General features: G+C 49.2%; 3 protein-coding genes and 2 non-coding genes across 10 annotated transcripts; 4 read left to right on the top strand and 1 right to left on the bottom strand.

Moving 5' to 3' along the window:
• Nucleotides 1-2,156: 2,156 nt before the first annotated feature.
• LAMC3 (laminin subunit gamma 3) lies at nt 2,157-69,791 on the top strand. Its single transcript, XM_061433861.1, has 28 exons — nt 2,157-2,633; nt 19,198-19,502; nt 23,647-23,777; nt 27,692-27,858; nt 29,939-30,127; nt 30,208-30,325; nt 31,570-31,668; nt 34,728-34,864; nt 37,362-37,475; nt 38,719-38,908; nt 39,082-39,200; nt 41,638-41,856; nt 43,614-43,802; nt 47,340-47,585; nt 48,504-48,657; nt 49,317-49,459; nt 49,951-50,129; nt 51,417-51,558; nt 52,789-52,994; nt 53,370-53,446; nt 54,615-54,749; nt 56,263-56,410; nt 57,935-58,084; nt 60,560-60,662; nt 62,802-63,001; nt 64,267-64,413; nt 64,501-64,600; nt 68,214-69,791. The coding sequence occupies exons 1-28, from the start codon at nt 2,258-2,260 to the stop codon at nt 68,462-68,464; spliced, it is 4,734 nt and encodes a 1,577-aa protein (XP_061289845.1). The 5' UTR covers nt 2,157-2,257; the 3' UTR covers nt 68,465-69,791.
• Nucleotides 69,792-73,508: 3,717 nt separating this feature from the next.
• On the top strand, nt 73,509-98,276 carry AIF1L (allograft inflammatory factor 1 like). 4 transcript variants are annotated; one of them, XM_061433862.1, is made up of 6 exons: nt 73,509-73,694; nt 73,923-73,984; nt 87,512-87,578; nt 90,041-90,082; nt 91,916-92,078; nt 95,499-98,276. In XM_061433862.1, the coding sequence occupies exons 1-6, from the start codon at nt 73,664-73,666 to the stop codon at nt 95,584-95,586; spliced, it is 453 nt and encodes a 150-aa protein (XP_061289846.1). In that variant the 5' UTR covers nt 73,509-73,663; the 3' UTR covers nt 95,587-98,276. The 4 variants fall into 4 exon arrangements, with proteins under 4 accessions (XP_061289846.1, XP_061289848.1, XP_061289847.1 ...); XM_061433864.1 differs by lacking the exon at nt 73,923-73,984 and having other exon boundaries at nt 73,544-73,694; XM_061433863.1 differs by lacking the exons at nt 73,509-73,694; nt 73,923-73,984 and adding an exon at nt 78,390-78,533.
• A 1,376-nt stretch (nt 98,277-99,652) lies between these two features.
• On the top strand, nt 99,653-188,840 carry NUP214 (nucleoporin 214). 3 transcript variants are annotated; one of them, XM_061433859.1, is made up of 36 exons: nt 99,653-99,878; nt 102,231-102,426; nt 103,061-103,212; nt 104,567-104,765; nt 105,663-105,733; nt 106,257-106,320; nt 106,945-107,048; nt 108,686-108,792; nt 109,413-109,479; nt 111,690-111,816; nt 113,650-113,811; nt 117,447-117,906; nt 118,820-118,992; nt 121,601-121,695; nt 124,918-125,004; nt 125,211-125,360; nt 127,038-127,196; nt 128,719-128,822; nt 131,042-131,224; nt 132,457-132,542; nt 132,636-132,719; nt 134,482-134,742; nt 135,774-135,935; nt 138,061-138,160; nt 147,942-148,017; nt 149,474-149,552; nt 152,343-152,430; nt 154,586-154,647; nt 157,312-159,126; nt 160,887-160,957; nt 176,165-176,318; nt 180,622-180,774; nt 185,123-185,294; nt 187,064-187,203; nt 188,071-188,095; nt 188,583-188,840. In XM_061433859.1, exons 1-36 carry the CDS (start codon nt 99,678-99,680, stop codon nt 188,614-188,616), a joined length of 6,423 nt encoding a protein of 2,140 aa, XP_061289843.1. In that variant the 5' UTR covers nt 99,653-99,677; the 3' UTR covers nt 188,617-188,840. The 3 variants fall into 3 exon arrangements, with proteins under 3 accessions (XP_061289843.1, XP_061289844.1, XP_061289842.1); XM_061433860.1 differs by having other exon boundaries at nt 113,701-113,811; nt 176,162-176,318; XM_061433858.1 differs by having other exon boundaries at nt 99,654-99,878; nt 176,162-176,318.
• Nucleotides 161,648-161,720, bottom strand: TRNAG-UCC (transfer RNA glycine (anticodon UCC)). The gene has a single exon. It is a non-coding gene; the product is annotated as a tRNA-Gly (tRNA).
• LOC133257889 (small nucleolar RNA SNORA48) lies at nt 166,769-166,899 on the top strand. Its single transcript, XR_009739747.1, has one exon. It is a non-coding gene; the product is annotated as a small nucleolar RNA SNORA48 (small nucleolar RNA).
• Nucleotides 188,841-225,188: the final 36,348 nt, after the last annotated feature.

Here is a 225,188-nt window from a genome sequence, read left to right on the forward strand (position 1 = left end):
GCCTCTGCACCCTGCTCCAGTCTTAGCCCCCAGGACTAGCCCCCCACCCGGAGCTGCAAACACACATCAGGCTTCCCTAGCCATTCAGACCTCTGACCCTTTGCACACGCTGTGTCTGAGATGCCCTTTCCCCCGTTCATCCATTGCCATGTAGTTTGCTTATCACCTCTTCTTGGAAACACCCTCTAGGTCCAGGCAGAACCATCTACCCTGCCCTCCTTACATCCCAAATCCCCCATGCACAGCCTTCTCTTACATCCTATCACCCTCTTCCTGGACATCAGTGGCTATGCTGTCTACTTCTGCTTTATTGACTACACCAAAGCCTGTGACTGTGTGGATCACAGCAAACTGTGGAAAATTCTTCAAGAGATGGGAATACCAGACTACCTGGCCTGCCTCCTGAGAAATCTGTATGCAGGTCAAGAAGCAACAGTTAGAACTGGACATGGAATAACAGACTGGTTCCAAATCGGGAAAGGAGAACGTCAAGGCTGTATATTGTCATCCTGCTTATTTAACTTATATGCAGAGTACATCATGCAAAAATGCTGGGCTGGATGAAGGACAAGCTGGAATCAAGACTGCTGGGAGGAATATCAATAACCTCAGATATGCAGATGACACCATCCTTATGGCAGAAAGCGAAGAATTAAAAAGCCTCTTGATGAAAGCAAAAGAGGAGTGTGAAAAAGTTGGCTTAAAACTCAACATTCAGAAAACTAAGATCGTGGCATCCAGTCGAATCACTTCATGGCAAATAGATGGGGAAACAATGGAAGCAGTGACAGACTTTATTTTCTTGGGCTCCAAAACCACTGCAGATGGTGACTGCAGCCATGAAATTAAAAGACGCTTGCTCCTTGGAAGACAAGCTATGACCAACCTAGACAGCATATTCAAAAGCAGAGACATTACTTCGCCAATAAAGGTCCATCTAGTCAAGGCTATGGTTTTTCCAGTGGTCATGTATGGATGTGAGAGTTGGACTATAAAGAAAGCTGAGCACCGAAGAATTGATGCTTTTGAACTGTGATGTTGGAGAAGACTTGAGAGTCCCTTGGACTGCAAAGAGATCCAACCAGTCCATCCTAAAGGAAATCAGTCCTGAATATTCTTTGGAAGGACTGATGTTGAAGCTGAAACTCCAATACTTTGGCCACCTGACTCATTGGAAAAGACCCTGATGCTGGGAAAGATTGAAGGCGGGAGGAGAAGGGGACGATAGAAGATGAGATGGTTGGATGCCATCATCGACTCATCATGGACCTGAGTTTGAGTAAGCTCCAGGAGTTGGTGATGAACAGGGAGGCCTGGTGTGCTGCAGTCCATGGGGTCATAGAGTCAGACAAGACTAAGCAACTGAATTGAACTGAACTGAATGGATCCTCCTCCCACTTCTACCTTCCCAGTCTCAAGCAAGAACATCTGATAGTCCTGAGCATGTTTAGAAATTTATTCCTATTTTCTTTAGAGTTTTTCTGGGAAAGGCTACTAAGTTTTATCAAGTGTTTTCTCTAGCATGTATTTATATGAGCATATGGCTTTCTCTCTTGGTTTACTAATTTTAATGAATGGAGAATATAAGAGGACATCTCCTGGGGGTGGGGGAAGGGAAGGCTTCTCTCTCAAGTGATGTTTGCGGATGAGACACAAATCCTTGGTCACAAATATCAGGTTAGAACCTCTGCTTTAAGAGCAGAGAAAAGCCAGCAGCAAAAGCAATTTTTAGAGTTAATGGAACCGTGCAGACGTAAGGAACCATTGTAGGATCCTGCCTAGGGTGACTTCACTGCTGGGAGGAAACATGCAATGGGAAAGACCGGATTTTTAAAAACCCGCATGTCCCCTTTTATCTCAGGACTTGAAAGGCACTGGGGAGAGGTTTCCACGTCAGCAGCCACTGAAACCTCACAACCGCGGTAATGAGCCTGTATCACCACCCATCCCATTTTACAGATGAGGACACTGAGGCTCAGAGAGCCAAGGTTCCCCCAGCAGAGCCAGGGCAAGGCAGCCGCGGGGCTGAGTCCCCAGCCGGGCACTCCCGGGCACGTCCACCAGGTGGGAGTGAGCGCCCAGGGACGGAGCGGTCGGGAGGTGGGGTGCTGCCCGCCGTCCGTCCCTCCCTCCCGCAGTGGGGCCCGCCCGCCGAGGGGAGGCGCGGTTCGCGCCCACCGGAGGAGCCGGACCCGAGGCGGGCGCGCAGAGTCGGGCGCGCACGGCTGAGCGCAGGGTCGTCGGGGGTCCCCCGACCATGGGCACGGCGGCGGCGCTCCTGCTGAGCCTGGCGCTCCTGGCGCCGCGCGCGGCCGGAGCGGGCATGGGCGCGTGTTACGACGGCGCGGGGCGCCCGCAGCGCTGCCTGCCGGTGTTCGAGAACGCGGCGTTTGGCCGGCTCGCCGAGGCCTCGCACACGTGCGGCCGCCCGCCCGAGGACTTCTGCCCGCACGTGGGTGCCCAGGGCGCGGGGGCGCCGTGCCAGCGCTGCGATGCCGCCGACCCCGCACGCCATCACAACGCCTCCTACCTCACCGACTTCCACAGCCAGGACGACAGCACGTGGTGGCAGAGCCCGTCCATGGCCTTCGGAGTGCAGTACCCCACCTCGGTCAACATCACCCTCAACCTTGGTAAGCGCGCTCCGGAAGGGAAGCGGGGGCGGGGGGGAGGGGGCGGCACTACCGCCCCTTTGTCCCCTTTCCCACCATCGCGGGCTACAGGTCCCCTGGGTTAGCTATAGGATCCAGATGGGGGGCAGGGGGCGTTGCTCAGGAATGGGACAGCGAGTCCTGGCCTGCTGCAGTCCATGGGGTCTCGAAGAGTCCGCTGCTACTAGGCGACTGAACAACCACCACAGCAGGAATGGGACCTATGTCCGGAGCTATCTGAAAGGATAAACTGATGGGTGTCCCTTGGGTCTGGGAGGGGTGGGAAGCCTCCTGGGAGCCCTTTACAGAGCAGTGGATTTGGGTGCCAGAGCCGTGCCAAGATTGTCCATCCTAGACCCAGAGCTGTTCTGGGTGAGGAGCGGGGTGACCCATCCGGGGTCAGCTGGTCAGCTATCTGGGGCCTAGGCTCCTCGTCCTGGCTTAACGGGTGCCTTCCGGGGTTCAGTGAACCCCTAAGGTTGTGTGCCGTCCCTGGGGGTGTTCTCGGGGATGGAGCCAGCCTGTTCATCCCAGGGAGGGTTATCTTCAAGGCAGGAGCCAAGTTTCACCGGGCTGCCGGGTAACTGGACCGGATGGCCTGGCCCCTCTGCTGTGTCCAAGCCTCCCTCCACCCAACCCCAGGCCAGGGCGCAGGAGCCCTCGTGTGTGTGTTCACTAGTGGCCAACTCTGCGACCGCATGGACTGTAGCCCGCCTGGCTCCTCTGTTCGTGGGATTTTCCAGGCAAGAATACTGGAGTGGGGTTGCCATTTCCTACTCCAGGGCACCTTCCCGACCCAGGGATCGAACCCATGTCTCTTGGGTCTCTTGCATTAGCAGGCGGAGTCCTTACCACTGCAGTGTCTGGGAAGCCCCTTAGGTCCCTGGCAATCAGAATCCAGAGTCTGGACCCAGCCCTTCACTCCTGGCACTGCCCCCATTGCAGGGAATGGAAATAAAACATGCCCTCCTGGCCCCCCACCCCCTCCAGACCCCTCTCAGGGAGGGAGTGTTTCAAACCGTCCCTACTCCCTTATCTGTGGGTTCAAAATCTCCCAAAGCTTTGAGAACTCAGAGTATTTTTATACACTCATTTTGGCTGCTCAACCTGCCCTGAGGCTATTTATAGACCTTCTTGATCCTAGAGTGAATAGTCATACGTTTGGTTACTGAGATGTTATTTGAATATGGCTGTTGGCCCCAGACCCAGCTGGGGGTGTTAACACAGTCCATGGTAAAAGGACTGTATCATCTCTCCAAACTCTGGAAAGTTCTGAATTCTACACTACATCCAGAGCCTGGATAAAGAATTACAGGAATGTATCCCTATTTTTCAGATGAGAAAATTGAGGTTCAGAGAGGTTAAGTCTTTGGCCCAAAGACACAGAGCTGCTCAGTGTTACCGGCCTCTGTGTACATCCAAGAGCCGAGCATAAACTCCTTGACATGAGTTCCACCCACCTGTGGAGTCTGTTCTTCCCAGCTCTGGGTGACAGTGCCTTGGGGAGGGCTGGGAGATGGGACTGAAGTGGTGGGTGGGGGAACCCTGAGCCTTCTCAGAAGAGCAGGCTGGTGCTGACTGCCACCCCAAGAAGCTCAGTTGCTCTGGGGTCTTGACGGGCCTTGACACCTCCCATTGACCTGCCAGGCCTGCCAGGTGGGGCTTGTCGATGGAATGGGACAGCTGGGATGGGGCAGGGTCTCTATCCAGGAGGGCGACAGGAAGCCAGTGTGGGGAGAGAGGCTGGGGGAACTGGCTGGACTGGCCTGGCAGGACCCCAAGGCCACAGGAGAAGGAATCTGGGACTGGGTGGAGGCTGTGGGAGACACTGTGTTCCGTGACAGAGGGTGTGGGGTTGGCTGATGTGGGGCTTGTGTGGGTGGAGCCCAGGGCAGGCACAGATGAGGCGGCAGGGGCGGGGAGCATCGGTGAGTTTCATCTGGGGCACTTCCTGTTTATTCTCGCTGTGTGCCGGGCCCTGTGTGGGGCGCGCGCACACGCACACACACATAGACACACCATACACATGTGCACACATGGTCACACACGCTGCATGCACGCGCACACACACACCACACACACGCACACACACACATGCAATACACACCCCGCACATATGCACTTACCACACACACACACACACACATATATACCATACACCACACACACCACGTACCACACACACACACACACACATGCACACCATTGTTCTTCCCATTTATTCTCGGTGTGTGCCGGGCCCTGTGTGGGGCACACACACACAGACACACACACCTTGTTCTTCCCATTGTGTTGTGTTGTACAGCACCAGGCAGGCAGGAGGGGCTCTGGATGGGTCTGCACAGTGAATGAATGAGTGAGTGACAGCATCACCTCCTCCATCCTGTGCTCTGGGCCCAGCTCAGGGCTCTCTTTTGCTGCCTTGAGGACTCAGAGCAGGCTTTGCCCTCAGGCCCAGCACAGCCACTCGCTGCGCGACCACCACCCCCTCCCCGTGCCCTGTCAAATGGGGTGAGAGCCGCCCTCCTGGGGTGGTTGTCCCGGCCCCCCGGCTCAGGTCGGCCCAGTGCTTACAGGAGCTGGGGCCGTCCTTGTGTGTGACCAGGGGCCTCTGCTCAGAGCGGCTCAGGCTGCGGCTCCCCTTGAAGGCGGCCTCTTCTGAAGGGCTTGAGAAACATTCGCCCAGCAGGCTCCCAGAACACGTCCCGACCCTGGGTTCCGTCTATGCAGGAGGGGGGCTAGGAACCCACAGCAGCCCCGGACGTGCCCCGTCTTTGGTTCCATTCCACTTTGGTTCTCTCTACCCCGAGCCACGGATGGCACAGTAACGGGGAGAACAGGTCTGGGGTCTTCAGGAGCTCCCAGTGGGGGCCCGATCTCAGAGGAGGTGGTTGGGGGAGCCTCTCCCAGCCCTCGGGCTGCCTCTACCGACCTCACCCCCTCTCTCCTTGACCTCGTGGGTGGCAGCTTGGGAGTGGGGGCCCGGGTCTTCTGGAGGGAGAGGGGTGAGGGGCGGGGGAGGGACAGGCGGCCGTCAGCCCTGGAAGGAGGTCGCCGCTTTCCCAGCCCCCCGCAAGCTTGCAGACATCTGCTCCGAATCCCCGAGTCCAGTCGCCCAGCTGAGCCTTCCTGTCTGGGATGAAAGGCAGCGGTGGGGGCTGGCGGCTCCTCGGCCTCCACGGAGGCCCTGGGAAGTGGACAGGCTGGAGCCGGGGGTGGGGAGAAGTGTGAGGGGGGAGGTGGATGTTCATCGGGGGATCCTTCCCATGTGCTGGGAACCCCACCAAGCCTGCACCCCCATCCCAGCACCATCTGAACCCGTATAGACAGGGAAGCTGAGGCTCTGAGCGTGAAATCAGTGCCTAGGGTCCCACCGGGTACCTTGGGACCCTCCCCACCATGCTCTTGCCCTTCTGGAAGGTAAGCGTCCAGGTTAGGCCCGTCAGAGCCTCAGCCTTTGGCTAGGCTCCGGTCAGTGGGGTCTCCCTTCTGCTTGTCCATTTTCTTAAATTCCCGAGAACCTTCTGGAAGGACCCTTAAGTCCCTGAGCGGGTGAGCCCTGAGCCCCCGAGCTTGGGGAAGGCTGCAGGGGTGTGGGGAATGGGCTCCTTGCTGGGGGCTGCCCAGGGTGGACCAGTTCTCTGGCATCCAGCATCCGGTCAGCATCTGCCCTGGCATCATGGAGCAAGAAGATAAGCTAGGCCCCTGGAACCGTGTGGATGAAGATTTACGCTCTGGGGACATACCCAGAGTGGACCTCCTAGAGATCTGAAGGGTGGCGGGAGCTGAGAAGGGAGGACCTTCCAGGTCAAGGGAACTGCACAGGGGGACTAGGAGGCCGCTCTGTGTGTTCTTGGAACCGGCGGTCTGGCCGGCCAGAGTGGAGGGAAGGAGAAGACAGCCGGGCCTGGCCCGGTGGGAGCTGACGTCAGAAGGACCTGCCGGCCCCTGTGGAGCCCGACGCGGGCTGCGTCTTCTGAGCCTGGCTCCACTGCGTCTTCCTGTCGAGTGGGCGTCCGTGTTTGCATTGGACCAAGTCCTCCTTCCTTCTCCCTGGGGGCTCTGGCTGGAATGCTGGGGCCCCAGGCAGGTCAGGGGGTCAAGGCAGCAGCCACGACTAGCTTCCACCACAGAAGCGGCCCCCCACGGCCCTGGGCCCAGCTGGCCCTGGCCGCCTCGCCCGGCTCTGGGCTCAGGATGGACCCGGCCGTTGTAGGAGCGGGAAGTCCCCAAACCCAAGAGGATGCAGGCAGCCTCCGGATCGCCCCCTCTCCCCAACTCTGGCCGCGTCACCTCCACGTCAGCAGGGCCCACGATGGCCAGAGACTGCCTCTGTCCTCTCGGTCTTTGCCTTTGGTGTTGCACCGGCCGGGATGACTTCCTGTTCCCGCCTTCTCTCGGATCACCCGTATCATGCATAAAACAACCGAGTGCCTACCACGCGCCGGTCCCTGTACCAAGCCCTGGGGATGCAGCAGTGGACAAGCTGCTCTCTCCCCTGCTAGGCTTTGAGGTCACCTCCTCCAGGAAGCCTCCAGGTTCCGGCACTGGGCAGAGGGCCTGCCTCTGTGTTCTTGCAGCCCTAACCTTCCCTTGTCCCAGTTTAGATCATGAGCTGAGCTTTTGGTTCGTTCGTGTCCATCCCTGGCTCCAGGCTGCAGGGAAAATGCCCGTTTTCACAGCTGTCCCCCAGCACCCAGGGCAGGGCGCCCTGTGCCCTGGTGCTGTTGGTTGGGTAGGTGAATGGAAGAGCAGCGAGCGTTTAGTCACGTGTGTGCCAGGGACTCTTCTAAGTGCTTTGCGGTCATTTATTCAGGAATCCATCTTATTGTGATGCCCGTTTTGCAAATGGGGAAACTGAGTCACTCCGCTCCAAACACACACCCAGTTCACACGAGGGAGGTTAGGTATTTCACACAAGGCCACAGAGCCGGTAAGCAGGCAGCAGAGCTGGAATGTGAACCCCGTTCATGATGGCCGCATTGTGTTCCTCCCAGGAACAAGGAACCTGTGGATGAATGCGTGAATGAATGACCACCGACCCCCCCAGCCTTCCAGATAAATCCTGACTCCTGAGCTGTGGCCTCGCCCTTCCTCCTGGCCCTGCCTCTCCTGCCCAGCCCGGGGCTCCAGCCGCTTCACCCCCTCCCTTCCCCTGCTCTCTCTCGGCTCCCCACCAGCCCTGCCACCAGCTGTGCCCTCTCCCCGTCTCATGCCCCCCTGGCTTTGCCTAATGGGGTCATGGTCGACATTTGGGGCTCCGCCTGCACCTATAGCCCAGGCTCCCACCTGGACCTTGACTGGGTCATTCAAGCGTTCACCGGAAAGTCAGCCCTTGAACGTCACGCGGGGTCGAAAGATAAAGGCACCGTGTAAACCATGCCCGTAGCAGCATTACCCACAGTATCTGGAGCCTGCAAGTAGCCCGGCGTCCACCCACGAGTGAACAAGCGAGATGTGCCCGTAGTCACACAACGGGATGTTTTCAGCCTTAAAAAGGAAGGACACCCGGGTCTGACCCCTGCTGCTACGTGGATGAACCTCGAGGGCGTTATGCTCAGTGAAATAAGCCAGACACAGAAGGATAAACGCTCCACGATTCCACTCATAAGGGTCCCTAAAAGAGTCACGTTCATAGAGATAGGAAGGAAAATGGTGGCTGCCAGGGGCTGGGGGCGGAAAGAAGGAGTTAGCGTTCAATGGGTATGAGGTTTCGGGAGAAGGAAAAGTTCTGAAGATGGAGGGCGGAAATGGTTGCACAACAATGCAAATGTGCTTAATACCAGTCATTCATGTGCTTAACAATGATTAAGGTGATAAGTTGTATGTGTATTTAAAATTCAAAAGTAAAAGCATCCTTCTTTCCCCTGGTGTCTCACCTACCAAAGCAAGGAACTCAGGAATCAACTGCAGTTCTTCCCTCCTCATCCTCTGACTTCAGGGTTCACCAGATCACTAGACCACTCTCTGGAAGTTTCCTTGTCTTTTCCTCCCTCCCCATCATGCCCGCTCAACCCCTCACGTGTTTCCTGATTTATTGCAACAGCCTTCAATATCCTGCCACGTCTCTTTGCAAACATGTATTGGAAGAAAAACTATGACGAACCTAGACAGCATATTAAAAAGCAGAGACACCACTTTGCCAGCACAGGTCCATATAGTCAAAGCTCTGGTTTTTCCAGTTGTCATGTTCGGAAATGAGAGTAGGACCATAAAGAAGACTGAGTGCTGAAGAACTGATGCTTTGACATTGTCGTGTTGGAGAAGACTCTTGTGTGTCCCTTGGACTGCAAGGAGATCAAACCATCAACCCCAAAGGAAATCAACCCTGAATATTCATTGGAAGGACTGATGATGAAGCTCCAATACTTTGGCCACCTGATGCAAAGAGCCGACTCATTGGAAAAGACCCTGATGCTGGGAAAGATTGAAGGTGAAAGAAGAAGGGGGCGACATGATGGTGAGATGATTAAATAGCATCACCAACTCAATGGATATGAGTTTGAGCAAACTGGAGGACACAGAAGCCTGGCATATTGCAGTCCATGGGGTCACAAAGTGTTGGGACATGAATTAGCAACTGAACAGCAATAACAACAACATTTCAGTCACATCTCTGTTCAGACTAGACCTCAGAATCCTTCTTAACACAAAGCCATAGGAAATAATCAGACAAAACCTGTTCACTCTCTCCCCAGGTTAGACAATAAACTTGGCAATTTTGATCCATATTTGGGGTTTAGACTCTCGGCCCAAAGATGAGGGAACTGTCATGGGCCCAGCCCTGATCCAGCCAGGCTGTCATGGTGTCTGGTGCTGTGACAGACACCCAGCTTTTCACGGGGATTCTAGTTCTAGTTTAGTCGCTCAGTCGTGTCCTACTCCTTACCACTCCATGACTCCCAGCATGCCAGGCCTCCCTGTCCATCACCAACTCACGGAGTTTACTCAAATTCATGTCCATCGAGTTGGTGATGCCATCCAGCCATTTCATCCTCTGTCGTCCCCTTCTCCTCCTGCCCACAATCCCTCCCAGCATCAGGGGCTTTTCCAATCACTTCATGGGAAATAGATGGGGAAACAGTGGAAACAGTGTTAGACTTTATTTTTTTGGACTCCAAAATCACTGCAGATGGTGACTGCAGCCATGAAATTAAAAGACGCTTACTCCTTGGAAGGAAAGTTATGACCAACCTAGATAGCATATTAAAAAGCAAAGACATTACTTTGCCAACAAAGGTCCATCTAGTCAAAGCTATGGTTTTTCCAATGGTCATGTATGGATGTGAGAGTTGGACTGTGAAGAAAGCTGAGCGCCGAATAATTGGTGCTTTTGAACTGTGATGTTGGAGAAGACTCTCGGGAGTCCCTTGGACTGCAAGGAGATCCAACCAGTCCATCCTAAAGGAGATCAGTCCTGGGTGTTCATTGAAAGGACTGATGCTGAAGCTGAAACTCCAGTACTTTGGCCACCTCATGCGAAGAGTTGACTCATTGGAAAAGACATTGAGCTCCAAATTGCCAAGAGCTAGCCTGATTCATTAGAAAAGCCCCGATGCTGGGAAAGTCGAAGGCAGGAGGAGAAGAGGACAACAGAGGATGAGATGATTGGACAGCATCAGTAACTCAATGGACGTGAGTTTGAGCAAGCTCCGGGAGATGATGAAGGACAGGGAGGCCTGGCGTGCTGCAGTCCATGGGGTCACCAAGAGTGGGGCTAACACGGGGTGGGAGAGGCAGAGAACCGTGGACAGCCAGGCCCCAGGAGCCCTCTGTGGCGCCCCTGCAGGCCGGGAGTGGCTCTCCCCACCTGGTTCTCATGCCCTTGATGGGCAGGGCAGACACCCCCGCGTTTCCAGCTCAGCTCCCCACCCTACCCCCTCCAGCCCCATCCCCAGGCCACTGCGCCCCAGATGGCTCCAATTAAAGGGCTTTGTTTTGTTTCCATTTTCCCAAAATAAGCCTCTCCTTCGGAGCTCCCTGTGCTCGGTCAGCGCCGGATGTGGGCCGGCCTGCTTCTCTGACTGCCCTGGTGTCATTCCTGTCGGGCTTTATGGCCCAGCTGGCTGGAGAGGACAGGGCCGGGTGCCGCTGGTGCTGGCTTGGCTGACTTCAGCGGTTCTCAGGGGGCACCGGCACCCGCTTCCTAGGCAACCCCTTCTCTCTGAGCCCTGAAAGGAGGGGTGTCTGGTTCGGCGACTTTGGGGCCGACAAGCCTGCGGTCGAGTAGAGACTCAGCTGTTTTCCATGTGACCTTGGGCGAGTCCCTGTCTTCTGCCCAAGCCTCGGGTTCCTCGTTAGCGAGATGCACACAGCGATGGACACGTTCGGGGGTCTCTGAGATACAGTGTACGTAGAGCACTTAACAAGGTGCCTGGTGGGACTTCCCTGGTGGTCCAGTGGTTAAGACCCCAACCTTCCGATGCAGGGGGCACTTGTTCAATCCCTGGTTGGGGAACTAAGATCCCACATGGCTTGTGGCCAAAAATACATAAATGCAAATTAAAGAAGACTTAAAAAAATAATACAAGGTGCCTGGCACATAGTAGGTACTCAGTAAATGGCGGCTGCTGTTAAACAGACTTATTCAGAGGTCGTGAAGAACAGAAACTCTGTGACAGCCTCAACCATGTTGTCGGGCTTGCCTGTCTCCACTTGCTCGCTGGATTATACCCTCCTAGAAGGTGTTAATAAAAATCATGCTTCATCTGGCAAGCATTTATGGAGCACCTACTGTGTGCTGGGCTTCCTAGGTGGCGCCAGCGGTGAAGAATACTCCAGCCAGTGCAGAAGACCTAAGAGACCCAGGTTTGATCCCTGGAACGGGAAGATCCCCTGGAGGAAGAAATGCCAACTCACTCCAGTATTCTTGCCAAGAGAATCCCATAGACAGAGGATCCTGGCATGGGCTATAGTCCATGGGGTCACAAAGAGTCGGACATGACTGAGCATCTGAGCACATACTGTGTGCCGGGAAGATCCCCTGGAGGAGGAAATGGCAAGCCAACTCCAGTATTCTTGCCTGGAAAATTCCATGGACAGAAGAGCCTGGCAGACTGAAGTCCATGGGGTCGCAAAGAGTAGAATACAATTGAGTGACTGAGCACGCATGCACTGTGTGCCAGACACAATGCTCAGCACTGAGGATTCACTGCCCCTGTCCCCAGGGTCACGGTCTAGTGGGAGGGACGTGCAGGTCTTTACAGAACAGGGTGAAGAGACTCGGGGAAGCTGGGGAGCACCAGTGAGACACCCAAACCCACAGCCTGTGGATGAATAGCCATCAGGAAGGTTGGAAGAAGGTGGTTCCACCCAGGACTCAGGCTGAGGCATGTGATCAGTCTGCTAAGCCAGTGGGATGAGCAGGGATGCAAGGTAGCCAGCCAGGTGAGGAGCAGAGGGAACAGCATCCTAGGCAGAGGGAACAGCATGTTGGGTGGCTGGGAGGTGGGAGCCATGTGGTCCTGAGCAGTGTCGCGCCCCACCCCAGTTAACAGTTGGGGATGACACCAGTGTGTTCCCAGCTTTCTTGATGGGAGCACAACTGTCTCAATCACCTAAAGCCCTACCGGCCCCACAGCTTGCAAGGGTCTAGGTCAAAGCTGCAGTTTTCATTCTTGTTGCTGCTTAGAAGACCTCAGTTCCTTTCCCAGCCTTTGGGCTGCCTTTGGCAGGAACCTTTTCATCACAAAGCAGGGATTACCCTGCTTTCTTCGCCCTTCTAATTAATTCTTGTAACAGAAAGTCGCTGCCGTGCCTCTGTGATGTTCCTGTGTCTTCTCTCACCTCCTGGCTTGGCAAGGAAAGGGAAAAGCCGTGATGTTTCCTCGCGTGTTAAGTTCCTCGTTTACATGAAATCTCGGTGGCTGCCTTTTTCCGAACATGCTTCTCGCTGCCAGCTACCTTTTAAGTGGCTCCAAGCTCCCCTCCTGCGAGGTGTCTGGCTGGATGTTTACAGAGGAGCCTGGGTCGGTGGACCCAGGACAACCTCCACGAACATCCTTTCATGAACGCACGTCTGGGGCAGGTCCCCACCTGGTTCCAAGGCCTGACGCCTGCTCAGAACAGAAGCCGCCACCCCAGACACTGGCTCTGTGTGGGACACATGCTTTCTTTTAAGGGACTCGGAGTGGCAGTGCCAAGCTGTGCTGTAACTTTGAAAAACATCTTAAAACAGAACATGGCAAGGCGGTTGCTTTTTAAAATTTTTTTAAAAAATTTGTGTTTTCTCCAGTTTTTAAATTAGAACAAGCTTTGTGAGAAAAAAAAAAAAAACTGGGAAAATGCAGAACAATTGAAGAAGGAAGAAGAGTCCCCGAGTCCTCTGCCCTGAGGACAGTCATGCTTACGCGTTTGATGTCTTTCTTTTCTGCCTCTTCTTCGGGGATTTTTAAATATCATCTGATGATTCCGAATGTAGGATCGTTTGTCTCCTTTTTTCATTCAGCATTTTGACTTTCCCACGTAATATAAACTCATTGTCAACTGTTCCGGTGGATTCAACCAGCCTGTGAGTTTATGCTCTACAATTTATTGAACCCTGATGGTTCCAGTTTTTCCCCTGTTATAAAAGCAGTTCCTTGATGAACTAACTCCTCGATTTAGGTTCAGTGCCTTGTTTGACTTCCCAGAAGTGGGATTTTCTTTTCTTTTTTTTTTAACCAAAGACCGAGAACATTTTTATGGCTCTTCATCTGTGTCGCCACGCTGCATTCCCGAGGGACCAATACATATACTTTGGCCCCAATTTTTCTTTTATTGTGGTAAAATGCACATAACGTAAAATTTATTACCATAACCTTTTTTAAGTGCGGAGTTCACCGGTATTAAGTACTTTCACGTAGTTGTATAACCATCACCACCATCCACCCATCGAACTTTTTCATCTTCCTGAACTGAAACTTTGGGATTGGAATGAAAACTGACCTTTTCCAGTCCTGAGGCCACTGCTGAGTTTTCCAAATTTGCTGACGTACTCAGTGCAGCACTTTCACAACATCATCTTTTAGGATTTGAAATGGCTCAACTGGAATTCCATCACTTCCACTAGCTTTGTTCGTAGTGATGCTTCCTAAGGCTCACTTGACTTCACATTCCAGGATGTCTGGCTCTAGGTCAGGGATCACACCATTGTGATTATCTGGGTCGTGAAGATCTTTTTGTACAGTTCTTCTGTGTATTCTTGCCACCTCTTCTTAATATCTTCTGCTTCTGTTAGGTCCATACCATTTCTGTCCTTTATTGAGCCCATCTTTGCATGAAATATTCCCTTGGTATCTCTAATTTTCTTGAAGGATCTCTAGTCTTTCCCATTCTATTGTTTTCCTCTATTTCTTTGCACTGATGGCTGAGGAAGGCTTTCTTATTTCTCCTTGCTATTCTTTGGAACTCTGCATTCAAGTGGGTATATCTTTCCTTTTCTCCTTTGCTTTTTGCTTCTCTTCTTTTCACAGCTATTTGTAAGTCCTCCTCAGACAGCCATTTTGCTTTTTTGCATTTCTTTTTCTTGGGGATGGTCTTGATTCCTGTCTCCTGTACAATGTCACAAACCTCTGTTCATAGTTCATCAGGCACTCTGTCTATCAGATCTAGTCCCTTAAATCTATTTCTCACTTCCACTGTATAATCATAAGAGATTTGATTTAGGTCATATCTGAATGGTCTAGTGGTTTTCCCCACTTTCTTCAATTTAAGTCTGAATTTGGCAATAAGGAGTTCATGATCTGAGCCACAGTCAGCTCCTGGTCTTGTTTTTGCTGACTGTATAGAGCTTCTCCATCTTTGGCTGCAAAGAATATAATCAATTTGATTTCGGTGTTGACCATCTGGTGATGTCCATGTGTCAAAATTCTCCAAACTAGGCTTCAGCAATATCTGAACCGTGAACTTCGGGATGTTCAAGCTGGTTTTAGAAAAGGCAGAGGAACCAGAGATCAAATTGCCAACATCCACTGGATCATCGAAAAAGCAAGAGAGTTCCAGAAAAACATCTATTTCTGCTTTATTGACTATGCCAAAGCCTTTGACTGTGTGGATCACAATAAACTGTGGAAAATTCTGAAAGAGATGGGAATACCAGACCACCTGACCTGCCTCTTGAGAAACCTATATGCAGGTCAGGAAGCAACAGTTAGAACTGGACATGGAACAACAGACTGGTTCCAAATAGGAAAAGGAGTACGTCAAGGCTGTATATTGTCACCCTGCTTATTTAACGTATATGCAGAGTACATCATGAGAAACGCTGGGCTGGAGGAAGCACAAGCTGGAATCAAGATTGCTGGGATAAATATTAATAACCTCAGATATGCAGATGACACCACCCTTATGGCAGAAAGTGAAGAGGAACTAAAAAGCCTCTTGATGAAAGTGAAAGAGAAGAGTGAAAAAGTTGAGCTTAAAGCTCAACATTCAGAAAACGAAGATCATGGCATCTGGTCCCATCACTTCATGGGAAATAGATGTGGGAACAGTGGAAACAGTGGCTGACTTTATTTTTCTGGGCTCCAAAATCACTGCAGATGGTGACTACAGCCATGAAATTAAAAGATCCTTACCCCTTGGAAGGAAAGTTATGACCAATCTAGACAGCATATTAAAAAGCAGAGACATTACTTTGCCAACAAAGGTCCGTTTAGTCAGGCTATGGTTTTTCCAGTGGTCATGTATGGATGTGAGAGTTGGACTGTGAAGAAAGCTGAGCACCGAAGAATTGATGCTTTTGAACTGTGGTGTTGGAGAAGACTCTTGAGAGTCCCTTGGACTGCAAGGAGATCCAACCAGTCCATCCTAAAGATCAGTCCTGGGTGTTCATTAGAAGGACTGATGTTGAAGCTGAAACTCCAATACTTTGGCCACCTGATCCGAAAAGCTGACTCACTGGAAAAGGCCCCGATGCTGGGAGAGATTGAGGGCAGGAAGAGAAAGGGACGACAGAGGATGAGATGGTTGGATGACATCACCGACTCAATGAACATGGGTTTGGGTAGACTCTGCGAGTTAGTGATGGACAGGGAGGCCTGGCATGCTGTGGTCCATGGGGTCGCAAAGAGTTGGACACGACTGAGTGACTGAACTGAACTGAACTGAAACTGTCCCCATTAAACACTCTCGCCCCCTTCGCTCACCGTTCTACTTTCTGTCTCTATAAATTCAACTACTCTAGGGCTCCCTTCAGCAGTACATATACTGAATTCAGCTACTCTAGGGACCGCATATAAGTGGAATCACCCAGTATTTGTCCTTTGATGACTGGCTTAATTTGCTTCACATAATGTCCTTGGTGCTCATCCAGGCTGTAGCATGTGTTAGAATTTCCCTGCTTTTCAAGTCTGCATACTATTTCATTGTGGGATGAACTACATCTTGTTTCTTCATCATCTATCCATGCACACCTGTGTTGCTTCTACCTCTCGGCTGTCGTGAATAATGCTACTGTGAAGATGTGCGTCCAAATGTTTCCTCAAGACCCTACATGATTCTCTGGAGTATATCCTCAGTCGTGGAATTGCTGGATCATATGGTAATTTTATTTTTAATTTCTTGAGGAACCGCCAAGCTGTTTTTCATAGCAAGCACATCATTTTACACTCCTACTAACAGTGCACAAGGCTTCCAACTTTTCTACATCCTCGCCAACGCTTGGTATTGTTATCTGCTTTAAAAAAAAAAATAATAATAATAGCCATCCTAGGCCCTTCTCTGGTGGTCCACTGATTGGGACTCCATGCTCCCAATACGGGGGGCCAGGGTTCAATCCATGGTCAGGGAACTGTATCCTGCATGCTGCAACTGAAGATCTCACGTACTGCAACTAAGAGCTGGGGCAACCAAATAAATTTTAAAAATAGAATAAAATAATAGCCATCCTAATGGATGTGAGGACCAATTTTTAAAATATATAAGACAAATTTATGGAAACATAATTTACCATACAATGCACCCAATTCAAGCACACAATTCAGTGCTTTTTAATATTATTCATAGAGTTGTATACTCATCACCACACTCCATTTTTGAACATTGTCATCACCTCCAAAGAAACCCTATACCCATTAGCAATCATCTCCCCCCACGTATTCTCCCACCCTCGAAACCCTGAAAACAACTAATCTACTTTCCATTTTTCTGACCGTGCCAATTTGGGACATTTAATATAGGTGAAATCATACTGTATGTAGTCCGTGGGATTAACTTCTTTTTATTTTTGACTATGCTGGGTCTTTTTTGCTGCTTGGGCTTTTTCTCTTGTTGCAGAGAGGGGGCTGCTCGCTAGTTGCGGTGTTCGGGCTTTTCACTGCCATGGCTTCTGTTCTTATGGCGCACAGGCTGGAGCGGGCTTCTAGCTGTGTGTACGGGCTTAGTTGCATGTGGGATCTTCCTGGACCAGGGATGGAACCTGTGTCTTCTGCACCGGCAGGTGGATTCTTTACCACTGAGCCAACCAGGGAAGCCCAGCTTGCTTTATTTATCATATTGTTTTCAAGGCTCATCTCCACTGTAGCCTGTGTCGGCTCTTTACTCCTTTCTCTTGCCAAATAATATTCCTTTGTGTGACATACCACATTTTATTTTTTCATTTATCAGTCAACGAATGTCTGAGTTGTTTCCGGTGTTTGGATTTTATGAGTAATCCTGCTGTGAACATCCGTGTGGAGGTTTTTGTGGGGACGTATGTTTTCATTTTGCTTGGGCACACGCCTGGGAGTGAGATTGCGGAGCCACATGGTAACTTTATTTTAACCTTTTAAGAAACCCCCAGACTCTTTTCCAAAGCAGCTGCACCATTTTACACTTTTACCAGCTGTGTCCGAGGCTTCCAGTTTTTCCACATCCTTGCAAACACTCCTTTTTTTTATATCCATCTTAGGGGAGTGAAGTGGTATCTTGTTGTAGTTTTGGTCTGGGTAGTCATGTTGAACATCTTCTCCTGTGCACATTGGCCATTTAAATATCTTCTTTGGAGAAATGTCCATTTTTTCAGTTGGGCTGTCTGTCCTTTTTTTTTTCTTTTGGTGGAGCCGCATGGCTTGCAGGATCCTCGTTCCCTGACCAGGAATAGAACCTGTGCCCCCTGCAGTGAAAGCACCAAGTCCTAATCACTGGACCCCCAGGAAAGTCCCCAATTATCTTTTTATTTTTGAGCTGTAAGAATTCTTTATACATTCTAGACAAGTCCCTTAACAGATACATGCTTTGCAAATGTCTTCTCCTATCCGGTGGGTTGGCTTTCCCTTTTTTTCAGGTGTCTAGAAGCACAGGAGTTTTTGATGAAGTTCAGTTCGTCTGTTTTTCCTTTTGTCACGTGTGCCTTTGGTGTCCCATCTAAGAAGGCTTCACCTAACCCAGGTCACGAAGATTCACTCTTTTGTTTTCTTCTAAGAGTTTTATAGATTTAGCTCTCACCTTGGGCCAAGATGTTTTAAGCAGAAGACTGAAGTGACTTGTTCTCAGTGGGTGAGGAAGACTGTGGACAGTGACGGGGGGTAGCTGCAGCAGGGCAGGCCTCCTGGGGTGTCCGAGACTGGGCAGAAAGGCCAGGGGGAGGAGGTGGATGCAGGAAGGGGACCTTGACAAGTTCTATGCTGCTCAGTCGTGTCTGACTCTGTGCGACTCTATGGACGGCAGCCCACCAGGCTCCTCTGTCCAGGGGGACTCTCCAGGCAAGTATACTGGAGTGGGTTGCCATGCCCTCCTTCAGGAGATCTTCCCAACCCAGGGACTGAATCCATGTCTCTTAAGTCTCCTGCATTGGCAGAGTCTTTGCCACTAGTGCCGCCTGGGATGCAGGTTCAATCCCTGGGTCGGGAAGATCCCCTGGAGAAGGGAATGGCTACCCGCTCCAGTATTCTTGCCTGGAGAATCCCATGGACAGAGGAGTCTGGCAGGCTACCGTCCAGAGCATCGAAAAGAGTCAGGCACGACTGAAGCGACTTAGCACGCACGCACGACTGTTAAATTGGGAGATAAGGCCGTGGGTCCAAGACATGGAGACTTCTCTTGAGAAATTTGGATTGAAGAGAAGTTAGATGGAAGCAGAGGGAAGAGTGGAGTCCCGGAGGAATTGCATTAGGATTGAGGGGGCTTGAAACAGGCATGTGTCCAGACTCCAGGGGTCTGAAATCACTGGGAGGGAAGGAGGTAAAAAGGCACAGGGGGGACGTCTGGCTTTGTTGGGGTGTAGTAAAAGAAATAACTTTCTAATGGCAGAGCGGACTTCAGGATGTGGCACTATCCCATTGCTGGAGCGATCTGAAGCAGAAAGAGGTGGCTGAGTCAGGGGTGTTACACTGCAGATTGCTGTGCGGGGAGGCAATTGGCCTAATTAAGGGCTGGCAAATGCCTGGGAATCATGCCAGCATTGTCCTCTCCAGTGTCCCTGACAGGCATCACTGATGGATCATGGCGTGCCCCGCACAGTGCTCCAGACAGCCTCTAACGATCCATCCAAGATAGTTTCTGCAGCCCAGCCGTTCTGTTCTCCCCGGACCAGGATTCTGACTCTCCCTTCCCTTCTGTAAAATGGGCCCATGTCTCCCCACCGCAGGGAAAGCTTACGAGATCACCTACGTACGGCTGAAGTTCCACACGAGTCGACCCGAGAGCTTTGCCATTTACAAGCGCAGCCGGGCAGGGGGCCCCTGGGAGCCCTACCAGTACTACAGCGCCTCGTGCCACAAGACCTACGGCCGGCCCGAGGGCCTGTTCCTGCGGCCGGGCGAGGACGAGCGTGTGGCCTTCTGCACCTCCGAGTTCAGCGACATCTCCCCGCTGAGCGGGGGCAACGTGGCCTTCTCCACCCTGGAGGGCCGGCCCAGTGCCTACAACTTTGAAGAGAGCCCTGTGTTGCAGGTTAGAGGGGAGTGGGGTTGGGGGGTTGAGGGGAGGGGCTGGCCCGGACACTCAGGTCCAGGGGACCACAGGGAAGACTGAAAGGGCAGGAGGACACGGTGGGCGCTTCGACATCCCCTGGTTCTTAGATTCTGAACAACAGAAGCTTTTGTTGTGCCTAAATCTTTTGTGAATGGCTGCTAATGAAAGAGATGGAAGAGGGTGCCCTGTGACAGCCACCAACTCAGTTAACCCCTTTCCCCTGGGGAAACAGAGGCTCAGAGCAGGGAAAGGGACTTTCCAGGGGCGCCTGTGGGTGGGTGGAAGGGTCCTGAGGGTCCTGACTCCTAGCTGGAGCCCCTGCCAGAGCTCCCCACTCTGGGATGGATGGCCGTGCCTGCCGCGTGTGTCTCCAAGGGCTGTGACGAGGACGAAAGGAAAACGTGAAAAGCGCCTGAGTTTGGACTCATGGAGTCGTGGTTTCCATGCTGTCAGGCGGAGCTATCCGACAGGACTTCTCGAAGTGACAGAAGAGAATGATCCCAAGCTGCACGGTGCGCTGGGGGTTGCCACGAACCACGTGTGTCTGTAAGAACACGTGAAATGTGACTAGCCCGACTGAGGGACTGAATTTTCCACTTTATTTTAATGAATTTTAATTACTAGCCCCATGGGGCTGGCTGCTGCCACCTTGGACAGTCAACAAGAAGGTTGCCAGCAGAGTGAGTGGCCTTTAAGAGATGCTTATTCACCCTTTGAAGATGAGATCGTAGAAGCTCATTGATCTTATCTCCATGACTGTGGCAGTGGGTGTGCACCAGGTCCCCCGTCTCGCCCGTCTGAGTCCATTCAGGTTTCTGACCCCGCCGGTGTCGGCACCGCCTGGGACAGTGAATCCACCTGGATCTGTGCCATCTTGGCAGCGGGGGCCCCTGTCTTCTTGCCCCATATGTCCTGGATGTTATCCCTGATGGAGAAACAGCCTTTGCAGAAATGAGCCCGTTGCGGCCCCCCAGGCAGAAACCAAGGTCAGAGAAAGAAACCAAGGTCAGAGACAAAGAAAGGCAAGGCCACCCTCCCCTTCTGTCCCCTCTGGGTGCCTCCAGGGTGGTGCTTCCTCTAAGGACGGGGAGCATTTGGGGTGGGGGTACCCAAGGATGTAATCAGTTGTGGTGTTGGAAAAGATTCTTGAGAATCCCTTGGGCTGCAAGGAGATCCAACCAGTCCATCCTAAAGGAAATCAGTCCTGAATATTCATTGGAAGGACTGATGCTGAAGCTGAAGCGCCAATACTTTGGCCACCTGATGCGAAGAGCCAACTCATTGGGGAAGACCCTGATGCCGGGAAAGATTGAGGGCAAGAGAAGAAGAGGGTAATAGAGGAGGAGATGGTTCGATGGTATCACCAACTCAATGAACATGAGTTAGGGCAAATTCCTGGAGATAGTGAAGGACAGGAAACTCTGGTGTCCTGCAGTCCAGGGGCCACAAAGGGTCAGACACAACTGAGCGACAGAACAGCAACGAAGGGTGTGTTTGTGTGACTGCTGCGTCTTGGATCCCTCCGTCCCCCGGGGAGGGGGCCACAGGCCTGGGGTAGAAGACTGGCCCTCTGCAAGGTGCTGCCTGGGGCAGAACCACTGCTGCCTGGAGCCGAAGCCCCCGCCTCCTGCTACTTACTATTGCATTCTGGCCCCCGGCTCTGTCCAAAATCAACGCGAGAGCCCACTTGCGGTTTTAACTGGGCCATTGCAGAAGTTGCAGAAGCCCATTGCATGTGTACATGGGGTCCCCAGTTTGCCCAGAAGTGACCTTCAGGGAGTGACCCGTACAATTTGGGCTAAGGGAATAAATTCCCCTTCCCTCTCCCAGCTCCCTTCCTGGTGTCTCAGGGAGAGTCTGATGCTATTCCCATGGTCCTTGTCTTCACAGACTGATGAGCAGGTCATAGGCTTCAGAACAGATGCAGGAACCCAGAGGAGGGCCACTGCAGGCCAAGACCTTGGCGGGTCATTGCCCTCTGGATTCCACTGATATGATGAGGGCGTTGCCGTTACATGCAGGAAGGCAGGCTACCTAGTGGCTAAAGCTGGGACCCTGGGGGTCAAACACGAATCCCAGCTCCTCGCGCACCAGCCCTGCAACTTGGAAGCACAGTACTTACCTTCTCTGAGCCTCAGTCTTTCCAGTTATGTTGTTCAGTCGCTAAGTCGTGTCTGACTCTTTGCGACCCCATGGACTGCAGCACACCAGGCTTCCCTGTCCTTCACTATCTCACTCTCTCCCAGAGTTTGCTCAAACTCATGTCCATTGAGTTGGTGATGCCATCCAACCATCTAATCCTCTGCTGCTCACTTCTCCTCCTGCCGTCAATCTTTCCCAGCATCGGGGTCTTTTCCCATGAGTCAGTGTTTTGCATCAGGTGCTTCAGCCTACTCATCTGTGAAAAATGGCTCAGAATAAACCCTCCCCATGGGGTTATTGTGAGGACCTAAGGAGAAGGCGATGGCAACCCACTCCAGTACTCCTGCCTGGAAAATCCCATGGACGGAGGAGCCTGGTGGGCTACAGTCTGTGGGGTCGCTGAGAGTCAGACACGACTGAGCAACTTCACTTTCACTTTTCACTTTCATGCATTGGAGAAGGAAATGGCAACCCACTCTAGTGTTCTTGCTTGGAGAATCCCAGGGACGGGGGAGCCTGGTGGGCTGCCGTCTATGGGGTTGCACAGAGTCGGATACGACTAAAGCGACTTAGCAGCAGCAGCAGAAAGCCATAACCACACAGTAAGTGTCAGTTATTGCACCTTCCAGCTTAGACAGCAGTGATTTGAGTTCTCTACGGGCACTGTCTCCAGACAAAGAAAACTCTTAGAGCATCAGCTGTGCTCTGCTGTGTTCCCATCCAGGCCTTGTCCCTTGCTTCTCAGCTGCTTCAGGGACCGGCGAGCAGCATCAGCAACACCTGGGCACGTGTGGAAATATAGAGTCTCAGGCCCCACCTCTGATCAGAAGCTGCTTTTTAACCAGATCTCTGAATGCACACTGACATTTGGGAAGTGATTCAGAGAATGACACCCCCGGGGGAGCTGACAAACTCCTCCGAGCACTGAGGTCCCCTCTGAAGTTTTCTGGTGCCAGAACATCTCCTCTGCTGAAGCATCCTCAGGCAGAGGTCCTGGGCCCCAGGTCACGGGCTTGAGAGTTGCTGAGCCCGAGGGGGACCGGGGAGGCCTGCTGGCCTGAGTCATGCTGGGGTGAGAAGTCAAGACTCTGCCAGGAGTTCATTTCCTGTCCTGATGGGCCTGATTGCTAAACCAGGGGCTCCTGGGCTGAATTAAAAAGGTGATTAACATTCAGCTGGAGCCACCTCTGATTGTGACAGTGGGCCGATGAAAATGTCAGCCTTCACGTGGGCTCTCCCCCACCACGTCCCCGCCAGCTCTTCCAGGGGAAAGCCTCTCCTCCTGCCATCAGCAAGCATTTACCACGTTGTCTGCTCCGGGCCAGGCAGAGCCTGGGGCTGGGGATGCCGCGAGGACCCCGAGTCCCTGTTCTCGTGGGGCTGTGTTCTGGTGAGACACGTCACCTGGGGCAAGGACCTTGTCTGTGGGAGGCTGCTCCTTAGCCCATGAGAAGCCTGTAAGCTTCTGTAAACCCTGTAAACCCAGGGCCCTGGGATGCGCCCTCCCTTGGCTGACCTCTAGAGTGGCAGTGCAATTCTACTGGGAGGAGTCAGGGGATGCGCATGAAACGGTTTTAAAAGGGCTGCTCCAGCCCTTTGCCCAGCACCTCGATCGCGTGGTGGACTCCACGCCCCACCCTGACATTGGCTCTTCCTCCTCCATCACCCTCCTGGGACCGACATCATCCCTTGTCCCACTTCACAGATAGGGAGGACTTGGAGGTTCCGAGCTGCTTCCCCGAAGTTGCAGAGTCAGGACGGGGCTGGGCCCCCAGGTTGACATGACCCCAAAGCACAGGCTTCTTATTCCTGCAGTGCTCTCGGGGTTTGTCTGGGCTGGGCCTGTCCCTGCGTGTCAGGAGACCCCCCACCACCACCACCCCCGGGCCGCAGGCTGGACCTCCCCGCAGAGCAGGGTGGGAGCGCACCTTGGAAGCAAACGCTGCTGATGGCGCCCCTTCCCCCCTGTCCTGCCCCCCAGGAGTGGGTCACCAGCACGGAGCTCCTCGTCTCCCTGGACCGGCTCAACACGTTTGGGGATGACATCTTCAAGGACCCCAAGGTGCTACAGTCCTACTACTACGCCGTGTCGGACTTCTCGGTGGGCGGCAGGTAGGTGGGGGGCAGGGCGGCGGTGGGGACGAGGGTGGCTGCCGTGGAGGGTGAAACAAGTGAAAGGGGAAGTGTCAGTCGCTCGCTCACGTCCAGCTCTTTGTGACCCCATGGACTGTAGCCCACCAGGCCCCTCTGTCCATGGACTTCTGCAGGCAAGAATACTGGAGTGGGGAACCATTCCCTTCTCCAGGGGATCTTCCCCATCCAGGGATCCAACCCGGATCTCCTGCATTGGTAGGCGGGTTCTTTACCATCTGAGCCACTGTGGACGCTAAAGAAGCCGTTTCTGGTGCTCTGAGTGATGGGGGGTTTGGGGAGAAGCCAGAGCCTGGTCCCCTGGGTCCAGCATTCAAGACCTTCACGACCTGGCTGCATCCCGCCTCCCGCACCGCTCCCGCTGCTTTTCCCGCATGAGCCGTGTTTCTGCACCACCCGTGGGACACGCCAGCCCTTTGCACCTGCAGGTCCTTCTGCCTGGCGGCCCCTCCCCCTTCCTTTCCTTCCTTTTTTGGGCATCAGACAGGTGCACTCATTCGTTCATGCCACATTGCCGTGTGCAGCCGTGTTCCATGCTCCCGTCTAATTCACCCACCCACCGTTCCATGGGACACGTGCTCCAAGTAAGGCTGGTTTACAGTGGCCTTGAGCAGGCCCGGGACCCCAGACTTTCAGCTTCACTTCTTTAAGCAGCACTCACGAACTTATAACCAATGGAGCTGATCAACCCTGTTCTTCCTAAATCTTGTAAACTTGGGTACAGTAGGGTTTCCTGGGGACATGCGTATTGTTGAAAAAGGTTTTGAGGCATCTCTGCACAGGAGGAATGGTTCAGGCTGCTCCAAAGCCCCTCGGCCCATGACCTGGAAAGGTCGCTGTGGGAGGAGCCGCTGTACGTCTATGCTTCTCACGGGGGTCGTCAGGCCCTGCTGTCGGCACGCCTGGTCCTGGCTCACATACTCCTCGAGCTTCAGTCACTGTGTGTTGTCGTTTGTCTGCTTAAGCATCTCGTCTCTCCAAGAAGCAAGGGTCATCGACATCTCAGGCCTGCCTGACATGTAGGCGCCCGGTACTGGGCCCTCCAGGCACATGTGACATCTTTAATGTAAATGCTTATCAGGCTCCTTGGAATGGAGAAAAGAGAAAGATGTGTTCTGGCCCCAGGCAGACAGTCACCAGATTAGACCCCAGTAACCACAAACTGATTAGAACCCAGTAACCATGAACTGTGGTGTTGGAGAAGACTCTTGAGAGTCCCTTGGACTGCAAGGAGATCCAACCAGTCCATCCTAAAGGAGATCAGTCCTGAATATTCATTGGAAGGACTGATGCTGAAACTCCAATTCTTTGGCCACCTGATCTGAAGAGCTAACTCATTTGAAAAGACCATGATGCTGGGAAAGATTGAAGGCGGGAGGAGAAGGGGACGACAGAGGATGAGATGGTTGGATGGCATCACTGACTCAATGGACATGACTTTGAGTAAACTCCGGGAGTTGGTGATAGACAGGGAGGCCTGGCGTGCTGCAGTCCACAGGGTCGCAAAGAGTCAGACACGACTGAACTGTACTGAACCACGCCCCAGAGTAACAGGGACGGGAGACCAGGCCAAGGTGTGCCATTGGTCAGGGGGACCACCCTGCAGATGGGGACCCCGCAGGAGGTCAGGGAGCCCTGACGAGGCTGGAGGAGGTGAGGGGCAGGCATCCCAATGAAAGAACTAATGTGCGAGACCCAGGCTTGAGGAATGAGGTGACAACCCTGTGGCTGGAACGGGGACGCAGAGACGGCCAGAAGCGGTCAGTGGGAAGCTGCTGAAGGATTTGGCCAGGTAGCAAGAGGATCGGATTTCTAAAACACCCCAGTCTCTGACAGCATAAGCGAGGAGACGAGAGGAGAGAGAAGAAGTTGGTTGTGGAACTTCCCAGATGGTAAGACTCTGCACTCCCAATGCAGGGGGCTCAGGTTCGATCCCTGGTGGGGGAACTGGATCCCACATGCCTCAACTAAGAGTTCGTATGCCGCAGCAAAAATCCCACATGCTGCAACCAACACCAGGCGTAGCCAAATAAATAAATATAAATATTTTAAAGAAGCTGGTTGGGCATAGAGGATGGGAGAGGTGTGGGTCTGAAAGCTAGTTAGGATGGGAAGTCAGCTCGATATGGGAGTGGTGGCCCAGGGGGGTAGGGAGCAGGGGCTTCCAGAAATCAAGGGTGCTTGGAGGGGTGCAGAGAGATGGGGGTGTCTGCGAAGGGAGCACAGGTCCATTTCCCACACTCAGGGCATCTGCACCCCTCAGAGGCGGAGGCTTGGGAGTGAAGGGGAAATGCAAGAGTGTCTGTGAGGACCCCTCTGCCCCTTCTCCCCCGACCCCGACTCCCACACTTGACTCAAGTCAAACCACCCTGGGGCAGGGCCCCTCCGAGGACGGTGGATGGTGATGAGCCGCAGCGCCTGATGTTAGGGGGCTTCGGGACAGAGAACATCTGGGTCCCAGCTGCCAGAGCCAGACCACCCTCAGGCCAGCATCTGGCTAGGGACAGTGGCCCAGCAGCCTGTGTCCCTCAGTGGCCCACAGGAACTTCAGTCCTTCCCTTGAGATCGGAGGGCTTCATGGAGGAGGCAGTGTTTGCAGCATCCCATTGGGGCTGAGAGCAGTCCCTTGTCCTGAGATGGGTGACCACTGTCTCCCGAGGCTGCCTGGTGCCCGCCTCACCTGCCAGAAGTGCTGGGCATTACTTGCCTACCCTGAGCTCCCAGAGAGGAGCCAATGCCCCACTGGCAGTGGTCAGAGAGTCTTCAGCGCCCACTTAGGGTGGAGCATGAAACACACCTTATGGAGAGACAACAAGTGGCCACAGAGGAGTGTCCAGGAGCTCGGGGTCAGCGTGGAGTAGGAGAGAATTGGGTTCAGATTCTAGCTCTGCCACATAGCATCCGTCACGTCATGACCTGAGCCTCAGTTTCCTCTCCTGTGAAATGGGGATAGTTATAGTCCCTTCCACAGTGGTGGTGAGACTCCAGACAGACAACGTGAGCTGATTGCTCAATTAGGGGCTGAGACAGAGAAGTCTGGGAGCCGGGAGCCATGGCCATCGTCTGAGCGGCCCAGTCTGGCCACTGGGGTTGGGGTGACGGTCCCACAGGGTCAGGTTCAGCGGAGCAGGCTGTGTGATCCCCCGGGCACCTTTGTTCCTGCCTGATTCCACCTGTGTGACCCTGGGGGAGGGCGGGCGGGGCAGGCCCAGGACTGCCCTCACAGGCACAGCCTCACCGGAGCCTTGAGATGAGTTGGGGGCTGTCCTACATGGGGGGCAGTCTCCTTCTCGTCCCTTTAGAGGCAAAGGAGCGGGCATGGGGTGGCCTCCCTGGCTGCCCCCGCCTCCACCCACTGCCCTGAGAGCTGGCCCACCCCCTCTCTACCCAGGAGACCGAGATGACTTCTTCCCCTGGGTGTAGCACCCTGAGTGTGGGGTCCTAATGGGCTTGTGAAGACGTGGTGGGTTTATACGTGGGCGGAGCTCAGAACAGCCCCATGAGGTCGGCTCTGTTCCTGTTGCCCTGAGCCCAGAGTAGGTGTGGAAGAAAGGTCGAGTGGTAGAGAACCCACCTGCCAAGGAGACATAAGAGATGTGGATTCGATCCCTGGGTCGGGAAGATCCCCTGGAGAAGGGCGTGGCAACCCACTCCAGCATTCTTGCCTGGAGAATCCCATGGACAGAGGAGCCTGATTACGGCCCATCGGGTCACAAAGAGTCGGACACGACTGAAGCGACTTGGCATGCAAAGCTCCGAGGCTGAGCGGTAGAGTCGGGGCTCCCCTGAAGGCCGGGGCTACCTGCTGATTAACCCTTCCTCCGCTGGCGCCTCTCCCAGTTTGCAGACACCCTGCCCCCATGTTCTGTTCCCAGGTGCAAGTGCAATGGGCACGCCAGCGAGTGTGGCCCAGACGAGGAGGGCCGGCTGGCCTGTCGATGCCAGCACAACACCACGGGCACGGACTGCGAGCGCTGCCTCCCCTTCTTCCAGGACCGCCCGTGGGCCCGGGGCACGGCCGAGGCCGCCAACGAGTGTCTACGTGAGTGTCCCGGAACTTTGGGGGCCAGAGGCAGGGGCGTTGCAGGCTTGGGAAACCAAGCCCCCAGCCCTGCTTCTGGGTGGGCTGGCAGCAGCTTGGGGCTGTCACCCCCACATAGGGACCAGGACGAGCTGAGGGAGAGCTGGACGGGGCGTTTGATCCTCAGCCCTCGCCCCCACACACAGAGCCCCAGACCCAGTCTTCCAGTTGAGGCGTGCGTGGCGGGAGGGCTGAAAAGGACCCCCAACTTGTTCCTTTGTTTTCACCGCTCCAACCGCAGCTGCTAATCAAAGCCAGGCCACCCCGGGCCCTGGGAGGGTGCCGACCTGCCCACCCAGCCTCTCCTGCAGGCCCCCAGGCAGCCCTGGGATGCCCGACCCGTGTGATGTGGCCGGGGCTGCCTAACCTCAGGGACGCACGCTGCAGAGGCTGGTGGCGCTTTACCTTCCCCGCTGGCGGCTCTTCCCCGCCTGGCGTGCCCCCTCTAGCCTCACTGTGTCCCCAAGCCCTGCCTGCCTCCCCCTCCCCTGACAGTCATCTGACTTGCTCGGGGCTCCCAAGTGCAGCTGGCTGTCGCTGGGCACCAGACCCCGCCTGGTTCCACGCTGGTGGGAGGCACATCTTCCCACGCATGTGCTCCTGATGGCTCGGCCTCTGGACCCACTGTCCTCTTGGGCCTAGGCTGCTGACACAGAGACCCAGAGGGGAGGGAGGGGACGGTCTGTTCCATGGAACCGGATGCTGTCTGCAGGAGCTTCCCAGGGCCACCGTGGCCCTAATGAGTTCCTTCTGCCCTCGCTGGCCTGCCTCCACCAGGAAGTCCTCCTGGAGCCAAGGAAGCTGGCTGGCTCACCATTCCCAGTCTGGGGCTGACTCCATGGTGGGGACACCAAAGGCTGTGTCCTCACCCCTGAGGTCACATCTCTGTCCTCCCAGCCTGGAAGCTGGGCTGTATGCCTGACCCCTCTCACCCACCAAGTCCAGGCAACCCTGAGCCCCGATTTTGATCACATTCACGCCCCTCCAACCCAGCTAACTGTGTCCTTCTGCACAGCCAATACATGGTCCAGCCAGTCACCCCTCCTCTGAGTGGCTAAGACCCCACCTCCCCACTCTCAACCCCCTCACCCCTATCCCCTGCTTGCACCACTTTCAAATGCAAATGCAATTGCAGTCGTCCACTCCAAGGTGAAGTCCTTGCTCCAAGGTGAAGTCCACTGACCCTGACTGCCCAGCCTCCTGGATCAAGCCCTGGCTGACCTCTTGACCTCATAGCTGCCCCTGCACCCCTCTCCCTCCCATCACACTGCACAATGATGCGCCGCCTCCCACCCCCACTCTGGGCGAAGCCTGCTCCTCTGGCTGTGTCACAAAGGGCCTCTCCTTCCCCTCCTCCTCCTTTGCCCTCCCACTTCCCTCCTGCTCTTCCTCCAGGAAGGCTGGAGCCTCCCTGCTTCTCCCGTCACAGCCCCGCCCCTGCAGGATGTTCACCTGCTTGCTGCATCTGTCCTCCGTCAAGCAGTGCGACCGTGTGCAGGAACTGGGCTCCTACCGTTCACGGGTCCGCCCCACGCTGGGCTCACCATGGGAGCCAAGATGGAGCTGATCCATGATACATACTGTTTTTTGAAAACATGTATTAATGAGTGAATGAAAGGTGACTTGTATTTTTCATGCCTCTGAGTGTCCTCATGGTCACTGGGGATCAGATTCACACACCATTACGGCTTGGGGGGTCCACAGGGGGAGCCAGGCTGCTACTTTAGAAGGTAACCTGTCTGTGATCCATGATCAGGTGACTGTATGTCCTGGCTTGGCTGGGAGGGTCCTGTGTTGGGTGTATTTTATTAACAGTGCCTCTCTTCTTCTTCTTGAGAGTGTCCTATTTTGGAAGATCAACCACCTGGTCTCCAGATCCTTGATCAAGCCGGGCCTGAACTCCATCCTTGACCTTCCTCCTTCATCCTTGACCTTCCTCCAGCTGCCTGCTCACTCACCAAGGAGGCTGATCGGCACCTGCTCCCCTCCTACCACGTGCCACAGCCTTACACTCACACCCTCCCCCGCCTCCTGCCCACAGCTTGCAACTGCAGCGGCCACTCTGAGGAGTGCACCTTTGACCGGGAGCTCTTCCGCAGCTCAGGCCACGGTGGCCGCTGCCTGCACTGCCGTGCCCACACAGCTGGGCCGCACTGCGAGCGCTGCCAGGAGAACTTCTATCGCTGGAGCCCGCAGACGCCCTGCCAGCCCTGCGACTGCCACCCAGCAGGTGAGTGAGCCGCACTGCCCCGCCCCCCCAACCTCACCCACCACCACGGGCCCCTGCTGCCCTGTGCCCTTCCTCCCCAGGCTCCCTGCGCCTCCAGTGCGATGACTTGGGCACCTGCGTCTGCAAGCCCACGGTGATGGGCTGGAAGTGTGACCGCTGCCTGTCTGGGTTCCACTCGCTCAGCGAGGGCGGCTGCAGGTGAGAGTGGCGGGGGCGGTAGGTGGAAATGGTCCAGCAAGGGCACATGGCAGTGAACTTGGGCTGCATGACGGGAAGCAAGTGGGGGTTCCTGAGCCCCTCAGAAGGCAGAGTTGATGGGCATTTGGATAGATGGATAGAAGGTGGCACCAGGGAGCAGAAGAGGAAGCAGAGATGAAGGCTGACCCCCGAGGTTCTGCTTTGGGCATCTTGGCAAAGGGAAGCCATTCATAGCAAGGGGGACACAACTCAGGAAGACGCTGAGTCTGCAGTGCTCGCGGTGGGGAGGGGCACTGATGGGGACAGAGACAGGCAGGGGCTGCTGGGGTCTGGACCTCAGAAGAGGGATCTAACACATCTGCTATCACTTGATTGAGAAAATACACAGTGACCAAGAAAATGAAGCCGTTATAAATTCAAAAGCACTTTTAAATGAATTTGGCTTTGGTTAATTTCAGCAGTCTTCTTGTATATTTGAAAGGCAGTGGAAATGGCATTGGGAAGGTAGGGGAGGCTCAGATCTCTCATAGAATACCCAGTGGTTCCAGCATAACACTTGTCATTGGGTGGGGACCGGGATGCTTCTGCAGGGTCTCTCTGGCCTCTGGACCTTTGCATATGCCACTTCTATGACCCCAGAGCATTCTCCCCTCACTCAACACCCACTGCCACCTCTCCCTGGCCTGTGTCTGAACAAAGTCCTACTCATTCTTTAGTTGTCAACCAAGGTACAATCACCCAACTTCATCCCCACTCCAGGCATCTCACTGGTGCGGCCATGGACTCGTGTATGTTCTCTCTCCGTAGCTTGTATCAAAATCCAGCATCTACCTGTTTGCTGTCCATCCTCACTGGACTCTAGGCTCTGTGAGGACATCCATCTTGTCAGATGGATGGGTAGACGGATGGGTGGATGAGAGAACAGGTGCGTGGGTGGGTGATGGATAGAAGGATGGATATGTGGATCAGTGGATGGAAGGATGCACAGATGGGGGAGTGAGTGGATGAATGAACACACGGATGGATAGGTGGGTGGGAGGGGGCAGATGGTTAGCTATTCAGGTGAGTGAATAGGTCACTTCCTTTGCTCAGAGGAAGCCAGGGGGCAGGCTCTTGGGTCAGCCTGCCTCCTGTTCCTCTTGTGCGTCAGGAAGGATAGAGAGATTCCTTCCAATGAGGATGGGCTATTCCCACTCTGGAGCTCTCTCGTTGGACACCCTCCTCTTGTCCTGTCTCTTTGGCAGACCCTGTACCTGCAATCCTGCGGGCAGCCTGGGCATCTGTGATCCCCGCAGTGGGCGCTGCCACTGCAAAGAGAACGTGGAAGGCAGCCTGTGTGACAGGTGGGTGAACTGATCCAATAATAAGCCTGCTGGCAGTGACCTCGGTGGTGGTGGGAGGAGCACAGGGCATGGTCCTCCCAGACTTGGGCAACCTCACCACCTGGCTCTCTGCTTAGAGCACAGCGAATCTGACACCCAGGAAATCATCTAAAGACTTTATGACACTGCTTATCCTGTGACACACCACCACTGATAGTTCATAAGCTGTGAAAATACATCTTCTTGAAAAGAAAGAGCTAGAAATGATAGGAGAGATCATCTAATCCAGGGATAGCAACCACATCTTACTGGTACCACAATCCTCCCATCTCTGGCCCAGGGCAGACATCACTAATGGAGCACTACCACAACCCTCCCATCTCCCATCCAGGATAGACATCATTAATGGAGCACTACTATAACCCTCCCATATCCCACCCAGCACAGACATCACTAATGGAGGGCCATTACAACCCTCCCATCCCACACCCAGGGCAGACATTACTAATGGAGCACCACCACAACCCTCCCATCCTACACCCAGGGCAGACATCACTAATGCAGCGCCACTACAACCCTCCCATCTCCCACCCAGCACAGACATCATTAATGGAGCACTACTATAACCCTCGCATCTCACACCCAGGGCAGACATCACTAATGGAAGGCCATCACAACCCTCCGATCCCACACCCAGGGCAGATATCACTAATGGACCACAGCAATCTTTACCACAAGCTCTACTGTAACCTTAGAATCCTTCTCTATGCCCTGCTCCAAGAAGCTCCAACCAATTGAGCTGAGACTCAAGCTTGTTTGCCATCTTTGCCATCCTGTCGTGGTACAAATGGAGCCTCTAAAGCTCAGTGAGGCAGAAGGGCTTTTCCCTAAACTTCCTGCTTCAGGTGTTCCTGGGCCTCCTAGCCCCAGCAGTGGGCTGGGGGACAAATGTTGGTTTATATTCTTGGGCATACTTGTCTCCTCTTCCTGGCTTCGTCTCTGACCTCTGAAACCTTTGCAGTCAGCATGGGGCGTGCCAGGGCCTCTTTGATCCTCTGGCCACAGACTATGTGGGAGAACCTGGCCCAGCAGTACACTGTGGACTCCACTATTGCCAGATCATGTTGGGCCTCTCCTGGGTCAGGAAGATGCCCAGCCTTGACTCTCACTTTGGCCAGCCCCAGGCCTCTTCCTCACCTTGTCTGCGTGTGGCTTGTGGGTCCTGGAGGGGGAGGTGGACACCCTTCTGGGTCTTCCTCCCGTAAGACCTCTCAAGCTAAGGAGACAGAGTGGAGTTGGAGGGCTAGATCCCACTAACTCTATTCCACTGCCTCTACCTTGAGGAGGTTCGCCTCTCAGCCTCACTTTACCCATCTGTGAAATGGGAGGACTGGGTGACAGGTTTGTTGGAGCAGCCCAGCATTGAGGTAACTGGCAGATTCTCATGAATCAGATTCCTCCACCTGGGTTGGTCTGAATGGGGTTTCTGGGCAACCCCCCCAACATCGTGCAAACCAGGAATCTGCATTTGTATAAGGCATCTGCAGGGCTCATTGGGAAAATGGCTGATTCTGAGGCTGGGGTTGAGAAAATACAAGATGAGCCTGAAGCATTTTGTAGAAAGCAGAGAAGTGCTTAAAAACAAAACCAGACAAAAACAAACCCCCAAAAGCCCCAAACCAGGACGGGGGCCTGTGTCAAAAGGACATAAGCGCCAACCTGGAAGAGTTCCCAAAGCTGAAACAAAATAAATAATAACAATATTGGATTATAACCCAAGAATAAAATAAATATCCATGAGTCCACACTGACATAAATAGATGCCTGAATAAATAAATACACGGGGACAAATCCTCCTTGCAGCAGAATTCCACAGAAGAATTAGAAGTGGAGAAGGAATGAGGGGAATACAGAATCACAGTTAGAATATCAGAGTAACAGTCACTGTAGGCCGGAGCCCCTAATAAATGCTGAAATTCGTGGGCAGAATTGAAGGAGAAACAAGATATTTGCATAGCCCTCAAACATCTCCCTCAAAAAATTTACCAATGACTGGGACTTCCCTGAAGATCCAGTGGTTAAGACTTGGAGTTTCCACAGTACGGGGCGTGGGTTGGACCCCTGGTTGGGGAACTAAGATTCCTCATACCCTGTGCCCCGCCCAGAAATTTCCTACCCACTCTAGTGGTTTCACCATAGGCCCACAATTCTTTGATTATTTCCCCCTCCCAGAGGTGGAGCTTAACTCCCTTCCTCTTGAGTCTGGGATGGATTTAGTGGCTTGCTTTTGACAACTAAAATATGGCAGTTTTACAGTGGAGGAACCTGGTGGCCAGCGCCTTAACCAAGCGGTGAAGGTTAACATCCCCAGTAATATCATACATGACCGGTGACATCATACATGATCAGGACATCACACGGGTAGCAGTTACCCCATTAAGATGTGACAAGAAGGGCACTTTCTCCCCCCAAACCCTTGGCCCCAGTCAGATTATGAAAAACCTCAAATAAACCCAAATGGAGGCATGCTGCAAAGTATTTAACCAGTACTGTCAAAAGTGTCAAAGAAAGACCTACAAGCTATTACAGATGAGAGAGTAAAGATTCAGTGAAATACACCACCATGCCCTGGATCAGATCCTGAAGCAGAAAACAGGCATTTGTGGGAAACGGGGAGAAATCCTAATAATGTGTGCTGCTGCTGCTGCTAAGTCGCTTCAGTCGTGTCCGACTCTGTGCGACCCCATAGACAGCAGCCCACCAGGCTCCCCGTCCCTGGGATTCTCCAGGCAAGAACACTGGAGTGGGTTGCCATTTCCTTCTCCAATGTTCAGTAAATAACATTAATCAGTGTTAAATTCTTGGTTTTGATAAGCGCACCCTGGTAAGGTCAGACGTTACAATTAGGAAAAGCTGGGTAAAGATGCCATGGGAATTGTGTCTGTCATGTTTGCAACCCTTCTCTAAATTTGAAATTAAAGAAAATTCCCCAGTGACTCCAGGCTGCAGTTGGTCTAGCTGGGCTCCCTGAACGTAGCCAGTTCACAGGCCCCCGGGGGCGTGTCCTGCCTCCCTTGCAGATGTCGTCCGGGTGCGTTTAACCTGCAGCCCCACAACCCCTCCGGCTGCAGCAGCTGCTTCTGCTACGGCCACTCCAAGGTGTGTGTGGCCGCTGCCCAGTTCCGGGAGCACCACATCCTCTCCGACTTCCGCCAGGGTAAGAAGTGGTCCCCGCAGCCGCCTCCGAGGGCTCTGCTGCCAGCCCAGGTGGGATGGGCAGGCCTGCTTTGGGGACATCCAGTGATGAGGGGGGTGGAAAGGAGGGGCAGCCTCAGGCCCCAGCCCCGGCGCCTCCCACAGGCCCACACAGTGGCCATGCCCCTCTGTGCCCTTCTGCACCCCCAGCACCTTCCTGCACCCCGGCTCCCTTCCAGTCCTTGCCTACTCCCTCAGTCTCTAGTAGGAGCAGGGGAGGGGATGGGTATATGGCAGCCTCTGGAGTCTGAGGGGGATTTTCATTTCCTCCTCGGACCCCTTGGTATATCCTAGCGCTGGGGATCCAGGCTTGGTCCCCTGGCCTCCATATATTGAGCACTTGCTGTATGCTTGACACCCTGCTGAGCTTGTTACGTGCATAGAACCTGAGGGATTCCCTGGCGGGTAGATACTCTCATTCCCATTTTACAGATGGGGCAACCAAGACCCAGAAAAGAGAGGTGACATAGCTTAGCTGTTGGCACCCCAGGTTCATCAGCTCCTGAGTTTTGCTCTTCATGGCCGTGCACGGCCTTCTTTCTGAGTCCAGGGTCCAGGGTCCCCAATTCCAGGTGGCTCTTTACAGCAGGAAAGCAGTGGCGCTCTGAACTCTGCCAAACATCATAGCCTGAGTGGGTCCCAGCCATGCCCCACTGAACCTCCCCCCCAACCCCACCTCCAGCATCTCCAGGGAGATAGAGCCTCAGGGCCAGTTCTGGGACGCCCCAGATGCAGGGGGCAGTGCGCCCTCTGCTGGACTGAGAGGGGCTTGGAATGGGGACAGCCCTGTGGTCACCTGGCCCAGAGTCAAGGATGTCAGCATCAGATGGGACTTGTTTTAAAAATCTTAGGAGAGCATCGTGATCTGTTCTCACTTGGCCCTGGCTTTGGCGATTCAGCCTCAGCATCCCATGTGATCTCACAAACACCCTCAGCCAGCAGTTCTCAAACTTCTGGATCTCTGGATCCCTTTATGCTCTTGAAAATCAGAGAAAATCTCAAAGTCCTTTTGTTTATGTGGGTTGTGTTTTCTGTATTAAACGTTAGAACAGTAATTTTAAAGTATCTGTGCATCAATTCATTTACAAATGACCATAGAACACTTATAACAAAAAAAATAACTTCCGCCTGTGAAAAATAACTTTTTAAAAGACAAAAAACTTGGGGACATCCCTGGTGGTCCAGCAGGTAGAACTCTGCACTTCCACTGCAGAGGCTGAAGGTGCGATCCGCGGTTGGGAAACAGATTCCATATGTATGCCATCGTGGTGTGGCCAAAAAGTTAAAAAAAAGACAAAAACCTTTGAGAAGAGTGGTGCTACTCATGTTACCTTTGTGCACACCTCTTTAAGCTCTGGCTTAATAGAAGTTAGCTGATTCTTACCACGGCTTCTGCCGTTTAGTCTGTTGTGATATCACACATCTTGTAGCTCCTGGAAAGTTCTCAGCGTGAGAAAGAGAATGAAAAATGCAAATGACATTTTAATGTTACTAAAAAGATCGTTTGACCTCATGGACGCCCCTGAAAGAGTCTTAGGGATCTCCCAGGGTGTTCAGACAAACTTTGAGAACTGCTACTGGGGCCATAAGTACTTCATTGCCCCCCTTTTGCATATGAGAACCTGGCCTCAGAGAGGTTAAGTAACTTGCCCAGGGTCACACAGCCAGCAAGGGGGCAGAACCTAGCCTAGCACCGAGCCTAGCACCAAGGAGCTCCGGACTTCCCCTTTCTGACCTCTCCCTTTCTTCTTCCCTCCCTCCTCACCCCTTGGGAGCCCCAGGTCTCCACCCTATTCTCTAGCTGTCTTCTGGAGAGTCTCCCCTGGAGGCCACTTGCTGTGTGCCTGACTGCTTGGTGAACTGCTGGGGTCGGGGGAGGGAAGTGGACCGCACTGGGACTGGGTTCCCACCCCCGCCTGGCCACTTCCTAACCAGGGAGCCTCCTTGGGTGCAGTGAGGTTCGTGGCACACACACTTGGAAGGACAGGGGCGGTGAGGTCACAGGCGAGGGAGTTCTCTGAAGACCAGAAAACCAGATCAAGCCCGGTCTCATTAGCGACGGCCCACCGTGGGGTTCTGGGGCCATGTCCTCTTATGTGCTCAAAGTCCGTTGATGGGGCAGGGTGGGCTCAGAGGTCAGCCATGACCTTGCCCCAACAGAGGCGACTCCCTGAAGCTTCTAGCTTCTCTCAGGGCCCCGTCCCATCCCACGATCCCGCCCTGATCTGGGCTGGGGCTCCAAGCTGCCTAGGTCTGGGCACAGAGTGAGGTCCCGGCCGGCTCCCACCCCCACCTGGCCTGTCTCTAGAGCAGTCTCTCCCTCTCTGGGTCCTGTTGTTTCAGGCGGCACTCATGCCTCTGGGGGTCATCCTTGGGACCCAGGGAAGGGTGTGAAGTGGGAGGGAGCAGAAGTCACCCTCCAGGGCCTCATGGGGGGCGTGTGTGTGTTTGCTGTCCAGGAGCCGAGGGCTGGCGGGCCGGAAGCGTGGGGGACCCAGGACATCCTGCACGATGGAGCCCGGGGGGGCTCCTCCTGGACCCAGAGGACGAGGAGGCGGAGCTCACAGCACCAGGTACCCGGCACAGGCAGGGGCGGGGCTGCCCATGTACTTGCCCTGTGACCGCTGTCACAAAGTGCCACCAACCCAGTGGCTACAAATGTGTTCCCTTAGTGTTCTGGAGGTCAGAAGTGTGAAACGAACTTGCTGGGCTGAAATCAAAGTGTGTTCTAGCTGTGTTCCTCCCAGAGCTTCTGGGAGAGAGTCCCTTCCCTGGCCTTTTCCAGCTTCTCAAGGTGGCCCGCACCCCTCTGCTCATGGCCCCTTCCACTCTGAGGGCAGAGGCCTGAAGGAAGGAATGATGGGGTGTCCACTGGTCCCCTTTCCTTCTGAGTCGTGATTTTCCGCTTAAGTGAAAGTGAAAGTCGCTCTGTCGTGTCCGACTCTGTGATCCTATATTTAAGCGCTTGACTAATACAGAGAAACAACAGAGTCAGAAGGCTAGGTGAGGGCCCCTGGTCCTTGGTGTATGTGCCTTTTTTCGGCTAGAAGCAAGTTCTGATTCCCGTGGAAAATGTGGCCCGTAGGGCCATCAGCCCCCCAGCTTAGTCACACATGTAGCTCTCTTACCTGGGACTTGCTGGAGCCTCACTGAACTCCCACATACGCGGGTCCCTGAGGACTCTGAGCTCATGGGGCGTCTGGCATTGTGAGTGCTACATGAACGGGCAGACAGGTACCACCAGAAATACGGTGTCTCCACCACCAGGCATACTGAATCTCCCCGCTCCCACACAGACTCTGTTGTCCCCTGGCACGTCACTTCCAAAAGCCAAGTTTCAAGACAAAAGTCTTAAGAATGTCAAGATAGGATAACCAACAAGGACCTACTGTATAGCACACGGCGCTCTGCTCAGTGTTATGTGGCAGCCTGGATGGGAGGGGAGTTTGGGGGAGAATGGATACATGTATATGTATGGTTGAGTCCCTTTGCTGTCCCCGCTGAAACTATCACAACATTGTTAACGGCTATACTCCAATATAAAATAAGTTTAACAAAAAAAATGAGTGTCAAGATAGCGGCAGCAGAGCATTAAACTGGGTGTGGGGCCCCCGGTGATTGGCAGGGTCACATGCCCCTGAAGCCAGCTCTGGCTGTGGAGATGTGGGCAGGCTACCCTCAGGATCTTCTGTGCAGGGTCCCTTTGAGTTTGTAGTTTTATCTTTTGAGAGTTTAATTGCCAATAAAATCAATATAGACATTAAAAATCCAGCTAATTAAGTGAAGACTATCAAAGCCTTCGTCTCTTGTCTTCAGAGAAGTTTCTGGGAGATCAGCGATTCAGCTACGGGCAGCCCCTCACATTGACTTTCCGGGTCCCCCGCGGCTCCTCACTCTCCACGCAGCTGAGGCTGGAAGGGGCGGGCCTGGCCCTGACTCTGCGGCATTCCGGCTCACCCCGCACCCCGGTCTCCGGGCAGGCGGGGGAGGTACGGCTGAAGTTCCTGTAAGTGTCCTGCTGTGTTCTGAGTGATGGGATCGGGTGGTCAGGGTGGGCCCTGAGATCCAGGCACACCCATTCCCCTGTGGTCTGGGGCCTCCTGCCAGGGGTTCTTGGCACCACCGGCCCCTCTCACGACCCCTGGCCTCAGGATCTGCTTTGACCCCTCCCCGGGCCAGGCTGCAGGAGACCTCCGAGGACGTGGACCCTCCACTGTCCGCCTTCCACTTCCAGCGGGTGCTCGCCAACCTGACTGCTCTGCGCATCTGGACCAGCGGCCACAGCACCAGCTCTTCAGGTCAGTAATGACCAGGACACTGCCCAACCTCCAAACCAGCGAGGGCCCCGGGGGCTCTTTCATCATAGCTTTATGGAGTCTTCACAGCCAGAGGTTATCGTCCCCACTTTAGCACAAAGGGGTCTGAGGCTCAGAGAGGTCGAGACACTTGCCCAAGATCGTATAACCAGTAAGGGCAGCAGGAGTGGATGCTGAGGACAGAGGCAGGGGCTGGACAGGTGAGGAGGCTGAGGATGGACAGCTCTAAGGGACACAGAGAAACCAAGAACCTGACGTGGCCACACCAGGGTGGAATCCACCACTGCCAGGAGGCTGGACCCTGCAGGGCTCTTTGATAATGATGACCACAGGGGCCAGGCCAGGATTCCCCAAGGGGTCGGCTCCCCCTGCTGGTCATTAGAGGTGTTGCACCTAGAAAAAGCCTGGTTTCCAAAACCTTTTGGAGAAGGCAATGGCACCCCACTCCAGTACTCTTGCCTGAAAAATCCGATGGATGGAGAAGCCTGGTGGGCTGCAGTCCATGGGGTCTCGAAGAGTCGGACATGACTGAGCGACTTCACTTTCACTTTTCACTTTGACGCACTGGAGAAGGAAATGGCAACCCACTCCAGTGTTCTTGCCTGGAGAATCCCAGGGACGGGGGAGCCTGGTGGGCTGCCGTTTATGGGGTCGCACAGAGTCGGACACGACTGAAGTGACTTAGCAGCAGCAGCAGCCAAAACCTCTCAACCAGCCTGCTGAGTCATCACAGCTTCAAGCCTACCTTCTCACCACCTCTCATCCTGGTCACTGGGTGATCACCTTGGTGGCCCTCTCCCTGTCCCTGGTTCCTCTCTCTTTCCTAATGTACTTTCTCTCCTCCTCCCCCGACCCCGTGCCTGTATGTGCCTAGACCAGGCATCCTCTGTATCCATTTTTAGAACAGATCTGTGGCTCAGTGATAAAGGATCCACCTGCCAATGCAGGAGATGCAGGTTCAATCCCTGGGCCAGGAAGATCCCCTGGTGGAAGAAATGACAGCCCACTCCAGTATTCTTGCCTGGAGAATCCCATGGACAGAGGAGCCTGGAGGGCTACAGTCCATGGGGTCACAAAGAGTCGGACATGACTGAGTAGCTGAGCACACAAACATGCACCCCTTTACTATCTGGAAATTCCCAGATATAACCTACCTAGACACAATTTTTAAAAACCAATATAATATGTTAACTGTAATACACAATAAATAAAAAAGTGAATGTTATTTAAAAATAACCATATGGGGACTTCCCAGGTGGTCCAGTGGCTAAGACTTCATGTTCCCAATGCAGGGGACCTGGGTTCAATCCCTGGAAAGAGAACTAGATCCCACATCATGCTGCAAATAAGAGTTCACGTGCCACAACTAAAAAGCCCACATACTGCAATAAAGAGCTGTGTGTGTGTGTGTGTGTGTGTGTGTGAGTCGCTCAGTCGTGCCCAACTCTGCAACCCTGTGGACTGTAGCCCACCAGGCTCCTCTGTCCATAGGATCTCCCAGGCAAGAGTACTGGAGTGGGTTGTCTTTCTCCTCCAAGGGATCTTCCTGACCCGGGGATTGAACCCGGATCTGCTGCATTGCAGGTGGATTCTTTACCATCTGAGCCACCAGGGAAGCTTCATATAAAGGTCTTTTATCCTCATGCAAGCATGTCTTCAGGTCAGATTCCTCAAAATGGAAATGTGAGGCCAAAGAGTGTTTGTTTTCTGTTTTAACGCATGCTGCCAGATTTTGCTTCAGCAAGGCTGTACCTATCTATATTTTGATGCCAACTGTCTACTCTCCTTGTCTATTTGCCTGCTCTAGTTTTTCTCTAGTGTTAACAGATAGTTTTTCTATTTTGCCCCAAGTTTCTAGTAGTTTTCTGTGGGAAAGTTGGTCTGATGGTAGCTACTCCTGTTACTAGAGGCTCCCAATTCATCTTCATACATCCCCATGTGTGAGTTCCCCAAGCCACCATCCTCCACTGTCACTGGAAAATGCTCACCAAGCTGAAGGTTGTGAACAATATCAGTGTTTACATGTACATATTTATTTATTTGACTGTTTATTTATTTATCTGGGTCATAATTGCAGCATGTGGGATCTAGTTCCCTGACTAGGGATCGAACCTGGGGGCCCCTGTATTAGGAGCACAGAGTCTTAGCCACTGAACCACCAGGGAAGTCCCGTAAATGTATGTATCTTTAATAACCAATGAGAGTAAGCATCTTCTTGTAAAATTCCCAGCCATACATATTTCTCCTTCTGAAAGTTACCAATTTTTCCTGTGCCCTTTGTCCTTTTTTTTTAAAATTGCAATTGACCCATGGACTGCCTTTGTGTGCGTGGGCCAGTGCCCTGTTACACAGGTGAGTAGGAAGGTTTGGTGGAGAAACACGTGCATGGAGCTGTCTCCTTCTCTCTCTCTCTCTGCAGGTCCCGCGCTTCTAACTGAGGTCCGGCTCACATCCGCCCGGCGGGGGCTGTCCCCACCAGCCTCCTGGGTGGAGACTTGTTCGTGTCCCCAGGGATACACCGGCCAGTTCTGTGAGTCCTGCGCTCCAGGATACAAGAGGAACACGCCCCTGGGGGGTCCCTATGCCAGCTGTGTTCCCTGCACCTGTAACCAGCATGGTACCTGTGACCCCAACACAGGCAAGTCTCCCTGCACTTCCGCCACCCCCAGGCCACCTGGGCTACTCCCAGAGCAGCGAGAAGAGCACTGACCTGAATGCGGCCAGCTGCGTGTGTGTGAGTGATCACTGATACTGATAAGACGGTGTCCTCAAGTTCCTCCATGTGCTAGTCACCTTTTTATAAGCTGTATCGTTGGATCCTGCAAAAAGCCCTGGAGGTGCCAGGACCCTTCCGGTCCCATGTCACAGGTGTGGGACCTAAAGTGCAGGGAGGCGGCTTGGCCAGTAGGTGGCAGAGCTGCTCCTCTCTCAGGTCACTGCCAGTGACGGTCACCCCAACTTGCAGCAGAGGAAACCCCAGCGGGGAGACCAGTGGCCCTGGGCCGGAGCTGCCAGACTGGGCCTGGACACTGGCCTCTCACATGGGAGGTGGGAGGGCTGGCGCCTTGCTGCTCTTCTGCAGCTTCTAGGGTCTCTGCAAAGGGAAATGCCTTTTCCCCGCTGTCAAAGGACAGTAGCCTGGGAATCAGCAGGCTGGCCGGGGTGGGGGAGCACCCACAGCATGAAGGGCTCCTTCCTCCTGGTGCCCAGGCAGGCATCACTAATTGAACCAAATGGAGCCTCGTGATCCTTCCATGCGGGGCTCTGGGAGGGTCATCTCATGAGATGGGACTGGTTTGTTGTCCCTCAGAGCCCCTTGCCTTGGCACAACTTCCAGCTCCTTTTGGGCAGGTCTTCATCTGTAAAGGGTGGGGGCACAGTGGTCACTGCTGCCCTTCCTGGGCAGATGGAGGAGTAGTGAGTATGCGGGTGCTGGGCAGAGACAGAGGCCATGGAAAGCACCCCTGGGTGCCCCCCGTGCTCTGCTTGTCCACCCCGGATCCTCTCTCTTTCCTCTATTCACCCCAGTCCTTGATGAGTGCTGCTGGGGGGGCGCCTCTGGGAAGGGGTGGTCTTGCTTAACCCCTTCTGAGCCAGGCTCCTCCCTTAGTCCCTGGCAGTGGCTCTGAGCAGACTCTAGACGCCATGGGGCTAGAGAAGGGGGGTTGCAGTGTCCCCTTCATTAGAAACCAGTGGGCAGGAATTCCCTGGTGGTCCGGTGGTTAAGACTCCACGCCTCCACTGCAGGGAGCCCAGGTTTCATCCCTAGTCGGGGAACTGAAGATCCGTTGTACATAAATAAATAGAAACCAGTGGGCAGGGAGGGGAGTTCCATTCTGTGAGGCCAAGAAAGCCTCTAGAAACCCACAGACCCCCTAAATGGGTTTCCTCACATTAAGGCCGGAATCCTGGGTCCATGTCACTGTCCCTGAGCTTAAGAGGGCTTGGAGGCTTCAATTTACAGAAGGAAACAAAGAAGCCACTGAAGAGGGGGAAAAAGAATACTAGAAGCAAACACTGGCGGTATCATCAGCTGGTTCATTTATGGGTTTCGGGTTATCAAATAATAATGATGACAGTAATAATTGTGTGTCAGAGGCTGTGTATGGCTGCACTGAATTGTGATGAAAACCTGTTGAGATCAGAGTCATGTGTGCCCATTTTGCAGGTGAGGAGGTTGAGGCCCACGGGTGCCCAGCTTCACATGGTCAGTAAGTGGTGGACGTGAATGCAGGTGGATGCTTCATCCCTGGGCCGTGCTGCCTGCACCATGGAAGAGGCCGCACCCCAGTTCCCACCCCAGGACGTGCTCGGTGGCCCCCGCGCAGGAGCCCGCCCGTCTTGTGCGGGGTCTGGGTTCAGGCGTGGTGACCAGGTGCTTGTCTCGCCCCTCAGGGGTCTGCCTGTGTGGCCACCACACCGAGGGCCCGTCCTGTGAGCGCTGCTTGCCAGGTTTCTACGGCAACCCCTTCACAGGCCAGGCCGACGACTGCCAGCCCTGCCCGTGCCCTGGACAATCGGCCTGCACAACCATCCCAGAGAGCGGAGAAGTGGTGTGTACCCACTGCCCGCCGAGCCAGAGAGGTGAGTGCCCGGGGACCCTGTCTCTGCCAAAGCTCCAGGAGTGAGTCCTGGGTCCACAGATGAGGGAGGCCTCACTTAGGGGTGTCAGGCCTGACCTTTGGGAATCCTGAGTCTCATAGTCTGATAGCCAGGGCCGTGGGCTGCTGTGGGTTCCTGGCAGAACTTGGACCACTGAGCATATCCAGGTGGGAGTTTGGAAATCGTCGTGTCCAGCCCTTCCCCAACCCACAGAGCCTGGATTAGTAGCTTAAGACGGAGCTCTGGAATCTGTATTCCTGTCATGTTCCTGGGAACATGGGAATTCCCAGGCAGTCCAGTGGTTAGGACTCAGAGCTTTCAGTGCTGTGGGCCTGGGATCGATCCCTGATCGGGGAACTAAGATCCCACAAGCCGTGTGGTGTGGCCAAAAAACCAAATGTAGAAACAAATAAATAAATAATTTTAAAATGTCTCCAGGTCATGTGTGATGCAAAACTCCCCATCCCCAGTCCTCTCCCTGTTCCCCATTCCTGCTCCAGGAAGCAGAGTCATCCTAGACATCTGATCGTTTAAAAAAAAAAAAAAGTACACAAGAGCTTTATTGAGATATTATTACTATACCCCCTGACTCACCCATTTAAAGTGTGCAATTCAATGTTTTTTTTTTATATTTGCCGTTACTGATTTTTCAAATTTTAGCAAAATACGCATAACTTGCCGTTTTGACCATTGTTAAGTGTACAGTTCAGGGCCTTAAGTACACTCACAGTGCTGTGTAACCATCACCGCTACCCACCCCCAGAGTTTTTTATCATCCTAAATAGAAATTGCAAGCCCATTAAATGATTATCTCGTAGTCCCCCCCGCCCCCTCCTCTGGCACCCACCGTTCCAGTTTCCATCTCTCTGAATGTGAATATCCCAGGCACCTCAGGTAGGTGGACTCAGACGATATTTGCCCTCTGTGTCCGGTTTGTTTCACTTGGCGTAATGTTCCCATGATCTCAGATACCTGGTTCTACATTTGGGACCACTCTGAAAGCAGCTCCCTTGGGACTGCCCTGGCGGTCTGGTGGTTAATACTGCATGCTTCCAATGCAGGGGTTGCAGGTTTGATCCCCGGTCAAGGAGGTTCTGCATGCCATGTAGTGTGGCCAAAAAACCCCTGAAAGCAGCTTCCTGACAGCTAGCAGGTTGGGGAGGTGCTCTAGAGCAGGGATCCCCAGGAACTGCAGGAGTGAGGTCCCACCTCAGGACCCTGCCCCTCACCATCATGCTGCCCCTGTGTTTCCATAACCTTCCCCACATTCCCTGGCTCCCCACCTGTGGCTTCCCCCAGTCTAAAACTCAAGGGGACTCCACTCAGTGAGAGAGGGCAGACAGAGAAGTTACCCAAGGGAGGACTTCCAAGGAGGAGGACACTGCTGTGCGCAGGAGGAGCCCTGGGAAGAATGCGAGGGTGGACATTAGGGCTTTGTGCCAGCTCACGTCTTTATCACGCCAGCATCCTTCAGGTCCTGCCAGAGCTCAGCACACAGGGGACTCACCCACACAGTCTGGTCCGGGACTGACCGTGGTCAAGTCCTGATCCTTGCCTGCCTCGCTTGCCTACCACCCTGACCCCTCACAGCTGCCTCCTGCCCGGGGAACTGTCCTCAGCCGGTCCCAGGTGGACGGCAAGTTAACTGCAGGGACCACATTCTTCATCACTGGCTTCAATCTGCCCCTTGGCCATCTCACTCCATCTCTGTTTCAGAGTCTCAAAGCCAGTCTACCCTCTACCTTCTGAACTCCATTCAGATTTTTCTTTTCCTTCCTTTTCTCTCTTTTGTCTTCTCCTCCTTAGTCATCCCCTTCTCCATGTTCAAGGTTGCCTGCCTTTCATCTCATTAACTTGATTTCCACCTTAGTGACAAACTTTGAGGATGTCGGGAGCCCACAGCTGTTTTTCACAATGACTGTAGCTACTTTTTAGATTATAATTTAAGTAATACTCATTGTAACCAATGAGTAAATTGTTCGGAAAAGTGTAAAGGAACGTGAGTGCCTGCAGGCATGAAGATAATTTAAGATGCCCATCATCCTACCATCCACAGGTCCCCCAACGTCTGTTTCATGCAGATATGCACAGAGAGGTAGGCATGTTTACTAAGAACAGGCTGACACTGCATGAAGCCCGTGGAACAAGAATGGCCCTTGATGCCTCATCTGTGTTCAGGGTGGACTTCCCAGGTCATGACCCTCCAGAAACCTCCTCACACACTGTCTTTTCTGAGACTCACAGTAACCCTAGGGCTGGAAGATGAAGCCACAGCACCAGATCAAACCCAGGAAGCAGGGCAGAAGTAGGAAATAGACAGTCCAGAGGGAGTTCAGAAGCCATGAGAAGCAGAACAGGCAAAGGGGCCGGAAACCACAAGGAAAAAGCAACCCCGGCTGAGGGAGAGAGATGGGGGAGGGGACGGTGACAAGGAGGGTGGCAGTGATGTTGAAGATGGAGGCAAGGAAGATGACAAAGAGAGGGATGAGCAAGATAAGGGTGACGATGATGAAGACCATCAATTGATGCTAATGATGAAGGTGGAGATGGTGGTAAAGGTGATGATAACGAAGATGCTGAGTGAGGATGGAGAGTGATGCCCAAGGCCATGACGAAGATAAGGGTCAAGATGATGACCGTAGCGATGAGAATGATGGGTGAAAATGATGACGTGAGGTGACGTCCACAGAGCTTCCTTGGCGGCTCAGTGGTAAAGAATTCATCTGCCAACACAGGAGACGCGAGTTCAAGAAGATCCCACATGGTGTGCAGCAGCTAAGCCCGGGTGCCCCGACTATTGAGCCTGTACTCTAGAGCCCATGGGCCACAACTACTGAAGCCCACGCACCTTAGAGCCCTGCTCTGCAGCCAGAGAAGCCACAGCCACGAGAAGCCCTCGCTCTGCGATAAGAGAGTAGGTCCCACTCTCCGCAACTAGAGAGAGCCCGCGGGCAGCCGTGAGGACCCGGCGCTACCGGAAACGAATAATGCTAAATCAGCCATGGGCGAGAAATCGACCAGACCCCGCATCATCCGGCTGCCGCTCACCTCTGCAGACGAAGGTCGTGATGACGATAATGATTATGTGAGGAAGAGGATGGTCAAGGCGCTGATGAAGAGAATGGTGAATGAGGACCAGATGGCTAGGAGGGTGATGATGGTGAATGGGTAATACCAGCCACTGCTGCTGATCATGAACCATGTGCCAGTATCTGGGCTTAGTGCTTTGCTCGCCAAACCTTCTCAAGGGTCCTTTGAGGTCGCTGCCTTTATTGTCCCTGCTCTGCAGACTCGGAGTCCAAGTTCAGCAAGGCCCAGCGGCTCGCTTAAGACCACAGGGCCAGCTGGTGGCCCGGCTGGGCCCTGGCCCCAGGTCAGCCTGACCCCAGAGCCCGTGCTCCCCTCCACCAGGAGCCTTGCAGGAGCTCTCTTGGGTTCCCACCCACCCTCACCCCTCATGGACCCAGCAGGCCAGGCCCCTCGTTTCTGCTCCTCCACACAAGCCTTCTTCTTTCCCAGGGCGGCGCTGTGAGATCTGTGATGATGGCTTTTTCGGGGACCCACTGGGGCTCTCTGGGCGCCCCCAGCCCTGCCAGCCATGTCAGTGCAGTGGAAACGTGGACCCCAATGCTGTGGGCAACTGTGACCCCCTGTCTGGTCGCTGCCTGCGATGCCTGCACAACACGACAGGTGCCCACTGCGGGCACTGTCGGGAGGGCTTCTACGGGAGCGCCCTGGCCCCTCGGCCCGCAGACAAATGCGCACGTGAGTACCAGCCTCCCAGGCCCGCGGGGCAGGGCGGGGCGGGCTCCTTCTCCACCGGGTCCAGCCGGCTGTTCTGCAAGGCTCCTGTGCAGCCTTAGGCAGGTTACTCACCTTCTCTGTTGCCTTGCCAAGAAAGTATAAGGGTTTGTTTTCTTCTCCAAGGTTCTTTCAGCTTCGGGATCTGATCAACTCTGACCCTGTGACTTTTTTGTTTTTTTTTTTCCTGCCCGGATGGTTTAGCACTGATCTCATGCTCTGATGTTGGCACCTGAGACTGTCCCAGATGGCCTGTGGCCCTCATCATTTTGTCCCGCCCCTGGGCTTCCAAGATGCTCAGCCCTCTGGGCCTTCGAGGCGTGCACCAGCTTGTGGGAGGCTTCCAGGAGTGGCCCAGGGAGAAGCTCAGCATTTGCGCCCCTGCTCCATGCAGCCCCTGTCGGCCTCTTGTTTTAGGGGGGCCCAGGAGAGCAGACTCAAGTGACTCAAAACAGTGGGAGCCGGGTCGGCCCCTGACCCCCACAACCGAGTTTCTGGCCTTCTCTGCAGCCTTGTAGGGGGCTCAGAAGGGCCACCCGCCACCATGGCCATCTGACCTGTCTCTCCAAGGACATAGAAAATGGGCTGAGACTAGCACCGAGCCCTGGAGCCTTTTTTCAGAAATGGCAACCCACTCCATCGTTCTTGCCTGGAGAATCCCAGGGACGGGGGAGCCTGGTGGGCTGCCGTCTATGGGGTCGCACAGAGTCGGGCACGACTGAAGCGACTTAGCAGCAGCAGCAGCAGCAGGAGTCTGAGCTGAATGGGAGTCATCTCCCTGGGCTCCCCACCTTCTCTGCCTCTCTGGAACCCCCTCGAGGTGGAACAGATGATCTGCAGGGTGCCCTGACACCCTTTCCTTCCCCTACTCCCATCCCCCAGCCTGCAGCTGCAACCCGGAGGGCTCAGTCAGTGAGCAGAGACCCTGCGACCCAGTGACCGGCCAGTGTTCCTGCCTGCCCCACGTGACCGGACGGGACTGCGGCCACTGCAGCCCAGGCTTCTATGACCTCCAGCCCGGGAGGGGCTGCCGGCGGTGAGTGGGGTGCAGCTGGGGTGCCCTTCCCCTGGGGGTCCCCCCAGGATGGAAGAATCCACCAGGGAGCCTCCAGGCCCACTGCCAGGTGCCGTGAACTGATGGGGGACAAGGGGACGATCCCTTGGGGGTCAGATTCACCGCCCTGCCAACCCAGGACTCAGGCCAAGAGCAGCCCTGAGGGACGTCCAGGCGGGCGGGAGCTGGTTCGGGCTCTGCTTCCTTGCTCAGTAACTCGGTCACTCTGTGACCTTTGTGGCCACAGCAGCAGCTTAGATAGCGTATTTAGAGAGCAGCGGAGGGCTCCAGGGACATGCCCCGTGAAACAAATCGGTTTCTTTCTGACCAGACTGTCTGTCTCATGCTTTCAATATGCTAATTGCCTTGTGATTTTCCAACTGAAAGGTATAGTCCAAGATGTATATATGAATATGTCCCCATACCCTTTTCGGGAGGTGGAGGGGGAGAATTTTGTGAGACTGTGCTTCCTGGGCTACAGCTTGGAGGAGGCTGTTGGACACGTTCCTGCACAGAGATGGGACCTCGTCCACAGAGGGCATGGTCCCGAGGCCCCATGCCAGCCTAAGATGACAGAGGCGGGGCTGGGAACGGCCTAGAGCTTGTCCCAGACCAGGGTTCCTTCCCTTCCCTTATTGTAGCTGCAAGTGCCACCCGTGGGGCTCCCGGGAGGACCAGTGCCACCCCAAGACCGGGCAATGCCCCTGCCGTCCAGGCGTCGAGGGCCAGACCTGTGACCGATGCCAGCTGGGTTTCTTCGGCTTTTCTGTCAAGGGCTGCCGTGGTAAGGAAGCCGGGTCCTTCCTGGGCTGCCCAGAGACGGAGGCTTCTAGGAAAGAGGATCAGTGGGGGGATGGCTGAGCAGCAGGAAGGAGACAGATCGGATAAGGGGCAGGTCTTCTTGGAGTAGACGTGGGAACGTGGAGTGAATGAACAGAGCAGAGGAGGGGCGCAGAATCTAATCCTAGATGCTACTACTGACCTCCTGAGTGCCTGGGGCCATCAGATCACCTCTCTGCGTCTCACTTATACGTGGACTGCATGGCTGTCCTAAACCTGCCTGGTCCTCAGATCCCGGGGACACTGAAATAACTCAGGTTCTTGATCATCGTCTCCAACCTTCTGAATCAGTCTCCTGGGAAGGACCCAGGAAGGTACTTGAGCTGCCCACGGGGATCGGGAGCATCTGGGTGGCCAGAGTTGCAGGGCACCTGGGGGTTCTGGTGTGGGGTGGCCATCAGGGCTCCCAGTGCCATCTGCACACCCCTCCCCCAGACTGCAGGTGCTCCCCACTGGGTGCCACCTCGCCCCAGTGCCACGAGAACAGCACGTGTGTGTGCAGGCCTGGCTTCGTGGGCTACAAGTGTGACCGTTGCCAGGACAACTTCTTCCTCACGGCCAGCGGCAGGCAGTGCCAGGAGTGCCCATCCTGCTACGCCCTGGTGAAGGAGGAGGTGAGCCCTCCCCATCTAGGCCCTGCACAGGCCGGCTGTACCTTCTGTTCATTTCATGCCCCCAGCGAACGCCTGCTCTGTGCTGGGCGCCAGGAAGTGCCCACTTATCCTGAGCCCTTGGTCTTTCTGGGACTACCGGCCACCTCCTTCTTGTGCCCACCCAGCCATCTGGCTCAGCTCTCCCCTCTGCCCTTTCCCGGTTCCTGAGTGGACAAGAGAAAAATGGGCCTGGCCTTATGTCCTTCCCCACTACCAGGCTGAGGTCTCACACTTACTCACATTTGGTGGGATGAGGACACAGGTGGCCCTTCGTGGGGAGGGTCAGAGGGAGGGCGATGCTCATGCTGGGAACACAAGTAGAACCTCAAGCAGGGAGGTGACGTGGAGCAGGGGTCAGGAGCATGACCTCTGGTCCCCAGGAGCATGACCCCCAGCCCTGTTAGTTGTCACGTGCCCAGGCAGGTGACAGCCTTGGTAAGCTTCAGTGGGTCTCTCCTACTCCAAAATGGAGATGCTTCAGACCTGCGACCCCTTTCCTGAAATCAGTGAGGCCAGCTTTTGGAATGATGGTGCTGTAGAAAGATAGGATGGTGTGTGATGGATATTGGGTACCACTCCCAGCAGTGCCTGGGCCAGCTGCCCTAATCAAGCCCGTTGATACATCTGCAGGAACACAGGTGAATGTTCACACCAAGAGGGTAGATAAAGATCACAGGTAGCCTTGTTCAGAACATTTACACCATGAAGGGAAATAAAGATCATAGGTAGCCTTGTTCTAAGTGAATTCAGGGATTTTTTTTTAAACCTGATTTTGCCATCCTATGCAGAATGGAAATCTTTGAGGATTTTCAGAGCATTTTGGACTTCAGAATCAAGGAGAGAGCTTGGGACCTGTATCCCCCACCCCTTAGGGTGGTTGCAAGGTGAACGTGAGCTGGCGCGTGGCTGGTGGTCACTCACACCTGGCTCCTAGCAAGTGCTCCTTAAATGCATTTATTGTTCATATGATTGAAAGAACGGGGCTAGGAGATGGAGCAGAGTGCTGTCATTCCGTCTGCAAGGATCGCGTGTCTGCTCCATGCCAAGTCCTGGGGACATGGCAGGACAGACAGAAATCCTCCTGAGGCTTCCCTTCCCACCCCCCATCAGCAGGGCAGAGGTGTGATTGGCTGAATGCCAGAAGGCAACACTTGTGGGGATGGCAGGCCAGGAAGAAACCAACAGAGCTGTCCAAGCAGGACTTCAGGCCACCAGCCTCACACACCCTTCCCTCCCTGACCCCTCCAGGCTGCCAAGCTGAAGGCCAGGCTGACCCTGATGGAAGGATGGCTGCAAGGGTCTGACTGCGGCAGGCCCTGGGGACCACTGGAGATTCTACAGGGAGAGGCTCCACGGGGGGATGTCTACCAGGGCCCCCACCTGCTGCAAGGTACAGCGGGAGAGCAGAGTGGGAGACTGGGAGGCCAGGGGAGGGGGCTGACCGGTCAGATGCCCACCGTGGAGCCCCTCAGTGTGGCCTCAGGATGCTTCAAGGGCTCTGGGCTCACCCCTAGAACTCGCTTGCTGGTAGAGCATGTCTGACCTCCCCAGCTGGGTGAGCCCCTCCTGCCGTGCAGTCCTGTCACCCCACGGACCTCTCTTTCAGTATCCCTTGCCCTGTTGTACTTTTTAGCTTTGTTAAGTTCAGCCTCTGACTACAGCCTCAGTCCCCATGTCCCCTGCACCACCTAGCCTATACCCGTAAGCTCAGTGAGGGCAGGGGTTGGGTTCATTCACTGAATCAGTCACTCAACGAATGAACATCGAGGAGCTGTCCCAGGTGCTGAACAGGTAAAGTTCCTGCTGCTTAACTGTTGGCCACTTTGCTCACTGCTGTATCCCCAGCAGAGAAAAGTGAAAGTCGCTTAGTCATGTCCGACTCTTTGTGACCCCATGGACTGCAGCCTACCAGGCTCCTCGGTCCATGGGATTTTCCAGGCAAGAGTACTGGAGTGGGTTGCTATTTCCTTCTCCAGGGGATCTTCCCGACCCAGGGATTGAATCCAGGTCTCCCGCATTGTAGGCAAACACTTTACCATCTGAGGCACCAGCACAGAAAGTGAATGGCAAATAAGAAACAAGACTGTCATTAAGTCGAGGTGAAATTTGGCCCTGGGACACTGATGGGGGCATCAAAAGCCAGTTGGTTATTTTGTCAAGTTTTATGTTCAAAAGCACCTGTACTCCTGCACCAGCCATGGGTGAGCTGAGCACTGGTTTGCAAGACTCACAAAATAGGGAGCTATCAGATGCTGTGCATTCAATGTCCGCTCTGAGCCATGCTGTGGATTACAGAGCTGACTTGGTGGGGAGGGTTTACTGCTCTCTCAGGTTCAGGAAGTACTCGCAGTGGCTCTAGAAGGCTTGGCTTCCTTCTAGTCCTTTGTCTGTGGCTGACTTCCTGCGTGGGGGACCTTGGGTCATGATCTGCCATCTCTGGGCCTCAGCTTTTGCAGCTGTAAAGTGGGGGAGGCTCTTCCTTTAGAGCCAATGCTCAGGCCTGGTGGGGGAGTCAAGCTGTGCCCAGGAGTAGAGGCCACAGTTGGGGCACCTTGAGGCTGTGGGCTTTACTGTGAAATCTAGACTGCTCTGTGACCCCTGGGCTGGGGGCTTTCTGCAGGGGCCCAGGAAGCCTTCTTGGAGCAGGTGACAGGACTTGAGGGTGCTGTGAAGGCTGCCCGGGAGCAGCTGCAGGCGCTGGGCAGGAGTGCCCGCTGTGCCCAGGCTGGAGTGGAGAAGACCTGCATCCAGCTGGCGGACCTAGCGGCAGCACTGGAGTCCTCGGAAGAGGAGATTCTGCATGCGGCCACCATCCTCGCATCTCTGGTACCCTAGGGGACTCCCTCCCCGATCCCTCCCCTTGACTGAGCCTGGGGCATGTCCCCGCTTTGGGAGGCTCAGTTTTCTCATCCGCAGGATAGCGGGTCACACAGTGGCTCCTCTGCCCATTCAGTGAGATGATGTTTGCAAAGCACAAGGCATATTCCAAGTAGACAGTGAATGCCCAGCCAGTGGCAGGCGTCGTTACTGTTGTTTCCAAGCTCTAGGGCTCCGCCCCCTGGATGCTGACTTTGCAGCTGGCTCTGAGCATTTATACATTAAGTGGCATGGCCCAGTTCTCCCAGTAACTGAGCCAGATACAGCCCTGAACCTTCAGGGATGGGCCATCAGCTCCCTCTGACTTCCTTCTTTTCTCTAAAGGTGATTCCTCAGGAAGGGCTCGGCCAACCCACCAACTGGAGCCAGCTGGCCACAGAGGCACATGCCCTTGCCAGGAGGTGAGCCCCAGGCCCCCGGGAGCTTGGTGAGGTCCTGTTCACAGAACCATGAAGGGAGACCAGCCCTTCTCCTGAGGGCTTCCAGGGTTGGGGCCAGCCCAGTTGAGGTGTCCCCACCCTGAGAAGTTGGAACCATTGAGTACAGGGCTGTATGGTTGGGGAGAGCTGTGCAAGATGCTCACAGCATCTCTGAGCCCAGAGACGTGGGGGTGGGATGCGGGTGGAGCTGCTGTATTGAGATGTAAGCCATGCAAGTCACCTGTTTAAACTGAACAGTTCAATGGTGCTCAGTATATTCACAGAATCATGTTATTATACCATCTCCACAGTCAGTTTTAGAACACTTTCGTCACCACCCCCCCAGAAACATCACTCTCCATTCCTCCTCACCCTCCCCAGCCCTTAGTAACCACTCATCTGCTTTCTGTCTCTAGATTTGCTAACCTGGACATTTCATACACATGGAATCATACACGTGGTCTTTTGTATCTGGCTTCTTTCACTTAGTGTAAATTTTCAAGGTTCATCGGTACTGTACCTTGTGTCAGTACTTCATTCTTTTTTTTTTTTTTCCACAACCAAATAGTATTATTCCGTGGTTTGAATGTGTCACATTTTGTTTATCCAGTCATCTATTGATGGATATTTGGATTGTTTCATCCTCTGCCTTTAAGGAGCAGCTTAAGATCCTAAAGACACAAGGTCTGAAACAATGTGTCCCTTTGGTTGTACTTTATGGACGGTAGGTCCATTTTATGGATGAGCAAAGAGACTCAGAGAGGTAAAGTGACTTGCCTAAGAACAAATGGTTAGCAGTGGTAGAGCCGGATTCAAACCCAGGCTGTCTTGACCACTCTTTTCTGCGCTGTCTATATTAGGGTGACCGTATAATCTGTTGTCCAAGCTGAGATTTTACGTGTGATGAAAGGCCCCATTATACATTTTGCCAGGACAGCAGGCATAAGCCCAGTATAACAGGAAGAAGGGGCGTGGGTCCTCTTCCCATCAAGTCTTCGCTGCCTGCCAGGCACAAAGGGTAAAGGAGCCTGGCCCCCGTGGCTGCACTCTGCGTGGGATGGCGAGAGGCCCACACAGGGGGTGTGGCTTTGCACCTAAGCCCCGCTCCCTGTGAGCTCCTGGTAATGGTCAGGCGGGTATTTTCACACAGCCACAGGGACACCGCTGCCAAGATTGAGGCCACGGCTCGGAGGGCCCTGCTCGCCTCCAACACCAGCTATGCACTTCTCTGGAGCCTGGTGGAGGGCCGAGTGGCCCTGGAGGCCCAGCAGGAGCTGGAGGACAGGTGAGACCTCCCACGTGTGGAGCGGAGCCTGGGTTGGCTTCCTAGAGCCCACAGGGCCTGACCAGAGGCCAGTGGTTCCAGAAACGCCTGCCTTCCCTTGAGTCTTGATGTTCCCTGGGGTGGGGTGGGATGCCTGGGGTCTTGGGTCTGCTTGGTCGTGAGTTATAGGAACCCACTCATGCCTGGAGGAGGAAATGGCAACCCCCTCCAGTATTCTTGCCCGGGGAATCCCATGGACAAAAGCCTGGAGGGCTATAGTCCCTGGGGGTGGCAAAGAGTCGGACATGACTGAGCACACACACTCACGCCTGGGGGTGCAGCTCAGCCTCTGGAGAGAAGGGACGAGAAACGTGAAGGAGGAGGGTCCAGGTCAGCGCCTCCTCCCCCACCCCACCCCCACAACTTCCCCACCCCCACCCCAGGCACCTGGGGAGTGCCTCTCAAGCACTAGCTTTCTTTTTGGCCCCTGATTCTCTGCTGAGGAGGGAGTGGCCCGCTCCTATCACCCTCATTCAGAGGGTCAGCGAAGACCCACCAACGTCTCACTGAGCCCAAGTGGACTTCCTAGATGAAAGACTCTGATTGGCCCAGCTTGAGTCAGGTGGCCCGTCCTGAACCAATCAGTATGGCTGGGCAAATCACATGACTCACTCCCAGAGGCAGGGGCGCTGGTTCTCTAAAAAGGGATGAGGGATGGGAGTGACCTCAGGGCGTGGCTTACCTCATAGCTCAGTCAGTAAAGAATCTGGCTGCAGTGCAGGAGACCCAGGTTCAATCCCTGGGTCAGGAAGATCCCCTGGGGAAGGAAATGGCAACCCATTCCAGTATCCTTGCTTGGAAAAAAATCTCATGTACAGAGGAGCCTGGTGGGTTGCAGTCCATGGGGTTGCAAAGAGTTGGGCACGACTGAGTGACTAACACTTTCTTTCTCAGGGGTGGACCACTCCAGCAGTACCCTTGGTTGGGGGAACTGGCGGGGGGCAAGGTGTGGACAGCTGGACCGGAAAGCTATCTTAGTTGACTGATTATAGCACTTTGGGGAAATAGGCCCCCAGAGCGATCATGTGACTCAGGGATCTCTCTTTACCTGGAGACCAGCATGCCCAAGGTCACCCAAGGGCGTCAGGGCCTGGGCTGCTATCCCTCTGCCAGTGCCAGGCCTTTTCCTCTTGGAGATTCATCTAGAGGAGCCAGACATTCACATAATGTGTGACTCTCAAGTGGAAACCAAGCGGGAGCCCCTTCAGAAAAGCGTGATTGAATTAAGTGAATGAAGGAACAAGAATGCAGTGACTCTGTGGCCTTTTCATTCATTAGAAAGCTGCCAAGTGGCAGCCAGCTTCTGAGGCCAGCTGCTGGGTACCCACTCCACAGATGGTGGCTCTGCCCGGGAGGTCGCCAGAGCCCTCTTCCATTGGGGATTCCAGTGGGGGCAGGGGGTGCAGCCGGGACAGTGATCGGGAGGCACAGCCTGCACCTGCTCACAAGCCACCCTGCCTCTGTCTCCCCCCAGGTACCAGGAGGTACAAGCGGCCCAGAAGGCGCTGGGCACGGCCGTGGCAGAGGCGCTGCCCGAAGCTGAGAGGGTGCTGGCCGCCGTGCAGCAAGCCGGCGTGGCCGCGGCCCTGCACCTGGCCTCACCTTCTGCCCCAGCATCACCGGTCAGCTCGGCTGTCCTTGGAGCTCCGCATTGGGTGGGAATAGGGGAGAATGTGGCGGCTGGGAAACCAGTGTGGCCCTGGCCGAGGCAGATGACGTAGCTTATTTTTAGCTCAATAGTGGTTGATTAAAAGATAGGGCACCTCCATGGCCTGGCAGAGTGCCTGACTGGCACAGAGCTCAGCCAATCTTAATTATTGAAAATAATATTAAGGCCGAGGTCCCTTCTCCATCACCGTGGCATTGGCAATGACACCAGACAGACATGGAGTTAAATCCCAGCCCCACCACTCAAGGTCTGTGACCTTGGCCAAGGCCCTTCCCCCTCTGTGCCTCGGTTACTGTGTCGGATGGAGCTCACCCTTTAGGTTATTTCTGGGCTGTATCCATCATGGGAGGGGAGGGCATTCATGCCTCACCTCTGGATAAATCAGTTCATCATGACTTCTCAGTAATCCTGAAATCCCAAAACTGGGGAGCTGAACTTAAAAAAAAAAAAAAAGACTAAACATATAGAAATGTATCTGGGACCCAGCTGGTTGGGACTGATGGGCCCCAGGCTAAATGCTCAGGGTCCTTGGTTCTCCCGCTGTGTATAAAAAAGGAAAACATGGGTAGTGATATGTCTGGCTCTGAGAGCTGTCCCAGATACTACTGAAGGTGTTAGGTAAGAAGCAGTCCCCACAGAACAGTCTGAGTTCAGAAGTACAGGTTATTGATCCTCTCCATTAACACCTTTCCCCTCCCCAGAGTAAAGCTAGACAAAGGGCCAGTTGGATTGGACTAGATACTGGTTTTCAGGCCCCTTATCCTTAAAAGGAGCCCTACCTCAGATACTCAAACATTACTAGGAATCACTCTGCTTGCCTCAAACAAACAAAACCAGGAAGTCACTGCTCAGCTAGGATTCATTTCTGCCATAGAAAAAGAAAACGATCTATTGAGGGTGTTTCTCTGACTGGCTGTTTCCAGGTATAAGATTATGAGGAATCCTAATCTACCTACAGTTGGTGGCTTCCCCTGTAGCTCAGTTGGTAAAGAATCTGTCTCCAGTGCAGGAGATCCAGGCTCGATTCCTGGATTGGAAAGATCCCCTGGAGAAGGAAATGGCAACCCACTCCAGTATTCTTGCCTGGAGAATCCCATGGACAGAGGAGCCTGGAGGGGTATAGCCCATGCTGTCGCAAAAGTCGGACACGACTTGGCGACTAAACCACCACCACCACCTACAATGGACCAGTCCATGTATTTAATTCAGGCTGAAATTTAGAATCAAGTAGGGAGTCTGAGGGAGGAAACACAGGTCAGGAAGGTCAGCTGAGTTGCCTGAGGCCACGCTTCTAGAAATTGCTGGGGCTGGAATCAGGCCTCAAGTGACAGGTTCCCCAGCCTGGCTTCTCTCGCCCTGGCTCCTCTGCGTCTTGGGGGTCCACATGCAGCCTGACCCCCACCTTCTCTGCCCCTGGGCTTCTCCCATCCTTCTGCCCCTTGAACCTTTCTTGCCTGAGCCCTCCATCTCCCGGCAGCCTCAGAAGTCCCAGGCCGAGGCCATGAGCCTGAAGGTGCAGACGCTGGAGAAGACAGTCACATCGAGAGAGCACATGGTGACCGAGGCTGCCGGGTCCCTGCAGGCCACCGCCCAGGCCGTGCTGCAGGAGATGGAGCCCCTCACGCAGGTGGGCTCTCATGCTTTGAGGCAGCACCTGGAGGAGGTTGGGGCTGCCCCAGGCGTGATCTGGGGTCAGGGATAGCAGGGGAGTGGGGGGCAAAGACCAGAGCAGTTCTTTCTGCCCCTCCAGCGCCTCCCCGCCAAACTCCAGACAACCTCAGTTAGCATGTGCCAAGGCAGGAGGTCCTGACTGCCTGAGAAGGAGTGAAGGTATGAGAGGAGGCAGGATGGTTAGACAGACAGAGCACCAGCAGCATCCAGGGCCGTGCCTACCAGCCTACGCAGTGTTAATTACGTCTGGGAGGAGTCTCCTTCATTCAATCTTGAATTCGTTAGTTTACTTGCCAGATATTTTAGCGAACACCTACATCACTCCAGCGTTCAACCCCACAGTTGACAGCCCCGAAGCGGAGGGGGTGCTAAGTAATCAGGGAACTCAAGAATTATGGGGTGAATTTAGCCCAACCCAGTGGTTTCCAGACTATTAAGGTATAAGCACCCCTTCAAGTGTGTTTTTTTTTAACTTTTCATCTGAAAATCATTTTAGACTTAGAAAAAAGTTGTGAAGAAAGTCCAAAGAATTCCCCTATACCCTTCACACAGATTCCCCTTCTGTTAGCATTTTACCTAACCACCTTATAAAGATCAGAGTAAGGAAATCAACATGATATTTACACAATGAGCCTGATGTACAGACTTTATTCAAATCCATCATCCACTTATCCCAGCAGTGGCTTATCCCACAGACATCTATATTGTCCTTTTAAAAACAAGGCTAGGGGGGAAGCTTGCTGCCAGCATCCAAAGAGCTGGGCCTTGTGCCTGTCACACGCTGGGTGAGCTGTGCTGTGTTAGGGTCTCGTGGGGTGGTACTCGTTGATCTAGTCCATCCCCCTGGTCCGGGGAGCAGATGAGGCCGCAGTAGGGTCAGGACCAGACCCCAGTGTGCAGTGACTAGCCCGAGCACAGTGCCTCCCACCTTCCTCTCCCAGGAACGCCTCTGCCAGGCGTTTGGAGTAAGACTTAAGACATGAGGGCTCTTGGGCAGCATCTGGTACCTCTTCAAACCCACATGATTGATTGATTGATTGACCAAAATTCATGTGACATAAAATTACCCCACTCTTTTTTTTTTTTTTGGCCAGGCTATGCAGCATGCAGGATCTTAGTTCCCTGACCAGGGATTGAACCCATGCCCCCTGCGATGGCAAGGTGGAGTCCTAACAACTGAAACACCAGGGAATTCCCTAAAATTACCCATTTTAAAGTGTACAACACAGTGGCATTTAGCACACTCACCAAGTTGTGCAACCATCACCTCTCAGTTCAGAAACACTCATCACCCCAGAAGGAAACCCTGGAAGAGAAAACTTATACCCGTCAAGCAGTCACTCCTCAGCCCTCCCTCCCCCAGCCCCCGGCAACCACCAGTCTGCTTTCTGTCTCTGTAGATTTACCTCCTCTGCACGTTTCATACAAATGGAGTCATGTGATACGGGCCCCTTTGTGTCTGGCTGCTTTTGCTTACCGTAATATTGTCCAGGTTCATCTACATTATGGTACATATCAGCACTTCATTCTTTTACATGTGATGATGTGTGAAAGTCACTCAGTCGTGTCTGACTGTTTGCAACCCCATGGACTATACAGTCCATGGACTTCTCTAGGCCAGAATACTGGAGTGAACAGCCTTTCCCTTCTCCAGGGGATCTTCCCAACCCAGGGATTGAACCCAGGTCTCCCACATTGCAGGCAGGTTCTTTACCAGCTGAGCCACAAGAGAAGCCCTGAATAATATTCCACCATGTGGATACACCACATTTTGTGTATCCATTCATCCATCAAATATGTATTCTTTTGAGTATCCAGCCTTATTTAGTGGTGGGTTTCCTTGGTAGCTCAGTCAGTAAAGAATCCATCTACAATGCAGGAGACCCGGGTTTGATCCCTGGGTCAGGAAGATCCCCTGGAGAAGGAAATGGCAACCCCCTCCGGTATTCTTACCTGGGAAATCCAATGGATGAAGGAGCCTGGCGGGCAACAGTCCGTGGGGTCACAAAGATTCGGACACGACTCTTAGCAACTAAACCACCACCATCACCTTATTTAGTGACAGTGGGGAAGAAACTAATTTCCTAGGAGTAAAAGTTGTGTAAGAAACAGATTCTCTGTTTCACATCCTCTTGCTGAGATACAGCAGCATTCTGAAAAGAAACTTTCAGTCATCCATCTTTTTTTTTTAGTTCTTCGGTTCCAGTGTTCCTTTAAGATTTTGTGGGACAGATAAGCTCTTGGGAGAGATATTCAAAGTTTAACATTGATAGAGTAAGACAAATCAGGTAGTCCTGGTAAACAGTAGAATTCAGCGTCCGTTTTGGTGCCCTTTGGGGACCTTGTATATGTGGGTTTGGTGCCCACCCGACTTGGCTCTGCCCAGAACACCCCCAGCACCACCTGCCCAACCTCTCCCATCTCTCTCCAGCTGCACCAGGAAGCCAGAGCTGCCCTGACCCGAGCTTCCTCATCTGTCCAGGCTGCCACGGTGACTGTCATGGGAGCCAGGACCCTGCTGGCTGACGTGGAAGGTATGTGTGCCCTGCTTAGCCCCAGGCTCATCAATGCACAAATGCGCATGACAGACACCAGGGATAGGGCCTCACCCTGGGCAGGCCTGGCTGCAGGGGCCAGAGGTCCAGTCACGTGAACATGAGCCAAAGAGACCGTTCCCTGGGCCTCTCAGGACCGCCCTTTCCTGTCGCTGCTTGTCCCTCCCCATCTCGCATACCACTCACCCGGTTCTTGCCCACATGGCCATCCGTCACCAGACCACACAAAGAACCCCTCAAGAGCAGGTGGGAAGAGAATCTGATGCCGTCAGCTGTCCGTCCCTGATCCAGGCCACTCTGGCTCAGTTACCTGGTACAAAAATGGCTGCCCTGGTCCAGTGTCCAGTGGGGCTCTGGGAAGGGATTCGGTGTTGCTCCTTAGAAGGGAGCGTAGGTTGATGCCAGTCCAAGTCTCTCTTGAACTTTAGGAAAATGAGGCCAAGTGCCCCCATTTTACAGATGAGTAGACCAAGAAAGGAAATTCTGCTGCATGAAATGTGGAACAGCCCTTAGCCTGTAACTGTTCCGCCAAGAGAGGGTTTGTGTTCAAATAAGTTTAAGAAATGGAACGTGCTGTAGATGTCCCTGAGGCCTTGCAGTGCGCACCTGAGAATACTAAAGGCTCTGAGAAGTCCTGCAATAAAAAAAACAGGTTCACTTTTTATTGGCGTGCCTCCATGGAGCATGCGGGATAGTTCCCCCATCAGGGATTGAAACTGTGCCCCCTGCAGTGGAAGCGCAGATTCTTAACCACCGACCACCAGGGAAGTGCCTCGGGTTCACTTCATATAAACTTAGTTGACATTATGCCCTAGCATTTCTCAACACCCTGTAGAATTAGGACTCCCCAGCGTGCCCTTTAAGAAACACCGGTTTTTTGTGTACAAGAAGCAAAATAGATCTAACCTTTGGATTATCCTCATAGAATGGTTATGTACTATTACGTCCTTGAAAATTATAAGGCTTGATTCTTTTTAAAATTTTACTTTGTCTACCATGGGGGGCGGCCCAGAATGAGATGGTTAGATGGTTAGATAGTATCACCCACTCAATGTACATGAATTTGAGTGAGCAAGCTCCAGGAGACAGTGGAAGACAGAGGAGCCTGGCGTGCTGTAGTCCATGGGGTTGCAAAGGGTCCGACACGACTTAGCAACTGAGCAACAACTACAATCATCAGTACCCCTTGGGATAAATTTCCCTTAGCATTTGATCTCAAAGGAAAGGGAGAAGTCTTTCTCTATGGAGAGACACTGCCTTTTATTAGATAATAAAATCCGTGTGAACTGTCGAATTTCCCCTTTTGTCTTGGCTGCGAGGAGGCTAACTGGTGGACAGAGCATCTGGCCCTGCACTGGCATGGTCCTGTTTTCTGGCACTTCTCACTCTTCCTCATCCTCCAAGTTACCTATGGCCCTTGGTTTTTCATTTTAATGGTCCAGTTGATCTATCATGATAAGCTGCCTCACAGCCTTTGTAGAAATGGGTGGTCCATAAAAACAAAGAACTGGGTGGATCTTTCTATATACCGGGCTGTGGCTCCCATCTCCACTGGCCCAGGCATTGACCATCATGTAATCCTGTGACTTGTAAATAGAGTTGGCCCAAAAGTCCATTTGAGTTTTTCCATAAGATATTCCATAACCGAAAACAAGATCCTCCCAACTGGTTCAGTGGTACAGAATCCACCTACCAATGTAGGAGACTCAAGAGACTTTGGTTCGATCTCTGGGTCAGGAAAATCCCCTGGAGGAGGAAATCTCAACCCTCTCCAGTATTTTTGCCTGGGAAATTCCATGGACAGAGGAGCCGGGCAGGCTACATACAGTCGATGGGGTCACAGAGTCAGACAAGACTGAGCACACACTCATGCAACCAACTTTTTGGCCAATCTGATATCATAGTATCACGTCAATCTTTACACTCACAGAGCACTATGTCTCATTTAGGTTTTTCCTGGGTGATCCTGAGAAGTAACACACGCAGATCTCGTGTGTCTCACTCCTCTGCTCACATTGTCCGAGGGTCTGGGGACGGTCAGCTTCCGGTGGGGACCTCCTGTCGGGCTCTCCAGGCGTGAGCCCAGCCCTCCTGACACAGCCTCGGCTGGGTTTACAGGAATGAAGCCAAGGTTTCCTCGGCCCAAGGACCAGGCCGCGCTGAGGAGGAAGGCGGCTATCGTCCAGGACAGGATCCTTGCAGACTCGAGAAAGAAGACCAAGCAGGCAGAGAGGATGCTGGGAGATGCAGCTTCTGTCTCCTCCAGGGCCAAGCAGAAGGGCAGGGAAGCCGAGCTGCTGGCCCAGGACAGTGCCAAGGTCAGGGCCAGGGACGTGACTCCTGCGGCATCCGTGTCTTCTGGGCCTGGGGGAGGAGTAGCATAGAGGAGGTGCCCTTCTGTGGGGCAGCTGCCCTCACACATTTGCTCCCTTCTGTGTGCAATGCTGAGTACTCTGCACTTACCAGGGGCTCCCAGGCTCTGAGCTCTGGAGCTTTACACGGGTGACCCTGTTGATTTTGCATGAAAGAGATGTCACTGCAGTCCCCATGGGATGGGCGGGACCCTCAGGCCAGCCTGGTTCAGTGGCTTCAATCACATGAGCAGGACTCACACCTCGGTGTGTTGGGCTCTACTCCCTAAACCTCTCAGCTTTTCTTGTTTAATTGGGGCCAAATTTGAATTGATGTGAGTCTCCCCAGCACCTTCACTGGCTTTGTTGCTTGGGTCCCAAGTGAACTGCCTTTATTTTTTTAAGTGTATTCTTTTTAAAAAATTAATTAATTTGACTGAATGGGGTGTTAGTTGCAGCACTCGGGATCTTTCATTGCGGTGCACAGACTCTGTAGTTGTGGCACTCGGGCTTCAGTAGTCGTGATATGTGGACTTATTTGCTCCGAGGCCTGTGGGATCTCAGTTTCCTGACCGAGGATCAAACCCGTGTCCCCTGTATTGCAAGGCAGATTCTTAACCACTGGGCCACCAGGGAAGTCCCCTAAACTGCCTTCACAGCTGCCTAGAGAAAGTGCTGGGTTTGCAGGCGCCCCCAGGCTTGGTTTCTGGTCCTGTCATTTCGATTTCAGCCAGCTCCTCTCCTCTGCAGCTCTGATTCCCCATCTGTGAAATAGCTGGAGTTTCTCCTCAGAGGAGAAATGGGTAGAGTCCAGCAACCTACACTGTGCCAGCATCTGGTACATACCTGTTGAATGAATGAGTGAATGAGCAAACAAATAAATGATCGTGAAGTGATGAAGTAAAGTGATGACCACTTGGCATGATGACCATTAATATCCTTTACCTCTAAAAGGACTCTCTTGGGGACTTCCCTGGCAGTCCAGTGGTTAAAACTTCACCTTCCAGTACCGGGGGTGGGAGGTTCAGTCTCTGGATGTGGGGCTAAGATCCCATATGTCTCGCAGCCAAAATATAAAAAAAAAAAAAATCCATAAAATAGTAGCAATATTGTAGTACATTTAGTAAAGACTTCAAAAAATGATCCACATTAAAAAAACAAACAAACAAACTTAAAAAAGGAAAAGGACTTCTTCCACTCACCCTCCCCTCTCTGCTGCCTCCCACCAACAGCTCGCCAAGGCCTTGCTGAGGGCAGGGAAGCAGGAACACCGCCGGGCTAGCCGGCTCTCCAGCCAGACGCGGGCGACCCTCGGACTGGCCTCCCGGCAGCTGCTGGCCTCAGAAGCACACAGACAGGAGCTGGAGGCGGCTGAGTGGGTACGAGACCCCCATGCCTTTTCCTCCTGGTCCCGGGAACCAGCTGGGAGCCGCTCAAGCTTTTCCTTTCCCCCTGCCCCTCAAAAGGATGGTGCCGGGCTGAGCCAGATGGAACGGCAGATCCGGGAGTCACGCACCTCTCTGGAGAAGGACATCAAAGCCTTGTTGGAGCTGCTCGCCAGGCTGGGTAAGGAAACCCCACGGCCGGGCCCTGGCCCCCTGGGTCCCTGGCACACCTCTGGGATCTTTCTGTGAGGCCCAGTCCAGGGGAAGGTTGTCTCCTAGCCCTCCTATCCATTGCTTCCCGCATCCTGAGCCTTGTGGTCAATTGCAAGCATTTGTAACTGCTCCAGGCCCCCTCACATAAGGCAGGGTTGGGGTCTAGAAACAAGCTCACTTTGTGCCTCCAGGGGCTGCTAGTCAGGAGGAGGGAACACTCACTACCTGCACAACACCTGTAGGCACCAGGTGACTGGATCCGCCCTCAGTGGTTGAGGATCTCAGAGAAGGAGAGAGAATGTCACAAGAGCAAGCGTAGCACTGGGGACCAGCTGCTGGCTTGGGATCAGATAGACCAGGATTCAGGTCTGGCACTTTGCCTTCCTGGGCTGTGAGATCTTAGGAAAATCACTCACCCTCTCTGAGCCTCAGTCACCCAGTCTGTGAAATGGGGTCACAGAGGGTAATTTACAGAGTGCTTGCCACACAGTGTGGCGTGTGCGTGCCTGTGTGCTCAGTCGCTTCAGTCGTGTCCAACTCTTTGTGACCCCATGGACTGTAGCCTGCCAGGCTCCTCTGTCCATGGGATTCTCCAGGCAAAAATACTGGAGTGGGTTGCCATGTCCTCCTCCAGGGGATCTTCCCAACCCAGGGATCGAACCCACGTCTCTTACATCTCCTACATTGGCAGGTGGGTTCTTTACTGCTAGTGCCACCTGGGAACTGTGATGAGTCAGTAAATCATGAAGGGGACAGCCCCCAGGATGCGGAGCCCTCGAGCAGGGGTGAGGGGCTCGACTGCCTGATAGCAGTTAGGCTGAAGTGCTAAACTTCAGTGAACTTCAGGGAAGCAGTTGGCTTCGCTGGTAGCTCAGTTGGTAAAGAATCTGCCTGCAATGCAGGAGGCCCTGGTTCGATTCCTAGGTCGGGAAGATCCTCTGGAGAAGGGATAAGCTACCCATTTGAGTATTCTTGGGCTTCCCTTGTGGCTCAGCTGGTATAGAATCCACCTGCAATACAGGAGACCTGGGTTTGATCCCTGGGTTGGGAAGATCCCCTGGAGAAGGGAAAGGCTACCCACTCCAATATTCTGGCCTGGAGAATTCCATGGACTACAGTCCATGGGGTCACAAAGAGTCAGACACGACTGAGCGATTTTCACTGCTGAAGTGAACAGCATGCCGTTTTAAAACACACAAAACATTAAATTTGCCATTTTAACCATTTTTCAGCATACATTTGAATGGCGTTGGGTACAACATTCACCTTCCCATGTGGCCCATCACCACCACCCATCTCCAGAACTTTTTCATCATGCCAAGATGAAGCCTGTCTGCATTATACACAAAGCCCAGTCCCCCACCCCCAGCCCCTGGCAACCCCTGTTCCAGCATCTGTCTCTGTGAATTTGGCGTTGTAGGCACCTCACCTAAGTGGAATCATACAGTGTGTTTCCTCTTGTGCCTGGTCTATTTCACTCAGTGTGACATCCTCAAGGTTTGTCCATGGGATAGCATGCATTTCAATTCTCACTGTCAATAAGCCAAAGGGAAATCAGCATGTTCTGCATTTCGCCTGGACACCAGACCCCCACTCAGCTATTTGCACACACGGTCGGATCTCATTTGAACCTTTCCAGCCAATGATCCTGATGCTCTTGCTATTCTGCAGATGAGGAAACCGAAGCACAGGGAATTTAAATAACGTGCCCGGGGTTCCACAGCCAGTCAGTGGGTCACGCTCAGGTCTGACTTGACTCAGAGTGTGTCCACTTGTAGCCACGAGTCTATACCCACAAGAACTCAGCACACTGGACACGATTCAGCCCAGCCTGAATCAAACGCTGTGTGTGGGTAAAGCCATTCTCACCACTGTTGTCATTCACTCATTTACGCTGGCACTGGGGTTGACCCGGAGGTGCAGGAGTGACCACGCACACCTGGACCCTGTCCCCACCCCCAGGAGATCCAGCTGGGCAGGCAGAGCGGAGGCTGTACGCTTCTCCGAGGCCAGGCTGTTTGGACTTTCCGGTGGATGGTGGGGCCTCTGAGGGTCTTTGCTGGGAGCATCTTCCCTCTGCGTCTTCCCAGCCCGGGCTCAGCTGCTACAGCTGCCTGCCCTCCAACCCAGCCTTCATGGCCCAGGAAACTCAGGGCCACGGGAGCCTGTGGGGTCCTGTGGGATTCAAAGCCATTTAGGGGACTTCCTTTATGGTGGTCCAGTGGCTAAGACTGTGCGTAGGGGGCCTGAGTTTAATCCCCAGTCAGGGGACTGGATCCCACAGGCGGCAACCAAGCGTTTGTGTGGCCGCAACTAAAGATCCTGCATGCCGAAACGAAGATCGAAAAATCCCACGTGCTGCGACTAAGACCGGACACGGCCTGATTAATTAATTTTTAAAATGCCATTTAGAATTTGTTTCCTTGTCTCCACCACTCTCCCACTTGGCTCAGCTGTCTTCCTGTTGAGTGTCACCTTAATGACAAGCTGACAAAGCCCAGGCAGGGGAGACAGCCGGTGGATTCCATGCCACCATCATCACCAAGTTCCTAGGTGAGCACCCGGCCCCACCCACCTCGTTTCACACTTGGAGAGGCTCCGGGGGAAGTCCTTCACCCCAAGCAGCAGAGCTAATCCAGGCCCCAGGGCCAGGACTAGACCCCCACTGCCCGCTTCCCAGGCCTGCAGCCCCTCCTGTCCCACGCCCCCTCATTCTCATGCCAGAGACCTTTCTTTTCACCTGGTGTCCCTGCATCCCAGGTGAAATCCATCCATAAGCATTCGCTCTCAGAGAATCGACCGCTTGGGGGAGCCAGCAGACACGTGGGGACCTCTCTGTCACACACGCTGCTTTGTAGATGAGGAAACCGGGGCTCAGGACTCACCCAAGGTCTTCTCTTCTTTAACAGTAAAAGTAATACCAGTACCAAAGCTTAACAGCTTCTCCATGCCACCTGAGGAAAACTTCCAAGGTTGGCATATAAGCTTCAGTCAGTCAGTCAGTTCAATCGCTCAGTCGTGTCCGACTCTTTGTGACCCCATGAACCACAGCACGCCAGGCCTCCCTATCCATCACCAACTCTCAGAGTTTACCCAAACTCATGTCCATTGAGTCAGTGATGCCATCCAACCATCTCATCCTCTGTCGTCCCCTTCTCCTCCTGCCCTCAATCTTTCCCAGCATCAGGATCTTTTCACACGAGTCAGCTCTTTGCATCAGGTGGCCAAAGTACTGGAGCTTCAGCTTCAACATCAGTCCTTCCAATGAATACCCAGGACTGATCTCCTTTAGGATGGACTGATTGGATCTCCTTGCAGTCCAAGGGACTCTCAAGAGTCTTCTCCAACACCACAGTTCAAAAGCATCAATTCTTCTGCGCTCAGCTTTCTAAGCACATAAGCTTGGTGGGGTACAAACCCAGCCCAGGCCCTCACCTACCTCACCACGCTGCCCTCTTGGGCTCTTGCTTTCCTGGTAGCTGGTGGGGCAGTTGGCATCCTGAAAATTTGGGGTTGGGGAGGGCCCTCCAGGGGTGGGGAGCCAGCCCCCTCCCTGAGGCTGTCTATGCTCTTCTGTCCAGGGTCGCTAGACACCCACAGAGCCCCAGCCAGGGCCCTGAACGAGACCCAGTGGGCACTGGAGCGTCTGAGGCTGCGGCTGGGTCCCCCGGGGGCCCTGCAGGGGAAACTGAGCCTCTTGGAGCAGGAGTCCAAGCTGCAGGAGCTGCAGATCCAGAGCTTCGAGAACGACCTCTCAGAGATCCGCGCCGACAAGCAGAACTTGGAGGCCATCCTGCACAGCCTGCCCGAGAGCTGTGCCAGCTGGCAGTGAGGGCTGCTGGGCCCTGAGGTGCCCCCAGACCCCGAGGTGCCCCCCTCCCTGGCCCAGGGCCTGCATACCCCCGCAGGTGTGCTGTGCAGACACACCCACCAGAGCCTGCTGCCTGGCACCCTCCCGAGTCCGTGCTCACACCCCCTCCCCTCCGGCAGGAGTGAGTGTGCATTCAGAGCTCACGCAGGCGGCTACGGTGTGCACACCCCCAACAGCGTGCACTCCCTCGCCGTACACGCCTGCACACGCACAGGTACGTGTGGGCACCTGCGAGTGTGCACAGCACACACATGAACTAGTCCATCCGCGTGTGTTGCGCCTCCCCGCTGGACTCTGAACACCCTGTGACACCGACATACCCGGGCAGGGTCGGTACCCAGGAGGCTGAGTCGGGGGCCATCTGCAGAGATCCAGGGCGGGTTCAGCTGGAGCCCGCAGCTCCAGACCTGCCCTCTGTCCTGTAGCGCCCCCACCCCTGACCTATCTGTCATCCACCACGAACACACAGCCCAGCCGAGGGACCAGGCAGGTCAAGAGATGCAAGATGCCAAGGCTTCTCATCAGAGGAAGCTGAGGCCCAGGGCTCCTGGGGCCCTAGGGCAGCCTGCTTGCTTGGCCGGCCGGCCGGGGTGTGGCCCACCCTGGGAAGGGGCCTCGTTGTTGGTTTCAAGGAGTGCCTCCCTTCTCAAGATCCTGGGACTGGGTCGCACTCACTAAAGGAACCGCCCACCCTGGGCTCGCGGCCCCTTTTAGGGTCATGACCCTTTAAAGGGTCCTGGCCTGTCCAAAGAGCTGGGTCTCATGGCCTGAGAGGGCCTGGGTTTTGGAGCTCTTTGTGACCCTGCCAACCCTGGTTGGCCTTTGACCGATCAATACTTCCCAAACTGGCCCCGCAGCCCTGCGGCCCCACCTGCCACAAGGCAGGCCCCGCCAGGTGCTGGGCAGGGAGGCCTGGCTGCCTTTCTACCCTGTCATGCCGGGGAATCCCCATGCGGCCAGGCCCCCTGCCGACCTCTGCCCAGGAGTCTCGGCATCTCCTCCTGGCTCTCTTACCCTTCCCCGGGCCCTCTTCCAGCAGATGGCAGGGTCCTGGCACTGGGAGGGTGGGCGCCTGGCACAGGGAGGAGCCTAGTCCCTTCCCAATGCCCTTCCTGCCTCCCCTGCCCCCAGCAGGGGCGACAGGCAGCAGCTCAGACCAACTCTGTTTGACCAGTTCTGTTTAACGCGGTAATAAAGGACTCCCTTACTAGCTGGTGGCGTGCCACTGGTCCAGCAGGGGCCTGGGCTGTGGGTACACCCAGCGAGTGGGTGGCAGCACATTCGGTGATGCCTCTCGGTCTACATGAGGGGCTAGGACAATGGCAGAGCTGAGACCACCGGCTTTGCCAGTGTCTTCCCATCGCAGGGACTCCGCAGGGGTCCTGCGACCCCAGCCATCTGCCCTCTCCTCTCTGCTCCAAGGGGCTTATTAGACAAAGTCTCGGGGCTGGGAGGGGGCTTCTCTGGTGGCTCAGACAGTAAAAAAAATTACTTGTGATGCGGGAGACCCAGCTTAGATCCCTGGGTCAGGAAGATCCCCTGGAAAAGGCCATAGCTACCCATTCCAGTATTCTTGCCTGGAGAATTCCATGGGGTCAGACACCGCTGAGTGACTAACACTTTCACACTTTCACAGGGGCTGGGGTAGTATGTGGGGTGGGGTGCAGAGAGGTTCTCAGCTGACCCCTGGCTCAGGCTGGAGACACTGAGGCAGGAAAGGAACTCAACACCGGCATCCAGTGGTGCAGGAAGGCTCAGGGAGGGACCCAAGTGAGGAGAGGAGGGCTTGGGGCCAGGCCTCAAAGGGTGGGGAGACAGCAGGGAACATTCCAGGCAGGAGAGTGGGCAGCAGCCCAGCATTTGCAGGGTGGGGGCCTGGCCTGCACGGGTCACTCTGGGAACCCAGGTTGAGGGTGGGATTCTGGCACATGCTCAGTCAGGGCTCTTGACCACAAGGACCACCCCCCTCCTGCTCTGGTTTAAGCAGAAAAGGGGGGTTTGTGGCCAGGGGCTGGAGGCTTACCTCTCCCCTCCTTTCTGTCTCTCCCCTTGTTCTCTGCCTCTGCTCTCTCTGCGTTTACTTTCTTCCTCTCCACAAAGCAGCTTTCTTTGCTTTTCCTGTGCTTTGATGGAAGAGAATGTCCTCACTACCCCTACCGCCTCCACCCAGACCCACTGTGGCCCCTCTGTTGACTTGTCATCAGGTCAGATGCTTGGCAGAGACAGGCTAGAAACTGTCCTGATTCCAGCTTTCCATGAGAGACCAACCCAGCTCAACCAGATTCCCCTACTCCTGATCAGAATAACAAGGGTCTCTCTGAGCTTCCCTGGTGGCTCAGATGGTAAAGAATCTGCCTGCAGTGCAGGAGACCCAGGTTCGATCCCTGGGTCAGGAAGATCCCCTGGCGAAGGGAAGGGCAACCCACTCCAGTATTCTTGCCTGAAGAATCCTGGCGGGCTACAATATCATAGGGTCACAAGAGTTGGACACAACTGAGTGACTAACATTTTGACACTTCCTTTCTTTCTGGGCCCAAGGCCGTAATGAGAGCTGGGCTGTGCCTCTCCCATCTCTGCCAACCTCTAAGGGACAGCATTCAGAGAAGAGATGTGCTTCTCCATGGAGAAACCAAAAACTGAGGCCAGGGGTGGGGGGTGGGGGGTGGGGGTGACATGGTGCACAGCAGTGACCCGAGGAGTGAGCAGGTAGATCTGGGTTGGGAGGCCAAAACAGGAGGGTTTCACTCTCCCAAGAGTTTGATGATTGATGCCTGTGTAAGTGGTGCCAAGGAGATAGGGGTTCTTTGAAGACCTCTAGGGCAGGGTCTGATGCCCCCAACCCCTCTTCCTGGCTGACAGAGGCACACAGCTGCTCTGTTGCCTGCTCTTGGCATTCCACTTTTATCTGCCCAAGCCATGCGGGGCTCAGCAAAGCCCTATCCCAGCATCCCCGACGGGTGGAGAACAGGCCTCTTCTCTGTTCCGTGGTGACATACCTCGGGCCTGACATCTCATGACTCATGCAGTCCAGGCATGCTTGGTGTGGAGAGCCGTTCTCTGGCCCCAGAGGTGGGGCTGTGGCTGGGTGGAATGTGGCAGTTGCTGAACATCTGGCTAGGCATGCAGCCCAGCAGCTAAGCAGTGGAAGACAGGGCAGCCTTTGCCCTGCTGAACCAAGCAGCTCAACACCCAGGGCAACCAGCTGTCTGAGCCTGGATCAGGAAGTGCATGATCAGGGCCCCATTCTAAGTTTGGATGTTACCCGAAAGGTTGCTGGTTCGGGCCCACCCAGGGATGGGCCTATACTATGGGGCTTCCCTAGTGGCTGAGGTAAAGAACCTGCCTGCCATGCACGAGATGTGGGTTCGATCCCTGGGTCGGGAAGATGCCCTGGAGGAGGAAATGGCAACCCACTCCAGTATTCTTGCCTGGGAAATCCCACGGAAAGAGGAGCCTGGTGGGCTATAGTCCATGGTGTCGAAAAAGAGCTGGACACGACTTAGCGACTAAAACAACAAGCATTCTAAGTCCGCCCTCTTCTCTGGCGTCCAGACGAATCATTTCCTTTTAACCCAGGGTTATAACTCCTACCTGCTTAAACCACCCTCATGGTAATAAAATTTATAACAGCCCCAGCTGGGTGAGAAGCATTGTTTCCTCCATTCTGCAGACCAGGAGACTGAGGATTAGAGAGGTCAAGTACCTTGCCCAAGGTCACACATCTGGCCTATATCCAAACCCTAAGTAGGGGTGAATGGGCCTGTGCTGGGGAGGTGGGGCCTGCTGCCCTGGCATCAATCTCCACCTTGGGTTGTCCCGTCTCCACCAGTCTCCACCTGTGTAGCCCTCTCCTTTGGGACAGCCTAGCCACTTCCCTCCCCAGAAGCAGCGGCAGAAAAAAAAGAGAACCAGCTAGTCCCAGGACTTCAATCCTAGGGGTGAAAATGGAGGCTTTCTGCACCCAGTCCCCAGGGACCTGCTCACTCAGTGGACGTGTGGGTGGGAAGTGGTGACCAGGTATGCTCTTCGCCTACCCTAGTCCCTGTCAGTGCCTGTGACCCATGCATAATTAATTGTTAGGAGTGCCACTGGGGCTTCCTGGTGTCTCCACGGTAAAGAATCTGCCTGCAATTCAGGAGACTCAGGTTCAATCCTGGGTCAGGAAGATCCCCCGGAGATGGGAATGGCTATTCATTCCAGTATTCTTGCCTGGAGAATTCCATGGACAGAGAAGCCTGGAGGGCTACTGTCCATGGGGTCGCAAAGAGTTGCACACGACTGAGGGACTAACCACTTTTCACTTCCAGTTCTTGAGACCTGCTGTTTCAGAAATTAGAGGCTTGGTTTATCATCCTGGTGGACCTGTACTCCAGGCTCCAACTTTCTGACTTTTCTATAACGTGGAGCGGTGGAGTCCTATTTCACAAAGTTTTGAGGATAAAATGATGTAACACATATATCCTGCGTTGATCTGGCAAAGCGTGCCTGGTGCCCAGTGAGTGATCAAGAAAAAGGTTTTATTAACAAAACACCAACTCGTTCTAATTGATTTCAAGTGTCGGTGATACCCGAGAGACACTTTGTCGTTATGCATTTTCTCAGCAAGCTACAAGCGTGTACATCTTTCAAAAGTTAAGAGGAAAGGCTGGGAACGTTGGGCCTGCCTTTCTGAAAGTACGTGCTGCGCAAAAGGCGAAAGGAGAGTTCAACTCCCGGCAACTGGGACCTGCATTAGATGGATCCTTGGAGTCATTCCCCGAAGTGAGTACTAAGGTCGTCCCCGTCTGTTTAACGGGAAACCGCGGCCGGAGCGGGAACGGACTGGAAGAGGTCCCGGGCACTAAGCGAGAGGGAGGCGCTCCCGGGCGGCCCCCGCGCGGTGCATTTTCCGCGTCCTCCAGCAGAGGGGCAGGCCGGCGGGCTCGGCGTCCCGCATAATAGCCGCTTTGATGCCGGCGGCGGGGAGCAGAGGGGAGGGGAAGCGGGGCGGGCCGGGCGAGGGGGGAGAGGGGAGGGGAATGTCCCGCCGCCCGCGCCATCCCTCCGCCCTTCGGTCCCGCCGCCACACGCCGCGCGAGCTCGGACCAGGCGCCCGCCCCTCCTCCTCGTCCCTCGTTGACGGCCGCGAAGCCCCGAGCCGGCGGGAGCCGGGTGCTCACCATGTCGGTCGTGTTCAGCAACAGGTTCCAAGGTAGGCATCGCGGTCCCCCCGCCGGCCCGCGCCCCTGCCCCGCCCCCTGGCCCGCCGGCCCGCGCCTCCGCCACCCGCCCCGGCCCGCGCCTGGTGGCCCCCGCCCGCCACCTGTGCGCGCGGGGCGCTCGGTGGGGTCTGCGGCGCGCGGGGAGTGAGCGCGGGCCGAGAGCGCGCGGCCCGGAGAGAGACCCCCGGCTTCCCCGGCCGCCTCTTTGTCTCCTCCAGGAGGGAAAGCCTTCGGTTTGCTCAAAGCCCGGCAGGAGAGGAGGCTGGCCGAGATCAACCGGGTAAGCGAGCGCCGCTGCCTTCGCTTTTCCAGCTCCACGCTGCCGCCCAGGGCAGCTTGCCAGTCGCCCCCAAATCTCCGAGCGCCCCGTGGGGTGGGTCCCACCTCCGTCTGCTGTGCTAGCTGCAAAATCAACCCTCCCCCCCTCCTTCTCCCGGGCTTTCCCCAATTTCCTCCCTCCAGCCCTGTCTCCGCGCCTCCAGGTAGGTCCCCCTCCAGCCCCTCCACCTCCCTCTGGTCTCGGGTTGCAAGTTGTTCCTCTCAGACTAGGGAGGTGGGGCCCTCTCTGGAGCTCTGATGGCAGCCCAGCTCACCCGCCCTGGGCCCCCACCCCCCACCGCCTCCCCCGCCCCGGGCTGGCCTGGGATCTGACGCAGGGACTTGGCACTGGAAGGGCCCCCTCCCCCCCACGATGTCTGAGTTGTCCCCTGTTTTACAGCGGCGGAGGGAAGAGAGGCTCAGAGAGGTGAGGTAGCCGCCCAGGGTGGCACAGCAAGTCTGGGTCAGGCTGCTGTTAGGACCCCGGGTTCCAGACTCACAGGCCAGTGATCTCGCCCCCCAGAAAATGTTGGCCTCCTGGCTGGTCCCCCCACTCCCACAACTCCTTCTCACTCCAGCGCTTTTAGGAAAGGTTGCCTTAGATACTTGATGCTTTTCATCCTGATCCTGGTGGATTTCTATAAAGAAATCCTTCCGGCTCTTGCCAGACACACAATGGGACGTTTTAGACCTTTGCTTAAAGACTACATTTAAACTCTAAAAGAAAGGGAAAACTGTCAGGGCCTGCTTGGATTGGTCAGAACTCGAAGGCAGCACCACAAGCCCTGGGCTCAGATCTGGTCTCCATCGTGTACCAGTTCTGCGGTCCCTAGCAAGGACCTCTCCTCACAGAGCCTGGGTCTCTCGAAGGGCTCAGCAAGGGAAGGAATGTCTTGTGATTGGTCCAGCGCCTGGCCCGGTGGGAGAGAAGACTTCCATGGGTGATATTCAGGTGACTTCTTGAGGAGGATGTCCCAGGTTTCTAACTGGTGGCAGAGTCATGGCCACTGAAACAAGGCTGGACATTTCCCCTGCTGGTTCCCTCGGGCTGCTGGGCATCCAAGATCCAAGTGCGGCTCAGAGTCCCAAGTGGACCGCAGTGAGGGTCCGGGGGGTCCTGGGGGGAGGCCGTGTGGAGGCGGGTCCAAGGGCTGCGGCACAAATGTAGCATTAACTCTCACCCGGGGCTTGCAGTCTGATTTCCATGGACTGTCTAGAACTAGGCAGCCTGCCTGGTTTCATTTCACTGGCTGTAGGAAACCCACGGAGGGCTCTGGAGACCCCAGGGTCCCACCAGGTTAAACTCTGGCCCCCTCATCATCATCCTACACCTGGCCTCTTGGTGCTGTCTTGAGTGCAGCTGGACATCCGGACCTGGACGTCTGTCTGGCTGGGACTCTCAGGGGTCCAGGCTGCTGGGCTCCCTCCCAGGTCCCTCCGCAGCTGGCCCAGCCTTGGTGTTGGCTGCTTTTGCCCTCTGGACGGGAGCCTGGAACCCTGACCTCATACAGCCCCCTGGGCCACTCAGCCGGCCAGGTTCCAAGCCAGTTGAATCCACCCACAGCCAGAGGACCCCGAGCCAGAGACAGCTGGAGATGGGAGAAAGGTGACTATAGTCGGACAGGCCAGCGGAGCTGAGAGTGTGTGGGACTTTCCATGCCAACCCTGCCCGTGGGGGATGGGGCGACTACGTGGGGTGGGGGTGAGGCTACAGGGCTGTTCTGGGAGGTGTGGTGACTTGGCTCAGAAAGGGGAGGGACTGTGGCTCTCAGGGGCCAGTCTGGACAGCATTGAGATTGGAGATGGTGAACGAGAGAGGGCTATGTCTAACCACCTTGGGACCCCAACGCCCAGAGAGGGCAAGCAGCCGGCCAAGGCTACACAGAAGCCAGTGGCAGAACTTCTGGTCTAATGTCCTTTCCCTGCCTGGATGCTATTCTGAGATCCACTGTGTGAGCCCAGCCTGGGCTGCTGGGATCTAGGCTCTGGGCTCCCAAGGAAGGAGGCACCAGGATGAAACCAGAAGCTTGAGCTGTTCCCCACCACAGCAGCAAGGTTGTCCCACCATAGTTGAGAGTCATGGGTGGAGGGGGGTGTTCACTGGCTCTGTGACCTTGGGCAAGCCTCTTGAGATAACGGTAATATGTTTGTTGTGATTTTTCAGCTGAGATAATCTATGTAGAGTACACAGGAGAGCTGCCTGCTGCCTTGATTGTAATCAGTGGTTTGTTTGGGACTACAAGGTGCAGGAGTGGAAACCGGGGGCAAGATCTGAGATAGGCTGGCTGTTCAGCCTGAACCAGACCCCTTTGTCTGGCAGAATCTTATCTTCCCCTTCCTGAACTGGGAGCAGAGATGCCTGCTCTGTTCCAGGTCCCTACAACGATCGTCACTAGAGATGATCAGACTGAAGCTCCTTGCAGACTCTCGGGGAATCACTGTGTTTGAAGGTCTGAGTCAATTTCACATATGGCCATGGCCACGGTGGAAGTTCCCTAGGGTGGATAGATTCTTACTGTTGTTCAGTCGCTCAGTTGTGTCTGACTCTTTATGACCCCATGGACGGCAGCACGCCAGGCTTCCCTGTCCTTCACTGTCTCCCAGAGTTTTGCTCAAACTCATGTCCCTTGAGCTATGATGCCATCCAGCAGTCTCATCCTCTGTCACCCCCTTCACCTCCTGCCCTCAGTCTTTCCCCCCATCAGGGTCTTTTCCAATGAGTCAGGGACCCATATTAGCAGCCCAGATTGCCTGCCTTTGGGGTGCAGCTTCATTGCTCCACTGAAGTGGGGCTTTTGGGGTGCTGGGCTGAGCAGCTGCCCGGTGGCCCTTTGAAAGCTGGAAGGCAGGAAGGTCAGGGCTTCATGACTCACTGTATGTGTTTGGGCATCGCTGTGCCTGCTGCCTGGGGCAGAGCCCAGCCTGGCCATGAGCTCTGGGGGCTTCTCTGGGCCAACAGTTTCTCTGTGGTCTTTCTCCTCCCTGGGATGGGCCAGTTTCCAGAGGGCAGCAGGGTAGCTCAGTCTTGGCTATTGTTATTATAAGGGATTCAGGAGTCGAAAGAGAAGGAGACTTGGGTGGACCCAGAGGTCCTGGTGGAGCTGTATGAAAACACACTTTTGGGGGGTTTCACTCTAGTTTTTGCTGTCATTTTCTGTGCACTTGGCATGTGCTGGGCAGTATGCCAGGCGTGCTTGGGACATTATCTCGTTGGATCCTCACTCCCACCCTGTGAGTGTCTGTTCCATATTGCGTGAGGCGAGACTCAGAGGGGCTGAATATACTACCTGGGCTTAAACAGCCACATGAGGCTTCCCAGGTGGCTCAGAGAGTAAAGAATCCGTCTGGAATGCAGGAGACTTGGGTTCAGTCCCTGGATTGGGAAGATCCCCTGGAGGAGGGAATGGCAATCCACTCCAGTACTCTTGCCTGGACAATCCCACGGACAGAGGAGCCTGGCAGGCAACAGTCCATAGGGTCGCACAGGGTCAGACACAGTTGAAGCAACTGAGCATGCACACGCACACAAGTAGCCACACTTGACCCCAGCCTTTCCTCTCAATCTCTGAGCTTGACTGGGGCTCCCTTGTGGGCTCCCCTCCATGCTGTGCCTGTGTACGTCTGTGTGTGTGTGTATGTCTGTGTGTGCCTGTGTGTGTGTGTTTGTATATGTCTATGTGTGTGTCTGTGTCTATGTGTGTGTCTGTGTGTGTCTATGTGTATGTCTGTGTGTGTCTATGTCTCTGTGTGTATATCTGTGTGTGTCTGTGTATGTCTATGTGTGTGTATGTCTGTGTGTGTGTGTGTTTATACATGTCTATGTGTGTGTCTATATCTATGTGTGTGTCTATGTCTATGTGTGTGTGTGTGTGTGTCTGTGTGTATGTCTGTTTATGTGTATCTGTGTGTGTATGTCTGTGTCTGTCTCTGTATGCATGTCTGTGTATGTCTGTGTGTGTGTCTGTCTGTGTGTATGTGTGTGTGTCTGTGTGTGTCTATGTCTCTGTGTGTGTCTGTGTGTGCATGTGTGTCTGTGTGTGTGTGCTTGCGCGTGCGCATTCTCTGCACCACTGGAGCCGGCAGGACCTCCTACCCCCCTACATAGCTGACATTCCCCGCACCCTGATGGCATGGCAGGTGACCCCGGGTCAGCCAGACCTGGCCTTATATGGCAACAGGACAGATTCTCTCCAGCTTCTTGCAGGAACCAAGGGAAGCTATGGGACTGGGCGGGTGCCCCTCAGAGTGTCCTTAGCCGTGGGACGGAGCAGGAGCCTGGAGGGTGGTGAGAGCTGCGGCTTGCACCAGCCAGAGGCCGGGAGGCTCATTTACAAAATAGCTTGCGTTGTGCTTTTGCTCCAGGCCTGGTGCTTAGCGCGCCCCATCTCACTGACTCCTCTCAGTGCAACGCCGGATGAGGTGGATGCTCAGCAAGAGTCTGTAAACATCCTCGTGAGACAAGGATTATTCGGCCACCCACTTTAGAGATGAGGAAACAGAGGCTCAGCCAGGTGAAGTCACCTGCCCAAAGCCACCCAGCCAGGAAGTGACAGAGCCGGGATTCTGTCTCCTGACACTGCCCATGGCTCGGCCTGTCCACCAGGTGGCTGGGCCTCGCTATGACACAGGCGTCTCTTGCTTACGTGGATAAGGATCTCTGCTGCCATCCCACCCTCTCAGCCCTCCAGGGTCGAATGAAGGGCACTCGGCATTCCCTCTAGCATTTTGGTGCCTGATGGTTAGTCAGAGCCCATGTGCCACCTGCGCCAGGAACTGGGCACAGCAGGCCGGGTAGCTCTGCCCAGGGGGTGCTTCTCCCTGGCCCCTCCCCCAGCAGCGGGAGACCTCTGAGCCCTGACCTGGCACCGCACAGGTGTGTCTCTTGTCCTGTGGACTGGCAGTGCTACCCTGTCCCCTGCCCAGGTGAATGCCCAGCTGGCATCGCTGGGCACCCGTCTCTCTTGCTCTTCCTTAATATATTATAAGGGAGATGATGGTGATAAGCAACCATGTGAGCCTCTGAGGATTCAGTGTCCCTGCAGGTCCTGCCCCTCTCGACCTTAGAGTAGCCATGTCACAGGAAGCCGGAGATGGAATTTCTGCAGGGTCTGCTTCATTCGGGCAGCTGGTGGGGTGTTTTTCTCCAGCTGCCCCATCTACTGGCAAGCACACCGTGTCCGGATGAGGCCCCAGAGCCACCGTGGGGGAATGTGAGCCTGTTGTCCTTGCGGGTGCACATTACAGGCACCTGCTACACGCCAGGCCTCAGGCCGGGCATCCGTGACCTGGCCCTGGCCCTTTAAGAGCCTGTGGGCTGCATCAGAGGCCACAGGGCCAGGCATGGTGCCACCTGTCCTTGGGGTTTTCTCCCAGGGCTTCGGCCACCGGCCCCTTGGATGGCCTCCAAGATGGTGATATCTGCCCGCCCTAAAATTCTGCTGCAGCTAATACATAAAGACACGCCTGGAGGGCTGGGAGCAAGCATCCGGGAGCAAGTGCTAGAGGTACCAGCCCAGAAAGGGAGTTATGTGGGGTTGGGGGGTGGGACAGGCAGATGGCGAGGATCGGGAGGCCAGGACACAGCATCCTGGGGCTGCCAACTCCTGCTGGTTCAAGAAACAGCCCCTTCTGGGCATGAGCTCTCAGGGGGTGAGGGGAGACTGGTGTGCACCAGAGCGTGTAGATGACCAAGAGAGGCAGCAGTGAGCCCATGCAGCTGCGGGCACCATCCCTGGGGTCTGAGATGGGCGCACTCTGTCCTCCGTGGATGGCCCATTACTACCAGCTCAGCCTGGTCTCCAAGGACAAAGCCAAATTTGCCCTGGAGGAGGAGCGACCAGGGGTCAAGGCTCACCAGAAGGACGTGATGGCATAATGTGAGATAGACTCGTGGGTGGGCCTCTTCTCTGCCCTTCCGCCATACACAGTTGTCTCTTGGTGTGGCTCGAGTTTGGGTGATCCAAACACACAGTGATAACTGCTGCTGCTGCTGCTAAGTCTCTTCAGTCGTGTCCAACTCTGTGCGACCCCAGAGACGGCAGCCCCTGCTAACCCTTAGTAAATATACTGGGCTTCCCTGGTGGCTCAGACAGTAAAGAATCCGCCTGCAATGCAGGAGACCCAGGTTCAATCCCTGGGTCAGAAAGAACCCCTGGAGAAGGAATGGCAACCCACTCCAGTATTCTTACCTGGAGAATCCCATGGATGGAGGAGCCTGGGGGGGCCACAGTCCATGAGGTTCACAGAGAATCAGACATGACTGAGTGACTAAGCATACACACAGCAAGTATACTAGAAGTGAAGATTTTTCTATACAGTTCACTCATTTAATCTTTATACCAACCCAGTGAGGAGGTTCTGTTATTATGGTTCCATTTCCCAGGTGAGAAAACTGAGGCCCAGAGTTGTAAAGCAAGTTGCCCTGGGCCACAGAGGTAGTAAGTGCTAGAACTGGGATTTGAGCCCAGGCAATCCAAGTCAAGCTCCCTACCCCATCCCTCTGCCGAGCATGCCCTGCACTTGCTGGAGGAAAGATGGTTTGGTCAAGACCTTGCCCTCTGAGGCCTCAGTTTCCCCAGCTGTTGACAAAGAGGACCAGCTGGATCTCTGAGGAGTCGCTTCTGGATTCTGTGACTGGGTGGATGTCGGAGCAGCTCTGCCACCTCTGGGGGTCTGGCCCGTGGGCAGTGACCTCCTGGCTCGTGGCTTCGTGTTTTCCACCCCAGGCTCTTTCCAGCTTGCATTTCCTGGTTCTTTGTTAGGAACTGACCAGGCCCCCAAGGGCTCTAGACTGTCTACTCTCAGAGCCCAGCCGGCCCCTGAACCCCTCATACCTGGATGCTCTGACAGCAGTTTCTGCAGCCTGAAAAACTGGTCTGTGGGGACAGTGGGTTGGAGTGGGGGCGGGGGATGGGACTAGAATGAAACATCTGCACACACGCCCCTTCTCAACCCCCTAGAGGGCTATAGAGTGGTTCCCTGGCCTCTGGAATAACCTCTTTCTGTAGCTGCCCAAGAGGAAATACTGCCCAAATCCCAGTATTGACCTTCTTTGCCCAGAAACCTGTGGCCAGGCCTTGTTAGGGGCAGGGAGGGAGCTGGGATGGTGAAGGCAGATAGACCTTGAATTGTGAAAACACTGTGATCTTGAGTAAGCTGAGCAATCTCTCTGGACTTCCGTTGTCTTATCTGGGAGATGAGGACACCCGGAGAAGGGAAAGGGCAACTACAACCCTTCAGGCCTGAATTGGGGGAGGGGGTTTCCTTCCTAATCTGTTTAATAGTTGATGACAGTCTGGATGATGAGCTGGGGGTTATAAGTGGATTGAATGTATAGAAATGTTAAATGATAATAATACAATAAATTGTTGTTTAGTAACTAAATCGTGCAACCCCATGAACTGCATGCCAGGATAATAATAAATCGCTAACATTAATTTAACGTTTACCAAGTGCCAGGCACTGAGTTAAGCACTTTAGGTATATTTACCTACCTACGTAATACTCAGGACAAGCTTATGAGGTAACTATTTTTCTCCTTCCCAGGTGGCACAGTGATAAAGAATTTGCCTGCCAAGCAGGAGACTTGGGTTCAACCCGTGGGTTGGTAGGATCCTCCAGAGAAGAGAATGGTACCCCACCCCAGTATTCTTGTCTGGAGAATCCTATGGACAGAGGAGCCTAGTGGGCTGCAGTCCTTGGGGTTGCAAAGAGTTGGACCTGACTGAGTGACTGAGCATGCAGAGATGAGGAAACTGAGGCCCAGACAAATGAAGTTGTTTCCCCACGGCACTCAGTGTGTTCAAACCTAGGCGTTCTCACTCCAGCTTGCCCGCTTGTTTTTGTTTTTGGTGGTGGTGGTTTAGTCGCTCAATTGTGTCTGACTCTTGTGACCCCATGGACTATAGCCCTCCAGGCTCCTCTGTCCATGGAAATTCTCTAGGCAAGAATACTGGAGTGGGTTGCCATTTCCTCCTCCAGTTTCCTTCTTTGTTTTTCTTCAAACATCTAAGGTGACCTTCTAGTTCCATCTCCTCTGCCTGGGGGCCCAGAGCTAAGGCAGGGGCTGCTGGGGTCTGGAGAAGGCACCCGCCCAGTGGGCATGGCTGTGCCCTGAGGCTGGGCAAGGATGTAGGGGGAGGAGCCTGGAGGAGGGAAGCTACAGGCTGTGCATGAGCAGGGACCAGGAATCCAAATCTCTGAGGTGAGGTGGGAGCTGGCAGCCCAGCCAATAGAGCTCCTGTTCCTGCCTCCCGCCTTTCCGCCTCCCCACCCCCTGCCAAAGGCATGGTCCACACAGCTGCCCCAAGCCCGAGGTCAGCATGGGCTGACCCGTAAACAGGTCAGCTGCTTCTCCCACCCATAGCTGCCCTGTGGCTCAAGCATTTGTCACTGTTGCCACTGAGGGAAAATGCCATTCCAGTCTCAGTCCTCTCCAGCCTCTGTCATATGCATAAACATGCTTTTGCAAAGCTGCCTTTTCCATTTCAGGAAGGAGGGTGGAGAAAGTCTTCCTGGGCTGAATGCAGTCCTCCCTGCTCACTCACTGCTCACATTTACTGAGCACCTACTATATGCTGGGAATTGCCGGGTGCTAGGCATCCGTGGGGCAGAGACAGTAAACACATCCTCCTAGAATCTGTTACCAAGAACCTGCCTTCTCATAGCATTCTTCCAGCACCCACTGCCACTTCCTTCCTTCTACTCCTCACCTCTGCTCAGGGAGGGAACCCTAGCCTCTGCTGTGGAGTTTCATCCCAGCCCAGCCACTTGCCAGCTGTGCTGCCTTGATGTTGTTCAGTCGTAAAGTCATGTCCGACTCTTTGCGACCCCACAAACTGCAGCACTCGAGGCTTCCCTGTCCTCCACCATCTCCCAGGGTTTGCGCAAACTCATGTCTATTGAGTCGATGCCATACACCCATCTCATCCTCTGTCGCCCCTTTCTCCTCCTGCCCTCAATCTTTCCCAGCATCAGGGTCTTTTCCAATGAGTCAGCTTTTCGCATCAGGTGGCTAAAGTATTGGAGTTTCAGCTTCAGCATCAGTCCTTTCAATGAACACCCAGGACTGATCTCCCTTAGGATGGACTGGTTGGATCTCCTTGCAGTCCAAGGGACTCTCAAGGGTCTTCTGCAGCACCGTAGTTCAAAAGCATCAGTTCTTCAGTGCTCAGCCTTCTTTATGGTCCAATTCTCACATCCATACATGACTACTGAAAAAAACCATAGCTTTGACTAGATGGACCTTTGTTGGCAAAGTGATGGCTCTGCTTATTAATATGCTGTCTAGGTTTCTCATAGCTGGAGAAGGGAATGGCAAACCACTGCAGCATTCTTGCCTAGAGAACCTCATGAACTGTATGAAAAGGTTACCTTGATGAGAAAGTTGTTTATCCTCCCTGAGTCTCAGTTCATTGACCCTTCCTGCAAATATTGGCCAAAAAGTTCATTTAGTTTTTATTACAGGAAAACCACTTTTTGGCCAAGCTAGTATTGACTGAGCACCTACAGAGTAGAATCCAGCAGGGGCAGACAGCTAGTGGACAACACCCTTAATAAGCAATTACACTGTAAATTGTGTTAAGAGATAACTCACTGTGGAATGCAAGGTGTTATCTTAAGGTGGATCGGAAGTGGGGGTGGGGTGTCCAGGAGGCTGTGTGGCATTAAGAGGGTGACAATTGAGTAAGAACCAGAAGGAGGTGACATGCAGCTGTGTGCGTTCCAGGCAGGGGACACAGCTGCCATCCCGCGGTGGGAGCGCACCTGGCATGGGGGAAGCAGAGACAGGAGGCAGGATTGCTGAGGCACCCACTCTGGGGGTGAGAGCTGGGGAGTAGAGGGCAGAGTGAAATAGCATGTTAGATGGTGATCAGTGCTAAGGAGGAAATTGGCTTTATCAGTGAACAGACAATATAGTCTTGGACACCTAGGGCTCTCTGCTGAGAGCCGGGCCCAGGGTCAGGTCCAGAGAGGGGTGTGGCTATTAAGAACCCTGCAGTTCAGGCTGAGCTCTTGCATTTGTGGCTGATTTGTCTCCAAGCCTACCCCCTTGAACGCCATCTGTCTGGAATCCGTAGAGGGGAAACCTTGAAACTCAGACTGGGTCTTGAACCCACAGTCTTTTAACTAAGATCACACACTTGGTCTCAGGACTTAATGAAGCTCAGGTTCTCCATGTCTCATCACAGAAAGAATGAGAGACGAAGTGATAGGTAAGAAGTGGATTTATTTAGAGAGAAACACTCCACAGACAGAGGGAGGGCCATCTCAGAGAGAGGGAGCTGCCGCAGGGTACTACGGAGTTGTCAGTTTTTATAGAGTTGGGTAATTTCATAGGCTAATGAGTGGGAGGAGTATTTCAGCTCTTTTGGGAAAGGGGTGGGGATTTCCAGGAATTGGGCCACTGCCCACTTTTTGACCTTTAAAGCTGAGGCCCCAGGTCTAGTGGAAGTCCACTCGGCCACCGTCTTGGAGCTATTTGGTTCTAATCAGTTTATGTTGTGTCCTCAGGCTGTGTCATTCTTTTAAAGTCATCCCCTGCCCCCTTCCCTCCTGTTTCAGAGGTGGTCAACATATATTACAGACAGGCTCCAGGTTGGTGCAGGATTTCTGGTCAACCAGAAAGAACAGGGGAGTTCAGAGGGCCCCCAGGTCTCTCCCCAGAGGATCTCAGATGTTGGGCTTTGCCTGTGCTCTTGTGCTTCCCCAGGAAGGCTTTCTAGTTCCTAACATGATCAAGTGAAAGGGTCACAGGCACAATGTGGTGAGTAGCCCAAATGGATTCCACTTAAAAATTCAGAGATTGTGAACTTCCTACTTTTACGAAATATCCTTTTCTGAACTCATGGCAACCGTCAATGGTCATTGTTTAAAGACTCAACTTGGCAAAATAAAATCTTGGACGGCCTATATTCACACTTCCCCCTATTTTTTTTTTTTTTTTAATGTTTCTGCTTTACCCCAAAGGCTGGAAACCCCTGACTGGTTGGTACCTCTGCCAGACAGATATGGCATCTGTGACCCCGGGAGGTGCCTGGTTGGCACAGGGTCACGGACAAGACTTAGTTGTCCTGCTTTTGGTCAGAGAATGGGGGGGCAGGGGAGAACAGCTAGAGCTATGAGAGGAAGCCAAGAGGAAGGGATGGACAGACAGAGCCAGCCGACAGGAGGGCAGTCTCCCAGGCTGCAGGGGAAGGTTCCAGCTCAGCGGAGCCAAGTGCATGCAAGTCTGTGCATGGTGCATGGTAATGAGGCTCCGAGTGAGGCTACGGCTGAGCCAGCTGGACCCCATGGGCCCCGGGGCTGCCCTCCACTCACTTAGCTGCTGGAGCCACGGGCCCTGGGGTCCGATAGATGCGTGCTCCAAACCAACCTTGAGCTTTCACCTTGCCTGGGAACCTTGGACGTGTAATATATTGACCACCTTGGTCCTATTCTGACCTGCAAACTCGAGTAACGGTGGCTGTGAGAACTGAATGGGATCGCATAGTGTCTGCCGAAAGCAGAGGAGCAATCAGAGGCCCCCTGACCCAGCCAGAGAGGCCACATTGGCAGGGCGGTGAGGGGGTTGCCTCCTACTCTGTCAAAGGATTCTGAGTTAGTAGGGAGGAACTTGAACTTGGTCATCATTTAGCAGGAAATGATGGCAGGAATTATCAGAAACAGGTTGCATGATTGACCCAGATAATTTTGTTTTCATTTAAAGATCACTTATTGAACTACAAGTATATATTTATATGGGATGTTCCAAAATTTTAAATTAGAATTTTGTAAGCTCCTCCAAATTAATTTGTAAGATATATTTTTCAATAGTAGTTGGCCTAGTCATAACAGGAAAAACATTCAAGAGAATTGTAGAAACCCAAGTTTAGTATCATGATTACCTCTGGGAAGGGAGAGAAATTGGATTAGGGAAGAGCAGAGGGGAACTTCAAACTGTGTATTAGTTAGACCTAGATAATGTTTAACATTTTACTTTATTTTAATGTTTTTGGCCACACTTCATGGCACGTGTTCGAGCAGGGATGGAACCCGAGCCCTCTGCACTGGACGCGTGGAGTCTTAACCACTGGATTGCCAGGGAAGTCCTCTAACATCATGTTAAACAGGGACTTCCTGTAATTTTATGATAAGGACCCTGTCTTACCCTCCTCGGTCTCACCTGCTCTGGTCCCTCAAAAACTGTTGAAATAATGGAAGGATGGAGTCACAGCCACGTCCATGTGGCTCAGTGAGAAAAGCAAGGTCCAGGGAAGTAGAGGGGAAATTCTGCAATTCTGGTGCCACGATGGGAGCACACCCTCTGCTGCCTCATCTGAACGCAGGTTCTAGGGCCACTTGAAGATGAGCAACAAGGGAGGTAAGACACAGGAGACCTGAGTTCGATCCCTGGGTCAGGAAGTTCCCCTGGAGAAGGCAATGACAACGCACTGCAGTATTCTTGTCTGGAGAATCTCATGGACAGAGGAACCTGGAGGGCTACAGTCCACGGGGTCACAAAGAGTTGGACATGACTGGACAACTAACACTTTCAGTTTCAAGTAAGACACCTGCCACTGTGCCCAGCCTAGCAGGTGCTAATTGTTAGTTTTTGTTTTAAAGTCGGATGAATGCCTGCTCACTGCCCATTTTTAAGTGTTGGGATTAAAGATGCATGCTCTAAGTCAGACAGAACCGAGCTGAAGCTCTGGCTCTGTGAGCCTCAGTTTCCACATCTGTAAAATGGGAGTAGTAATTATAGCTACCTCCTGGGCCCACCAGGAGATCCAGAGTGAAGGTGTGGGTAGGTGCTTCATTCTGGGACTGTTACTTAATCCCACTCCATCTCCCCTCAACCCCATCTGGTTCTGAAAGGGCTCAGTTGAGTTTCTCGAAGCTTCTGAGGGGAAGGCGGACCCTGTTTTACAGATGAGGACACAGGTGGGAGGGTAAATGACTTCTGGAGAGAGAGTAATAATATTAATAATATAATAGCTATTGTTTATTGAACTGCCAAGATTCTTGTATATACTCTCCTTGGATTTGCAGACAAGAAGAAGTTAATGATAATTATACCCATTTGGCAGATAAAGCAAGAGATTCAAAGAGGGGTCAACTGGCTTAGGATCGCCTACTTAAGGAGTTCATGCTGGAACCATGTGACTTGCCTTTGCAGCTCACAGCTTTGTGGAACTTGAAGCTGGGGTGCCCAGAGGGGAAGCCCAGGCCCCTGTGCCTCTACTTAAGAAGCTGACTGAAGGTGCTTTGTCTTCCAGAGCAGAACCGCTGGGCCTCACCCCCAGCTGCTAAACAAACTTCCTACCCACGGGCTGGACCATGCAGGTCTGCCCCTGAGGGTTGACAGGAGGCCAGGATAAACCTCAAAGCCTCCCGCCCAGTCCGGCCAAGCCCAGCCACCTGGCAGGAGGGGCAGCACCGGGCAGGGGGCTGTGTGCTGGTGAGCTTTGCCTGCTGACCGCCTGCTCCTTGCTGTCCTCTTCCTCCGTAGGAGTTCCTCTGCGACCAAAAGTACAGTGATGAAGAGAACCTGCCGGAAAAGCTCACAGCCTTTAAAGGTGAGCTGGGGCTGGCTGCCCCCCGTCCCCAGGAGAGCTGGGTGGCCCCCCTTGCCCTCACACATAGCGTTCCTCATCCACGAGGCCAGGCTGCACCCCAGTTTCATCCAGAACACCCCACTTCCAGGCGGACTATGAGACAGGGTGCCCAGCCCTGGGGACACCCCTCGCCCGCAGGCCCCAGACCCGCCCTGGCCCTCTTTCCCCTCCGCTGCCCAGCGTGGCTCAGGTTGGCTCCTGCCCGTCACTGCCCAGGCCCGCCCTGCTCGCTCCCGGGGCCCCAGGACACAATCGGCTCTTTGTCACTGCGCTTGCCTCCCCTCCTCCGCGGTGGAGCGTCTCGGGAGCCCCTGTGGAGAATGGACGTTTGTGTCGCCACAGTGGGGCAGGGGGCAGAGTTTCTGCCCATTGAATCCCCAGCAGCACAGGATGAAAAGAAAACAGGGCCTAGGAGCCCACGCGGGGCGGAGGCGGCAGAAAGGTCCCTCTGTTCTGGGCCCTGGTGCTTGGTTCCCAGCCAGCGGCTCGAAAGGAGAGGAGCCGTGCACAGAAGGAGCCGGACAGACCTACCTTTGGTGCCTGGGAGATGCACTCCGGGTGTGGGAGCCCTGGGCGTGCTGGGGAACCACTCGAACTTGGCCTTGTGGGCATCCTCGCTGCTCCAGGGCAGAGAGCTGGCCAGTGCTCCTTGGACTGCTTACAGCTCAGCCGTCCTTAAGGCAGGACACCAACGGCTGAACATGTGCTGACCACTGACCTTGTGCTCAGGGTTGCAGATCTCCCTGCCTCAGCCCAATCCAAGCCTCAAGGAGATGGTGCAGATGAAGAAACTCAGGCTCAGAGAGGTGGTGCCACTTGCCTGGGGTCACACAGCTCACTACTGGCAGAGTTGGGTCTTCAACCCATATTGGTCTTACTCCAAAGCCTCTGCTCTTAACCATTACACAATTGGTGCTTTTGACATCATAAAGAAAGAAAAAAGGAAGGAAGAAGGAAAAGAAGTAGAAGACAGACACCCCCGCCCTGGCAGGTCCTTCTGCCCCTCCCCTCCCTGTGCCAACGCAGAGCGGCCGGTCTCTTTCCTTCTCCCTGAATACCAACAGGGTCACTCTTCAGAGGTGGCTCTGAGAGGAGGGATAGAGGTCCCAGGGGATCCACGCTCCTGATCCTCATTGGGATGTAGGATGGGGTCCATCCTAGGACCACAGGAAGATACCTAGGAAGTGAAGGGAATGTGGAAGTTCTAAATCACTCACTCATTTTATCTCCGAATGAGCCCCACTAGGCACCAGGCCATTTGGGACCTGGGGGCACAAGGAACACACACGGGGCGGCCCCCTGGCCAAAGGAGCCCGTGTCCTCATGGGGGAAGGGTGGTGAAGAGAGAGCAAGGGAGTAGAAAGTGTGTCAGATGATAGCAGGTGCTTTGTGGGGGTGACGGGGCCCAGTTAGAAAGGCGGGGGCCCCTGAAAGCAAGAGAAAAGGCCCTGAGAATTCCTGGAGGGACATTCCAGGCAGAGGGGTGGCAAGGCTAAAGCAGGAGCAGGTGGAGATGGGCCAGGAGCCATAATATGCTGCTGGGGGGAGCAGGGTGGGATGGGGTGGGATGGGGGGTTGAAGGGGAGAGGGAGGCCTGGAGTCTGGAGGGCAGATGCTTGTGAAGGTCACAGGGCCTTGCAGGTCACTGGGAAGATCTTGGCTCTCTCATGCTGGCTGCTCGGTGCAGAAGACACCCCGAAGGTTCCGCCCTCCTGTGGCAGGGGCGATCTGCCCAAGGCCACAGGACTTCCCTGCACACACTGCCTTGTCAGGAGATACCAGGCTCATTCCTCCGACCCCTTGATCCCAGAGGTTGAACTCCAAGTCTGTAGTGAGGTTTGCGAGGAGTGTCCGGGGACCCCTGGGCACTATATGTGCCACACTGCGGTCAAGGGCGGGTGCATGGGCATTTGTCCCAAAAGAGCATCAGGTTCTCAGTGAGGCCCATGAGCCCCCCACAAAAGATCAGAACTGTGGGGACTTCTTAGCTTGGAGGTTCTCTCACCCAGCTGCCCATCTGAATCACCTGAGATGCTCTGAAAACCCACCAATTCCGGCCCCCAAGATCTGCTTCCCAAATCCTGCAGATCCGCCTCCCTGGGGCCGGGTATTTATTTCAGTCTCTTCACAGATGGTTGGGATGCGGCCAGCCCGCACTGCTAGGGGCCTGGGGGAAAGCAGCTGCCCATCTTGGCAGAGGGTCAGAGTGGGCCCTGGGCACCTTTCTCTATCTCGCCTGCTGTCAAAAGGTGCAGTGAGGTGAGCCCTTTCTCCAGAGACAACAGCTGAGATGACAGGACTTGCATCAAGCCCCCCTCGTGGGATGAGGAGGCTGGTATGGGCCCCCTGAAGACCCAGCCAGTTACCCCCCAGGGGAGTCACTGGGGCCCTGCTAATGCCAGTTTTTGCTCTGTGATTTCCAGAGAAGTACATGGAGTTTGACCTGAACAATGAGGGAGAGATTGGTAAGTGAGACCCCAAGGGTGCTGGGCCGGGGGAGGGGAGGCAGTTTGATGGGTCAGGGGTGGCAGGTCAGAGAGTCCTCCTGCCTCACCAGCCTGTGGTTTCCTAGTGGACCCTCCTTCCAGCATTTCTCCTCCTCCTCTGTCTTCTCTCGTTTTTCTCCTTTTTTGAATATTTGTATCCTGTTTTCTTTAAAAATGAAATGTGAAAGTGTTCGTCATTCAGTCATGTCCGACTCTTTGCGACCCCATGGACTGTAGCCTGCCAAGCTCCTTTGTCCATGGGATTCCCAGACAAGAATACTGGAGTGGGTTGCCATTCCCTTCTGCAGGGGATCTTCCCCACCCAGGGATTGAAGCCGGGTCTCCTGCATTGCAGGCAGATTCTTTACCGTCTGAACCACCAGGGAAGCTCTTTAAAAATAGGGCGTTACTAAAATTAATACATCATCACTATAAAATGGTTTGGAAATCACCACAAAGCACAGCGACAAAATACATCGCCACAACCCCACCTCCCAGAAATAGCTTCCTTCCATTCTTTGTGCTAATCACAAGCAGTTTTATACCGCTTTAGAACCTTTTTTAAAAAAAATAATATATTGTTTGTATTTTGACATATGATTCATTTTTTTGAAATATAATTAATGGCTGCATAATATTCCATTGTGGGAATGGACTATAATTTATTCACCCAACACCTTAGCATTGCCCTTTCAGACGACGTCTGGTTTTAAGTCTTACTGATAATCCCATGAAGGATGTCTTTGTGCGTGAATCTCTGTCCACACTGCTGATTATTTCTTTAGAGTATATCTCAGGAATTAGGCATTCTGGGTTAAAGGCTTTTGAAGCATCTTGCCAAATTGCCATCCGGAAAGGTCTTGCCAATTTAGTTTGGCCCACAGCGTGTGGGGAACAGTTCACTCCTTCCTGTAGAGCGTTGTCCAGCTTTCATTGAAATGTCCCGGACATCCTGGCACCTCGGTCTGACATCAGTGTGGCCCACCCTGCCTCTCCGGGGAGCTGGTCCACCACTCCCCCGGCCCTAAAATTGGCCCCTGCCCTACCCCCACTCCACTGTTTGCTGACCCATTGTTCGTGGAACAATCCGAAGGAAATTGCCTCAGATCTTGGGAGCCAGGAGGTCAGAGGCAGCAGCTCCTCGGGGTGCCTCCCTTGTTTTTCTTGAATTTGGTTCATTTGTTGGCTTTCTTGTTCTGTGGGCTGTTCTGGGCCCCGTCTCCCTTCCAGCAAAGTGGAGCCTGGGACTGTGGGGTGGGAGAGGCAGGTCGGGGAGAAGCTGGCAGCCAGCACCGGGAAAGCAATTTCTGATGTGTGGGTCAGGCCGACTCTCGGATCCCACTTCGCTGGACTCAATTTCCCGGGTGGCTGGAGCAGGGGACTCATGTTCACCCGAACCGCAGGTGGCAGCAGAGAAAAAACAGAATGAAGAGAAGCTGTGTGTCAGGGGCGTCCTGTGCATCCTCACTCCACATAATCCCATCGACTATTTGATCACTGATGGCAGGAGGTTCAGAGAGATTAAGGAGTTTGCCCCACATCCCACGGCCAAGAATAGCAGAGCTGTATTCCAACCCATGTCTGCCTGACTTTAGAAGCCCACGTCCCTAACCCCTAGTCCATACTGCCTCTGAAGTGGGCAGGGAGGGTGTGATGGGCTTATTCTTCCGAAAGGAGAAAAGTCATTGCCTGCAGTCTCCAGGGAGGGGCCATCCTCCCGGGCTTCTTCTGGGCATGGGGTGCTGCCTAGGACCTTCCCAACTCGGCCCAGCAGCCTTTCCCCACTTAACAGATCTGCTTCTCCTCTGGCAGATCTGATGTCTTTGAAGAGGATGATGGAGAAGCTTGGGGTCCCCAAGACCCACCTGGAGATGAAGAAGATGATCTCGGAGGTGACAGGTGGGGTCAGCGACACCATCTCCTACCGAGACTTCGTGAACATGATGCTGGGGAAGCGGTCGGCGGTCCTTAAGCTGTGAGTACTTCCTGCCTCTCCTGGAGTCTCTGGAGGCAGAGTCACCGTGTGTGGAGAGGTTCCTGGCTCGGGCTTGGAAGCCTCTGACTTACTGGGCAAGGTTCTTAACTTCGCTGAACCTGATGTCTCTCATCTATCAAATGGTCCCGTTAATAAGTACCTTGCTGGCAAAATGAGCCCATAGCAGAACCTAGTAAAATCAGTGCTCACTAAGTGGCAGCGGTGATGGTGATGACGATGACGATAACTGCACAGCTGAGACCTTCTGACCCTCAGCTTCCTCCTTTGTAAAATGACTCTACTACCCCACAGACTGTTGTGAGCATAATCTAGAGCCAAAAACCAGCTCAAAATGTAGGTAGTGTTCAATCTTGATGCTGTTTCTTTTTTTTTTTTTCAATTCTGCTTCTTTAAAAAAAATTTTTTTTTGGCTACAGTGGGTCTTTGTTGCGGCACAAGAGTCTTTTGTTGCTTCTCAGTTGTGGCATGCAGGCTTCATCACACCACGGCATGTGGCTCTTAGTTCCCCGACCAGGGATTGAACCTATATCCCCTACCCTGGAAGATAGATTCTTAACCATTGGACCACCAGAGAAGTTCCTCTTGATGCTACTTCTTGCTACTGAAATGACTTTGGGAATATTACTTTCGGCCCCTGAGCCTCAGTTCCTTCACCTGTAAGACAGAGATGATCATGTGTATCTCGCATGAAGTGTTGTCCTGAGGGTTAATGAGATAATGCGTATGAGGAGGAGTCAAGTCCAGCACCTGGCTGATGGCAAGCACCTAGTGTGTGGTAACCAAAATCCCAGTTTGCATGTACTTCCCCACTGGAGAGCAGCAGAGAAGTTCCTTGGAGAGTCCCAGAGTATTTGTTCAGACTGTAAAGGACACTTGCTTGGATTTTATAAGATTAATTTAAAAAAAAATGGAAACAGTTGATTTATGATATTGTGTAAGTTTCAGGTTTAGAGCAAAGTGATTCAGTTATACATGTGTGTGCATGCATGCATGCATGCTAAGTCACTTCAGTCGTGTCGCTTTGGAACCCTGTGGACTGTAGCCCACCAGGCTCCTCTGACCATGGGATTCTCCAGGCAAGAACACTGGGGTGGGTTGCTGTGCCCTCCTCCAGGGGATCTTCCCGACTCAAGGATTGAACCCACATCTCTTGGGTCTCCTGCATTGGCAGGTGGTTTCTTTACCACTAGTGCCATCTTGGAAGCCCAGTATGCATATATTTCTTTTCAGATTCTTTTCCATTAGGGGTTATTATGAGATATTGAATATAGTTCTCTATGCTATACAGTAAATCCTTGTTGTTTATCTGTTTTATATACAGTGGTGTGTTTGTGTAAGATTAACTTCAAATGTACCAATGTAAAATATACTTGTCTCATTTTACAAAGAGTGAAGCTGAGTGACCTGCTTATGAGCCCATGGGTTCAGGCTGGTCAGAGCATTTAGTGTGGGGTGGGATGATCAGGAGGTGTGCTAGGAAGACCATACAGGTGAGATCACACCGCACCTGAGAGGCTAGGTGGTAGCAATAGGAGTGATGATGCCATTAAAATGACACCTAAGAGTCAGTGGATATTTACTCTGTATTGGGCCCCAGTCTGTATGTTGACTCCTTAGATTTGTCATTTATGAATTCAGTAAATATTTATTGAACACCACCTCTGTGCCAGGAATTATGCTTGGTGCTGGGGACCCATGAATTGCTAACATTCTAATGACAGGAGACAGACAAACACAAAGCAAAAACCCCAAACACCAGGTTGCAATAGGGCAGCACACAGAAAAATAAAGTGGGCAAGAGGAATAGAAAGAGGCGGGGTAGTGGACGGGGAGGATCTCAGTGAGGTGACGTTTGACCAGAGCCCTGCATGAGGGGGATGTGAAGAGATGAGGTGGTGGAAGCTGCACGTGCAAAGGCCCTGTGGCATAGCCGTGCTTTGATGCTCAAGGAACAGCACAGAGGCCCGTGTGCCTCGAGGACACCGAGTGAAGGATGAGTCTGCAGAGATGGGCAGGGGCCAGATGATGTGGGGCCTTGTAGTCCACGGTTGATTTAGCATTATTTGTTTATTTATTTTTGGCTGTGCTGGGTCTTCATTGCTGCATGCAGTCTTTCTCTAGCTGCAGTGAGCGGGGGCTACTCTTCGTTGCAGCGTGCGGGCTTCTCATTGCAGTGGCTTCTCTTGGTGCAGAGCAGAGGCTCGAGGCACACAGGCTCAGGAGTTGCATGGGCTCCAGAGCACGGGCTCAGTAGTTGTGGAGCCCAGGCATAGTAGCCCTGTGGCACGTGGAATCTTCCCAGACCCGGGAATGAACTCATGTTCCCCTGCGTTGGCAGGTGGATTCTCATCCACTGCGCCACTAGGGAAGTCCCAAGGAGCTGACTTTTAAACGGTCTCTCCGACTGCAGTGGAGGAAGAGTGGCCGCAGGCAGGTCATTAGGAGGCTCATGCACTTGTGCAAGTAAGAAATGAGGTGCTCAGCCTGGAGGGGCTGAAGTACAGGTGGGCAGGGGCTGTTGGAGTCGGGAGTGATCTTGGAGTTAGAGCTGGCAGGGGTGCTTCCAGGTTTAAAGGAAAACAAGGAGTCTGATGGCTGTAAGGTCTGGGTTCTGAGTGATGGTGCAGTTTGCTTTGAGAGAAGAGCAGGGGGCAGGTGGGAATTGAGCTTAGTTTTGATGTATTGACTTGGAAGTGCCCCTAGACACACAAGGGGAGAGGTTGAGGAGGGAGCTGGCTGTGCAGGTCTGGTGCTCAGACAGAGGCCCTTTGTGGACGATCGAACTTTGGATGGGATTCAAAGCCAGGGGGCCGAAGGAGCCTACCCAGGGAGGGAGGGAGACCAGAGGGAGGAGAACACTGTCGCTTGGAACAGCTCCAGGATGTAAGCACTTTTGGCATCATCACATTTAGTTGGAAACACTGAGCATGTGTTGAGTGTCTTGCTTGTGGCACCAGTTGGGAAGGAGTAGGGCTGGGATTCCTTCCTGAGGCTATACCTTGAACCCCCACCCTCTGCTCCCTAGACTTTACTGTCAGAGCAGTGGGAGATTTTTGAAGATCTGGGTTTCGAGCAGAACCACAGCGCAGACTAGCCCTGCCTCCTCCAGGCAGCGTGGTCGGGGGAGGCACATGACCCAGAAGTCTGAGGTCTGGAATCTCATTCTGTCTGTGTGGCTCTGAGTCACATGGCCCCTTGGCACCTCAGTGTTCTCTGTAAAATTGGACCATCTGCCTGCAGAGGCTTCTGGGAAAATCCCCCTGGAGAGAGGATGCAAAGGCATTCTGTGGTGGACCCTGCAGATGTGAGGGCCGGGATGATCTTTCCCTGGACGAGGAAAAGAGTTCTAATCCTGTTTTGTGTTGTTTTCTTTTTCTTTTCTCACCACTTCCAAACCAGAGTCATGATGTTTGAAGGAAAAGCCAACGAGGGCAGCTCCAAGCCAGTCGGGCCCCCTCCAGAGAGAGACATCGCCAGCCTGCCCTGAGGAGCCCTGCCTGGACCTCCTCGCCCTCCCCACTCTCTTCCTCCCTCCTGATCTCACCCTTCGTGACTCACTGTGACCTCTTATTCATTTTGTTTGGTCGTCGTGTGTTTGTTTTATCAGCAGAATCAGTGATCTCTTTGTATAGCACAAATGATCTGCCTTAAAGGGGCCCTGGGTTGGGGAGTCCAGATCGCCTCCCTCTCTTTTTCCTTGCGTCTCCCCTCCCTGTGCAGAAGGGCTCACATTAAACCAAAAACCAGACGGAACAGGGCCAGGACAGGGAGACCAGAGCCTGTGATTCCCGCACTTGAAACTGGCACTCTTTGCCTTCCAGGTCTCTGAGCTGAGTCCTGGCATCCTGGCCTGGCCCTGGTGAAGACCTCAGCCCACTTTCAGAAGACCCTAGAGTTGGGATAAGGCTGTAAGGTCTCGTTAGGGTTTCCTCAGACAGGGATCTTGGGTGTGCTAGAATGTGGCCACGAAGTGTCACACCTCCCCGGCTGGTCTCCCCCAGCCCACGCCTTGTCTTATTCTCCGTGAGGTGACAAAAGGAGATGAGGAGAGGGGCTTGGCAATGTGAGCCCTTCCAGAAGGTTCCAGAGGAATCCTCTAATCTTGCCCCCGGCCACACCTTTACAGGCAGCTCAGAAAGAGGCTGCAGCACTCCCCTGACCCTTGCTGGGGCTCCAGAGGTAGAGGGGATCCTGGGGCCTTGGGGCGGGGTTCAGCTCAGTCTAGTCCCACCTTTCAGGGAGGATGTCGAGGGCGATAGGGTAGGAGGGCGAGGCTTTAGTGCTCATGGCAGAGAGAGGCAGCACACCACTGTGAAGCCAGGAGCTGAGAAATAGGGTGCCTGATTTGCTTGAGACCTGACTCTGCTTCCCCATTTGCCTTCACACCTTCCTTACACCATTCATTCATTTGTCTTCATTCATTCACTCAGCCACTCAACAGATATTTATTGACAACCTGTTACAAGCTTTAAGCCCCCACCCCCACCCCACTTTGTCCTGACATGTCTGTTCCCACTTTCTCTCTGATTCATCACTCTCTTTCCAAATCACTCAAAACCTTGAGCCTGGGAATTGGATCAGGGTCACCTGTGTTTTTTATTGCGGACTGGAGTTTTAGAGCCCTGAGCCACCCTGTGGGTTAGCTGGGGCAGGCCTCTCAGTTCACAGCTGACAAAACTGTGGTGACCCACAGGGATTAAGTGCCTTGTCCAAGGTCAGGGGTTTATCTGGAGATGGGGGATCTGGACTGGGGCCTGGGCCTTCAGATACCCCCTGCCCCTGCCTCATCTCTGCTCTGGGCTGGCCTCAGTCAGTGATGAAAACAAGGGAAGGGACAGGGAGGGGCAGTCTCCTAGGTCAACCCTCGGGGAGGGCCCTGGGCCAGGATTCACCCTTCCTAGTGCCTCTGAGTCAGGATCCGCGGGACCCCCAGCCTTGACCCCACCTGTATTCTGTAGTCCCTTCTCCTGCCCACTCAGGACTTAGAGGCACTCATCCATTGCACATGTTTATAAGCACCTGTTACCAGCCAATACTGAAAAGGACAGACTCATGGAATTTAGAGTCTAGTGGGGAATTCAGACCCTGGTGATGAATGTTGGGAAAGAGGAAGCTATGAGGTGACTGCATTGCAATCCTGGGGGCCTAACTGGGCCCAAGACTGGGCAAGAGTCCTGCAGAAGACTTTGAAAAACCTCAAGTGGGAAGGTCTGGGGGCTGTTGGAGGCTGGAGCCAGTATGAGCTCCCCGTGGCTCCTCTGACCCGTAATCAAGGACCCAAGGAGCTGACTTGACGACAGTTTTTGAGGAAGTGGAGCAGGTAGGGGGTGGGGAAATGGCCAGGTTGGATTAATCCACTGGTCTTGACCAGTTCAGGAACAAGATTATTCAGCCATGACTGGCTGATCTTCAGTCTAAGGAAGTACTTCAAATGCATAAGCCTAGTTGAAGTTTAAACCCCAGCAAAACATTCCTCCCTGTAAATGTAAAATCTCACCCCCACATCTCCTCCCCTGCTCCCCCGCTACCCCCGAGATCCTTAGCTGAGAAAGTGTCTGTCTCCTCCCCTTCCCACTGCCTCTCCTTTCTGGGACAGGCTGAGACGTTTGAGCAAAGAAATGCCTTCCTTGACCATTCATCATAGTGTATCTGTACCTCACTCAGACAGGAGGGCAGAACCATCTAGGCTTAGTGCAGTGGTTACACACTTTACAAGATTGCAGGAAGCCTCTTTAAGGGAGGAGAGCAAGTGGGTGTGTTCTCAGCTTTTCGAAAGAGCAGGAAAGTGTTCTCTCATTGGATGGGGAGTGTCCTGGGAAACCCCACCAGTTCCTTCATCATTTCTTGGAATTCAGCTCCTGAAGGGAAAGGGTCTCAAGAGTGGTTCCTGGAAAGGGAGGTCTGCATGTATTTCAGACTGTGGTTATTAGCTATAGGACTCTTACTTCTTTGGCTAAGGGCTCAGCTTCTTAGATGTTCAGCTGCCTTTTTTCTGAAAGACCAAATCTAACTAATGTAACCAGCAACTTGGGGACTGCCAAGTATGGCATTGTCCCTGCCATTCAAAAGGAAGGGGTGTGTCAGGCAAGTTCAGGGGGATGCAGTGTGTGTGTGCATGTGAGTGTGTGTGATACTGGATATCATCTCTACAGACTGGAAATAAAACACACTTATCAATGTCTTGACTGGTGTATTCTGGGGATGGTTCTGACACTCAGGAAATTCAGAAGAGCTAGCTCATATAGTGACAAAGTGAATGAATATATCTGTGTACCAGGCTGTTAGACATTGAACTTCCTTTACTGCATACAGCAACCCCATGAGTAAGGTTCTAGTGTATCAGCCTTGCTTGAAAAATGAGAAGCAGGCTTAGAGGAGATAAGCAGTTTGCTGAAAACCAAATAGTAAGCAGCAGAATACGCCCCCTGGAGCTGAGCCATGTGATCCAAATTAAGAATCTGCCCTAGAGCGTCTATAATAAAGAAAGTCAAGTCGCTCAGTTGTGTCCGACTCTGCGACCCCATGGACTGTAGTCTATCAGGTTCCTCCATCCATGGGATTTTCCAGGCAAGAGTGCTGGAGTGGGTTGCCATTTCCTCCTCCAGGGGATCTTCCCGACCCAGGAATCAAACCGGGTCTCCCGCATTGCGGGCAGACTCTCGTCTGAGCCACCAGGGAAGCCCAGTATTCCACTACAAAAATCTCTCCTTTGGACTGTGTAATAGTTGGCAATCAGCATATCCAGACATGCTGAATTCTAATCAGGCCTTCACCACTTTTTGACTGAGGGGAACCGGGGAATCTTCTTGACTTTTCTGTGCTTCTAGTTGCCTCATCAGTTAAATGGCAACGATAATCCCTAGGTGACTAGGACGTCTTGAAGATTCAATTACACATGGCTCAGTTGGTAAAGAGACCGCCTGCAATGCGGAAGACCTGGGTTCAATCCCTGGGTTGGGAAGATTCCCTGGAGAAGGGAAAGGCTACCCACTGCAGTATTCTGGCCTGGAGAATTCCATGGACTGTATAGTCCATGGGGTCGCAAAGAGTCGGACACGATTGAGAGACTTTCACTTTCACGGGCTCTTGCTCCAGAAATGACTACCTTGAAAAAAGTAAACAAAGCTGATCGCTGGGGTCTTTTAATCTCCCCTTTCAGCCTTCAGAAACACCAGGGGCGAGGCCCCGTCCCATCAACTTTCTGAACACCTTTTCCTTCCACACCCCGTCCAAATCCTTTCTCAGAAGCTGCCCCTTGGAAATATTTGTCAAGTTCCTAACACCTTTGAAATCGAAACTATTAATAACCACCTACATCCAAAGATTACTGTGAAGCCTCAACGAAACGAGCGTGGATATCTCGCGCTTGCACTACAGACTAAAGGAAACCCACACGAGGCGAACCCACGCCACCTGCAGACGACAGCGGCGGCCGGGGAGCAGCCGGGCGCAGGCGCAGTGACTGCCAGGCCACGCCTCCTACTCTTCCGAGCCGACCAATGGGAGACGGCTGCTAGGAGGCGGCCGCGCGACTTCAGAAGGTCCCCTCAGCTTTCCTCAGCCACGCCGCGGATCGAAATGTGTGCCGTCACCAAAAGCGCGCCGGAAGTGCGAGTTGTGCAGCTCGTCGCAAGCTCTGAGGGGAGGAAGTTGGCCTCGGAAAGACCTGGGCTGCGTGGGCCAGGCCGCGGGCGGCGGTGGTGGTGGCTCCTTTCACCAACTGAGGGCCGCGCGATGGGAGACGAAATGGATGCCGTGATCCCTGAGCGGGAGATGAAGGTCAGGTGTTGGCCAGGGCCTCCCACCCTTCCTTAATCCTGGTATTGCCTTGGCGCCTCCCTGACCCGGGAAGCGCGTGTGTCCGCTGCCCCGCCTCCTGGCTGAACGGTGTGAGGCGATGCAAGTTCTTGTTACCGCTTCCTGGAGCGCTCTGCCGTGCAGCGGGCGTGAAAGCCCCACGGAATGTACTTTTCGCGTCCCCTGTTGGTCTTGCGCGAGCCTCCTGAGTTATCGTAGTTACTTTAATGTGGTCGTCGGAGTATGGGAATAACTGTTGTTTATTGAGCGTTTGCTTGCATGCCAGGCACTGGTAACTATCACAGCGACCCTAGGAAGTACTTGTTAATGTAGAAGAGCAAATAGAGGCTCGGAAAGTAACTTACCCAAAGCCGCCTTTGACGGGCGGACTGAAATCTAGGTTGTTGTGAGCAGTTTTAAAGATTCTCTCCTCTGTCGCTGAACTAGTTCAAGCCTGTGACCCAGGCTTGCTTAACGCAGAGCAGGGATCATCCCTTATCCTACAGGCGCTTTTGTTTTTGTTGTGTTTAGTCGTTCCCGACTCCTTGGGACCCCATGGGCTGTAGCCCCCTGGATTCCTCCGTCCATGGGATTCTCAGGCAAGAATACTGGAGTGGGTTGCCAACCTCTCCTCCAGGGGATCTTCCTGACTCAGAAATTAAACCCATGTCTGCCGCCTTGCAGGCGAAGTCTTTACTGTCTGAGCCACCAGGGAAGCCCACAAGTCCTTTAATTAACTAGAATTGGAGGTCCGTTTTTGGTACTGGAAATCCTCCTGAAGTCAGGAAACTTGAGAGGATCAGATGATCCCAACCTCAGCTCAGTTCAGTCGCTCGGGCATGTCCAACTCTTCGACCCCATGGACTGCAGCACTGCCAGGCTTCCCTGTCCATCACCAACTCCCAGAGCTTGCTCACACTCATGTCCATAGAAAGGAAATATTAATAAGTCATGGGAAGATTTTAGGCATTTGGACAACAACTCACTGAAATGCATTAGGAAGTAGTAATCCATACCATGTTAAGAGTAGAAGTCTCTTCTTGAGAATCTCTGCCAAGGGTGACCAACCCAGTGAGAGTGTGCCCTGTTCCTCATGTAGGTTGGGGCAGAAGGATAAAAAGGTTTTAGAACCACAGACTCAGAAAATGGTGGTCTCACATTGAGTTTCTGATTACCAAGACCCAGAGGTTATCAGGATGAGAATTAACAAAAAACTGAAAACTTTATGGTGCTGGAGAAGACTCTTAAGAGTCCCTTGGACAGCAAGGAGATCAAACCAGTCCATCCTAAAGGAAATCAGTCCTGAACATTTGTTGGAAGAACTGATGCTAAAGTTGAAGCTCCAATTCTTTGGCCACCTGATGCGACTGACTCGTTGGAAAAGACCCTGATGCAGGGAAAGACTGAGGGCAGGAGGAAAAGGGGGCTACAGAGGATGAGATGGTTGGGTGGCATCACTGACACAATGGACGAGTTTGAGCAAGCTCCAGGAGTTGGTGATGGACAGGGAAGCCTGGCATGCTGCAGTCCATAGGGTCGCAAAGAGTCACAGTGAGTGACTGAACTGAACTATGGTCTCACCTGGAAAGCTGTGTGGATTTCTCATCACCATATGCAGTTGTAATTAAGAAGATTATTTCAGTTACTCTTTTACCAAATATGTTTAAACCTCACATCCAAGTAAATTAGTATGTGGGGATCCTGTAGAAAACACCCTGTAGTGTAGTGAGTGAAAGGCGCTCAGTCGTGTCCGCCTCTTTGCGACCCTATGGACTATACAGTCCATGGAATTCTCCAGGCCAGAATACTGGAGTGGGTAGCCTGTCCCTTCTCCAGGGGATCTTCCCAACCCAGGTCTCCCGCATTGCAGGTAGATTCTTTCCCACCTGAACCACAAAGGAAGCCATAGGAAACACTGTAAAGGTACACAAATGAAGGCTGAGAAAGGCTGTCTTTGGTTTTTATGTCTTTTAGAGTGTAAGCAAAAGGAGATTTACATTCTTTTCACTAAAACCTTGATTTAAAGATAGGTTTAGAGTTGAAGGGGAAAAAATATGTATAGTACAACTTAACGTGTGCATGCTCAGTCGCATCCAACTTTTGCAAGTCCATGGACTGTAGCCCACCAGGCTCCTCTTTCCATAGAATCTTCTAGGCAAGAATATTGGAGTGAGTTGGCATTGCCTCCTCCAGGGGATCTGCCCCACCCAGGGGTCAAACCGGCCACACAGTCTTTACTCTCAGGGTAATATATATTTTGGTGTACCAGAATATGACAGATAAGCTAATGTCCTGTTTTCCCTGAATTGATCTTGTTTTGACCCTGCACCATAGGATTTTCAGTTTAGAGCACTGAAGAAAGTGAGAATCTTTGATTCTCCTGAGGAGTTGCCCAAGGAACGCTCAAGTCTGCTTTCTGTGTCCAACAAATACGGCCTGGTCTTTGCTGGTGGAGCCAGTGGATTGCACGTTTTTTCTACTAAAAATCTTCTTATTCAGAATAAACCTGGAGATGATCCTAATAAGATAGGTAAGTTACTTGGTTTACGTTGCATGATAGAGAGAGGAGCATAGTGAAGTGCTAATGTCATTTGCTTCTCAAGTTTTACACAGTAAAAGTAAAACTACTCTTAGTCCTGAGGTTGACCCCCAAGAAGAGGAAGTGCTAGATGGGCTGCTGGAAGCCTTCCTGGGTGTTCTCGCTGGTCCTTTGTATTTCTCTTCTGATGACTTGTTCCTCTGAACTCAGAGGGAAGAACGGCTTACCTTTGTGCCACACATTTTTTTTGTTGTTCAGTTCAACTTGGGTTCTGGCTCTCTAGGAGAAGAATTTTGCTGCATGGCCTTTTAGTTGTCATGACAGCATCATCCAAACACATGGGAACGTGTACTGTTTGGAGCATTGTTGCAGAAATATGGTACAGGACTAGATTGAACCAGGGCTGTGGTCACAGTTGGTTTCCCCAGGCCGTATGAGGGAGAGTCCCTACGATACTCAGTGCAGCATTAGCCATCTGTAAGGAAGCTGCAGTGCTTCTGCACAACGTGGTATCAGGGTGCGTACGTTTATGTAGATGCAAGAATGGTTTCACATAGACCTGAATAGAGTTTGTGGCTTGTGCTTCAAACATTCCATTTTCTGCTCTCTGTTTTTTTGTTTTCAGTCGATAAAGTTCAAAGTTTGCTGGTTCCTATGAAATTCCCGATACATCACCTGGCCCTGAGCTGCGATAACCTCACACTGTCCGTGTGCATGATGTCCAGTGAATATGGTTCCATTATTGCTTTTTTTGATGTTCGCACATTCTCAAATGAGGTAAGCTGCCGGCAGATTCTAGGGACTTAAGAAGAGTGCCTGGTATTGAATCATAACCTAGAAGTTCCTGGTTGACCTTTGAATTCTTTTTCTAGATTGAATTCGGGTTTTTAAGAGGTCCTTAATTATAGAATCATAAATCAAGATCTTTGCGATAATAGGGACTTCAAGAAATTATTTTGTAACACCATCTGCCCCAGGGTGCTGTCATTTCTCATTTACACTTGAGACAGCCAGAGCTCAGGGACTCTAAGTGACTCTCCTGAGGCCACAGAGTTAGTAGACAGTGTCAGAAGTTCCTGCATGCTGGGTCTCTGGCCTCCTCCTGCAGTGTTCTTCCATCCCAGGCTGTTTAGTAATGGTAATAGTAAGATTGAGTGTTTGTATTGACCGCATGCCAGGCGCTGTGCTAGTGCTTTGCGTGCCGTGTTTTCATTCATGCCTGCCCCTCTTGGCTCTATACTAGCCTTATACACTCGGTATCATGGTCTTCATCTCAGAGATAGAGAAACAGGCCCAAAGAGTTAAGTAACCATCCAAGAGTACAGCAGTACTTGGGGGGTTTTGTTTGTTTGAGGCACTTTTTTTTTTTTTAAGTAGAAAGGAATTTCTTTATTCCTTTCCTGGGGAAAGGGGGATGCAGCAGGCTCGTGCCCCTGAAACACCATGCCTCAGCTCCAAAGGCTTTGGCGAGGAGTTTCGCAGCAATGGCTCAACGGCAGGGTTGCTGATAGAAGATTAGCGTGTGTGCAGGGCCTGCACGCCTTTAATGTGGCCTCAGGTGGTCTCTCTTTCTTTCTTGTTTTATTAAACATTTAATTTTGTTTTGGGATATGGCTGATTAGCAATGTTGTGATAGTTTCAGCTGAACAGTGAAGGGACTCAACCATACATATCGAAGCACCTTTTATATCATTAATCTTTCGTTAGCCTTCGACAGCAGATCATTCACTGAGGCTATTTTGGAATTTTGAAGCCTGCTGGGGCTTCTGCATACCAATTAAAATAAGCTCAGTATTTTAAGATGAGCACTCTCTAAAATTCAAGGACCCAACACTATTAAGAAGCAGAGTCTCAGTTTTTATTTTGTTTATGTTCTTTATCCATTATTTTGCATTTGCATATTCCCTGTTGAGAGTCCCTCTGAGTATGCTACAATAATTGATGGCCATTTTCAAAATTATGTTAAAATTGTCTGTAACAAATAGACTGTTGTGTAGAGCTACAGTTTTTTTTCATGGTCATGGGGAAAACTGTAATTTGAAAAAACTTGCATATTCAATAATTTCCTTGGACCATTGAATGTCTCTGTATTTATCTGTTTATTTTTGCCTCTGGGCATTTGTTTTAAAAGGCTAAACAGCAGAAACGTCCGTTTGCGTATCATAAGCTCTTGAAAGATGCGGGAGGCTTGGTGATTGACATGAAGTGGAACCCTGCGGTCTCCTCCATGGTGGCAGTTTGTCTGGCCGACGGCAGCATTGCAGTCCTACAAGTCACAGAGACAGTGAAAGTGTGTGCAACCCTTCCTTCCACAGTAGGAGTAACGTCTGGTGAGTAATGACGTCTTTTACTCTGTAACATATGGTAATGGTCATCTATTTAAAAATTAATCTCTGAGGAAAAAAGCAAATGGGGCTCTTTGTCATACTTGTTTTTTTGGTAGAAGTGGAGAGAGTGTATTTTATTTCTGTAGTTACTGTCCTTGAAGCCACACAGCACACATGATTCACCTTCAGTGTGCATGGGCTTTCTGGTGAAATGTTTGGGTATAGAAATGTTTGGTTTAGAACTGTGTTGTTGAAATAATTATTTTGACCTAAAAGATCAGACTCTGAAACAGTCATTTATACCTTAGGGGGAAAACATTAGAAAATATCCAATAGAAGCAAGAGAAAGATTTCTTGATATTTGAAAACCTTTTCTACCCTCCTCGATTTATCTAAAAACTGGAGTTTTCTGCACTTTACAGCTTTCTGGGCAATATTCCATTGAAAAAGCCTTTTTAGCAACTGATTCAGTGGCCCAGTAACAAATCACAATTCAACTGTGTCATCGACATGATGTTTCTTGTTTTACTTTGCCAAGTAAGGATGACCCCACAGTCTTCCATGGACTGACAGAAAGAGGAACACAAAGTGGTAATTGTTGTCATTTAGTCGCTAAGTCATGTCGGACCCTTTTGCAACCCCATGGACTGCAGCACGCCAGGCTCTTCTATCCATGGGATTTCCCAGGCAAGAATACTGGAGTAGGTTGCCATTTCCTTCTCCAAGAGATCTTCCTGAGCCAGGAATCAAACCTGCACCCCCTGCATTGGCAGGTGGATCTTTTATGCTAAGCCACCAGGGAAGCCTGAAGTGGTGATTACATGGCTGTTTTGGTACATATCTCATGGTTTGCTCCATTTTCTTCAGTTTTTAATTGGTAGTATTTTCTTCTCTGTCCAGTGTGCTGGAGCCCCAAAGGAAAGCAGCTGGCTGTGGGGAAGCAGAATGGAACTGTGGTCCAGTATCTTCCTGTAAGTCTTGCCTTGGGCTTCAGAGCGTTTTTATCAAGTAACTGTTTTGGGGTTGGTTTGGTAGTATTTTTGCTGTTTTTTCCTATTAAAATATAATTTATGTTCATTGCAAAAAATCTGTCTGTACCCAAGAGAATGCAGGAAAGAGTTGTCGCGTGTCCACTCTGTCATCCTTTTCCTGTGGTCTTCCAGAGATAATATTCATGAATACTCTTCAGTATAAATTGGCAGAGAATCTGTGTATGTCTGATCAGACCTGGTTGAGAAGGAGAGGCTCGCGGGCAGTGCCGAGGCCCATGCTGTCGTGTGTTCCTCCTGTTCTCTGCAGGGTACAGGGTGGTGAACGTGGCGGAATAGGTTTGAGGTTCAGGTTCTGTTTCTTCTTTACCATTACAAAAAGTTGTTACATGAAATTTGGTACATGTTCTTTTAGGGCATTGGCCTGTAAAATGATAATACAGTTGTTGGATTTGCGGTCTGGGGATTGCTTTGTTTGACACTGTTTTTTTCAAATCTCTTTCAGACTTTGCAAGAAAAAAAAGTCATTCCTTGTCCTCCATTTTATGAGGCAGACCATCCCGTCAGAGGTAACACATCTGCCTTTTTTACTAGGCTGACGTCTAATGAGGCACTGTCTGTAGTGCAGAAATGTTAGACCGTGTGAGGTGCCTGCATACCGGCTCAGGAAAGTGCTGGTGTCCTGTGTGAAAACTGTCATTGTTTCAGTTAGCTAATTAGGTCTCGATCCCTGGGACGGGACGATCCCCTGGAGAAGGAAATGGCAACCCACTCCAGTCTTCTTGCCTGGGAAATCCCCTGGACAGAGGAGCCTGGTGGTCTACAGTCCACGGGTGGCAAAGAGTTGAACATGGCTACGTGACTGAGCACAGCGTACACACACGATTAAGTCACCGTAACGGTAATTCTCTAGTAGGTACCTGTGTCACGTGGTAAATGACGTTAAATGGATCCTGACTTTTTTTTTTTTAATTAGAATTCTTCATTATTTGCTTTGATTATCATCTGCTGGGGGTAAAATACCCCTCTGGAATGAATTTGGGCTTTTTGAATCTTTGTGAATTATATTTAGTGAGGTCTGGACCTTTTTAAAAGCTATAGTAGTTGGATATTTATCTATGAGCTGATAGTTTTATAATGTACAGGGGTTATCCCAAGCACAAAGGTGGTTTATTAGGATGTGTGTCTTTCAGTTCTGGACGTTCTGTGGATCGGCACATACGAATTCACGATAGTGTATGCCGCGGCGGATGGGACCTTGGAAACGGCTCCAGATGTGGTGATGGCTCTGCTCCCGGTACGTGTGAAAGGGGTGTCTTGATTATTTGAGAATTATAGAAGTCTTCTAATAAAGTTAGAGGCTTTAGGCGTCTCTCTCCTTTCCTTACTGGCAGTGGTACCACTTGAGGTGTGAGATTTTTTTAATGCTGCACTAGGGGCCTGAGGACCAAAATGGTGGTGTCCACTTAGAGCACGTTCTGTTGTTGAGTCACATGGTGAAAAAATCCTCAAACTTTAAGCTGTAAACTGTGAGTTGTGATAGGTGTTAATCTGATGAAGTCATTTTAGAAAAGCAAGAAAATACCTTGATTTTCAAAATTCATTCACTTTTTCAGCGACTGAACAACAAAGTGTGTCAATATGCAGTGGGACCATTTTTAATCTTTGCCAATTGGATATGAGAAAAAAGTGCCTCGTTTTTATTAACTCTTTTGGGTTCCTGACAATATCAAATTTTAAAAATAAGTTTGTTAAGGTGCCTTATTTCAAGATTCAGAGAAGGCAGTGGCACCCCACTCCAGTACTCTTGCCTGGAAAATCCCATGGACGGAGGAGCCTGGTAGGCTACAGTCCATGGGGTCGCTAAGAGTCGGACACGACTGAGTGACTTCACTTTCACTTTTCACTTTCATGCATTGCAGAAGGAAATAGCAACCCACTCCAGTGTTCTTGCCTGGAGAATTCCAGGGACGGGGGAGCCTAGTGGGCTACAGTCCATGGGGTCACTAAGAGTCAGACACGACTGAGCGACTTCACTTTCACTTTTCACTTTCATTCATTGGAGAAGGAAATGGCAACCCACTCCAGTGTTCTTGCCTGGAGAATCCCAGGGACGGGGGAGCCTGGTAGGCTACCGTCTATGGGGTCACACAGAGTCAGACACAACTGAAGTGACTTAACGTAACGTATTTCAAGATTAAGATTTTCTATTCCCAGGGATAATACTAACACTAGCATTTGCTGAGTACCGTTTATGTTCCATGCACTGGATTAGAAACTTTCTATGTATCCTTTCATATCTCACTTAAAACAGCCTTTGATGTAGATTTTTTTAGGTTCATCATTTGTTGTTGCTGTTCAGTCGCTGAGTCGTGTCCAACTCTCTGCGACTGCTTGGACTGCAGCACGCCAGTCTTCCCTGTCCTTCACCATCTCCTGGAGCTTGCTCAGACTCATGTCCATTGGGTCGGTGATGCCATCCAACCATCTAACCCTCTGTTGTCCCCTTCTCCTCCTGCCTCTGATCTTTCCCAGCATGAGGGTCTTTTCTAGTGAGTTGGCTCTTTGCATCAGGTGGCCAGAGTATTGGTGCTTCAACTTCAGCATCAGTCCCTCCAGTGAGTATTCAGGATTGATTTCCTTTAGGTGTAGGTCCATCATACATAGGAGAAAGCATTATCAGAGAAGTTGAGTAATCTATCCATGCTGAAGTGACAGACAGGTTTGAATTCAGTTTGGTCCATGGCCAATGTTTCTGTTCTTTGTATTGTCTTTATAGTGTGTCTATGTATTTTGAGTGTATTTTCTTTTTTTTTTTTTTTAGTATATTTTCTCATAAAACTTAAAGGATTTTATCTTTTGAGATTCTTAACTTTGTAGGATTAAAGAAAAATCACCCATGAGATTTTTTTTTTCTCATTCTGTTCAATGTAGAAAAAAGAGGAAAAGCACCCTGAGGTGTTTATGAACTTCATGGAGCCCTGTTATGGCAGCTGTACGGAGAGGCAGCATCGTTACTACCTCAGCTACATTGAAGAGTGGTGAGCTGTGGGCGAGGGGGCACACCTGAGCCATTTTGTCCTGCTTGTTCTGCTTTGTCTCCTCTCTGTGAGAGAGGAGAATAGAGGTTGGAGATGCCCTAAACATATATTCAGCTCATGTTGGATAATGCCTTTCTGACTACTACATCTGTTTCCCCAGTCTTGAATTACATAGCGCGAATACACACTAAACTTAAAAATCCCATTTTCTCAATAAGTCCACTGATGACTTAAGAAAATACAGATATTTAAGGAACATATTAAAAGTTTCCCTCTGAGCTGAAGTGTCCCTTTGAAAGCTGGGTTTCTTGAAACAAAGCTTCTCTTCCTTCAGTTAGGTTATTCTCTCCTCAGGGTGGTATATTTGCTGGGCTCTGAATTGATTCTGTAGTGTCTCCCCTTTGTCTTAAGTAAGGAGACAGTTGGCTGAGTCTCCAGGGCTCTGACCTATGGACTAAAAAGTAAAGCTTTATGTCCAAAATCTTACCTTCAACGAGGTACAAACGCTCGCCTTTCTCCTTGACATCTAGAGGGAAGCTTTGTAGGTGTCACCACTGACTCAAGTCAAGGTACAGCTGTTGCGTTTGAATTTAATGGCCTTCCGGTTTTATTCTTTGAAGGGATTTAGTGCTGGCAGCATCCGCGGCTTCCACAGAAGTCAGCATCCTCGCGCGACAGAGCAGCCAGGTAAATGTTTCTCTTTTGCCACTTTTATGTGATGTTGTTCTCAGAGATTTTGGAGGGTTTAACTGTGAGGTTAAGATTTAGCTGAAGTCACACCCCTTTTATTGAGTTTCCGGATGAGAGCACAGCTTAAAAAAGCTGTTGGCCAAATGGCTCGGGTATTGTGTTGGACAGACTTGGGTGTTAGATTCAACAGTTCCTTCAGTGTTATCTGAAGCCCTCTGTTTGCACCCTCCATAAATACCTCATAACCATGGTCATAATCAAATGTATTCCAATAGGAGTGTACCTGGGTGTGTAGGAGGCTTTTTCTGCTTTGTTCTGTTTAACTGTCTTTATTTTCTCCTTATTACTTGAATCTGCCTCTTCTATTCAGTGAACTATAACCCATCCTTGACTATGGAAGAGATATGCAAGTCAGACCAAACTGTGACTCTTCAGAAATACCTTGTTTGGAAAACCACCAGAAAGCTAAAAGCATCTGTGTAGACAAGCCCCATCTTCTTCCGCTTTGTGCTCCTTGCAGGCCAGAGTGGGCTGAGGTTGTCATGGTACACTACCCTTATGCAGAGTGACTACACAGGAGACACAGCTCATCAGCCGAAAACTTTCCCGCTTTAAAAGTCTACCTGGAGTTTGAAAATGTTCTGTGCATCCTGTGCCTCTTCAACCATTCAACATTTATCCACCCTTCTCTTGAGTGGCAAGGCAGCCCACCATGAGTGCTTAGCTCTCAGAGTCCAGCACTCTTGACTCGCTGCTCTTGGGTTAACTTCAGTAACAGTCTCCTGATAGCACAAGTATTCTGTGTATACACACATTAAGAAACTCTTTGATTTTTGCTTTTTATCAAAGTAATTTATGTTCATGGTTGAAAAGTCAGGTAGTGGAAAAGGGCTTATACGTGAAATATCAGCCCTTCCCATCCTGTCCTGGTCTGTCCCGTTCTCCAAGAGAGACTATTTTTAACTTTTGGTCTCTCTCTCTTAATGGTTATCTCCTTATCCCGAAATAATAATCTACTGCATCACTGGTTATCGGTTGTTAACTTTAAATTATTGGCCATGATGCAAATGAGGATTTAGCTCACATGTGGCCTTTAGACTTCCCCGTCCTTCCTTTCAATAGGATTGGAGCACTGTTTTAGTCTCTTCTACTTGTTACCTTTGAACTTTAAGTGATCATTTTTACCTTCGATTCTTAAGGTTTTACCGCGTACGCTGTGAGAGGACCATCTCAGTACCCACCCTTGCCTTTGGCACACCTGCTCCACGCCCACCTTTCAGCTGTTATCACCTGCATCTCATATTCCACAAAACCAAAGCTGAAATTGGTGTATTTTGCCCTGTAGTGATTAGCAAGCAGTCTTTGTTTTGTGTATTGTTGTATTGCCGATTGTTTTTCAAAGTTGGAACCCGTTTCATTTACTAAGGTTATTGTGAACGTGACTGTTCACTTCATGCCTAAGGCTTGGATCACGATTGTTTTCTTTCCTGAACAGTTTTTTTGTTTTTCTCTTTCTCGTTGAAAATTATTCCTCCTTTAATTCATGCTGCCCAGTTTTGAAAGCATTGAAAGTTAGACAAAATGTCCATGATTTTTAAAAACCAGGAGTCATTTGTTGTAGGGAACAGATCCCACGCAAGCAAACATGAGCCAAAGGGGAGTTTATTGGAAAGATGTGGTGGCTTCTCAAGGAATCCAGTGGCAGGAAGATTGACCAGTGTGAGGAAATACACTGAGAATTAGGAAGACGAGCTGAGGTCACCTTCTGTCTCTGTGGTCGAGTGAGCACAGGGCATCCGGCAGCTTTCTAGGCTATGTGCTCACGGCCGCAGTCATTGTCACCTGGCGCTCCTGGTCCCCATCCAGATTCCTCAGCGCAGCTGCTGACTGGCTCCATGCGGCTGTTAGATGGTCCCCCTGTGTCAGGAGTCCACTTGGATGTGGAGGACACGTCAGAGAATGTTCGTGATAGTGATATTTATTCACCAGACAGGAGCTTTGTACACCAGGAACAGATAGAAAGACTTGGAAAAGGAGCCCCTTGCTTTCTGCGGGGTTCATAGCTTTTAGACTGTTTCCAGATTTTAGAGTCCCAGGGAATGCAATATTAAACCAAGTGAGTTCCCTTTTTCTCCTTTCCTGTTTGAACAGTGCTGGAGAAAGCTCTAACCAACACTGTATCTTCTTCTACTTGTTCTTTTTTCCAGAATAGTTGGGAATCTTGGCTGTTGGAGGATTCTAGTCGAGCTGAACTGCCTGTGACAGACAAGAGTGATGATTCCTTGCCCATGGGAGTTGCCATAGATTACACTAACCAAGTGGAAATCACCATCAGTAAGTATAGTCTGTCATAGCCAAGCTACGTGCAGAAATAGTCTTCTTCCCATCGTGGTTAATATTCAAATCCAGCTCTACATTTTCACAATGGAACTTTCTCTGCCACGCGCTTTAGCTTGTCGTAGCGTGTCTGTGTAAAGAGTGAGACAGAGTGCACTATACCACACTCGTCTGATTTAAGTGGATATTCATTGACCGAGGTCACACACTCTGTATGTCTCTGTGTATGTAAGAATATGGCTAAAATACAGAACACCGACTTCATAACCTTGTTTCTTTGCCCCTCCCGGTTTCCCGGGGCCTCCCAGGCAGGTGGTGTATCCCAGTACTTGGTTCGATGGCTTGGATAAGAAAATGGAGGCCTCAAGCACAGACTTCCAAATGGGGCCTGAGCATGTGCTCTGAGTCTGTCTTCTCCCCTGCTGATATCTTGGCAGGGCTGCAGTCCCATGAAATGTGAACGTGAGAAACGGATCTAGAGAGCAAGCTAGTGGTTGCGAGCAGGGAGAGGGAAGCCGGGAGGGGCATTATAGGAGTTGGGGAGCAGGAGGTACAAACCGCTGGGTGTGAGACAGACTACAGGGAGGCGGGGCACGCGGCCAGTGTAAGTGGGGTGTAACCTGTAAAACGTGTGTAAAGAATTAAGAGAATTAAAAAAAAAGAGCCAAGGAGACAGTATAATGAAAAGGCAGCGGAATGGAGTGGAAAAAAAATCTATAAAGCATGGATCTGATAAGGGGTTAATACCCAAAATATATAAGGAACCCATGCAACTCAATAGCAAAGCGAAACAAATAACCTGATTAGGAAATGGACAGAGGACCTGAATAGACATTTTTCTAAAGAAAGCATACAGATGGCCAACGTACATTAAAAGGTGCTCAACGTTACTAATTACCAGCATAGGGAACTCTGCTCAATACTCTATAATGACCAAATGGGAAAGCAATCTAAAAAAGTGGATGTGTGTGTATATATATACACATATATATATATGACTGATTCACTTTGCCATACAGCAGAGACTAATGCAACGTTGTCAATCAGCTACGCTCCAATAAAAACTTTTTAAAAGTTTTCACCACACACACAAAATGGTAACTACATGAGCTGAGCGATGGGTTTATTAGCTTGACTGTGGTAGTCATTTCACAGTATGTGTGTCCTTCAGATCATGTTATACACCCTAAGTACATAGCCATTTGTATTTGTCAGTTTTATGTGAATCAAAGTGGGAATGTGTATATATATTTTTAAAAAGGCATATACTATGTGCCTCATTTTAGAGAGGTATCTGCATCAGGCACCACTGAGTTCCTTGTCCTTTCCCTGACCAGACTGTTTGGTCTGATTCACTCAGTTACTTTTGATTCTCACGAAGACTTAATTGACAATATACGTGCTTATCATTCAACTGTGAAGGACTGTAAAGTAATTGGACTCACTTTGCCATGTCCTTCTGTGTGTTTTCCCCAAGAGTCTCTTCTGTCATTTTTCCTGGAGACTCCTGTGTTGGTCGGGGGAATGCTGAACCTGTCTCCCTGACACCGGGACACACATGAAAATCAGAGCTTTGGGAGAGTCAGAGCCACTACGCAACTGCTGGTGTTGCTCTGTGCAGCTGGCAGTACACTAGCTGGCTGATCGAAGCTCTGCTTTAAAGAGCAGATTCATAAGGGCTGTTCAGATCCAAATCAGAGTGAACCAACCGCGGCTTGTGTGCAGATGAGTCCAGTGAGACCCCTTGCACTTCAGGCTGTCTTCGCCTCCCACACAGGGGCCCTTCCGTTGACTTGGCTCTTCTATTACCTTGGTTTTCTTTTTTAACAGATGAGGAGAAGACTCTTCCACCTGCTCCAGTGCTTATGTTACTTTCGACAGATGGTGTGCTTTGTCCTTTTTACATGATCAATCAAAATCCTGGCGTAAGGTCCCTCCTCAGGACACCGGAGCGGCTCTCGTTGGAAGGAGAGCGGCAACCCAAGTCATCAGGTGTGTGCCTCCACTGCCCCCTGCACCCCGGTTGTGGCCAAGAGGGGGTCCTACAGGCTCGAACAGGAGTGTCTGCTGGGATGAACACTGTGAGGTCGCAAAGTGTTATCGTTGTCAGCCAGTCTGTCTCTTCAAGGCAGGACCAGTCTTCCCCTTGAACAAATGCACATACTTTCTGTCTCTCACCCCCAAGCTTTATTCACCAACCTTTACTTTAGAGAAAAAGGAAGCTCAACCCGATGGATCCCATTAGGTAATTTACTGACAATACCCTGTTGTAAGACCCCACATTATATGATCTGAAACCCAACATGTTTAATGTGAGAAATTGGTTAAGTGATTGTACATCCATACAGTGAAATGCCATGTAACAGTTAAAAAATGTTATATTTATTAACAGAGAAAGGGCAGAACGTGCCATGAAAGAGCACTATGATTCCTTTTTTTGTGAGAAAAAATATACATTAAAAAACAACTTGTAAGATACTAAAAGGTAGATAGTGGCTACTGGTGAGAACATAGAAATTTTCTTTTCTCTTTGTATTTAATTTTCTTTAGTTCCTCCCCCCCACACTCCCCCGTCTACCCCCGAAGGTATCGCTTAAGTGAAAGTGAAGTAAAAGTGAAGTCGCTCAGTCGTGTCCGACTCTTAGTGACCCCGTGGACTGCAGCCTACCAGGCTCCTCCGTCCATGGGATTTTCTAGGCAAAAGTATGCATGCATATAAATGCCAGTCTGCATTTTCAGCATTTTCTTAATGACAGTCACCTGTGAGAACAAAATAAACTTTCTTAGAAGGTCATTGTTTCATATTTTGGAATTTCACTTGTATTTCTCTTTTTGAATTCTGTGAGTATATAACTAGTAAGCTTTTTCTCTTCTAATATAGTTTTTAAAGCTCATAGTGTAACCAATTCTATATCTGGTAAGAAATATGTGGACCAGTGGGTTTGGATATGGTTGAGAACACTTAAGAGTGTCTTACCGCACTGCTTCCCAGTGCAGAGTGAATTGTACATCATAAATAGAGCCGCTTGGATACTTGGGCTCCTATCAACTGTCAGTGTGACCCCAAGTAATATACTAGGTGCCTTGCATAGACTGTATCGGTGCTGTTGTGTTGGAAAATCTCAATACAGTGTGTACTCTTGAGTTGTTTTCTTCCCTTTAAGTGGTCCTGAGTCCCCTGAACTCCCTACGCCCAGTTTCTGGGTCCATATATAATAAGCAGTGTGCCCTGTGAAGTCAGGAGCCTGGGGAATGATGTTTGTTTCTTTTTCTTTCTTTTTTTTTTTAAAAATACTTATTTGACTGCTTCAGCTCTTTGTTGTGGCCTGTGAAATCTTCCGTTGCAGCCCACGGTCTCTCTAGTTGAGGCACACGGGCTTAGTTACTCTGTAGTATGTGAAATCTTAGTTCCCCAATCAGGGATTGAACCTGCACCTCCTACATTGCAAGGCGGATTCTTTACCACTGAACCACCAGGGAAGCCCCAGGAAGTATTAATAGATTTACTTGTATTTATACTTTCAAAGAAGTGTGAACATTTACTTGGGGTTCTCTGTTTTCAGAAAGTGGCATTTTTATGTGCTAAATCACTTCAGTCATGTCCGACTCTTTGAGACCCCATGGACTGTAGCCCACCATGCTTCTCTGTCCTTGGGGATTCTCCAGGCAAGAATACTGGAGTGGGTTGCTCTGCCCTCCTGCAGGGAGCCTTTCCCGACCCAGAAATCGAACCTGCATCTCTTATGTCTCCTGCACTGGCAGGGGATTCTTTACCACTAGTACCACCTGGGAAGTCCAGCATTTTCATGGTTGTATCCTAAGCATTTCATTCTTTTAGATACAGTGAGGATAGACTGTCATCTCTGACAGTTTGAAAGAACCAAGACCTATAAATATTTTGATTGAAAAATATTGCTTTCTTAGTTATTTGGAGATTAATTTTGGAGAATTTAGAGAATTAACTTGTTTATAGAAAGTTTGGAAAATAGAAAAAAATTTAAACTTGTCTTTTTTCTTCCAGTGTTTTTTCATAAACATCTTTCTTCATAGTTGTGATCATATTATATACATAGTTGGTATGCAGTTCATTTATTTAAATTTTAAGTGTTTTCCAGGTTCTTATGCAATTCTTATGATTTATTTAAGAATGTTTAATATTCTTTTGAATATATTTTACCATTGGGTTGTATTAAATATTTTTCATTTTTTAAGTTATTTCATAGGCATTATTCTTAGAATTGGGATTACAAGGTCCAATTTTTACGATTTTTTTGAGACTTAATGTTTTCTCAAAGATTGCTAAATTAGGTACCTGGTAACAAAAAGTTTCAGGTTTATTTTACCCCTTCACCTAGAGGATTATATGTATTTATATTTTGATAATTTAGAGAACCAAAGTATGCCTCATTTAATTTGTGTTTCTTTGACTAGAGAGAATGTATATATTTTCTTCCTGTGAATTAGATTCCCAGTGTTTATCTGTTAAAGTCTCAGGACTTCCCTGGTGTTCCAATGGTTGGGACTCTGTGCTTCCAATACAGGAGGTGTGGGTTCGATCCCTGGTGAGGGAACTAAGATCTCACATGCTTCGAGGCATGGCCAAAAAATTTGAGAAATAAATAAATGAAAAATTTAAAGTCCCCAAAGTTTTTGTTGTTGCTTTTATATTTTTGTTTTTTTTTAATTGGTTAGTTTTTGACTGCACCGGGTCTTCACTGCCGCGTGGGGTGAGCGATGCTGAGTTGTGGTGGGCAGGGGCTGCTCTTTAGTCACGGCGCTCGGGCTTCTCATTGTGGTGACTCCTTTTGTTGTGGAGCCCAGACTGTAGGGCACCAGGCCTTCAGCGGTTGTGGCGCATGGGGTTGGTTGCCCCAAGGCATGTGGAGTCTTTCCGGACTAGGGACCCAACCCGTTTGCCCTGCACCGGCAGGCAGACTCAACCACGGGACCATCAGAGAACTCCTCAAAAGTTTTTTAAAATCTCAATTTTTATTTAAAAAATAAAACATATTACTGTCATCTGCAGATTTTTTTCAGTATACCTTTTGGTTGTATGCCTATTTTTGTACTTAGTCAAATCTTTATCTTTTGTGATTTTGGGGGTCACTTTTAGGTTTACCAGCTTGTTAGACACTTGGACTTAATTCACTTTTTGCCGCCTTTGTTTTGAGATACAGTTTTATATATCCTTTTGTATATCTCAAAACAAAGGAGATATATCTTTGATTAAACTGGAGTTGTTTTACTGACTATTAAGAGACGTAGGTCTGAGTTAAAGTTTTTTCCTGATAATAAAATATTGCAGAATGACTTACTTTTCACTGTGACATCGAGAAGTGTTTTTTCTATATTACTCAAGTTGATGTTTATGAAGACCTGTTAGTCTAATGTCTTTCTGCATTTTATTTTTCCTTCAAAGTTTTAGATATCTTGCCATATGGAATGTTTGCTATGGAAAGTTCAACATCAGCTCACATTTCTTCTCCCCACAACTTTTGGAATGAGGACCAATTATTTCTGGCTTCCTTCTTCCACCAACCCTTTTCCACTTGCTTCCTGCGATGTGAACCTCCAGTGTCATGGCGTTAACTTGTCTCTTCCCTTTTCCTCCCTGTGTTTCCTTGCAGGAAGTATTCCCACTACCCCCACCTCCCCTCAGGCCCCGCAGAAGCTCGATGTGCCGGCCGCCGCGGCGCCTGCCTCTGTGCTGCCTTCATCACAGGCCGCCCCCACCTCCACCTTCTCTCTGCCGTCAGCTGTGTTCTCCTTTGGTTCTTCATCTTTGAAGTCCTCTGGTTCTGTCCCTGGGGAGGCTCCTCTGAGTTCCAGTGGCTCTGACGGGGCCAAAGCAGCCCTGGTCTCTGGCACTTCGCCCTTCCCTTTTGCTCCTCCTTCTCAAGCCTCCCTCGCGCCCACGCCTGTGGCCTCTCCCATGATGCCCTCAGCTGCTTCATTCTCCTTTGGATCATCGGGTTTTAAGCCTACCCTGGAAAGCACACCAATGCCAAGTGTGTCAGCTCCAAATATGGGAATGAAGCCCACCTTCCCACCGTCAGCTCCTGCAGTCAAGGTCAACCTTAGCGAAAAGTGAGTAACACTTCAAGTTTGACAGGTAGAGATAGCGCTTGTTTTTCACTTACATGTGGGATCTTAGTTCCCTGACCAGGGATCTAAGTTCCTCACATGGGAAGGCAGATTCTTAACCACTGGACCACCAGGGAAGTCCTACGTGTATCTTATTTTTTCACTTCTGTACCTGCTTGTTTTGTTCTCACCACCAGAATATAAACCTTTTGAGAGAAGTAGCCCTTATACCTTGTACCCTTTCACATAATTGCCATTGAGTATAAATACTACCAGCTTCCCCCTCCACTCTTCTGTATCTTCCCTTGTTACTGTGGAGGGGATGCCGGCTGCTGTCATTGTTGATAATAAGTTGTCATGCAGCCACTTCATTCTGAAGGTTGCCTAGTATTCCATTGTGTAACACTGATTTATTTCACTAGTCATCTGATGCTGTATACTTATATTCTTTACAGACATTTGCTCTTCTAGGTGAAACTTACTTCCCCTTCCTAGCAGACCGTCAGCATCCCAGAGATAGTAACCTGCTCTCATCTTCCATTTTCCTTCCCCAGAGATGATCATCCCACGAGTCCTCAGTAATTTCCTTGACAAAGGGAGGGTACTAAACTCTCCAAAGTCCAGTTGAGTCCCACCTTCTTTTTTCACTCGGCCTGATAGGATAGACAGTAAATGTTTTATATCATGGTAAACTTAGTTTTGTCATCATATTAAGTATTATTTGATATTTTCATTCCAAATAAGCAGATGACGAATGTTTCCATGCAGCCTTCACCTTTTGTAAGAAATAGCTAAACATTTGCCCTTCCTAAAGGCAGAAGAGTCTAGGAAGTTACCTTTTGATGATCACTCATTACGGTTGCGAACAATCCCACAGCAGCAGGCTGTTCTGACCCACTCGGGCTGCCGTTTTCAGGTTCACAGCTGCAGCCACCTCGGCTCCTGTTCACAACTCACAGAGCACAGCCTCGATGCTGCCCTTCTCGGCCTCCAAGCCGGCTTCCTCTGGACCTCTCAGCCACCCCGCGCCCCTCTCGGCATCATCCAGTTCCTTGTCATCCAAGTCCTCAGCCACTCCGTCCGCATCAGGTATGATTTTAAGCAAACATCTTCAAAGCTCAGTCCCGAATTCCCAGATTAGCATTTCTCCAAGTTATTTAAAAATCCTAGCCAACATGGCTGGACTGGATTCCTTTTTCTTGCTTCCTGTAACTCACACTGAAGTCCAGTGCCTTTTGTACTCCAGTGTGGAAAGATTCATAGTGGCTTCAGTGCTTGTCTCTGTCTTGTGGGGCATTTGTCTTCACGTAGAGCTTGCTCTCCATGGAGGTCAGTCACCAAGCAAGTCTTGAAGACACATAGACGATAAGGAACCTGCAGAGGCTTTCTGCTTATTCCTCTGGTGACTGTCCTGGATTTTCACACTCAGCCCTACCATAAGCAGATTTTTTAAATAAAGATCATGATAATGGTTATATCCAGGTTGAAGTGCATTATACAGCTCAACGAGCAAATGTACCCACCCTGTCTTTTTCTTCTTTCAAACCTCGGAAAGGCTGCATATTATAATCTGAATACCATTCCTTTCCCTGAGAGTCAGCATCATGCACTGCTCCTTTATGTCTTTCTTTCTTTTTTAAATATGAATTTCTAGTTTGGTGAGCTTGGATTTTTTTTCTTTTTTTAAGACAAATTACTTTTTGGCTGCACTGGTGTTTGCGCTTTGTGCAAGCCCTCTCTAGCGGTGGTGCGTGGGCATCTCATCACGGAGGTGTCTCTTGCTGCAGAGCGCAGGCTCTAGGGCACGCAGGCTCCAGTGGTTGCAGCACACGAACTCAGTTGCTCCCCAGCATTTGGAATCTTCCTGAACCAGAAATTGAACTCTTGTCCCCCGCATTGGCAGGCAGATTCTTAACCACTGGGCCACCGGGGAAGTCCTGTGTCTTTCTTTTTTAATGTAAATTTTTTTCTAAAACATTGGAAAGTTAATCACAGATATGAAACACTTCACCCCTAAGAACTTCAGTGTCTCTCTCCTAAAAACAAGGGCACTCAATACATTATCACACTAAAGAAATTTAACAGTAATTCAGCCTGTAGCCCGATTCACGTTTCCAATGTTGTTCCTGTAATGTTCTTACAGCTTTGTTTTCCCCCTTTGTTTTTCTAAAAGCCACTCAAGGGCTACATGCTATATTCCGATTTTGTCTCGTTAGTCTCAAGCAGTCTTACCGTTTTTGTCTTCCTCAGCATTAACATTGGTGAGATCAGGCCAGTAGTTTTGTGGACTGTCCTTCAATTTGGATTTGAGAGTTTCCACACAGTGAAATTTACATGAAACATTTTGAGCAGTAACACCACGTAGTTGATGTGTGTGCCACATCACGTGATTTCCTTTTGTCCTCACATAAGTGACATCATTTCGCTCACAGTTGTGGTGGCGTCTGTCAGATATGTCTCTGTTTTTAAGTTTGTTGTTTGCTCATGCCAGTGATAATACCCAGCCAGACGTACTTGCATAGCCATTTGGTGTTTGAGTGCCAGGAATAATTTTATCTTGGTAGATACTGAGCAAGCATTGAGCTGTATAAATTCCTGAAATCCCTCTTAGCTGCTGATCAAGGACTGCCTTGTAGCATTTGTCAAAGTCACCTCATTCTGGGACTTTTCACCAGATTCTGGCAAGTACTTGTCTATGACCTGAAGAATTAACAATCCTTTTCATATCTCTTTACACTTTAGGGTAGAAGAAATGTACCACACTGCATATACACTTTCTCCCTGTCTGCTGCTCACCACCCATATCTCCCTACTGCCATTGCTGTTATTTAATTCTTAATAGTTTGGTGGCTCCTGGATCATTGGATTGTACTCTAGACCCACTGGGGGAGTCCCTTCTCTCACTGTTTAATCTGGTTCTCTTGAGATGAGGCTTGGATACAAGTTTTTGGTATATTTGTTTTTTAAAAGCTCCTGCTGCTAAGTCACTTCAGTCGTGTCTGACTCTGTGCGACCCCATAGACGGCAGCCCACCAGGCTCCCCAGTCCCTGGGATTCTCCAGGCAAGAACACTGGAGTGGGTTGCCATTTCCTTCTCCAATGCATGAAAGTGAAAAGGGAAAGTGAAGTTGCTCAGTCGTGTCCGACCCTCAGCGACCCCACGGACTGCAGCCTTCCAGGCTCCTCCGTCCATGGGGTTTTCCAGGCAAGAGTACTAGAGTGGGGTGCCATTGCTTTCTCTGTTAAAAGCTCCTAGGTGATTCTTATGTGCAACAGACTTGTCCTAGAGGATTCCAGGAGAGTCCCGAAGGCCCTGTGAGTTCTTCCTAGGGATGGGAATTGTTGCTCTCATGGTCTTTAAACTTTGTCCCCAGTTCCCAGAGGTCATCAGGCGCCTCTGTGAGGATTAGGGATGGGCTGAGGGGACTGCCTCCTGGGCCTGCACACCAGTGCGCATACCTGTTATCGGAGACACTCCAGTTTACCTGCTTTACAAGGGAGCTTCCTGTTTTAAAATGTTATGTGTGTTTTTTAGGTATTTGGAAACCGTGGATATCTCTTTTGGTAATCAAGATGATAAATGGAGGCCAGGGACAGTGAAAAACTTATTTTATTAGATTTGAGGAAAGGATATTCATGGTGGAAGAAATAATGGGAATGAATACTGTTTGTTTTGACCGACCTCTTGTTCTTACAGGGAGAGCTGCTCAGGGCAGTCCAAGTCCGGTGCCCTCAATGGTCCAGAAATCACCTAGGATAACCCCTCCAGTGACTAAGTCAGGCTCTCCTCAGGTATGTTTAAACTCAGCCTGCAATACTGTGTTTATTAATTTACTGCCCCAAACATACATGTTTATAAAGTGAGTTTTTTTTGGTTTTAGAATTCACACCTTTGCAAAAGTATTTCGGACTATGTGATAGGCAGTACCAAAGTGGGAGCTATGAATGTTTGTAATGTCTGCTCATAAAAGCCGTGTAATGCAACCCCAGAATCCTAGGCTTGTTTTCTCTGCTGATTCCTGAGCTTATCCATGCTATGTTCCATTTGTGGAATCCTATTCATGTCTGAAGACTGTAGTATACCACCTGATTTTTTTCTGTCATTCCCAAAGTAATCAAGAAATCTCCCACTGCCCTCTTTTTTTTCTGCCTTTCCATTACGACTTGGTTCATTTTATTTAATTTTTTACTAACATAGAGTACACATAGGGGGAAGGAGGATACAGGTGACACATATCCACCTGGATGAATTGCCACCAGCTGAGTACACCTTGGTAACCCACACCCAGAACAAGAAACAGACCATACTGGGGTCCCTGAGTCCCCCTCCTGTGAGCCCTTCTAGACATTACCCTTGCCAAAGAGGTCTCACTGTCATGATTTCTAATAGCATAGCTTAGTTTAGCCTGTGAGTATCTTCTGTAGAATGGAATGATTCAGTATACATTCTGGTATCTGGCTGTTTGGCTCAGTGTTATGTCTGTGAGGTTTTTCCGTATCGTCGTTGCTGTCTGGAATTCACTGGGCGACTATTACTACAAGTTTCATCCCACCCTTGATGGACATTTGAGTAGTTTCGAGGTTGAAGTCATTGTGAATCGTGTTGTTATGACCACACCAGTTGATGTCTTTGGGTGAATATGTGTATGCGTTTCTAGCAGTGGAATTGTTAGGTCATAGAATATGCATATATTCCTTCTTAGTACATTCCCACTAGGCGTATTTGAGTTCAGCTGCACATCCTCACTCAGAGAAGGCAATGGCACCCCACTCCAGTATTCTTGCCTGGAAAATCCCATGGGCAGAGGACCCTGGTGGGCTGCAGTCCATGGGGTTGCTAAGAGTCGGACACGACTGAGCGACTTCACTTTCATTTTTCACCTAAATGCATTAGAGAAGGAAATGGCAACCCACTCCAGTGTTCTTGCCTGGAGAATCCAAGGGACGGGGGAGCCTGGTGGGCTGCTGTCTCTGGGGTCGCACAGAGTCAGACACGACTGAAGTGACCTAGCAGCAGCAGCAGCAGCAGCACATCCTCACTAGTTTTGTAGTTTACATTTTTACATTTTTATTTTTAATGTATTTTTATTTACATTTTACATTTTTATTGTTGTATTTTGTGGTTTTAATTAACATTTCACAGATGACTAGTAAAATTGAGCTTTTTTTCATCTGACTGTCTTCTTTTCAGTGGTGTCTGTACAAGTCTTTTACCTATTTTTCCATTGGGTTGTTTTTCTTATTGACTTGTAAGAGTTCATTCCTAATTGGATATGCATATGCACGTGTAAACACATAAACATATAATACAAATACTTTCTCACTCTCTGAATTGCCTTTACCTTCCCTTGAGGTCTCTTTTGATGACAAGTACTTAATTTTAATGTAATTTAATTATTTTTTTAAGATGAGTACTTTTTGTGTTCTGTTTTGAAAATAATTTCCTGTTTCAAGGTCAAAAAGATATTTTCCTAAAAGTTTTATTATTTTACTTTTCGTATTAGATCTACAGTCTATCATCTCAGTTTATTTTTATAGTTTAAAGAGAATTTTCTGTCTATTTCCCGCTTGATTGAGTGCTCTCAGAACAGGAGTCGTATCTTTTCCTCTGTCTCTCTCCCAGTCTGCTTCCTTCCCCACCCCAGCACATACCTGTGCAGGCTTCACAGGAAATGCCCAGTTTACAGCTGTAGCTTTTGGCATAATATGTGACATGTGGCATTTATTAAATAAAGCTGTTCTACTGAATGCTTATGCAACCTAAAAACTCTTCTATATGTTCACTGGTGAAGGTAACAAATCACTTGAAGGTCCTGTCAAGTTATAACATCTCTAAAGCAGAATTCTTTTTTTTTTTTTTCCCATTATTTATTTATTTGGTTGTGCTGGGTCTTAGTTGCAGCATGTGAACTCTTAAGTTGGGGCTTGTGGGATCTAACTCCCTGACCAGGGATCAAACCCAGGCCCCCTGCAATGGGAGCACAGAGTCTTAACCACTGGACCACCAAGGAAGTCCCAAAGCAGAATTCTTGATCTGTATTTCCCAGGAACCTGTCCTTGTTCTGGTAGTCCCATCTCGAAAAGCACTAACCTGGCAGTTTGCTCCAGCCCCTGGTGCGGAAGTCATCCTGGATCCCTCTCTGTAATAGCGCCTGCCGTGGTCCACACTAGCAGAGGTCTGGCCAGCTCTGCTCTGTGGTGTGTTATTTGTCATAAATCCACATCTCTGTCCCTGTTGATATCGAATTTCAGGCCATTATCATCTACCCTCAGTAGCCTCCTGACCACTCTGTTTCTTCGCCTGCCTGTCACTGTCATCCATGCTCTGTTGAATAGCAGGAGGACTCTTCTAATATCATAAATCAAAGGATAGTTTCAGCTCTCCTAAAACTCCACTAGTAGTTTTCCAACACAGAATAAAACCCGGACTCCTTGGTATAGTCTTCCATGACCTCCCTCTGCCTGCCCCCAGCGCCCTCCCTGACTTCATGTGCCCACATTCACTTCTGCCCCGGACTTGCCAAAGTCTTTTCTGCACTTGCTTTTCTTGCTGCCTGGAGGTGCTTACCTAAACTTGCCATAGCTTTCTCCCTTACTTCATATCTCAGTGCAGAGACAGTGCTCAGTGAAGGCTTTTGGGCCATCTCATCTGAAGCAGTGTTTTCACTTTTATCCTCTCTATATGTTCCTGTTCATTTTTTTCGCGTCACTTGCTGCAGTTATTGAAGAATTGTTTACTTCTGATTATGTCTTGTCCCAGTGGAAGGTGAGTTCCGTGACAGTAGGGACCTTATCTGCCTTGTTTACCTCCATCTCCACTGTCTAGAACATGCCTTATACCAAGAAGGTACCCAGCAAATACAGGTTCAAAAGACTGAATGGTGGAACAGTAACGGTATTGTGAGAGTGCTACACCTGTGGCAGACACTGAGCCACCTACTCCAGGAAGCCATTGCTTGTAACATCTTGCTTGGGGTGTGGGACGCATTTTTAAACCTTTGCCTTTCATTTCAGCCAAAATCACTTCAGCCTCCTGTTACAGAAAAGCAGGGACATCAGTGGAAAGAGTCAGATCCTGTGATGGCTGGAATTGGGGAGGAGGTAAATTTGTTCCTGCAGATTTTTCCAGAAATAGCTCTGATAGTGAGACTTGAATGGCTCTGGGTGCTGACTCCTGTGTGACCGTTTTATTCTGGCATTGAGCCTTGGCGTGTCCTGGGAGTCTCTGCTATTAGTGGGCCCAGAAGCCGTGACAGGACTGCCACACCATTCAGACTGAGTCGTCTCCTCATTTGTGGCCTTGACAGATCGCTCACTTTCAAAAGGAGCTGGAAGAATTGAAAGCCCGAACATCGAAAGCCTGTTTCCAGGTGGGCACATCTGAGGAGATGAAGATGCTGCGAACAGAATCAGATGACCTACATGCCTTTCTCTTGGAGATTAAAGAGACCACAGAGGTTTGTGTTTTTGATGCTCTTCCTAAGTTAAACATTGTCATCCTGATACTCCATGGGCATATATATTTTCTCTCTTAAAGGACACTGGTAGTGTTTTTTATGTGGACGAGTGGCTCAGCCAGGAATGCCTGACTTCAAACCCTGCCTTTTGTTTTAGTCGCTAAGTCGTGTCCAACTCTTTGTGACCCTATGGATCGTAGCCCGCCAGGCTCTTTGGTCCATGTGATTTCCCATGGATACTGAACAATAAACTCTGTGACATTGTGCAAGTTATTCTAATAGCTCTATGTTTTATTTTTTTCATGTGGAAAATGGAATAATAAGTACCTTGTATCCCATTGGCACAAGGCATTCCATTAAAGTTTATTCTAGTTGTTAGTTTAGTTTAGGTATATTTGAAAATTTACTAGCTTTTTTTCTTGGTATAAAAGCAAACTTTAATGAAGATGTTGTGGGCATTTACAGGAGAAAACTTACTGTCTTTTATAGTCAATTGTTAGGTTATAAAGTGTTAAGTTTAAGAAAAAAGCAGGATACTCAAGAGCATATACAATGTAAAAATAACAGATGTTTGCTGTTCACTGTATTATTTACTGTGTTACTTTTTTTTTTGGCTGCTCAGGGTCTTAGCTATGGCATGTGGGTCTAGTTCCCCAACCAGGGATCAAACCCAGGCCCCAGCATTGAGAGCTCTTAGCCACTAGACCACCAGGGGAGACCCATGTGTTTCTATTATTACTCTTTACTATGTGCCAGGCATCTCAATATTATCTCAATGAATCTTCACAGCTTTTCTGTGTGGTAGGCACTGTTGTTCTTTCTGTTTTGCAAGAACAGGAAACCTAGGCTTAGAGAGATGAAGTGTTTCCCCAAAGTCACCCAGTTACTGAGTGATAGTGCCCGGATCCCAATTCAGACTGCCTGACTCCAGAGTTCTTGTCTTAAATATCGAGCTTGGAAATAGGAAAGTTCTCGAGGGTGGGGGAGGGGTAAATTGGGAATTTGAGATTAAGATATACACACTCTATATATCAAATAGATAGACCACAAGGACCTACCATATAGCACAGGGACCTGTATTCAATATCTTGTATTAATAATAACCCATAATGGAAAAAAATCTGAAAAAGAATTATATGTGTGTGTGTATATGTATGTAAAACTGAATCACTTTGCTGTACATTTGAAACATTTTAAATCAACTATACTTCAATAAAAATTTTAAAAGTTAAAAAAGGAGAATTCTCCAAGGTTTTAGCAGTGATCGTCTTTATTTATTTATTTATTCTTTATTTTTCGACTGCACCCTGCAACATGTAGGATCTTAGTTTCCTGACCAGGGATTGAACCCACACCCTTGGCAGTGAAAACACCAAGCCCTTCCTTACCACTGAACTGCCAGAGAAATCCCAGTGGTCATCTTTAGATGGAAGGATTACCAGTATTTTTATTTTTCCTGAGTTTCTGATCATTAAGGTTGTATTTTTTTAATGAGAAAGGAAAAAGAAAAAAAAAATGAACGTTAGTATCTTTCTTTCCAAGCAGAGAAATCAGTTTTGGCTCTGTTCAGATGTTCATCTTGTTAAATATTTGAGAAGCACCACCTTGATCTAGCAAGAAAGGTTTATTTCTCAGAAATAGCACTTTTGTATCAGCCCATCCTTGTACCTTTTCTAGTCTCTTCATGGAGATATAAGTACCCTGAAGACAACTTTACTGGAGGGCTTTGCTGGTGTTGAAGAAGCCAGAGAACAGAATGAGAGGAACCGTGACTCTGCGTATCTGCACTTGCTCTACAAGAGGCCACTGGACCCCAGGAGTGAAGCTCAACTCCAGGTAGGAGAACCTCACCAGAGCTGCCGAAAACAGACACCTAGACGGGCACGCTCCTCTGGAAGGTCCAGGTTTGCAGGACTGCCTGGACAAAGTTGTTCATTTCCTCTGAGTGCTAACCCACTTCATATATACCTCCTTGACTGTAACAAAGAAAACAGCACTTTCCCCCTTGAGGTTTTTTGGATCAACAAAAACATAATTTTTAATTAAATCTTAAGCATGGTAGAAAGTAGCTGTTGAAAAAGATATATTTAGAAATCAAATCAGGAATAATAATAATTATTAATGTAAGAGCTATTTATTGGCCTGAAAAGAAAAGGTGTTGTTTTCTGGGAAAGAAGGTTGGGAGAGCATTCAGAAGAAACAGCATGAGTTCATGCAGAGATACGGTCACATTTGCAGTGTCCATAGTAAAGGGCCTTCCTCTAGTCACAGAGTACTGAGTTGAAATTTGTGTTTGATGCTAGGGTTACTGCTGCTTCCTAGAATCAGCCTGACTCTTTTAAGTGACATTGTCATCTTCAGTTAGGGCACATACCCTTGTCCAAGAATAATTTTGAAAATACAGTTAAACACAATAAGATCTTGTTACAGATGTAAAAGTATTTCCCAGTGTATAGCACTTCATCTTCATTTGTATACACATTTAATGTAATGCTTCATTTTCATTAGCGGAATGCTCTATTTTATTTATTTTTTTTACCAATTATTTATTTATTTATTTATTTATTTATTTTTTAATTTTTGAGAGTTAAGTTATGGCGCCGTAAAGGTTAACACTAGATCACAATTTAAAGAAAATTATTGAAGGCCAAAAATGAATTAATAGGTAAGACTTTTAATAATGGTAAATTCCATTTCTAGTACTGATACTATTCTTTGTTTTTGAGAAATGACTTTTCCCCCACTGGTGAGATGACTTATGCATTCTATTCTGTGAATAGATAGGTGCAGAATTATTTTCAGTGCTGTTTTGTAGGATAATTTTGTCTGTATTACAGTTAATTTCATGGGTGGGAGAGCAAAATCTAAATGGGTGTACTGTTGGAGTAGCAGAGTACAATGGGAAATTCCTAGGCCATGTGGAGCTACTTTACAAGAGCTGAAAAATGAGAACTAAGCCAGAACATCGGTTCCCTAGAGACCCTGAGCTGACACACCCTTTCTGTTTCCCTTTTCTTAACACTATCTCTCTGTCACACACTTTAAAAGTTGGGTTTCTCTAACATTCTAATGATTATTTGTTGTTATTTAGTCACTAAGTTGTGTCTGACTCTTTTGTGACCCCATGGACTATAGCCCACCAGACTCATCTGTCCATGGGATTTTCCAGGCAAGAATGATAGAGTGGATTGCCATTTCCTTCTCCATCTAATGATTATATTAAAACGTGTTATGTTTTCCTTATTCCTTGTGGTTCTCAGTGTAAAAAGACTTCAAAGTCATTTTAACTGTTTTGAGACGCAATCCTGCAAACTACTAGAAAACCGAGTCATTTTGCCATTTCATTTTTTTCTTGCAGGAAATTCGGCGCCTTCATCAGTATGTGAAATTTGCTGTCCAAGATGTGAATGATGTTCTAGACTTGGAGTGGGATCGGCATCTGGAACAAAAGAAAAAACAAAAGTGAGCGAGATCTCTCACCACCATCTTGATAGTGCTGTGGCCTTTTAAAAAGATCATCTAAGAGGGTTTCTGAAAACCCTACACAGGTTCTTTCTCTTTGACACAGTCATTATACATCAAGAAATTCTATGGAATAATAACATTGTTCACAATAATACATAAAAGAATTTACAGCACGGTTAATGAGAGTGAAAAATTGGATTCAGCCTAGTTATGCAAAAGTTAAGAGTAGCTAAATCTGACCACATTTTTCTCTTAAACAAAATACTGTGTAACCGCTGAATCTCATATTCTCAAAAAAAAACATGTTAAATATCTTTTCTGAGAAGGCAGTGGCACCCCACTCCAGTACTCTTGCCTGGAAAATCCCATGGGCGGAGGAGCCTGGTAGGCTGCCGTCCATGAGGTCTTGAAGAGTCGGACATGACTGAGTGACTTCACTTTCACTTTTCACTTTCATGCATTGGAGAAGGAAACAGCAACCCATTCCAGTGTTCTTGCCTGGAGAATCCCAGGGATGGGGGAGCCTGGTGGGCTGCCGTCTATGGGGTCTCACAGAGTCGGACACGACTGAAGTGACTTAGCAGCATACAAAATATATAATTGTGTAACTGTAATTATTAGGTACAGCATATAAAAAATGAAAAAGTTAAGACATCAAGTCATACTAGATGACCTCAGTGTGGAAGTCTAATGTAAAAAAAGGCTGGTAATAAATCTATCAGAATACTCATTTAGAGCTGCAAGATGGGATTCCGAGGGGTTTTTCTTTTACACTTTCCTGTATATTCCAGATTTTCTTTTGCAGGAAACATTGCTAATTAGTTTGAATAACTAAAAGGATGAGAGGAATGACAACAGATAGAGGAAACCCTTCTCTTGTAATCTTCTGTCCATGGATGTTTGGTTTGATGCCTTGTGTTTTCCAGAAGGAATAGAATGCAATACATTGTGAAAGCAATAAGGTGATATGAAAAACAGGTCAGCCCTCCAAATGCTAGATTTCTGAAACACCTACACTTGATCAGTGTGATTAGCCTTGTAAGGAAATAAACAGGAAATGATCTGTTTATTTGTTTACAAAACTGTGAGGTCACAGACTTAAGTAGGCAGCCCGAGTGTTGTGTCAGGGGCAGGGGTAGAATGTGTTTAAAATCCAGTAAACAGAATTTAATAGATGATATTGTACAGCGTGGAGAAAGGTTTTGTGCCTAACCTGAGGAACCTCAGAGCCTAGGTGTGGTAAGACAGAGGTGAAAATTGATCTTCCCGACACTGGCAGGGGCAGATTCTGTGGCCTGGAGCCCTTGTCCCTGGGGGTAGCTGGCCCCCTTTAGAAGAGGTTTCAGAGTGCACTCCCCTGTTGCCAAATTCATGTTCCTCCCCAAGTGAGAGAATGGCTTGACCTGACTTCGTGAACGTTCTGCTCGGCTTGACGGTTGGAATACTGTTGTCTAATTAATACGTTGACTTTTTAAAAAGTGCATGAGGCTAACAAGAAAAGCCAGGCTTTCTTCTCCTTTAAACAACCCCATGGATTTTCTATTAATACTTAATGTGCCTTTTTTAAGTTTCCTTTCTGCAGAGTTCTGATTCTTAAATCTATACGGTTTGCTGGAACGTCTCTCTTTTAGACCCTTCTCTAAATATTATCTGGAACCCCACTGAAATGCCTTTTAAAAATGTATGTTGAGCTAATGACCTTGTCACCAGAAAGAAAGGGACCATTGTCCTTTTCTCCTTTTAATTCTTTTGGGTGGGGGACCCCCTGCTGCCAAGTCGTGTGCTGTCCTCTGTCTCTTGACGGCACTCTGAAGATCAGCTTTTTTTTTTAATTAATGAGTCTGTTTTTGGCTGTGCTGGGTCTTCACTGCTGCATGCAGGCTGTCTCTAGTTGTGGACAGTGGGAGCGACTTTCCAGTTGTGCTGGGCTTCTTACTGAGGTGGCGCCTCTTCTTACGCAGCACACGTTTCGTTGCTCCATGGCATGTGGAATCTTCCCGGACCAGGGATCGAACCCTTGTCTCCTGCACTGGCCGGTGGATTCTAAACGACTGGACCACCAAAAAAGTCCCTCTTAGTAACTTCTTGATGTTTCTTTCCCACTAGTGGTTCTTCATTTTATTATTTTCACTGTTACAGTCTTTTCTTTTCTTTCCAGTGGAAATTTCTTTTATTTGAACCATTCTCATACGTTCTTTCCTCCTTGCTCTAAACAGGCGCCTGCTTGTGCCAGAACGAGAGACACTGTTTAATACTCTTGCCAACAACCGGGAAATCATCAACCAACAGAGGAAGAGGCTGAATCACCTGGTGGATAGTCTCCAGCAGCTCCGACTTTACAATCAGACCTCCCAGTGGAGCCTTCCCTTGGATGTTCCCTCCCAGAGCACCACACACAGGTGTGCAGGAGAACACGTCTGTTAATGCCGCGTGCACTCAGTAAATGAGGTGGGATGAGTGAATAAATACACAGAGCAAAGTGAACTAGTTGTCGAGTAGTTTAGATGTGCGTTTGAAAGTGACTCTGCTGTCTTTCATCTGTGTAATTGTGGTCAGATTCCTCACCCTCTCTGATCCTTTTTCCCTCTGCCAAAAAGTGGGGCTAACAATAGCCTTCTCAAGTAGCTCAATGGTAAAGAATACCCCTGCCAATGTAGGAGACGCAGGTTCGATCCCTGAGTCAGGAAGAGCCCCTGAAAAAGGAAATGGCACCCCACTCCAGTATTCTTGCCTGGACAGTCCCATGGGCAGAGGAGCCTGGCAGGCTACAGTCTGTGGGGTCGCAAAAGAGCTGGGCACGACTGAGCACGCGTGTACTCAGGGAACTAACAATGTGCACCTCATGGGGTTACTGGAGGGTTTAAGTCTTTAAAGCACCTAGTAGTATGCCTCGGAGAAGGCAATGGCACCCCACTCCAGTACTCTTGCCTGGAAAATCCCATGGACGGAAGAGCCTGGTAGGCTGCAGTCCATGGGCTTGCTAGGAGTCGGACATGACTGAGCGACTTCACTTTCACTTTTCACTTTCATGCCTTGGAGAAGGAAATGGCAACCCACTCCAGTGTTCTTGCCTGGAGAATCCCAGGGATGGGGGAGCCTGGTGGGCTGCCGTCTATGGGGTCTCACAGAGTCGGACACGACTGAAGCGATGCAGCAGCAGCAGCAGTAGTAGTGTGCCTGATGGAACAGGCCCTTGATAGATAATAGCTGGTACTGTAGTCATAGCATTATTGTTTAATTGAAAATTAGCTGTTGGGATTAGGTTGATCAACTTGTCTGGAAACTCAGATTTGTCATTTTGCAAGTGTGGAGATTTCAGACCCTGCTTAGACAGTTTACCCCTGAAGTTACCAAAGTGGTAACTGCCTTTAGTCTAAATGTATAGATTTTAATTGCCCTTCCTTCTAGAGCCCTGTTGGGGTTGTGTTTGCTCTGGGGTGGGATGTGATAGTGAGACTGTGATCATTTTCCCTTTGGGTTAATTCGTTGTTTGGTCAGATTTTCCATTTCCATTTCAGGATGCTCTCATCTCTTGCCTTTGTATTTAGGAGGATAATGTGCCATCACCATTACCATGAGTCCCAATTTCTCAGATCATAGGTGGTTCATACGTAACATTGTCCTCTTTCAGTTTTGACAGCGACCTCGAAAGCCTGTGCAATGCTTTGTTGAAAACGACTCTAGAGGCTCACCCCAAACCATTGCCTAAAGTACCAGGTAAGTGCATTCTCCCCAGTCTTTAAACTCTGTTCTCTTTCTGACCTTAAAAACCAAGTTTTAAGCATTTACGGGTTCACGAATTTCTTGCAGCTAAACTGTCCCCCGTGAAACAGGCACAACTGAGAAATTTCTTGGCCAAGAGGAAGACCCCACCAGTGAGATCCACTGCTCCAGGTAGAGGAACCCGGTCCTGAATTTTTAGGATAAACTGTATAGTACATTGTGTGGGAGTAGGATGGGGTTTGTGTGTGTGTGTCTGTGCGTGTTTTTCTTTGGTTCTTAATGGGAGATAGAGGAAGTGTCTCCAGAATCTGTCATCCATCTGCATATGGGATTAAGAAGAAGCTTATACATAGTCAACTCGGGGTGGTTGTTTTGGCTTTTACACTGTGTTTTCCATAGTCCTCAGGTTCTGTGGCAGTGATTGCCAAGGATTTCGGGGGAAGCTGAACTGGTTCCATGGGTCCTAGCCTTCACTTTAGCTAGAAAAACTTTACTTTTCTGATTCGTGTCGGATTTTGAGTAAGGCTGCATTTGAAAAAAGACATGCTCAGTAGACACGCGTGACTAGTGGCAGTCTAACGAGAAATGCAGACATAGGACATGCAGGTGCTGGTGGTTATGAATGGACTTGCTGAGGGACTGTGCTGCACGTTGACTTGCCTCAGAACACTTCGGTGTGGTGCTGTCCAGTAGAGCTTCCTGCAGTACTTGTGATGTTGGATCTGTGCTGTCCAATACAGCAGTTAACCGGTGGCCATTGGGTACTTTAAGGGGGATGGTACAACTTAGAGTTCAAATTTTTCATTTGTTTTTCATCTAAATAACCACACATGGCTGGTGGCTACCAAATTGACATTGCAGCCTAGCAGTAGCCCTAGTACGTTTTTTAATTAAAAAAATTCTTTTGGCTATGGCTGCCAGGCAAGACCACATGCGTGGTTTTCACTTGCAATTGTTTATATTACGTTTGAAAAAAGTGAACCCGTTAGTTGCTCAGTTGTGTTTGACTCTTTGAGCCTCCATGAACTATATAGCCGACCAGGCTCCTCTTGACCATGGGATTCTCCAGGCAAGAATACTGGAGTGGGTAGCCATTTCCTTCTCTAGGGCATCTTCCCGACCCAGGGATCGAACCTGGGTCTCCTGCATTGCAGGCAGATTCTTTACTGTGAGTCACCAGGGAAGCCCATGTTACACTCACATTATGACACGTAAAATCTTGTAGAGTGATGTGTCCATAGGGCAAATAAGTCAGTAAGTATTAGCAATACTTTTTAAATAACTTGAGGAGGAGAGAGGGCTGTTTTTTGCTTGATTTTGGTGTTTCCAGTACACAGACAGTTACATGACTTCTGAAATTCATGGTAGAAAGTAACATGGCATAAAGCCTTGCCCTGTAGTTTATGGAAGGAGCAAAACAGGGAAAGTGAGAATCGATTTTAGTGATTTTTTTTTTTTTAACTAATTGTCTCATTCAAAAGAAGCATTGGATTTACCTGGCATTGTTTGAGACCCTTGGAACTGAGGATGTGATGTCTTCTCCGGTTTGTATTAGGCCTGTTCTTAGAAGTTTGTTGTTGGAAGGCAGGGACACCATTGTGACTGCCTGTTCACTCTGCTGTGGGAGTTGGTTGCTTTTCTGAGGTGGCGTTGTTGCCCGTGAACTTCCTGCTTTTACACCAGTGTGCATCCTGTCTCCCACCTCACATTTTTTTTGCCTAACAGTCAAAATGTTCTTGTCCTATACAGCTCAGTTTTGCAAAACCCATTTGAGCAAAGACTGTCTTTGTTCACGTTCAACTGCAGCTGCTTCCACTTAAAATAAGTAATAATTAAGTCGCTTTACAAATTGGATATTTCTCTAGCGACAGTGAAAATTACATAGCTTTTGGACTCGAATTGTCTCAGTTATCTTTTGTTTTGGGCTCTGTAGCCAGCCTGTCTCGGTCAGCCTTCCTGTCTCAGAGGTATTATGAAGACTTGGATGAAGCCAGCTCAACGTCATCCATTTCCCAGTCTCTGGAGAGTGAAGACACACGGACATCCTGTAAGGATGACGACGCAGTGGTCCAGGTCCCCCGGCACGCTCCCGTGGTTCGAACACCTTCCATCCAGCCCAGTCTCTTGCCCCAGGCAACTCCTTTTGCTAAATCTCACCTGATTCATGGTTCGCAGGGTATGATGGGAACTTCAAGTAAGTAAACAGTGGGACCAGAAACAATCTTTTCCCTAAGAGGTTCCTAACTCATGAAGGAACTGTGGCTGGGTTTTATTACTAGCACATGCAGAAGTGGTGGGTTCTAGCCCATTTCTGCTGCTGCTGCTAAGTTGCTTCAGTCGTGTCCGACTCTCTGTGACCCCATAGACAGCAGCCCGCCAGGCTCCCCCATCACTGGGATTCTCCAGGCAAGAACACTGGAGTGGGTTGCCATTTCCTTCTCCAAGGCATGAAAGTGAAAAGTGAAAGTGAAGTCGCTCAGTCATGTCCGACTCCTAGCAAGCCCATGGACTGCAGCCTACCAGGCTCTTCCGTCCATGGGATTTTCCAGGCAAGAGTACTGGAGTGGGTTGCCATTGCCTTCTCTGCCATTTCTGCTAATCCTTTAGAAATTACGGACAGAGTCAAGAGATGTGTTCCCCTTGAAAGTGGTTGGTGGGACACTGTGAGGAAGAGGAGGCGCTTCAAGGCTCACGCTGTTGCCCCTTTACGTGGAAGACAGTGTGTGCCTTTCTGACCTCGGCTCATTTCAGCTTGAAGCCATGTTCTGTCTCAGGGCTTACCAGCCATGGTGCTCATTATCTCTGGTGGCTTGTTGACGGGACCTATGTTAGGCTGTTAGATCTTCAGCTCAGAGTGTCAGGACTTTGTACTGAAGTGACTCCTAAGTAGACCAACCTAGGCATGAGGTACTAGAATGGAGAGATTTGTGAGAGAAGAGCTAACCATTCATTGCTCTGTATGGGCATAGAAGTTATATCTCACTCAGTGTCAGAGGAAATGATCATGTAACATATTTTCTCCAGTAGAAGTGGGCAGACAGCATCCAGCATCCTTGAAAGATAAAAGTGCCAACCTGTCAGTTTGCCAGTATTTTCTGTTAATGCTTAAGGATATTAAATCTTCGCATTTTCCCTGCAACCTAACATGGAGAATTTACTATTTTAATTTTTGTGTGTGCTTCTGTTCTGACCCACTGTATCACTTAACTTTACTTTTTCCCTCAGTGTCTACACCTGCTAGCAAAATTATTCCCCAAGGAGCTGATAGCACCATGCTTGCAACAAAAACAGTGAAGCATGGCGCACCTGGCCCTTCGCACCCCATCTCTGCCCCGCAGGCGGCCGCCGCAGCAGCACTGAGACGGCAGATGGCCAGTCAGGCGCCAGGTAAGAGCACCGGTGCAGGGGCTGATGCTGAGCTGTCTGAGCCACAGGCCAGGACATGGGGGCCAAGAAACTGCGGGCCCTTCTCTGCCTTTCAGAAAAGAGAACTGATGTGACAGCTCTCGCCTTCGTGGGGAGAGTTCTGAGAGGGCAGCGACTCAGTTGGAAACTTGCCCTTAAAGGGCTGTATAAGATCTACCATGTTCAGTTAAGTTCATTTGCATCATTTCTTTTTAGATTCAACACAAGGATTCATCCCTATTTTTGAATAATGTCTGCTTTAAGCCCCAGAATTAATCTTTGCTGTTAGATCACCTAATAATGTTAGAGTTGTCTCGTAGTATTTTAAGGCTCCGAGCCACCCTTTGCAATGAGTGTACGTGTGCCCATTTTGCTTTTGAGTAATGCTCGGTTTGGAGAGGCGAAGGTCACCAACCAATATGTAACAAAGCCCAGACTCCAACCCTGTGTTCTTTGTACTGAAGTACAGCTTTTTCTTAAGATTGCAGTTTTAACCTGGAAACGTGAAGCTCTAAGGAACTAATCAGCTCTTGCATTTTGTCAGTGGTTTGTGGCTCTCCATAATCTTCTACATTAAGATTTCTAGGTAATTTGCCTTGGAACTTCAGTTAATCAGTTTTTACAAGCCAGTGCTTCTCAACCAGAGGCTTTTTTACTCTGCCTGCTTCCCCTCCAACAGTTGGCAGTGTTGCTGCCCTGTAGTGGGTAGAGGCCAGTAATGCTGCAAAGAAACTGCCAAAAGCACAAGAGAACCCTGCAACAAAGGATTATCCATCCCCAAACGTCAGTAGTGCCAAGAGTGAGAAACTTGGCTATAAATCATATTTTTGTTTTAGCTGAATGAAGTTTTTTAGTTTTATAACATATGCCAATTTACACTAAAATTTTAAAAGATGGAAAAGACATGGTGGTTTGATTTAGCCAAAAATAGTTGCCATTAGATGATAATAGATCTCTAGGGAAAGTTCAGATGAAAGCCCTTACTAAGACATCTCAAATAGATATGAAAGAGCAAAAAGAAGAGAGCTTTTAAGGTACTTTTGAGCATTCTGAAAAATATAAGAAACCCTTGATGTTGTAAATATTAGTTGGACCAAGCAGGATCTTAGCATTGTACTGAACAGATCCTGAATCAAGCTCATTGGTTATTTATCAACTTCTAGTCTATCAGGATTTAGGATTAGTCCATTCTCAGCAGGAGGTGGTGTGATCTCTATTATCATTTCAGAAGACATTATTCAAAAACAGGTTTCGAAGGTGTGGGCACCTGTGAGTGTTAAGGATGAAGTATGTGCAGTCATAAGCAGGGCATCCCTGGTGACTCCTGAAGGAGGGGGTGAAGTGAGCTGCCATAGAGCCACCATCCCACCTGGGCTACAAGTTCACCTGTGCCCCACAGTAGTTGGAGAAGATCCAAAAGCTTTGCTTAGGCCTTCTTAATAGTTATTTATAACATGTCATAAAGTCCTGGGCTACAGTTTTAAATTATAAGACACATACAAAAAAGGTATGAAAGCTGATAAGCCTAAGGTAAGTAGGTGTCAAATCAGTCCCTGTTACCATTCCTTAATTCAGGCCTTCTTGGCCTCCTTCTCCATTCTGGTTCAATCTCCATTTTTTCATATTTTATTCACTGTGTCTGTCTCACTAAAGCATGAACTTCTTTAAAGAAGAAACTATATTTTAGACATTTTTTGTATTCCCAGCACCTAACAGAGTCTGACAGTAATAAGCTCATGTGAAAGAGTGGTTGAATGAATGAATGCACGGTGGAGGCAGAAACACTGGTAATCCTCTAGCTTTTTCTGCCCTTTTCTAGGACAAGCCAACAATATGGCAAGCATCTCAGCTCTGCTCTATAAAAGCTGGCTGGTGAATTCCTTTTTTCTGAACTAGTACATTTGATTAAATTGCACAAGCTTCATTGAATGATCTTTATGAAGGGCGTAGGCCAGGTGTTCTATTGAGCACAGTGCCGCAGAACTACCTAAATTTCCTTTATATAATAAGTTTGTGTTCTGCTTGTGTCCTAGTTATTCATTAGACCTGGCTAGAATTTTGATCCTGTATTGCAATTAACGTGCCTTTCTCTTCTCTATTTAAATAGCCGTCAGTACGTTGACTGAATCAACTTTGAAGAACGTCCCTCAAGTGGTAAATGTGCAGGAATTGAAGAATAATGCTACAGCCCCCTCTGCAGCAGTGGGGTATGTTACGGCCTCATTAGCGTGTTTAAGCCAATGAATCATTCTGCATAGCGTAGGGCTGCCTGCAGGGAGCAGCAGTGCTGTTGTCCCAGTGTGACTTCTTCCTGCAGAACTTGAGGTCACAAGAGGAGCGGAATGGACAGCTAATCTCAGGCACACAATTGGGTTTCAGGAATTGTCCTCTCCAACTGGCAGTAACAGTTGCCTCATAAACTTTCAAAGTCTTGGTGTTACGTACTCAGTGTGCCGTTTGCCGTATGTAAGTCTGCATGTGGTACACGTTACAGTTATTAAGTCAGGTAAGGTGGACGGTTTGATTTATTTTTTTAAATACTCTTGGGGCTCCTGAGTTGACACTTCAACTCTAACGCAGACTATTGATTCTAAAAACCCAATGATGGTCTCTCCTCCCTGCTTTCCCCTCTCCAGGCATTCGTGTTTTTTCAAGTTTCTCATATTGTTTGTATGAAAAAGCAGTGGTTTAAAAGGCAGAAGCTCTGTTTGGAGACTTCCAGTTTCTCCCCATGCCACATCTAAGAGCTGGATCATTGCTGCCAGAACTGACTTTTAAGTGTGAATGTGTGTTTAGAATTCAAGGCATTGACTCCCTCCCACTGGTGTGGGCGGCACGGTTCATAGAACATGCCCGTGTCCTGTTGCTCCCAAGTATTTTGTAGCCAGGAGCTGTGCAGTGTGGCTCAGGGAAGAGTTGAGGGCTGTATCCTCAGTTTGAATGTAGAGATCGTGAGGACCAGGGTCATTCAGGGAGTTAGTGTCTGGTGCCTGTGACTAGTCCAACTGCAAGAAGAACAGCCACTAACCCTGTGTTTTTTCCAGTTCACATTAGCCCTCTCCTCCCCCACCCCAGGTCTGCTCACTGTTCTGTTTTGGCTTTATCAAGTGGCCCTACTTCACTAGTCCACTGGCCTTCTCTTTTTTCCACATTGGCCCATTTATCAACACTGCCAGGAATTTCTTAGTTATCTCAGGGCCATGCTAACAGCCAAAAACAAGCCTAGCTTTCCTATCTTATAGTGACCTTGAAGCTTTGGTATGCTGTTTAGACCAAGATGGCATTTGTGGTTGTTGTGAATTTCTCAAGGGAAAGAACTATGCATTAGAGTTTGGGAATTATAGTCAGATTCCTAGTGTAGGGTAGGCAAGGAAAAGCCACCGCAAGGCAGAATCTTACATAAGACAGGAAAAGCCAGCTTAATGGTGAAAGAAACATGGTCTGGTATTTCTGGAATATTTTAGCTGTTCTCACAATATGTGAGAAGCACCTCTTGATGATTTCCTTTATCTTATCTCAGGCTGTGTTTTCCTCCAGTGATTCATCTGAGCTAATCATCGATATGAGCTTTGTTAAAGGAGCAATTCTGGGTTTGCCCTTTTTTCTGACTTAAGAAAAATAGACATAGAAGTTTAAAAAGAGTTGAAGAAACTCTTCTTTTCTCCACAGAATTGGACTCTGGTTATTATTTAACTTGTATGCCCAGCATGGCACCTGGAATGTTGTTTCTTTTTATTATTCTTGTTGAATTCTTGTTGAATAATAGGTGAACTAAGCACAGTTGGTAAGTGGAAACTGATATTTACCACCTTCCCTAATAAGAAAGCTTGAGAGGGAATTATACTCATTATAAAATCACTTACTTTCAGATTCTGTTAAGCAGTAGTTTCCTGAGTGTTTTTTGTATTTGCTTGTTTTGTTTTTGTTTTTGGTGGCACCTCACGCCTTTGTGGGCTCTTAGTTCCCTGACCAGGGTGGAACCCATGCTTCCTGCAGTGGAAGCATAGTCTTAACCACTGGACTACCAGGGAGGTCCCTCCTAAGTGTATTTTAACTATTTAATTTTGCATTTAACTTCTCCTGAGTAACATCTTAAAGAGATTTATTATAAGATGCGGTTATATGTTTCTGCCATTGGTATAGCTTATGTTCACTGGCCTCACCCCACTCACCCCTTATATTCACTGACCAGCCAACCTGTTTGCAGAAAGAGGGCTTATCTGGGGCACACTCATGCTAGTTAGACTCCTCTCCAGCGCTCAGGCCCTTGATTCAGCAGATTCCCAAGGGGTGTCTGCCATGAACATGATAACGCCCTGGGTATTTGGGGTTCAGTAGTCAGTAAGACCAGAGAAGGCGATGGCACCCCACTCCAGTACTCTTGCCTGGAAAATCCCGTGGACGGAGGAGCCCAGTAGGCTGCAGTCCATGGGGTCGCTCAGAGTTGGACAGGACTGAGCTACTTCACTTTCACTTTTCACCTTCATGCATTGGAGAAGGAAATGGCAACCCACTCCAGTATTCTTGCCTGGAGAATCCCAGGGACAGGGGAGCCTGGTGGGCTGCTGTCTATGGGGTCACACAGAGTCGGACACGACCAAAGCGACTTAGCAGCAGCAGCAGCAGCAGTCAGTAAAACATACCAAGTCCCCACGTTCACGACACTTAGATGTTAGCAAGAAGGCAGCCCCTAAGCTACCCATTTCACATCAGTTATTTAACTGTAGTATAATGAGTTTGATGAAGGAGAGGTACAGGGTGCTAAGAAGGCTCACAGTGAGGCAGTCTGGGGCTGACGAGGTTGGGAAGGAAAGATGTTTCAGCTGGAAGTTGAGCGGTGACCAGAAGTTGCCAGGCAAAGTGGAAGAAGAGTGTTATAAACAGGAGGTGCAGGATCTGTGAAAGCCCAGACCTGGGAAAGGGCAGAGCAAGTCTGAGTGCAGGTGAAAGGCCAGTTTGTCTAGAGTTCTGGCAGGAAATGGAAGGTGAAGGAAACAGGGCCAAATGAGGTGAGAAATATGGTGGAATTTTTTATTGGTTTGTTGTTTTCCAAAACACACCCAGATCGTCATTCCTTTCAAGAATTTTGGCATTCGTTTCTTCGTTCTTTCTACAAATACTTAAGTAGCATTTTATATATGCCACACACTGTTCTAGGTGCTGAGAATAACACAGTTAACAAAACAGACCCTGCCCCCCAAAATCCCCAAACCCTGCCCTAGTCACAGAGAGACAGATGACAAGTAAAATTCATCTAAATACAGTATTTTAGAAGGGGATAGGTATGACGGAGAAAATTAAAGCAGAAAAGGGGTTTAGGGGCTTTTGTCCAGACATGGTTGCAGTTTTAAATAGAGGCAAAGAAGGTGCTTCTCCTACGTGACTAATGACTAACATGTCTCAGAAATACCAGACCATATTTTTTTCACCACAAAACTGGGGATTCTCCTGTCTTATATGTTGATAATACTCTGCCTTGCAGTGGCTTTTGACATTTTACATTTGAATAAAGACCAGAGAGCAGGCTCATGAATATCCTAAGGAAGAAAGCCCCAAGCACCAGGCCTGTAGTGAGAGCTTGTCTGGCAGGTTCAGGATGAAGCCAGGCAGCCCCTGGTGGCTGGAGGGAAAGAGGAGGAGAGTGGGGTAGGGCCAGGGTACAAATCCAATAACATCTGGTAAGCCTGGTTGAGGGCCTAGCTGACAGCTGGATGCTGAGTAACCTGATCTAATTTACATTTGCTTTTTTAAAGCAATTTTAGCAATTTTTAAAAATACTGGGCCATAATTAACACACAGTAAAATTTACCTTTTTGTAGTCTAAAATTCCACGAGCTATGATAAATGCAGATTATTTTGTTCACCTGTGGGTTTGGCAGGAAGTTTCGGTTCTTATATTTAGAATAGATGAGAAGGGCTGGAATGAAGAAGAATAAAGAAAGGGAGAACAGTTAAGAAGCTTTTTCTTTTTTTATTGTGGGTAAATATATGTATAACAAAATTTATTATTTTAACCATTTTTAAGTGTACAATTCAGAGACATTAAGTATGTTTACAGTGTTGTATAACTGTCACCCCATCTGTTCCAGAACTTTTTCATTATCTCATACAGCAATTGTACCCATTAAATATTAACTCTTTATTCCACCTTACTTCTAGTCCCTGGTAACCTCTAATCTACTTTCTGTTGCTAAGAATTTGCCCTATATATAGTATTTGTCCTTTTATATCTGGCTTATTTCACTCACATTTTTAAGATTTATCCATGTTGTGAAGTGTTAGTCGCTCAGTCATGTCTGATTCTTTGTGACCCCATGGACTGTTTGTTATCCAGCAGGCTTCTTTGTCCATGGAATTCTTCAGGCGAGGATACTGGAGTGGGGAGCCATTCCCTTCTCCAGAGGATCTTCCAAATCCAGAGATCGAACCCAGGTCTCAGGCATTGGAACAGATTCTTTAGTGTCTAAACCACCAGGGAGGCCCATGTTGTAGCATATATCAGAATTTCATTCCTTTTATGACTGAATAACATTCCACTGTATATATATATATATCCTGTTTTACTTATCCATTCATCTGAAAGTGGACACTTGGGTTGAGTTGACTACTGTGAATAATGCTGCAGTGAGCATTGTTGTACAGCCCTGAGTCCCTGCTTTTCAGTTATTCTGGGTAATGTTTTAGGAGTAGAATTGCTAGAGCATATGGCAGTCTACTTTCTGAGCTAAGTGTAGTTCAAACTTTTCCAAAGTAGCTGCACCATTTTACATTCCCAATAGCAATGTATGAAGTTCCAGTTTCTCCACATCCTCACTAATATGTGTTATTGTCCATCTTTTTGATTATAGCTATCCTAATGGATGGACACGGTATCTCCTTGTGGTTTTGATATATTTCCCTGTGACTAATGATATTGGATGTCTGTGTGCATATTAGCCATTGTGTCTTCTTTAGAGAAATATCTCTTTAAATCCTTTGCCTGTTTTTAAATTGGGTTCTTTATCTTAATTGTTGAGGTGTCATTTTCTTTTTTTTTTTTTAATATTTATTTTTATTTATTTGGCTGCACCAGGTCTTAGTTGAGGCACATAGGATCTTTGATCTTCGTTGAGGAAGATTTCTTTTTAGTTGGAGCATGCAAACTCTTAGTTGCAGGATATGGGATCTAGTTCTCTGACCAGGGATTGAACCTGGGACCCCTGCGTTGGGAGCAAGGAGTCACCCACTGGGCCGCCAGGGAAGTCCCAGGGTGTCATATTATTTATGTAATCTAGATTCAAGTCTCTTATCAGATATATGATTTGCAAATATGTTCTCCCATTCTTTGTGTGGTTTTCACTTTCTTAATGGTGTCCTTTGAAACAACAGTTTTTAATTTTGATGAAATTCAATTTATTTTTTTCTGTTATTGCTTGCACTGTTGGTGTCTGTTATATGTTTAAGAAACTATTGCTTCATGCAGGATCATAAAGATTTACTCCTGTGTTTTCTTCCAAGTTTTGTAGTTTGAACTCTTACATTTAGGTCTTTGATATGCTTTGAGTTAATTTTTGTAAATACTGTAATTTGTGGTCCAATATCTTTCTTTTGCATGTGGATACCCAGTTGTCCCAGGGCCTGTCTGGTGGCTCAGTGGTAAAGAATCTGCCTGCCAATGCAGGAGACATGGTGCCATCCCTGGGTTGAGAAGATCCCCTGGAGAAGGAAATGGCAGCCCACTCCAGTGTTCTTGCTGGGAAATCCCATGGACAGAGGAGCCTGGGGAACTACAGTCCATGGGGTCGCAAAGACACGACTTAGTGACTGAACAACCACCACCACCCGGTTGTGCGGCACCATTTTTGGAAAAAACCTTTTTTCCCCTTGGATTGTCTTGGTACCCTCACCACACTGATTGGTTTTCTAATGTTAAACCAATCGTCAGTAATAATGTATTCAACTTTTTAATATATGGTTGGACTCAATTTGCTAAAATTTTGTTGATAGTTTTGCCTCTGTCTTAATGAGGGATATTGGTCTGTAGATTTTCTTTTCTGGTAATGTCTTTCTTCCATTTTACCTTCAGAGTAATACTACCCTTATAGAATGAGTCAGAAAGTGTTCCTTCCTCTTCAATTTCCACTAAGAGTTTCTGTAGCTTGGTTACTATTTCATCCTTAAATTTTTGTAGAATTCACCAGTAAAGTTATTTTGGCTTGGAAATTTCAGTTTCTTCAGTACATATATGACTGTTAAGCTTATCTACTTCTTTGGTAGTTTGTATATTTCAAGAAATTCATTTCACTTGACTTGTTGAATTTATTGGCATGTTTTTCATTAATAGTCACTGATTATCATCCTTTAAATGTATATAGATTTTATTTTCCTCTTAATAGTAATTTGGGTCTTTTTTTTAACCTCATCAGTCTAACTAGAGTTTTATCAATTTTATTGATCTCAAAGAAGCCAGCTTTTGGCTTCATTGATTTTTTTTTTTCCCCTTCTTGATCTTTATTTCATTTTCCTGCTTACTTTGGATTTTATTTACTCTTCTAGTTTCTTAAGGTGAAAGCTAAGGTCATTAATCTGATGCTGCTCTCTTACAACACAGGCATTTGGTGCTATAAAGTTCTGTCTAAGAACTGCTTTGGCTACCTCCCACAGATTTTGAATGTTATTTTTTCATTTTCATTTAGTTCAGAACATTTTGGGTTCTTTGTATACATATGGGATATTTAAAAGTGTGTTTCTAAATAATTGGGCATTTTCTTGATATCTTTTTGTTATTGATTTTTAATTTAATTTCATCACGGTTAGACATGTTTTGTATGACTTGAATTCTTTAGGTTTTATGGAGACTTCTTCTATGACCCAGAACTGGGGTCAACAAGGTTTTTCTTTTTTAAAGGCCATACAGTAAATAATTTAAGCTTTTGGGAGATACAGTCTCTGCCTCAACTACTCAACTCTGCCATTGTAGCCTGAATGCAGCCATAAACAAAACGTAAATGAATGGGCATGGCTTTATTACAGTTCAGCTTTATTTACAAAAGCAGGCAGCTGGTCCTTTGTTTCTAGTTTGCCAATCTTTGATCTAGAATGTCAGTCATCTTGGTAAATGTTCTGTGCCACTGCTCTTATTGGGTGGCATGTTCTATAAATGTCAATTAAAGTAGTTCAGTTCAGTTCAGTCACTCAGTCTTGTCCGATTCTTTGCGACCCCATGGACTGCAGCACGCCAGGCCTCCCTGTTCATCACCAACTCCTGGAGTTTATCCATTGAGTCAGTGATGCCATCCAACCATCTCATCCTCTGTTGTCCCCTTCTCCTCCTGCCTTCAATCTTTCCCAGCATCAGAAGCTTTTCAAATGAGTCAGCTCTTCAAATCAGGTGACCAAAGTATTGAAGTTTCAGCTTCAACATCAGTCCTGCCGATGAACACTTAGGACTAATTTCCTTTAGGATGGACTGGTTAGATCTCCTTGCAGTTCAAGGGACTCTCAAGAGTCTTCTCCAACACCATAGTTTAGAAGCATCCATTCTTCAGTGCTCAGCTTTCTTTATAGTCCAACTCTCATATCCACACATGACTACTGGAAAAACCATAACCTTGACTAGATGGACCTTTGTTGGCAAAGTAATGTCTCTGCTTTTTAATATGCTGTCTAGATTGGTCATAACTTTCCTTCCAAGGAGTAAGCGTCTTTTAATTTCATGGCTGCAGTCACCATCTGTAGTAGATGATGATAATCTTCTGTCTGATTATTCCATCAGTTAATGAGAATAGTGTTGGTATTTTCAAGTGTAGCTATGGATTTGCTTATTTTTCTTTCAGTTCTAGCTTTTTTTTTGCCTCATTTGTAGTTCTGTTGTTAGTTGCATAAATGTTTAGGATTGTCACATACTTTTGATGAAATGGAGGTAGATGTATGTTACAGTGCCATTTTCTGCCTGTGGTCCTTTGATTTCTGTTTTCAGTTGTGGAACAGAACATTTCAGGTGAATTTCTGATGATCTCTTCTCAGGTGCATACTGCTAGTAGAATACCGTCATCCAGAATATGATAATTCCAGGTTTGGTGTTTGCATCTCCTCCTGAACATATCTAGCTGTTGATTTCCATTGTTTTGGTTCATGATCATGTACAAGTCTTTGAACACATTTATTTAGCAGTATACTGTCCTTTTCTGCTTGCTCCTTTAGATCATGGTGGATCTGATTTAATCAGTTCGTTTACTAGCTGAGTGCATGAACAGCATTTATTTCTCTGCTGGGTCATCATGTGGCCCAGTGTGTAAATACTGTGAATCCTAATTTTGCATGTTTGGGGATTTAGGACACCCAAGAGATTTATGGCTTTATCACAAATAAACAGAAGAATAATTGCACTTAGTCTGCTTCATGCATGATTTAATCTACCATCATATCATAACTAAGTTTGAGGTATAAATGTTCTAAAGTCGGGTAAATTGCTGCTTTTATTTTTACTCGTAGTTTTTTTTAGCTCATCTTTGAGAAAGCATGAAAGATTTGTGCCTCCCTTGTGACTCTCATGAGCTGCAGTCATTTTCCCACCTAAGGTTGCTGTGTCTGCCCAGGGATTTCTCAGTCCCAGCCTCTCATGCATACATTCCTTTTCTTGTTGGAGTGTAAGCAGATGGGGGGGCGTCCCTGTGTACCTGCTCGGTTGAGTATCTCGGGGGACCAGTGTGCATTTCTTCAGAGAGGCGCACATTTGTAGTTGCTTCTCTCTTCAGTAGGAAAATAAAGAGGGTTTTATTGAAAACAACTGCATTTTTTTTCCTTCTCTCTGAATCTAATAAAGTTTGGGAAGATTTTTGTGATATTCCAAGAGAGTATACTGAGGTAACTGTAAGATTATTAAGATGTTTGATAATTTTTTCCCATAAGGCATGGGTTTATTTTTGTCTTTTCTCTCACAAGTTAACTTTTTAATGGAAAATTGTTAATCCTCCTTAAGCGAAAGTTCTGAGAAATAAAACCAGATGCTACAGTTGTTACTGCTATACCTATCAGTCAGAGGAGCTCTGGACGGAGGACAGATACGTTGATGAAAAGAGTTGCTCCCTGGAGCCACGAATAGAGCTTTGTGTTGAACAGGGGATTTTTTTTTCCCTCACATATTTACACTTAAGTGGGCTTCCCTGATGGTTCAGTGGTAAAGAATCTGTCTGCAGATGCAGGAGATCCAGGTTCAATCCCTGGGTCAGGAAGATCCACTGGGGAAGGAAATGGCAACCCACTCTAGTATTCTTGCCTGGGAAATCCCATGGACAGAGGAACCTGGCAATCCATGGGGTCGCAAAGAGTCAGACATGACTGAGCAACTAAACAGCAACAACAAAATTAACACTAAGTAGTTATTAAAATAACAGTTCCATGCATACTATGTTCAGGGATAACAAAAGATGGTGAGAACTCTTTCTATGTAGACAGGATGCACTTTTCATATTGACACCACAACAAAAGTGCAGGTTGGGCACGGAGCTGTGGTATGGTTTAACTCTCCTGTGTGCTGACGTGGTGAGCTCTCGGGGCTGGTTGCTATGAGAAGCTGAGAGCTCTGCTTTGAGAAGATCATATACACCCCGTCAATCCTGATGAACATTTTCTGAGACTTGGAAAAGAGAATCAGGAATTTCCCACATGGTCTGGAATGGTGGTGGGTGATGGGGAGGAGGTGGAGAAAGCTTTCTCTGCAAATAAGAAAAAGATCTACTTCTGGATATCCATAACTTTTTTTCCTTAAAATTTCAGGAAGAAGATACATTTTAAGGTCATTGCTTTGACTTTTGCTAAAGACCAAATTTCATGTAAAGAATTTATTCTTCAATCAGAAACATGTCAAATGATTTTGATTAGGGTCTGAGACATCTGTGTTCTACCCCAAAACTGGTATTACCTTTTTGCACAGAAGGTGGCTCGGGGTTGAGGATGAATTTCCCCCGGTCATGCCTTGCTCCTGAGCGCGTGCTTTGTGTTTTCCAGTTCTTCAGGGCCGTACTCTGCAGCCAAAACGCCTCACCCGGTGTTGACTCCAGCGCCTGCCAACCAAGCTAAGCAGGTAAATTGCTGATTTTTGCTTTGCTAATGTGACATGCAGTGTCTGAAGACAATCTGGTACTAAGTCCCCGCACTGTTTATTTTTTATTTTACTTTAAAAAATTTTTCCCACGTCTTTTAAATGAACTCTGAAAAAAACCTGTGATCCTTTCCCCACAATTTATGATGGTTTTGAGCTAGTAGGTCAGTCAGGACCCAATGATGTCTTTGTTGACCATGTAATATTCTGCATCTGGTAATCTTGGGTCATAATTCTCTTTATGGAGGGTATCTGTATGGAGTTCAAGTTTACTTTCATTTGTCTTAGTTAACCCATACAACAGCCATATAGACAAGACAGATGTTCAGCTACGTTTCACTAATGAAGAAACCAGGGCTCAAGTGACTGACGCAGGCTTCCATCGGTAGTGAATGATGGAACCAGGGCTGGAACCCATCTTCCCGCTTCTCCCTGCCCACTGCTTTGTTCATTGGACCTTTCAGTATCAGCCTCCAGGGAACAGAGTCTTCTGCTTTCTCCTATCATCCCTGTTTTTCATACTTTGCATCTTCAATGATGTTTGTTATGTCTACTTGCAGGCTTTTGCCTGATAAACATGGTCTCTTACAAAAATAGGTTATATTGTAGACACTTAAACAATCCAGAAAAAAAATAATAGGAGATGGCGGAAAGGCAGATCAAGCCCTCTCTGAAACTTTCCCTAAAAAAACCTGGTTTCTCTGCTACTCAACTCTGTCTCTAGAAAGGTCATTTTAGACTGTGTTTGAGATTGACCCTCAGAACTTGCCTAATGTGAGTTCTCAGACATGGCCGTCTCCTCCGTAGTTTGCCCTGACTTAACATGGCACTTCAGCAGTTCTCAGACGTGGCCGTCTCCTCCGTAGTTTGCCCTGACTTAACATGGCGCTTCAGCAGTTCTCAGACGTGGCCGTCTCCTCCGTAGTTTGCCCTGACTTAACATGGCACGTCAGCAGTTGGCACTGGTCTTTCTCCTGGAGCTTCCCATCTTCACCTTGGAGGACACGTGGCGAGGCACAAATCGTAACAAACAAGAGAAAAAGAACATTGACTGGAGATGGAGAAGTTGGGCAGTTTGGCTTCTTAAGCTTACTATAAGTTTTGTTGAGAGCCAGGATGTATTTCATTCATTTACTTCTTCCTTCATTTGTGTTTCAAACACGCTGATGCCTTTCATGTGCTGAGCAGTGCGTTAGGCGCTGCGGAAGGAACTGCAGGCTCGGCAAGCAGGACCCTGTATTCTTGTGCTTGTGGAGTATCCCCATCTCTGAAGTGATATTACATTTAAACATACTGACCTAAATTGAAACTGAAGAACAAAATTTAACTAAATAGAAGTGTTTGTGCTTGCTTATTTTAAATTATGTTATCATTTCACATGTTCCTTTATTCCAGAGACTGTTTTGTAGGTCACATAAATGTTTTCCTCCTATTACAGGGATCGCTGATAAATGCCCTAAAGCCATCTGGGCCCCCGCCAGCATCCAGTCAGTTGTCATCTGGTGATAAAGCTTCAGGTCAGTTTGCACTTTTGTTTTAGTGAAAATAAAAGGTGAAAGATGTTTTCCACAGAAGAATTTAATTGTTCTAGATCACAAAGGCAGTTAATGTGAAATAAAATAAAGACATATTTGAAAAGCCTCAGGGGATGTAGAATCTCCAGGAAGTGCCCTTTGGCAGCCCTGTAGACTTCTGAAATAGGAGAGCAGTAGGAGAAAGCCTGCCTTTAAATGTTTTTCCTAAAAGAAGCACCTGCCTTGTTGGATATCGAAGTTTTGAGAGAAGTGGATCCAAACATTGAACTCTTATTTCTTCTACTAAAGGGAAAGAAAAACTCTCTGGGTTTTTAAGGACAATTCAAAAGCCAGTAAAATATAGAAAGTAAAATGGATCCGTTACAATATAAATGGAGAGCCTCCCTGGTGGTTCAGATAGTAAAGAATCCACCTGCAATACGGAGACCTGGATTCGATCCCTGGGTTGGGAATATCCCCTGAAGGAGGGCATGGCAACCCACTCCAGTATTCTTGCCTGGAGAATCCCATGGACAGAGGAGCCTGGTGGGCTACAGTCCATGGGGTCACAAAGTCAGGCACGACTGAGCAACAAAGCATAGTACACGATAAGAGGATATAATCCAGTATTGAAAGACTGTAGCTTCACATGCTTCCAACACTCAGGCCTCTTCACTGAAATTAGCTTTTACAGTCACCATAAAGTGCTCTGAGCAGGCATCCTTGCTGGCCTGAGCCCGCCTCATGCAGAAGCGTGCTTGTGCATCCAGCCTAGCTTAATGTAGGCCTCTTCTGTTGGCTCCTGTCAGAGCCCACTTCACTTGGCGTGTGTCACTTTTTGCTTCAGGGCTCTTGTGCCACCCACAGCCCAGCATTCTCCCTGTGCTCTGAACTCCAGCTTTTATTTTGATTCTTGCTCTCAAGTGGGTCTTTAAGCTAATAAATTCTGTCAGAGATGCTGAACTTCACACGAGTAGCCTGCCTACCATAATCTCTACATAGTCATGCTATCATCCCAACTTCCTCTGTAGTCAGAAGCTTTCTCATTGCATATTGGGTTTATCCTCAGTAAATATTCCTTACACTCAGAAGAAAATCATTGTGTAGCCAATGCTGTATTCTAGAATTCAGACTAATGCACAGTTTTTATCATATAAGCCTTCCATGAGAAGGCCGTATGTAGCACTTCTCGACTAGGAGCTAAAACTTTAACTTAGAAGCGAAATTTTAGTGCAATTGTCAAAGACTTTTGAATCATTTAAGATTCAAATTAAGAAGTTTGTTTCTATTTCTGGCTAATATTTTAGAAGAAAGTTTGAAAGATTATATATCCTAACCTCTTTCAAGGATTTTATTGGAGAGTTTTTTGTCACTCTTGAAATTAAGAATCAAGAACATCTCAGGGGCAGTTAGCATGACTTGGAAAGAAATTTCTAAGATTTGTCATTCAATGCTGATTGTGAAATATTCGCTCTCATTGCTAGATGTCCTTCTGTTTCTACTTGCCAGAAACAGACTTTTTTTGAGCAGGAAAATTTCCCTGAAAAACACTATTTAAGAGTTTGCAAAAACTTCTAACAGCAACAAAAAGTCATCTCTGAAACCTCTATAGAATAATTCCCTTATTAATTAATAATGGAAATACCTTCATTGTTTTCCTGATTTTAAAACTGTTACAGGACCACAAAAAGTCTATGGTGTGGAACTATATAATGTAGAAAATGTGTAAGTTCCCTATTCCAGAGATAACAGCCCTCAAAGAATTGATGTGTATCTATTGGTTTCTTTAAACAAAGATAGCCATATCCTGTATATACTGATCTGTAATCTGTCCCCTCTCCTCCCTCCCCCCAGGAAAATATCATGTTTATCTTTTCAGATCTGGTACAAGTCTGCCTCTCTCATTTTAATCCATTCGCTGTACAGTTGTACCCTGTTAAGTTTTTACCAATACTCTGCTGATAGTTCAGATTGTTCTTAACTTTTCAAAATTATAAGTGAGGCTACATTAGACATCCTTGTACACATCACATTGTGCTATAGTAGTGTTTTAGATAATTTTGCAAATCTTTACTCCATACTTATATAAAGAGAAGATGCTTTTTCTTATTGTTTGGGTTGGTTTGATTTGGGCTTCTCAAATATCATTCCCCCAGCCCCCTTCTCCTTTTAGAAAGAGAGGGAAAGGTGGGGGAGAGAGTGTGGGTAATGCCCCAGCCTGTTAGCAAGCAACCACAGTACACCAGATGTGGGGAAGATGACGGACTACACTTTAACTCTCCACATTTCTCTGTGTGACAGCAGTCGCGTTACCTCTGTAATAAAAAACAAAGAAGCAGACCTGTGATTAACTAATAGTAATACAAGAAGTCTCTGGAAAATACAGAGATGCGGCGAGAAAGCCAATAGCCATGAAGTTGCTACTCAGAGATATTTCACATGACCTGTTTCCCCTTGGAGTTTCTTTTCCTTTGATATATATCACATTTCAGTATTTGCAAAATCTACTTTTAAAGCCTTAAATTTGAACTGCACTCCAGTTACTTTGAGGTCTTTCCTGGAAAGGTAAAGTGGCATGCCTTGGTTTGAAATTGACAGTGACAGGGCCAGAGAGCCCATTCAGAGACTGTGAGCACGGCTGAGTCCTCACTCGCCCCTTGACTGCCGACCTACAGGAAGCACATGACCTGGGGCTGCACTTTGCACGGCACTACGCATTCAGTGCCGCAGAGAATTAAACTAAAATGGTGTTTGGTTTTTTGTAATGCTCTTATTTTTTTTCCCTAATTCCAGGACCAGTGGCAACCAAGATAGAAACAGCTGTGACTTCTACCCCGTCTACTGTTGGGCAGTTCAGCAAGCCTTTCTCATTTTCATCAGGGTCAGTTGTGAACTTAAGTTTTGTGGCAGATCACCAGCATCCTTATAGATTGCTTCTCAAATCTTATAGTCAGTGGGTATACTTATATGAAGCCAGAGTTCTTATCTCCACAATGACACATTTAATGATAGTGGGAGTAGCTTAGTGTCCTAATGTAAATCTGTTTCCCCTTTTCCGTTCAATTCTATATGTGTGTTCTTACTGACTTGTTTGTTTTGTTGTTTAGGATAAGGCTTGTTTGGGTAGTGGGTCTGTGGTTGCTCTAGTTTATCACACAGATCTTTTCATTCTGACACCATCTGGCAGCTGGGTGAGACCTTGGATTGGCTTCGCTGCCCTGAGGGGTCATGTTGTACTAGACTGCTGAGCAATCAAAACAGTGGCCATTTAAGAATTTGGGTTTTATATAGATGTGGGGAAGTCCATTTCTGTTTCATTTTTTTAAAAGTGATGATGTCTGTACTTGTCAAATTGAGTTACTTTTAAAAACAAAAGGGTCTTCTAACCCTCAGTCCAAAGGAAGTTCTTATTAATGTTGGAGGGGGTGTACCTTTTCACTATGCTGTGAACACTCATCATGAAACTGGTGAGAGTTGGCAGAGCCTCTCTCTGCTTGGGGTGGAGTTAGTCTCTGTGTGGCTGAGATAAATACTCACCCAAAGATTGTTTTCACCGTGAAGGGTTGCACATTCAGTTCCGTTAGAAAAGCCTCAAGCTCTTCCAGTTTATGCTTTGTAACTGGAATCACACTAACCACAGTCTCTTTTCCCTGCTGTGAGTTTGTTTCTTGAACACCCTTCTGCCTAACACATTACGAGAAAGGAGGGTGTTTGAATAGAATTTCAAGGGGGACATTATATATATTTTCCTGTAAATCATTATGTTTTCTACTCCCCAAAGGTAGTTGGGAGCACAATTTTAGAGAGTAGGTCAGTTCCAGGAGCTATTGCATCTTTTAATTAATCTTTACTTCTGTGAACCTGATAATCTTCTTCCCGTCTTTAAAATAACCTGCAGAGGTTTGGCTCATGGGTCAGTTGCTTACCTCTGTTACATCAAATTTCTTTACCAGAGTTGAGACAAAGAAAGAGATTTGTTTTCTTTTTTTTTTAAGGTGAAAAAATATTTAACACATCTTAGGTGGTCTTGGACCATTTGATGAAGCCAGTGACGAATTTAAAAAAAGAAACCTAACTCTACTCTTTACTGTTACTTACTCTGTTTGATATGCTTGGCCCCTTCTGTTTTAAAGCTTTTTATCAGGTTGGCCAAAAAGTTCATTTGGGGTTTTCCATAACATCTTACAGAAACACCCAAATGAACTTTTTGACCAATCCAATAGTTTTTAATTTGCTATTTGAACTTTTCTCAAAATAAGTACTCCATTCTGGCTTAACTGGTGCTGGGTTTTCTTCTTTGGCTATAGTGTCTTCACTCACAGTGTGAAGAAAATGTACAGAAAGAGAGGAGAGGATGAAAAGAGTCGGAAAGGTTTTTGAGGGACGTTTCCTGGCAGCCTAATGGTTAGGGTACAGCTACAGCGCTTTCATTTCTGTGGGCTGGGTGCGGTGTGGGTCAGGGAAGTGAGATCCCACAAGCCACTTGGTGCAACCAAAATTTTTTTTTTTTAAGTTTTTGAACCAAATTTCCCAGCCAAGGACGAAGCGTTTTATCCAAACAGCAGAGACGGTGGCTTCCATTTCATACTGTCTGTTGTCTCCCCCAGTGGCATGTGCTGTCCTGATGTGCTCCCTGGGTGGGTCATAGGCTCCTCCTCATCTAGCCCGTCCCGTCTCCCTCACTAGGCAAGACACCCGCTCCAGCCACCATCCCAAGGCACAGTCCTAGTGCTCCTTCACTTTCCTTGAAATAGGTCCCCACCCCCTCTACCATGGAAAGCCTGGCTGTTCCGCCAAGGCCTCCTCACTTGCTGCTCCCCTCTCACCTCAGGCACAAATCGCTTCCCCTCCCCCCCACCCCAGCTTTGAGAGCTCTGCTCTGCTGCTTCAGAGTCAATGTGCTTGTTGATATTTATCTATGGATTGCAGGTCCCTGGAGAGTAGATTATGTGAATGAATTATAAAATGTACTGTTAAAAGGGCAATGTTGTGCCTTAAGTCTGTTCATTTTTAACTTCTTTTCTTCCACCCCCTAGGACTGGCTTTAATTTTGGGATAGTCACACCAACACCGTCTTCTAACTTCACTGCCACACAAGGTACAGTCTCTGCAGAGTCGCCTCACTTTGGTGTTTCCCTCTAAACAAGTGCAGGTTTGAGGGGGGCAGGTTGGTTGACATTTTACTTGCTGCCGCATCTTGCTTAAAGTATCTGCAGTGAACTTGATGTTGATATTATGCATTAGAAATAGGCTAGATTTAAGAAACTAGGGAATGACTTTTGTCTTCATAGTTAAAAACTCAGAAAGGGTTTGCTTTTAGAAAGGCAAGGCTGTGCTTTAAATGTGAATGTTTACATGCAAATTAAAATTTCTTTCTCCATCTTTGTCTTATGGTATTTAAAATTATATCAATTTTTAATAATCATAATATGTAGTGAAACTATATGTAACTTTGTTCTGTGTTTTCCCAGTTTCCTGTAAAGTGTTATCATACTTTCATAATTTAAAAAAAATTTTTAAATGAAGTCAAAATTGTATCAATTTGTAGGTTGAGATAGGCAATGGTAAAGAATCCACCTGCCAAGACAGGAGAGACACAGAGATGCTGGTTCGATCCTTGGGTTGGGAAGATCCCTTGGAAGAGGAAATGGCAACCCACTCCAGTATTCTTGCCTGGGAAATTCCATTGACAGAGGAGCCTGGTGGGCTACAGTCCATGGAGTCCGACAGGACTGAGTGACTGAACACACACACAGTACTACAGAAATGAAAGACTAAACGCATCTTTTTTCCTTGATAACCTATCAGGAAGCACACTTGTCTCGTGCATGTCGGTGCATCTGCCAACATCTGTTGTTGCTGTTTAGTCACTGCGTCGCGTCTGACTCTTGCAGCCCCATGGACTGTAGCCCGCCAGACTCCTCCTGTCTATGGCATTTTCCGGGAGTTGGTTGCCATTTCCTTTTCCTGGGGATTTTCCCGACCTGGGGATCGAACCTGAGTCTCTTGCGTTGCAGGCAAATTCTTTACCACTGAGCCAGCTGGGAAGCTCAGACCAACATCTCCCAGCATGTTTTTAATGTTTAAAAGACTTTGAGGACCTATTAGAAACCAGATGTATTTTTTAAGTGCCTTCAAGTTCTCAGTTCAAAGTAATTGAGTTTACTTCTGTTTTAAAAAGAAAGCTTTTATTATAAGTGTTTATATTTTTTATTAAAGTAATATGTTCTAGAATCTAGAATATGTTCTACCTTTTCATTTAACACAATCCTTGTGAGTTTTCCAGTATTAATGAGTCTTGTTTAAATGTCATTTTTAGTGGCTACATAATTTGTCTTGCGGATGTGCCATAATTTATTTAACCATCCCCCTCTTGGACGGTTCAGGCTTTTTCCAGGTTTTCCTATAATAAATAAGACAATGACCATCTTTCAACTTTTCCTTCAGCACCTATTTTTATGTGCTTTTCTTTGTGTCAGCCCAAGTGATGAACGTTTTTTGGTAAAAAAGGGATCTCTTAAAATCTGCTAGAGGGATATTCGGGAGCTGAAAGCATACCAGACATCCTAAACCCAGTCTGTGTGCGGCACTTAAAAGGTTGTTGATTTCATTCTATCTTTTCTGTCTGGAGCAGTGATTCCTAAACGGTTCTGCCCACTTAGATGTGGCAGAATACCGTTGAGGCCCACTCCTCTCCCCAGTCTCACTTTCTAAAAGAAAAACAGCTCAATGGTATAAAAAGATTGGCAAGAACAAAATAATTGTCAGAAATCCTAAATGAAATACATTAGGAATAAAACACAACAGAAATTCCATAACCACTGTCATTAATACCAGAACAGACAGCAATCCAAACTCACAAGCAACTCAGCACAACACCAGTGATACAAAGAGGGGTTTCTGGAAGTTACCTGCAGACAGCAGGGGCTTCGCAGTGTTCCCAGGTGTTTGTGATAGCCAGGCTTCTTAAAAGTCTGGCATTTGCAACAGACCAATTTCCGTTTATAAATATCAAATTTTAGTCTTCTTTGTTGACCACTTTTTTGACCAGGCTTTGTGAGTACTTTACCTACATTTTATTTCATCTTTGCAACAACTCTATGAGGTGTGGCTATTATTATCTGTCTTCCAAATGGAGACACTGAAGCCCAGAGAAGTCAATTAACTTTTCCAGAGTGGCACAGCCAGCAAGTGGCAGAGCCCTCAGCCTCAGCCCCTCATGTCCTTGCCCAGCAGACCACAGTGCCACTGTGAGAGCACTCTGTGAGGAGAGCACTAGGAAGTAGCCCTTAATTGTAGGTAAGAAAGATGACCTGTGGCTTGACACTTTGTCCATAAAAGCAAAGGAAAAACTACCATATGGAATCAATTCATTGTCTTGTCAAGAAGAGGTCCATAGGCTAGCATGTGCTGAGAATGTTATTCCTGAGACACACACGCGGGAGGAAATGTGCGTGAGGTCTTTTCGTTTCTCTTGTGGACAACTAGGTTAACTTCAGGTACTCTAGATATAGGTGTGTTTGTTGTGACTTAATGGTGATAAAAAGAACGTGCGTTCGTCTCACCTCAGTGAGACAACTCAGAGGTCATGTTCCCACAGAGAAGCACACGTTCTGTCCCCGTCAAGGACGGTGCTGTCAGAACAGGCTGTCCTGATGATGTCAAGTGAGGAGAGAGGCCCTGGCTTAGAGAAGTCAGTGAGGCTGTGATCGGTCATATTTTGTGACAGCCAACCCATCTCCTAATTTCTTTTTCTTGCCAGGGTCAGCACCCCCCACCAAAGAGTCAAGCCAGCTTGATGCGTTCTCCTTTGGCGGGGGAGGCAAGCCTTTCTATGAGACCGTTCCTGAAAGCTTACCTTCCACGGGGACGATGACATCAGGTAGCACGGGAGCAGCTGGTGCCACGCCAGGAGAGTCCGCCCCATCCAGCAGCAGACCTGCAGCCCCTTCTGGAATTTCTCTCTCCACCCCTGCTGGCAAGCTGGAGGCGCCACCGTCCAAGCTGGGTGAGCTGCTGTTCCCAAGCTCCCTGGCGGGAGAGACTCTGGGAAGTTTCTCAGGACTGCGGGTCGGCCAAGCAGACGAGCCCACCAAGCCAGCCAGCAAGGCGCCGTCCCCAGGCGTGACCAGTGCCGGTGCACAGCCCACCAAGACCCCTGCCGCCCCCTCCGGGTTCAGTTCTCCCAGCCCTGCGGCGCTGGGGAAGCCTGCAGAGCCCCCCGAGTCCACCTCTGCGGCGGCACCAACAGCAGCAGCCAGTCCCAGCCCCAGCAGCTCCTCAACGGGCGTCTTTGGCAACCTGCCACTCACCAGTGCGGGCTCCTCCGGGGCGATCAGTTTTGGGGGCCTGTTTTTCAGTGGTAGCAAGACCAGCTTTTCATTTGGAGGCCAACCAACGAGCAGCACAGCACCCTCCTCCACCCCGCCGTCCACCGCCACGCCCCTGCCCACGTCACTCCCCACCTTGCCGTTTGGCAGCCCCCTGAGCTCAGGGTCTGCCCCCACCCTGCCCACGGGCTCTGGTAAAAGCTCAGAAGCAGCCGCGTCATCGGCTCTGCCCGAGAAGCCAGGCAGTAATGAGGCCTCGGCATCAACTGCCTCCCTCCTGGGGCAGCAGCCACCAACCCCGCTTCCCCAGGCTCCGCTTCAAACTCCCGACTCTGGGAAGAAAGAGCCTGTTCTTACCCAGCCTGCCGTCAGCAGCCCTAGCACCGAAGTGGCCAGTACCAGTGTCCTGGTGTCTACGGCTGAGGCTGCTCCAGCAGCCCCTGGGGTCCCAGACGTCAAGACGGAACTGCCGTCCCCAGGCCCCACCGTCTCTGTGCCTGGGCCAGCCACCATCTCAGCACCTGGAGCCTCAAGCAGCATCCCTGTGGCCCCAGAAACATCCAGACCTGCCACTACCTCCAGTGCTGTTTGCAGTGCTGCTCCAGGCCCAGCCACGGAGACCCCGGTGTTTGGGATGGCCACTTCTGACTCCTCTGTCTTCACTCAGCCTTCCGCTGCCAGTTCCAGCTCGGCTTTCAGCCAGCTCACCAGCCACACAGCCACCGCCCCTTCGGCGACCCCCATGTTTGGGCACGTGGCCGCCAGCACTGCCCCCAGCCTGTTTGGGCAGCAGACAGGCAGCATGGCCAGCACAGCGGCCGCCGCGCCACAGGTCAGCAGCTCAGGGTTTGGCAGCCCTGCCTTTGGCACCTCCACCCCAGGGGTCTTCGGACAGCCGGGCTTTGGGCAGGCCCCGGCCTTCGGGCAGTCGACCAGCAGCCCCGCGAGCAGCTTTTCCTTCAGTCAGCCTGGGTTCAGCTCTGTGCCTGCTTTTGGTCAGTCCGTGTCCTCCACCCCTACGTCCACCAGCGGGAATGTCTTTGGAGCCTCTTCGAGCACCAGTAGCTCCAGCTCCTTCTCTTTTGGACAGTCATCTACCAACAACGGAGGTGGGCTCTTTGGCCAGAACAACCCTCCTGCTTTTGGTCAGAGTCCTGGCTTTGGGCAGGGAGGCTCCGTGTTTGGTGGCACCTCGGCCGCCACCACAACAGCATCATCCTCTGGCTTTAGCTTCTGTCAAGCTTCAGGTAAGAACTTACAGGAGATTTTTCCTTGGTTGTCCTCCGTATATGAAACATTTGCAACAAGTCTACATTGCTTTGGAAATGAAAAGGAAGTGAGGGAAAACAGAAGAGGTTCTGTAAAGTCTGTAAGAGGGCTTGGACACTGGCGGCCCTGGGCGTTTCTTTGGTCTAATCACTGTGGCTCCAGTCTTGCTTCTCCGCAAGTTCTCCACCAGAGTGCCAATTTCATGGGGGAGAAAAACAAGTTTAAAGTCATGGCAAGTAATGAATGATTCATGAGTATGAAATGTTAAATTTGGAAGGTGTTTTAGAGGTCATTATGTCCAAAACTGTCAAGCCTGGAGGTGACTGATCTAATGTCTTTCGGTGCCAGTGGTGGAACCAGACCCAGACTCCAGAGCTCCTCACCCTAGCCCTTTGTTTCATTGTCTTCTGACACCATCTTGCATCCTAGAAGAGCAGATAGTGACATTTGAAAAGTTGGGTTTTTTTTCTATTTTCAGTATAATTTTTTAAAAATCTTTTAAGTTTTACAGTTTTTTCAAGTAAAACATAATCCTCACTATTGCATGTCCCATCTTAGCAGCTGCTTTTACTCCAAAAACCAATAGATGGGACACTCCCAGAATCTTTTCTAATCTTCCTTTCTCCATGGTTATCTTACAAAAGGCATTTCTTTAGCAGTCAGGCTCAGAGGGTGAGGGGGGAATCAAAGGTCATTGACTTCTTGGTGGGCAGGGTTACAAACAACTGCTAGTTCATTCCTTTGATGAGAATGTATTTGAAGCTGGCTCATAATTTATTAGAAAGGAAGTCTGTTCCTTCCTGTCTTCAATAACTATTTGCTGAACTCCCAGTATGTTCCACTACAATAAAGGATGCAAGACACAGTGATGCCCGAGAGTTTTGAGATCCACCTAGTGCCTTGTGCAGAGGCTGGTCAGCCTGCTTGAGTGATGGGAAGTGTGGCGGGTTGGTCTAAACCACAGGCAGAGACAAGGCCTTGTGGGTCTTAAAAGAGAATAGGATATTTACCTATCTCTAGCGCATCTTTTGTTCTGCAGTCAAAACTTGAGAATCCTTGTCTGCAATCAAAACTATTTCAATACAACCGAGAACCTCTGAAAAACTCTTCCTTCCTGTGATAACTAGGAGGAAAGATGCCTGCACAGCCTCCTCCAGCTGTGACTGAGGCACTGAGGCCTGCCTGAGCTCCCCTACCCAGGCCAGTAGCAGGAATTAAGACTGGAACTCTTGCTGTCTAGCTCCTTGTCTGGGGCTCTTCTGTTACAATATATAGTTCTGCCTGGTTTCCCAGGCCCCGTTCAACCCAGCACCTAGAAGGAAGATAAACAGCTCTCAAAGAATCTGGCGCTTGAGATTAGAGGAAACCAGAGAGTAGTCATACTCATGATATTAAGTCAGTCATTGGAAACACTTCTTAGCAGCTATGAGTCTAGGGAAAAGCTACTCAGAATCCTCAACCCCACCCCCTGGGGTTTGGTAGAGACAAGGATTCAGTCCCTGAGGCTTTGAGACTTTTTTTTTAACTGTTATAAAATTTCAACAGTGAAAAAAAAGGTTTCAAAACTATTTGCCCGTAATTTTCTCCATTTCCTTGGTAGGGAAACAGATTTTACTCTTGAAATGATTTATTCTGAGGTACTTTCACATACCTGAATGGCATTTAAAAACCAAAAAACAAAACTTTGATGTATAGAAGTTTCATTCAAATTAAACTTCTGTTTTCTTTTATTTTATAGGTTTTGGGTCTAGTAATACTGGTTCTTTGTTTGGTCAAGCAGCCAGTACCAGTGGAACAGTCTTTGGCCAGGTAATGTGGATATTTGCCTCTATTCGGGCCAACACAATCAGTCCCGTCTGCGTTGCTCCCGTATATAGGATGTAATGTGTTGTGTGTCCAGCAAACAACGCTGAGGTTCTCAAGCTCTGCCTTCCGTAGCTTCCTTGGGGGCACAAAAGTCTCTGCTTCTGATTTGAGAGAATCATTCCAGTGTTGATCCTCGTTTGAAAGTCCTCTCGGAAAGTGTTTTAAAGCACATTTCCTGGTTTCTGTCAATCTTCTGCCTATTGTGACGTCAGGGATTGGCATCTATGGCCTGTAATCGAAATCTGCTCCTCGGCCCATTTTTTTTTTGAAGTGGTTGTTTAAACAATAATAAGAATATGCAACTGAAATTGTGTATGGCCCCTGTGCTAAGCAACATGTAGTCCAGGAGCTCCTTTTGGTGATTGTCTGGCTAGTGGTTATCTGTGTGCTGGGCCTGGTTTTTAGTGATGCACACACATAGACTTAAAATCATCAGTGCTTGAATAAGGCAAGTGCTGTCATTATCCCCATTTGACAGATGAGAACACTGAGAACCCAAAGGGGTTAAATTTACTGTTATAGAAGCCAGCTGCTTTTACTTTTGTTTGTTTGTAAATATTTGTTTATGTACTTGGTTGCTTCAGATCTTAGTTGTGGCATGCAGAATCTTTAGTTGCAGCACGCGGGACCTAGTTCCCTGACCAGGGATTGAACCTGGGCTCCCTGCATTGGACGTGCAGAGTCTTGGCCGCTGGACCACCAGGGAAGTCCCCAGTCCAGCTGCTTTTATTTACTTATTTGTAATTAATTATTCTGGTTTTGGTTGCACTGGGTCTCTGTTGCTGCTCTTGGGCTACTCTCTAGTTGCAGTGTGCAGGCTCCTCATGGCAATGGCTTCTCTTGTTGCGGAGCACAGGTTCTAGATACACAGGCTCAGTAGTTGTGGCGCAGGAGCTTAGTTGCCCCCCTGGCATGTGGAATCTTCCCAGACCAGGGATCGAACCTGTGTCCCCTGCATTGGCAGGCAGATGCTGCTTTTAGATCAAGGATCTTCACAAGGAGTCCTTCCGAAGAAAGGTGCTCTGACATATTGGAAATGACTGACTTTCTAAAGGTAGAATTGACGTTTGTGCAGAAGCTGGAGAAAGTGGTGGCCATGTTATATGCTTCTTCCAAGTCCTCAGTAGGAGATTTTCTTTTTCACCTTTCTCCTAAGAAGATGGGCTCTGCCCTAGTCAGTGATCCTTGACAGAAAGAAACAGAACTTTTGATTTTCAAGTTCCCCAGTGAAAACAGCTAAAAATGGCTAGATAAACCAAATAAACCATAGATTGGAAAGCACTTATAAGCTAACAAGGTATTTTACCACACCTTATTAGAGGCGAAATGGGAACTTGTAGAAGTGAGTGGCGCACAGAAGCCAGTTCTGCCCTGAGAGCATCACTAGTCTGAGAGCACTCGGACTTCCTGTGTTACCAACCCCAAAGGACAGAGGGGCAGGCTTCACTCTCCCGGGCATGTGCAAAGTGGGAGGGCTGAAGAGCCCCTGTCATGGTCAGCTGTGACTGCACCTCTCTGGTCTTGTAATAAACACGCAGCCTGACCTGCTCCAGGGATGGTAGTGTCTCCAAGACGTCTGGTGGGACAGCACAGGCCACACTGAAGAAGAGTGACTCTAGGCCTCCAGTAATTTTTAAGGACATTGATTCCCACACGTAAATTCGTCACAGCAGGAAATAAGGAGCTATGATCAAGAGCCAGAACAAACATGAGACACACATTTGCAAAGACTCCCTAGAATATAAAACAGCTGTGTTTTACATGTTGCAAAGAAATAAAGGACAAACTTGAAAATACCAGTCAAGAATCAGAAATTACAAGAAGAGTCATAGCAGCTTGGAAAAAGAAAGGAATAGAACTTCAAGGAAACTGTTACAATTAAAATTTTAACTCAGCAGATCAGACCCAGCTGAAGAGAATAGTAATATACTAGATCACAGATCAGAGAACTTTCTCTGTGAAGGACCAGATAATGAATATTTTAGACTTTGAGAGCTTATACTGCTTCTGTCGCAACTACTCAACTCCACCGTTGTGGCACAAAAGCAGCCACATGAGAGACTGAGGACAGTTATTTTCCCATGAAGCCTTATTTATAAAAACAGACGGCAGGCTAGATTTGGCCCATGGGCTGGAGGTTGCTGACCCTTGAACTAGAAGGTCAGAGTAGGTTATCTGGAATTCATCATGGAGAGCATAAAAGATGGAAAATACAAAAGAGAAAGCAAAAACGCTAAAAGAGAAAATCTAATGTACATTTAATCAGAAGGAGAAGAAAAAGAATGTATGCTATTAGAAGAGAAAAAGATAAGATTTCTAAAACCAACAGCAAATAGTAACCCATAGATTCTGAAGTCCAACATATACCAAGCAGAATGTATAAAAGGAAATTGAATCTAAGACCTGCCATAGTGAAACTGTGGAACTACCAATATAAAATATTAAAAGCACTCAGAAAAAGGACAGGTTCCCTTCAAGGCAGCAACGCTTGGACTAACAGCAGAGTTCTCAATGGTGGCAATGAAAGCCAGACATAACCTATCTACCCAGAATTTTTGAACCCCCCAAAAAATCTGTAAAATGCAAAAAAAAAAAAAAAAAAAAACATCTGTACATAATGAGGTGAAATCAAGACACTTTTCGGGCAGATCCTGAGAGGATATATGCCCAGCAGACCTGAAGGAAATTCTAAAGGATATTCTTCAGGCAGAAGGAAAATGTGACCTCGCTAAAATTACAGCTTTCTTAATTTTAGGGTAAAACAAGCCATGAATAGGAAAATTGTAGCCTATATAACCAACAGAGTAATCATATTCAGATATAAACAATACAAGTCAAAAGGAAAAAAGACAACTGCACCCCCACCAGAATGGCTAAAATTGAACGGCTGGTGGTACCCCAGTACCTGGGAGGAAGCAGAGCAGCTGTAATAGAAACACTCACAGCAGGAGTGAAAGTTCATAGAATCACTTTTCTATCAAAACTAGATACATGGAACACCTGTGTATCTACTCCAGATAAGCAGACTGTATCTACTCTAGATAAGTAATGCACAAAATCAGAATGCTGATTAGTCTTAGGACATAAAAAGTGAGGTCTGGGGGAGCCACCCAAAGTACTAACAGTGTTTGATGTCTTAAATGTTGACCATCATAAACACTTATATGCCAAAATTCATTGAGCTTGCTACACATAAGATTGGGACAGCGGAGAAGCGCACTGGCTGCGACGGACCACAGAAAGACTCTGCACTTGGACATTACCAGATGGTCAACACTGAAATCAGATTGATTATATTCTTTGCAGCCAAAGATGGAGAAGCTCTATACAGTCAGCCAAAACAAGACCAGGAGCTGACTGTGGCTCAGATCATGAACTCCTTATTGGCAAATTCAGACTTAAATTGAAGAAAGTAGGAAAAACCACTAGACCATTCAGGTATGACCTAAATCAAATCCCTTACGATTATACAGTGGAAGTGAGAAATAGATTTAAAGGACTAGATCTGATAGAGTGCCTGATGAACTATGGACGGAGGTTCGTGACATTGTACAGGAGACAGGGATCAAGACCATCCGCATGGAAAAGAAATGCAAAAAAGCAAAATGGCTGTCTGGGGAGGCCTTACAAATAGCTGTGAAAAGAAGAGAAATGAAAAGCAAAGGAGAAAAGGAAAGATATACCCATCTGAATGCAGAGTTCCAAAGAATAGCAAGAAGAGATAAGAAAGCCTTCCTCAGCGATCAATGCAAAGAAATAGAGGAAAACAACAGAATGGGAAAGACTAGGGATCTCTTCAAGAAAATTAGAGACACCAAAAGAACATTTCATGCAAAGATGGGCTCGATAAAGGACAGAAATGGTATGGACCTAGCAGAAGCAGAAGATATTAAGAAGAGGTGACAAGAATACACAGAAGAACTGTACAAAAAAGACCTTCAAGACCAAGATAATCACGATGGTGTGATCACTCACCTAGAGCAAGACATCCTGGAATGTGAAGTCAAGTGGGCCTTAGAAAGCATCACTATGAACAAAGCTAGTGAAAGTGATGGAATTCCAGTTGAGCTATTTCAAATCCTGAAAGATGATGCCGTGAAAGTACTGCACTCAATATGCCAGCAAATTTGGAAAACTCAGCAGTGACCACAGGACTGGAAAAGGTCAGTTTTCATTCCAATCCCAAAGAAAGGCAATGCCAAAGAATGCTCAAACTACCGCACAATTGAACTCGTCTCACATGCTAGTAAAATAATGCTCAAAATTCTCCAAGCCAGGCTTCAGCAGTACGTGAACCATGAACTTCCAGATGTTCAAGCTGGTTTTAGAAAAGGCAGAGGAACCAGAGATCAAATTGCCAACATCCGTTGGATCATTGAAAAAGCAAGAGAGTTCCAGAAAAATATCTATTTCTGCTTTATTGACTATACCAATGCCTTTGACTATGTGGATCACAATAAACTGTGGAAAATTCTGAAAGAGATGGGAATACCAGACCACTGACCTGCCTCTTGAGAAATTTGTATGCAGGTCAGGAAGCAGCAGTTAGAACTGGACATGGAACAGCAGACTGGATCCAAATAGGAAAAGGAGTACGTCAAGGCTGTATATTGTCATCCTGCTTATTTAACTTATATGCAGAGTACATCATGAGAAAAGCTGGACTGGAAGAAGCACAAGCTGGAATCAAGATTGCCAGGAGAAATATCAATACCCTTAGATATGCAGATGACACCATCCTTATAGCAGAAAGTGAAGAGGAACTAAAAAGCCTCTTGATGAAAGTGAAAGAGGAGAGTGAAAAAGTTGGCTTAAAGCTCAACATTCAGAAAACGAAGATCATGGCATCTGGTCCCATCACTTCATGGGAAATAGATGGGGAAACAGTGGAAACAGTGTCAGACTTTATTTTTGGGGGGGCTCCAAAATCACTGCAGATGGTGATTGCAGCCATGAAATTAAAAGACGCTTACTCCTTGGAAGGAAAGTTATGACCAACCTGCTGCTGCTACTGCTGCTAAGTTGCTTCAGTTGTGTCCAACTCTGTGCGACCCCATAGACGGCAGCCCACCAGGCTTCCCCGTCTCTGGGATTCTTCAGGCAAGAACACTGGAGTGGGTTGCCATTTCCTTCTCCTAGATAGCATATTAAAAAGCAGAGACATTACTTTTCCAACAAAGGTCCGTCTAGTCAAGGCTATGGTTTTTCCAGTGGTCATATATGGATGTGAGAGTTGGACTGTGAAGAAAGCTGAGCGCCGAAGAATTGATGTTTTTGAACTGTGGTGCTGGAGAAGACTCTTGAGAGTCCCTTGGACTGCAAGGAGATCCAGCCAGTCCATTCTAAAGGAAATCAGTCCTGGGTGCTCATTGGAAGGACTGATGCTAAAGCTGAAACTCCAATACTCTGGCCACCTCATGCGAAGAGTTGACTCATTGGAAAAGACTCTGATGCTGGGAGGGATTGGGGGCAGGAGGAGAAGGGGACGACAGAGGATGAGATGGTTGGATGGCATCACCGACTCGATGGACATGAGTTTGAGTGAACTCTGGGAGTTGGTGATGGATAGGGAGGCCTGGCGTGCTGTGATTCATGGGGTCGCAAAGAGTCGGACACGACTGAGCGACTGAACTGAACTGAACACACAAGATTTGTGAACTCAATAGAAAATGGATGAGAGACTTCTTAAAAAAGGATAGTGTTAGTTACACAATTTTGTGGAATGTACTTAATGCCTGAATCATACAGGTAAAATGCTTAAAATGGTGCACCCTACCTGGTTGGTGGTGCCTGTCTCATACGAGCCAGGGACAGAGCAACTCCTTGTTTATCTGAGCTTGGCGTTTGGCCTGTGCCCATGCCTGGTGCATGCCCTGGACACATAGTGGAGGGGAAGCTTAAAATGGTAAGTTTTATATACATTTTACCACAATATAGAAAAAGAAATAAAATATTTTTTGAAAAAGGATAGCCAGAGGACCATAAGTATATTCAACTGAATTAGTAACAGAAACAAAAACCTCAAAGAGCTACCCTCCTGGAAGACAGCACACGTTTTAAAGCCCAGCAATACCAAATGCCAGCGAGCGTGCAAAGCAGCAGAGCTTACATACACTCTTAGTCGGTGGTATGTTGGCACAATCACCTTGGAAAATAGTCTGGCATGATCGGGTAAAGCCCTGCAGTTCCACTCCTAGTTTGTTCTGTAGAGAAACTCATCTGTGCACCGGGATACAGTGTAATAAAAACTACAGACTGGAAGCAACTCAAATGGTTATGGATATACCATTGGGCAGATAAACTTAGATTATCCTGTAATAGAATGTTACTACATTGTGAAATATGGCTGTGAAAATGAACACATTAGAGCTGCATGGGTGACTTTCACAGGCCTTAGTTTTTTCTCTCTCTCACAGGCATACTTTGAGCCAAGAGATTTAAAGCCTATACTGTGATAAACTCCATAATGGTTACTCCCCCACCCCACCACCACTTCATGTTCTTCTTTTACAGAAATTAGGTTTGCCATTGGAAAGGCTGGAAATTCAAATCAGTGGGTTTTTTTGTTTTTGTTTTTTCCTATCATGGCAGGGGCCTTATCTGTTACAGTCGTTACTGTATCCCCAGTGCTTCAGACTATGGGTAGCACAAGATGAGTGTTGTAAAAATGAATGAATTTTCAGGTCGTAGGGGTATTCTCAGAAGAATTTAAGGATACAAGGTAGATTCTGGCCAGGATATAGAACTTCATTTTCTTCATAACCAAGAAAAATCCAGTTAGTATGACTATCACACTGGTTTTACGAGTGTTAGAATTATCTAGTGCTGTTTAACAAATTACCCCCAAATGTAGTAGCATTCTCTAGAGGTTGGCTTGGTGGTTATTTCCCACCTTAACTGGAACTCATGGCATCTATATGTGGCTTCTCTGTGTGACCTGGGCTTCCTTAGAACATGGTGGCTGGATTCCAAGGAAGACTATTCCAAGAAAAAGGGAGCCATACAGAAGCTATCCTCAGAAGTTGCAAGCATCATTTATACTGCATCTTCTTATTTAAGGCTGTCACAGAGTCCCACCAAGCTCAAGGGGAGAGGACTAAACTTCACCTCTTGCTCTAGAAGAGCATTTAGGTCTGGAAATATTACTGTGACCATCTTTGGAAAATATAATCTGTCACATGGCCTATCAAGGCATGGCAGAGAGCCTGTTGAATTGATTTCTAGAGAGGGGAGTTAGGTGTAGGTGAGCTTGATGGTACAGCAGCCTTTGGGAGTAACTGTCAGGACTGGGTTTCGAAAAGTAGAAGACAGGCCTTGCTGAAGGAAGTATACTGGCTGGATAAGAAGCCAGAGGACAGTCTTGGCAACGATGAGGGCAAACACGTGACCAATAAACACGAAAGGTAATCAATAGTATTAGAAGCGTTAGGAAAATGAGGACCAAAACCACAATGAGACACCACTCCACATTCACTAGGAAGACTGTAATTTAAAAGCAAACCAAAGAATAACATGCATTGACAAAGATATGAAGAGACTGGAACCTTCATGCACTTCTGGCTGAAACAGAAAATGGTACAGCAGTTATGGAAAACAGGTTCCTCAAAAAGCTAAACATAGAACTGTCATCAGTTCAGTTCAGTCACTCAGTCGTGTCCAACTCTTTGCAACCCCATGGACTGCAGCACGCCAGGCCTCCCTGTCCATCACCAATTCCCGGAGTTCACTCAGACTCACCTCCATCGAGTCAGTGATGCCATACATCCATCTCATCCTCTGTCGTCCCCTTCTCCTCCTGCCCTCAATCTTTCCCAGCATCAGGGTCTTTTCAGATGAGTCAGTTCTTCGCATCAGGTGGCCAAAATATTGGAATTTCAGTTTCAACATCAGTCCTTCTAGTGAACACTCAGGACTGATCTCCTTGCTGTGCAAGGGACTCTCAAGAGTCTTCTCCAACACCACAGTTCAAAAACATCAATTCTTTGGCGCTCAGCTTTCTTTATCGTCCAACTCTGTCATATGAGCCAGAAATGGTGCTCAGACACATGTTCCCCAACGCTCATTGCAGCATTATTCACAATGGCCAAAAGATGGAACAGCTCAGTGTTCATCAGTAGATGATTGGATAGCCAAATATGGTATATTCATACAGTGGAATATTATTCAGTCTTCAAAATGAATGAAGTTGTTCTTCATGTCACATCACAGATAGATAAATTGTGAATACATTATGTTAAGTAAAATAAACCATAGATAAAAGGACAACTATTATATGGTTCCACTTATATGAAATATTTAGAATAGGTAAATCCATAGAGCTGCAAAGTAGATCAGAGTCTACCAGGGGCTGGGGGAAGGCGGGACCAGAGAGTGAGTTACTGGTTATAGAATTTCGGTCATGTGATGAAAGAATTTTGGACATAGTATTAATTGTTGCATAACATTGTGAACATAATTAATGCCATTCGGCTGTATATGAGAAAATGATTAAGTTTTATGTCGTATATATTTTACCTCAGTTTTTAAAACTTAGATGTAATATACCATAACCATGGAATTTTATACTTTAAATCAGTGAGTTGTGTGGTACGTGCATTGTATCCCAATAAAGTTACTTTAAAAAAGACTGGAGTCTGAAAGACTTGCAGGTTCAATGTAAAACTGCTCTATTCACCCCTCCCACCCTTTGCTAAGAGTAAGCAAGTAAAGCAGAAAGAATTTGCAGTCTTGCGTCCTCCTGCTCCCTAGAACTGTTTAACCCAAGGATGACACTGCAACTCAGCTGCCTCCTGGCTCCAGGCTCCAGCACGTATACAACAAATAACCCAAATCCTAAGCAAAGACAGTGCTGGGCTTACCAGGGGTGAGTTCATTCTAAATCTGTGAACCATTAGCTCCTCACTTTAGGACAGAGATGAAAGAGTGGTCTCTCACTCTCTGGGGAAATTATTAGCAGTCCTCAGTCACCACAACACTGTTCTTCTATGGTAAGTCTGCTGTACCTAACAAAAAAATTTTGTAATGTATGAAGAGGTAAAACAAAAAGGGGGACCTGCAGTCATATTTTAGAAATCATCAAAAAAATAATAATAACCTTCAGATGACCCACGCATTGGAACAAGCAGGTATAATAACTATTGTGCTCAGGTATTTACAGGAAAATAAAAGAATGGTTGAATAAGGAATCTGAGCGGAGAAATGGGAATTACGAAAACAGTCAATCCGTATCTGAAGTTTCAATACAGTATCCAAAATAGAAAATGATTCGTTTAACAGCAGAGGGAATACTACAGGAGAACAATGAACTTGAAAACATGTCAGTAGAAATTACCTAAACTGAAGCTTAGGGAGACGGAAAAAAAGATTGGACAGAACATCCGTAACCTGTGCAACAGTGTATGGCAATTCAGCGAGGTGTCATCAAGAGTCCCGAAGGAGAGGAGACAGAATGGGAGAGGAGAACATTTTTTGAAGAGACAATGGCCAAGCTTTTTCTTATTTGTTGAAAAACTGGAACCCACAAATGCAATAAACTCTGTGACTCTGAAACAGAGTAAATATCAGAAAACCACCCTTGAACACATTTAGTTAAACTTCTGAAAACCAAATACAAAAAGAACTTTTAAAGCAGCTAAAGAAAAAAAGACTGATGACATAAAGAGAAATATTGTGCAGTTAATAACAAGGCATTAAATATATGACAACCATAGCAAAAAAGCAAAAAAAAAAGTTTGCTACCCTGGAGTAAATCAGTGCTGCTCAACTGGTGTCTGTTTCCACCCCTAAAGGAATTTCACAATCACAGTGTCTGGAAACTTGTTTGAGCTTCATGAGTGGGGATGCTACTGTAGTCATCTAGCCAGGGATGCTGCTGGACATTCTGTAGCCCTCCAAAGAATGATGTGGCCAAGAATGTCAGTAATGTCATTGTGAAGAAACCATTAGAAAGACAGAGATTTTTCAGAACATGAACCATAAAAGAAGAAACTGAAAATTTTGTTGGTGTTTAGTCACTAAGATGTATCCGACTCTTTGTGACCCCGTGGACTGCAGCACGGCAGGCTTCCCTGTCCTTCACTGTCTCCTGGAATTTGCTCAAACTCATGTCCATTGAGTCAGTGGTGCGATCCACCCACCTCATCCTCTACAACCCTTCTCCTTTTTCCCTTACTCTTTCCCAGTATTGGGGTCGTTTCCAGTGAATCGACTCTTAGCATCAGGTGGCCGAAGTATTGAAGCTTCAGCTTCATCATCAGTCCTTCCAGTGAGTATTCAGGGTTGAATTCCTTTAGGATTGACTGGTTTGATCTCCTTGTTGTCCAAGGGACTCTCAAGAGCCTTCTCCAGCACCACAATACAAAAGCACCAATTTTTTGGTGTTCAGCCTTCTTTATGGTCCAACTCCCACATCCATACATGACTACTGGAAAAACCATAGCTTTGACTATATGGACCTTTGTCAGCAAGGTGATGTCTCTGCTCTTTAATATTCTTCCTAGGTTTATCATAGCTTTCCTTCCAAGGAGCAGTCTTTGAATTTCATGGCTGCAGCCTATGTCATATCTGTAGAATTACTGAAACTTAAGAACCAGCCAGGAGAAATATCAGTAACCTCAGATATGCAGATGATACCACCCTTATGGCAGAAAGTGAAGAACTAAAGAGCCTCTTGATGAAAGTTAAAGAGGAGAGTGAAAAAGCTGGCTTCAAACTCAACATTCAGAAAACTAAGATCATGGCATCCGGTCCCATCACTTCATGGCAAATAGATGGGGAAACAGTGGAAACAGTGGCTGACTTTATTTTTGGGGGCTCCAAAATCACTGCAGATGGTGATTGCAGCCATAAAATTAAAAGATGCTTACTCCTGGAAAGAAAAGTTATGACCAACCTAGACAGCATATTAAGAAGCAGAGACACTACTTTGCCAACAAAGGTCCGTCTAGTCAAGGCTATAGTTTTTCCAGTGGTCATGTATGGATGTGAGACTTGGACTATAAAGAAAGCTGAGTGCCAAAGAATTGAGGCTTTTGAACTGTGGTGTCGGAGTAGACTCTTGAGCGTCCCTTGGACTGCAAGGAGATCCAACCAGTCCATCCTAAAGGAGATCAGTCCTGGGTGTTCATTGGAAGGACTGATGTTGAAGCTGAAACTCCAATACTTTGGCCACCTGATGCGAAGAGCTGACTCATTTGAAAAGATCCTGATGCTGGGAAAGATTGAAGGGGGGAGGAGAAAGGGACGACAGAGGATAAGACGATTGGATGACATCACTGACTCAACGGACATGGGTTTGGGTGGACTGGGAGTTGGTGATGGACAGGGAGGCCTGGCGTGCTGTGGTTCATGGGGTCACAAAGAGTGGGACACGACTGAGCGACTGAACTGAACTGAAGAACCAGCAAGACCAAACGTGGACAAGATGTAGAGCAACTTGATCTCTTAATGCACTGCTGGTGGGAATGTAAAATGGTGGGATCACTTTGGAAAACCATTTGGCAATTTCTCAGTAAGTTAAATATACACTAATTTTTATGGTTAGCACTTCTAGGTGTGTACCCAAAGGAAATGAAAATATATGTTCACAGGCAGACTGGTATCAGAATGTTCCTAGCAGCTTTGTGATAGCCCAGATGTTCATCATGAGGAGAATAGTAGACCCTGTCATCCTCACGCAGTGGAATACTACTCAACCATAAAAAGGGAAGGACAAGGCCTGCAGCCACGTGGATGGACCTCAGAAGCATATGTTGGTTCTAGCCAGGTCAGTTAGGCAAGAAGATGAAAGAAGTATCCAGAGTGGAAAGGAAGAAGTAAAACTATATATGTTCAGATAATATCATATATATAGAAATCCCAAAGGAATCCACTAGAGGACTACTGGAAGTAATAAATGAGTCCAGCAAGTTTGTAGGATGCAAGGTCAGTGTATAAGATTTTAATTGTATTTATATACATTTGCAACACACATCCAAAAATGAAGTTGAAATTAAGAAAACAATTCTATTTCCAGTATCATAAAAAGGAGTAAAATACTCAGAAATAGACAGAAGCACAAAACATACTCTGAATATGCAAAAACATTATTTCAAGAAATGAAAAATGATCAAAATAAATGGAAGGACATCCTATATTTATGGATTGAAAGATTTAGTGTTGTTAAAATGGCAATAGAGAACCAGGGCTTGGAAAATTAACATTCATGCAGGAATTCAGTAATGAGTAAGAAAGACAAAAGTGGCTGTGTCCATAGAGCTTACCTTTGATGGGAAGTGGGGGGATCAGTCTTTAAGACAGTTTAATTTCAGGTAATTTTAAGCACTACGGGGAGAGGAACTTCTCTGGTAGTCCAGTGGTTAAGACTCCACGCTTCCTATGCGGAGGGTGAGGGTTCAGTCCCTGGTTGGGGAACTAAGATCCCACATGCCGAGTGGCGTGGCCAAAAAAAAAAAAAAAAGCAAAAAGAGTCCTATGAAGAGAACAAGATGATGTGGTAGTGTTCGGGGAAGCTTATTTAGGCCCCATAGTCGGGAAATGCCTTTCTGAGAAAGTCTCATAAATAGCTCTTTTTACATTTGTTTCTTTGATTTAGGATCAAGTCAGGTTCATTCACTGAGACTTGGTTGATAGGTGTCTTCAGGGTCTCTGATTGCCCTTCCATGTCTGTCCTTCTTTTCTTTTTCCTCAGAATACAGCTGTTGAACACAGCAGGCTGTTGGTCCTGTTAAGATCGCCACACTCCTGTTCTGATTACATCCCTGTGGTGTAGCTTCTGAGTAACTTGCTCCTCTGTCCCTTCCTGTGAAATGGTGCTTAGGTCTGGAGGCCGGATGAGATTCTCAGGGTTTTTGGCAATTTTTAAATTCTGAATCTTGAACACTGACTCCCTCTTTAATGATGTAAATGTACTGTTAGTTTTTTGGATGTGGTAAGTTTGTTACGGTTTCTGTTTTGGAGCTTTACACGGTGGATGGAATGATAAGATGTCTGCTTCATACTGATCGAGGATCAGGGGCAGAACATGGGGCTATGGGTGATGCTCAGCTGGCTGTGAGTCATGGGTGAAGCTAGGTGGTGAGGACGTGGCTTCATTGTGCCCCTCCATATGGACTTGCGAGGTCTTCCATAATTTAAAGTTCTTAAAACTATTATTATTGACTGTAATTAAAATGAATGGGCTATTCTAACCCACTTCTGAGGATGTAGTTTAACTCTCAATTCACATTCACTTCAGTGAAGTGTTACCCACTTCTACTCATTTCTACAGTTCAGTTCAGTTCAGTCGCTCAGTCGTATCCGACTGTTTGCGACCCCGTGAATCGCAGCATGACAGGCCTCCCTGTCCATCACCAACTCCCGGAGTTCACTCAGACTCTCGTCCATCGAGTCAGTGATGCCATCCAGCCATCTCATCCTCTGTCGTCCCCTTCTCCTCCTGCCCCCAATCCCTCCCAGCATCAGTCTTTTCCAATGAGTCAGCTCTTCGCATGAGGTGGCCAAAGTACTGGAGTTACTCATTTCTACAGATAGCCATTTTTTTTTTAAATCATATTTTTTAAAATAGAGTGAACCATCTGAAGTTGCTGGGGTTTGTGGGGCTTTTTGTTGTGGGTTTGTTTTTTTTTTTTCCTGTAGGGCAAAAAAAGGTCTATCTATTGGCAATTTTCCTGTTTCAGCTGGATTCATGGAAGTCAGCTGAGAAACCTGGTATTTTCTGTTTTCCGCACACATGCATATTTGTCATGTCTTCGTTCCTTTGGAAGTCAGTTCACTAGTTATCAAAGCCTGTGCTCTTATAATTGGATTTCATTCCAAGTTTTAAAAACTAGTCATCATTAAATGGGTGTAGTAAACAGTTTCTGTTGTTTTTGAAGAAGTTTAAAGGGAGAGACAAGCAAGTACCTTAAGTAGGTCGCCCTCAGGTAAAAATGAGCCTTTCGTGTTTCAGGCACAAAAGAAGGCGGGGGATAAAGGGTGATGCTGAGAGATGGGTGAGACCAAAGCATGTAGTTTCTTTTCAGAGTTTGTAAGAAGAGTGGAGTGACTGGACTGCTGTTTTCAAGTGTTCTAGCTGCTGTGTGAGCGCGGGTCACGGGAGCAGCACGTCGGTGGACCTGTCCTGCGGTCCAGTCTTGGGCAGTTCAGACTGAGGGCAGGGACTGCATCCCCCAGAGCAGGGGCACGCTGGGAGCATGTCTCAGCGACCGCCCGCTAGAGGTTTGACTTCTTTGGGGGATTAAATAATTACTTGTAAAGCCCTTAGAAAAGTGCCTAGCACAGAGCAAGTGCTCAGTCGTTGGTTGTTGTTAAAATACCAACAGCCATTTCTGAGCATATCAGCTACATTTGAGGCACTTTTCTAAAGGGCACTACATTTCTAGCTGATTTATGTCACTCGTTGTTTGGAGGTGAGCAGTTTACTTTCCCATCTTACAGAAGAGGGGCTTTGGCACCTCTCCACCTGCCCACCCCTAGAAGGGGGCTCCTGTTAGGTTCCTGTACCACCCGTCTTCCTTAAAGAACCAGTTCCTCAACAGAAGTACATGTGCTGCATCCAGCTTTGTGTCAGCATGCGCCCTACATTAGCAGCACCCTCAGAGTGTGAGATTTGCAGATTTGGACAGAATTCAGCTGTGGTCATCATTTCAACAATAGAGCTAATTTAAGCTTATTTCTGCAGCACTGGGAAAGTCATCATGAAATAAAAGAGCACAAATTGGGAGAAAAGACAGTGTAAATCACTGATAGTCGGTTGCTGATGAGTTCAGCCAAACACAGGATGAATGAAAATAAGTGTTGCCCATCATAACCTAGAAATGTATTTAAACCTTCACATTTGGGGAGCTCCCAAGGGTTGGGTTTCCCTGCCCCAGGAAGCAGGGCAGGTGAACTGTCGGGCTCCTACCTACCACGAGTGATGTTTCCAGAGAACTGGCATTGTAGAATAACTGAGAGCGTGTGATTGTAGGGAGCCTTCCCATCCAGAGTTGGGCTTCCTCTCTGGTCGTTGGGACGCCTGCACCGGCACTGACCAGCGCTCCCTCGCTCGTCCCGTCTGCACAGCTGCGAGCGCCTGCTCTCTGGCCGGGGCCTGCCCTCTTACGTGGCCTCTCATCCTCCCGGCTTCCTGTCCCTTTTGTCTTCCAGCAGTCGTCCTCTTCCAGCGGCAGCGTGTTTGGGTCTGGAAACGCTGGAAGAGGGGGAGGCTTCTTCAGCGGCCTCGGAGGAAAACCCAGCCAGGATGCAGCCAACAAAAACCCGTTCAGCTCGGCCAGCGGGGGCTTTGGGTCCACAGCTACCCCAAGTAAGTTCAGAAACTTTCCTGGTCTCTGGGTCCCCTGATGTCATTGTCATTCTCCTGGCAGTATCAGAGCTTCAGTAACAAGGGTAGCAAGGGAGGAAAGGTCTGGAAGGCCCACTTAAAATCTCTCCCCCAGAGCAGTGCGGTCTGTTTTGATTTTGTTTTTTATTTGGGGTTTTTAATGAGATGTCCTATGTAGCCATGAAAAGACATCAGAGCTGCAGGGAGAGAGGATCTATGCACTGAGCTACTCCCATCGTCTCTCCCAAGGCCCAAATTGCTCTGTTTCTTAGGACTGAGATGACTTGAAATGAATGCAAGCAGACAAGCATAAAAGAGAGCAGCCGAACAGGCTGGGTGTGCTCGGAGGAGCATCTGGATTTTCATTTGTGTCGGACTCGCTTTGAATTTGCTTTAAAATGCAGCTACTGTAGAGAAATGTCACACAAAAGTTGAAGCCATCATTATTTCTCAGCTCTTACACTTTTGTCTTATTTTCAAATGAAGCTGTGTCTTTGTGCTGGCACTTTCTTCTTCAGCTAATTCCTTGTTGATCTGTTGATTCGTGATTGGAAATGAAAGAAATTTGTTTGTTTAAATCTTCTAAAAAAACAATATTGTGCTGCTGCTGAAAACTGAGTTGGGAAGTCAGGCACCTGTCAATCTTCATCTTAGCTGCTCTCATTAAATATGCGCCACCAGAAGCTTCTCTCATCTGTGTGATCATTACATGATCACACTCATTGGGAAGTGATTACACTCATTGGGAAAGACCCCGATGCTGGGCAAGATTGAGGGCAAGAGGAGCAGGGGACGACAGAGGATGAGGTGGTTAGATAGCATCACCGACTCAATGGACATGAGTTTGAGCAAACGTAGGGAGATAGTGAAGGACAGGGGAGCCTGGCGTGCTGCAGTCCATAGGGCCGCCAAGAGGTGGACACGCCTGAGCGACTCAACAACAACAAGGCATCAAGCCCAGTTCTCTAGATGGGACAGAGGTTTCCTTGATAATGAGGCTCATGTAGTTACAAGCAAAACTCTCTTTCCTGAGACTCATATATTGACAGGTCAGTTATTTTGATGTCACTGTTTATCTAGTAATATGTAAGGAAAGGTTGTAGTAAAGATACACACACATCTTTAAAGTTGCAAAATTATATAATCAGAAATTTTTGTTCTGCTAGTAGGAATTTAGAACCTAAAACAAAGGGATCTTAGAACTCGAGTTCAGTAACAGTTTTTGAAAACTGTAGGGTGGATTTCCTTTAGGGTTGACTGGTTTGATCTCCTTGCTGTCCAAGGAACTCTTAAGCCTTCTCCAGCGCCACGGTTCGAAAGTATCAATTCTTCTGCACTCAGCCTTCTTTATGGTCCAGCTCTCACACCTGTACAGGACCTACTGGAAAAACCATAGCTTTGACTAGATGGACCTTTGTCAGTGAAATGAAATCTCTGCCTTTTAATATGCTGTCTAGGTTTGTCATAGCTTTTCTTCCAAGGAGCAAGCGTCTTTTATTATTAAAGTGTCTTTAATTTTATGGCTACAGTCACTGTCCACAGTGATTTTGGAGCCCAAGAAAATAAAGTCTGTCACTGTTTCCATTTTTTCCTCATCTCTTTGTCATGAAGTGATGGAATCATATGCCATAATCTTAGTGTTTTGAATGTTGAGTTTTAAGCCAGCTTTTTCACTCTCTTCTCTCACCTTCATCAAGAGGCCCTTCACTTCTCCTTTGCTTTCTGCCATAGGGTGGTGTCATCAGTTTTAGATGTGGCCATCCCCACTTTACCAATAAAGATATAGATTCAGAGAGAGGGTGTGGGCTTCCAGAGGTAACAGCCATTAAGCAGTGTAAGGAGGATTTCATCCAGGCGTGTGTGTAGAGCTCTGATCCACCGTGTTGCCTCCTGAGATCTTCCAGCCCTGCCGTGGAATGGAACTCCTCCCTGTGCACCTTGTCTGATGGCCCTCATGCTTGCTTTGCATGGCATTCATTGAACACACTCCCCTGCAGATAGATATCAGAGCACAGATTGCGCAGCCAGCAGCTCCCTTGGTAACATTTAGACCCCGAGATGCCTAGTCCTGGAGCTGCCCTCTTTAGCCCTGAAAAATAATTGGAACTAACTATGCAATGATCTCAAAAGACAAGCTAGGGACATGACTGGTGCTTGGTGCTGGAGTGTTCTGTATCCGAAGCTCACACTGCAAAGGTTTCTTCTCTCTTTCTTCCCGGGAGACTCTACCTAAGACACAGGTAAACCCTGGGGGCATGTGCATTATGTGTGAGGAAACCATGACTCAGGAAGGCTTAGTCCTTTCCCGTCAGTTTTTAGGTTTTCTAAGCCAAGGCTGACTGTACCACTCATTTATCCCACTGTAATATCTTTGAACATCCTAAAGACCAAGGAGTCTTAAAGAGATAAAGGGATAAAGAAGCCCAAAGGCTTGTAAATGTTCTCTGACCTCCCTGGAATTCAAGTTTTCCAACACGGTCCCAGTAAAATCATTTCACCTCTGTATTTCTGGTTTGTCCAAGAGGAGATCTAGCCTCTAATCTTACACTTGAATTTGTTTGCTATTTGGAATTTTTGCCTTGTTAGCACTAACCAAGTCAGAAAATCGCTACCCTCTCTTCTTGAAATACCAAATGAAAGGAATGGCTGGGAAGCCTGGTTTTTGTTTCCAGTGTCAGATGCACCACCATTGAAGGGATCTAATGTAATCTTCAGTCACCTCGGATCAGGAAAGGATCAGACTGCTCAAGAGGGCATTTTGCAGGCTCCACTAGGGGATATGTAGTATATGATGGTGATGAAAAGGAATTTGCTACCCATGCATGCTGTCAGTGCCTGACATGCTTATAGCCAAGCTCTTAGACTGTCAGCAATAGTTTTACAGAGCAGGTGACCATGCCGTGGTCTGGGGCTCTGTGTTACTGGCTCATGGAAATTAGAGATGGTTGGGTCCCTGAGATGAGGCTCTGCACTTGCTGGATTGTGGATCAAGAGCATTGAAACTGGAAGTGTTAACAGACTTGCATCTCACACTGAGGTTGGATTGGCAGCAGAGCAAGAAGAGAGGCCCTGACCTTGACAGGTTAATGGTGGACCCCCTCTTCAGACAGCTTGTCTTGGAGAGTCACCCTCCACGCTTCTCCCATCCGTCACCCTCCCTGTGAGCATCTGTCTGGCCCATGCAGGTGTCTGTACGTCTCTCTTGGTGACATGCAGTCAGCTCTCCATACCCACACAGAACATGTCATTGCAGCCTCCTGTCCATGCCTGTGTCTGAGCAGTGATCCTCTTTAAAGAGAGCGGTTTGCTGCCTTACTGTGGGTGCAAACTCACTGTAATAAAACACCCATCACAGCAGGGTGGGGAAATGTGAGTCATCCCTCCCCGCTCCTCCCAGTAAAGGGTTAAAGAAAAATTCCTGTTACATAGCATGCTGTTTGTACTCCCCAGGAGCTTCCATGTTTTTGACTTTTGGCAGGTTATATGTTGCCTGGCAGATTTGCAGTACCTATAACAAAAAACTTGACCCCCATCTTGATTTTTAGGAACTCGATTCCTTTTTTCCTTTAATTCTTGGAGCCGAGTCAGTGTGTAGCTGAGGGAGCAACCCACCAGATAAGCATCTAAAAGGTCAAGGGCTTACTCTGAATCCCTTAGAAAGATGAAGTGAGAGTGGAAGTCCTGTTCTTCAGAATATCCCAAGCTTCCATCCATCCAGGAGGAGGAGCAGTGGGATCTTTCTTATTCTGCCTGCAGTCTCTGTGCAGAGCCAGCAATGGCAGGCATGTAAGAGTAGAATTGGAAGTCAGCGTGCTCAGTTTGAATTCACTCTAACTTTGTTTTCTCTAGTTTTGACAAAATTTGAAGTTGGTCTTCATGTGAGGAGATCCATGAACACCAGCCCTGTTCTTCAGAAGCCGAGTCTCGTGTGGCCGCGGGGTGGGCCCTCTGTTGGACACATCTGCTACCTGTGGGCTCACAGGTGCATTTCTGCAGAAGAGCCCTTCCTTGGAACCTGTTGCCTTCCTTTGTTTTGTGCCTGTAACGTCATATCAGGAAATCCTGAGCCTGGGCACTAAAGTGATTACAAACTTGTCATGAAGATACACACACATCAAAGGAGGTTTCTGTCTCACTGCCACCCAGCATCCTTGGATCCTAGACTTCTCTGTCACTCCCTTCTCCCCAAACGCCTAGTGAAATTTCTTCCTTCTCTGTTTTGAGGAGTACGTAAGGACATCTTTCTCCCTCTGACTTCCCTCACACATGTTCTTCATCTCTTCAGATACCTCTAACCTGTTCGGAAACAGTGGAGCCAAGACATTTGGCGGATTTGCCAGCTCATCATTTGGAGACCAGAAGCCTGCTGGCACTTTCAGCTCTGGAGGAGGAAGCGTGGCCTCCCAAGGCTTTGGGTTTTCCACTCCAAATAAAACAGGTACTGCTCTGCCTATTTGCTTTGCTTATTGTTACATGTGTATTTAATGTGCATAGACTTCTGGAAGCAGAGCTCTCCAGGCCGGTTTTCGAGGGAGGTGACTTGGAATGTTGATGAAGATGCTCTTCCGCCAGATTCATTCTCTTCATTGAGCGCCTACTACATTCCTGACGCTGTTCTCTGTCTCCTGAGACGCACTAAGCGCAGAATGCATGCCATGCAGCCCTTAACAGAGTTTAGTGTCTTTGCAGGGAAGAAAGCATTGTAGATATTTACAGTTGCATTTAACAACCAAAGAAGGGAGCCTGTAAGACTGTAGCTTGAAACATTAACAAGAAAGCATCCTGAGTCATATTTGCTTGGGTGCCCATTACCTGTGATGGGTAAGACAGATGGTCCGTGTAATCTCTTAGGTCTGTATCACTTTGTCTTTCCCAGGTCACTTTTCTTTAAACTTTTTATCGAATATAATCACATAACTATACCACATGCTCTTGTATGTATACAGTTTTCATAGCATAATGATACAGCCCAATTAATTTTCACTCTTAGAATATGCCTACTTAGGAATAAAGAACATTGCAGTACTACTTTTTATCCCAGCATTACTTTTAAAATGTATATTTGTAAACTGTGTCGCTTTTTTTTTATAATCATGTATTATTATACTTGCAATTAAAGATTTTAAAGAACAGTACATATTTACCTGCAAAAAAAATCCTTCATCTCTGTCAGCTGCCCCGTCTATCCTATTTCTGTGTCTGAGATCTACAGAGGGGCTGCATACCTGCCCTTGTCTTGTGGAAAATTGTGTGAAAAGATTTTTGGGGGCAGGGAGGCTTAACCTGCTGAGAAAGCAGTTTGTTAAAGCAAATGCCCCACAGGTGAGCAGACAGGATGCTTCCCCCAGGTGTGTGTTGGGGACTCTCTGTGGGGATCGTAGAGGAAGGACCCTCCCGAAGGAGCAGCCGCCTGGATGCCTCTGACAGGGGAGCGTGGCTGCCCCGAATTACTACCTGGAATCCCACCTTTCAGAACCGAAGTTGCTGCGGTGTCCTAATGCACTGGGCACCTTTACTCAGACCTGTGCCTGGCGAGGGTTAGTCTTTGCTAGCTTTTGATGCTCTCTCCTAGAATCTGAAGTGGAGTAGGAATGAGCACCACAGCTGCATTTTGCAGCTTTGAGTGATTTAAAAACACTTCCTGCAGAGAGAGATTTAAAAACAAAAGGGCTGCAAATCTTTTGGTCCCAGTTAACAGGGCAAAAGCAGAGACATTACTTTGCCAACAAAGGTCCGTCTAGTCAAGGCTATGGTTTTTCCTGTGGTCACATATGGATGTGAGAGTTGGACTGTGAAGAAGGCTGAGCGCTGAAGAATTGATGCTTTTGAACTGTGGTGTTGGAGGAGACTCTTGAGAGTCCCTTGGACTGCAAGGAGATCCAACCAGTCCATTCTGCAGGAGATCAGCCCTGGGATTTCTTTGGAAGGAATGATGGTAAAGCTGAAACTCCAATACTTTGGCCACCTCATGCGAAGAGTTGACTCATTGGAAAAGACTCTGATGCTAGGAGGGATTGAGGGCAGGAGGAGAAGGGGACAACAGAGGATGAGATGGCTGGATGGCATCACCGACTCGATGGACGTGAGTCTGAGTGAACTCCGGGAATTGATGATGGACAGGGAGGCCTGGCGTGCTGCGATTCATGGGGTCGCAAAGAGTCGGACACGACTGAGCGACTGAACTGAACTGAACAGGGCAAATAGCACTTGACTAAGATAGTTTAGTTTATTAATCATCAAGACCTTTTAGTTTATCTTTTGAGGAACCTGATCATGTTTTCTTCAACTCTTGTGTCCTCTCTGTTGTTCCTTATCCTGGGGTCACATCCCAGTTGAGTTGAGAACTTGACCCTTTTATTTTTTCAATCTGAGAGAAAATGCATCCACCCACTTTTCAGACTGGTTTTTCCTATTTGATGACTTGCCCCATGGAACCACCTCGACTGAGGACTCCAGGAATTTCAGATTGTGGGTTTGGGTGGGTCTCTAAAAAATTCCAGAAGCAGCCCTCCTCCCTTGAGTACAGTTGCAGTAAAAAATAACACCACTGGAGATGTTTTGAACAGAGGACAGGAAGTGGGACAGACTGACAGTGACCTCCTGCTGCCCCAGTCCACTGGGTTCACTCCATGTTCTGCCGCTGGAGTTACTGGCTTTGGTGGCAGTGGAGGGGGCAGAGTGGTGGTAAGGTGCTGGGTGGTCATGTGGTCACCCTGCCTTTGTTCCCATCCAAGCTCTGCCGCTCACCAGTGGCTCAGTCTAGACATGGGGCATCTTCTCTGAGCCTCGGTGTCCTCGCCTGTGAAGTCAGGGTCGCAGGTTTACAGGGAGGATTGAAACTGGTGAACAGTACCTGGCATATGGAGGATCCTCAGTAAATCGGATATCTTATTGAGTACTAAACTTCTGTCTCTTCTGGAGAAGAAAACATGAAAGTGTAAGCATCTAACAAAATTGGAACCCTCAGCATCAGCAGTGAGTTGTCCGTCTCCAACAGTGAAGCCCGGGTCCCCGTTCACTCTCTTCACTCCTTCTAGCTGTGGCGTGGGTCTGTCGTTTTGGGGCATTGTGTGTGCCTGTGTAATCTCCTCTCTCTATCCAGTGAGTGTACTTTCTGTATCGTGGTGACTTCTCATTTTTCACTCACCTTCCACCAGGAACTCTGGACAATATTGAGTACAGAGTACTAGGTGAAGGTCTGTGTGTCCAGGAAGTGTAACCAGATCCATGATCAGTCTTAAATAATTCAACTGCAAGGGTTTTTTAGCACTTTTTTTTTTTTCCAGTCTGTTATATTTGTAACCCAGCAGTCTCCATTATCATGGCTTGGAATTTCACTCGAGGTTTTAAAATACAGACTGTAGACCCAAACGTGAGCCTGAACAGAAATCGCCTTCTCAGTTGTGCTCCTGCTGTTCCTGGTGAATGAGCAAACGACCGAACCACAGAGCAGCAGCTAACTAAGGCATTCAGCTGGCAGCTCTTCATATCCAGCATTTGCTCCTGCCTGATGCAGGCGGCAGAAGCTTGTGGGTGATTACACTCATAATAAGAAGGCCTGGGTAATCCCTCTAACACCGGGATTCACGTTCCACTTGGGCGAGAATGAGGGCCCCATCTCCCTGGTCCAGTTGCCTCCTGGCTTGGCCTGGGCCACCATTCCTCCCTTCAGAGCACGTCTCTTGTACCGTTTTGCTGTGTTCTGTTCAATAGACGCTCAGCGAATGTCTCTGCTAATGTCCTAGAACGACGTCAGCAGAGTCTTGGGGTTTGGGAATCCTCCTCGGGGGCAGGAAGAACAGTCAGGCAAGGGCCTTCTGTCTTGCCGCCTGACAGGCATCTAGCAGTCGGGGGAGGCGGCCCCAGGCACACCTGGCCCTTCGTGTGCGGCCACCTGTGGGGGTACCGCCCCCGTGGGCCTGTGTCCACAGGAGCAGCAGCGCTGCCCTCGGGCTGGTAGACTCAGGGCTCGCCTTGCCCAGTGCTGGAGGGTTTTGTCTCATTCATACAGCAGCCACCCTCCAGACAAGAAACACAGTGTGCCTTTTCTATTGAGGAGTAGTTCCTGCCTGCAGAGAGAGAGCTTTTTGTTAGTTCTTCTGTGCAGGGGGAGAGAGACTCCTGAGACAGACGGAGAGGCATTGGGCTGTAAATAAGTAACGAGCGCCTGGCCGAGCGCCAGCACCCCGTGGCGCTGCGTCTCCTCGGAACCCTGCTCGCAGGTCCTCCCTGAGAGGGGACCGTGAGCCTCTAGTTCATGTTTTTGTGAAGCTAGGGACCTTGCCTATGTGATGATAAGTAATAAACTCTGACCATTTTGACAACTGGGTAGAGATTGAATCTCTTGAGTGTGACTTTTCAGTGGACTCTCAAAACGTAGCAGGGCGCCGGGTGGGGGTCTGACGTGGCCTAGCTGGGTTTCCTGGCACTCGGACCTCACGAAACGTGGAGCTAACGAGTCCAGCTTGCCTCGGGAAGGCCCGGAGATCTCACAGACACACACGAGGTCTCCTGGGTTCTTAGAACTCCAAGTAAGCTCCTACGTGGACCGCAGACCCTTCTGCTGGAAATGGAGGGGTGGCGATTTGGTTGGGTTTGGGTTTATTATTTTGCTGATAGAAGGGGTGTTGCCCTTTGCTATAATTTTTTGAATTTGAAGTTCTAACGTATTTTCCCCTTTCTCCTTCTTCCTCTTTTGATTTGGTTTCTCACTGCTCATTGTCTTCTCTTCCTGTCTCCTCCTTTCTTTCTCCCCGTTTCTGTTTGTTTGCCTCTGTTTTGCTCAGGTGGCTTCGGTGCTGCTCCAGTGTTTGGCAGCCCTCCTACTTTTGGGGGATCCCCTGGGTTTGGAGGGGTGCCAGCATTCGGTTCAGCCCCAGCCTTTACAAGCCCTCTGGGCTCGACGGGAGGCAAAGTGTTCGGAGAGGGCACTGCTGCCGCCAGCACGGGAGTATTCGGGTAAGCCCCCCGGGAGAGGCCAGAGGAAGCCCCCAGGCTCGGGTCAGCAGAAGCACTGGGGCCCAGTACTCCTGTTTTGAAAAGAAAATTCTTCTGTTTCCCCTTTTCTTGACTAAGCTGAAATTCCCTTCCTCAAAATCCGCAAACCAGTCATTCCAGGATTCCTGTTCTCTGCAGGGATAAGGCTAGACTCTGTCCAGTACTTGCTGGACATGAGCCGTATTCCTGTCCCCTGGTAGGTGGCTGGCAGAGCCCTGCTCTCCCAGCAGAGATAAAGGATTGGTTAAGGGAAGAAAAACAGTCTCCCCTTACTGCAAGATTGCCCCTCGTGTGGTGACTGCTGTTAGGAAATTCTGAATAAACAGTTTTTACCAAATTCTTTTCTCTTGGGATTGTTGTCCCTGAGCAGACAGCTCCTTAAGTCCCCTGCTCCACTGCAGACCCCCCGCGTAGGACAACAGTCCACAGTCCCCGGGCCAGCTTCCACAGGCACTATCTGGGCCCTGGACACATTGCAGAGTCTCCATGACCGCTCTGCCTTCAAGGCTGCTCTTACTGCTTGGGGTATATCCTCACTTGAAAATGCCATAGTAGAGATTTGCTTCAGAGGGCCCCAGAAATTCAGTCTGGTTACCAAAACCCCAAGGAGAAAATAGCCTTCACCACATCACAAAATCCCAGTAAAATATATGTGGTGATGACTACAAAGTGTCTTATTCGCAGGAAGTATGGATGTCTGAAGTTACTGTCTGCTGGGCCTTTCACAGCCCTCAACCCTGGCTCAGGACTCATAACACTGCAGAGCTGGCGGGTGGGGCCGGGCCGTTTGGGAGCACTGTCAGGGCACATGGGATGAGTGCTGGCAAGGTGGGAGCATCTTTGTCTTGAAAGTAAACTCAAATGGAGCCCTTCCTCACACCCTCCTCACCTCTCCATGAAAGAGGCTGGTGCGGACATGCTGGCGAGTTTCAAGGAAAGTAGCGAGTTGATACATTGCTTCTTGGATTTCATGTAGAGACTGATGGGTCTCTTAAGCTGCTCCCGGGAAGTCAGGAAACCCGAACTTAAGGAAAGCTTTGAAAGGAGAGTTGGGGTCGATTTAAACCAGTTTTCTGGCAGGTTCTGACAGATACTGCTCTCTGCAGTGACCGCCCAGCACGTGATATTGCAAAGTTGCCGGAAGGTTTGTGGTTGACTGGGAATCTTGAGGTTTTTATTTATTTATTTGAAACCAGCTGTTTTCTTCGCTAGCAAAAAAAAAGGATTAGGTTCTGCCCTGGCCAGGGGCTCGCCCACATAAATCCTGACTGGCTGGTTAGTTCCGAGTTGTCCAGCAGAACCAAGCACCAGTTTTGGTGTGACATCTCCGAAAGAGCCCATCGCCGTTCTTCAGGTCCCTGTCGTGAGTCTGTCTCTGACCCCGGCTGACACCTGAGAGCTTCCCACAGCCATGTATGAGAGGCCCAAGGCATGGGTGAGATTAGCCCAGGACCAGTGACGTGGAAGTTCCAAACAGCAGAGGAAAACCCAAACATGGACAAGTGGGGTTTCATACTGCAGCCCTTTATTTTTCTTCACGAAGCTGAGGCAAAGGTTTGCTCTGGGCTCTAGCCTACTTTTTCTGAGAGGCTGCCAGTTTAAACCAAGCTTGTCACTTCGAATCATGTACGTCGCGCATCCTGAGACTCAGGAGGGGGGCCGGGGCTGTCGGGCAGCAGAGTGGCCGTGTGGCCATGCTAACCGCAGTCTCTGCTCTCACCGGGACGCAGGTTCGGGAGCAGCAGCAGCACCACGTCGTTTGGCACCCTTGCCAGTCAGAACGCACCGACTTTTGGATCGCTGTCCCAGCAGTCTTCTGGGTTTGGGAGCCAGAGCGGGGGATTCTCAGGCTTCGGATCAAGCGGAGGAGGTGGGCAGCCCAACCACTCCCTTCACTGTGGTCTCTCCTTTCGTTCCTTCAGTAAATGTCTGACAACCCTCACCCCTACCCTGACCCTCCAAAAGAATGAGTGATTTTACCTGGCTATTCAGTCTGGTACTTGAAAAGCTGAAAGTACTGGAAAGATGCAGTTTTCTTTTTGGGTTTTAATTAGGCTTGTTAACACTGTGCTGTTTCTTACCAAATAAAGAAATGGCTGACTTGACTTTTCTCTCAAGATTTGAGGACCCCAAAAAATAGCCATTCTAACTAGACCTTGACTTAAAAGTCTAAACCAGAAGACTCAAAAGATATAGAAGAAAGTAAAAATAAAGAGGTAGAGACCTTACAAAATGTCTTTCATTTGTTTGACACCCTACTTCTTCAGATAGTAGAATATCTTTGCAGCACACTTACGAGATGCAAAAGTTAGGTATTATTAATTATTATTTTACAAATGACACAGAAACCGCAAGGGGCCAGTCTGCTCAAAGGGCTAGACAGACAGCAGCAGGGCTGCCCCTTGGACCGAGTGTCTTGCTGCTCTGGCCTCAAGGAGAAGAGAGCCAGTGGATGGGGAAAGTAGAAAAAGCACGCTTTCTTGATGAAATGAGTTCGTGTGGCATCAGCAACACTGAGAGGAGGCCTGCCATGACCCTCTGCTGGCCACGGTGGAGGTGGGACAGACCCTGAAGCAGCCAGCAGACCGCGCCCCTTCCTGCCCCCACCCCCTCCCAGCCTGGTCTTGCGGGAGGAGGGCTTCCTGTGGAGACACGCGGAGGGGACCAAGGCGCCCTAGAGACCACCTTTGCCTTTCGGGCGTCTGTGTTCTAACTGCACCCTTTTCCTCTTTTTCAGGATTCACCTTTGGATCTTCTAACTCGTAAGTACCCCTCTTCAGTTTTGAGTCATTAATAAGGGTGGAGGCCTGTGCAGTATGTGAAAATGGTAGTTTTGGTCTCTTTGTACAGTTTGGTATCTATTTTTCCTGTTTAAAATCTTGTCCTGGAAACGGCATTTCAGCAGCAGGTTTTGGGCTATGTGGACTTGCTGCTCTCAGTAGGCATGTGGCTGGAGGTTCCAGGCCTGGCCTTCTCCCGGGCCGTGTGTAAGAGAGAGGACGGTGCCTTCTGCTGAGCAGAGCCTGGAAGGCAGAACCCGAGAGATGCTTGTCCTTATTTCCCTGTTCATTCTCAGAAGCTCCCTGGGCTCCGAGCCCATCCCCAAGTCCTGTTTTTCTGTCCTCACTCTTTGCATCTGCCTGACACTGGAAATTCCGAGTCCTGCTCTTTGAACACAGGCAGTTGCATGAGCTCCAGAGCCCTTCCTGGAGCAGGAGCTGACCTGCCTCTCCTGGCACTTCCTTGCAGGTCTGTCCAGGGCTTTGGTGGCTGGAGAAGCTGAGTGGGTGTTGGCGCTCCTTTCCGTCTCTGCGACCCAGTGCGTTCTCAGCTCCCCTTCTCTGAGAAACCCTGCAGCAGTCCTCTGAACTGGATGCTCTCGTTGAAATACACCCCCCCCAAAGAAACAGCAGAAACCAAACTCCAGAGATGCCTGCCTGCGTGCTCTGTGTTGCGTTTTGTGTTGGTTGTCCCCCCTGCTATTAAACTGTTCGGTCTGTATCCACACGGAATGTGTATGGGCCTCCTCCAGTCACAGCCAGGAGAGAGGTCCCCCATTTCTGGGCTCTGAGGAGCCTGCACTGCCTGCCGGCAGCCAGCAGCATCTCTCTGCAGAGGCGGCCTCCAGAAGGGTCCGGCGCAGGCTGTGGCCAGGCCGGCGCTTCTCCCAGACGGCCCCCCAGAGGGAAGAGGTCGCGTGCCAGCCAGCACCTTTCTGAGGCCGTGACTTGCTGTCTCTTCTTCACACCTTTCTGCTGCTGGGCATCAGGTCCCTCGAGGTGCCAGCATGGCGACTAGTTGGAGGGAAAGAAGCTCACCGACACGGGCATTAGCCGAGTCTCGGAAGCGGCACGAGCCCCTCGGAGCTCAGGCAGCTGTGAGGAGCATGGAAGCGGCAGGGCCTGCAATGGTGGCGCTGCCCTGGGAAGCCCTCAGCCCCTCTTCCCGACTTGGCTGTGGGCACTGAGCGTCCCACAACTGATTCTCACACTGTGGCGAGGAGGTGGGCAGTCGATTGAGAAACCGCTTTCACCTCCAGCAGGCGCTGGTGACGTGGGCCCCTGGCTCCTGTCTGTGAACCGCAGTGCTCGCAGACCTGGGTAGACCCAGGAGCTGAGACGACGTCGCTGCTGCCCTCGGCCACCACACGCGTGTGCTAGCGTGGCCTGGAGGTCGAGTTCAGTCTCGTTGAAGTGCTTGTGAGGCAGAGTTCTTCAGATCTGGGCGTATTTAGTTCCTAGGCCTGTGACACCCTAGGCGGTTGCTGACAGACAAGGACTGCCTCGCACCAAGCGCAGGCAGAAGCGTATGTTACCTTTCAGGCTCAGAGTGGGACAGCTTGGCCATTAGCAGGGGAGGGGGGGAAAGGGACAATTATTTAGATTTTCGTATATTGGAAAGTTGTATTTTGAAACATTCTAATAAAAGTTTTCCACGCGATTTAGTGTGTCACGTTGCAGCCAGCATGGCCTCGCTGCTAATGTGGGCTTGTCGGGAGGGTAGAGCTCGGTGAAGAGCCAGGGCCACAGCCTGCCCTGCCAGCTCCTTCTCTGCCAGGGGCTGTGGGTGACGCACACCCACAGGCCCCAGGCCGGCAGCTTCTGGTTCAGCCGGACTGAGATGGGGCCTGGATACCTTGGGCTGAGGTCGGCGGCTCCTGCCGCTTGTCAGAAGAGGAGTCTGCCGGCGCAGCACGCTGGGTTTCAGGAGCCCCAACGCAGGACTGGGTCCCTGGTGACTTCCCCTGTTTTCTGTGCAGTTTGTGAGAGAAGAGTGAGCGTCTGTTCGTCCGTTGTGCTAAAGAGAGCCTGGACTTCAGTCCTTGCATGGGGACCGTTTTGGTCCTCGAGGAATTGAAGAGCTCGTCTCCACCTGTTCTTGCAGGAGGCCCCTCAGCCACGGAACTGGTTGCCAGACGTCCACGTGCCCGGCCCAGGGTCCTTTGCTCCTGCACGTGTGCTCCTAACTTGTACGCGGGGCCATCTTGAGACAAAGGACTTTGTCATGGTGCTGGGCCGGTGGGGGCCTGGCTTTCACCGAGCAGCGTGACTGAGTGACAGGTGCTGACCTGCCCCAGCATGTCCCCCTGCTGACTGGCACCCACACAGAGCCATCTCCTGCCATTCTGTTTCCCCCCCAGAGGCACTTTTTTATAAATAGAAGCTGGTTTGGCCTAAACCCTTGACCTCAAATTCTCTGCGTAATCCCCCATCGAGGTGGCATGTGACATTTCTCCAGAAGGCCATATCAGCTGTGCTCAGCCAGATAAGGTCCCACACTCACCAGAGGGCGGCAGCCCTGAGGAATGCGCGGCTGGTGTGAAAGCCCCTGCGAGTTCCTTTTTTGGGGTCAATTTCACTGGTAGGTGGCAGGGGTCATCTCAGCATGCAGCCAGCACGCATCCCCTGAAACCCAAGCTCCCAGGATGTCAGGTGGGGAATGCAGCCTGCCCAGGGAGGAGGTGGCGGGGTTGCGCCTTTCCCACGTAGGGGCAGACAGAGAGCAACCTGTGGAGGGAGGGGGTCGTGTCCCAGTGAGAAGCCCAGGACGGGCGTGCCCCCGGCTCTCGCAGAGCGGCTGGTGGCAGCAGCAGGCGGGCAGTCACAGCAGGCTGGCTTTGTATCTCTGCTTGAAAGGCAGGAAGGAAGAGGAGGATTGCAGTTTAATGAGCTAGGTCATGTTTTGCTGGACTTTATCAGACCTAAATGTCGCTCATTCATAACTGGTGCTTCAGAAGGCAGTGCAGTGATAGAGGCCAGAAATTGAGTTTCTCAGGGGCCAGACGAACCCAACTCACAAACTGGACGCATGAACCAAGTCCCTTTGCGTGTAGCTGTGGCCGTAGAACCCCCAGCACCTGAGCGGGTGACCCCTCCACCCTATTCCCCCCACCCCGCCCTGTCCCCACAAGCATCCTGGTTCTGTCTTCAGCTCTACTTTCTGTCTCTGGCAACCCCCAGAGATGTTTCTGAGTCAGGTCTCTGGCGCTGTGGAGAGGGTGTGGGCGTTGCAGGCTGATCTCGAACCCTCACTGGCTCCGGGACCGGGACCAGTTTTCCCTCTTAGTGTTTCTCGGCAGTGAGATCCCAACCTAGGGGGCCCTTGTGAGGATGAAAGGAGGGTCCACCCCTGGAGCACCCAGCACAGAGTAGGTTCTCATTAAACGGTGGCTCTTCAGCCTACAGACCTCGCCCTACATCCCAGGTAAACAATTTTAGATAGATCCCCACGTCAGCCTCATCTGGTTTGTGATGGGCATCTTCCACCTGTCTGTCCAGCCCTAGGCTAAGCAGATAGGGGACCACTCTGGCTGAGGGGTCATCCCTGCTTAACAAAGCTCTAACGCAGGTGGGTCCATTTCCACCTAAGGTGCGCGTCCAGCAGAGCTGAGTTGGTCCCTTGAACCTGTTTCCAACAAGCTTCACAGGTGATTCCCACGAAGATGGTCCGTGCTCCACGTTTAGAGACAGTAAATACTTTCTCCCTAGGGAACATTCAAAAGAGACTCTCATGGTCATGAGTCCAGGGTGAGAAATCGAGTACCATGGAATGACAAGGAACAACAGTAGCATTGACAGATCTCAAATCAGGTGCAAATCGCCAGCCTTTGCCATTAGGTTTTCTGGCTGGCAGAGTGAGAGTGTTATAAGGGCCAGTGCAAGGAATGATGAGCTCTCTCTTAATGTAAGCTGATATCAAGAGGTTTTTAGAAGGTTTGGATGAGAAATTGGCCACTCTAATTAAAGGACATGATTTAGGTTGGTCTGTGTTACATACAAATGCCTTGGTCATGCTGGCAGACCAACTTTTCAAAACCATTAAAAAGAAAGAAAAGGACACCTCTATAAAAATTATGAGCCTTCACTTGTGCCAATTAAGTAATCAAGGTCTGTCAGTGGTTAACAACTCTTGGTCCGATCCATAACTCATAAAGAAATCTAGTGTTTGCTTTTACTGTTACCAACTTGGTCACCTAAAAAGGGACTGCAGAAAATTTTTAAAAATTGAGGACAGACTAGATTTCAGACCAGAATTTCAAGTTAAACAAGAATTAGGGGAAAAAGGGATTTAGGGCTGCTCTGAGGAAACCTGGAGAGTCTTCCCCCTCCTCCTTTCTAACATCCTTGGGGAAGTAGAAATGAATATACAAGGAGAAACGATTAAAACCTTAGTAGATACAGGAGCCACCTTCTCAGTTTTAAACCCTACCAAAATCAAAGGCTCCCGCCCCCGGAGTAATACCTCAGTGCAAATAGTGTGAATTTCCAGTGCACCCATTAAGGCTTTTAAATCATTACCTTTAGAGTTTTACTTAGCAGAACTTCAAAAACATTCCTTTTTCCTAGTAGAAAGTACCCCTAGTCACCTGATAGGTAGAGATTCGTTAGAAATATATGGCACCCAGATTTCTTTTACTCCTAAGGGAGAAATGCTTTGAGGTCTGAAAGATCAATCAGATTTCTCTCTTCATATAATGTTTATAGCCCATGATAAAGGTGATGCAGAGCAAGGAAAACTGCTAGGCTTAGTGCCTAAAGAATTACGGGCACATGATCCTACTGACACAGGGAGAATGCGTCCCGCATCACCATTAACATTACCATAGACCAAAACAACCCCTGCCCAAGTCATCACCACCCACTGAAGCAGGAAGCATTAGAGGGAACCCTAGTGGTGGTGGTTTAGTCGCCAAGTCGTGTCCAGTGCTTGCCAGTTCTCAGACTGTAGCCCACCAGGCTCCTCTGTCGATGAGATTTCCCAGGCAAGAGTAGTGGAATGGATGCCATTTCCTTCTCCAGGGGATCTTCCCAACCCAGAGGTCGAACCCACATCTGCATTGCCAAGTGGGTTCTTTACTGCTGAGCCACTAGGGAAGCCCATAGAGGAAGTAAAACCCTTGATTATCAGCTTCCATTAAGAAAGGCCTCACTGAGCCTTGCACTAGCCCTGGTAACACTCCCATCCTGCCAGTTAGAAAACCTATTGGCAAAGGTTGGAGATTGACACAGGATTTGAGGTCTAGCAACGCTATTTTTATTCCTTGTCACGCTGCAGTACCTAACCCCATACCTTACCGTCCTATATCCCTAAAAACAGTGACTTCTTTTCTGTGATAGATCTCTACATACTGAAGTGCATTCTTCAGTATCCCTGTGAATCCCGATGATCAGTATCCTTTTTTTGCCTTCGCTTGGAATGAATGGCATTATACATGGACTCTGATGCCAGTGGGCTCCACTGAAAGCCCCACTTGCTTTTCTCAGGTATTAAAAGCAGATTTAGATGATCTAGTTTTTCCTCATATATCAGTCTTGATACAATATGTAGATGACTTGCTGTTGTGTTTAAATTCCTTAATAGATAGTCAGCAAGACACCCTGTACTTGCTCCAGAAGTTAGCTTCAAAAGGACATAAGGAGTCCAAAGAGAAACCAGTTGGGCTTCCCTGGTGGCTCAGACAGTAAAGGGTCCATCTGCAATGCAGGAGACCCGGTTTGATCCCTGGGTCAGGACGATCCCCTGGATAAGGGAATGGCTACCCACTCCAGTATTCTTGCTGGAGAGTCCATGGACAGAGGAGTCTAACGGGATACAGTCCATGGGGTCTCAAAGAGTCAGACACAACTGAGTGACTGACACTTTCACAAGGCTAATGTAAAGAATTCAGGACATGTGATATCTAAGGGTGGCTTTTAATTGATCTAGACAGAGTAAAGTGCATGCTAGCCTTCCCTGCCCCGAGAACAGAAAGACAACTGAGAGGCTTTCTAGACCTTGCAGGCTACTACAGGAACCGGATTCCAAATTTTTCCCTAGTAGCTCAACCATTACATGATTTAGTTAAACGTTTAAGACCAAACTGAACCTCTTTGCTGGGAAACAGAACATTCTAAAGCTGTGGAGACCCTTAAGGGCCTCCTGGTAAAGGCCCCAGCCTTAGGACATCCAAATTAGGATTTACCCTTTTTCCTTTGTCCATGGAAACCAGAGTGCTTCACTAAGGTATTATCCCTGCGGCATGGCGGCTCCTTCCAACCAGTTGATGTTACAGCCTGCAGCCAGAAGCGGTAGCCAATGGCCTTCCTCCGTGTCTCCAAGCTGTCAGGGCAGCAGCTCTGATGTGTTGAACCACAGGAGAGAGAGTTCTGAGTGACCCTCTCACTGTCTTTGTTCCACGCTGTGTGGAAGCCTTACTAAACTCTCAGCAAGTCGATTAACTTCTCATAAGAGTGTCCTGCTCTCACCAAACATGACTTTCCACAGGTGTAACAAGCTTAATCCAGCCGCCTTGCTCCCAGAAAAATTGGATGAGGAAAAGCACTATTGTATTGTCGCAACTAACAGTCTTCTACTTCCTAGGATTGACCATGGAGAGAGTCCAATGAATAATCCTAATCTTATTTTATTCACTGACGGTTCATATTTACGAGGACCTCACGGAGAATACCAGGCTGGCTATGCTGTTGTATCTCCAGTGTCCATCCTCGAAAATGGTCTTTTGCCTAATGTCTCTTCCATCCAACAGGCTGAGTTAATAGCACTGACCAGAGTGTGTCCGTTGGCAAGAGGAAAGTCTGCCAGTATCTACATGGACAGCCGCTGTGGTTTGGGAGTGGCACGTGATTTTGGTATGCTTTGGAAACAAAGAGGGTTTCTGACATCCTCAGGGCGGCCCATCAGACACGGGAAGCAGGGTGCAGAGCAGGGAGATGCCATCCTGCTGCCGTGCGCCCTTGCTCTCATCAAGACCCCGGGTCACTGAGCGGCTGACGCTGCTCAGGCCAAAGGAAACCCTTCAGCGGATGGTGCCACCAAGACCGCAGCCTCTCTCGTAATCAACAACCAACTAACCACTGCCTTTTCCCTTTCAGTCTCCAGTAACCCCACTAACACATTGTTGAAGTTTCAGAGAACAGGAGCAGGCCAAGAAAAAGACACCTGTATACAGAAGCGGGGGAAGTTTCAACCGCAGCAGAGTAGGCCCAATGGGAAACCTGCCCTTCTGTTTTCAGCCCAGTATCCTGTTTTACGATACATTCATGAGTAAACTCCTTGGAACCCAGATAAGATGGTGTTGTGGGGTAAACACTATTTCTGGACGCCTTTCTTTACCATAGCTTGGAAGGTCTATTCAGGATGCGATTCGTGTCCAAAATATCACCCAGGAAAGGCCCTTTGTGGTTCTCAGGGAGGTTTGCCGTGACCTGCAAGTCCTTCTAAAGTATGGCAGATTGATTTTAGAGCAGAAGCCTCCCTTGCAAGGTTGTCAGTATGTTCTTGTCATGATCTCTGTGTTTTCACACTGGGTTGAGGCATTCCCCTGCAGAAGGGCCACGGCACAGTCAGTCAGGAAGCTGCTTTTAGAAAGAGTGAGTCCCATCTGGGGAATCCCCCCAGAACTACACAGCAACAGAAGGACTCATTTTATTGGACAGATTGTTAAGGACATTTGTAAAATTTGGCCTATTACGCAACATACCCACTGTGCCTATCGCCCCCAGTCTTCTGGGTTAGTAGAAAGGGAAATCGAACAAATGAAGACTCGGTTGGCTAAAATAACGGTTGCTTATTCCTTTCCCTATCCTGCGACCCTTCCATTGGCTCTCCCCAACCTCAGATCCACTGCTTTTGGCTAACATCATTTCTCTCCCTTCGAGATTATCACAGGGAGACCAGTGAGAACGGATGAAGGGTTTGTATGATCCTATATTACTAAAGGCAGATATAGTACATAATTGCAAAGTTTTAATCAAATTATTAGCAGGACATCCTAAGCTTGCTTCCGAAGCTTATCACAGTAATCTGTCCTCATATGAAGATCAGATGTCCCGTGACTTACAACCAGGAGAGTATGCATACTGGGAAAGACAAATCTAAAGGGCTCCCTCCAGTCTAGATGGAAGGGCCCTTGTCAGGGTCTTTTAACTAGCTCATGTGCAGCAAAACTGAAGGGTATTGATTCTTGAATTCCTGTTTCCCACCTAAAAAGGGCTCCTGAACCAGAATGGTATGTAGCAAGAACTGCTGACCTCAAACTCACTTTAAGGCGTCGTCCTAATGAGGTAGAAATACCAACGCCAGGACCCAACAAAAAGAGACTGCTACCCCAAGATGCTGGACCTGACCTGTATGATTATTCGTAATGTTTTCTTCTCAGTTTCTTGGACTCTTACAGATGAATCAAATGGACATGATCTTATGCAGATTTTAAATCAGATTGTTGGCTTTGTGGTCAATTGCCTGCATCCCGTACTTCTGGTTTACCATGGTGGGTTTCTCCCTTCCAAGGCTCTGATTGGATGGCTCTTAGAAAGTTTATTTTAGAAGAAAGGAATTATAGTTCTGTCTGGGCCACCATTGATATCACTAGATGGGACCCACTCACTCGGCCAATCAAACATACCTATTCTGACCCTGGCCATATATACGAAATTTCGCTTTAGGTTACTCAAGCTACATCAGAACAACAAGCTAAATTTCAGTCAAAAAATGTAAATTCTGTGCTCTCAGGAGGGACCCTTCCCCAGTTGTGGGATGGATTTGTCTGGCTAAAATACCAGGCTATTGTTGTAAGTTCTCTAAAGGCTCCCTATGCTGGGAACAGTCAAATCATACTAACTAGCCTAAGAACACTAGAAAATTAGACTGGGTGCCTTATGAAAAATGCCAGTATATCATTTCCCTTAAAGATAGTGATTGGTACGGAACAGATTGGATCAGACAACCAGAAATGTGCTGGGTGGCACCTGCCAGGACCCAGTGGCTCTGTGGGTCTAATCTGTGGCCCTGGGTGGCTGGGAAGGTGTACTTTAGGGTTCCCTTGGTCTCAGGGCCCCTTATGTACAAATTTAGATTTAACTCCAGCAAATTTACCATCCATCCGAGCCTGACGAACTGAGGGATCTGTGTTCTACCGGCATGATCATTCGGCAGCTATTTTTGTGCCTTCCCTAGGATTGGAAGATGTAATTTCCCACATTGAAACCTTAACAAAATTCACTCAGAAGCCTTTAAATGATAGCAACCAGGCTATTAGCCTGCTAAATTCTGAGGTCTCTATGATGATGAAAGCTGTCTTACAAAATCAAATGGCCCTTGATATCCTCACAGCATCTCAAGGGGGCACCTAGGCCAAAGTTCAGTCCGAATGTTGTGTTTACACACCAGGCAAATCGTCTAATGTAACACATTTAATGACTCATCTGAAAATTCAGATGGCTGCCTGAGATGATCCATTTCCTAACCTTGGTGATCTTTAGGGAAGATGGTTTGGCTCTGGAAACCCATGGCTTAAATCCCTGCTTGTAACTTTAATAACATTACTAGCTGTATTACTCACAATTTTGTTGCAGCAAAAATAGAAGTGGAATTTTTCCTGAGAACGAGGAAAGTAAAGAGAACTGTGAGCAGACTAGAGAAGAAGCAAATGGGCCTGAAAGAGCTGATCACTCCTGGCTTTACTTTAACTGTTACTAATCTGTGCTCTAGATCTCTCAAAACTAACCTGCACCCACTGCCCTAACTCCGCATGAGTTACACCCTGCACCGACCTCCCCCAACTCTGCATGTTGCACCCTGCACCGACCTCCCCCAACTCTAGGCAGATTACATCCTGTACCAGGTGCTTACCTTCCCCACGCTTCTTTGCAGATCACCCCTGTAGCTTTTTGCATTTTAGAAAGAAGGACGCAATACCATAAACCAGAGACAGACCACGCACCGGCCTACCTGATGCCAGCTCTGACCATTTTGAAACAATGCAAGAAGAAGAATGAAGGCTCACGGCTTTGCGCTTATCACTTACCCCCGACCACGAGCCCTGTCTGTGCGATCCCCTCAGATTCCCCATGGTAGGGGCACGGTTCTTGAGGCGCTAGCCTGCTGCATTCTCCCTTCAGCCAGCTGAGAACTAAAGCCATCTTTCTATTTCCTCCAGACCCTGTCTCCATAATTTTTTATTTGGTGGGCAGAGAAAGCCAAGATTTTGGCCAGAACTATCTTATAAGATTGTTGTCGAGTTTTCCTGGTGGCTCATTGGTAAAGAATCTACCTGCTGATGCAGGAGACATGGGTTTGATCCCTGATCTGGGAAGATCCCACGTGCCCCAGGGCAGCTGAGCCCGTGGACCACAACTATTGAGCCTGTGCTCTAGAGCCCAGGGATCACACCTCCTGAAGCCCACACGCCCTAGATCCTGTGCTCTGCAACAAGAGAAGGCACTGCAATGAGAAGCTCATGCACCACAGCTAGAGAGCAGCCCCCACGCCACAAGTAGAGAAAAGCCCGCACAAGCAGTGAAGATGCCCCACGCCAAAGATAAATAAGATTATTCAGAAAAACAAAAGATTGTTGTCTCTTGCATTACACGATGTGTAACCAGGCCCCTGGCCAAATTAATGATGGCTAAACATCTTGAGTGCAGCACTTTCACAGCATCATCTTTCAAGATTTGAAATAGCTCAACTGGAATTCCATCACCTCCACTAGCTTTGTTCGTAGTGATGCTTGCTAAGGCCCACTTGACTTCACATTCCAGGATGTCTGGCTCTAGGTCAGTGATCACACCATCATGATTATCTGGGTCGTGAATATCTTTTTTGTACAGTTCTTCTGTGTATTCTTCGGAGAAGGCAATGGCACCCCACTCCAGTACTCTTGCCTGGAAAATCCCACGGATGGAGGAGCCTGATAGGCTGCAGTCGATGGGGTCACTAAGAGTCGGATACGACTAAGCGACTTCCCTTCCACTTTTCACTTGCATGCGTTGGAGAAGGAAATGGCAACCCATTCCAGTGTTCTTGCCTGGAGAATCCCAGGGACGGGGGAGCTTGGTGGGCTGCCGTCTATGGGGTCACACAGAGTCGGACACGACTGAAGTGACTTAGCACTTAGCAGTCTGTGTATATCTTGCCACCTCTTCTTAATATCTTCTGCTTCTGTTAGGTCCATACCATTTCTGTCCTTTATCAAGCCCATCTTTGCATGAAATATTCCCTTGGTATCTCTAATTTTCTTGAAGAGATCTCTAGTCTTTCCCTTTCTGTTTTCCTCTATTTCTTTGCATTGATCACACAATTGCACTCATCTCACACACTAGTAAAGTAATGCTCAAAATTCTCCAAGCCAGGCTTCAGCAATACGTGAACCATGAACTTCCAGATGTTCAAGCTGGTTTTAGAAAAGGCAGAGGAACCAGAGACCAAATTGCCAGCATCTGCTGGATCATCGAAAAAGCAAGAGAGTTCCAGAAAAACATCTATTTCTGCTTTATTGACTATGCTAAAGCCTTTGACTATGTGGATCACAATAAACTGTGGAAAATTCTGAAAGAGATGGGAATACCAGACCACTGACCTGCCTCTTGAGAAATTTGTATGCAGGTCAGGAAGCAACAGTTAGAACTGGACATGGAACAACAGACTGGTTCCAAATAGGAAAAGGAGTACATCAAGGCTGTATATTGTCACCCTGCTTATTTAACTTCTATGTAGAGTACATCATGAGAAACGCTGGGCTGGAAGAAGCACAAACTGGAATCAAGATTGCCGGGAGAAATATCAATCACCTCAGATATGCAGATGACACCACCCTTATGGCAGAAAGTGAAGAGGAACTAAAAAGCCTCTTGATGAAGGTGAAAGCGGAGAGTGAAAAAGTTGGCTTAAAGCTCAACATTCAGAAAACGAAGATCATGGCATCTGGTCCCATCACTTCATGGGAAATAGATGGGGAAACAGTGGAAACAGTGTCAGACTTTATTTTTGGGGGCTCCAAAATCACTGCAGATGGTGACCGCAGCCATGAAATTAAAAGATGCTTATTCCTTGGAAGAAAAGTTATGACCAACCTAGATAGCATATTGAAAAGCAGAGACATTACTTTGCCAACAAAGGTCCATCTAGTCAAGGCTATGGTTTTTCCAGTGGTCATGTATGGATGTGAGAGTTGGACTGTGAAGAAAGCTGAGTGCCGAAAGAATTGATGCTTTTGAACTGTGGTGTTGGAGAAGACTCTTGAGAGTCCCTTGGACTGCAAGGAGATCCAACCAGTCCATTCTGAAGGAGATCAACCCTGGGATTTCTTTGGAAGGAATGATGCTAAAGCTGAAACTCCAGTACTTTGGCCACCTCATGCGAAGAGTTGACTCATTGGAAAAGACTCTGATGCTGGGAGGGATTGGGGGCGGGAGGAGAAGGGGACGACAGAGGATGACTTGGCTGATGGCATCACTGACTCGATGGACGTGAGTCTGAGTGAACTCTGAGAGTTGGTGATGGACAGGGAGGCCTGGCGTGCTGCGATTCATGGAGTTGCAAAGAGTCGGACACGATTGAGTGACTGAACTGAACTGAACCGAAACATCTTGAAGAAACAGATCACGTGTATAATAACACAGAATAATTGTAACAGTGTGATTCTAGATATGGGAAGAAGCAACAAGGGATAGATCTCCTGGACCATAATAGGTTAGTAGATCGAGGATCCAGAGAAGCTTTAATATCAGAAAGTGAAAGTGTTAGTCTCTCAGTCGTGTCTGACTCTGTGACCTCATGGACTGTAGTCTGCCGGGCTCCTCTGTCCATGGGATTCTCCAGGCAAGAATACTGGAGTGGGTTGCCATTTTCTTCTCCAAGGGATCTTCCCAACTCAGGGATCAAACCCAGGTCTCTTGCATTGCTGCTGCTGCTGCTGCTGCTAAGTCGCTTCAGTCGTGTCTGACTCTGTGCAACCCCATAGACGGCAGCCCACCAGGCTCCCCGTCCCTGGGATTCTTCAGGCAAGAACACTGGAGTGGGCTGCCATTTCCTTCTCCAGTGCATGAAAGTGAAAAGTGAAAGTGAATTTGCTCAGTCGTGTCTGACTCCTAGCGACCCCATGGACTTCGGCCTACCAGGCTCCTCCGTCCATGGGGTTTTCCAGGCAAGAGTATTGGAGTGGGGTGCCATTGCCTTCTCCCTCTTGCATTGCAGGCGGATTCTTTACCATCTGAGCCACCAGGGAAGCCCTTCGATTATCTCCCAATGAGCCTAATCCAAAAATTAACACCTAGAGTGACGCATCAGTAAGAACTTTTGCCTGATATAGGATGAGCCTCCCAGCACTGTGGGGGACAAAAATTTGTCACGAGATGTCTCCCAAATATTGATCGAATTCTGGACTAAGGGGAGGAACTGAGAAGTGGAGTATTTCCTGCCATATCAGTTGACAACGAATATCACAGTCACCGCAATTGCAGCTGCCAGGGAAGGTGAGCTGGTGAGCCCTGAGGGACCGCAGGGAGGAAAGAACACCTGCCATCTAGCAGCCGTCAGACCGCAGCCACTCCTCCAGCGAGCCCGGAGGAAGCTCAGAATGTGAAAACACAGGAAACTGGCCCCAGATGGCTGAGGCGCATACAAAAGGGGTGATTTCAGAGCGCCCAGACGCTTGCCTCCTCCCATACATAGAAAAGCACTAAATTCCTTAACTTAGGAGATCTGGTTTTCTTTCATTCACAAAAATACGCTTGACATTCAGACTCCCTCCCGGCGTTAAGTCCTAAAAATCTCCACCAAGTAAAGCAGAACCCTCAACTTTAAGGTTGCATGTTATTGAGTCAACAGGGCTAAAGGATCTTTCTGAAATCATTGATGAGAAGCACCGAGTTTTAAGTTTCAGCTGCGTTTTGGACACCTGCTCAGAAGAGAAGGCACAGGTGGGCCGTCACCTCCTTCCCCTGGAGGCATTGTCTGACTGCAGCTTCGGTGAGGTGTCCCCGGTTAATGGGGTGCAAGGAGGCCCCCTCCCCGACTCCATCCTGTCTCCCACACCGCTCACTCCCACTGTCTCTTGTCTCCACATCATCCTTTTAGACAAAGTACCGGAGGAGGAGGAGAAGCAGCTCTGTCATGCTTTCCTCTCCAGTTCCATCAGCCCCAGGGTTCCCACTCAGTCTCTTGAAGCCCCTGTCTGGGCTTCCAGGCACCGGCAGGCCCTCCCACTCCTGCTCCTTCTGTTAGAAGGTGTCACCTGCTGAGAGGAGAGCAGGGCGGGTGTACCTCCTGGCCCCAGGTTCTTCCAACAGTCCCTTCCTCCTCCTACCCTGGTTCGCTGATTTGTTCTTTACTCACATGGTCGGGGGGGAGGGGGTGGGGTGCGCGGTAAGCAATCAGACTGAGATGGTTTTAGCCCCCAAACCTCCGCTATCTTCAGAATGTTTCCTGTGGGAAGATTGTGCATGCGGGCTAAGTCGCTTCAGTCGTGTCCGACTCTTTGTGACCCCACAGGCTGTAGCCCTCCAGGCTCCTCTGTCCAGGAAATTCTCCAGGCATGAATACTGGAGTGCGTTGCCATGCCCTGGATCTTCCTGACCCAGAAATTGAACCTGCATCTCTTATGTCTCCTGCATTAGGCAGACGGGTTCTTTACCAGTAGCGCCACCCAGGAAGCCTGGAAAGTTTGTATATTCATCCAAAACATAAAGGGTTCTGTGGGTCAGATAAGTTGGGGAAAAGAGTGAACAGAACAAGATTTAACAGATCTTTATATTGAAGGACTCTTTGTGTGTCTTTAATATGCAAATTTGCTTTGTAAATCAATAAGATGAAATAGTCTTCCATTTTCCAAACATCGTGACCGTGGAACCTTTCTTCTGGAGCCAGGTTCCTTGGAACTCATCTTTGCTTCGTCTTGGGTGTCTCTGGACAAAAGCAGAGCTTATTTATTTCCTGAGGGCTGTGTTTCCGAGACGTTCCTCTCTCGTATTTGATGATAACGGGAGTGAGAATTTATTCAGTGATTACCAGGCACTGCCTGTCCTGAGTGCTTCTTGGACATTTTCAGGTGTAACTTAAACGTCTTTCAGATGAGAATGAGGCCAAGTGAAGAAGCAGTCTGCTGAGTCCCAAGCATGCGTAGCGGTGGAGCCAGAAAGGAACCCCAGGCGGTGCTTCCGGCCTGCCCCACCCCACAGCCCCCTGTCCTCAGCTGGGCCAGGCTATCATCACTGGCTCTCACAATCGTTCTTCCTGAAGCTGATCACCCCTTTTAGAAGAAATGCCTGCCCAATTGTGCCAAGGGCCCTGCCAAGCCCCTCACACGCCTGTCGTGTGCACCCCTCAGAACGACGTTGAATGTGGACTCCAGTAAACGCTCTTCCTGTCGTGTAGTCACTGGCTCCAACCTTGTACGTGATCATCTGTCAAAGCTGCAGCCCCCGGGGAGGCGGGTGTGGGGGCAGGGGCTGAGTCCGTTGAGCCCGTGTTGGCACACGCCGTCCACAGATGGGGACTTGCCAGCCGCTTTCGGAGGAAGGTGATCAGACCCTGGAGGAAGCAGCTGGCCCCACGCCCTCTGGCCGGCTAATCCCCTCCTTCCTGCACCGTCTCTTCCGGGGGGTTCTGGCTTTGAGGCTTTCCAGAGTCCCCGGGGAGGTCAGCCACAGACCCACCGAGGCGGCAGTGGCTCCATTGTTCAGCCCCTCCCTCTGTGCTTATAAATAGAATCCCATCCATCCCACAGCCCCGGCCGGAGATTCTCCACATTGTTTGTGGCCCTGGATCGCCAGCTGCAGAGAGCAAGTCTGCAGGCGGGGTGGGGTGGGGGGCTGGCCGGAGCCTCAGGCCCGCTTCGCAGCAGGCCGAGCTCATCCTCCTTTGGGTTGTTTTCACAGCCATGCCTGCCATCGAGAAGGTCCGAGAAGAGAATCCTTACCGTGGCCTGCGAGTCACACATGCAGGCCTGCCTACCCCGGCAGCCCCCTCTTGCTTCACCACCTTCCTCTGCAGGCCCTCCTGCACTTCCTCTTCCTCCAACGGCCGGTGGGCCTCCCTGCCTGCTCAAGGCTCTTCCACACTCGTCTCTGCTGCTGGGCCCTCCACTCACCCTGCAGGTCTCAGCTTGAATCTTTCTGCTCCCCCACCGGCGGCCCCCGCCCCGCCCCAGGCTGCCTGCCCTGCTCAGATTCAGCTGTGTCCCTCCCTGCTGCCATTTTGAGGCCCACATCGCAGTTACAATTATTCGTCGGTCGAACGCGTGGATTGTTGGTTTGTCTGGTCTGTTCCATGCCTTCTCCCCCCGCACCCCCAATTTTCAGCTCTGTGTGGGCAGAGGTCTTGTCAACCTTGTCTTGTCTTGTCTTGTCTTGTCCACAGCCCCCGATCGGGCCAGGGTGGTAGAGTCAGAAGCTGTGGGCAAAAGCCACCCAGGATGACTTTCCAGGAGCAAATAGGAGTTCCTTCCCCACCTCCCACCCAAAGCCAAAACCCAGCAGGGGAGGACACGGGGGTGGGGGCAGGGCTGCTGTTCAGGAGTGTGGAGCCAGCTGATCACACCAGGGCCACACAGCGTCCCCCAGCTGGGGGCCTGGCTCTTGGCTCTCTGCGCAAGCTGGCTGGAGCCCCCCACAGGCATCACTGCAGTCGCTGGCCCTGCGATCCCCACCCTGCCCGGTGGCCCCTGGGTTCTCAGCATCCCTGGACAGTGCTCGCTTGGGGCTGGACTCGCTGTCTGTGGCCCGCAGCAGGTGGCATTGGGGGGCACAGGCCAGACACAGAGAGGTCTGGGTACAAAGCTGTCCTCCTGAGACTTTCCAGCTGGAACTGGTCGTGTCCTCTGGCCAAGTTAGAAGCAGGCAGAGGCTGCACGCCTCTCGGAGCAGGTGTGCACTAGGCCGTGCCTGCGCATCACCAGTGGCTTCCCGGGGAGATGTGAGAGACCCACGAGCTGTGGCAGCCCAGCTCAAGCAGGTGAGCCCCCGTGCCCGCCGCCTGCGCCCCCAACCTGGGCACAGCCTGCCATGCTTTTATCTGCTCAGTCCCTAAGGAGGGACAGGCCTCAGGCTGAAAGATACTCGGCCCCTGCTTCCGCCTGACTCATTCTGGCGCAGGAGGGTGCAAGCCTCACACACACACACACACACGCATGCACACACACCTGTCCAGGCTACACACACACACACACACACACATCCAGGCTGCAGGTTCCCTGCAAGTAAGAGCCGCCAGATCCACGACTCACACCGCCATGCTCCTCTCCAGCCCCACTCCTTGCTAATCTGCCCATCCCAGAGCCCTCCAGCTGGCCCGGGGGGTGCGGGAGGAGCAGGAAGGGCCGCGGTGCCAAATTTTGAATCACTGGCTGCAGCTGACAGAAGGAGCCGTGTGAGCCGATGGAACAGCTTGGCTGTCACCACCCGGCATTTTCAGAAGCACTTAGAATTCTCAAGTTCTGGGCTGTTTTGCTTTCAAATCGCTTTCATGCTCTGCGTTTTAGGGAACAAAGATGTGCCCCAGTGTAGGGAAATGAAACTGCTATAATTGCAAGTTTCTACCTGCAGCGCAGCCCAGACCTCTGCCACCAGCCCTCCTGCCTAGGGCCCACGAGGGCCACGCTCCTCTCTTTGATCGAGTAGTAGCAGTTGCTCCGAGCTGCACTCAGGCCGGCTCCTCGTCTCCCCTTGGGGCTTCGAGCAGCTGATCCGCCCCCTGACCCCTGACTCTTGTCTACAGCTGCGGCTTTCTTCATCTTGAGTCATTCTGGAAACAGGAATAAACATCATCTCTGAGACATTCAGGCCAAGTGGTGAGTGTCGCAGATGGTGGCACTGGTGGTCGCCGTCCACAAGCATGTACTCACGTGTCCTACTTCCTCTGTGCGTCTGCACAGCCGATCCCTCGTTAGACGGCGCACCCGTCACGTTTCCTCCTGATGGGCAGTGGGTCCGACTGCTCCAGCCACAGGCCCTCTTCTCACCAAGTGTGTTGCTGGCTGTGGGATGTGTGTTCTGGGCGGAGGCAGGCCCTCCCGTGGCCTTGGCATGCAGCAAAGCCAGCCCCGGCGGGACTCAAAAGAAGCGCAGCCTTTGGGGGCTGAAAATGGTCATGTTCGAGTCCATCCTCAATACACAAGGGAATTCAGACCTAAAAACAGGAAGAAAGTGACTCAATCCAGCAAGTAGAGTTTATTGGTTAAGATCATGTGGACACAAGGAATTCTGGGCTAGAATTCCATCCTCGCTGTGTGACTTCAGGCAAATCACTTAACCTCTCTGAGCCCCAGTTGTTTCACCTATATAAAAAGGGGAATGATTTTTAAAAAGGGGAGGAATGATAATATATTTGTCCAGATTTGTTGAGGATTAAATGAGACGTTATGTGTAAAGCTGGTATTATTATCCTCACTTATTAGACTGAGCGCAGCAGCCTGAGTTCCCCATACCTGACCTACTTCTCATTTACTGCACATAAGGAGCCTTGCGCTCAGTATATGACAATAATCGAAGAGCTAAAATGAGTCTGTTGCAAGCTCTGAGGCTCTTCTCTGCTAGCTGTTTATACTCCACAACAAATGAGCTTGACTGCCCAGAGCTAAATCTTTCTCAGAGCATTACAACTCAAAAAGATATGTGAGATAGGTCAGCTTGTGCAATAGATGTTCACTGGATAAGAAAAATAACCACAGTCAAACTGTGGTCAATGTTTTATCTTCACATTTTCAGCCACGGGCCCTGAGAATCAATTATTCAAAGTTGTATGCTGGGACTCTAGCTATACATGGGTCCCTGTGGTCCTGGAAGGTGTTAGGGGGCAGCAGGAACATGTGGCCCATCTGAGACTCTGGCTCCACAGGTGCCTGTCGCTCAAAGGTGCAAACCGTGGGTCCCTAAGTGCCTCTGGGTGTCCCTAATGCCCTCTCTGCACACATTTCCCCGGTGAAATGGCACCCGTGAAGGTGAGATCTCACTTTTCATTCATGCATGTTAAAGCCAGCTCTCTCAAAGTGCACTGGGCCTGAAATTGGAAACTGCAAATACACAGAAATTAAAATTCTGCCCCGAAGAAGCTTCTAGTCTGACTTTTGTAGTAGAGATCAGCCTTTTCATGATGGTGTCCATCCACTCTCTCTTGGATATAAAATCACAATGTACCTCGGACTTCTCTCAAACTCATTTCTCTTGGAAGTGGCTCTTCTTGCCTATAAAGGAGTTGTTTAGTCGCTCAGTTGTGTCCAACTATTTTGCGGCCCCATGGACTGTAACCCACCAGCCTCCTCTGTCCATGGGATTTCCCAGGCAAGAATACTGGAGTAGGTTGCCATTTTCTTGTCCAGGGTATCTTCCCGACCCAGGGATCAAACCTACGTCTCCTGTATTGGCAGGCGGATTCTTTACCACGGAGCCACCAGGGAAGCTCTATAAAGGAGTATTTTGTGCCAAAGTTATTGGATTAGGGAATTTGGAACAAGAAAGGACCCCAGCTCTGCTCATCATTTAATGTCAATCAGGGCACAAGAAGAACTGGCCTGAGCAGATAGAGCTAATCTATGCAAGTAAATTGAATTTCCAATTGGATTCTTAATCAAAGATGTTTATTTTTTCTTACCCGCTAAACTTCTGTCAAGAACAAATAGAACAGTCAGAGTACACTCAGCTTAGCTACCTGGTAACGGGAAACAGGACCATGGGGACCTATCTTACGGTGGTCCGTTGCCACTTGTAAGTTTATTAATGCTGTCCGACAGTGACTCCTGTTTGTTTCCTGGCACTAACACCAGATTGGATGGGTAGGAGAGGGCAGAGGACTCGAGGGGAAGACAAAACCACTCATCTTTAAAGTAAACCTGTTTCAACCTGTATGCCAGAGCTATGGACCAAGTTCCCAAACCTCTGGGCAACATCCTCTAGAAGGGTATGTAGGTCTAAAAATGGAAGTTTTTCTTCAACACAGAATTCCTTAGATTTCCTTCACATGCAAGGAAAATGACTTAGAAAAGGTTACCCACATGAGGTATTCCCAGCTGAAAGCATGGGGGAAATCTACAGAGAACCCTAGGTCCCTGTTGAGATGTGTAGCTATCATGAGACTTTCTACTGCATCAAAGCCTGTCAAGGGAGTGGGGATTCTTGAAGTTTGGGGGAGGGCCAGACTTTCTTCAGTGAGCATCAGCACTGCCTTGAATTGGTCACGGTTTTCAGCTGCTACTTACGAGTGAGTTCATAAACCTGAGGATCACTGTTGTCCTTGTGGATGGGTCATTATATTCCTATGAAACCACTGCCGTAATGCCTTTTTCAAAAAAATTAGTCGATGCCTCTAATTCTTGGTTGTTTCAGAGTTCTTTTCCTCTAGAAATTGTAGAAATGCATGACACCAGCCCACAAATTCTTTTTTATTTCCAAGGATGCTGACTTTGTCTATTTCCAGGAAGATGAATTACTAGATACCAGATTTACCTTCTTTCTGAAACAACTAAAAATCCAGTCAGTTTTCAAGACAGTTGACAGCAATTGGCAAGTGACAGTGATCCCTGAGATTCAAGGAACAAATGAGGTGAATCCTACAACTGCCCCGGTTTCCTGCCTAGGGAACATTAAAGGGTCACAGCACCAGAAAGGAGCATCCGGGGGGGCCCGGTAGTCTTTCTGCATTCGTAAGGTGAAGTGTCAGAGAAGACAGAGGTGCACAGGGAGAATTCTGGACTCTGCCAAGGGTATCTCTCCGGTAAGAAGCACTGATCAGCACACACATGTGAGGAAATCCCGTGTCTGGAGAAAAAGCAGCATGAAAGGATTAGAGACAAAGTCCTAAGGACTCCAGGCCATAAACTAGTGCTGGTTCCTATCAAGCAAAGTGGAAAACCTCATTATTCACTTAGCATTAGATAATACACTCAGAAGGGTCTTACCTCAGTAGTAGGGGGAAATTAATCCTAACAAAGCCACTCTTATCTAACAAAGCTTAGAAGCAAGACCCAGATAAATAAGATCACTTCCAGATCCCAGAACTAAGCTCAGGAAACTCACAGGAATACAAAATACCCAGTACGCAATGAAATAAATTTCACAATGTCCAGCATCCAATCAAAAATTACCAAGTATGCAAAAAGAGAAATGTGAGCTGTTGTGAGGTGAAAAATCAATTGAAACTAATCCAGAAGTGACCCAGGTGATATAATTAGTGGTTAAGAATTTTTCAATCATTATTAAAACTGTATATGTTTAAGAAGCTTTAAAACAAAAAAAGACAACATGTTAAATAGGGGCATGGAAAAGACCAAAGTAGAGATGAAAATTATAATGTCTGAAATGAGAATATCCTGGATGGGATGAATACAGTATTATACACTTTGGAGGAAGATTAGTGAACCTGAAGACACAGCAATAGGAACACCCAAAATGAACCACACAGAGGAGGCTGAGAGAAAATTGAAATTGAGCGTCAATAAACTGAAGAGCAACCTCAGGCAGCTTAACGTATGTGTCATAAAACTCCCTGAAAAGAGAAGAGAGATGAGGGAAATACAAACGATATCGGAAATGTTAACTACGCGAGTAAATATAAAAATTGGGGAGGGGTATTTTTCAAGTCTCTTGGACTATTTAGGGTCCATCAGCTACAGGTTAAGGATGTAGTACACCTCACGGGACTGGGGAAGCAGAGACGCACTCCGGGGGCACGAACCAAATGGCATAACAAAGAGTTGTAATCATAGACCAACAAACAGTTATAGCTCATAAGCCAACAAAGGAGATAAGATGGAAACATAAACCAGTCGAAAAGAAGGCAGGAAAAGAGCGGGGAAAGTAACAACAACAGAAACCCATTTGGATCTGGTTTTCTTTATGGGAAAGTTCTGGATGATAATGTCATTTTCCCATAAAGAAAAATCCAGGTCCAAACAACTTTCCTAGTGAGCGCCAGCAAATACTTAAGGAAAAATAATGCCAATTGTACACCAACTCTTCTCAATAGAAATCACAGCGAATGGAATACATCCCAATTTGTTCTATGAGTCTAACACTACTCAAATAACAAAACCCAAAAAAGATATATAATTTAAAGGACACCTACAAATATCACTCATCAATATAGATGTAAGAATTTTTAACAACATTTTAGGCATCAACTCCAATTTATCTATCTATATAAGATAATGATCAAGTGGGATTTATTCTAGCAATTAATTGTTTAACATTTGAAAACCAATCAATACAATTATAGTAACAGAGTAAAAAGTAAAAAAAAAAAACATATGATCATCTCAATAGATATGGAAAACACATTTGATAAAATCCATGGTCTAATTCTGACAAAAATTTTCAATGAAGTAAAAATTTTTAAAAAAATCTCTTTGACTTGATAAAGGGCCTCTAGAAAAAAAAGCCCACTGTTAACATCATACTTAATGGTGAAATAATGCTTTCACATCAGATTCAAAACAAAGCAAGAATTCCATTCTTACCTCCTCTGTTCTATGTTGTACAGAAGTTCTAGCCAATGCAATAAGGCAAGAAAAAGAAACAAAAGGATCCAGATTAAAAGGAAGAAGTTAAACTTTGCTGCTGCTGCTAAGTCACTTCAGTCGTGTCTGACTCTGTGCGACCCCATAGACGGCAGCCCACCAGGCTCCCCGTCCCTGGGATTCTCCAGACAAGAACACTGGAGTGGGTTGCCATTTCCTTCTCCAATGCATGAAAGTGAAAAGTGAAAGTGAAGTCACTCAGTCGTGTCGACTCTTAGCGACCCCATGGACTGCAGCCTACCAGGCTCCTCCATCCATGGGATTTTCCAGGCAAGAGTACTGGACTGGGGTGCTATTGCCTTCTCCTAAACTTTGCAGATAACATGATTTTCTATAGAAAACTCCATAAAATCTATACAACTACTAAAACTAGTAAGGAACTTTAGCAAGGTTGCAAGACATAAGGTCAATGTAAAAAGTCAATTGTATTTCCACATACTAACAATGAATAATCAAACATTGAAATTTAAAAAGCAAATACCACTTACAATAGCATCAAGTGTATGAATGACTTAGGTATACCTCTGACAAGATTTATGATACAAGACCTATATACTGAAAACTACAAAATATTGCTGCATGAATTTAAATAAAAGGAGAGATATATATGCATGAATCAGAAGACTCTATATGGTTAAAGGATGTTAATTCTCTCCAAACTGATCTACAGATTCAGTGCAATCCCATGAAAGTCACAGTAGGCTCTCTTTTTTTGAAGCTGATTCTAAAATCCATATTGAAGTGCGAACAACCTATAATAGTCAAAAGTGAAAGTGAAAGCCGCTCAATGTCCAACTCTTTGAGACGCCATGGACTATACAGTCCATGGAATTCTCCAGGCCAGAATACTGAAGTGGGTAGCTGTTCCCTTCCCCAGAGGATCTTCCCAACCCAGGAATCAAACCAGGGTCTCCTGCATTGCAGGTGGATTCTTTACCAACTGAGCCACAAGGGAACCCCAAGAATACTGGAGTGGGTAGCCTATCCCTTCTCCAGCAGATCTTCCTGATCGAGGAATCGAACCGGGTTTCCTGCATTGCAGGCGGATTCTTTACCAACTGAGCTATCAGGGAAGCCCATAGTCAAAACAACATTAAAAAAGAAAAAGTTAAAGAAGTTAAGCTATTGGACTTCAAAAGTTATCGTGAAGCTATGATATTTAAAACCATTCCACACCAGTGTCAAGATAAGCAAATAGATCAATGATACAGAATAGAAAGCTCAAATATAGATGCATACATATACAATCAATTTATTTTTGACAAAGATGAAGAGGCAATTCAATGGAGAAAGAATAATCTTCAGCAAATGATGCTGAACAATTGATAGTATATAGAAAGATAATTTCTATTAATTGGTCACGTGCTCTGTAACTGAGCTAAATTTGCTTATTAATTCTATTATTGTGTTTGTCTCTCTGTGTGTGTATGTAGATTTCTTTGCATTTTCTGCACACACACACATTTTTCATTTCATAGCAAATAGTTTTCTTTTTCCTTAACAACTCTTTGCACATTATATTTTTCTTTCTTTTTTGCTCTATGCACAAGGTTGAACAGAAGTGCTGAAAGTGGACATCTTTGTCTTGTTTCTTCTGCCCTCCAAGCGGCCACAGTGATATGTCATATGGCTGAGCCTTGGCCGTGGAGAGCTGGGGTGAGGTGGGTGGAACTAGCAGCCAAAGGGTTTTCTGTAGCACCCGGGTTTCTGGATTCTCAGGCTGAATTTTCAGGAGCCCTGTCCAGCTAACAGGGAGGCAGTGCTTCTTCCTAGGGTGTCTGTCTCCCTCAGAGCCCCCAAGGGAAGTAGATGGGTTGTGAGCAGGATTCAGACCTTTTTGGGCTCCCTGGCCATCAAACCCATCGATTCTGCCAACACTGCACCATTTTTTACATCTGTCGTTCCTATGGGATCGTTAGCTTCGTTTCATGAGGTAGGGGTGGGGAGCTGGATTCTCCTCCTCCATCACTATCAGCGAGTGGAGGAATGTGTCCATGTGTCAGAACTGCCGTGATGTATTTCTGTGTCGGAGCCGTGTGTCAAGAGGACACCTGTGGAAGGTGGATGGCCCTGGAGACTGTCATGCTGAGTGAAGTAAGCAGAGAGAGGAGAAGTACTGTGTGATACCCCTTATATGTGGGATCTAAAAAGAAATGATACAAATGAACTTATTTACAGAACAGAAAGAGACTCAGTGAAAGAGAACAAACTTAGCGAACCTAGAACTTAAGGTTACCAGGGGTAGGGGGTCGGGGAGAAGGATGTGGGAAGGGATAGTCAGGGAGTTTGGGATGGACATGTACACACTGCTGTGTTTAAAATGGATAACCAGCAAGGAGCTACTGCATAGCACAGGGAACTCTGCTCAGTGTTATGTGGCAGCCTGGATGGGAGGGGAGTTTGGGGGAGAATGGATACATGTGTATATATGGCTCAGTCCCTTCACTGTTCACCTGAAATTACCCAACGTTGTCAATTGGATATGCCCCGATACAAAATAAAATGTTTTTTAAAATAAATAAATAAAACATATATGAAAGAAAAATGAAAAAATGGATAACCAGCAAGGACCTACTGTATACACAGGGAACTCTGCTCAGTGTTATGTGGCAGCCGGGATGGGAGGAGAGTTCGGGGGAGAATGGAGACATGTGTATGTACGGTTGAGTCCCTTTGCTGTTCACCTGCAACTCTCATATCTTGCTAATTAACAGCCTTTTAAAATTTGCTAATAGGTACAGGACAGAGATGCCTAGCGGACTACAGTCCACGAGGTCCCAGAGTCAGACACGACCTAGTGACTACACCACCACCATGGCCTTGTTGAATCAACTGTACCGTGATACAAAATTTAAAGTTTAGGAAAAAAAGAGGACAGCTTCAGAAGCCTGGTCAGCTTCCCCTGGTGTATCTGTGCTGGAAATGTCAGGCTGTTTACAGGGAAATCCCTTGGCCTTGCAGGTAACAACATCCTAAGGGCTGCCTCAGTCCCTCAACCCACCTCGCCGGCTGCCAGGCTTAATCTCTGAGGCCCCGCCATGCAGAGCTCCCCACTGATCAGAGACACCAGAAGTCCCAAAGGGAACTCCTTTTCCACTGCTGACAGCCAGATCTGCAGCCAAAACAGAGCGATGGCTGAAAATCAGAAATCAGGGCAGATGCCCCGGCCACTGACCCACAACGAGGCCATCGGATGACCAAGTGGGAACACCCTGGCCACTAGGTCCCATCCTGTCCCTGCCACCTCTTATGATGGGCCGTGTCCAGATTAAAAGAACCAGGGATGCTCAAGGTTCACCTGTGAGCACCCGCCCCTGAGGATGTAATAAAAGTGAAAGTGAACATCCCTCAGTCGAGTCCGACTCTTTGCGACCCCAGGGACTATACAGTCCATGGAATTCTCCAGGCCAGAATACTGGAGTGAGGAGCCGTTTCCTTCTCCAGGGGATCTTCCCAACCCAAGGATCGAACCCAGGTCTTCATTGCAGGCAGATTCTTTACCAGCTGAGCCACAAGGGAAGCCCAAGAATACCGGAGAGGGTAGCCTAGCCCTTCTCCAGCGGATCTTCCTGACCCAGGAATAGAACTGGGGTCTCCTGCATTGCAGGTAGATTCTTTACCAACTGAGCTATCAGGGAAACCCTGGGTGTAATAAAGGACCGTCTCAAAGGTCACTCTGAAGTCCAGGTTCACTATGGCACTTGGGAAAGGGCTTCCTCATCCTCTTACCTTCTACATGCATCAAAATAACTTCGTTTCATGGAGAAGAACCTTTTATAGGTAAGTGAGTTTTTCAGGTAAGAAACATTTCTCTCTTTAAGCCCTTGGATCTTTTTAATTTAACCAGTTGGAGGGAACTCTTTCAAAGTGGACCGCACAGGGACCGCACAGCTCTAGATCTGCCCATGTGTTGATGACTCACTGCGGGCAGCAGGGACTGGGGCTGTACCCTGGGACATGTCCACCTAGTCAGGACCCAACGAGGAACGGGTCAGACAGAAACGCTTTAAAAAGGAAGGAAATGCGGACACCCGCTCCAGTGTGGATGAACCTTGAAGACAGGATGCTATGTGTGATGATAAAGCAGACACAAAAAGACAAATAACGTATCATTCCACTCATCTGGAGTGCCTAGACTAGTCAGATGCATAGAGACAGAAAGAAGGGTGGTTTCCAGGGGGTGCTGGGGAGAGGAGACTGGGGAGTTGTCACTGAACGAGCACAGAGTTTCTGTCGCGTAAGATGAAAGAGGTCTGGAGACAGACCAGTGAGGGCTGTGCCACAATGCAGGTGAAGTGCGATGTGAATGGCACAGAACTGGATGCCCGAAAAACGGGTAAGGAGGCGCACCATACGTGTGCACGTTCAGCCCCTTTATCCGTGCCGACTCTTTGCGACCCCAAGGACTGCAGCCCGTCAGGCTCCTCTGTCCATGGGATGATCTCAGCAAGAACACCCGAGCGGCTTGGCACTTCCTCCTCCAGATCGATCTTCCTGACCCAAATATCGAACCCGTGTTTTCTGCATCTCCTTTGGCAGGCCGAGCCTTTACCGCTGAGCTACCTGGGAAGACCCCACGTGTATGTTATCACAATAATAACAGCAGTCAATAACATGCCATCGGCCTTCTTAGCTAAGGATGCTAACAGTGCTCGGGGAGGATAGCCCATAAGCCAAGGTGAAGGCAGTGTTCTCCTGCAGGCCCACAGGCGTCTGAGCTCAGGACCATGGTGAACGCTCTCTGTAGCCTTCAGTGCCTGGGGCGCACAGGGTAAAAAAGCCCACAGAGCCGGGCAGGCGCAGCCAGGCTGGCTGCCCATCCCAGGGAGGCTGCCCAAGGAGGGGTGGTAGACTTGGTGGAGAGTTGTCTTTTTATTGCTGATTTAATTTCATTACTGCTGGTTGGCCGTAGTTGTCTCTTATGATCCTCTGTGTTCCCGGGGTGTCGGTTGTAACTTCTCTTTTTCTCCTGATTTTATTGAGTTGGGCCTCTCTCTTTTACTCTTGATGGGCTGGCTAAAGATCTACCAGTTTTGTTTAGCTTTTCAAAGAGCCAGCTCTTTTAAGTTACATTGATTTTCGTAATTTTTTGGTCTTTATGTCTGCTCCAATCCTTATGATTTCTTTGCTTCTCACATTGAGCTTTGTTTGTTTCCTAGTTCCTTCGGTTGTAAAGTTTGGTTGTTTATTTGAGATTTTTCTTGTTTCCTGAGGTATGGCAATAAACTTCCCTCTTCTCTCTAGAACTGCTTTTGCTGCATCCCGTAAAATTTTTAATAATTGTGCTTTCATTTGTCTCCAGGTATTTTTTGCTTCTTCGATTTCTTCAGTGATCTATCGGTTGTTTAATAGTACATTATTTAGGCAACACATGTTTTTGTTTTGTTTGCAATTTATTTCTTAGAGTTGATTTCTAGTCTCCTTGCATTATGGTTGGAAAAGATGCTTAATATGTTTTTTCTGTATATGTATTATAGATTTTTGCTTTGTAGTTACCATGATAAGGGTGTGTGTGTGTGTGTATATATATATATGATTTATTTCTATTAATAATCACACATAATTATTTTAACTTGTTGACCTCTTAATTGCAAACCCATTTTAACTCTGCATTTTAGTCTTCTCCCCCCATGATTACTGGTTTTGATATCATATTTTGTAACTCTGTTTGGTGTATCCCTTAACTCCTTATTGCAGATATAAAGATTTTATTACTTTTGTCTTTTAACCTTCCTACTAGCTGTGGACATGGTTGCTTTGCTACCTGTACTCTGTACTGTCTTTACCACTGACCTTTTCCCTCTGTAATTTTCAGGCAATGTTTCTAGTTGTGTCCTTTTCTTTTTCATTTCTTGGAATGAAAAAGAAGTCCCTTTGACATTTTTCGTAAAGTTGCTCTGGTGACGCTGAACTCTTTTGGCTTTTGTTGTTATTTAGTCATTAGGTCGTGTCTGACTCTTTGCGACCCCCTGGACTGTAGCCCACCAGGCTCCTCTGTCCATGGCGTTTACCAGGCAGGAATACTGGAGTGGGCTGCCATTTCCTTCTCCAGGGGATCTTCCTGACCCAGGCGTCAAACCCGAGTCTCCTGCATTGACAGGTGGGTTTTTTTTACCACTGAGCCACCAGGGAAACCCCTTTGAGCTTTTGCTTATCTGTAAAGCTTTTTACTTCTCCATGAAATCTACATGAAAACCTTACCAGCAAGAGTATTACTGGTTGTAAGTATTTCCCTCTCATCACTTGAAGTGTATCATGACACTCCCTTCTGGCCTGCAGGGTTTCTGCTGAAAAGTCAGCTGTTAGCCTATGGGAATTGCTTTGTACATAACTGTTGCTTTTTCCTTGCTGCTTTTAATACTCTTTTTTTTTTTAATCATTTTTTAATGCAGTGTATGTCGCTGAGGCCCTCTCTTGGTTGATCCTTTTGGGAGCTCTCTGTGCTTCCTGGACCTCCATATCTGTTTTCTTTCCCAGGATAGGGAAGTTTTCAGTCACTGTGTCTTCAAATATGTTCTCTCCTTTTTCTGGGACTGTTGGTATGCATGATGTTCCAGAGGTATCTTAAATTGTCCTCATTTCTTTTCATTCTTTATTCTTTTTGTTGTTGTCATTCAGATATTTAGTATTCTGCCTTCCAACTCACTGATCCGTTCTTCTATATCTTCTAATCTACTGTCGATTCCGTATTCTGGTGTATTTTTTATTTCAGTTATTGTATTCCTCAGCTCTCCTTGGTTCTTTTTTATATCTCCTAACTCTTTGTTAAAAGTCTCTCTGTGTTCATCCATTTTTCTCCCAAGTTCTTTGATCATCTTTTTGCTTCATTACCTTGAACTCTCTGTAGGGTAGACTGCCTATCTCCACTTCACTTGGCTTTTCCTCTGGGGTTTCATCTTGTTCCTTTGTTTGCAACATGTTCCTCTGTTGCCTCATTTTTCTTAATTTGCTGTTTTTATTGCCAAGTATCTGGTAGTTTGGTTCCGTTTCCCGACCTTGGAGAAATAGCCGTTTGCAGGAGGCGTCCTACATGTGCCCCGCAGCGCCTTCCCCTCTGGTCACCAGAGCTGTATATTTTCTAGTGGCGCCCCCTCTGTGGGCGGCATGAGTCCTTCTGACCGCTGAGTGTGGTCCGGTGGGCGTGGCTGGCCCCCAGTCTGCTTGGTTGCCAGGCCCTGCCTGGGTGGCGGCTGCCAGCCCCTGTCGCCAAGTCCAGGTCACAGGCTGCGGTATCCCAGCGGGGCGGGGGTCCTGGTGTTGGTGCTGGCTCACTAGTGGGCAGAACCAGGCTCTGAGGTGGGTGGTCCTGGGGCCAGGGTTCCTGGAGGTACTGTCACCCCTGCTGGTGGGCGGGACCGATCCCTGAAAGGGCTGGACGCAGGTTCTAGGTGCCCCAAAGTGGGTGCTGGCCCACCAGTGAGGGGGGCTGGGTCCCCAGGTGGCTTGCTGAGGGGTCCAAGGTGTCTCAGAGGTGGTGTGGGCCTGCTTTGCGGGGGGGTGGGGCCCAGGCCTGGAGGGGTGGGCTGCAGGCTGCAGTGGTCTTGGGGCTGGTGAAAACTGATCGTGGGTGCGATCAGGGCCCAGGAGATTCCAGGGCTAGTGCCAGGCTACTGGTGGACAGACCCTGGTCCTGGGGTCTCTGGCTGCAGGGCCCAGGGGTCCCAGAGCTTATATCAGCCCACCGCTGAGTGGGGCCCAATCCCAGGGCAGCTGACTGAGGGGCCCAAGGTGTCTCGGCACTGGTGGCGGCCTGCCCGGTGGGGAGGGCCAAGGCCTGACTCCTTTCAAATGACCACATGTACCCTGGGTCTCCGTGTGTGGGAATCCTGTGTGCGCCCTTTAGGAGCAGAGTCTCCATTTCCCAGAGTCCTCCCAAATGTACGACGCCCCGCTGGCCTTCAAGGACAGACGTTCTGGGGGCTCCTCTTCCCATGGCAGACCCCAGGGCTGTGGAGCCTGCTGTGGGACTCAGACCCCCTCACTCCTCGGGGGAATCCCTGCAGCTGCAATTATTTTCTCATTTGCGGGTCACCCAACAAGGGATATGTGTCTTTCCTACACCCCAACTCTGTCTCTGCTTCCCGCCGCATCCCAGGGCTGGTGCCAGGCTGCCAGTAGGTAGAGAGTCCTACGGTAGCAAGTTGTAGGACTGTAGTGGTCTTGGGACTGGGGTTGGGCCTCCCACTGGTGGGCAGGCCAGGGCCCAGGGTTTCCTGAGTTGAGTACTTGCCCACTCATCTGTGAGGCTGGTCCCCAGGCTAGATCTGGCTTGCTTATGGGCAGAGCCAGGGCCTCAGGGACTCTGGGATTGGTTCCTCCCCACTGCTGGGTGGAGCCTAGCCTTGGAATCCCCGGCTGCCAGGGCCCTACGAGCCCTGAGTCTAGTGCCTGTCCTTTGAGCCCATCCCTTGAGCCTGTCCACCCTGGTGGACAGGGCCTTGTCCAGGCACACTGTAGGCTTGAGGGGTTTTTTCTTACTGTGTTTATCTCGCTGCACCAGATCTTAGTTGTAGCACTCAGGATATCTTCAGTTGCAGCAGGTGGGATCTCGTGTCTCGAGCTGGGATTGAACCAAGGCCCCCTGCGTGGGGAGTGTGGGGTCTCAGCCACTGGACCACTGGGGAGGTCCCAGCTCAGGATATCTTAAGGCAGCCTCCCCGCTGGTGGATGGGGCTTTGTCCCCACCCGGCTCGCAGCTTGGCCTGAGACGTCCCAGGCCTAGGGACGACAGGCTGGCGGGCAGGGACAGGTCCTGGCACTAATGACCTCGGGGAGGGTTCCAAAATGGCATTCGCCAGTGCCAATGTCCACACGGGCGAAGAAGCCCCGGGATCTGCAGCCAGCACCTGTGTCCCCAGGGTGTGCTCTGGTCGCCTCCTGCCTCTCCGGGACGCTCTCCAAGGTCAGCAGGTGGTCTGATCCGGGCTCATTTCAAATGACTGCCTCCGTCCTGGGTTTCCGCGTGTGAGAATCCTGTGTGCGCCCTTTAGGAGCAGAATCTCTATTTCCCAGAGTCCTCTGGGCTTCCCAAATGCACAATGCCCTTCTGGCCTTCAAGGACAGAGGTTCTGGGGGCTCCTCTTCCCATTGCAAACCCCAGGGCTGTGGAGCCTGCTGTGGAATTCAGACCCCCTCACTCCTCCGGGGGAACCCCTGCTGTTGCAATTATTTTCTCATTTGCAGGTCACCCTCCCACTCAGGGGTACGTCTGAGTGTCTTTCCTACTACACCCCAACTCCGTCTCTCCTTCCCACCTCATCGTGATTCTCTCCTTGTATCTTCAGCTATAGATCCTTTCAGCTAGATTCTGGTCTCTCTGCTGAATGGTTCTGGAATTTTCAGTGTTTCCCTTGTAGGAGGGGCTTCCCTGGTGGCTCAGTCAATAAAGAAGCTGCCTGAAATTCAGGAGACCCAGGTTCGATCCCTGGGTCAGGATGATCCCCTGGAGAAGGAAATGGCAAGCCACTCCAGGATTCTTCATGCCTGGAGAATTCCATGGACAGAAGAGCCTGGAGGGCTGTAATCCATGCGGGCCACAGAGTCGGACACAACCTGGCAACTAAGCACCATAGCCTGGTAGGAGATGAGCTCAGGGTCTCCCTACTCTGCCATCTTGGACCAGAATTTCGTTAAGCAATCATGTTTATCCCCATTCTCCGTACCCACGCCCACATATTCTGCTCAAGGTCATGTGGCCCCAGTGAGCTCACTGTGACCCTCTCTGCCTCAGTGGCTGGGATGGAACAGGAGCTGCTGCCATCTGCAGAGACCCGAGAGCTCCTCCCGACACACAGGGGGTCTGGCACACGGCCTCCACCACTGTCCTTCCTGGAATCATCTCTTGGTTCCCAAGTGATGGCACCTTCCGGAGACCTGCTGCCACTGCTGCACAATTAACCCCAGGCATAGCCAAGCACCCCCTGTCCTCTCTGCTCCTAAAATAACGAGCATTCCTTCCCCAGGCTTGGCTCCGGCCACCATCTCTCCAAAGGGGTCCTCACCAACCCACCCCGGGGGGCTCTCCCAGCTCCGACTCTCCAGGCAGTGCTGCTTCCCCACCCCACTCTCACGAGGCTCAGACTCTTTGGTTCATCCTCCAAGTCTCCCTGACAAAGCCTGCTCCTGCTCCTCTGGGAAGACTTGCCCACCCCCTGCTCATCCTCTGAAGCCTTTTACTTGTCTTCTCCTCGGGACTGTGGGCTCCAGGCTGCTGCCTCTCAGGCACAGAACAAACGACCTCATACACAGGAGATGACCAAAGTGCGTTTGTCAGGACGGCCCTGGGGCTCCAGCGGCTAAGACTCCGTGTTCCCAATGCAGGGGTCCCGGGTTTGATTCCTGGTCCGGGAACTAGATCCCGCAGGCCACAACTAAGAGTTCGCATGCTGCAACTAAATAAGATTTTGCAGGCTGAAACGAAGATCAAAGATCCTGCATGCTGCAATTAAGACCCGGGATAGCCAAATAAGTGGGCTTCCCCAGAGGCTCAGTGGTAAAGAATCTGCCTGCCAATGCAGGAGGCACAGGAGACATGGTTTGATCTCTGTGTTGGAAAGATCCCCTGGAGGAGGAAATGGCAACCCACTCCAGTATTCCCACACTCCCACAAAGGAGCCTGGTGGGCTACAGCCCAGGGAGTCGCAAAGAATCGGACTTGACTAAGCGACTGGGCACACACACAGCCAAGTAGATAAGTAAGTGAATGTTTTCTAAGTGTGTTTCTCAAAAAGGGAGCGCCGGTGTGTGCCATAGGACGGGGAACCTGAAAACATGTTCCGTGAGGAAGCTAGGCAGAAAAGGCCACCTTTCTCATGATTCCATCCACACAAAATATCCAGAATAGGGCCATCTATAGAGACAGAAAACGGATGAGAGTTTGCCAGGGCTGGATTGCTGGGGAGGGGGTGGGCAGGCGATAGTTAATGAGTGCAGGTTTCCTTTTGAGATGAAAATATCCCCGAATTCACTGGTCATATGTTCACAACTCTGTAAAGATACCAAAAATCATAGAATTGGACACTTTAAATGGGTGACTCTTATAGTATGTGAACTCTATCTCAATAAAGCTATGGGAAAAAAAGTTTAAGACACCCGTCTGGAAGACCAGCTAGCCCTCAGTGCATATTTGTGGAGGACGTGTGTGTGCTGAGTCGCTCAGTCATGTCCAACTCTTTCATGAGCCCAAGGAATGTAGACTGCCAGGCGCCTCTGTCCATGGGATTTCCCAGGCAAGAATACTGGAGTGGGTTGCCAATTCCTCCTCCAGGGGACCTTCCCGATACAGGGATCAAGCCCACATCTCCTGCGTTGCAGGTGGGTTTTTTACCACTGAGTCATCAGGAAAGCCTCTATTTGTTGAGGATGCTGAGTCCTAAATAACCAACTCCTGTCATCGGGATGTTGTCGAGACTTTTAGCCACATTGAAAGAAGGAATCTCTGGTTTCTCATGTAAACCGGGGTCCAGGGTAATCCTTCTCAGGCAGCCCCCTCTGCACATATAACATTGAGCACCACCCTCAGGGGATGGCAGGAGGGCGGGGGTGCATGTCCCAGCTTGCAGATTAGGAGACGGGCATGGGCGAGCAGCCTGACCTCTCTCAGCGAGACAAGTGGCAGCCAGGAATAGCGCAAGGCGTCTAACTGCGTCCCGCCTGCTGTAAACAGCCAGCCGCGCCACCCTTCATCTGTCTGATTTTAAAAAGGACCATAAAATACAAACCAGGGCAGCAGCCCTGAAACCTGAGTTGGGCTCAAGCTGATGGAGAATTTCGGCGTTTCCCAGTCTGCAGGGACACGTGGGGAAGGCGCGGCGGCTCGGAGCTGGGCCGGCTTCTGCCAGGACGGGTGTCAACCGTGTGGCTCTGCCTCTCTGGTCACAGGCACAGAGGCCAAGCTCATCGCGAAGATGCACTTTTTTTTTTTTTTGCATTGGATAATTTCTGTCTTCCAGCGCCAGAGGGGCTGCTGATGACGCCTACTAAGCCTCATACTTGGGGACCTTGTGTGGCAGTTAATGAAGGAACAGTTAAGGGCAGTGTGGTAGAATTGGGGTGTGGTGGAAAATGGGGGGCGGGGTGGGGTAGCCAAAAAAGCCAAGTCAAAAGACAGCTGTTTGGCTGCAATGGGTGAGCCCCTGTGCTGCAACTGTTGAAGCCCGCGCCCTGGAGCCTGTGTAAGCAGGGAGGCCGCCGCTGGGAGAAGCCATGCACCGCAACTAGGAAGTGGCCCCCACCCTCTGCAGCCATAGAGACCCAGTGCAACCAAAAATAAATAAGTAAATAAATAAATCATTAAAAAAAGAAAAAGGCAGCTGTTTGAAAGCAGCCCAGCTCCGGGCCTACCCAGCTGAGGGACTTTGAATGAGGCCCTCAGCCCTTTCGGAGAGCCAGTTCCTCGTCCACAGAAGACCATTTGATGATGTATAGGGACAGGAAGGGGCTTCCCGGGTGGTTCCGCAGTAAAGAATCTGCCTGCCAATTCAGGAGACACGGATTCCATCCCCGGGTAGGGAAGGTCCCCAGAAGTCATGGCAAGCCACTGAAGTATCTTGCCTGGAGAATCCCATGGACAGGGGAGTCTGGTGATCTCACAGAGTCGAACACGACTTAGCGACCAAACAACGACAGGGATGGGAAGGGGTGGTGGCAGACCAAGTGTTCGCTCTTTAGATGCCCGTCTTGGTGGGATTCCGTTCTACTGATGATTCGGATGGATCCTCGGTGGACAGTGTGTGCACACGATGGTCCATACCTATGACGTTTGCCTTAATTGAGGGCCCAGATCCCAACCAGAAGAGAAAGTCTCCTTGGGGCCTTTCAGGCAGGATAGATAAGGACCAAGAGACCACTCAAGCCCAAGGAGAGAGTGAGTACATGAGCCATTAGAAATGTCCAGGGGCCTGAGAGTATCACCAGCCTCTGGCTTTCTGCAGTTGACAAAAAGCTATCTCCCTCTTGGACCCAAATGGGGTTTCCTCTAGGCCTCAGCCGAGCCACAAGGGAAACCCTGGTGGCTCAGACGGTAAAGCATCTGCCTGCAACTCGGGAGACCTGGGTTCGATCCCTGGGTCGGGAAGATCCCCTGGAGAAGGCAATGGCACCCCACTCCAGTACTCTTGCCTGGAAAATCCCATGGATGGAGGAGCCTGGTAGGCGACAGTCCATGGGGTCGCAAAGAGTCGGACACAACTGAGCAACTTCTCTTTCTTTTTTCCAGGCCTCAGGGCCCAAACTGGAGGGACTCTGTCCAGAGCAGAGGCTGGGCTGTACCCAAAAGTGGCGTTAGAGGGGGAGGCAAGCTGGGTGTGGGGGGCTGGCGCACCTGCTCCTCCCTGGTGTCTTGGGGCAAGTGGGCCTGGCCCGGTCCAGACAGCCGACTCCTCACGCCCTGGCTCCTGGGGGGTGGGACGCTGCAACAGCCGGTGGGAGCCGGGTGTGTGTCTCACCCCAGTCTGGGGCTTCTAAATTTAACCCGCTATCAGCCTGAGAGGCTGGAGGCTTCCACCGAGTGACGAAATGCCACTTGGAATCCAGTATGCTCATAAGTGCTCCCCCTGCACAATCTCCTCCCAAATGTCACCCTCAAACGCAGGCAGCCATCTGAGCATCCTCGCATGTCAGCGTGAAGATTCGAATGTCCGAGCAACTGCAGACCCTGATGGGGTCCAGCCCGGCTTCCTCCCGCCGTGAGCCAGGGCCGCACCCCATTGTCTGTTGATACGTGCACATGCATACATTCACACACGTCCAAGCACACACACACGCACGCCACGGTCTCATGCGCAGAGCGCAGGAGCTGACTCTGAGGTCGAAAGCCAAACCACGACAGCAAACTGCACCACCCATAAGCCATCTGGGTGGAGGGCGGCCAGGCCCATTATGCAATTTCCTGCTCTGGTGTTTCAGACCCCGGAGACAGGATGCAGAGTGCCGTTGGGATGCTGCAATGCGGCAAGCCCAGGAAGACACCAAACCAGCGACCACAGTGAACGGGGCCCCGGGATCTCTGCAGCCCGCTGACCGGGCGGCCCCTCCCAGGCAGGGACCCAGCGGGCTCACCGTGGCCCAGAGAACTGACCACACAGGGACTTCCTGTCGGGGGAGGAAGGCATTTCCTGCCTGGGGAACCCAGGATGGACTGAGCCACAAGCAGGGGGGCCTTCTTATTGTTTTCTTTGTTTCCGTTTTGTTTTTAATTTTTGGCTGCCCAGCAGGGCCAGCAGGACCTTAGTCCCCTGACCAGAGATCGAACCCGCGGTCCATGCAGTGGAAAGGCGGAGTCCCAACCACTGGACTGCCAGGGAGTCCCTTGGCAGGGCCTTGTTATTGATAGGCACCATTATTGGGCACCAAATGTGTGCGCCACAGTGACGCACTGTTGAGAGCACGCAGCGGAGTTTTGGGGTGGGGTTCAAACTCTGGCTCTGCTGCTCCCCAGATGCGTGGTCTTGGGCAGCTTATCCACTTGCATTCTCCCTCAGCTTCCCCATCTGTGGAATGAGGACTAAGATAACACCTGGGGTGTAGAGAGGGTTCAGTAAGTTAACACCCAGAACCCCAGTGGAATGGGGTGC

This window comes from Bos javanicus, chromosome 11 (genome assembly GCF_032452875.1).
Source record: "Bos javanicus breed banteng chromosome 11, ARS-OSU_banteng_1.0, whole genome shotgun sequence".
NCBI lineage: Eukaryota > Metazoa > Chordata > Mammalia > Artiodactyla > Bovidae > Bos > Bos javanicus.

Bases quoted from the DNA above. Each gene is read 5' to 3' on its own strand.
- NUP214 (XM_061433858.1), top strand. From the start codon at position 99,678: ATGTGTGCCGTCACCAAAAGCGCGCCGGAAGTGCGAGTTGTGCAGCTC. The intron at 128,823-131,041 runs GTGAGCGAGATC...TGCTCTAAACAG, and splicing joins GAACAAAAGAAAAAACAAAA to GCGCCTGCTTGTGCCAGAAC. The intron at 135,936-138,060 runs GTAAGAGCACCG...CTATTTAAATAG, and splicing joins GATGGCCAGTCAGGCGCCAG to CCGTCAGTACGTTGACTGAA.
- AIF1L (XM_061433862.1), top strand. From the start codon at position 73,664: ATGTCGGTCGTGTTCAGCAACAGGTTCCAAG. The intron at 73,985-87,511 runs GTAAGCGAGCGC...CTTCCTCCGTAG, and splicing joins GGCTGGCCGAGATCAACCGG to GAGTTCCTCTGCGACCAAAA. The intron at 92,079-95,498 runs GTGAGTACTTCC...CTTCCAAACCAG, and splicing joins CGGTCGGCGGTCCTTAAGCT to AGTCATGATGTTTGAAGGAA.
- LAMC3 (XM_061433861.1), top strand. From the start codon at position 2,258: ATGGGCACGGCGGCGGCGCTCCTGCTGAGCCTGGCGCTCCTGGCGCCG. The intron at 19,503-23,646 runs GTTAGAGGGGAG...CCTGCCCCCCAG, and splicing joins AAGAGAGCCCTGTGTTGCAG to GAGTGGGTCACCAGCACGGA. The intron at 49,460-49,950 runs GTAAGGAAGCCG...CCCCTCCCCCAG, and splicing joins TTCTGTCAAGGGCTGCCGTG to ACTGCAGGTGCTCCCCACTG.